The sequence below is a fragment of the Lissotriton helveticus genome, chromosome 1_1 (assembly GCF_964261635.1).
Source record: "Lissotriton helveticus chromosome 1_1, aLisHel1.1, whole genome shotgun sequence".
In the NCBI taxonomy this organism is placed as follows: domain Eukaryota; kingdom Metazoa; phylum Chordata; class Amphibia; order Caudata; family Salamandridae; genus Lissotriton; species Lissotriton helveticus.
The window spans coordinates 1,350,466,169-1,350,754,526 of record NC_136057.1 but is presented as its reverse complement, the minus strand read 5'-3'; the positions used below and the strand labels follow the sequence as shown (position 1 = coordinate 1,350,754,526).

General features: G+C 48.3%; 1 protein-coding gene across 8 annotated transcripts; it reads right to left on the bottom strand.

Moving 5' to 3' along the window:
• Positions 1-52,331: 52,331 nt before the first annotated feature.
• XRCC6 (X-ray repair cross complementing 6) lies at positions 52,332-279,515 on the bottom strand. Of its 8 annotated transcripts, none has more exons than XM_078683226.1 (13): positions 279,379-279,515; positions 247,163-247,256; positions 241,980-242,092; positions 241,221-241,359; positions 202,443-202,697; positions 182,298-182,487; positions 92,168-92,354; positions 57,764-57,932; positions 57,284-57,445; positions 56,815-56,944; positions 55,446-55,546; positions 55,089-55,202; positions 52,332-53,683 (listed from the first exon to the last, which is right to left on the bottom strand). In XM_078683226.1, the coding sequence occupies exons 2-13, from the start codon at positions 247,239-247,241 to the stop codon at positions 53,481-53,483; spliced, it is 1,842 nt and encodes a 613-aa protein (XP_078539352.1). In that variant the 5' UTR covers positions 247,242-247,256; positions 279,379-279,515; the 3' UTR covers positions 52,332-53,480. The 8 variants fall into 8 exon arrangements, with proteins under 8 accessions (XP_078539352.1, XP_078539356.1, XP_078539364.1 ...); XM_078683230.1 differs by having other exon boundaries at positions 279,384-279,500; XM_078683238.1 differs by having other exon boundaries at positions 279,395-279,483.
• Between the last annotated feature and the right edge of the window lie 8,843 nt (positions 279,516-288,358).

Below are 288,358 nucleotides of genomic sequence, written 5' to 3'. Positions count from 1 at the left end.
TTGGTCAGGTTTCTCACGCCTCTATGGGGTGGACAATGTGTGATTGCCTACATCAACTATGTGTTGCCCTTAGTCTTTGCCAGCCCATATGGTCCACCCGGGTGGTCTTCTTCATGGCTGTTTATTCCTTGCTTCACCTGTTACTGCCTGCTGGCACTCTTTCTCAGTCAGTGGCGTTGGTTCTTGGATGGTTGCCTTTGTTTTCTTGTAGTGGGTAATACCCTCCTCTTCGTACTCTTAGGTGGTATTGTGTTGCTGTCTTCCAGCCTTGTCTTTCGGTCTCCACTTCAGTTACTGTCCTAACGTCTTCTTTACGGCAGTAGGATGTATCATCTCTGTCTTCCCTTGATTACCTCTGTTCCTGGAAGAACCCTTTGTTCTTCTACTTCTCATCTTCCACTCACTGGCAAAGGTCGTGGGTTACCTTCAGTGGAGTGCATATACTTTTGCTACCCTGTATGACTTGTGTATCTATGTGAATTTCAGTTTTTTCCATGCATATACATCCCTATATACATTTATCTTTTGGATGTATATGTCTCTGCATGTATATACCTATCTCTTGAATGGATCTCTCATAGATGTCCTTTACTTCTGGTATATAAGTGTGAGAAAGTGGCTCGATATATACTGGACTAGTAGGAAGTACAGTGTGTATAGAGTCCACCAACCCCAGAGGTATAACAGAGGTTAAAGTCAGAACTGACCTTACTCTCCAAAGTGGTAGCTTGGTCGAGCAGTAAGGCAGTACCAGAGGACAGTGTAAAGCATTTGATGTACACACTCAGTCCGCAAAAGGTTTCACACACTCAAGGACTGAACTCCAGGCCAATTGTTTGTATATCCAGAGTTATAGTTGTTTTAGAACTAACAGTTATAAAAATATACTTTTCACATTACGAGTACTCTCATGTAAATACTTTGCAGAGGAGCAATACGTTTGTACACACAATAATCCCAGGTTAGCTAATAAGCAATACAGTTCTGAAACGCACTCTAGCATTGAGCTCAATGGGTTTTCATAGAAAAGTACAGTTGATTACTTTAGGGATTACTTTGGTAGTTCCAGGACTAGATCTTGGATTCAGTCTTGGGGTCTAAGCTGAAACCAGATTAGCAAAATTGTTTTAGTTACAGTGATGATTTTTCCTGAATATAAAGCGGTTTTAAAAGTTCACACGTAGAAACTTTTAGAGGTGATTCTGACAATGTTATTCAATGGGAGGAAATTCAGGTTACAGGTAAAGTATGATTGCGTTACTTTTGTAACCCAGCACTAGTCTCCTAGGGCCAGCACTGGGGGCTTAACTCAAAACAGGTAGGTAATTGCGTTTCAGTATTTCGTACGATTTTTAAAGAATATTTGCAGTTTTCAAAAGTAGACAGAAGAAATTTCATAGAAAAGCAGACAATGGGTTCCTATGGAGAAAATACAGGTTACTAGTAAACCCGCTAGGGATTACTTTTGTGGTTCAGTACTGGGCTGAAAGGTACAATACTGGCTTCTCTCCTGATCACATGTGAGTATTTACGAATTCGGACTTTGGCTGATTTTATAGGAATATTTTCAGTTTTCAAAACTTCACACTTAGAAAATTTTTGAGTCAAAAATGGGTCAATGTTATCCAATGGCAGGTAAGTGAATTACCGGTTTCCAGGTGAGTACTTGGTTGGTGAAGTTAGGGTTCTGGGCATAGACTCAGGGGTCCCCCAGGGTCAGGTGAGAACAGTTAGTTCAGTCCCAGCGGCGCAGGGGCGGCCGGGTGCAGAGGTAGGTAGGCCCAATGTTATCCAATGAGGGAAGGGGGCCTTCGGTTGGTGGCTGCTGGCTAGCATGCCACGCGGCTCTGGGAGCTGGGCTCCTGGTCACTTGCTCTGGGCAAGGGGGGAAGTAGGATAGGGCAAAGAGGTCACAGCCAGCGGCACTCGGGCGGCTGGGTGCAGGGTGCTTTTGAGCCGTCGGGCACTCAATGTTATCCAATGAGGATCTTGAAAAAGGAAAAAAGGCTGCAGGCTCAGGGACGGTGACTCTCCAGGGGCGACCAGCACTTCGAGAGGTAAGTTGGGATGTTGGAGCACAGGTAGGTACCCCAAAAGGAGGTACAGGGGGCTGTAGGGGGCTGTAGGGTGCTGGGGTGTCTTTGGGTGTCAGAGAAGCTTACCCTCGGCTGGTCGCGGTTGGGGTGGCCCCTGGTTCTGAGTCTGCAGGCGTCGGCTGGTTCATCGAGGAGGGTCTTTGGGCACTGGACTTCGGGTCCCAGTCTTTGTGGTCTTGGTTCGGGTTGGCCCGGCCCGGGCTCAGCTGGTACAGAGTGGGTTGGTCCGGAGCTTCCTGGTGGGCACCAGGTGGGTTGTTGCAGCAGAGCCTCTGCTGATGGAGTCACAATCGTCGAGAGGGTCAAGGCAGGCAGGTCCTCTAGGTGTCCCACGGTTGCTGTCCGCAGAGGTCGCCGGGTTTAGGCAGGAGCAGGTTCCAGGATCAACAGGCCGGTAGGGCGGAGGCCAAGTCAGTTGTTGTTGTCCTGTTAGCAGCTGCACAGCGGGTCTTCTTCTTCTTGATATTCTTTCTTCTTTTTGATATCGGGATCTGAGGAAGGAAGGTTCAGGGAGCCCCTAAATACTACATTTAGGGGCGTTACAAGTAGGGCAAGGGCAGGGACCAATGGGTCCCTGTCCTGGGGTGAGTACACCCCCTAGCCTGCTCCTCTCCTGTGGTTTGGGGGCAGGAGCCTAGCTGGGATTGGGCCGGACTCCCCATCTACAAGATGGCCGGAGCCTGGGGTTGTGCTTCACCTCGCCTCCCCCACCTGAGGGGTGGAGTTGGCACAGGTTGGCACCCCCCCTTCCGGACGTAGTTTTTCTCGCCAGAGTGGGGGTAGGACTGGTGGGGGGGCTGGTTGCTGGGTACAGCAAATGGTCTGGAGAAGCTCTCAGAGGCGGTATGCCTTTGAAGCTTCCCCCTGTCCATCCTGGGGGAGGAGACATAGCACCTCGCCCAGGATGTGCTTTGTTGCAGACCCAGGAGAGCGGGGGCTCTCCACCTAGGGGTCCAGCAACATGTCTGCTGGATGGCAGCCTCTGCAGCCACTCAGCCCAGACGTGGATTGTAGGTTCGGGTTTTTGGAGGGCATCTCTAAGATGCCCTCTCGTGCATTTTACATTAAATCCCACACTGGCATCAGTGTGGGTTTAATGTGCTACGAAGTTTGGTACCAAACTTGTCAGTCTTCAGTGAATCCATTATGGTGCTGTGGAGTTCGTGAATGACAACCTCCCAGCACCATATACTCTTAAACGGCAAAACTGCACTTACAGTGCCCAGGAATGGCCCTGGGTACTGTAGGGGCACAGGGCTCATGCACCTGGGCCTTCACCTCTGGCATAGGGCACCCAGCTAGAGGGGTGACTGAAGTATGCCAGGGCAGTGGGTTCTGTGGGCATGGCACACAGGGATGTGTGCCATGTCGACTCTTGCTTTAGTTTTGTACTTAGGCACTCAGCCTGCAAAGGCAGTGTGTGGGAGCCAGGGTACAGGGGCCCTGAGGGTGGCACAATAAGTGCTGCAGCCCTCAGGGGTCTTCTCTGGTCACCATGCCCTGGGTACCTAGGATACCATTTACTAGGGGCTGACAGGGGCCAGCGATGCCAATTGGGTATTTTGTTTCAGCATAGCTTTTCTTTGTAGGGAAGGAACACAGGCCCTGGGTACCTGATTGACAGGGACCCAGGGCACACTCAGTCAAAGTAGATCAGCAGTTCAGAAAAAAGTGGGGGCATACCAAGGCAAGAAAGATGGCACTTTCTCACAAGAAGTATGTGCTGTGCACATATGGTCAGGCCTTCTATATGGTGTACGTCGCTGCATTTTACCCACACCCTTCTTGGTGACCTTTTACAGCATTCTTGGTTGCACCTGTCGGTTTCCTTCCTTCTCTTCAGTGAGCTTGTCTGTTACATTTTTGCAGAGTATGCCTTATATACCATCAAGGTTGTCAATGTCAGATCCGTTTTCTTTACTGTTCTTGTTGTTTCCTAATGATGCTCTTCAGCATTCATTGTTCTCTTTTCTCCATCATTCTATCGTTGAAGGTTTATTTTTTCAACATTTTCTCATTCTTCGACGATCAGTGGGTGCTTTTAATTAATTGTATGTGTTGCTGCGGCTGAGCACCCTGTATGCTCCTTCCTTTTGGTTTTGGGCCTGGATTCTATGGACTATTGTCCTTGGTCCCTTTGCATTGCCCGATCTTAGGTTGCATTTCTTTTGGGGCTGCCTCTTTACTGGTTCTATATCGTATTCTCACTGTCTTATAACTTTCTACTCCCTACGGGCTTCTCATAGTCCTTCTTAGGGATCGTCCTCTCAGTTAGCATCTTGCTTCACCTATCATTTTTGGATAGTCTGGTCACTTTTTATCTTTTGGGCTCAGCTTCTCCTGTTTAAGGATCTTTAGTGAGGTCAGTTTGCACCCCTCCTCCAAGGATGGTATTGCTTGCATATCTGATTCTAAGATAAGGAATCTGCGGTTAGACATCTCTATCAGATGGACAAGTTACTTACCTTCAGTAATACCTTATATGGTAGAGACAGGACCTAGCCGCAGATTCCTTATCAACTCATCCAACCGCCCAATTCTGCGAACTCTTTGCATACTACTACAGTTCTTTCAATACGTACTTGTTGATACAAGATCTTTCTCTTTTTGGCACAGTTTCCAGAGACTGTTTCTCTAAGTGGCTCTGTGTTGTTGGCACGAAAATAGTCACCCAATAAACTGACATCAGCGCGTCAGGGTTGGGAAAATTTGGACTTCGTTGGCATCACATTCGGGTGACAACACTATGGAGTCGATCAACGCCCTATACCAACACGTAGTGCTGAGAAAAAATTAGGGATCCAGTCTGGCGCCTAGGGAGTATTCTAAGATAAGGAATCTGCGGCTAGATCCTGTGTATACCAGATAAGGCGTTACTGAAGATAAGTAACTTGTCCTTTAGCATCTACTCTGACCATTCTGCAAAGTGTAAATCCACCTCTCCTTGTCTTAACCTTCCAGGGGAACCACCAATAAAGTGGAAAACATGGTTTATGGCATTTACTGAATACTTAGGTGCCACAGGCTGGAAAAGATTCTGTCCTGAATGCAAAAGATAGTGAGTACCGGAAAGTTTCGGTTTTGAAGATCAGGTGATATTTAAACATTTGTCCCCATATGAGGTGACAGACGATGAAGTAGATGAGTATCAAGAGCAGCGGAGGCGGCGGCTCCTCCGCTATGGTGGAGGAGCGTCACCCCCACCTGATGAGTGCCAGGCAGCAGACAAAAAAATGATCATAAAGTACGAGTTACTTACCTTCGGTAACAATGTATCTGGTAGACACGATTCTAGCCGCAGATTCCTTCACGTAGAATTATCCACAGGCGCGAGACTGGATCCAGAAACGTTTTGCCACAGCATCCCTGCGCGCCGACACCATGCGACCACCCAGACGTCGCCGGCGTACGTGACGTCAGCGAGGTCACATAAGTCCCACCCCGGCGCGCCTACGTCAGTTTTCAAAAACGCGGAGCCATCAGACAAAACTGTGGGAGTATAGGAACAGTGTGCGAAAGAGGAGAAAAATTGGAAAAAGGAATGGTGACGAACAACACCATAAGGAGCAGTGCCAACACTGCAGTACCCAAAGGCAGGGAAAGTAGAAAGAACACAGCAGAGCCCTGAGCAGCCACCCTGCCAGTATGCAAACAGTCCCCCCCCCCGGAGACAAGGAACATATGCAAATGTCATGACAACATGTAGCAGGACTACAACTCCCATCAAGAAACAAGGAAGGTGAGCCAGTACAAAGACCCATAGAAACAACAAACCTCCAAGCAACCCCAGCACATAGGGCAACCACCCCTCCAAGGATCAAAGGCATGGCCAGATGACCCCAACCCAGAGGGTAGCAGAGGGGCCGGGACCCAAAGTAACAAAGGGTAAGGGAGGGGAGAGATTGAAGGTAAGGCCCCCCCCCAATCCTCAATTTTCTCTCTTATAGCGCTTAGCCGTTGATGATAATGCGCTATATGAATACAAATTACAAATCCTGGAGCAACCAGAGCAGAGGCACAGGAGTACCCATAAACCCATCCTCCAACGAACCAAAGAGGAGGAAGGAACAGCAATAAGACAGAGCAGCCCGTCAAAGAGCGAAAGAATGCACTCACAGAAGACATAGCCACCCACCGGGAGGCGAGTGCCGAAGACCATCCCAAGGGTCCTCGCAGAACAGGGAGGAAGGGCAGGCCGTGAAGGAATCTGCGGCTAGAATTGTCTCTACTAGATACATCGTTACCGAAGGTAAGTAACTCGTACATCTGATAGAGACTACTAGCCGCAGATTCCTTCACGTAGAATAGATACCCTAGCACTAACCACGGGAAAGGAGGGTCTGCGAAAGGACCCGAGCAGCCTGGACATAACAGAGGATCGAACAGGGGACCAGACCAATGGATAAGGTGAAGAACCTCGTCCCTCCCAGGCAAGAGGAACCCTTAAAAGCAGAACACCACCGACCCCAGAGGGATGTAGGAAGAAGAAAGAAGTCTTAAGGGCCTGTACACTCACAACAGAGGAACCAAGGGCAAGGCCAGACAGGCTGAAGCACCCCATCCCCTTACAAGGCAACAGAGCTTCCATCCAATGCCAGGACAAGGAAGAGGAAGAAGAAAAGCCTAGAGGGCCCAAGGAAACGAGGGACAAGAAGGCTAGCCCATCCTAGTCGGAAGGCAATACACCAGACAGAGCGGCGCCAACAGTAATAAGCCGCCAGAAGCAAGAAGAACAGCCCGGGGCCCCAGGAAGACCGGGCAGGTGACGGCTGACAAGGGAGAAACACAGAATCATCCCAGCTCACAGGGCAGGAGCAGGAAGGTGAGGAAATGCCCGGATCCACCACTACGAGCACACGACCTAAAGCAGCAGAAGCAACATACATAAACACCATAGAGAGCAGGGGCCTGAAGGCGACCAAAACTCCCTAGCGGAGTGCAAGCTATATAACAGCTGCCATTACCCCACATAGGGTAAGTTAAATCCCAAGACATGGGAACCCTCTTTGGAAGAAACTTCCGCAGCAGAGGAAAACCGAAAGAGCCACAGGAAAAATACCCAGCGGAAGGCTTGTCAAGCAGCCCAAGAGAAAACAGACGCCTAATCTGAGGGCCAAGTCCGTGCAAACAACTCCAGCAAAAACATACAGTCAACAAAGGGGTCGTCCAGCAGCCAACAACACCACAGTCCCAGCAAGGAGGACTCGAGTAGCCATAAAACACACCCCACTGCAAGGGCAACTGACGCAAAAGAAGGTCCAGAACCAGCTCAACTCAGCAGTCACTGAGGAGGGGGAGGAGGATAAGGCGGAGGAGGAAGAGGACGACGGAACCCCGCCAAGAACCTTTGGATGGCGGAGTCTGCCAGGGCATGGAATAACAGGGTGCCATCGAATGGAAGATCAATCAGCCGTTCCCAAACATTTTCAGGGAATGCGCCGTCCCGAAGCCAAGCATGGCGACGGAGGGCAACTGAGGAAGCCATGGCCCAGCCCAGCAACTCCGAAATGTCCAGAGCGGAGCGGAGAATAAACGCCACTAGCTCCCGGCCATCCACCACATGATGCCGTAAGTCCACATGAACAGTCTCTTGTGAAGCTGCAGAACCCAAGGACTCAGCCAAGTCCCACAAACAAGAGGTGGCCGTAGCCAACACACATAAGGTGTTAAGGGCCCGCAAGGCAGCGCTGGTCGAGGCGGACATGTTGCGCCCCCAAGAGTCCAGCCAGCGGGCCTCCCGGGACGGCGAAGTCAACAGTGGTGGCAGGGAGGGAAAAGCAGTCCGCAAAAGTGGACTTGAGGCAGAGGGGTGGAGGGAAAGACACGCTGGGTCACGCGGCGCTGGAGGTTTTGAGGCACAGGATCCCCTGAGGCGGGGCGCCTCCAAGCCCCCATCAGGGAAGAAAGGAGGGAACCTTCAAATGGAAGCAATAGCTCCCTCCCACCAGAGCCCTGGTGGAGAACCTCCAAGAGATGGTTTGCCGGGAAAAGAGCAACTGGGTCACCCATGTGCAGAATGCCCACATCCGTGGACACTGTGAGAGCGAAGGCCGCACCCGCCTCAGTAGGGCCCCGGGGTGGAGAAAGCAGCTCCTCCATGGGTGACGGATGTAAACTAAGGCGGACGTCCCCGAAGCCAGGTGGGGCAGGCAAAGGCCAGACCTGGAAGTCAGAAGAAACCGAAGAGTGGGGGACCTGTCGTTCCTCCGGCGAACACCTTGGCCTCGGAAATGGCAGGGAGTCCGCTGCCTGAGGCAGGACGTCAACACCATCCGGCGCCGAAGGAACCACCGTATAGGGCTCCTCCAAGGCACACAGCGCCGGAGACCGTAGCGGAGCCGAAGTTGAAGTGGCCAAGGGGCTCGCGCTGGAACGACGCCGACTCAACCTCCGCCGAGGCAGCTGCCTGCGTGGAGGAAGAGAGGGACCAGGGGTGACACAAAGCCCTCTGCCAGCCTCGGCCCAGAATGTGACGGAGGTGGCCCAGCGACCCATACAGTGGCGCCAGGGTCGATTCATCCTCCAACTCGCCCTCCGACGAGGCAGCCGCCTGCGTGGAGGGACCAGAGGGACCCGGAGGAGGATGAGGGGTACCCGCCCAGCCTCGGCCCAGAGCGGGGCGAGGAGGGTCCACCAGATCCTGTGGCGCCGCCCGGTCCAGCAGGCGCAGTCAACTCAGCCGTGGACATAGCCGCCGCCTGTCCAGAGGGCCGAGCGGGGCTCGGGATGCGACCCGAGCCTCGGCGACCTCCTGCGACACCACAGGGACTCCAGCGGGAGTTTGCGGAGAGACAGAGGCGCCGTAGTTTGCGGCGAGACAGAGGCGCCGTGGTCCGAAGGTGGGACCCCCGAAGGGCCGCACCCCAACAGCACCACATCCTCCAAGCCTGGAGCCGAACCAGGCGGAGCCGCCGTGCAAGGCACCACGCAATGCAAGGGATCCGCTGATGCCCCAGGATGGGAAGGAGGAGGAGACGCCAGTGAGGCCTGCAAAGCCGCCGCATATGTCTCCATCTGGACTCTTGATGCCCCTTCACTGGGAAGTGGTGGATAAGAGGGTGACATGCGGGGCTGCATCACCCATGGAGAGCCCACGCCCCCGGCAGGCCGAACACCAGCCCCCAGGGACAAACTGCGACACTTACCCACCGGGAAGCGACGCTCTTGCGACATCAGAGAGGGACGAGGAGCCGACGACGGACGTTTCTGAAACGGTCTACCGAGGGGATGAAGCCGACCTTGAGATACGCGCCAAGAGTATTTTCATCCGCCGCGACTTCAGCTTCAACTGTTGGCACGCCTCACAATCAGTGGTGCCGTGATCTTCCCCTAAACACCACATACAAATGAGGTGAGGGTCCGTCGCCGACATAAGATGCCCACACGACGTGCAAGACGAAGTCCGAAGGCATTTGCACACTGCTCGCCAAAAAAATATCACAATGAAGAAGAAAAAAGGGCCCGAACAGAGACCGGATCCGCGTTGCATGCGGAAAAGGAAAAAAACTGATGTAAGCGCGCCGGGGTGGGACTTATGTGACCTCGCCGACGTCACATACGCGGACGACGCCTGGGTGGAGTCGCGTGGTGCCGCCCCTCCCCCAGCACGCAGGGATGCTGTGGCAAAAAGTTTCCGGATCCAATCTCGCGCCTGGGGATAATTCTACGTGAAGGAATCTGCGGCTAGTAGTCTCTATCAGAAACCATGTTATCACTTTATTTTTCTTTCTGCTAAATGCAGCCAAATCTGAGTGGGCTGGGGCCATGATGAGAGCAGGGGGAGGAGTAGCACTCACTGTAAGTGCACGTGAAGGTTTGGCTATCCAACCCGTCGAGCGCACTTTGATCTCTCTCCAGTCGAGCTGTGTTGCACAGTCAGGTGGAGTAGAGGCACAGGGTTCTAGGACCTGAGCGAGCCTGCACCCGCTGCTCTCATGCCGGCACAGTGTGCTGGGACTGGAGCAGAAGAATCCCAAGACGGCTGCTGGCAATGCAGCAGCAGGTAAGTGCGTTAAAAAAAATTATACACCTCCCTCCGACTCACCACTTGTTATGAAAGGGAGCTGCTACTGATCAAAAAGCTGTACACAAGCGAGTTCGCCAGTTATTAGAAATTGTTTCTTTTTTTTTACTTGGAAGCAACCACAGGACAAGTTTCTTAATTCATATGTAGCAGCATAAAGTATTTTAGGTGCGGTTTCTGAATTAGAAAATTGTCACAATTGATTAGAGACCACATAGTAGTCAGAAGTGGAAATAAAAAAAAGTCAAGGAAAAATCACTTACATTGTAATCAGAAACTCTAGATATAGTGAAACGTTTAGAAATCTCACAAGCATCATTCAAAGAATTGAAAAGAGAAGGCAACTCTGGGGTAAGTAGTGTCAAGGAACAAGTAATAAGCATGGCATTGGACAGAGGGTGCCAAAAATGTGTGAATCAAGGGTAAAAAAGGAAGGAAAGAAGACAGGAACAATTTTTTTCAAACATAAGAATAGTTGTGTTACATTTGAGTTTCCTACACAAAGTCTGGGTGGACATGTGCGTCCTGCTAAACTTGCCACATGTCACAACTTATCTTCTTATCTTATCTTATGCGGAATTTGTTAAGCGCACGGTCACCCAGAGGTTTCATGGCGCTGAGGAAACAGATGGAAGATGGTAAGTAAAGAGGCAGATGGAATAATGCTCTAACCGTGCGCTTGTTTGAATAGCCAGGTCTTCAGCGCTCTCCTGAACTCTGTCAGCTTGGTACAATTCCGGATAGACAAGGGCAGTGAGTTCCAGGTTTTTGGGGCGAGGTATGCGAAGCAGGATCCACCAAGTCGTTTCTTTTTATATGTCGGCACCGTGAGGAGGGACAGATGGGCAGAACGGAGGTCGCGGGTCGGTTCATGTTTGTTTATGAGTTGATTGACTAACCTGGGGCTTTTACCATGGAGAGCCTTGAAAATTATGCAGCCTGTCTTGAAGGTGATCCGATGGGTTATAGGGAGCCAATGGAGGGAGGCCAACAAAGGTTTGGCTGACTTCCTGCGATTGCTCTTGAATATTAATCTGGCCGCTTGATTTTGAACAATCTGCAGGCGTTTAGCGATGGTGAGGGGAAGACCCAAGTAGATAGAGTTGGAGAAATCTAATCGCGAGAGAACCAGTGCGAGTACTACCTGGATAAGAGCAGTATGGGTCAGCAGATGGGCGATCTTTTTAATCTTTCTTAGCTGGAAGGAGCAGGAGGAGATCACTGTTCCGGCCTGGGTTTTCAGTGAGAGGTCGGCGCTGAGAGTAACTCACAACTGTGGTAAAATAGGATGCAGGAGGCTGGCTTAGTATATGGTGCACACTTATTTAAGTGGAGCACCTTGCACTAATCCAGACAACCCTTATGGTGATTTTAGTGGTCTTAGACAACCTTAGAATGCTCTCTAAGTGGAAGCTGTTGAGTGGAGCCTTCAGGCTTAGCCCAGAAGGAGTGTGAGACAGCTTGTTTTACCAGTACTAATCATATAGTATAGGTTAGGTGGGAAAAAAACAGTGTTGTTCTAAAAATATGTATTTATTATAAACCCTCACTAACACTTTGCAATATCTCCTTCCCAGAGATATAATCAAAACACTTCAGTAACAGAACAGGTAAGTAGCATAAATTCACAGAGGTCTCCAGGGGGAGACCAAACTATATCCTAATAAAGTGTAATGCGACCCACAACAGTAGTCGAGACTGGACCCAGAGATTTAGAAGAGATGGGGAGTTAAGGAACCACCCAAGTTAAATACCCAGGAACCCCACGGAGGCCGTGTGCAGAGTGAAAACACGACAGCGTGCTAAATACAAGTCAATGGGTAAGTCGCGGTTACGGTTGTCAAGAAGGACCCTTTCCAGAGAACCCTGAAGAAGATGAAAGGTTGGAGAGTCACCCCACCCGTGGATACCCCGGGAACAAGAATACCTACACCTGGGAAGCCAGGTGTATAGGTGCAATGTGATGTCGGAAACTGCCGTAAACCCCAATGGAGGACTTCAGGAAAGATGCAGCTGGCAAAGAAGGTGAAAGAGTCTTGTGGAATTCAAGGATGGATTCTTGAAGAGAAGAACCTGCAAGCATAGGAGACAGAGTCTGTGCCACACGGAGGTGACGAGGAGGCACGGAAGAGCAATGATCACCGATGGATGAAGATGCAGGAGTGATGACGGTGACCCATTCGCTGTAGCTGTGAGGACCACACGACACTGTGGAAGACCAGGAGCTGTTCACGAGCTGTCCCACATTGGGAGTCAAGAACCAAGGGGTCAGTGTCCGGTCGGAGCACCAACAAGCCTTGGCAGCAGCAACAGACATGGTAAATGAAAAAGGTGCAAAGTTGGGACTAGCACAGTCCAAGGGACTCCGCAATTGCAGGAGAGTCTGAGCAGGCCCCGAGTAAGCAGGGGAGCCCACTGAAGCCAAAGAAGACTCTCAAGAGGGCCCACAGGCCAAAAGCACAGGAGTCGCAAGAGGACCTCAAGTCGCCCACCAAAGATGCAGGCCCACAGTGCAGAGGATGTGGTGAGGACGAAGATCTTGGCAGGGAGAGATGCAGGAGGCTGGAGATTATTGTAGCCCGAAGATCTCTGGAGGACAGAGCCAACAAGCCTTGGAAATGGCTGGTCGATGCGGTGCACAGGGATTTGTTCAATCGGTTCTGACAAAGGATACTGACCTCAAATTTGCTGAGAGGCCAGGTCAGGCCTCGAGGGAGTTGCAGAAGCATCACCTGTGTTGCCTTTCGGAGACCATGGGACGTCAGGAGCAGCAGACCAGTCAGCTTTGTTGCGATGCCTACAGCTGCAGGGGAGTGACTCCTTCACTCCAAGGGAGGTTCCTTCGGGTGTCTGTGATGCCCACAGGCCTGGAGAGGAACCCTGTTAAAGCATGGACAACGAAGAAGACTTGCAGAACAGAGAGACCAGGAGCAGCATTATTCTTCATTGGTGCAGTCATTGTTCCAGGCTAGGTTCAGCAAAGTCCAAAGTACCCAGACAGTTGAAATGGTTTCGAGTTTGAATATTGTCCCACGACGAATCTGAAAAGCCACGCACAGGTACATCCTTAAGTACCCTAGGGAAAGGGTTGGAACGATTCAAGGGTCCCTCCCAGAGAATGGGCTGGACAGAGGGGAGGATACTTCCATGTCCTTTGTCTAGTTTCGCGCCAGAGCTGAAACTGGAATATGCTAAGAGGGCACCAAATGTGTATGTATTCAGGAACCCCCCTGGAGGTTGTGTGCAGAGTGGAATCACAGCCGCGTACTCTATGCAAGTCAATGGGAAAGTTGCAGTTGCAGTTTTTAAGAAGAAACACCCTTCCCATTGGACCCTGAAGAAACCCCATGGAAGACAGAAGGTTGGAGAGTCACCCCACCAGTGGATACTCCACCAGGAAACCTACATCAGGGAAGCCAGGTGCATAGGTGCGAAGTGACGTAGGGAACCGCCGTAGACCACAATGGAGGCCCTCCGAAAAGATGCTGCTGGAGATAAAGGTGAAAGTGTCCGGTGGAATCCAAGAGTGGATTCAGGAAGGTAGGTACCTGCAAGTAGAGGGGACAGCAGCTATGTCACTCAGGAGTGACCAGGAGACACAGAAGGGGAATGCCCACCAATGTCGGAAGATGCAGGAGAGTTGACGGTTACCTTGGCGCTGTAGCTGTGCAGACCAGGCGATGCTGTGGAAGACCAGAAGCCGTTCACAAGCTATCCATTGTCGGACGTCAAGAGCCAGGGGGGTCGGTGTTCGGCAGGAGCACCAAGCCTTGGCAATGGAAACAAACGCGGCAGATTAAAAAGGCGTAGTGTCAAGACCAGCAAGGTCCAAGAGACTCCCCAAGTGCAGGAGAGTCAGAGCAGGCCCGAGCAAGCAGAGGAGCCCACTAGAGCCAAAGAAGACCCTCAAGAGGAGCCACAGGCAGAAGGCACAAGAGTTGCAAGAGGACCTCGAGCAGCTTACTAAGGATGCAGGCCCATGATGCAGAGGATGTGGTGAGGACGAAGATCTTGGTAGCAAGCGATGATGGAGCTTCTTGGAACCCGAAGATCTCTGGATTAGAGAGCCAACAAGTCTTGGCAATGGCAAGTCGACGCAGTGCACAGGGGTACTGCTCCAGCGGTTCGATGAGGAAATACTTCAAACTTGCTGAGAAGACAGTGCAGGCATTGAGGGAGTTGCAGAACCCCCACCTATGTTGACAAAGAGACCAGGAGCAGCAGGATTCTTCCAGAGGCAGTCTCTGTTCCCAAAGCGAAGTCCAGCAAAGGCAAACGTGCCCAGACGGTTGATCTAATAGCGACTAGGGGTGAGTGTCTGAAAAGTTTCAGCACTTCGTTTATCATCTCCTTTGTTCACCCTAAATTGGCAGGGTATGTCCAGACGTGGGTCCCTTGCTCACTTTGCCACTGGATTCAAGATAGCCTGGCTGATGAGGGGTGTTACCTTGAAACCTGTCCCTGGATGCTTTTTTCCAGTCCCAGGAAGACCGTGCTTGGCAGTTCGGGCTGGACTGTTCCCATGGGGAAAAGGGTCAAGACTGATTTGCACATGGCTAAGGCAGAACTGGGTAGCAAAGTGAGCTAAAAAACAATGATGGATTCAACCCAGATCTAATAGTGACTGGGGGGGGTGAGCGCTCTGTCCATCATTTCCTAGTGTTTGCATACAACGTAACCCCAACTAAACACATCACCCAGAAGTACAGAAAGAGTGTAGCAGGGTGCAATATGGACCATCACGAACACGACAATCAGGAGTATGACATCAATATTTACATTGTATACACAGAAATAAAGGCGCATCACCACATCACGGATAAGAGAATTAGATGCAGAACGGAAGGGAGAGGGCGGTAAAGAGACTAGGGTAGAGGCAGTGATCAATCTGGAGCGGTGGAATCTAGGGTGAGAAAGTAGTTCAGAAGGGGCTGCAAAAAATCTTTAGGCCGAGATGTGAATGGCAGTAGCTGTGTGTAGTCTCTGCTGATGCCCTTGAAATGCGTCATACTTTTGAGTCAGGCTGCAGCAGTAGGAACTCGACCACTGCCCCAATGTACCGCCATCTCGCATTTAGCAAGCAAAAGGGCCATGGGCCCAAGTTGGCGAATCGACTTAGGAATATCGACAGTGTAGCCTAGGAGTGTCCTGAGGGAGTCAGGTGCAACAGCTACTTTGGTCATGGCTGACATGTGAGAAAAGATGGAAGTCCCATAGAGGCAAATCTGCGGGCATGTCCATGTCAGGTGCACAAAATCTGCATTCGGAGCTGAACATTTGGGGCACTGGTCAGCTTGAGTAGGGTCAAATTTTGCAATGTCAGAAGGGGAGAGTTCTGCTTGGTGGAGCAATTTGAAATGCAGCAGTTTTTCTGTGGCTGACTAAAGTACAATAGGTCTGAGTACAACAATAGTAGGACCACACTTTGTCAGTGAGTGGGGAGCCCAGGTCCACACCCTAAGCCTCTCCGGCTCTAGCTGTGGTGTCCGGTTTCATGGTAGTGCAGAGTCAGTATATCCTGGAGACCAACCAGTCTCCGTCAGTGTCCGAAATGACAAAATGTCAGTGGGGGGAAATCATCCGAGCCAGGGGGTAGGAGATCATAAGGGTGTGCAGGGTAGTATGTAGTAATTGAAGCACAAAGTGATCCATGTATGAGGCATTCTTAAAGCGGCTATCATTGGCATGTATTAGGCCATGGCCATCAGGGAAAATATCACCGAAGGTGTGGAGGTTATGCCATTTCCAAGTGTACGTGTTAACTACAGGTTGTCAGCTGCAGAATAGAGAGGGCCTCTGCCCAGTACCAGACAGTTTCTGCCAGACCCAGCAAGTATTGGAGATGGTTTGAACATCTGTCGGGTCGATTGGGCAGCTCCTTGGCAGAACAGAGGAATGAGGAAGGTCCCCCAGCTGGAGCTGGTCCCCCTTGGGTTTTAGGTGAGGGAGGCGGGCATCTGGGTGGTACCAACGATGCGGGTAGTGGCACTGGTCTGCAAGATAGTAGGTCTGGGTCCCCGAAACCGCCAGTCTTAAAGGGAGGGTTAGGGAATCCTATAGAATGCAGGTCGGTGTCCAGCCCAGATAAGGCGCGTTAAGAGATTGCCTAAGGTGACGATACAATTCTGTGAGAGGTATAGGGGTATTAAAAAAAAAAAACATACAAGAAGCGCGGGAGGACCACCATTTTGGTTAGAGCTACTCGTCCCACCATGGTTGTAAGAGCATAAATAACGGGGCCATAGTTGAGCCAAATTACCTGGTACCTAGAACGATGGAGATGGATACCAAGGCCCTTGTTGCTATCCACAGCCCAAGTTAGAGGCTAGTCTACGGAGATGGAGCAGGAGATGTCCGGAAGATGGAAAAGTTCAGATTTAGTACAGTTAATTTGGAACCCAAAAAGGTTGCCAAAGAGTGTTATTTCCTGAATAAGAGGAGGAAGGTTATCTGAAGGATGACTAACAAACAATATGTCATCTGCATACAGGAAAATGAGGAGGGAGCCGTGAGTGTTGTATCTGACATTGTAATGATAAAGAAGAGGGGGCAGCCCTGCTTGGTCCCCCTTGTGAAAGGGAACGCATCAGTAAGGGAACTGTTAATTTGCATGCATGCCACCAATGCTATTTGCATTGTTTAATTGATTTTATTTCTCCTTGCTTAAACATTGCGCATACTGTGCAATCTTTTACCTCATTCCATTGTTTGAAGGTGTATTAGTAGATGGCTGGAATAAAGGCTGGGGTATGGAATATTCAACAGTAGTTTGAATTTTATCCTGTGAGGAATCAGTACTGCAATGGACAGGGTAGAATCTGGTGTGATAGACAAAGTGCCGCTATTTGTCCGAAGGTGGAAGTTTCAATATTTGCCTAAAGATGAGACAATAAATATTGGCTAGGATCAGTAGGCCTAAGGCGTTTAGGATCAGTTTTATGTACAATGTTTTGTGCCCACATGGTAAAATTAATATCTCCATGTAGAGGCTTATGGTAGCTGTGGCTTGTATTTCTTCTTTTTTTTTTTTTGGGTGGCCCAGGTGGGCGTCGACATACCACCATTTGGTGTCCTTCGTGATGTCGACGCACTTCCTCCAGAAGCTCCTACCTTTGGTCGCCATCTTCAGATTCTTTTTTCCGCCGTTGATTCTGGATCGTCAGTGAAGGAGCTCAACAGCTTTGGAGAGAAGAATCTACAAAAATCTACAGGAAGATCGAGAAATCACAAGAGAACATAACTGATTACAAGTCACATAAGGGGGACGACTAAAGAGGAGAAAGAAAATCGAGAACTTCGACGTTTCTTCAGAGAATGTGCACGCAGGGTGCTCCCTGAGCATGGGGATGGAAAAAACTCTGTTGACGCACTTCCTCCGGAAGCTCCCACCTTTGGTCGCCATCTTCGGATTCTTTTTTCTTCTGTTTTAAAAGTCTTTCTCCCGTTTTAATAGTCTTCCTCCTGTCTAATCTTTCAGGGAAAGGAGGGTGTGATCGCTAGTGAATCCAGAAAGTCTTCAAGCTGCAAAACTACACAGACAGGTAAGAAACTATACTTTTTGCAGCATGAATCTTTCTGGATTCACAATGCTGTGCATAGACTTTGTTGCAGTTTGTTTGGTTTGTGGTGGCTGGATGGAAGATGAGCACTGGATACTGAATATATGTTGTAAGACCTTCTGTCCCACTTGGGCTTCCTTGTTCATTTGAATATCTACGCAGTAGTGCTTAGTGAACGTGTGCACTGAGGACCATGTTGCTGCTTGGCATATATCTTGAATAGGTGTATTTGCTAGAAATGCAATTGCTGCTCCTTTCTTCCTTGTTGAGTGAGCATGCGCTGCTCTTTGTAATTGTTGCCCAGCTTGTTTGTGGCAGAATTGTATGGTTTGTGCAATCCATCGTGCAATGGTATTTTTGGTAACTGGTCGTCCCAAAAAACTGATGGCAAAAGACACAAAGAATTGTTTTGTTTTTCTGCACTCTTTTGTCCTTTCTATATAGTGCATTACTGCTCTCCTGGCATCCAGTGTGTGTAACACCTTTTTTGTGCTTGTGGATAGTTTTTGAAAAAAACTTGGTATTTGTATTGTCTGATTAATGTGGAACCGTAACTCCACCTTTGGCATGAAATGTGGGTCCGTTCTCATTACGATCCTGTCAATGTGTATTTGTAGGTATCGCTCTTGTAGTGTTAGCGCTTGTAATTCGCTCACTCTTCGTAGCGATGTGATAGCTACTAAGAAGGCTGCCTTTAGCGTGAGCATATGGAGTGTTGCTTTAGGAATAGGCTCAAATGGTGCCTTCATCAATTGGGTTAGCAATACATTGAGGTTCCATGCTGGAGGTGGCATTCTGTTTGGTGGTGCGATTCTCTTTGCCCCTTATAGAAATCTCTTTACTACTTGGGAGGTGAAGAAACTCTTTCCTGTTTCTCCTCTTGTGTAAGCCACTATCGCCGCTAAGTGCACCCTTAGAGATGTGTAACTTAGTTTATTTTGTAGTAGATGTGTTAAGTATTTTAGTATTGTTGATTCCTTAGTAATTTTTCATTGTAGTTTCTCCCTAATGCACCATTCGGAGAATCTTTTCCACTTTGCTACGTAGCACTTTCTTGTGGTAAGTCTCCTTGCCTCTCTAAGCACCGCCATTGTGCTTGCTGATAGTTTGAGGTGTGCAAACTCTAGGTCTTCAGGAGCCATGCTGCCAGGCTGAGGCTCTCTGGCTCTGGGTGTAGTACCCTTTTGTTTTGCATTGTTAACAGGTCCTTTCTTGTGGGGAACATGTGTGCTGGTGCTTGTGCCATCTCCATAATCTGTGAGAACCAGGTTTGTCTGGCCCACTGAGGTGCTATCAGTATTAGCGGCATGTTGCTGAATCTGCATTTGTTTAGTACTCTGTGTAGCAGTGGTATCGGTAGAAAAGCGTAGGCAAATGTCCCTGACCAGCTTATGCCTAGCACATTCCCTAGGGACCGTTTACACAGTTGTCTGGATGTGAAGTTTTGGCATTGTGCATTTTGGTGTGTTGCGAATAGGTTTATTTGCGGAGTTCCCCATTTGTGGAATATCGTTTGGATTTCTTGTTGATTGATTTCCCATTTGTGGGATGCTGAGTCTGTCTGCTTTCACATTGTCCTTCCCTGGTAGATGTATTGCTAGCAAGTCTATTTGTCGTGGAATTGCCCATCTCCATATTTCCTGTGCCAGCACTGATAGTGTCACTGATTGTGTCCCTCCTTGCTTGTTGATGTTGAACATGGCGGTGGTATTGTACGTTTGGATTAGTACCCTGTGTCCGTACAGTTGTTTCTGAATGGCTTTTAAGGCTAGGAACATTGTCTTTAGCTCGAGGTAGTTGATGTGCTTTATCGCATCCTGTTGTGACCACAATCCCCTTAACCTTGAGGGTGTTTGTGTGTGCTCACCACCCCATCTGGGAGGCATCTGTTGTGATGGTCACTGTTGGAGTTGGTTGTGTGAAAGGCTTCCCTTGTGTTAGGTTCCTGTTGTTCCACCATGCTCTTTCGTGATGTATTGTTTGCGTGACTACCACTAGATATCCCCAACTCCCTGTTGCCTGTGAACATTGTTGTTGGATCCATTCTTGGAATGGCCTCATGTGTAGGCGGATATTTTGGACCAAATGTATGCATGACGCCATCATTCCCATCAGTTTGCTCACTGTCCTCACTGTCAGAGCTTGCCCCTTGTGGTAAAGACGTGTCTCCTTCAATAATGCCAACGTTCTCTTTACGCTTAGAAATACCTTGCTCTGTATGGTGTTGATCTTCGCCCCTAAGAATATCATCACTTATTCTGGCTCTATTGATGATTTTCTCCAATGGATTGAAAACACTAGTTGGACTAGTGTTTGTATGACCTCTTCCATGTGCCGCTTGCACTTGTTGTAAGAGTTTGCTTTTACCAGCCAGTTGTTGAGGTACGGATATACATGTATTCCTCGCCACCTTAAGTGTGCCGCTACTGCTGCCAGGCATTTTGTGAAAACCCTTGGTGCGGATTGGAGTCCGAATGCCATCACTGTGAACTGGTAGTGAGTCTTGTTGATCATAAACTTTAGTAGATGTTTGTGTTTGCTGTTGATGGGGATGTGTAAGTAAGCGTCCTTTAAGTTGATAGTTGCCATGTAATCCCCTTCCTGTAACTGGGGTTTAACCTCTTGGAGAGATGTCACTTTGAATCTTTGAGTTTTTATGAACTTGTTTAAGAACCTCAGATCGAGAATTGGCCGTATGGTCTCGTCCACCTTTGGTATGAGGAACTAGGTGGAGTAGACTCCCTTGTTCCGTTCCTTGTATGGTACTATTTCTATGACCCTTTTCTTTAGAAGTTCTTGTGCTTCTTGTAGCAAATGAGAACGCTCCTTTGCTGAGTGCACTCTGCCTTTTGACCTTTTGTTTGGAGGTGGTTTTCAAGCTCTATACAGTAACTGTATTGTATGAGGTTTGTCTGAAGTGATATTCCTCCACTCCTGGAGGAAGTGTTTTATCCTGCCTCCTACTGATGTTGTGTGCTGGAGGAACTGTTGTTGGTCTTGAGTTAGTTTTTGTCTTTGTGTTATCTCTTGCTGCACCCCTAGAAATGTAGACTGGGTGTGGTTTGGTCCTACAGCGGAGTCACTTGAATGTGGGTTGTTGACCCCCCTCTCTGTCCGTTTCCTCTTCCTTGTGCGTGCCCTCAAAAGGATTGTCCTCGGGGCTGGTACTGCCAGTTTTGCTGCTGCTGTCCCAGATGTTGTCCCTAGTTACCTCCTTGATTACCCTGTTGGACGGTTTGGTGTGGTGTCACTGGTCGGTGGTTTCCCCTACCCGTTGGTCTCCTTGAAGGTGTTCCCATTCTCATTCCTCTGAACTGCAGAGCCCCGATGGACTTAGCTTTTCTCATTGTCCTCTTGAGTTGATTCAGTTTCTCATCAACTGGAGCGCCGAAAAGCTGTTCCCTGTTGAAAGGTGTGTTGAGTATGCTGTTTTGTACTTCACGCTTGAAGCCCGAAATCCTAAGACAGGCATGCCTCCTCTTTGTTATTCCCAGCATCATCTGCCTGCTTGATGTCTCCGCTGCGTCTAGGGCCGACTTCAGACATGTATTTGCCATGTTCTTTCCATCTTGTACCAGGTATCTCGCCCTTTTCTGGTATTGCTCTGGTAGGTGTTTTAGGAGTTCGCCCACTTCTTCCCAGTGCTGGTACGCTGCCTGTTGATGAGCGCATTAGAATTAGCAATGCACCATTGGATCACCGCACTTCTGTCCATCTTCCTCCCCATTAGGTCCATTCTCCTGCTATTTTTATCTGGAGGTGGTCCTGTATTTGTGGGTATATTTGCCCTCTTCCTAGCGGTGGATGTTATAATTGAATCCGCTGGTACTGATCCCTTAATATACATAGAGTCTTTAGAAGAGTGTTTGTACTTTTTCTCCGTCCTTGGGGTTATTGCTTTACACATAGCAGGTTCCTTGAAGGCCTCCTTCCCTTGGTCCAGCACACTTAGGAGCATGGGTAGGAACTGGCTTCTTGTCTGTGATAGCAACAATGTCTCCAAGAGGACGCAAGATTGTGGTTTCTCCTCCTCTAGCTGCACTCCATAGGTGTATGCAGACCTTTTGATGACCTGGTTATAGATCCCTATGTCGTCCGGTTGCGAAGGCCTCGAAGGATAGGATTCTACCCCTTTTTCGGGTGATTCGCCGTCGAGATCCTGTCACTGCAAGTCCTGCGCCTCTGAGGATGTCGAGCCCTGGTAAGTTTGCTCGTCTTCCTCACCTTCGGCATCGCCGAAATACAGCTCTTCCTCCTCCTGTTCCTCGCCAGGTTCAGGTGTGGTCGGTGGTTGAATTTCCTCGATGCACCTTTCGGCTTCAGGCGTGGATTTCAATTAAATCATGAACAGTATCAGCTTTTCGTCTCAGTCCCTCTTGCGTTGCAAGATGCTTGCCATCTCGGCCTCAAGCCTTTTCTTTTCCTTCTCCATCTCGGCCGCGTGTTCGGTGATGGGGTTTCGGCTTTTTTCTTTGCGGTTGTCGATGTCGAAGTTGTAGCCGCTTTCAGGCCTTCATTTTTCGACATTGAAGAGTCCCTTTTGTGACTGCTCTTCGATGCCTTTCCCTTATCTTGGGTTTTTGCCGTCTGGGGGTCCTTTTAGAAATAACCAAAGGACTGTTTGTCCTTGGATGCAGTTGCGGACTTTGAGTGTTTCGACGGCAATGCTCCTTTTAAGGACCATGACTCACTTTTGCGAGTATCAGTGGAGTGCCTGGGACTCGACAACCTTTGGCGTTTTCTTTTCGACCGACGACGACTATAGCCTCCTCCGGCGAGGTTTTCTTCGTCTCCACGAGAGTCCTAAATCTCGGATCGATGGAGGTGCCCCCTGCCCCAGCATGCTGTAGTTTGCTCTTTGCCTCTCTCTCTTACTCTGAGGGTCTTCGGAGTGAATGTCGCGCAGGTGTTACAGTCCTGCTTCGATGGTCGAGCAGCAGGCAGAGATTGCAAACTGGGTGTTGGTCCTTCTGCAGGTTCTTGTGGTGGCAGTTTGCACAGAATTTAAAGGGAGTTTTGTCCATCACCGCACCCAGGGAGCCCCCGGTCTGCGCATTCTCTGAAGAAACATCGAAGTTCTCAATGTTCTTTCTCCTCCCCGTCCCCCTTACGTGACTAGTAACCCGGTATGTTCTCCGGTGATTTCCCGATCTTCCAGTAGATTTTCGTGGATTCTTCTCTCCAAAGTTGTTGAGCTCCTTCACTGACGATCCAGAACCAAAGGCGGAAAAAAGAATCTGAAGATGGCGACCAAAGGTGGGAGCTTCTGGAGGAAGCGTGTCGACGTCACGAAGGACACCAAATGGTGGTATGTCGACGCCCACCTGGGCCACGAAAGACAAAAAAAAAATACAATTCTGGACCCAACCACTAGATGGCGGAATAATGCACAGCATAGTGAATCCAGAAAGATTCATGCTGCAAAACTGTCAAGGTCAATGCCAGGACAAGGTTAAATGGTTTGTGTAAGTTTGGCCAGCAAAGAGCAGGATGAATGAGAGTTGAAGCAGTGTAGATCAAGGTCTTCCTTCCACGATTTAACATTTATCTGATTTAATTGGATAGCAATCTTTGGTGGCGAAGGAATGTTGATACTACAGTTAATCACATGGTGGTCAGTGACACTATAGTTCGCCATCACTATAATCTCATGAGAAGCAAATGCAGAATCCAGCATATGTCCCTTGTCTGGCAGTACCAGTTGACATGGTTACCATTTGGTAGGAGGTGACAGATTTCAGGTTAAGTGGAAATCATTTTGTTTAAGTTACTTCTGGTTATACCAAGTATTAAAGTCTCATAGTATGCAGAGAATTGGAAGTTTTAAGGTGACACCTTGAACAAAGTCAAAAAAACATCAGTAATTTCCAGGCTGTGTAGGGAAGGCCTTTAGATCAAGAACGCAATTGTGAAGGTTGGACTTGGAGATTCACTTTTTGTGGCAGTATAGAATTGGATGGCTTTCACATGATCACTTAGCCAGTTTTCTGTAATGAACAAAAAGCTATGGGAGTGACGCAGTATAGAATAAGAGAAGGACAAGTTACTTACCTTCAGTAACGATAGATCTGTAAGAAACATTAGTTAGTTATAGATTCTTTACTTTAGAATTACTCCCAGGCGTCAGACTGGATCAGGAATGTTTTTTCATCAGCATTTCCTCTGCGTGTCGGAAGGTGGCGTCGGTCGGCTCCGCGTTCGTTAGCATTGTGTCGCTGGGATGACATTGCAGCAGCTACTTAGATGCCGCCCTCGCTGACGTCAGTTATATACACAACTTTCCACGCCAGAAACGCAGAGCCAAGCAAGACACGGACCACTGGTGCCCAAAACTAGGGCCCTGAAAGTATAACCTAAACCCTAGAAATCAGTTCGCAGAACAGGGAGGATGGGTGAGGCGGTAAGGAATCTATAACTAACTAATGTTTCTTACAAATATATCGTTACCGAAGGGAAGTAACTTGTTCATCTGAAAGAAACAAGTTAGTTATAGATTCCTTACCTTAGACTAGATACCCCAGCAATACCAACCCCCGGAGGTGGGTCTGCGCACCAAGATCACACCAGAAAGCTCTGGAGAACAGAACGGCCAATGAAGCCACCTCTACAGACTTGACTGTCAAGACAGTAGTGCTTTGTAAAATTGTGCAACGAAGCCCATGTAGCTGCCTGACAGATGTCATTCAGAGGAATGCCTCGTCCCAGAGCAGTGGTTTCTGCCATCGCCCTGGTGGAATGGGCGCACAGCCTCACTGGAGGCTCCTTCTTTGCCAAGGAATAGCAGGCTTTGATACACAAAACGACCCATCGGGAGATAGTTTGTGTATGGCACAACCTTTCTTGGCACCCACGTACCCAACAAAGAGCTGGTCATCCACCTGGAAATGTTTGGTGCAATCCAAATAAAAGAAAAACACACGTTTTGGGTCCAGAAGGTGGAGCCTCTCTTCCTCCTTCGAAGGATGTGGAAGAAAGGTGGGCAAGGTGATGGACTGCCCGATGTGGAAGGCAGTGACTACCTTGGGTAGGAAGCATGGACGAGTCCTGAGGACTACTTTGTCTGGATTCACAGATAGAAAAGGAGGCTTAGAAGAGAGCGCCTGGAGCTCACTCTCCTGTCTGGCAGAGGTGATGGCCACCGGGAAAGCAGTTTTGAGAGTCAAGAGCCTCAGAGGACAGTTGTGAAGTGGCTCAAAGGGAGACCACATTAAATAAGTTAAAACTAGGTTCAAGTCCCACTGCGGCATAACGAAAGGAATAGGAGGAAAGATGAGTTATGCCTTTCAAGAAACAATTTACCACCGGGGACTTGAAAAGGAACGGCTGATCTGGGAGCCTAAGGAAGGCAGAGGTGGTCAAGAGATAGCCCTTGATAGTGCCCACAGCATAGCCCTGCTGGCGCCAAAGAAAGAAGGAACAAAAGAACCTCAGAAAGAGGGGCAGAGAGGGGATCCATAGCCTTTGCTGTGCACCATGCCACCAATTTGTTCCACCGGCAGGCATATACCGTCTTAGTGGAGGGACGACTGGCTGCAAGAATTACATTGCAGACTTTGGGAGGCAGGTTGAGTGACGTCAACTGCCACCACTCAATCTCCAAGCAAGGAGGTGGAGGCTGGACAGGTTCAGGTGGAGGACCGTCCCCCTGTTGCTGCGACAGAAGATCCTCTCGGAGAGGCAGACAGGTTGGAGGATCGATGGCCATGTTGAACAGCTCGGGATACCAAACTCTACGTGCCCAATCCGGTGCCACAAGAATGACTTGGGCGCGGTCGCGCACTCTGGGCAGAAGTGGTATAGGCATACAACAGACCGCAACTCCGACTCGCGATGAAAAGCGTTGCCTAGTGAATGGCGCCTTGGAAATTCCAATGAGCAGAATTGCTGACTTTGCACTTTCTCTTCGGTGGCGAATAGATCTAACCAAGGCTCTCCCCACTGTTGAAAGAGACCTTGCACCACCTCCGAGTGAAGACGCCATTTGTGATCTATCATGCACCAGCGGCTGAGTTTGTCTGCCTTGGCATTCAGCGAACCTGCCAGATGTTGAACCACCAGGGATATGCCCTGATGTTCCAGCAATGTTCAAAGGCGGAGAGCATCCTGACAAAGGGTCCACGACACGACCCCACCCCGCCCTGTTTGTTGCAGTACCACATGGCGGTGGTGGTGTCCGTGAACACCTGCACTACTCTTCCCCGGACAGAGGGAAGGAATTCTTTGAGTGCAAGACGAATCGCCCTAAGCTCCAGAAGAACAAGTTACTTACCTTCGGTAACGATATATCTGTAAGAAACAGTAGTTAGTATTAGATTCCTTACCTTAGAATATCCCCAGGCGTCAGTCTGGATCCGGAAACTTTTGCGTAGCAGTACCCCTGCGCGTCGGTAGGCGTCGTCTGCAGGCGTCCCCTGCGGCTCCGCGTCGTCGGCGTCGTGCGCCGTGATGACGTCGCTGGAGTATATAGACGCCGCCTCCGCGCGCTGACGTCAGTTCTTTGCACACAGCTTTTCCGCGCCAGAACACGCAGAGCCATGTGAGAACTAACACTGGTGCCATTTGAAACTAGGGCCCTGAAAGGGATGTCCTTAACCCTAGGTATCAGTTCGCAGAACGGGGAGGATGGGTGGGGCGGTAAGGAATCTAATACTAACTACTGTTTCTTACAGATATATCGTTACCGAAGGTAAGTAACTTGTTCATCTGAAAGAAACAGGTTAGTATTAGATTCCTTACCTTAGAATAGATACCCCAGCAATACCAACCCCGGTGGTGGGTCTGCGAACCAATACAAACCTACACCAGAAAGTCCTGGAGGACCGAACGGCCAAAGAAGCCATCCCTCCGGACTTGACTGTCCAGGCAGTAGTGCCTCGCAAAGGTGTGCAGCGAGGCCCACGTGGCCGCCTGGCAAATGTCCTGCAAAGGGACTCCCCGGCCCAGGGCAGTAGTAGCCGCCGTGGCCTGAGTGGAATGGGCCCTCAGCCCAACAGGAGGCTCCTTCCGAGCCAAAGAGTAGCATGCTTTGATGCACAGGACGACCCACCGAGAGATGGTTCGTTTCTGCACCGCCCTTCCCTTCTTCTCACCCACGTAGCCAACAAACAGTTGGTCATCCACCCGGAACTGGCGTGTGCGATCCATGTAAAACGAAAGCGCACGTTTTGGGTCCAGACGATGGAGCCGCTCTTCATCCTTTGAAGGATGCGGAGCCGGGAAGAAGGAGGGCAAGGTGATGGACTGCCCAATGTGAAAAGCAGAGACTACCTTGGGCAGGAAAGAAGGTCTAGTCCGAAGGACCACCTTATCAGGATGAACAGACAAGAAAGGAGGTTTAACAGAAAGAGCCTGGAGCTCACTCACTCTCCTGGCAGAGGTGATGGCTACCAGGAAGGCCGTCTTTAAAGTGAGAAGACGGAGAGGACAGGAATGAAGGGGCTCAAAGGGAGCGCACATCAGGAAAGTCAAGACCAGGTTCAAGTCCCACTGAGGCATCACGAACGGAGTTGGGGGATACATGTGCGTGATGCCCTTCAAGAATCGTAACACAATAGGGGACTTGAATAAAGATGGCTGATCAGGTAGCCTCAAGAAGGCGGAAAGGGCAGAAAGATAGCCCTTGATAGTGCCCAGAGCAGAGCCCTGCTGGGCAAGGGAAAGGAGGAAGAGGAGAACCTCAGACAGAGGGGCAGAAAGGGGATCCACAGCCTTTGCTGTGCACCATGCCACAAATCTGTTCCACCGGCAGGCGTATACCGACTTCGTGGAGGGACGCCTGGCTGCCAGAATTACATCACAGACTTCAGGAGGCAAGTCAAATGGCCTCAACTGCCGCCGCTCAATCTCCAAGCATGGAGGTGGAGACTGGACAGGTTCGGGTGGAGGACCGTCCCCTGCTGCTGCGACAGAAGGTCCTCCTGAAGGGGCAGGCGGATCGAGGGACTGACTGTCATGCTGAGTAGCTCGGGATACCAGTATCTTCGAGCCCAGTCCGGAGCCACAAGGATAACTTGGGCCCGGTCGCGCCTGATCTTCTTCAGCACTCTGGGCAGAAGTGGTATAGGCGGAAAGGCGTACAACAGACCGCAACTCCACTCGCGCCGAAAGGTGTCGCTGAGCGAGTGCCGTCTTGGAAACTCCAACGCGCAGAACTGATGACATTGCGCGTTCTCTTCTGTGGCGAATAGATCTAACCAAGGCTCTCCCCATTGCTGAAAGAGGCCTCTCGCCACGTCCGAGTTCAGACGCCACCGAGCACCGACGGCTGAGTTCGTCCGCCCTGGCGTTCAGAGAACCTGCCAGGTGTTGAACCGTCAGAGTCACGCCCTGACGTTCCAGCCATTGCCAGAGACGCAGAGCCTCCTGGCAAAGGGTCCACGACCCCACACCGCCCTGTTTGTTGCAGTACCACATGGCGGTGGTGTTGTCCGTGCACACCTGCACTACACTCCCGTTGACAAAGGGGAGGAATGCCTTCAGTGCTAGGCGAATCGCCCGCAGCTCCAACAGGTTGATATGGAACCGGGACTCCGCCGGAGACCAGATGCCTCTGATCTCCGCCTCTCCCAAGTGGCCACCCCAGCCCTGGAGGGACGCGTCCGTCACAACCACGTGCTCCGGTTGGGGAAGGGAGAGGGATCTGCCTCTGACCCAATCGCGGTCCGTAAGCCACCACTGCAACTGTCTCGCAGTGCCCTCCGAGATCAGGACATGGTCGGATAGGTTGCCCTGATGCTGGGCCCACTGAAACTTCAGGTCCCACTGCAGAGCCCGCATCCGCCACCTGGCGTGATGCACCAGTAGGATGCAGGAGGCCATCAGCCCCAGAAGCCGCAGCGTCAACCTGACCGAAACCCGGGATAACGGCTGAAAGATGGGAATCAGAGCCTGAATATCCCGGACCCGCCGTTCCGGGGGATAAACCCGAAACTGCGCCGAGTCGAGAACCGCTCCGATGAAAAGGAGCTTTTGAGAGGGACACAGGTGTGATTTCGGCACATTGATGGAAAACCCCAGCTCGTGCAGGAGGTCTGCCGTCATCTGAAGGTGGCGGACGACTGTCTGGGGCGAGCCCGCCTTCAACAACCAGTCGTCGAGGTAGGGGAAGACTGAAACCCCTAACCGGCGCAGATGAGCTGCGACCACCGCCATCACTTTCGTGAACACCCGTGGGGCGCTGGTAAGGCCGAAGGGGAGCACGATAAACTGAAAGTGCTCGTGGCCTACCGTGAACCGCAGGTAACGCCGGTGGGCCGGCAGGACGGGGATGTGAAAATACGCATCCTGCAAGTCCAACGCTACCATCCAGTCTTGTGGGTCTAGAGCAGCCAAGACCTGAGCCAAAGTCAACATCTTGAACTTCTCCTTCCGGAGGAAGCCGTTGACGTTCCGTAGGTCCAAGATAGGACGCAGGCCTCCTTTGTCCTTCTTGGGCACCAGAAAGTAGTGGGAGTAGCAACCACACCCTACTTCTGGCCCAGGAACGCGCTCGATGGCCCCCTTGGCCAAGAGGGCCGTAACTTCCTCCTGCAGAAGTGTCAAGTGGTCCCCCGACACACGGTGGTTCTGCGGTGGCATGGCTGGAGGAGTGGACTCGAAGGGGAGGGCGTAGCCCCTTCGAACGAGCTGCAGCACCCACCTGTCCGATGTTATCGCGCGCCAGCGGGAGTGGTGATGGCGAACCCTGCCACCCACTGGCGTCACGTGAGCCCGAAAGCTCGGACTAGGAAGGCTTGGATGCAGCAGCGGGGGGAGGCGTGGACTGACCTCGCCGCTGGCCTCTGCCGCCACCACGGCGGAAACCACGGCCGCCACCGCGCTGGGGAGCGTTCTGCGGCGCGTGGCTGGCAGCACGTGTGGGACCGCCCCTCCCTTGGCCACGAAAGGGGCGAAACGAACCCGTCTGCTGGCGCTGGGTCGAAAGACCCAAGGACTTGGCCGTGACCCTGGAGTCCTTGAAGCGCTCCAGCGCGTGGTCCGCTTTGTCACCAAACAGGCGACTGCCATCAAATGGCATGTCCATGAGCGTATTTTGGACGTCTGGCGAGAAGTTGGCAGATCTCAGCCAAGCATGGCGACGAATCGCCACCGTCGTGGACATAGCCCGTCCCAGCGAGTCGGTCGTGTCCAGACCACAACGGATCGAGTACCGCGCCGCATCCCGGCCTTCAACGAAAGCCCGGGTGAGCTTGTCCCGCACTTCCTGGGGGCATTGCGGCAAACACTCCTCGACCGTATCCCACAGGGAGTGGGTGTAGCGGCCCAAGAGGCACGCGGTATTACAAGACCGCAGTCCAGCGCTCAAAGAGGAAAAGACCTTTTTACCAAATTGGTCATACCGCTTTGATTCCCGATCGGGCGGAGCCGACGGGAACGCGGACTGCGAAGTGGAGGCCTGGATCACCAGACTCTGCGGGGAGGGATGGGTGGATAGGAAGGCAGGGTCGTCCGAGCACGGACGGTGACGCCTGGCAACGTTCCGGTCAACCGGTGCACCGGAAGCGGGCCTGGACCAGGTGCCCAAAAGGACATCCGTCAGGGCCTCATTAAACGGCAGCAGAGGCTCCTGGGGGCATGACTGCGGTTTAAACACTTCGGTCAGAATGTTCGGCTTGACCTTCGCGACAGGGAGCTCAAGGCTCAAGGCCTTGGCAGCCCTCATCAGGACCACCGAATAGGCAGCACCTGCCTCAGACGCCACAGGGGTCGGGGAGACAAACCCAGGGTTGGGCGACTCGTCCAGACCACTGGCATCACCCAGATCACCTACCCAGTCCACATCATACTGGCAGGCACGGGATAAAGGGTCCTCAGACCCCTCCCAACCCTCTCCATACTCGTCCTCATCGCCGTATTCTGGATCGACGATATAGACCTCGGGGTCAATGGGCCCCATCGGCGCCGGATCCGGCGTCGGACGACGCCGGTCCGACTCCGCGTCAGGAGTCAGAGGGGGAATGGGGGTGGCGCCGCGTGGCGTCGGCGCCGGGGACCCGACGCCGGCCGGAACCGACGGCGGAGTCGCTGCACCGCGCGGAGGCGGTACCACGGGGTGGCTCAAAGGAACCGACGCCGGAGAGGCCGGTAGACCAGCCGGCGACGAACCTGAGGGGCCCAGCGGCACCGAGGCCGGAGCCACCGGCGGCGCCGAGGCAGGAGCACCCGAACCGCTCGGGCCCCCAGACGGGACCGACGGGCCCGCAGGCGCCGTAGGCCCCGCCGGAGGAGACCTCGCCCTCATAGCGATGAGGAAGGCCTCGATCTCCTCACTCGACGCGCCTTCCCCAGGGACCGACGGGTATGGGTCAGACGGCGTCGGCAACTCACGCGGGGCCGCGGGGGTGGGGCCACCCGAGCCCCCGGCCGCATCACGCGGGCGTCGGGGGGAGTCGGGGGTACGATGACGACGCCCCGACCTCTTACGCTTACCTGACGAACCGGAGGAATGGTGGCGACTCCCGGAGCGCTCATGGCGGCTCCGCGATCGTTCCTACGACCGCTCCCTCGACCTCCGACCGGACCGGGACCGCTCCCGACGCGGGGCCGACACACGGAGCTCGAGAAGCTTGCGGGACCGCTCCCGCCTAGCTTTACCAGTCAAGGCCCGACAGTCGACGCAGGACTCCACGTCGTGGTCCGCGCCCAGACACCGGAGGCAGAGTCGATGGTGGTCGGTGACCGACATCAGGCGGTCGCACTCGTCGCAACCCTTGAAACCAGGCATCCTACCGGCACCGTAGAAGATTAAGTAATTAACAATAAACTTGGTCAAAAGACCGGAGTACTGCTCTTCGGATCTGCGCTAACTGGCGCGGAAAAAAGAAGAACTGACGTCAGCGCGCGGAGGCGGCGTCTATATACTCCAGCGACGTCATCACGGCGCACGACGCCGACGACGCGGAGCCGCAGGGGACGCCTGCAGACGACGCCTACCGACGCGCAGGGGTACTGCTACGCAAAAGTTTCCGGATCCAGACTGACGCCTGGGGATATTCTAAGGTAAGGAATCTAATACTAACCTGTTTCTTTCAGATGGTGGATGTGGAGCCCGGACTCCGCCAGAGACCAGAGGCCCCTGATCTCTGCCTCCCCCATGTAGCCGCCCCTTTCCAGAAGGGACGCGTCCGTCACCACTGTGTGATCTGGTTGGGGAAGAGAGAGGGATCTGCCATTGACCCAATCCTGGTTCGTAAGCCACCACTGCAATTGTCGTGCAGTGCCCTCCGAGATCTGAACGCAATTGGACAGATTCCCCTGATGCTGCGCCCACTCGAACTTCAGGTCCCCATGCAGAGCCCGCATATGCCACCTGCCTCAGGGTCATTCTAACTGAAACCCGGGATAGAGGCTGAAAGATCGGAATCATAACCTGAATATCCCGGACTCGCTGTTCAGGAGGATAGACCCGAAACCGCGTCGTGTCCAGAACCGCTCTGATGAAGAGGAGCTTCTGAGAGGGAATCAGGTGTGACTTCAGCACATTGATGGAGAACCCCAGCGAATACAGGAGGTCGGCCATAGTCTGGAGGTGGGAGACGACTGCCTGGGGCGAGCCTGCCTCCAACAGCCAGTCGTCGAGATAGGTGAAGACTGAAACCCCTGATCTGCGTAGTTGAGCTGCAACCACGGCCATCACTTTCATGAACACCCGAGGTGCGTTGGTAAGGCCAAAGGGGAGCACAGTAAACTGAAAGTGCTTGTGGCCTACCAGTTAATGCCGGTGGGCCGGCAGGACGGGGATGTGATGCAAGTCCAATGCTACCATCCAGTCTTCTGGGTCGAGGGCAGACAAGACCTGAGCAGCATTAGCATCTTGAACTTCTCCTTCCGGAGGAAGCGGTTGAGGTTCCTGAGATCCCAGATAGGACGCAGGCCCTTGTCCTTCTCGGGGACCAGAAAGTAGTGGGAACAACAACCACAACCTACTTCTGGGACAGGAACGCGCTCAATGGCTTCCTTGTCCAAAGAGCCGTAACTGCCTACTGGAGAAGGACCAGGTGATCCTCCGACATGCTGTAGTATTGCGGTGGCATGGCTGGAGGGGTAGCCTCGAAGGGGAAGGAGTAGCCCCTTCGGACTATCTGCAAAACCCACCAGTCCGACGTGATGGTGCACCAGTGGGGGATGTCATTGCGAATCCTGCCGCCCACTGGTGTTTAATGGGCCTGAAATGTTGGACTAGGAAGGTTTGGAGGCTGCTGCAGAGGGGGGGTTGGTGGACTGGCCCGCCCGCTGGCCCCTGAAAACATGAAGGTTGTTCCCACGTCCCTGGCCGCGTGAAGGTTGGGTTACTTGCTGCGGCCTGTGGCCCTGGGCGGGACATAGCAGGGCACCCCTTTCATAGCCATGAAAGGGGCGAAAAGCAGACTGCGCAGGGTGGGTGGAGAGGCCCAAGGACTTGGTCGTAGCCCGTGAGTCCTTGAAACGCTCTAGAGCGTTGTCTGCAAAAAGGCGACGGCCATCAAAGGGCATGTCCATTAGGGTGTTCTGGACATCCCCCGAAAAGCAAGTTGATCTCATCCAGGCGTAGCAACAAAGCGCTACGGACGTTGAAATGGTCCTGTCCAGAGTGTCAGCAGTGTCCAGCCCACAACGGATGGTAAACTTTGCTGCATCGCTCCTAACTGCAACAGCCTGGGAGAGCACTGTCCGGGCCTCCTCCAGACACTGAGGCAGCACCTGCGCAACCGTATCCCACACAGAGTGGGAATAATAGCCCAAGAGACATGCGGTGTTTACTGACCGCAGTCCTAAGCTGGCGGATGAGAAAATCTTCTCAAGATGAGCCAGCTTCTTGGATTCCCTTTCCGGTGGAGGGGTAGGGAATGCACTCTTGGAAGTGGAGGCTTGGACCAACAAGTTCTCCAGGGTGGGGTGTTGGGAGAGGAAAGTGGGGTCGCCCGGAGCTGGGGGCTGGTGTCGGGCGATCATCCTGTCCAAAAGAGCCCCGTCTTGGGCCTGGACCACGTGCCCAAAAGGACGTTGGTGAGGGCATCATTAAAGTGCTGCAAGGACTCCGAAGAGCTTGCAGCCAGTTGAACCACCTCTGTCAGGAGGATGGTCCTGACCGCCACCCTAGGAACCTCGAGGTTAAGAGCCTCAGCTGCCCTATGCAACACCACTGCGTACGACGCTCCCTCCTCCGTAGCCACGGTAGGAGACAACATGCCAAGGTCAGAGGAGGTGTCGAGACCACTGCCAACCCCCAGTTCCTCTATCCAGTCCTGTTCATCTAACTGGTCGGTCAGAGGGTCACTTGACTTCTCCCAGTCCTCCTCCTCTGGGCGCCATTCTGGTTGAAAAGAGACCCCAGGCGTGAACAGGGGCACAAAAACCCCACTCGGCACCGGATCCGGCGTCGGGCGATGCTGGTCCGGCTCCACGTCAGGATGGAGGCCGGGGTCAACCGTAGTCGAATGCGGTATTGGTGCTGGAGGAAGCGACACCGGTGTAATCAGGTCAACCGGCGCCGATCCGGATCCAGGCCTGGATTCAAGTGGGGCCTGCGGCGCAGGAGCCATCGGCGGAGAAGGCCTAGCCCCCCCAACCAAGTCTGCGGGCCTGAAGGCACGCCGGCGGGTTCAGGCCACCCAAAGAAGGCATGCATCCCCTCGTAGAACGTGCGAAGCTGGGCGGGAGGAGCTCCGGGTCCCGAGAAGGAAGGGACATGATTAGTCGACTCTTTGGGCTCTACACACCGAGCTGCGGGAGGGGCACCACCTGCATCCCTTGTCTGGTTGTCCGACCGACAGAATTCGAAGAGCGACGATGGTTCTTCAACTTCTTCTTATGCTTCGACTTACCCGACCCAGAGTGCGAAGACTTCGATGACTTGGATGAATGGTGGTTGCTACGCGACTGGTCCCTCGACCTCTCTCGCGACCTCAAACGGCACGGAGCTGACTGCCGGCGCTCCAGCAGCTTTCGCGACCACTACTGCATAGCCTTGGGCGCCATCGACCGGCAGTCCGAGCACGACTTGGGGTCGTAGTCGCGCTCCAGGCAAAAGAGGGACACACGATGCGGTTCAGTCACCGACATCAGTCGGTCACAAGAACTGCATGCCTTGAAGCCGGGCATCCCTTGTGCACAAGGAGTCAAAGACTCGAAAAAGAAATCGACAAAAGTCCAGAAAAAAGTAAATTAAAAAGTGACTGCCGGTACCGCTCTTCCCGGATCTGCGCTGGCTTGGGCAGAAAAAGAAAGAACGGACGCCAGCGCGCGAGGGCGACGTCTAAGTAGCTGCAGCGACTTCAACCCGGCGACACGACGCCAACAACAAACACAATCCCGACCGACGCCACCTTCCGACGCGCAGAGGTACTGCTGACGAAAAACTTTTCGGATCCAGTCTGCCACCTGGGGGTAATTCTAAGGTAAGGAATCTATAACTAAAGTGTTTCTTTCAGATAATCTCTTGCGTTTTTTGTTCATTGGGGATGTGTAAATACGCATCCTTTAAGTCTATTGTTGACATGTAATCTTCCTTTTGCAATTGAGGTAGCACCTCCTGCAGTGTAGTCATTTTGAATCTTTGTGTTTTTATCAACTTGTTTAGAAATCTTAGGTCTAATATTGGCCGTAGTGTTCCATCCACTTTTGGAATTAGAAAGCATGCTGAATCACTCCTTTGTTCTTTTCTATGTGCGGTACTTGCTCTATTGCATGATTTCCCTGAAGCTCCTATACTTCTTGGACTAAGTGAGATAATTCCTCTTTTGAATGCGTCCTTTGCTTTGGCCTCCTGTTTGGGGGCTGTTTTGTTAACTCTATGCAGTAATCATACTGTATTATGTTTAAAATGTATTTGTCTGTGGTTATTTCCCTCCATTTTTGCAGGACAAATCTTAGTCTGCTCTTACTGGGGTGGTATGTTGAAGGAACTGTAAACTGGTTTTGTTTAGTTTTTGTATATGCTTCTTTTTTGTTTGTACTCTCAGAGTTGTTGTTCCTGAGTGTACCTCTTAGTGAGCGCAGTCACTTAGTAGATGTTTGTGGTCAACCTCTTTATGGCGGACTCCTGCCACGGGCACGCCCACGAAAGGATGTTCTTCCTTGGTATTGCCAGCTTTGTTGCTGTCCCTGTTGTGTGCCCTGGTTTCCTGTTTGGTATGTTTGTTGGTAACCTTGATGTGAGGTAGCAGGTTGGTGTGTAACTCTCCCCGCTGGTCTCCATGATGGTGCGCCTCTTCGCATGCCTCTGAACTGTAGAGCCTCCATGGATCTTGCAGTTTTGTTGTCCTTCTGTAGATGATTCAGCTTTTCATTAACCACACTTCCAAACAACTGTTCCCCATTGAATGGTGAATTAATGATGTTGCTTTGCACTTCTGGCTTGAAGCCTGAGATTCTAAGCCAAGCGTTCCTCCTTTCAGTGATGCCAATCATCATTTGTCTGCTAGATATTTCAGCAGCATGAAGGGCTGATTTCAAACATGTATTTGCAGTGTTTTACCTTCTTCTACCAGGTGGCTAGCTCTTTTCTGGAATTGTTCTGGTAGATTTTGTAACAGTTCCTCTACCTCCTCCCAGTGTTGGTAATCACGTCTGTTCAACAGTGCATTTGAATTAGCTATGCGCCATTGATTACCTGCGCTTCTTTCCACCTTCCTTCCTTCGAGGTCCATCCTCTTGCTTTACTTGTCTGGAGGTGGTCCCACTGTAGTTAGCACATTTGTTCTTTTTCTTGCTGTTGAAGCAATGACAGCAATAGCTGGCACTGATCCCCTGATGTATATAGGGTATTTAGAGGAGTGTTTATACTTCTTTTCCTCCCTTGGTGTTATAGCCTTGCATGTAGCAGGCTCTTTGAATGCCTCTTTCCCAGCAGCATTGGGAGGAATTGATTCCTAGATTGAATAGGCATCAGCGTCTCTAATAAAAACGATTGTGGTTTTTCTTCCTCTAGCTGAACCCAATACGTTTCAGCAGCTTTTTTTAATCACTTGATTGTACATGCATGTCATCTGGGGGGATGGACTCGAAGGATATGATTTCACAGCCTCCTCAGGTGATTCGGCGTCGATATCATGCCATTGGAGGTCTTGATTAGCCGAGATCGACGTTAGTCTTCTTCGACGTCTTACCCCACGAAGAATGAATCCTCCTCTTCTTCTTTGATTGTTTTTTTCCCCGCGGAATTGGTTCTTCAACGACTTTTTCGCCTTCCGTATTTTTTGTTTTCGGCGGTATCTTGAATTGCTTCAAGCTTTCGTCAGTCTTTTTTCCGTTGAAGGATAATAGCCATTTTGGCTTCGAGTCTCTTTCTCTTCTTCTTTATCTCCGCGTGTGTTTCGGTGTTGAGATTTTCTGCTTTACGTTTTTCGACAGTCGACGCCGATCCGGTCATCGAGGTTTGTTTGGGCCTCTCTTTTTTCAACGCCAAGGCGTCCTTTTCCAGACTGTCTTTCAACAATACAAGCACTCACCCCCAGTCAACTGATCTGGGTTTAATCCATCACCGTTCTGTCCATCATTTCCTTTGGTTTTTCTTTGTTTGCCATAAGTTGGCAGGGTATGCTCAGACGTGAGTCCCTTGCTCACTTTGCCACTGGATTCAAGCAAGCCGGGATGAAGAAGGCTGAAATGCCAGAAACCGGTCCTCGGTAGCTTGTTTCCGGTCCAGGGAAGGCATGGCTTGGCAGTTCGGGCTGGACTGTTCCCATGAGGCACAGGGTCAGACTGATTTGCATATGGCCATGTCTGAACTGGGGTGGCAGAGTGGGCTAAAGAATGGTGATGGATTAAACCCAGATCAGTTGACTGGGGGTGAGTGCTTGTATTGTCAACGCTCCGTCCATCATTTCCTTTGTTTTTTTTTTAAATATGTTTAAAACACATAGTTCTGCCATTTGTCACCCCTTCAGTGATTTCTTGTCACAGCCGACATGACAAAATGGCAAAAATGTGTTTGAAACACATAGTTTTTCCATTTGTCACCCCTTCAGTGATTTCTTGTCACAGTCGACATGACAAAATGGCAAAAATGTGTTTGAAACACATAGTTTTGCCATTTGTCACCCCTTCAGTGATTTCTTGTCACCGTCGGCTTGACAAAATGGCACAAATGTGTTTAAAACACATTTTTGTCATTTTGTCACACCCATCAGAGACACCTCGAGCGGCCCGCACCTACCGCACCCTCCTTCCTACGCCACTGATGGTGTTTTGTGCAGCACACACGCACCGTTTCAAATGGCAACTTGTGATAAAGGAAATGTAATTGTTTGCTGGTGACAGGACAGGTTTTTAATGTGATGGACCTCTTAATGAGGGGACCTGGTAAAAACCTGATAAAGATTGTGATTTGGTGGACACCTTTTCAACTTAAGGGCAATACAAAACTGTACACTCTCTTGTTTAAAGATGTTATTTAGCAACAGATGAACAGTTTTAATGACCTACTCTTTCCACTCTGCTCGACTAATTATGATGCAAGATAGGCTTGCCGCACTAATTGATAGCAGAGGGGTTTAAAGTACAGTAAGCTTGCCTACTTTGCATCAGCTTTCTTATTCAAGATATCCAGCGATAGAGTATGCAAGCTGTGTTTCTCAGAAGAACACAACTACAGTTTCCAGCCTGTGCTGTAGGCATCGAGGACTTGCCCAGTAATCTGTGGACAGGGGTTGAACAGTCATATAAATCCATTAAAGAAATGGCAGCATACATTAATCAATTTGTATAAAACAGGCTATGCAGTGAATGAGGCTACAGCAGGGGTCACTATCAAACCAGTCATCATCAAACTGTCATATATATTGTTTGGGGGGTGGATTGGGACAAGAGCTACTCGGCCTCAACTATGGGGGTTCTTCCTAATATGGCTGTAGTAACTGGGCCAAGTATCACCCTTTCCCCACTTCACTGTCAGGGAAGCAAGGAAGAGCAGTCACAGGTTTCCGATTGTGGTAGTGTGGAGGGCATGAGCTCAAAATGCAACAATCAACCAGCAGGCATTAGAACGTAAATCATGTGTAACAAAAAGTAGGGACTTAAAGTGCATCAAGGTCCAGCATACATGCTCCAAATAATCTAGACAACGTATAATGGGTATGCGGTTCACTAGAACTGCATACCCATTATATGTTGTCTAGATTATAACGTAAATGCCCAGCCCAATGATCGTTTTTTAAGAAAAGAAAAGGAAGTACTTTTAACCACGCCACAATACTAAACATCACACAATCCAGCTTCGTTTACAAGCTAGTGATCCTGGTTTTGATTATCCCTTGTGGCACTACACCCACTGCGCTCCCTCGTGCTACTCCCACTCTATATTAGTGACTTCTAGATCATTGGCCCCTAACTGCCCCAGTATTTAGGCAGAAGCCTTAATCCAGCTCAGGTGCAGTCTTGATTTCCACCAGTCAAATGCACGCACAGTTTACTTTTTCTTTAGTCTCTTAAGTCTGACATAGTGGGTAATTCAACAGTAACATCCATGTAGTACTTCGTGCAGGCAGGCGACCACAATATGTGCAGGCAGGCGACCACAATACGTGAAGACAGTCTCAGTAGCCTTCGGTTAGTTCAGGTGCAACCTGCGTATCTGTGTGCGCAGAAGCATGGTGTGGTGCTGCAATGTATTTGGAGAACAGCTCCGGATTGCCCAAGGATGGGATGAGCCATTGACTAGGACAACCAGCTGAAGCTGATCCAGTCACGGACCAAACTGTACCAATCACTAAAGCAGATACAGGACCGGTTGGACCACCACAAGCAATTGCACCCAATCTGGCACACAATGTCAACACAGAAGATGCAGCCCCCACTGGGCTAGTACATGCAGTTACAGACCCGATCAGGCCAATGTCGCCCACACAGTAGATGCAGCCCAGTTCGGCCAATTCAGATATAATGCATGAATTGGTTCCAAGCAGCACCCAGTTTTGTGAGACAAGGGACCCAGTGGAGCATAGGTTGCTGCTGGCTCACTCTCAGGTGGCCAGATTCCTTTTGAAATTCATCTGTCCAGAGACACATGGGGCTTCTCCTCTAGGATAGTCTCTCCCCCTAACGGGTAAGGAAGATTCCTTCCCTCTCTTAGCATGCACACAGGCTGGCTTCTAGTCACTGAGGAAGACCGTCAGCACATCCACTGGAAGTGCAGACATCAGATTTTGTCTCCTAAATTCTGTGACGTTAGCTATCAGGCAGAGAGTAGCCCTGCTCACACACCAGTCCTCCAAGTACTCTGTAGAGCATTTCCTTCCCTGATCTTCAAGGACTTAGAATTGAAAGAAAGTAGGGTGTTTTAGGTCCCACTTTTTTTTTTTTTTTTAGCAAATCTTCATTGAGATTTTTAGCTTTTTATTTTTACATCGCGGTTACCCCTCCCTCCCCCCCCCCCGCCTCCCGGTACAGGTAGAGCAGTAAAAGAATAAAAAATTATACAGAAAAAAAAAGAAATATACAGGCTTCGAAGGATAAGAAATAGAAAACAAAGAGCAAAAAGAAATACATCCTTACATTTCTAAAACACTCGATACGTCTCAGCCATATTGATCTATGCTGGGCTCGATAGCCATAATCTAACTGGGTCCCAAATTTTTAATCCCGTTAATTTTTTCCTGATACCTTTCCGGCTATAAATGGCAATTTCAAGATTATATGTAGCTAAAAAGCGCATCCGCCACTGTTGAAATGTTGGTGGATATTGATCCAGCCATGCGGAAGTCAAACAGATTCTTAAAACTGCCATAGCAATATATATGAGTCCCTGCATGGCAATAGGTCTACTAACCTTGTCTACTCCTAACATGATTTCTGCTGTGCTGATCTCTATATTGACTTCGAATATTTCAGATAGGAAGTTAGAAACTTCTCGTTTAATATTATCTAAAGTATGACATGTAGCCAACATATGTAGCAGATCGACTTTAGGTCGATTGCATCTGGGACAGAGAGTCCCCTTCCCTTCCCCCCATTTTGAAATTTTTTCCGGAGTATAATAAAGGTTGAAAAAAGTTTTGTAGAACTGAGCTTGTAGCTTGGTCGACATTAAAGTAGTGCTGGATAGTTCGAGTGCTTTGTGGGCTAGATCCTCTGTGATATTGATCTTATTTTGCCAGATATTTGCATGTTTATCGACATCGTCTGGTAGTACAGCAATTGGGTTTTTATAAATGTCTCCAATTTTTACACTGGCGGAGCTGACCACAGTGTTAACTGTGGGAATTTTTTTTAAGCAACCATTGGGTCCCCCCTTTTTGAGAATAAAATCTCTTAATTGCAAAAACTTAAAAAAGTCATGCGAATTCAGCCCATATTTATTTTTTAGTAATTCAAATGAACAAAAACCAGTTGAATCGTAAAATGAGCCGAATTGCGAGATTCCTAAACTAACCCATCGCCGCATACAGGAATCCAAAAAAATTTCGGCCAGATTGATGTTGCTTTCTATTGGAGTATAAAATGAAAATCTGCCTATCACCAGATGTTTCCGAACCATGTTCCAAACTGTATAGATACCTTTGAGTGTTTTAAATCGTTCTTTTTTTAGATGGCATTCATAGGGTAATTTCCAAAGATGGTTATTGGCGTTATTACCCAAAATTAGTTCCTGTGGAGTTGGAGTCGAGCAGATGGGCATTGAGTCTTGTTTGGGGGTTAACAGTAAACAACTGTATTTGATGGTTGTAGCCCACCAATAGAATTTAAGATTAGGGAGAGCTAGGCTACCTCTATCCCTTGAGTGTGTGATATGTTTATAGGCTCTTCGTGTTTTTCCATAGCCCCAGACGAAACGAGATAGCATATTGTCTATTTGATTAAAGAGTGTTAGGTCAAAGTTAAGACAAATTGCCCGGAAGAAGTACAAAAATTTAGGCAAAAAAACCATTTTAATGAGTGCATCTTCCGATTATTGTTAAATGTAGGTTGTGAAGTCTCAATAATGTTTTATTAGTCTGTTTCACTAAAGGGTCTAGGTTGAGGGCCACTAGTTTATTCAGATCGGATGTGATATTAATGCCGAGATATAATGCATTATCAGTAACTCTTGCATCATCCAAACTGATGTTATTATTTATTACAATCTGGGTTTTAGTTTGATTTAATTTGTATCCCGAAATCTCCCCGAACTTTTTAGCTTCTTCCTCCATTATCCTTGCTGTTGTAATTGGATCAGATGTAACAATCGCAATATCATCTGCAAAGGCTAGAGTTTTAGTTTCATCATTCGATGTCTTAATGGGTTGTATGGACGGATTCATTTCTAGCTTTGCGATAAAGGGATCGATGTAAATGGCGAAGAGTAGGGGAGAACAAGGACACCCTTGTCTTGTACCTCTCGTCACTTTGATGATGTCCGATGTGACCCCATTGATCATAACGACCGCTTCGGGAGCAATATACATTTTCTGTACTGCTTGAATAAAATGATCCCCGATCCCACTCTTTGCCATGACCGACCATAGATATTGCCAGGAGACCCTATCGAATGCCTTTTCAGCATCTAATAAAATTAGGCCCATAGGGTCACCTGCTACCTCGGCAATGTCAAAGAGAGTTATCACCCTCTGGACGTGATCTGTGGTTGATCTTCCAAGGACGAACCCGTGTTGTCTAGCAGATACAATGTTATGAATTAAAGGTGCCAATCTACTTGCTAACAATTTGGAATATATTTTAGAATCGTTGTTAATTAGAGTAATAGGACGGTATGTGCCTAGTTCTGTCGGATCTTTATTTTATTTTGGGGAACACTATAATTTGTGCACATGCCAAAGAAGCCGGAGGATTTCCATTCATGAAGACCTTGGTAAACAACTGGGTTAGAATGTCTTTGAGTGGGCTACTGAATCTGACATAAAATTCCACGGGAATACCGTCTAGACCTGATGCCTTACCAGATGGAAGACTGCGTATGGATAGTAAAATTTCTATCCAGTCTGGAGTTTCAGCGAGAAGTCCCTCATCTGCTTTGGATAGGCAGGGCCTTATATCTGAAATTAGATACTCATCGATTTTATCTTGTTTAATATCTGTTTCAGAATAAAGCTCTGCATAATATCTCCTGAAGGCATCCCTAATGTCGTTTGTATCATGAGTTAGGCCGAGAACGGGGTCTCTTATAGATTTAATCGTATTTTTAGAATTTTGTTCTCTTACACTAATAGCTAATTGGTGCCTTACCTGATCGCTCCATTCATAGATTTTTTCCCTATTTGCAGTAGCTTTGACGATTGCTTTACGAGTGAATATTTCAGATATTAAGTTTTTTGCTATCGCTACATCTCTGATTGCCTCTTCAATGTTGCTCCCCCCCCTTGAAGTAATCTAATTAGATCTTCTTCTTTCCTGGCCAGATTCTCCTCTAGATCTTTTAAGTTTTGTTTGGCTTTTTTGTTATTTTGGATAGAAAATCTAAGGGTTTCCCCCCTTATCCCTGCCTTTAATGAGTCCCATACCACCTCTAGCGGGGCGCTACCCATGTTGAAACTTAAAAATTCTGGGATCCATTGATCCATATGGGTACAATATTTATCGTTGGTTAGCAGAGCTCTTTCAAAGGTCCAGTTACTGCGATCAGATTTAATAATGTCAATATCAAAACTCAAAAGCAGAGGATTATGGTCTGAAAAAACCCTCAGCAGCCTATTTATAGAGCATTTAGATAGGATTACATTGGAGATGAATATATAATCCAATCTAGCCAGTTTGCGATGGGGGTGGGAAAAAAAAGTATATCCATGATTTTGCGGTGTTTTCATCTCCCAACAATCTACCAGCCCATGAACATGACAAAGTTCCAACAAGGCCTTGTAAGTTCTAGGTTTCCGGCCTAGATATTTAAATGTTAGTTCAGAAAGCCAAATTGGTGGGAGATTGATGTTAATATCCCCACACATGATCATAGGAACAGGCCAGTGTGCCAATTCATTAGATAGGAACTGTAACAATGTTGGATCGTCTGTAACGTTGCCATAGATTGAAGAGACAGTAAATTTTTTCCCACTTATACATTGACACTCTGTAATAGCCCATCTACCAGATGGGTCTGAAGCTGATCTTAAAAAACCTAAACCCCCACCTCGCGCTAAAATAGCTACCCCCCCCCCCCGAGTTTTATTTGGTTGGGTGGTGGCGACAACTACTCTGTATCCCAGGTCTTTAAACAGATATCTCTGTGACCCCTCTATATGCGTTTCTTGAAGACATATTATTTCTGCTCCTATTGAATGTAAACCTATTGCTAATCTTTGCCTTTTTTTTTATATCGTTGAGCCCACATATATTCATAGTTAATATTCTCAATTTAGCCATTTATTTTGTAACTTTGGTGTACTGCTAAAATTAAGGTTTTTTTCTCTTTTTTTTTTAGTCATTTGACAGTATGCTCTTCTTGTCCTATATCTAAGCCTGATCATAGATTCCACCCTTTCAATTTGCCTGTACCGCAGCCCCCTTCCCCCTCCCCCGTTTTCCCCACAACAGCTAAAAACCCCCCTCCCTCCCCCTCTCCATCTAATGAGGCTACCTGTTGCCCGTAGGCCCAGGTTGTGGGCATCTCGCTGATCCTTCGGAAGTTGGTGGCTCTAGGCCCTGACCCCTGTAACTTCTGAAGAGCTGATAGTCCTAGTCGGTGATTTTAATCAACGGCTATCGTTTATAGGCATTTAATTATTCCACTATAATACTATCTGTCAACCCACTTTTTTAAGGAGATTCTCAGCTCACCCTCTCTACCTATGTCTCGACCCATTGACTGTAAACATATGGTCACTATTTGTTGAGTTTTTTCCCTTTGGAAAGATGTGCTTTGTCTTTACTGTGGTCAGAGATCTCTTCCAAATAGGATTGCGCTTGAATTTCGCTAGAGAAGCTTCTCGTTGTGCCGTTGAATATAACTTTTAGTCTGGCTGGATTCAGTAAGAAGACTGTTGCGCCGATCTTTTCAAATGGGGAAAAGAGTTGCCGTAGTCGCCATCTTCTCTCGACCGTTGCATGGGCAAAATCGGGTCTGCTAAAGAAAGCATATCCTTTGTATTGTCTTTTTTTAGTCGGTCTTGACAAGTCAAAGATTGCTTCCCGTAAAAGAAAGTTACCGAAATTGACAAGCATTGCTCTAGGAAATTGCTCTGATCCTTGTGACCTTTTGTTGATGGTAAAGGGAAAGCGATGGACACGCTGAATCTCCTTCTCCCAATCCCATGAAGCCAACTCGGGGAATGAGTCTTTAAACAGGGATAGCATATAACTCCTTGGATCGTTCCCCTCCACTCCCTCGGGGATCCCCAGTATGCGTAAATTATTACGGCGAGCCCGGTTTTCATGATCCTCTACCTTCATCATTAGATCACGAATAGTCTCTTCTTGTGATTGACCTTGTTTCTGCAGAGCCAGGACGTCGGTTTCAAGATTCTCGGTGCGTTGTTCGACTGAGGCCATTCTATCTGAAATTTCCAAACATGTTTGGCCTACTTTACTGATTGCCCCTTGGAGTTTCTTGTTGTCAGATTTAACGTCCAGTTGAAACTTCTTTATTGAGTTGAATACGTCTACCAGGGATGGTTCACTAACCACCATGTCATCGCCTATTAATTTTGGTTTTACTTTTGAGTGCAACTTAGTCATAGCGTGTGGGGAAGTGTTCCTATGTTTTTGATCAGGCCGATAGAATAGTTCTACGTTACTTCCTTGGTCTGTAGTATCTTCATCCACCAGTTTGTTTTGTCTCCTTTGTCTTCTTTTTTTTTTTTTTCTTGTTTTTTTAGCACTATTATCTTTAAGAGAGTTGTTGTTTTTTTTAGAGCTAGAGTTGGAATCAGATAAATCGATAGAGTCTGTGGGGATTTCTTCGTGTCGTAATCCTGGAGGTTCACTTGAAGTTGACATCCCTGTCTCATAGATTTCAGACTCTGATATTGACTCAAGCTCAGATTCCAGGTCCGTTCCCGGCTTATTTATATTAGATATGTTTGAGTTTGGCTTAGGATTTAGGTTTGAATCACTTGCATCCTCCAAATGTGCTAAGTTTTTTGGCACTATACTGCTTGCATTTATCAATGATAATGCTTCGGGGACGCGATAATCGGCTGACGAGTCCCCTTCTTCGTCTTGTTTGCCCTCTTCAAAGGATTCTGTTTTATCCTTGGGATCTGGGTCTGACGTTCGTGGTACAATTAGGGGTGCTCAGAGATCCATTCTTGATACCCGCCTCTGGAGTGCCATGATGCTCGCTCAAAATATCTATTTTCCTCTGAATTTCAGGTATAATACTTTCGTTGATATCTATTTCTACCGGGTTCAGTTGATAGGCGGGTTCTTTAGAAACGGGACAGAAGATTGTTGAAATCCGTGGCTGGGAATCCTGTGACAACCCACTTGACTTAGCAGCTGATTTTAGGTTTTTGATTGCCTGCAATCGCTTTGCTTTTTTTGCCTGTAGTTCTAGTTTGGCTTGCATCAGTTGGATTTCCGGACCATTTTCCTGCTCGTCATCTTTGTTTTTACTTTTTTCTTTTTCTTTGCCTCTTTCACTTGCTTTTTCTTTTTCCTTTTCTTTATCTTTCGATCTGTCTTTCGGTCGGTCTTTCTCTTTCATTTTTTCCCGTTTTTTATCTTTTTCTTCTTTACTTTTTGCCCCCCTGCTCTCAACCCGCCGTACCATATTTCCCTGGCCTTGTATTTCGGCCTCCTCCAGAATCTTCTGAGTGTTTACTTTCTGCTGTAAACTAGTTGTATTTTTGTCTTTAGCATTTAGGTCGTGATATTGGTTCCGTTTACTCGGACCAGATCCACTGTTTGATCCTTCACCTTGTAGCGTGCCGGCGGTTGCCATATTAAATACTTGATTCAGCCCCTGCCTCTCCTTTTTTTTTTGATTGTGCTTACGATTAGGTTGCACCGAAAGAATGAAGGCAATTGTTACAGCAACCGCTGAATATTTCGAATACCTGGGTATAGTGGGAAAGTTACGTGCCCTGCTCAACGCACCGCCAATTGCTGACAGTAATCCGGAGCGGCCTCGAGATATTTTCCAATCTGCCCAAGCCGTGTATGATAAAGGTGTCGCGTGCATCCGTCTTTCTTTTCGGATTTGGACACGCTGTCATGCAGTGTTATATTGTAGTATTAAGATCTTGAGAGATAGAACAGTTAATTGGTTAATCTGTTAAGCTATTGAGCTGCCGAGCTATTATCGACCTCGCCACACCGCATAGCACCCGGCTACTTACTACAAATCTGCTGGATGCTGTTAGATGCTAAATTCGGCGGTGAACACCCTTGCTCAATCCTTCGGATGTTTGGCAGTTTTTTTAGCAATCTTTAGTAGTCACTCACAGTCTCAAACAGTCTCTCACAGTTTTCGGTCTCCAACAGTTTTGTTATATTATATATATATTTTTTCCCCCGGACGTGACTGTATCTTGCAGCGTGTCTTATAGTGAATAGCAAATAATCAGAATCAGTATCAGAATCAGTGTTGGATACCGATATAGCAACTCCAGTCTTGTCCGTCCTATTCAGATGCCGCTACCACAACACCTAGCACTTCGGACACTTAGAACAATTTCTGTTGCAGCTGCTGCTGTCTGTCACCAGGATAGGAATTTAAATAGTTTGGGGTGATACACAACATAGCATGGTTTGGCTTGGCTTGGCTTGAAACTCAAGACTTGGCTTAAGATTTTTAAGATTTCTTTTGAGGTTATAGCTGGTCTCTCGCTGTTGTTGGGGGTATTATTATATTATATGTAAAATTGTGTTTTATTGTTTTTTTTTACTTTTTACCCCTTACTCGCCTTCTCGGTGTCAAGGTGACAGGACTCCCGGATTCCAGCACTCTCCAAAAAAACCTCGAGCCTCCTCTTAGACTGGTGATTGCCTCTCTCGCCTCTCTCCTGTCACTACTTTGACCGACTTAGTCGGCTTGCTCGGCTGCCTCAGCTCGGCTCAACTCGGCTCGTTTCAGCTTGAGCCTCCTCGCTTTCCGTAGCTGGATCGAAGCTCCATACTTGGCCCCCGCTGATGTGTGAACGTGGAGTGGAGTGGAGTACTGGGAGTAGGGAATCAGGGAATCAAGAGCCCTTCACTCGGCACATCTCCCTCACCCTCTCCCTCTACACGGCTCACATACAGTGCTGGAGTCTCCAGGGAAATCCGACTCAGTCCCCGACACAGGGTCCCACTTTTAAACACATTTTCTAGACAGAGGACGTGCATCTACTGTCTCCAACTTCAGAACCAGTTTAGGGTGGTTTTCTTTTCAAGTGTTCTTCTCAGGCTGCTCCCCAGACACTGCTTTTGTGTAGAGTAATGCTTCTCACAAAAAGTAGCACTGGGGCCATCTCCAACTTGGAGCACCCACATCACAGTGGAGAGTAAGGCTTTTTGCCTGGCTGTCATCAGTCTCTTTGATGCAGTAATAAGGCACAGACCAAAGGACATACCTGACCTAGAAACGTCCTCACCCTGCACAACAAAAACTGCAGTCTCACTCCTCACCTCTACCATCAACCAAACTGCAGTGCTCAGGAAGAACTAATTGTCGGAAAGTGGGTTTCTGTTGCAGTTAACCCCGACTTTTTGCCAGACTACTGATGCACTTTTTCTTGGTGCGCCCGAGTCTCTGCCAATCAGGTTCCCAGGGCCTGTGTTATTTCCCCAAAGCTAACCCAATTGCCATCTCTGGCCACAGGTCAGCTGCTTGTAAATGGTCCCAGAGGTACCCAGGGCACTGTGACCAGAGAAGACCTCTAAGGGCTGCAGCACTTATTGTGCCACCCTTAGTGGTCCATGTACCTTTACACACACACTGCCTTTGCAGGCTGCGTGTTTGGTGCAGAACAAAGTGAAGAGTCGACATGGCACACATCCCTGTGTGCTATGCCTACAACCCACTGCCCTTGCATAGATCAGTCACCCCTCTAGCTGGGTGCCCTATGCAAGTGGTGACCCTTACAGTGTCTAAGTCCGTTCTTAGACATTGTAAGTGCAATGCCGCCATTAAGAGTATATGGTGCTGGGAGCTCGTCAATATGAACTCCACAGCACTATAATGGCTACAATGAAAACTGAGAAGTTTGGTATCAAACTTCTCAGTACATTAAACCCACACTGATGCCAGTGTGGTATTTAATGAAAAATGCACACAGAGGGCATCTCTGTGATGCCCCCTGAAAACTGACCCATCACAAGTGCCAGGCTGAGTGGCTGCTTTCAGCTGCCACCACCAGACATGTTTCTGGACCCCTGGGTCGAAAGCCTGCTGCTCTCTGGGGCCTGAAACAATGCACATCCTGGAACGAGGTGCCAAGCCTCCTCCCCAGGATGGGCAGTGTTCACGAAAGGGAAGCTTCAAAAGGCATGCCACCTTTGTGAGCCTACCCAGACCAATTGCTGTTTCAGCAACTGGTCCCCACTGGTTCTACCCCCCATTTTGGGCGGGAAAAACGAGTGCGGTGTGCCCACCTCTGCCAACTCCACCCCTCAGGTGGGGGAGACTAGGTGAAGCACAACTCCGAGTCCCAGCCATCTTGAGGACGGGGGACCCGAGCAATCAGGGACAGGTTCCTGCCCCCCTCCCACTGGAGGGTGGCATACTAGGGGGGTGTACCCACCTCAGGGAAGGGACCCATTTGTCCCTGTAAAGCCCCTAAATCTAGTATTTAGGGGGCACCGTGAACCTTGCTTCCTCAGATCCAGAAACAAGAAAGAATATAAGAAGAAGGACCGAAGAGCCGTGCAGAGCGAACAAGAGGACGACGCCCACTGACTTGGCCCGAGCCCTACAGGTCCGTCTCCCCTTGAACCTGCTCCTGCGAAACCACAGTGTGTCCTGCAGCCAGCAACCTCAAAAACCACCGGAGGACCTTCCTGCCGTCACTAAAAAGACTGTTTCTCCCGTGAACACTGTATTTGTTCAACTGCATCCACTGGCAGCAGCCAGAAACCATGAATCCAGCCCACTCTGCACCAGCCGAATCCGGCCCAAGCTCGAGTAGAAAAACACCATGAGGAGGTCACCCCGACGATCCTCAACCGATATCCGGCAACACCTGACCCGCCTCAAGCCTCCAGCCACCGTCTGCATCCTAAATCCAGAAGGCCCCACTAACCGCAACCAGGAGCTGGTAAGAAGATCCGGCCCCAAAAGGCACCCCAGCACCCGACACCCCACGGCCTTGTGTGCCCAAGCCACTGGTGCCTAACCAACCCTTAACTTCCCAACTTATCTCTCGAAGTGGTGGTCACACCCAGAAGTCTTTCATCTACCTGCCTGCAAGGCTTTTGCAAACCAGTTCTCCATTGGAACGCAAATGGCGCCCGACGTCAAAATAGCATTCTGCCGCCTCAGTGCAGCTGAGGGTGCACCTTTTGTGCTACTTTGTTTTCTCATTTGCCCTGACCTAAACCCTAGGAGCTTTGTTCCCACAGCCCAGAGGCCTGCTCGTTAGCAGCCACCAACCGGAGGCCTCCTAACCCCCATTGGAGAACATTGGTCATCACCACTCTGCACCAGGCCGCCCTAGTGCTACTGAGTGTATAACAAAAGTGCATCACTGACCCTGGGGGACCCCTGAGTCTAACCCCAGAACTTTAACTACCACAGTCGATAACTTACCTGTGAACCGATAACCTGTTTTTTCTCCATAAGACAACACTGACAATTTTCTCCCAAAACGTTTCTAAGTGTGGAGTTTTGAAATCTAAGAATATTCTTTAAAAATTGCACGAATAACCAAAACTTATTTACTTACCTGTTCTCAGGAGAAGTCCCAGTGCTGATTCTAGGCATCCAGCACTGAGTTAGAAAAGTAACGTGAAAAGTAACTTACCTGTAATTTACTGAAAAAACCTATTCATTTCAATGTACTGTATTTGCTAAGTATTGCAACTTACTGCATCCCTTGTAAATCAAACAAAGTACAATTCCTATTACATTTTCAAATTGTTCTACATTTAGCAACTTATTACTGTAAACTATTTAATGCTTACCTGTGCCAGGCTTCCTTGGTTCTAAAATAAAACAACTGTATATTTTTTATACAAAAACAATTGGCCTAGAGTTCAGTTCTTGAGTGTGTGAATTCATTTGCTGACTGAGTGTGTACATCAAATGCTTAACACTGACCTCTGCGACTGCCTTACTGCTCGACCACTCTACCACAAATGGAGAGTAAGGTTCTATCTAACATTAACCTCTGCCTACCTCTGGGGTCACCTGGACTCTATAAACACTATACCTTATTTTGGTGTAGTATATATCGAGCCAGTTTCCTACACTAATTCACAGCCTACTGGTAACAAAAGTCAACATCGAATTTCTAAAGGTAACTGTCTCCATCCTCTTATCAGTGTTTGGATTGTCACTTTCCAGCCACAGGAATCCAGGCAATACGCTTTCACTGTCTGGGGATGTGTGCAGTCATGCCCCACTGTGTGTCATGCCAAGCAAGAAGTATGTTAAATGTATCTAACTTGCATCAGTACTCAGGCTGAATCACATGCACGTGCTATACACACACTACTCACACACTCGACATACACACAGGATGCCAGAAAAAGTTTCTGGACATAAACACAGTAGAACTTTAAAGAAGAGGAGCCTTTAGGTCATATTCTCAGTGACCCAGGCAAAAAGGTCTGGCCAAAATTTCAATCTCCGGAAACGTAATATGCTGTCACCACTGCTTTATGTGCTATACCCAGGACAGGGACACTAGTATTCTGTCCACTATGAGAGCACATTTGGTGCACCCCTCCATGTGACAGGAAAGGTCAAGAACCTCGCAGAGTCAGGTGCAGGCCTAGGCCTCTGTTCACACGCTTAGATGAGCTTGATGGTATGACCAAAATAAAAGGATGTCATATACATATGCAGTGGCACACTATGAGAGGGGAACACGCATGTATATCAAGCAGTGGACAGGTTTGTCCCAACACAACAAATGAGCACTCTGGATCCTTACTGTTGGTGATGCAGGCTTAAAACGGTGTTATCTCACAGCAGAGAACAATGGCCCACTAGCCATAAAATACACTTCTGCTACCTGTAAACTCATGCGCTTTGATCCCTAGCAGTGCGCCCATTCCACCGACACTCAAACCTTTTCTTGTTTCCTTAATAAAATACACTTGTGCATGGCTATTATTAACTTTCACACTAGAGGCTCTCCTTGAAAAGCCTGTAAACCAATAAAAAGAGGTGCAAGCCACAAGGAGAGGTCATCGATACACTTCTTTCTAGAAGTAGAAAAACTGAGCTCAAAATATTTATGCTTCTGAGCCACAAGGAATATTGTAGTCCCAAAGACCCATCTTTTTTCTTTCACGTTTAACTACTCCTTGAATGAGGAGTATCCCTTTTCTCTTTTTCAATCAATACATCCTGTGCTTCATAACAGCCGTGATGTATCCGGGTCTGAAAAAAAGACTACTCCATTTTGAACTGACACAATCAGAAAAACATGCGTAATATTTTAGAGATCTTCAAACATTCTCATTTCTTTAAAACGTTCTTCTATGACATTCAATCTATGACCATAAGAGACCCCACCCTACCTCCCCGGCCTATGATTAAAGATGGTAGCATTTAAGTCCTAAAAACCTTCAACCGTCTGCTCAATAAAACCATAAATTAAATCACTTAGAAGAGGAATCCAGTCCAATGTTACCCAGAAAAAATGGAAAGTAGTGAACATGTATCTTCAAAAATACTTTAATTGAATTAATCAAGTGCTAGTGTACCATTTTATACTTTGGCTCCAAGTGTTACAGATTTAAATGAGCAGAAATCGCACCATGAGGTGGAGTAGTGCATTAGACCTTGTGAATGCTAGCAAACAGGAGATCGGAGGATGGAAAAATGCTTTAATGCCCCCTTGCTTCTATTCAGATGACGCCAATGCACTGACAAACTAGCAGAAAACTCTTTGAGAGCAACTTAAAGCATTCACGTTGGCAGAGCTACGCCTTGGGTTACACAGATGATGTGTGCTCAGGCCTCACAGTAAAGGATAACCTCTTCCTGTCTCATTCCTTCAACTGTTGAGTTTCCTGATAGGTTGTGCAGAGGCCACTGATGGTTAAAACCCTACATTACACTGTGAATCTTTGTACAATTATGTGGAAACTGTTTTGATACGAATGGTAAAAAATAAAAATAAACACAGAGCTGAACATTTATCAGGAAGACATTGTACTCCTGGAAAACCAGAAAAAAACTGGAAAACCAGAAAAAAACTGGAAAACCAGAAAACTCTTATTTATTTATTTATTTATTTTATGCGATTTTTAGAGCGCGCAAATACCCGTGAGGGTGTCTCGGCGCTAGTACTACTGAACTCACTCTGGGCAAAAGATAGTTTAGGATGAAAACAGCCAGGTTTTAAGGCTCTTTCTGAAGTGTAGTAGGGAAGGAGCAGTTTTGATGTGAGATGGTAATGTATTCCACAGTTTAGCAGTTCCTATGGAAAAACATCTATCTCCCCAGTTCGTCCTCCTTGTCCGTGGAACCCTCAGTAAATGTGCTGAGGATGATCGTAAGGTTCTTGCATGCTCCAAGGGACGGAGAACTGTTTTTAAAAACTGCGGGCCGGGGCTATTAATAGTTTTATAGGCTATGCATAAAGCCTTGAATTTGATTCGACTCCGTATGGGGAGCCAATGTAGCTTTCTGATATAGGGGGACGTGGGAGTGAATTTGGGAATAGCCAAAAGAACCCTGGCTGCGGCATTTTGTACCGTCTGTAGTTTTTGAAGGACCTTTTCTTGGGCATTTAGAAAGAGGGCATTGCAATAATCTGTTCTTCAGGTGCTATATGCTGGGCAGCCCCGGGATGTGTCCGACGACTAGTGCTTCTTAAAGTAGTCTGTCAGTGCGTCTATTAGCTCCTGCTTCTTTCCACCTTTCAGGCGATAGACACGACATGCCTCCTTCAGGACGGGCACAGTGAGTTTCCCCAGGGTGCCGCGCTGCACGTGACTCCTCAGCTCAGCCTCTGACAGGACTACCTCGGTCTTGGGCTTCTTCTCAGCCTGGCTATTCCCGTCACCTGGAACACCCAAGATAAATGGTTAGGGTGGGACATGGCAGGATGCTCGTGGTATGTCCTGCCGACAGGCACTCGCACCACCAGGCTGAACACTCATCTTAACACAGAGAACATTTTAAGCAGGATCAACAGAAGCTTTTGCAATGACACCTATGTTCAATCCTCTCTCAATACAAGTGTGCAAGCGACTTCTATAGTACACTATAGGCTAGTGCAGAGACATCAACTGAACTGTTAATACATTGTTTTGAATAGGGTAGTAAAATAAAAAGTCTGTAGTCAACTGACGCGCATGGCTGAGGTCAAATAAGGAAAAGATTCCCCAGAAGATGCGAGAAGATTGGCATGGCAGGCTAATTGGATGTGGGGATCCTCCACATCTTGTCAATCGTTCCGGGTACTCATTAAAAATTGGTTTGACCATACAATGAAGGTAGTTTACGTGGTTTGGAGTGTGGTGTCAGTCGTCTGAGTTGGGTCCAATTTACTTCCTGGAAACAGGGCCTTTAAACAGGATTAAATCGCCGTGGTACGGGGCAGCAATGGCCTTCCTGGTCCTAGCTGCAGTCCTCCAGAACACTGTCGCTGCGACCAGGAAGGCCATTGCTGCCCCGGACCACGACGATCTAATCTCCCACTTCGAGTGATGCAATAACCAGGCCACCGAGAAACTGAACCCCCTAAAGCAAACAGAGTGCTCCAGACACTACCCCTCTCCATTTATCTGATTCCCAAAAATATTTCAGACTGCTCACCCTGTCCTGACGATGATCTTGACTCAATAAAGATCGAAACGTCATCGACCCCCCCAACGAAAATCCCCCCATTGTATATATTTCTGTGGATTTCTCTTTGTTGTCTATGTGAGATTTCGTTTATTTTCACTTTCACTCAGTCACGTTACGCACCTTATCACTCATGTGAGCACCTGAACATACTTCTGTAATACCAAATACAATGATTAAAACTACACATGTTGCCCTACATGTTCTGCTCCCAAATTGATTTAGTCTCTAGGCAAAATAACTTTTTTCTTGTCCTTGGACCTACTTAGGCCACCCTTGAACCATTGTTCTTTTTACATACACTACAACCCCAGGTTCACATTATGGGGTACCCTTGTTTTCCCTATACTACTTCAGAAGGTACACGGCAAGGACTATAAAGCTTTTTTACCGCCCCCAGCTCCTCCCCGACCTAAAACAGGATACTTTACAAGCCAATCAACATTATGAACACTGATCCATATGAAATCCCTTGCTTTTCACAATTCCTAGTAAGTTAGTTTCATTATTTGTCCTAAAACAGATATATCTTGCCTGCCTAGAACTCTGTTCAGTCTAGGCAGGGAAGAGGTATCTGTTTTAGGGCAAAGAAAGAATGAATTCCAAATACTAGCACTCACCTTGCTTCCTTTTAACAGCCTTGCCCTCTGGGTTATACCCTGGTGGGTACACCAGGTCTTTGAATTCCTCTGCCAGGGAGCCCATCCGACGATCCATCATATCAACCTTGGGTGCTGAAAGGATAAAAAGGAGGAGAGTGGTATCATAAGGTAGGTAAAATAATTCATCATCATAGGTAAAATAATTGTCATTTGAAAGGGAAAGAGCATCTGTTTGAAAGAGGTTCAACCAACATGGCCCGGTTTATTACAACTCCTACGCTGTATCTGTACAGCGTGATAAGGAAGGTGCCCAAAGCCATCCTCCGGTTACTGAATGCAGCTGCTATGGCAGAACAAGTGGGCACCTCCCTCTACCTGTCAAGTCTTCAAAGGGCTCTGGTTCCAGAAGGTCAAGTGCCAGAGCTTCCAAGTTCCGGAAGTGTTGCTGCAGGGCAGGGTTTTCAAAGCCTTCACTCCTGTACAGGAGAAACGAAAAAGAGCTCATAACAGAAGACATGCAAGCATAACCTCCCAAGTTAACTAGATATAACTCTTTTACTAGTCCACGACTTGGACAGTAATTGCTCAGAATAAGAGTATCGCACCATTATACAATAGATCTTATAAACCGCATGTCCACACCACCTGCCTTGCAAAATGCATAAGGGGTATTAATGCCTTTTAAAAGATCATTCTGAAATATATTTAGAGAATTAATAATATGAAATATTTAGGAACGTTAAAGGGGAAGCCAAATCGTTAAAAGTTCACTCAGTGGGTTTGCTGTAGTGGTGAATGTTGAATTCTGCAGGAGTAACCGTGACTTTGAGTGTTAAGACTACCAGAATTGTGTATAGATATTTAGAACTAGTTTTGAATTGATTTGATCAGGTATACCTAGAAAGGAGTTTCAGTAACTTCCTAATCATGATAATTGGTGTTGTTCAAGCGTTAAGAATGATGTTGCTGAATCAGAGAGGGAATGTTGCTGAATCAGAGAGGGGTTGTTTTGCCCTTGGGGTTTTACAATTAGGTATTTTGATTATTACCAAGGATCCTCTCCTCAGACCTCTTTAGCCTCCTAATATGTTGATGGATTAAGCCAGGTATGGGGCTGATCTAGCTGCAAAGCTTTGTAGGGGAGGCATTCGATTTTGACCCTTGGATAGGTGAGTAGCAAAGATTGCACCTGGAGAATGAGCTTATTATGAAGTAATTTGTGTGGTGTGGATCAGAGACGAGTGTTTGAGTGACATACTGCTTCGATGCAGGCAGCATGGATCATGGAATAGAAGCTAGGACTGCTTTTATGAAATCCAGGCTAAGAAAGAATGACCCAGTGCTGCAGTTTAGGGTGGGCTGGAGTAATTTCTTGACGTGGAGAAGATGGAAGGTTGCAGATTTTACGCTTCGATTTTGGTGAGGAATTTGAGTTAGTGAGGTGTCAACAGTACATTTCAACAATGTCAATGTGACTCAGGCTTATACCACTTAGGTTTATTTCTATGCTTGAGTGAAAACAGTAAAAATATTGTCAGGGACAAAGTTAGTTTAAAAAAACTTTTTTTACTATCCAAAGTTTGACTTTTACGAGGGTAAGACAGAGGGCAATTTGTCCAGTATGAAGAGGTTTTGATGTATTGTTTTGCGTACATGACCCTGCTATGACTGAACATAAGCACACATCGTCTTTCCTTCATCGGCTTTACCACATTGGGTCAGCTCCCCATAGCACTCTCTTTACCTGTACACAAAGCGTAGTTTCTGCACAATCTCCTTCATCTTGTCCACCTGCTCCTGATTGGCTGATACCTTCTCGGGGACGTCCAGTTTCCGCAAATCATCAGCATAGGGCAAGAATATAAGATGGAAGCCTGGAGGCGAGGGGAGAGGAGAGTGACTGAGTGTGCACATCCTGGGCGGTGCATTCTCTGTCAAAGAGACTACCACCTACTGCACTCCCACGCCGCTTTTGCACCAAATAATCATAATATGCATCCACCATTTGGGAGGGCTGCATTTACAGTACTGGTGTACCCAAGCAAGGAAGCTAAGGGAAGAACGCAGATGCAAACCTTACTTTACTGACAGAGGGGGCGGATAATTCTCCTCTTCCCCATAGTACGGTCAAGCAGCTGAATGCCAAAACATTTTGTCCACAAACAACCAAGATGATATGTTTATGAAGCCCTTTGGATCATTGTTGCGAGTACCTGGTGGGTTTATCTGCACGTTCTGGTCATCTAGTTCTTCCTCCTGGGGGGTCAGCACTACAAAGCGTGGTGGGGTGTTGCGGCGGGGAGTATACCGGCACAGTGCCATCACCTTCTTCTCCAGGCATTTGGTAAGGAGAGCAGCAAAAAGGGTAGTACTGCCTGAAGAGGGAGAGGGTAAGAAGAAACAGATACTTTAAACTTCTAAACATCCAGTTACTTTTAAAAGTACCCAAAGACTAAAGAACTGAGACCTTCACCCCATTCTGCAATTCTGCCCAGCAGCATCCCTCCTTTTTCTTCACCGAAACATATATACAGTTCTGCCAGTACACCTCAATCCTGACCCGCAATACACACAGCTATTCCACTACTTGGGCCCACTCACAGGTCTATCAATACATCACCATGCAGCACCTCTCCAGGGCATTATACTCGCACTGTCCTCAGCGGAGTGGTGGGGAATGCTAGGATTCTCACCGGTGACCAATGATTCCTCTGGGTAGACAAACTGGGCAGGCTTCAGGAAATGATATTGCTTAAACAGAGATAGGGGCTTGAACCCGATGAGCACCAGGCTAGGATCGTCAAATCTCTTCAGCTCCTCAGTCTCCTCCTTCTCCATGACGATCTGGCGGTTTCCATACATCTAAGAGACAGTAAGGTGGGTGAGACAGTAAGGTCCATTGTCGGGTGAGGAGACTGTGGATTCAGGAAAAGTGAGAGAGATCAGGCAGCAGGCATAACCAAAGAGTTAGATGTAAACAAATGTCAAGCCTACCCATTGCTTACGAGGACTGTTCCCATCGTTGTATCTTGCTCAGCCAAGAAACTTCCATTAATCGGCAACACTGATCCAGTATCAGGAACCCAAACTCGCTCAGTATGCTGGAACTATTTTGCATGGGTGGCTGGAGCCATTCAGAATTCACAAATCTCCCCTATGTCCACTTCAGAGTAACACAATGGCTATGGGGCTGGACCTGCTTTTCACCCATTACTGTGCACCTGCCATATTATTCAGGATCTTTACCAGAGGAACCCTTTTGGTTTCTTAAGCGTTTGCAGGAACTGTTTATTCATCATGGATTTCCCAGACTTTAACAGTGGGGCCTGCATCCTTCTTCCTCCTCATCCCTTTTGCTTCCCAGTGAATCAAACTGATTAATAATGACAGCATATCTGATGTCAATCATCTTAGCACGAGAACTCCACGTTTGCAAACACCAGTATTTTGTGCCACGGGTATTTAAACTCTAGGCAGGACGTAAAGTTCCTCTGCCTCTTTTTCAATTGTCAGACTTTTAGGTCTCGCCTGGCGAAAGCAGCGCATGCGTTGCTCTCGCCAGAGAGGACCTTTTGTAATCAATTGTCCGCCGTGGGCTCATGCATGCGCCTGCATGGACAAAGATGGCTGCTCTCGCCATCTGTCCAATGCAGAGAGCACGCGCGTGTCCGTGGGACAGTGGACAGTCCCACGCCATTTTGTTATAGCTCGCACATGCGTGCGCGAGCCTTTAAACACGGCGTCCTTTCACTTTAAACTGAAGTGAAAGCACGCTGCCATGCGCACGCGCGTGCACTTTAAACACGGAGTGCTTTCACTTTAAACTGCGTTTAAAGTGAAAGCACGCCACCATGCGTGCGCCTGCTGCAATCCTGTGTAATCTGAAAGTCACGTGAAAATACTAAGAGGCTGCACGGTCCAACTTTAATTTTTCAGAGTTTTGACGTTTTGATAGGTAGGAGCTACATAAAAAAAAGTCAATAGCATGTCTGGGAAAGGGTTCTCAGTAAAGGACCGTAGTAGCTGAGTCAAGGATCAGGTCATAGTGTGTGGAGGACCGATGATTATTGGGCATTACTGTTGTTTTCAAAACTAACCTTACCTGGTCGTAGAGTTTGTATATAAAGACACAATTATTTTATCTCACAGCTGTTTCCATGTATTTAAGGCTGCAATGTCGCCTTTAAAGTGGTAGCATAAAAGATCTCTCCAGTTGGTGCAGTCCGGTCGCTCTACAGAGGAGGTGGGGCGGCCAGCAGCCCGAGCCTAAGTTTCTCTTCACTTACCACTGCGAACTAGGGGCGCTTAGAAGCAGGTAAAACTGCCAGCACGTGACAGACCACCGCAATGGGCTGTTACTATACTACGGTCATTCTAACCAGCTGCCTAGGGAGCCTTTTTCAAGGATGGCAGATTGTATCTGAAACCATCACATGCACCCGTTTGTTAAAGGATGGGTGTTTGAAATGTCACTTCACCGATGGCGCTACAATTCCTGCGCCGCTCCACTCATTTACTCCTTCTAAGCGCTCTGAGCAGACTTTGACCCAAACAACTTTGCACCTCGCGCCAGCAAGCTGATGTGGGGTGCTGGCACGCGGGACAATGAAGCCCCCCACTTTCTTCCTAGCGCTTGGACGCCTATCAGATGGGCATTGTGCATCCTGCGTGGGCTCAGAATGTCATGCCAGGGTCCTCTTGCTGCCTTAGAACACCACTGGAGATACGTGGCACTGTGGGAGCTCTTTTCTTTTGCAGCTGCTGCCCTGGGGCAGTGACACAGATGTCCCTCGGAGACAGAGGCGTGGTTTCATCTTCAGAGCCTGTCTCTCTACTACTCTCTCTACTTCTCACTCTCTACTATTCACTCTCTACTATTCACTCTCTACTACTCTCTCTCTACTACTCTCTCTCTACTACTCTCTCTCTACTACTCTCTCTCTACTACTCTCTCTCTACTACTCTCTCTCTACTACTCTCTCTCTACTCACCCTCTACTACTCTGTCCTACTAACTCATTACTAACATTCTAATACTTACTCTCTACTACTATCTACTACTCACGCTCTACTACTCACTCTCTATTCTACCTCTATCTCTCTACTACTCTCTACCATATACGGATACATATGCATGTTATGTACATGAAAGTTTGAAAGACACTAATAAAAGCAAAGCTAAAAAGCCACCTAATTACAAACAGAATTGCTTTAACTTAAACGAGGGCGAGACCTATTGCATTTTCAATGCTTGTTTCACTACGAGTAAATATTTGTTTCTTAAGACAATGGTCCGAACTGTCATCCCCCAGTTTTATACATCTCATAATGTCATTCAGGGCTCACTCATTTTAAAAGGATTGACATTTTTGTGGTTATCTAGTACCTTCAGAGGTTATTACATATTTTTTATGTGTATTGTCAGATGCCTCTTAAGGAAGGGTGGGGGATGGAGAGAGCAGCGGCAAGCAGGGGCTACTGGCTTCAAACGTGGGTAATTGGTTCGGTTGCCTCCAATGTTCTGGGGTCTGTCCTACTATGGCTCTGTAAACATGGACCAAGTACAACCCCATCAGCACTTCACACTGGTAGAAATTGGCGAGCAGCCACAGGCGCAAACTCAGAATACAACAATCATCCAGCAGCACATTAACAGATTATCCAGTCCAACACAGTGGCTTACTTTGATAAAAAAAAAGCACTGTAATACACATGTAAAACATTCTACACTCAACATGCTATAAGCACATTTACCTTATTGACGTTTGGGTTACTGTGATTCGCGTACTGGTTCCCCTTTCTCCACTTCTCCTAGGCGTCCTCCTTCTTGGAAGTAAATCCTTTTAGGTTAGAGGTCTAGGCCAGGTATCAAAGCTGAGGTGCAGATTAGCATTTGTTACAGTTTGTTCCCTATGATATTTTAAAACAGCCCCGGTTTCCTAGTTTTCACTCTAGAAGCTGGACTTCAGTCCCTCTTAAGCAGCTAGCGGGTACCAGCCGCCCATATCCTTTTCACTCCCTCTTCCAGGAGGAGAGGTGCCTGCTGGAGACAATTATGCAGTCCTCCGAATGATGGCGAACTCACTTAAGGGAGTCGGAGTGAGCCAAAAATGTCAGAGGCCAAATCCAGCATCATCACTGTCCTTGAAAACATATTTTATTAATGATTTTACCAACATACAATATCGTAAGACAATCCTTATTACCATCATCCCACCAATATATCTTCACTTTTATAATTCACTAACCCCAATGCCTACCCCCCTCCCGCCGCAATTGGTGTGCACGTGGTGCCTTATCAAAAGCAAATCACGTCGTAATACTCATTTGCAATTCGAGCGCTGTCCAAATAATCCAAATATACGGAATGACCTGTACATTTCATTCGCCCAATCCCTCTTCTTCACAGTGGTAATCTAACAGGGATTCTACCAATGCCTCCCAGGCTTTCGCCATATCCAGAGCTTTCTCATTTTTGGAACTTTGAGCCTGCTGAAATCTAATAGAGCTCTCGCTCCTAGCCCACTTATAAAGCTCCGCCCGCCATCGCTTGCCTGTCGGTCCGTCTTTTGACTTCCAGTGCATTGTTATTTCCCTTTTTGCTAATATTAACCCTAGATCAAGGAATTTGCTTGTTATTTTCGTTTTAGCTGTGTGTGGAAACCAATGGAGCAAGCACGTGGCTATGCCATAATCTATGGGTCTGCCTGTGACTGCACTCAAGAGCTCTCCTACCTCTTTCCAGTAAGTCCCAAGCACTGGGCATTCCCAGAGCATATGATCCAGCTCTACCCCCTCCCTCAAACATCTAGGGCACGCTGCATCCTCTACCTGGAAATATTTCCGAATCTTCCCTGGCGTCAGGTATGCACGGTGTACTATAAAGAATTGCACCAATTGAAACCTTGCGTTTCTGGTTCCCTTCCATGTCCTCCGGAGAATATGTCCCCATACTGTATCAGGTATTGGCCGTCCTATGCTCAATTCCCACTTTGCCTTCAACTCCTCTAATGGCTGCAACCCTTCGTGTAACATCCAGGACTGGAGACACGTAATCGCTCTGAAGGTCCCTGCTGTCATTACTACATATTGGCATGCCATTGTAGTTTTGGGCTCTACCTGCCCTTCCCTCTAATGCCTTCGGACCGCAGCTGTCACCACTGCGTGAACCAAGAAGCTGCCACATGGCAGATCATACCTCTCCTGTAGTGCCTGGAAGGACAAGAGCTCTCCTCCCTCATATAGATCCCCCATCATTTGGAGTCCCAATTGCTCCCACTCCAGTAGATAAGTCCAGTCGCCCCCATGCGGAAGCGCCGTCAACATCCCCAACGGAATCTCCGGAGCATATGGGTGGAATACCCCAGCCCTTCGCTGGCTACGATTCCAACATAACCTCAGGGTTCTCTCTTCCAGTGTTAAATCCCAGAGAGTAAGTTTTTGCTGTAGGATTATGAATAAGAGAACATGTCTTTGAATCCCTCTACCCCGCAAATGATCAGGGCCCCGAAACTCTGTAGCTACTGCTTGTGTCAGGACCTGCAACTGCGTCGCTAGGTAGTAAAGTTCAAAGTCCGGCACCGCCAGTCCCCCCTCCACTTTAGGTCGCAACAGTTTTGCTAGGGCTACTCGTCTTCTGCTATTACCCCATAGAAATCCGATAGTCATTGTCCTCAGATCTTTAAACATGACCTGTGGAATCCACACTGGCAAGGTCCTGAAGTAATAGAGCAACCTGGGCAGTGCCACCATTTTAAGTAGCGCCACTCTCACCATCACTGACAGCGGGAGCGTTGACCAAAATGCCATGCTACCTTTCAGCGCCCTCACACATCTCCCTATATTCCCGTCTAGCATATCAGTCGCCTCGTGGAATATTCGGACCCCAAGGTATGTGAAGCATACCGGTTCCCACTTCACCTCCCAGGAGAGCGTCGGTGCGGATTCACACTGCCGTATCGGGAATAGACACGTCTTACGCCAGTTCACCCGGAGGCCCGAGAATTCCCCAAATCTGGACAACAAAGCTACCGCTCCCCGTAACGCCTCATCAGTGTACCCTAAGAACAAGAGTAGGTCATCCGCATATAGTGATATGAGCTGTGGTGTCTCATTGTACCATAATCCCTCAAAGCTCTGTCCCTGTCTCGTGCGTATTGCCAGAGGCTCTATCGCAAGAGCAAATAGCAGTGGGGATAATGAGCATCCCTGTCTCGTCCCCCTCATTACTGGGTATTGAGTGGAAATCAAAGTCCCCAATCGTACTCTGGCCACCGCCGAGGAGTACAATACCTTAGTCCAGTTCACGAACATCTCTCCCAAGCCAAATCGTCCCAACACCTTATAGAGGTATGCCCATTCCAGGCTGTCGAAGGCCTTCTCTATATCTACAGACAAAACCGCCGGCATGTCTAGACCATGTTGAGCATCTCCCATGATCCTTATGAGTCGCCGTATATTCGAGGACGTGTTCCTAGTTGGAATAAATCCAGCTTGGTCAGAATGTACTAGTGTGGTCATATGCTGTAGCAGGCGAGTCGCCAATATCCGACTCAAAATTTTATAGTCCGTTGTTAACATGGACAATGGTCTATAGGCAGTCACATCCACACCCTCCCGTCCCGATTTCAGGAGGGGGATAATCAACGCCTCACGCATAGATGAAGGCAATTGGCCCAGTTCCCTAGCTTCCTTATAGACCTCAAGCAATCGGGGAGCTAATAAGTCCACATACTGTGCATAAAATTCAGTGGGCAGACCGTCCACTCCCGGAGTCTTGTTCCGAGCCATATGCTTTATCGCACCCCGAATCTCCTCCAACGTAACATCCCGCCCTAGTAATTCCATATGCTCTTCCTCCAACTGCGGAAGTTGGACTTCTGGAAGTAGGCGTCTTAATCCGCCTCCTCCACCCCCAGAGTGCTCTTGTACAATGACTCGTAGTAGTCTAGGAACCGCCTCAAGATTTCATTCTGGGTATATACTACGTTGCCAGCCCCTGTCTCTATGGCCATGACTGTGCAACTTATCGGAGCGGGATCGGCCAGCTTTGCCAGTAATGTTCCTGCCTTGTCCCCCTCACCATGCACTCTCGAGGTGTAATTCTTATAGTCAAAACATCGCAGTCTTTCTAACGTCGCCGCCGCTGCCACCTTCGCCTCTACTAGCTGCGTGTGCAATGCCGGGTGTTCCGGTCTTTGCTGCTCCATCACCCTCAATTTCCTCTCTGCATCTTCTACTTCCTTCAACAGTACCTTCCTCACCCTTGTATATTTACTAATACAAAGCCCTCGTATTACCACTTTAAAGGCATCCCATTCTACTGCTCTGGTAGATGGATCCTTCATTGTCTACAAAATAACGTTCTATGCCCTCCTTTATCTCTGCCCTGAAAACCTGATCTTCCATGTTTCTGGGCATAAGCGCCATGTAGGTATACTGGATCTTACAGTCAGCCAATCAATAGTCAGTAACAATGGGTTATGATCGGACAAGTCCTGGCCAAGTATTCAGAGTACCCAACCGCAGGGGCTATCGTAGGGGAGCATAAAATGACATCTAGTCTAACATGAAGCTCATGCAGAGCCGAAAAGAAGGAGTAGTCCCTGTCCCCAGGGTGCTGACTACGCCATACTTCTATCAATCAATCAATCAATCAGTAAATTTGTAGAGCGCGCTACTGACCCGTGAGGGTCTCAAGGCGCTGGAGGGGTGCGCCGCTATTGCTCGAACAACCAGGTCTTGAGGTGTTTCCTGAAGGTGAGATGGTGTTTGGTCAGTCGTAGGTGAGCGGGGAGTGAGTTCCATTTCTTAGCTGCCAGGTAGGAGAAAGATCTTTCTCCGGTGGTGGTTCTGCTAATCCGTGGGACGGTGGTGAGGACGAGGTTGGTGGAGCAGAGCAGGCGGGTGGGGGTGTAGAACGAGAGACGGTTGTTGAGGTATTCGGGGCCCATGTGGTGGAACGCTTTGTGTGCATGGGTGAGCAGCCTGAATGTGATCCTCTTGCTGACGGGGAGCCAGTACAGGTTTCTCAGGTGGGCGGAAATATGGCTGTGGCGAGGGATGTCGAGGATGAGTCGTGCGGAGGCGTTCAAGGCTTTTCTGAAGTTTGGCTTTGGTCCCAGCGTATAGGGCGTTCCCGTAGTCCAGTCGGCTGGTGACGAGGGCCTGGGTGACCGTCTTTCTGGTTTCGGTGGGGATCCACCAGAAAATCTTTCGGAGCATGCGCAGGGTGTTGAAGCACGAGGACGAGACTGCGTTGACTTGTTTGGTCATCGTGAGGGAGGAGTCCAGGATGAATTCCAGGTTGCGTGCGTGGTCCGTGGGTGTGGGTGCTGTGCCCAGCGTCGTGGGCCACCAGGAGTCGTCCCAGGCGGACGGGGATTGTCCGAGGATGAGGACCTCCGTTTTGTCCGAGATGAGCTTCAGACGGCTGTGCTTCATTCTGCGACATCTTTCATTCCGTCCTGGAAGTTGGCTTTGGCGGTGAGAGGGTCTTTGGTGAGGGAGAGTATCAGTTGGGTGTCGTCGGCGTAGGAGATGATGTTGATGTTGTGTTTGCGTGTGATGGTGGCGAGGGGGCTCATGTAGATATTGAAGAGGGTTGGGCTGAGCGAGGAGCCCTGGGGTACGTCGCAGATGATCTTGGTGTCTTCGCAGCGGAAGGGAGGGAGGTGGACTCTCTGGGTTCTCTCTGGGTTCTCTGGGTATGAGGCCCCACCCTACTTGCCAGTCCAGTCTGCACTTGGCCAGTCGGCGGACCGTGGAGTCGACCAACGGGGGATGTGATCTATCCAATACAACATCTGTTATTGAGTTGAAGTCTCCTCCCACTATCGCCGGACTCGCCAAGTACTGCGCCAGTGCCCCTGAGAGGTTTGCAAAGAAACGTGCCTGATCCACATTTGGTGCATATATGCTGCAGAGTACAATATATTTTCCATATAGTCTACCTTCTACCGCTACATACCTGCCCTCCGGGTCTGCAATGTGATTCGTGGCCTGGAAAGGGAAAGGGACCCCAGCTCTTACCCATATCAATGCTCGCCGAGGAAACGCCGAGTATGATGTGCTAAAAACCTGACCCCTCCACCTACGCTGCAGCGCTTGGCTCTCTGCTCCAGTGAGATGGGTTTCCTGCAATAGTGCTATCTGGACCCCCCCCGTCTAATCAGGTACGCATGGACTCTATGGCATCTCGTCATCGTGTGTAGCCCCCGTACATTCCAAGTAATGCATCGCAATTCAGATGATGCCCCCATTGCAACCGAGCCAAATCATTCCACCAATCTTCACACACCCGCCCACATCAATTGCACCCACAATCCCAACAACATCCCAACATCCCCCTCCCTCCCTCCCCCAAGAACAGGACCCAATATCAAACTATCAGCTCCCATCCAAACCATATCCCAAAACCACACAACTATGCCCCACAGTAGTCACTACAGGCTTGCCTTATGGGCAATTGGGATTGCTCAGTACCAACGGGCAGCTACGCTCGCCCTCGGCCCCTGTGCACTGTGATCCCTTATGTAAGCATCAAAAAACCTCCACCCACCCGCACTCTTACAGGACAGATCAGTGCCCCTGTCAGCTTGTTTTCCCAGTGTCCATCCTCCGATCTCCACATGCCATCACTGCTCGTCCAACAGGCCATCCGCAGTTCCAGGTGTGACCCTCGGGCCTTGAATGCTGTCCATCTCCGACCTTTCAGTGTCCGAGCATGCCTTATCCCCACCAGATTCCACACTTGGTGGTGATTGGGATCTTTGTTTGCTGGATAATGCCGACACTGCCTCCAGTACTCCCCGCCGTTCTTCCTCCGCTTGTGACGTCGACGGTTTCCGTGAGCCGTTCCTTCTCTGGCGTATGCGCTGGGATTTGCGTACCGGAGGAGCCTTCGGTGGATTTGACGCCTGAGGTTCTTTACGATTGGTACCCGCCTTGTAAGATTCCAGCCAGGTCCATACCTCTTCAGGGGCCATGAAGAACTGTGTCCTACCATCCATGATGATCCGTAGCTTCGCAGGGAAAAGCAAGGAATATTGAATCCCCTCGGCCCGAGTTCTTTTTTGACCGACAGGAAAGAAGTTCGGCGACGTTGAGTCTCCAGAGTATAATCCGGGAACAAAGTCACTTTATTAATACTAACCCTGGGCGTAGTTCGCGGAGCCGCACTCCACGGAGCTACGCGAAGACGCACTTGCACTCCGCGACCTACGCGTAGCTCCGCGGACATGCATAGTTGCTTGCTAGACCCGTTCGCGTGCCGTTTTTCGTCTTCGGGAGCGCGGTGCGCATGTTCGGGGCGCTGCCTGCATGCTCGGGATGGCTAGCGCGCTAAGTTACCCAAGAGGTTTGTCCCGCCCGCTTGCGTTCCCTTATTTCCTGTTCCGGGTCACAAGTAACGTGTTTGGGTTGTCAAGCATCCCCGCGCGTCCTTATGACGCTATCGCGCATCCAAATGACGTTATCGCGTTCGCACAGTCGCACGGGATTGTGCGGGAGGGTTTACAAACATGGTGGCGAACGCAGAACCAAGGTAAGCCATTGCTGCGCACGCGATAATGTTATTCAGCGCGCGAGAACTACGCTACGCACCGGATCGCGGAGTAATCGACAGCTACGCGTTCTCCGCGGAACGCGGAGTTGCCGAAACTCCGCAAGCTCCGCGAACGGAGCGTAGTTCTTCGCCCAGGGTTAATTATTACCCACTGAGAATGGCCCATCTGTGCGCGCCCTCTGGAGCAACAGGTCTCTATCTTTTTAATGTAGTAGCGGGGCTACCACCGGCCGGGGAGGACAACCTGGTCGCGGCGGACTGCGCCGGAACTATGTGCTCGCTCAAGTGTGAAGAAGGAGGACAGTCCTTCTGGGGCTACCACTGTCCGTAACCATGATTCTAGATAGCCAATCATGTCCTCCCCTTCTTCTTTCTCCGGAAGTCCCACTACGCAAATGTTATTGCGCCTATTTCTACTTTCGGAGTCCTCAACCTTCTTTTCCAGCGCGTGTATACGATCTAGAGCGTTTGCCACTTTGCCCTCCAATGCAGTGCGCGCTGGCGCCAGGTCCTAGAGCGTGGTTTCATTGCGTTTCACCCTGTCTGCCAGCTTTGAGTGGTCTGCACGCAATAAACCTAGGCCAGTCGCCACCTGAGCAATGTCCTGTTGCAGTGCGTCCTTCGAAGCCGCTATGGCCTCTAGGATACGGTCGAACTGCTGTTGCAGTCTCAGGTCCGGAACCATTTCCACGGCCCCCTGTTCAACCTGGTTGGGCACCTCCGCGTCCATAGTCTCCTCCTTCTTTCCTTTGGGTTTCACCATGTTCCCGCGTCCAATCACACCTCAGCACTGGACGTCCTTGTCAAACTCCCACCATGGTGCACTGATTCCCTGTGCCCCCTCCACCTCCTTCACTATTCCGCCATGCCTATGTATTGCGAAATGGGGAGCAGGTCAGCACCACCCGCGACTCGCCAGCTTCAAGAAACACACTCCACCTTGCTATAGTCTCCCATACAGTTCAGCGCCAATTCTTTCCTGTGCGGCCCTCTCAGTTGTTCTGTTCCTGCCTTGGCTTGCAGGCCGCGGCTCGCCCGCGCCTCGCTCCCACCTCCACACTGCAGGGCTCCAGTCCAGTCGCGTTCCACTCATCCGGACACTTGCTACAGGGCTACTCCACCGAACACCTCCCAGGCCGTTAGCCACACCTTCCGTTCCTCTCCACTACGCCCCAGCAGATTATGGGGGCTCAATCTGCTCCTCGCCTCTTACCCAGCGACCTCCGCAGCGGCAGCATTAATCAGCAGTTGCAGGGCTCCACGGAGTCGCCGCCCTCAGCATCTATCGGTGTCTCCAGATTCAGCAGTACGAGCGGTATGCATCTCCGCGTCAATGGACAGCGCTCCACTTGCTTTGCTCTACTCACTGATCGTGGCCTGCCCGGACACTAGCAGCTGGCCAATTCCAGCAGCGTCCCTTCAGTCGTCAGCTATCGCCCTAGCCCCGACTTGCAGTGCCACCGCTATTTTCCAGGGCCCGGGCCGTCTCTCAGTGCGCCTCGTACTTTCCACGCTTCTCTCACCTCTGGTCAGTGCACTTCCAGCATGTGGGCGCCACTGCCCTCCGTATGCGCCGGCCGTCTCACCCCCTATGCGCTCCTACTATAGTGACTCCGGCGCCAAGCAACAGCGCATTTCTGGCTGCCTACCCTTCTGCTTGACGTCCGGTTCACGAAGAAGAGGAGTCCGCCGCCATCTCCTCCGGTCTCTCGGGGCAAACCTCGGCTTTCAAGAACCGCTTTTGCCGTGCCCGCCGAGGCACTCGGAGGTCTCCACGCGCTCAGCTCTCCTTCCGCCTTCACCACCGCAGGTCGTCTGCCTCGCCACCTTTCAGCTTCGTGCCGGCTTGTATACTGGTCGCTGCCAGCCGCCGCCATCTTGGCCCCGATATCCGCAGCAGCTGTGCTGCTCGTATATGCTCTCCGCTTCAGGCCAGGCGTCCCGGTAATTCCAGGAGCTCACCGGACTCGTTCTACTCCAGTTCCCACACCTTTTGGGCAAGTTTGCAGGGTGGGGTCACCAGTATGGCAGGATTATTCGGGGATCCGGCACGGAGCTCGGAGCTCACGCCGCCTCACCCATCGGCGTCCAAGCCACGCCCCCATCACTGTCCTTGAAGTGGCATAACCCCACCTTTACCTAGAGTGAACTGGCACACCAATCTCAAAAAAATAAATCAAAATTTTTAATTAATCTTTAACCAGATTTTCTCAAAATTCTGCATGCACCCACGTTAGTGAGGGATGTGGCCCTCAATCCCTCTTAGTATTGATGAAACAAAAGGAGGCTGTGGAAAACCCCAGCCTACGTGGAGCACAGCTGAGGACAAGATTGTCTTCAAACACTTACATAAACAATCGTGTGTACAAATATACTGTATTCAGGAGCTTTATTCAGTATTAATCTCATCAGTAAAAATAATTAATTTATACAGTTGGTTTTGGCAAAAATTGTTTGTTTTAACACAAGCAAAACATTCTCTACTAAAAAATGTAAATGTGCTCTTTTAAAGTATTGACACAAAAAGAATTACTTTAACTGCATATTTGCAAAATCATTGACATAAAAAAAAGCATTCCCAATGCATTTCAGGTTCTTTCAGAACCCTTCTTCAGGGGAAAAGCATTCCCAATGCATTTCAGCTTCTTTCAGAACCCTTCTTCAGGGAATAAATTGCATCATATAATAACTGTGTCAAGTCTTGTAAGTCCTTCGGGATCTACAACACAATAAATATAAACTCATCACACGACGTATATTAAACCATTCGAGTCAAATATAAATGAATACATAAAAGTGACTAGGATTTGCACTCAAAGTGAAAACATTCCGAGAACAGAAAGATGTGCAAGTGGTAAGCAGAATGTCTTGAAAAACACAAGAGAGCGCATGCTTAGTGACCCAAAGAACTGGAACATAAAGTGCAACAATTCTTAAAATAGTGTTGTGTAACAAAGTCTAAGTGAATTCCCTTCCAAACCTCGTGACAAATGAAACATAAAATATCCTAAACCAACTCTTACCCTTCATAATAACCTCTTCGGTGCTCATGCCGAGCTCAGCTCGTCATGGCATATACCTCTCAGGGGTGCCTCGGCTACTTGACGGAGGGTTGCTGCTGACACGGACTTCGCTGCTCTGTACTGCTTCTCTGGCCACTTCGCCACTTCTCGCGGCCCCAGCTTCGCGGGAGCCGCTCGCCGGTCCAGGAACTTTGTTGTCTCTGTCTGCTTGGGACCCTGAGGACTTTGCTGGTATTGCCTGGCCAACACACGGACAGAGGCGGGACTGCGAGGACCAGCCTGCTCAGCGGCGCTGATCGGCTGCAGCTGGTCTTCTTCCCGCCCCCTCCTGTGTCCCCTCCCCCAAAAGGAGCGACCGCAACGCGCACGCGGGACTGAGCGCGGGGCTAAGCCCGGGCCAAGGCCGGGCTGGGCCATCCGTCTAACTCCTGAACAGAGTCCGGACCCACATGTAGGTGCACGATTAATATTACTGTTATACGTACTCATCTGCAACCAGGATCATTACTCTTGTAGAGACCTCCGCGGTTAGTTATTCACCTCTGATAACCATGTGCACGAGAGCGTCCAGAAGCAAAACGGCAGCGGGGGGTCATTACAAACTGGCACATTGGATAATTTCCTTCTAAGGGCTAATTCTTTCATAGACCAAGAAATCACCTCGCTGGAACGGAGAGTATCTCAAGATCTTGCCTTTGCAAAAAGATCCTCTATGGGTCAGTTTGCCACAGCCAAAACCCCTGAACAATTCAAGGCTCGGGGCCCCTTAGAAACCCCTACAATAACTAACGCTGACATACACGCTCATAGACAGAGCCTACCCGCTATGGTAGACCTTTCAGTATCCCACCTCTCTTTAGACTCACAACTAAGTGTAGATCTGGAAAAAACCCCGGACTTAGTCGCTACCACTCCACCCACTGACTTGAGCAACACCCAGCAGAAGGCTAGGAGGGAGGGAGCCATTCCCAAAAAATCTAAGCCAAATAACGAAACGGTGAGGGGCAAACAACAATTGAGGAAGACCCCTGTGGCTCCTGTCTAAAACTTGACTATAGCTACTGATCGCCCTAGTAATGCCCCCATTAACGAAGCTACCTCTAGTGTAAACGTAGAAGCCTTGGACACTGTAGATAGGATTAGTGTTAGGGATGATGAGGTAAACATTTCACTCCTACCAAGGATTGCTGAACTTTTTAAACTTTACCTCACCCCTATTGAGACAAGACTAGCTCGTATTGAAAAACAGATAGCTGATCTGTGTGATGCCCCAAAAAAAGTAAACCCAAGGGGGATTAACAAAGCAGGGGGAACTAACTTAAGCACAAACCCAGACAAACCCAGTGTTCCTGTCATTAAAAAACCACCAGCCATTGTGACTAACCCCAAATCTAAGTCTGACTCCTCCTCTGTGAAGTCAACTGCACCTAAAACCAGAACCAGTGCTACCCCTTTGAGAGAGGGGTCTATTCCTCCCATGGATCATTTGATGCAGTCAATTAAGAACAATAATGACGGTGGGCCACATAGGAGACGACCGGTGAACTTGCCTCCTCAGGCAAGCCCCTATGTGGTGGTCATGACGGGGGTCCCAGAACTGGGTGAGGCGGACGAGGAAGCCAATTGGTCTCTAAAAAATAAAGTTCAATATTGGCTAAACATAAACCGGCCCCTACCTCCGAATTTAACTAGTAAGATCTTGACAGTGCGTAGGGTACCATGGGTGGGTCATGAAATGAAAACGGTTCAGGGCGATTGTATATTGGTCAACTTTGCGGACCCCCACACTGCTGATTACATATGCACCTGGAATATTCAGGACAGACATGAGGGGATCGCAACACGACGCCTTTCCTTTTTCCCCCCCCCCAGGAGTGGACTAACACGTGACTGGAATAATGACAGTAACTGGCATACTGTAGGGCGTCCCGCCAGGAATGGGAACTGGGGTACTTGGGGTGTACAGGGAACAAGTATATAGGGGTAATTGGGGTGGTCTCCCGACCGCTAACAGATACAGTTGCCTAGAGATGGTGGATTGACAGCCAAATTTTAGTAACCTATCAGTGGGGGGGGGGGGGGGGGGGGGAGGATGGACCGTGAAGACATAAGGGGGGTTTAGATGGGCATTGCAAGCTCACCATACCCAGGTTGAGTAAGAACCCCCCCCCCCCCCCATTCCAATAAGAGGAGTCTCAGTCCGTGCAACCAGAACAATCTGCAGCCTATGCTTGACCCTGGCGATCCAGCAGCAAATGGGCCGACTAACTCTTTTAATGCAGATTTCTGGGATAGGGGTTCCATCTCTATTGTTTCCTGGAATTTGGCGGGTTTGGCTAACAAACTTGACTCCCCTGATTGGGGGGCATTTATAGACTCAAAGGATGTTTGCCTTTTCCAAGAGACATGGGCAAGAGAGGACCATCAGCGTGCAGGATTTGATACATTCTCAATGTGGGCGAACTGGAAGGGGAAGGGACGCCCGTCTTGTGGACTACTTATCTGTGTGGCTTCCCACCTGGGCTGTAAAGCGAGGGCTCTACCAACTAATTCTCAAGATGTTCAATGCGTACTCTTGGAATGGTCTGATGTAATAAAATTGGCATTAATAAATGTTTACTCAAGACCAGTGGGTATAACAAAAGCTTCTAGCACTATCGAGGAACTAGCGCTGTTCTTGAGCACTTTCCCCCAGGGCATCCCGTATGTGGTTGGGGGAGACTTCAATTGCCAATTTGAGCCCCTTACATTATTCCTAGAAGGTACAACCAATGAGGAAGATGAACAATGGGGAATCCCGAAACTGGTTGGCCCACCAGTGAAGTCCTGGTCGCCATTAGCAACGCAAATTACTTGTTTGACCGTAGCAAATTCTCTAAGGGCCTGCAACGGCCGGGTAAGCGGTGACATTCCACCTAAACCGACCTTTAATAAATTGGGGCATAATTCTAGATTGGACTACATATTTGTGGAAATGTCCGAATGGGCCAGAATTGTGGACTTCAATGGAATCCCTCGAACCGACAGCGATCATAATGCGCTGATTCTAAAAATTTCGGTTCCGGGTGTCACTATCCAAATATGTTATGTTATGTTATGTTAAAATGGCTTTTGTAGAGCGCACGGCTACTCAAAAAGAGTGTCCCGGCGCAAATACAGGATGGCGATGATCGTATGGACTCAAGAACGATCTTATCTACTAACCGGCGTAGAGTTCGCTGGCCCAAAATTCTTGGGAATCCTAAGGATATCCAGAGGTTGTATGCAAAAGTTGTACTAGTCTTGGAAAAGGTTGACAACCTTATACACAATCCTGTCACGTCTGAGGAGACTTATAGAGAACTCGGTGTACTTCATCTAGAGTTGTGTAGCACCTTAGCTGATGTTCTGAATCCTGAGCAGAGGCAACGTAAAGGAAAAAGCAGGGGGACACGTGCCTCATGGTACAATGGCGCCTGTAGAAAGGCTAAGGTTGATCTACTAGCGGCTATGAAGCAACAGTACAATATTTCCTTGGTCAGAACCAAGAGGAAGGAGTACAAAAATCTCATTTCTAATGCCAAGATCGAATGGGATTATGGTAACTGGGCAGACATGACAGATGCTCTTAAGTTTCGAGATGCCAGGAAATTCTGGCAGATTGTTAAAAATGGCTCGGCTGATCCCACCCCGGTAGTAGAGGCCAATATCGCACCTAGCGTGAGGGAGGATCATTTTAGATCCCTGTACACTATTGCTAATATAGATCTTACCCGGGTCCAAGATGATTCGACGGCAGGCATGACCCTCACGCCACTTCCGGATATGGATAAATTTACCTTGGCAGAAGTGGGGGCAGCTATTGCTAGACTTGCCTCAGAAAAAGCCCCCGGGCTGGACAAACTCCCTGGTGACTTATTTAAAAACGAACCCATGATCTGGGCTCCATACCTACAGGTTTTATTTAGTGAAATTCTGGAGGGGATGCCGGTGCCTGCTACTTGGCTGGGGGCAGAGATTGTCCCTATCTTCAAAGAAGGGTTCTTCTCTGCTCCCAGCCAACTATAGGCCTATTAGTTTAATAGACGTCCCCCTAAAGATTTTTGCCAGGTTGATTCTGGACCGTTTATCAGAATGGATGCAAGACCATTCAGTCCTGAGCCCATACCAAGCGGGTTTCAGGAATAAAGGTTCCACCATAGACCAAGTCTTTCGACTTGCTATTATATTCTGGAAAACGGTACAGTTGGAGGGTGGCAGCCTCTATACTGTATTCTTTGACCTACGAGCAGCTTTTGATCTGGTACCTCGTAGGAAACTTTGGTCCGTGCTCTCTGGCTTAGGGGGCCCACAACATCTCTTAACTATGATTATCAGACTACACACTGGTAACTACGCCCAGGTCAGATGCGGCAGGGAGGGGATATTGTCCAACAAATTCCCCGTTGACAGGGGGGTCAGGCAGGGCTGTGTGCTTGCACCGACCCTATTCTGCCTTTATGTCAACGGGGTAATTGCGCACCTGAATGGGGTTGAGAATACTGATGCACCCAAACTTGGAGGCAGCAGGGTGCCGGCGATTATGTTCGCGGATGACACCCTGCTGCTCTCCAAGTCTCCAATGGGGATTCAGCGAGTTCACAATGGTTTCGAGGCATTTTATAAAGACCATGGCCTTGAGATCAACGCTTTGAAGACCAAATATATGGTCTTCAATCCCCCAGCTAGAACCCGCCCTAATCCGCACATAGGACCTAACATACTAGAGAGGGTACGAACCTTTGAGTACTTAGGAATCACCCTAAATGAAAAAATTTCATGGGCGCACCAACGGGAGAAATCACAAATAAAGCTAGCCCAAATAGCAGGCGGGATCATCAAATTGGTCTCTAAGAACAAATCTTCTTTTAAGCCGGTGGGTCCCTCCCTAGAGATCTACAGAGCACAAGCTAGGGGAGCTGTTATGTATGGAAGTGAACTTTGGGGCCACATGTGTAATCGTGATCTGGTAGTAACTGAGAATAAATTTATCAGACAGCTCCTATCACTTCCTCCAAGCACCCCCCTGCTGCCCATTAGACTCGACCTGGCCTTGAGATCTCTTGATGAAGATATGGGCCTACGGCCCCTATTATTCTGGCGCAGGATTTGGTCTGTACCAGAGCTAGCGAATTACAGGCTAGAATTACAGGAAATTCTTACCCTCCCAAACATCGGGAAAATTCCCTGGTTAGATTATATCAAGAAAGAACTAGGGAAATTAGGGCTACCTACCTTATGGTCTGACCCGCTCTCATCATGTCCCGGGGTTACACGGAGGCAGCTTATTACCCAGTACCAGGAAAGCAAAATTGCTATTCACCTGCAAGGAAGCGGCCCTGGCACCCTAACGTCATCATTTTTAATAATAAAGGACAGCTATAGGTTTGAAACCGTTTTAGATACCATATCCCCAATATTAATCAGGAAACTGTATCTCCAATGGAGGTATGGCAGTCTACCATTACGAGCCTACACCAGTAAATGGGCCGAATATTCCCCGTCTCATTGCCCAGGGTGCAAATCTTAACAGGAAACCGATTTGCACATATTGTTCTTCTGTAGTGCTTATGTGCAGTCGCGGAAGAAATGGATTGTCCCACTATGTAAAAACCTGGGTTTCTCCCACTGCCTGCAAGCATATAGAGGTCTTAAGACCGATTTATCAGGGCATATAGTCTTTGCCCTAGCTAAATATCTGGGGATAGTATGGCACAAGAGGAGACATCTTTTAGATGGGGGATCTATGATAAATTGTTAAAATGATAACCGTGATGTAGATATTTTTAGTATGCAGAATGGCTGGCCCTTATACTTGTACATTGATTTTATATGTTTTAATGGTTGTATATATCTTAACATTTATTGTCTTAGGTTTAATGTCATTTGTACCTTTTATGGCACATGCTGCCGAAATAAAGATGATGATGATGATGATATACCTCTCAGGTGCTCATGACGAGCTCAGCTCGTCATGACCACTAAGCATGGGCGGAAAATCCGTTCCGCTCGTGGATTTTGCGGATTTTCGGTAAATTCGCAAATCAAGAACGCTCGCGAATTTACCAAAAATCCGCAAATTCGCACGCAGCGGATTTTTTTTTCTTGGTGATACAATTTTGCGGCGTGCGACGTAAGCTCGCAATTGCGAACATGTAGGTGCGGCGGGCAGCAACAATCTCGCACTCGCGAAATTACAAAATTTGCAATTCTGCACAAGAAATCCACTAGCAAGCAGCATAGACCTTCTGCGAATGATGATTTTTATCAGAATAACTCCTCAGGTTGACATTTGCCTGCACTTTTTTGGATTTGAGGCCTTTTGACTTTCTTTGGATCACTTTTGGATTAGAAATCAACTTTCACAAATAAGTTTTTTTGGGGCATTACAGTTGCTGTTCTGCAGAAAAACGAGTTTTGCTAAACTGAAAGCACTCAGCAGGTGCAAAAGTTCACATTCATCATTAGTAACCATTCCCTGTAGTGCTTCCTGACTGGGGCCCCTCCAGAGTTCAGTTGCTAGTTGCAACAATTGTATGACCCTGCTCTGACCCTCACAGCCAGATCATAGAATAGCTACAAGTAGGCCACAAAGGTCCTGTAAAAAAAAATTGCACTGCAACAGAAAGCAATTTACAGATAAGGAAGCAGGTGCCAGATTGGAATTTTAAAACAGTGACACATTGATAAATCAACCTCAAATTAATTCATGCCAGTTGAAGCAGGGCAGGTGTGCTTGCTTTTTCCCCCCATAATCTACAGTGATGATGATGAACCAGAGGGTGGCATTGATGTACCAGAGGGTGGCATGGGTGAAACAGAGGGTGGCAGTGTTGAAACAGAGGGTGCTGTGAACCTGTGATGATGAACCAGACGTAGAAACAACATAGTCCTGACCGTTGCGTGCCGACAAGTAAGTTCGCAATTGCGAACTGGTACAAAATCCTCGCGAACTGGCAGAAACCCTTGCGAACACTATAAAAACAAAAAAATCCGCAAATTCGCGGATTTTGCGGATTGCGAGTTCGCAAATACGCAAATTCGCGAACGCCAGATTCGCAAAATTCGCCCATGCTTACTGACCACACCAGTTTTTATTACGGCCCAGCACTGCAGGGGAATCGCTCCAGCAGCCATGAGGATAAGCAAAAGACTGTGTATCGCTGAAAGGCAGATGTCATTATTTTATTCAAACAAGTCCATCCAAGATATCATGTAAACAATGGAATATATCGTTAGAGCCAGCCTTACCCAAGATTACAAATGAGGCGAAAAAACTCAACCCTCCCGTTGCACAGGTCTTTACGAAAAAATCCACAAGTCTCTGTAAAGTATGACACAATGAAATCAACACCCAGAAATCCTATGATTGAAAAAACAACCGAAAACCGTTATGCATTCTCTTACCTAGCTACACGGCCGGCAAAAACAGTGCCCCGATGACTTCTGCATCCTGAAAGGATTCTATCTGGTAAAAACGCGAAAGGAATGATTAGAGTAATACAATATGGGGCAAATTCAAGGCATGAAACAAACATACGACCTCGTGTTACTCACCAAAAAAAGGAGAAAAGCGAGCTTACAGAGTCTATTGCCGAAGTTAGAGCAAACGCCAGTGTCCGCGGTACGAGGCCGTACCCAGAATGCCGCGCGCTGTTTAAAGAAACAAGGAAGGAACCTCCAAGCGGTTCTTAAAGAAACACATACCTAACTCCGATGTTAATGTTGAACAAACTTTATTGTTCCCTACGGTAGAATCCTGGAGGAAACAATAGCATACACCTCACCTGCCTGCTGCTGTAATACAAATCACCAGGAACAGAACCCAAGTTGAGTGTTTAAGTGTCAAACGCCGTACTCAAAGACGCAAAAAGATACAATACCGATAAAAAAGCGAAGAGAATGCCCGAAGGAATATCTTACGGGTAACACCTTAAAAAAATATAGACCATTAGCACACACTGTCAAACAAAAAGATTCTTGCCTCAATCCAGACAACCGTCCTTCAAAGTAATCTTAATCAAGTTCTTGATGAATGTTGACATGATTACCAAAATACATATATGAGTAGAGTGAGTGTATTCTAGTCCTCAAAGGTCAACAAATCTAAATAAAGTTACTCGACAGTTGGAGCTTATATAAAGGCTCCTGAAGAAATGTGGAGAGAAGATAAGCAAGTGTGCTAGATGTAAAAAATGTACAATAGTCAAAGGTTGGTGGAGAAAAAGAGTGCAAATCCTTTTCAAAAGTCTGAAAATTATGAAATCAATATGTCTTCAGAGAAAACACAGTAACTCATAATGGTTGTTGAGTCCCCCAGGGATCACTGTGCCCAATAATTTTATCCAGTGTGTCTCCCTGCGTGCCAATGCAGTATTAATATCTATACCTGAGTTTGCAACTACCTGTTCTAAGATGGTAAACCTCAATTGTGGAATGGTGTGTGAGGCCTGTAACTAATGGGCAACAAGTGAAGAACTTGTGTTTTTATTCCGAATCCTACTTTTGTGCTCTACCATGAGCGTTTTTATCTTTTTGGCTAGTTTTACCCACATAAACCAGTCCACATGGGCACTTTACGGCATATACTACCCTCTCTGAGTTGCAGACTGATGTGTGATGTAATTTCATTTTTCTGCCTGTATGTGGATGCGTGAAAACATCCCTTACAATTGCATTGCCACATTGTCCACAATTGCGGCATTTCCTCATTCCCTTAGTCACTTGTTTTTCAACTTTGGCAGTAGGTTTCAGTAATTCTCGTAAATTCTTTGGTCTGTTATGAACAAATATCGGAGGGCCTTGAAAAAGATTTTAAAAAGTCTGGTTCTTGATCTATAATTTCCCAATGTTTTCGAATAATAGATTTATTTGAGGTGCTTGTATAGAATGCTTCAAAACGAAAACTTCACGGGCTTTGGGTTGTTTCTCAACTGGCTTTAATAAATCTCTGGATTTTAATGTTACCTTCTGAGTTGCCTGTGATAAAATGTGCTCAGCATAGCCTCTGGTCTTTTATCGCATCAATTGCTCATGCATCAACCCTGTGAAGGCTTCTGTGTCTGATGTAATCCTCTTAATCCTTGTAAGTTGAGAGACTGGCAAATGTTGCTTGAGGGAATATGGGTGTGCACTTGAGAAATGAAGTGCATTGTTAACGTCTGTAGGTTTCCTATACACAGATGTCTCCAAGCCTGAAATCGTTTTACGAATTTCTATGTCTAGAAAGTGAATTTTTTCATGTTGAATGTCATGTGTAAATTGAATTCTAGGATTGAAACCATTGAGTTCAGAAATACATTCTTCCAATAATGCCCTTGATCCTTTCCAGATGACGAGTATGTTGTCTATATTTCGCAAAAAAAGTACTGCATTGTCCATCCATTTTGAGTTTGTCAAAATGTGCTTGTATTCAAAGTAAGCCATGAACGTGGGGGCAAATGATGGGGCCCCGGGAAAGCCCGTTAATGTACCAGTCTTCTGTAAATAAAATCTTCTCTGCCAAATGAAATCACTATGATATAGTGCAAAATGCAACAATTCAAGTAAAAAAATGCTCTTGTCTGATGGTAGTTAGGAGGCCAGTAACCTCCATTTAATGGCCTCTAAGCCCTCATTATGGGCTATTGACGTATAAAGAGCGACCACATCCATGGTGCATAAGATCACCTTCTCATCAAATATATGACGAACTCTTTCCAATTTCAATAGACAATCTGTGGTGTCCTTGATGTAAGTCTCCCAGGTCTGTACCAATGGTTGCAAATGATGGTCCTATTAATAACCAAGTGGTTCGTGTATCGAGCTGCAGCCTGCAACAATTGGTCGAAATGGTGGCCTCAATTTTTTCTTATGCATTTTCAGGAGCATGTAAATATGCGGCATCTTAGGTGTAGTATTCACAAGAAATTTACCAGTGTTTTCATCAATAGTGCCTCTATTGACAGCCTGCGTTACAATATCTGTCAGTAACGTTAACATTTCTTGTGTGGGATCCTTTTCCAATGGAATGTATGTTTCCAAGTCTTGTACATGCAGGTCAACCTGAGAATTGTAGTAGTCAGTATTAAGAACCACTAGAGCTCCACCCTTGTCAGCAGGTTGAAAAGTAATAGATGTATCTTGTCGTAGTGCATTGAGAATACGATGTTCCTTGTGTGTTAGATTTGAACGTGAAGGTTTGCTGTATGCCATTTCCTTCAGATCTTTTTTAACCAAAAGTTCAATAGTATCGAGGGATTTATGTATGACAGGTGACATTAATTTGCTCTTTGGACGAAAAGGTTTAGTTTCTAAAGAGGATTCCTCCGATGGTGGCAAAGTTGAAAAAAAACATCTGAGACGCAATTTGTGCATACATTTGAATAAAGATACTTCAGTTTCCAATTCATTAGAGGTGTATGTAGGGACAAAAGAAATCCCTTTATTTAGAATCCGCAACTCTTCCTTACTCAAAATTCTCTTAGAAATATTCATTACGAGTGATTCTACTTCTTGAGGTTCCTCTGGGTCTGCCTGTTTCTGGTGTTTTTTTGCCTTCTCCCCTACGGGTGCGGGTTCTGCAGTTATTTGGGTTTTGTCCGGTGGTGATTTTGAATGTGGCCCTCCGCTAAAAAAGGCTGCTGTGTACCTGATGATGTTGCCATTTCCTGTGATTGAGCAGTGCTTTGTTGTTGTACCACTGTGGCTTTAGGACATTGAACTGTCAAATCTTGATCAGGCACTATGCTCTCTTCAGAGGAAGTTGCTTCTGGTTTTAAAAAAAATCTTTTTTGTGCATATGTCTCGGTCCCAGTATATACCTCGCCTAATTAATAATCTATGGTATCCCTTCGAAATTTTCGGATCTTACGTTCGTGAACTTCTTTAGCATGTATATCAAGGTTCCACATGATGTCCTCCAATACTTTATTCCAATCTTCATTGTACATTTTCTGTGACATTTCGTCTTTTAATGTATTAATATCAAGAGACAAATCAACAGAATTGATGACATTTCCTCAATTCTTAAGAGAATCAAATCCAAAGAACATTTGTTCAATATCGCGTACCAGCGTGACACAACAGTTAAGACAACTAGAATACTTACTTAAGGAGGCAAACCAGCGACTCCACGCAACAACCTTGATAGAGTATCATAAGGTTAAGAGAATTCCTAGAGGGTTGCGCATCGACTTGAGACCCATGTAGTTCAAATTTAATAAAGCCTTTATGTCACGTTGGTACGCGAAATTGAACAAATGTTCTTTGGATTTTATTCTCTTAATCATTGAGGAAATATCATCAATTCTGTTGGATTTGTCTCTTGATATTAATAAATTAAAAGACAATTTCACAGAAAATGGACAATGAAGATTGGAATAATGTATTGGAGGACATCAATAGGAACCTTGATATGCATGCTAAGAAAGTTCGCGAACGTAAGATCTGAACATTTCGAAGGGATACCATCGATTATAAATTAGACGAGGTATATACTTGGGCCGAGACATATGCACAAAAAAGATTTTTTTTAAAACCAGGAGCAACGTCCTCTGAAGAGAGCATAGTGCCTGATCAAGATTTGACAGTTCAACGTCCTAAAGCCACAGTGGTACAACAACAAAGCACTGCTCAATCACAGGAAATGGCAACATCAGGTACACAGCAGCCTTTTTTAGCGGAGGGCCACACTTCAAAATCACCACAGGACAAAACCCAAATAACTGCAGAACCTGCACCCGTAGGGGAAAAGGCAAAAAAGCACCAGAAACAGGCAGACCCCAGAGGAACCTCAAGAAGTAGAATCACTCGTAATGAATATTTCTAACAGAATTTTGAGTAAGGAAGAGTTGCGGATTCTAAATAAAGGTATTTCTTTTGTCCCTACAAACACCTCTAATGAATTGGAAACTGAAGTATCTTTATTCAAATTTATGCACAAATTACGTCTCAGGTGGTTTTTTCAACTTTGCCACCGTCGGAGGAATCCGCTTTAGAAACTAAACCTTTTCGTCCAAAGAGTAAATTCATGTCACCTGTCACACATAAATCCCTCGATACTTTTGGTTAAAAAAAGATCTGAAGGAAATGGCATACAACAAACCTTCACGTTTAAATCTAACACACAAGGAACTTCGTATTCTCAATGCACTACGACAAGATACATCTATGACTTTTCAACCTGCTGACAAGGGTGGAGCTCTAGTGATTCTTAATACTGACTACTACAATTCTCAGGTTGACCTGCATGTACAAGACTTGGAAACATACATTCTATTGGAAAAGGATCCCACAAAAGAAATGTTAACGTTACTGACCGATATTGTAACGCAGGCTGTCAAACTGGTGTTTGCTATAACTTCGGCAATAGACTCTGTAAGCTCGCTTTTCTCCTTTTTTTGGTGAGTAACACGAGGTCGTATGTTTATGTTTCAGGCCTTGAATTTGCCCCATATTGTATTACTCTAATCATTCCTTTCGCGTTTTTACCAGATAGAATCCTTTCAGGATACAGAAGTCATCGGGGCACTGTTTTTGCCGGCCGTGTAGCTAGGTAAGAGAATGCATAACGGTTTTCGGTTGTTTTTTCAATCATAGGATTTCTGGGTGTTGATTTCATTGTGTCATACTTTACAGAGACTTGTGGATTTTTTCGTAAAGACCTGTGCAACGGGAGCGTTGAGTTTTTTCGCCTCATTTGTAATCTTGGGTAAGACTGGCTCTAACGATATATTCCATTGTTTACATGATATCTTGGATGGCCTCGTTTGAATAACATAATGACATCTGCCTTTCAGCGATACACAGTCCTTTGCTTATTATGAAGGGTAAGAGTTGGTTTAGGATATTTTATGTTTCAGTTGTCACGAGGTTTGGAAGGGAATTCACTGAGACACTATTTTAAGAATTGTTGCACTTAATGTTCCAGTTCTTTGGGTCACTGAGCATGCGCTCTCTCGTGTTTTTCAAGACATTCTGCTTACCACTTGCACATCTTTCTGTTCTCGGAATGTTTTCACTTTGAGTGCAAATCCTAGTCACTTTTATGTATTCATTTATATTTGACTCGAATGGTTTAATATACGTCGTGTGATGAGTTTATATTTATTGTGTTGTAGATTCCGACGGAGGACTTACAAGACTTGACACAGCTATTATATGATGGAATTTATCCCCTGAAGAAGGGTTCTGAAAGAACTCGAAATGCATTGGGAATGCTCTTTTTTTTTTCCCACAGCAAAATTTTTATTTTTGATTGATCAGGTAAAGCATATACGCAGTTCTCCACAGTCACGAGGGCCTGCCAAATGTCAACATGGGTAGGAGTAGTACCGAAACCCTAATCAAAGAAACAACCCCATACAACCCCCTCCCACCTCCCACGTCCACCCCATGACCCGCCTACCCACCCCTTATCCCTCCCTAACCCTGCGCACGTGATCTCAATAAACCTCCAAGAAAGTTAGTGTCCAGCCAGGTAGCTCGTGGTCCCACGGGCCTATACTCCATTGTCCACATCTAGGCCATCCTCAGGGTCCACTGGAGGCACCAGGGTCAGACCCCGATACTCCGCCCAACGCTTCCAAATTTTGTAATGTTTCCGGGGGCATCCTCTGGCCTCAAACACAGGGCGCTCTAGCCCCATAAAGTAGTCCATCCCTGCTTTCCACGCATTCAACGGGGGGGCACGATCCCTCTTCCATGCTTGTGCCAAGTCCCGTTTCACCACTATAAGACCTAACAATAAAAGGTGGCGCTTGTAGGTATTTCCCCCCACGCCCTCCAGTACATGTAGCAGGCCCAGTCTAGGGGTACGGGGAAGATCCCATCCCAGCACCTCCGAAAGGCAGCTCCATACCCCCCTCCAGAATCTGGTCAGGCCCACACACGACCATACAGTATGCAACAGGGTACCTATCTCAGCTCCGCACCGCCAGCACTCCGGGGATCCAATCAAGCCTGCCTTCCACAATCGCTCCCTCGTGTAATAGGCCCTATGCAAATATTTAAATTGGACCAGCCTGAGACGCACCGCGACAGCAGTCCCTCGCGGGGACTCCAAGGCTTCCCTCCAGTCATCCTCATCCAGGGAGCCCACATCCCCTTCCCAGGCTTCCTTCAGTGTGCATAGAGTAGAGGAACAGTGAGTGACAAGGGTTTGGTAAATGCGTGAGACCTTCTTGTCTCCAAGATCCCCCATAAAGACTTTCGCCTTCAGGGGGCTGAACTCCGGTAGCGATTCCAGGCCCACTAGGCTGTCCTCAAGCGCGTGGCGTAACTGCAAATATCTGAAAAATTGGGTATTGGGCATATGAAACTCGTCCCTCAGCTCCTGAAACGATTTGAGGGCTACTCCGGACACAACGTTTCCCAGCGAAGAGATCCCTATAGAATCCCATCCGCCAAACCCTGCCAGCGCGGCCAACGCGGGGAGCCGCCCATTACGCCACAGAGGGGTCTCCGCCGTCAATCTGCCCCACCAACCCATGCGACGCAGCGCCTGTCGCCATACCACAAAGACCACTTGCGTGGCATGGGGCAGCTGCCTCTTCAGTGCGGCCGAGTACAAGAGCGTATGCAGGGTGTTAGTTCCCATCAAGGAGCGCTCCAATGCATAAGCCGGATCCTCCTTATCTCCGTACCACCAGTCATTCAACACCAACAAGTGGGAGGCCAGGTAGTATGACAGCACATCCGACGTAGCGAGGCCACCACAGTAGCTGGACAGAAAGCAGGTACGCAGTGCTACCCTGGCCGCGCCTCCCGCCCACAAAAAGCGTCCCAGCACCGAATTAACTTGCCGAAACATCTGGGGTGCGACCAGGTGCGGATGATTCTGCAGCTGATACAGGAGGCGCGGGAGTGCAACCATTTTAAAGATCGCAGACCTGCCATAAATGGTATGGGGCATGCGGGACCACGTTTTTATGTCCGACTGGACCTTGTCCCACACCGGCAGAATGTTGCGCTCCCAAGAGATCGCCATAGATTCAGACAGGAACACGCCAAGATACAGCAAGCCTCCGTCTGCTACCTGCAAGGTCGATGTCCAAGAGCCCGCATACGCTCCGTCTCCCAACACCCATAGGGTGGACTTACGAGGGTTAAGGTAAAGACCCGAAACCTCACCAAATACACGCATAATCTCCAACACCCGAGGGCCCGATCTATCCAAGTCTGTGAGGAAAAAGAGGACATCGTCCGCGTAAAGTGCGATCCTGTCCGTGAGTCCCCGGTCCCACTGAAAGCCGCGCAGCTGTGCGTCAATTCGCACCCAGGAGGCCAAAAGCTCCATAGCCAGCGCAAATAGGTACGGGGATAGCGGGCAACCCTGACGGGTCCCCCGATCGATTGGGAACTTCTCGGAGACCGCCCCGGAGACTCGCACGACGCCGTGATGTCGGTGTATAGCAGCTTGAGATAGGAAATAAAAACCGGGCCCAGGTTAAGATGGGGCAGGAGCGCAAACAGGTAGGTCCAGCTTACCGAGTCAAACGCCCTGTCAATGTCTGCCAGTAGTAGGGCCACCCTCTCTCCCGTGGCCCCCATACGGTCCACTGCCGTCTGTGCCCGACGAATAGTGTGTCGCGTTGCCTTGTGTGGCATAAAGCCCGCCTGATCCGGATGGACCAGATCCGCCACATAAGGGAGAAGACGGTTCGCCAGTGCCTTAGCCAGCAGCTTAGATTCGACGTTAAGCAAGGAGATAGGGCAGTAGGAGTCATGGCGAACCGGCGGCCTACCCGGCTTTTGAAACACCACCACTTCAGCGTGGCGCCAGTCAGCTGGCAACCTCCCCAGCTCCCGCGCCGCCTCCAGCACAGCTCTGTAGTGGGACCCCAATTGGAGGGGGAATTTCTTATAGAACTCGCACGGGAAGCCACTCGGCCCAAGAGCTTTCCCGGGATTGAGCTGACCTAGCGCATCACCCAATTCCTCCGCTGTAAGAGGGAGGTCCAGTGCCGCTCGCGTATCATCAGGGACGGTTTTCGGGGGCAAGTCAGCAATAAATTTATCGACTTCAGCAGCCGGCAGACAGTCCCGCGGTGCGTATTGCCCCGCGTAATATCGAGCAAAGCTAGCCGCCAGCTCCACTGGATCCGTTAAAGTGACCCCGGCAGCATCCGTGAGTCCCGGCAGCGTCAGTGGCTGCAAGGTACGCTGGCACAGCCTATGGAGCATAGTGCAGGACTTGTCTCCCCATTGGTAAACCCTACTTCGCGTGGCCAGCCACGCCTGCCGGGCCTCATCCATCAACACGGACGCGTAGGACTGCTGTGCCTGCAAGAGTAGCCGCACCGCCACATCATCTCCCCCCCCCTTGACACCGCCTCTCAAGAACCTCCACCCGTGCCGCGGCAGCAACTATGGCTTCCTTACGTCGTCGACGGGCCGTCGCACACCACGCGATGTCAATTACCCGCAAAGTGGGCTTCATGGCTTCCCATACCACCGATACGTCCGCGTACGCCCCCAGGTTTTCTTGCCAATAATGGGCGATCGCCCCCCGCAGATGATGCACATAGTCAGCCTGCTGGAGATGCCATGAAGACATCCGCCACCGAAAGGGTTGTCTCTTTCTGCACAGCTCAACATCCACAGCCACTGGGGAATGGTCAGATAGCCCCCTGGGCAAAATGTCCGCCCCACGCACTCTGCTCAAGAACGCACCGGGCACAAATATATAATCCAGGCGCGAGAAGGAGCCATGCACAGCTGAGACGTAGGTATACTCACGAACCCTAGCATGCAAGTGTCGCCATACATCAATCCAACCCAACCCGTCCACCATTGCACTCAGCCGGGTGGGGGCAATCATAGTCTGAGTCTCCTGCAGCCTCCGACGGTCCATACTCACATCCATAACATCATTCCAATCACCCCCTAGCACAGCCAGGGACTCCGGGATATCCGTCCACACCTCAAACAGCCTCTCAGCCAGGGACCACTGCAATGGGGGAGGCGCATAGATACTCCCAAACACAACAGATTCTGAACCCACCATCCCCTTCACAAAGACGAACCGACCTTGCGGGTCAAGCCACTAACTCTCATGCACATAAGCCAGCCTGCGGTGGACCAATATGGCGACTCCCCTAGAGCCCCTGGTAAACAACGTGATAGACCTGGTGGTAGCCAAAGCGTTGTAGGCTAAGCACTTTTGTCCCCATCATATCAGTCTCCTGTAGCAATAGAACGTCTGCAGCTTCCCTCTTGTCCCAACGTAGAATCGCCCCCGCTTGATTTTATCCAGCATCCCTCTGACATTCCAACTCAATATATGCATGGACGCCCTACGGGGTCCCGAAGGTGATGCATCAGCCATAATCCCAGGGAACATCAAACCAGAGCAACCAGTAACAGGCCCGGGCAGACCACACAATCAGAATTGAAGCAGTAGAAATCACGTACAACCCCCACCAACCCCCCCTCCCCTCTCACCCACCCTCCCCCAGAACACCCCCCTCAACCCCACATCCCCCTCCCCCCCGCCCCCCCCCCCATACCTCATAGAACACTGAAGTACCTGTCGCGGCATGGGTAACATCGGGCCCAAAACAGAGCGCCCAAGGCCAACCATACCAATGGATCCCAACTACCCACTCAGCTAGGAAGAAACCCCCCCCCTCCAACACCCTCCCACGTAGGAGACAAGAAGCCCCCGCAAAAAGGCTCCCGGAACCCCACCCCGCAGCCCCAAACAGTCATGGAGAGGCCATGCAAACAGTCATCATGTACTCAGACTTCGGCTGTTCGATTAGCGGAGGGCAGCCCTCCGAGCACCCCCGGCAGGGGCCCAAGATTCCAGCAGATAATCTCACACCTCAGCGTCCGTCAATGTTCCTTTCCGGAGTGGTCAGAGTCGGCAGTCGGCCCATCCCGTGCTTCACTGCGAGAGGAGGAGCGTTTCCGCGACCTAGATCTCCTGTGCCGCTTGCTTCGGACAGCTTGGTCGCCTCGCTCCTGCGACGAGCCCCTCGACGAACCCGGGTTCAAGCCCGGCTGGGCGTGTGGCCGGACACTCACCGTCTCGTCGGTCCATCTGAAGACCTCCTCTGGGGTATCAAAGAAGTGGGTCCGTGACTGAAACACCACCCGCAGGCGGGCCGGATAGAGTAAGGAATACTGGAGCTTCAGGCCTCTCAGTTTTGCCTTGGCCGCAATGAAGGAATGGCGCTGCTGCTGTACCATTTTTGTATAGTCCGGAAAGATCATGATCTTCTGGTTCTCGAACGTGAGCGGATCCTTGGCCCTCGCCTCCCGCAGGATGGTGTCTTTATCATGAAAGTTCAGGATCCTAGCAATCACTGGCCGGGGCCGCTCCCCAGCAGGCGGCTTCTGTGTTAGAGCCCTGTGTGCCCGTTCTATCACAAAACATCGCGACAAAACATCCGGGGGGAGCCAGCTCTCCAGCCACTGGGTTAAGAAGTGTTCCATGTTCCCCTTCTCGCAACCCTCCGGAAAGCCCACAAAGCGAAGGTTATTTCTGCGCGCCCGCCCTTCGGCGTCTTCCACCCGGAGCGCCAGGCCTCTTTGAATGTTCTCCATCGCTGCCACTTTTTGCTTTAGGGTTCCTACGTCGTCCTCCACGCACGAGATTCTGGACTCGGCCTCCGTGATGCGAGTCACCGCATTGCGAAGATCTTGACGAAGCAGAGTCACATCAGCTCCCACCGCTCCTATCTTGGCGTCCAGCATATCCCTGGATTGGGTGATCGCCGCCAAAAGCGCCGCGTTGTCCGGCCCCGCGCCCTGGCCACCGCCAGACGCTCCGGGCCCCCCACTCGGCCCGGTGAATTTGTCATTGGGCCCCTGTTTGGCGGACCCACTGCCCCTCCACCTCTGGTCATGTCGGGAATGTATGGGGGGCAGCTCCCAACAGTCTAGGTGCGAAATGTCTCAGGGAGGGCCTACTGCGCCACCAGGATCAACTAGGGCCACTCCACCCTATGGGCTCCACTGCCCCAAGGCCCACAAGTCCAACACGCAGTCGTCTACTAATGATCAGGGACGCCTCTGGCCTCCAGGCAAGCCCGGCCGTATGGTGGGGGGTATAATGCGGCTCCAGTCCAGCTATGCCTCCCCGTCCGTGCGGCACAAGTCCAGGCCTCCTCAGCTGCCAGCGGATCGTCGGCACCCCCTCACCACCGCCCAGAGTCTCGGGGCGACTGGCACACCAGCAGCTTCACATCCACTCGGCAGCACACACGGGGACCCCGGGGACACTCACTGTTTACTTCTCGCCACTGCCGCCACTGCTCACGGGCACACTCGAATCAGGGAGTCCACTGGCCAAGAATCCGGGCGAGTACCAGCACAACAGCAGCTCCACCGCCACTCAGCCGCCTACATGGGGGCCCCGGGGACACTCGCTGTGCACGTCCCACCTCCGCCGCCACTGCTCACGGGCACACCCCAGATCAAGGAGCACCAAGCCATGCAGGATCTCGCCCCGGTGGGCCACAGCGCCGTCAGCCCCTCCGCTTCACTGCGCAGGCCTCCTCCGCTCACCACTGTATGCTGCCGGGGACCTCCAAACTCGAGGCCCCGGTCTCCGGATCGCGATGTAGGCCGCAGTCCGCCTCTAGAGCCTCCTTAGCGCCAGCAGCCACACCTGTGGTTGAGGGCCCGGCCAAGTCCCCACTCTCCTCTCCGCTTCCGATCAAAGCCCCAAGGCAGGGGCCCAACAGCCGTAGCGGCCGGCCAGCTCCGGATGTCCCCGACCGGGGGCCGCCAAAATCGAGGCCCCGGCTGCTCACGCCGGGACTAGGCCTCAGGCCGCCACAGCCGCCAGCTCCGCCGCCGAGGGTCCGGGAGCGCAAATCGTCGCACCGGAAGGCGTCCCCCCCCGCCGCTCGCCGCCACAGCAGCAATTGTGGGCTACAGTGCGGGTCCGCGGGCCAGGATAAGTCGTCGGATCAGGATCGGGCTGGTGGGAGCTCTAGCAAGCTGCGTCCACCATCTTCGCCCGCGAAGCCACGCCCATGGGAATGCTCTTTTTTATGCCAATGATTTTGCAAACATGCAGTTAAAGTAATTCTTTTTGTGTCAATACTTTGAAAAAGCACATTCCCATTTTTTTGTAGAGAATGTTTTGCTCGTGTTAAAACGAACTGTTTTTGCCAAAACCAACTGTATAAATTCTTTATTTTTACTGATGAGAATAATACTGATTAAATCTCCTGAATACAGTATATTTGTACACACGATTGTTGATGTAAGTGTTTGAAGACAATCTTGTCCTCAGCTGTGCTCCACGTAGGATGGGGTTTTCCACAGCCTCTTTCGTTTCATAACCCTACTTTAGGCACAGTCTAATCAATGGAGTTGGACCTTGCCTCCACCTTGCGCACAGGGCTTCCAAAATAAGTTTACCGAGCTGACAATGGAATTAAAAGCGACATGTGCCCCTCCATATTCCCTTTCTTTCCTGGGTATTTTCTCCTTTAATGTCAACTCAAAATGAAGGCTAACCTTGACTCTTCACAACAGTTTACATTGCTTCAGCACTATTAACACACAAGCACCTAGATTACTGCAAAGGTTTGTCATCACTGTGGTAGAGAGTGGAACCGGCCCCAACACATTTAGGTGCATAAGTCTACTAACGATCCAATATGCAAAATCTCAACTCAGCCTAGATTGAAATTGACACAATCCCTCAGTCCCTCTACTCTGATGGCTATTGTGCTTTGCTAGCTTTGTGCATGCTGTAATGCTAAAGCAGCACACTATCTTTTTAAAGCTCTCACCCCTCATGTCATGTCAAGCTGTTGTACACTTAGCCACACATCTTTTGTAGCAGTTTTCGTACAAGGAGTGTTTCAACAGTGCACAACTCAGCCTTGGGCAGATCAAATAAAAAATCTGTAACAGAAATGCAAACTTATCCCGATGACAGCTGAAGAAATCCTTAGCATTTTGAAAACCAGTGCAATTAGGATCACAGATCCTTTTCTAAGAAGGGGCAGCTGGGGTAGACTACAAGAGGTCGATTTATAAAACGACATAGCTTGAGGTATGCAAGGTGCCCTGAAATCCAGGAGTAAGAGGTTAGTGTCTAGCATATGAAAACTGCAGGAGGATGCCAAGCTGGCCACGCTCTGCTGCTTAACTACACTAATTAGAATACGCTACTGAGTTATTTCCTAGTTGCCTGTATTTAGGTGGATGAGAAAATAGGCAGTTCTTGGCTTGACCAAAGTAAAAGAAAGTAACTCTCATTTAAGGGCTTGAACAAGCATGGAAACCTACCTTCAAGAAACGTATGACACATGGATAATAATCTAGATTTGGCCTCCAGAACTGGATGTAACACACTGTAAGGGGTCCTTCCAAAATGATATATATTAGCACCACAATCTTCCTTTTCTGTTTATACTACCTTTAACTTTGAGGCTGGAGTAGGATGTCTGGACAGTGCCATGATATCTCCCAGTAACAGTAAAGGATTAATACAATTAGTACCAGCCGACAAACCACAGTTGTAGGGGCCAGCAATGAGCTCACCTGGGCCTTCTTGGTGTCACTGGGTAACAGCAGGCTCCCGGTCTCACGGCTGAAGGTCCGAGTCTTCGTTTTTACTGGCTCGTTGGTCTCGCGGTAGAGTTTCACTGGCGCTGGCTTTATGGCCTTCTGCACTAGATTGTAAACGCCCACACTTAGTGCCAAATCTTCATTGAGCTTCAGATTGAGCCTGTAGAGGAGAGTTAAAAATTAATATGCATTGCAACCTGACTTTAACAGAAGATTCCTGCAATGACTGATATGGGAATGCTGCAGTAGAAAATTAGTTACTTACCTGTAACTGTAGTTCTCCAGTTTTGGTATTGTTCCTGGATTAACATGCTTGAATCATTCCCTATTGAAATGGGAGTCCCATTGTACCATAATAAAGCAATATGCAGCATTATCATAGGCTATAGTGGCAATGAACAATCACTTTAATAGCCTATGCCCTTTTAAAACAAGCACTGGCATAGTCAATAGGTCTCGCCTTTTGGATCTTATAAGTGTTTAGCCATGCATCACATTATCCTGGGTACTGTACCCCCAGGGATTGAAGAGCTATAGCAAAGCTGTACTGGTCACCTGTTTGCTTTTTATTGCTATATTTGGGTGTTAAACTGGTACTAGTGAGGTGCAACCAATGTCCATTCAGTGTTACCAAGTTTAACAAGCATTGGCATAGCCAATAGGTCTCGCCTTTGGGACCTTATAAGTGTTTAGTTATCCAGCACAATATCCTTGGTGCAACAACATCAAGTGTTGCATGGCTAAACACTTATAAGGTCCCAAAGGCGAGACCTGTTGGCTCTGCTAATGCTTGGTCCTATTGAAGTCAGTGAGGCGACGCTCCTCCACCGTAGCGGAGAAGCCGCTACTGAAATCAAAGGCCCTGGCTGCAGCCCTAAATAATTATCAGTGACGGAGATTAATTCAAGCATTCCAACTCACACTTTTTTGATTACTTCATATTAAATATTCAGTTATGTACAAGCGAACATCATACTCCATTTAGGCAAAGCGATCTCATACAATGACAAACAGAAATATTTTTCAAATAATGTATTGGAATGTACTATTAAAATCCAGATATTGAAAAAACATTGTTAAAACGTTCCGAAATACATTTCATTTTGCTTTGCCAAAAACAGTAAGAAAGAACATCTACTGAATACGCTTCTGGGAAGCATTTTTGGGCCAACTGCTACCGTACAGATGACGCATCTCTTTTAAAAGTATCATTAAAATGTATTGATTTTGTAATCTTTGTTTACAAAGCTCCCTGTGCGGCTGCCACGGCTCTGGCTCTCGACAGAGTGGATTTCTCGCTAGACTGTGTGATGATGTCATCAAGTCAAAGCCTTGCAGCAGCGCGAGCACAGGGGACATCTGTCGGAAATGAAGAGGGGGGGTGGCGGGCTCACGCGGAAAGTGGCTGGCATTTTTCAGGTTGTAAAGGTTTGCGTGTGAAGTCTTAGCCAGTAAATCACCTGGTTGCAAACTCGAGCACTAATCATGTATTCTGCAGCAGACCTTCTAACGAACTTCAGGCTGTTTGTGGAGTTCAGAAAACAAAGCCTGCAGGAAATCCCTCGCGCTGAAAAATTAGCTCGAATAACAACATCATTGGCTACAAAAAATAAACTAGCGGGAGCAGCGGCGCGCGGCCCATGAGCACACGCTGTAAGGGTGCCCGCGAGCGATGCGGTTAATGAGCCATGACGACGGAACATCCCGCGAGTGGCACGCGCGTGAGAGCGAGCACCAAGCCATATGTTTTGAATTAAGCCCCTTACCTTAAGTCTCGCCAGAGCAGCGCATGCGTACTGCTATAGGCTCGACCTAAAAAAGACGAACTAATTAATACTATTAAAAGATATGCCAAATTATGCTGCATAATTTGACTTTTCTTTTCCAAATAATTTACTCAACATTGCCGCATATTTTGTCCCTCTCCTGCCGCCTAATTCCAGCGGCCCTGCTCATACATGACTGCAAACCTGCTATTGACATACTTATGCGTTTTTGCTTGTAGTGGAATTATGTGGCAGGACGTTCAGTGGAAAAGTATCATGGTGATAACAGAAGCTGAGAGACACAGATCGTACGAGTGGCTAAACTAAAGAGAGAGAGAGCATCAAAGGAAAATGAATTGTTATATAGATCTACCAAGTTTGGGCATTTGAGAAGTTTAGAGAACACCTGGATGTTTTGCATGTAAACAGAACTCCGTATAAGAGTAAACTGGCTACGGTTCACACAGTGGAGTAATGCAAAACACCCCCCCCTTACAAAATATGATGCGAGGTGGAGCATGAATCTCCCATAGTTCTCAGATATTCATTGGCCTTGGGATGAGTGGAGGCCATTAGAAGTGTGGGGGTCCCCTGAAGAGTTTGGGGGACCCTCTGTGGCACGTGGGCTGTATGGCCCTGCGTTACGCCTCTTGCTTTAAAAGAGTTACTTACATAGCGCGTTGACAGTCCGTTGGCCGCTTTAAATTAAAGTGTACTTCATTTGTTTTTAAATCGCATTATACTATAGATCGCTGTAAGTTAAGTTATGGATGTAACTCCAGACTGAATCCAAGACCCTAAGGATTTTGCCTGCCTAATGGAAGAAGCATGCATTCCCAAAAGAACACACCTGAGATAGAACGCTGACAGAATCGTACTTTCTATCAACAATCCTAACGGTCGATGTGAGCTCGCCCAGCTTGTCCTACAACTGCAAATTGCTTCTGAAAAATCAATAAGCAACACAATTAACAGCTTCACCCGTGTTTTGGGGGGACTGATTACAAGATTAAGAAGGGGGTGTTTCAATCAGGCCAGTTTGGCTGGCGTGCAAAAAAAAGCTATGAAAATAACAGTTTCCAGGACCTGTACCTTACAAACACAAACCTGCGGTAAATCAAACGTATTCTTCCAATTGAAGAGACTGTCATGAAAGGCAGCATGAATCACGGGAAGAGCAACTCTGCAGGAATAAAGTGATTGTCTCTTATTATTTCTGCTAAACAGGCAGAAGCGTACAGTTCCAGAAACAGGGAGGGAGGGGAAATCAGAAGGGCATATTATGACCGACCTGCAGAAATATCTTCGGATGAGCAGGAAATGTCTGCTTCAGTGTTGCCGTTCAGGTCACTGACCCCTTCCAAGCAAACGACGAAAGCCATTCTCTTATGCTTGTTTCATGGTGCACAAATAGAGCCTTCAAACCCTTACATAGAATTCCAAACGCCAGAGCCGGCTAGAAAGTGACCGCGATCAGGGAAATGTAAACAAGCATTTGCGACCACGCTATTTGAAAACAGATGGCCCGTGTGAGCCGCTGCTCGCTCCCGCAAGGTGGAAAAGAGCTGACCGATTCCTTAAGGTCATCTACTAGCGCTGCACTAGGCTCGACCTAAAAAGAACCAACCTTCAGCCAATCTGGCGATAGCACCCTCTAGAATACTCACAAGAGAGGCTGAATCCCTCAGATTTTCAAAGCACAAGTAGCAAATAAATGCCAAGCTATAAGAGGAGCCTCTCGAGGGAGAAGGGGGGTCACTTGTGAATCTATGAAAGATAGAAAACATCCTGTCTAACTGATTGATCTAGGTCCCACTATGGCAGCTGTCCTTGGCTCTGCCGATTGTGCATGCTATGAGATTTCTTGTTCCAGGAAGGTGCTCAGCCCGCAGAGTTATCTTTAAAAGCTGTGAGCTAGCTACAAATGTCTCGAGCTTCCTTGGAAAGAATCGGAGGCCTTGTGCCCGTAGCTTGTTCAGGTAGTGCATGCTGGTGGTACTGTCTGTCCACACAAGCACTCAAGACCCTGCTATCCTTTGGCCTAGAGCTCCAGGCAATTTATATACTTGGTTTTCTGGAGCAGAAACCACTTTCCTTGAATTTTAAGGACATGCAGATGACCGCCCAAGCTCTCTAGGGAGGCATACGCAGTTATTACGAAGTCAGGTATTTGAAGTAAGAAAGTGAGGCCCTTTAACAGATAAAAGGCCTGGGACAAGCAGGCTAGTATGTCCATCATATCTGGTGTGATCTTTACAAGGCCCTCGAATAAACCTTTTGTTTGAACCCACTGTTTTTGTAGCTCTTCCTGTAATGGTCTCATTTTCAAGCATGCTAGAGAGACCAGATTGATCGCTGAAGACATCATGCCCAGTAGCGACTGGAACAGATGTACTGAAATGGATCTTTCTCTGGATAGTTTGAGAGCCAGTTCCTTGAGCCTTCGATGTCTATCTCAGGAGAGAAAGGCTTTATACTGAACAGTATCTAAGGCTGCGCCCAGGAAGATAATCTTCTTGGATGGAGTAGTTGACGTTTTTTGATAATTTACAGTGAGACCTAGTTTGTGAAACAACTTAAGGCAAGTTTCTGTGACTTTGGACTCCTGAGATGCTGTTAGTGTTTTTATCAACCAGTCGTCTGGGCTGGGGAATACCTGATGACTGTCCCTTCAGAGGGAGGCTGCCACAGGGGCTAGGCATTTGACAAAAATGCAGTCGGGCTGGGGGATGAGTTGAGACCAAAAAGGAGGACCGGCTACAGTGAAGTGTAGGTATTTGCGATGTTTGGGATGTATGGGGATAAGGAAGTATGCTCCTGTAAATTCAAGGTGTGGTCATGTGGTCTCCTTGATTTAGAAGATGCAGGATGTCGGAGAGGATGACAATACAAAAGGATTGCTTGTGTAGATACTTGCTTAAATTTCAGAGATCTAGGATGGGTTGCCATTCCCATTTTCTTCTTGATTGGGAAAAATGCCCTTCTGGGGAGGGGGGACTTTTTCTATTGCTCCTTTGGCAAGCACGGTGAGGGCATCTTTCACGAGTAAGTGAAGAAGAACTGGGTGCACTCCCCTTGGTGGCGTGATTGGCGGACTCTCGACAAACTCCAGGGTACGACTTTAGGTGACAAGGTCTAATACCCATCTGTCTGATGTTATTTGTCGCCATTAGTGGAGGTAGTTAGAAATGTCCGCACCCACAGCTTTTGAAGGGTTGGAGATAGCCGGAGCCTGGTCATGGTCACTGTTTACGGCCGTTGTCTCAGCTCTGGGGGGTTTGTTTCCTTCTAGGCCCTTAGTGGTTGTATGCCACCACGGGTCGTTGGCGATACGGCTATTGTTAGTAAGAGGACCTATATTGTGACTGGAAGGGCTGATATTGTTAGAAGCGTGGATATCCTCCTCTGTATGTTGAGAATCCCCGTCCATGTGATCCTCGTAAGGGCAGCTTTCGAAACGGCAAGGAACCAAGAGATTTAGCTGGGTCTGTCTTGATGGCTAACCAAGCATAATCAATGTGTGTCCCAAATGTTTTTCTCCATCGTAGAACATATCCAATATTTTGGATTGCACCTCTAGCCTGAAAGTTGTCGCTTTGAGACAACCTTGACTTCTCACCCTTGCAGTTCTCGCTAGCTCCCGAAAGCCAGTAGGGGCAATGTCCAATGAGCAGTCTATGGTCTCTGATGATGTGCGCTCACCTTCTTGGCAGATCTATATTGCCTCTTTTTTAGTATGTTTTCTGGCACTAGATCGATGAGGGCGCTGATGTAAGAACACATCTGTCTGTCATAAGATGGCCCATGAATTGCCTGCACGAACAGTGATGACTGACAGGTGGCAAACTTCTTGCCAGTTCCGTCCAAGCAACTGCCCTCCTTGTCTGGTGGAGCAGTAATAGGAGTGGAGGGGTTTTCAGAATGGCATTGAGTCGCTTGTGAACTTACAGATTCTGGATTGAGATCAATCAATCAATCATAGCATTTGTAAAGCGCACTACTTACCCGTGCGGGTCTCAAGGCGCTGGGGGGTGGGGAATGCTGCTACTGCTCCAAAAGCCAGGTGTTGAGGAGTCTTCCTAAGGTCAACAGGTCTGGGGTCTGCCGTAGGTGGATGGGGAGGATGTTCCAGGTCTTGGCGGCGAGGTGGGAGAACGATCTGCCACCGGAGGTCGCTCTTCGGATGTGGGGACTGTGGCAAGGTTGGCGGAGGGGAGATGGCGGGTGGGGGTGTAGAAGCTGAGTCAGCTGTTGAGGTACGCTGGTCCGGTGTTGTGGAGTGCCTTGTGTGAGTAGATGAGGAGCTTGAAGGTTATCCTCTTGTTGACGGGGAGCCAGTGCAGGTCTCTCAGGTGGGGGGTGATGTGGCTGGGGCGAGGGATGTCGAGGATCAGGCGTGCAGAGGCGTTCCTGATGTGTTGAAGCCGTTTCAGGAGTTTGGCCGAGGCTCCTCCGTAGAGGGAATTTTTGTAGTCCAACCTGCTGCTGACGAGGGCCTGGGTGACCGTTCTTCTTGTTTTGATGGGGATCCACTTGTAGATCTTGCGGAGCATGCAGAGGGTGTTGAAGCAGGAGGAAGAGACAGCGTTGACCTGCTTAGTCATGAAGAGGGTGGAGTCGAGGATGACCCTTAGGTTGCGTGCGTGGTCAGTGGGTGTTGGAGCTGTTCCTAGTGCAGTCGGCCACCAGGAGTCATTCCAGGCCAAAGGGGTGGATCCGAGGATGAGGAACTCCGTCTTGTCCGAGTTCAGCTTCAGTCGGCTGTTCCTCATCCATTCGGTGACGGCCTTCATTCCTTCATGGAGGTTGGTTTTGGCTGTTTCGGGGTCCTTGGTGAGGATCAGCTGGGTGTCATTGGCGTAGGAGATGATGTTGAGGTTGTGCAGTCGGGCGACTTGTGCGAGCGGTTCCATGTAGATGTTGAAAAGCGTTGGGCTGAGGGATGAGCCCTGGGGTTCACCGCAGATGATCTCGGTGGCTTCGGTGCAGAAGGGGGGGGAGGCGGACACTCTGTGTTCTTTCGGAGAGGAAGGAGGTGGTCCAGTCCAGGTCCTTCTCTTGGATCCCGGCAACGTGGAGGCGTGTTCGTAGTGTGGGGTGGCAGACCGTGTCGAAGGCGGCTGAGACATCCAGGAGGACGAGGGCTGCGGTTTCTCTGTTGTCTAGCAGGGTCCTGATGTCATCGGTGGCAGCAATGAGGGCAGTCTCGGTACTGTGGTTGCTGCAGAATCCGGACTGGGATCGGTCCAGGATGCTGTTCTCCTCGAGGTAGCGGGTCAGTTGTTTGTTGATGGTCTTCTCGATGACCTTCGCCGGGAACGGGAGCAGGGAGATGGGCCAGAAGTTCTTGAGGTCCTTGGGGTCTGTCTTGGGTTTCTTGAGTAAGGAGTTGATCTCGGCGTGCTTCCAGCTCTCCAGGAAGGTTGCTGTCTCGAGGGAGAGGTTGATAGCCTTCAGGAGATGGGGTGCGATGGCGGTGTTGGCTTTGTTGAAGATGTGGTGTGGGCATGGGTCTGACGGAGATCCGGAGTGGATGGTATTCATGATCTTGATGGTGTCCTCGTCGTTGATGTTGGTCCAGGAGGGCAAAGGTTTGGTGCGGATGGTGGTCGTGGGGCCGGTGGTCTCAGTGGTTGTCGGGGTGGTCGTGGCGTTGAAGGTGTTGTGGATGTCTGCGATCTTGCGATGGAAGTCGCACGGGTCTTTTGAAGATGGGATGTCGTTGGTGTTGGAGCTGGGGTTGGAGAGTTCCTTCATGATGTTGAAGAGCTCTTTGCTGTTGTGTGCGTTGTTGTCTAGGCAGTCTTAAAAGGAGGCCCTTTTGGCTGATCTGATGTGGTGATAAGAGACGACTCGCGGCCCCCGCTCCGCGGGTGCTGCTCGAGGAAGGGAAACCTAACATTGGGCATTTTCGCTAATACCAAAGAAGACGTGATTAGTCTGACTCTGGGCTGAAACGCCGAACCGGGAGCATTTCTTTCTTCAACCGGGACTGCGACGACCACTCTGCCTTGCGGCTCAGCAACCTGCCACACCTGTGGTCTCTTCCCGATTCGTAGGAAGGGAAACCTAACATTGGGCATTTTCGCTAATACCAAAGAGGACGTGATTATTCTGACTCTGGGCTGAAACGCCGAACCGGGAGTATTTCTTTCTTCAACCGGACTGCGGCGACCACTCTGCCTTGCGGCTCAGCAACCTGCCGCACCTGTGGTCTCTTCCTGACTCATCCTACTAAAGCATTCAAAAATCCGCGCGCGCGGACGGTCGCCTGGCGAAGCCCGGGCCAAGGGCGGGCCGGTTCTAGCCCGTTCCAGACCGATCAAGACCGGACCGGGCCACCCCTCTTGCATTTCAATTCCGGTGGGACTAAAAACCGTATGTACTGTAAAACCTTCCATTGATTACGTGAGCTTGTGTCCCATTGTTGAGTTAGTGCTAATAGGATGGCCACTCGTGAAAGCAGGAGTAAGGCAGCAAAGGGGGGGGACAGCTAACAGGTACTCTTGACAACTTTATCACCAGAGCTAACTCTGTAATAGATCAAGGCATAATTATGTTTGAAAAAAGAGTGTCATTGGATCTAGCAGCAGCCAGAAGAATGTCACAAGACCCTGTAATGACCAAAAGATCGTCCCTGGGCCAAATAGCATCTGCCAAAACCCCGGATCACACTGACCGCACAGTCCCTACTGTATTACTTGCAGATGTGCACCACACCCCTAGCTCACATCCCGAGACATCAACCGTTGTACAAGTACCAATGTATCAACCCAATGATTCTATAACCCTCTTAGGGTCAGTTGTTGGGGATGAAAATGTAACTGAAACCTTGGAGCGGGAGGTCCAGGAAGATGAGGCCAACAAAAGGCAATTACGTGGGAAACAGGAGGGCGCTATATCGAAACGGAAACGCCCGACCGCGCCTGTACCTGCTCATATTAGTAAAAAAGCAAAGGTTATCAAAGCACAGGAGAATAGGGACACGGTAAATAAAAAGGGGGATGATATAGGAGTAACACGACATGTAGCACAAAGTGGGCATAACGAGGCTGATGCTCTAACCGCTGTCAATCTAGATATAACAGAAGAAACTCAGGACTCTCTACCTAGAGATGAGCGGGGAGACAGAGCTGGGTTGATAGATGAGGGATCCGCAATCCTGCTAAAGAATATGGGGGAAATTCTAAAAAAAATCCTAACCCCACTGGAAACGAGACTGACACGGATAGAAAACCAGCTACTAGAGGTAGAAAAAAGTATCATAACACTGGCAAGCCTCAGCATAGTTGGCTTACCCTCGAAACCTTCTGAGGGCATTGCGCCAATAGTACCAATAGTACCAGTACCTGATATGACTATACCTCAACCCGCTACCCAGGGTACTAGTAAAAATATTAAAAATACTACTGTGGAAAACTTAGCAAGCTCTGATGTAATAGCCAAAGAAATCCCAGTACAGAATAATAAAGTCAATAAAACCAACCAGCAGGATCAACAAGAATTTACAATGCAATGGTTTCGCCTTTGGAAAAGTTAGAGCTATTGGCATTGTAAATGACAAATTTTGTATTTATGTGTTGGTTTTGAAAACAGATAAATAAATGGCAGTGTCATTTACATTGCCATTAGCTTAATCTCTCCCAAATGTGAGACCTATTGTACCCTACGGACGAGCTCAGCAGACAGCAATTACTACCACACACACACACACACACTCAGAGCCACACACACACACAACCAGAGCCAGCCACACACACACACCCAGAGCCAGCCACACACACACACCCAGAGCCACACACACACACCCAGAGCCACACACACACACACACCCAGAGCCACACACACACACCCAGAGCCAAGCACACACCCAGAGCCAAACACACACCCAGAGCCACACACACACCCAGAGCCACACACACACCCACACACCCAGAGCCACACACACACCCACACACCCAGAGCCACACACACACTAAGAGCCACACACACCCACACCCAGAGCCACACACACACCCACACACCCAGAGCCACACACACACCCACACACCCAGAGCCACACACACACCCACACATCCAGAGCCACACACACACCCACACACCCAGAGCCACACACACACCCACACACCCAGAGCCACACACACACTCAGAGCCACACACCCACACACTCAGAGCCACACACCCACACACCCAGAGCCCCACACACCCAGAGCCACACACCCACCCACATACCCAGAGCCACACACACACCCACACACCCAGAGCCACACACACACACAAACCCAGAGCCACACACACCCAGAGCCCCACACACACACACACACACACCCAGAGCCACACACACAAAAACATCCCTAGTTACAGTTTAACCAGCTTGTATATGGCTTTGTACTAATGGAATATGTTAATGTAACAACTCACAGTATGATGTTTCATTGGGTTCTCTGCTCGTGATGCATAATTCTGTCCTCAGTAAAGTTACCGGAGCGTTCAAAATACCGCGATCGAAATCTCGCGATATCGTAAAGAACTACAGGATGACGCCATCATTATTCCTCCTGTAGTTCATTCTGCATGCCCTGGATATATTTCATAAACTAGCAGTAATATCGTAGAAATAATGCTTAGCAAACCTCTCCTTCAGCCCTGTCCTCTAGGATGCCTTCAAAGCGCACAGGAGTCTAGCCTCCGGGAGTTCGCCGTCCAAACTCTCAGTGAAAATGGCCAATAACAAACGCATCGCTGCAGGAGCGGGGGTCCGTGAAAGCCAAGGCTGGGGGTCGTTACCATAGGTGCAGTTGCAGCACAGCCTCAGGACCAGCAGGATCTCCATCTCGGGCTCCCTGGGGTGGCCGGGCGCGTGCAGCTCTGTGCGCTCCGTCCATGGCGCGCGCCGTCTATGACCAGCACCGGCACACACTGGAGGGAGGCGGTGCCGCGGGCTGAGGGAGGGAGCGAGCGAGGGGCGGACGGACGGGCTCACACAGCACCCGAGCGTCTTGACTACATCCCCACATTTTAGACAGTATTACTTAGCTCTAGCTGCAAGATTTCACGGGGATAATTACTCCGCATGCATTTGTAAATGATACTAGATTTCATGTTAAGCTCTGCTTTTCACGGAATTCATATAGCCAAGTAGGCAACGTAAGCATAGCGTTGTGGCACAAAAGAAACAACGTTTACCATCGGCCGAAGGGTGGGCTGCATAGAAATCCCGTCTTCTTTTCATTTCATCTACAGAAGGAAAACACCTCGGCATTAAACTCCCCAAAAATAGCAGCGGGGACGGGCTCGCAGCTCTGGGAGGCGATTTGCCTGCCTGCGAGCCCGACCTAACATCACCCGGCTGCAGCGCCAGAACAGCGGAGGTGCGGTAGACGGACACTGGGTGCAGGAGAGGCCGCGGCTGCACACGAGGATGTTGGGCCTTGACATGGCGGAGGCACTTTATGTTTCCCAGCTGTAAGTCGTCCTGAGGAGACGCGGCTCCTGTGTGTTGCCCCCGCTCAGTTGAGGACCGGATATACGCCAGAGACTGCGGTGCCCCGTGGATTTGCGAATATAGATGGCAGCTGAGGGCGGTGTTAAAGTTGAACCGGGCTACCGTGGAGTTGGCGCCTGGCGCTGTGACATCGCCGATGGGCATGGCGCAGCTCTGAGGAGGACGGCCTGCGGAGGCTGTTTCTGCCCGATGCTGCAGAGGGTCAGGTGAGGCTGGTGTGGGCGGAGGAGCCCTTGTAGAGCCATTAGACGACCGTGTCCGGTGGGGCCCCTGCATACTGGCGACAAGACTGGGATTGAGGGCTGAGATACGGCTAGAGGTGCCCCGTGTGACAGCGGGGACGGGCATACGGACAGCGGGAGTCACGAGGGGGGGCGAACGGACAGCGGGATACAACCATGCGGGACCAGGACGATCGAACAAATGATGAAAAACAGCCATGTAAAAAAAATAAAAATAAGTACACGCCCACAGTGGATACGTCTTCATGACGTTGTGAAAAGCCAAAAAATCACCGGAACGCCCACGAATCTGCTCCGGCATTGACGGACAGATCTCTGTTCCAATGGCTAGCCTCCATTTATGGAGCTAGCCAATGGAACAGAGGGGCGGGACAACACACACATACGGTACCCATAAGATTTCTCCTGCGCCGAAAAGCTGCGCGGTGCACAGCTTTCGACAGGCGAAACCTAAAAAGGGCATCTGACTGAGAGAAAACCAAGGGGAGGCTATATTAATCTCCCACCAGACGTCAGCCCCTATGTAATTGTTCTGACAGGGGTCCCTGAGTAACCAACATGAAGAATCCTTTTGGACACTTAAAAATAAAGTATCATATTGGCTCAATGAAAATAGGCGCCTTCCCACACATATAAAGAGTAAAATTTTAATGGTACGAAGGGTTCCCTGGATAGGGCCCACAAGAAAAACAATAAGTGGTGATTGTGTGGTAATCAATTTTGAAGACCCACGAACTGTGTACAATATATGCTCATGGGATTCCCAAGGAGGGAACTCCGCAATTGAAACTAGACCTCTTTCATTTTTTTATCCTCCCAGGATGTGTCCTGAAGGTGGCGGAAGTTGGACTAGGGTCAATTATCATGCTCGGAGTGGGACACGTGATAGGGGCCTGATTAACCCAAATCAATGGGCAGGGGCACCCACCTTTAATAGATTCAGCTGTTTAGATGCAGTTGATAGACTGAAGCCAGCTACGGGCTGTGCATCCAGTATCAAAGGCAGATTACACACGCCGAGCCCTATGCCCAATTACGACCAAGGGAAAGGATACATAGAAGCTTCCAGTGCCCTTAGAAGTGAAGGAGAAGCCATGGCAGTTAGTGACCAGGGGATCGGACCACAGGACCCACTTACACATGTATCTGGGCATTTAAACTGTGTATCTACACAGGAAGAGCGAATGGAACCCCTGGAGGGACAGAACCCCTTGGGAGAGCTCTCTATGGGAATAATAACTCCAGACACTAAGGCACCAAATTTGGGATTGTTACCCATGAGAAGCAGTAATGATGAGACCCTGAAACTAATATCATGGAATATAGCTGGTGTAACAAAGAACTTGAGGGATCCCGACTGGGCTAAGTACATTGATTTTGCTGATTTTTGCCTTCTTCAAGAATCATGGGCACTCGATACGCCACATAGGGTAGGCTATAAGTCTTTTGGAATCGGTGCCATCCCTTCTGCAAGGGGAAGACCATCAGGCGGTCTAATTACCTGGGTTAGAGTAACGCTGAGGATTAAGGTAGAAATTATAGACACAAGCTCATTGGACATACTGGCACTAAAAATCACAACCAGTGAGGGTAAATCACTTTATTTAATTAATGTCTATAATAGACCTGCTCCAGGACATAAGGAATCATTAGCCCTGACAAAGCTGGATTCCTTCCTAAGTAAAATAGTTGATAAAGAAGCAGTTATTATAGCTGGTGATTTAAATTGCAACTACGAACCAATCCTAGGGCTGAGTGATGTTTTCGATGAAGAAGACCAGGCAAATAACATTCCCTCGCTGGATAATAATAATTCTGAACATTGTACAGTTTTGGCAGTTCAACTAGTGAAGTTGCCCGCGGAACATGGTCTCAGGGCCTGTAACGGTCGTCTCCCGTCAGATACGATTAAAAAAACCAACATTTCATAGGAACAGTTGTAAAAGTAATTTAGACTTTGTAATTGTTTCATTGGCCATCTGGCAACATATGATTGACCTAGAGGTGAAGGATAGGATAGAGAGTGACCATTGTCCCTTGGAATTACAGCTAGAAGCATGTTTGGTAATAGGGGCTGGGAGTGTAAAGATAACTGATTCATATAGCGGCCAATGTGATGAGATTCTCGTTAGTAACAACAGACGAGCTTTAAAGTGGTCCCACATATTGGAACATGGTGATATTCTTGCAGAAATGTATTTACAACTTGCAAGCTCATTGTCGATCCCTATAAGTTCGCCATCTAAGGCAGCTAACCCTGGTCGCTTTATTGCTCTCCACAATGAGCTCTTTAATACCTTGAAACTCCTAGTCACAAAATTACCAAAAAAGAGCTACCAGAAATCGCAAAATCTGTCTCATGGTAAAACTTGGTATGATAAAACATGTAGACAGCACAAAGCAAGTCTCCTATTGGCGATTAAAACCAAATCCTCGGACCACGTTAGGTTGGCAAAGAAAGCATACAAAGAGGTGCAGGTCGCTTCAAGGAAAGCTTGGGAGGAGAAAAATTGGGCGGACATGCTGGTAGCCGTAAAGGCCAAGGACAATATAGGCTATTGGAGGTTAGTTGCTAATGGGAACCATAAAGGGAGAATTGCTAAAAATGTTTACCTTGATGAAGTGACGTGGGTTAATCATTTTACTACTCTCTACAAAAAATATGATTATACCACTAATGTAACTAGTGAGGAGGTTTTATGGTCTATACCTTCCGGCGTTAGCATGGACTTTACTTTAGAGGAAACTGAAGCAGCTATCAATTCTGTGAAAAATGGTAAAGCACCTGGCTTAGACAAAATCCCTGGGGACCTCTACAAGCATGATTTAAAGGTCTGGGCACCTTATATTAATCATTTGTGTAACACGCTGTCTTGTAGTGTAGATTTCCCTGAAAGCTGGACGGGAGCTGAGATTGTTTTAATTTTTAAAAAGGGTGATCGGTCGGAACCCTCTAATTACCGACCAATTAGCCTAATGGATATTCTTCAGAAAATCTATTCTAGGCATATTTTAATTCGTGTTAACCTGTGGTGGAAGATAACTCGGTCCTCACAAAGTTCCAAGCTGGGTTTAGGAACAAAGTGAGCACCATTGACCAAGTTTTTAGATTTTGCTGCCTTTATTGGAAATACGTTCAGATGAAAAAGGGACATTTATATGTCGCCTTTGTCGACCTCAGGGCAGCTTTCGATCTAGTGCCACGAGATCTTTTATGGAGGTCACTTCATAAGGCAGGGCTACCCAATTGTCTGTTGGTTCAGATAATTGGGTTACACGCCAAGAACTTCGCCAAAGTAAGATGGGGCCCAAATGGGGAACTGACCCAGAGCATACCCGTTGAGCGTGGGGTCCGCCAAGGCTGCGTTTTGGCCCCTACTTTATTTTCCATCTTTGTGAATGATATTCCTGCTCACTTGGAGGGTTGCAAAAACGACTCGCCAAAATTAAATGGGGAAAGGGTACCCGCGCTAATATTTGCGGACGATACCATTTTAATTTCCCAAACTAAAAAAGGTTTACAGGCACTACTACATTCATTTAGCGAGTATTGCAACAAGAAAGGTTTGGAAATTAATGCCAAAAAAACTAAATGTATGGCCCTAAACCCCATCAAACCGGATAAAGGTCACCTATCATTAAATGGCCAAAGACTAGAATCTGTCCAAAACTTTTCCTATTTGGGGGTCACACTGGACTCCAATTTTACGTGGAGACCCCAAATTGAGAAAAGTAAGTTAATATTCACCCAGAACACCATACCCATTCTGAAGAAGCAGGGTGCAAGTATTAGCAAAGCTGTGTCACCAGCACTTGAACTGTTCACATTTAAAGTTCAATCTGCTGTCCTTTATGGTGCTGAGATCTGGGTGCCAATGTCAATGGACGTGTTTATGACTTCCGATAATAAATTCATGAGAAGTCTTGTAAGAGTTCCAAAAGGCACCCCCCTAGTACTTCAGTTGGACTCAAATGTCAAAAAAACTGACTACTATACCATCGTCTGACCGTTAATGTTCTGGGTAAGACTTTGGCAAACACCAGAACTGCTTGATTACAAAAATGGGATACAAGAGGTAATGGGCATGGATGGATCGAATTCTAATGTTTGGCTAAAACATGTCAGGTCGTGGTTAACTAAAATAGGCTTATCACAAATTTGGGAGAATCCGGAAAGGTTGTCGTATAATTAAAAAAAAAAATGGTGAAAATGGCCTTTTGGGGTTTTATTAAGAACCAAATGACCAATGGAAATAGTGGTGGGACACTAGTAAATAACTTCTTAAGGTTAAAGGATGAACCATTCTTTGAGAACTTTTTAGATGAAGTTGAGCCCCCGCTAGCTAAAACTCTTTTTTTGAAATTTAGATATGGGAACCTTCTGACCAACACAACCTTGGCACGCTGGTCTAGAAGGGGTAATGTTGTTGAGGACCACACGACTAGCGAAATATGCACCATGTGTGAGGGTAATCACAAGGAGGATGACAAGCACATCCTATTCTTCTGTCCAGCCTATGTGTTGGCCAGAAGGAAGTGGATCAAACCTCTATGTAATCTGTTGGGAATAAGGTCATGCATGATGGCACTGAGAATGATCAAATCTGATACAACCCGAGCAATTGTATTTAGTGTCAGTCGTTTTTTGCATTCCATCTATATTGTGCGCAGGAAAAAAGGCCTAAAGCTATACGGTCAAAATCACTAACCACTTGTTCACTCGGTTTTACCTGTTTAGTGGTTCTAATGTATGTATTTATATTGTAAATTTCTCGGCTCCGCGTCCTATTGCTTATAAGCTAGGCATGTCACCATTTTTCACATATGTCTTTTTTTAAATTCATCTTTATTTTATTGGCAATAACAATCAATTGTTCTAATTAGGAGATTTAATATGTATTTTATTAATGAAATGTATATGTTGTGTAAATCTTTTATGGCCAAGTAGTGCCGAAATAAAGATCAATTGAATTGAATTGAATTGAATTGATGGTGTCTGTGGGTGGCGTTCTTGTGGGCTGCGTAGCTGACCGGTGTTCGTTCAAGGAGCCAGTTCTTCTCCAGCTTTCGGCAGGTTTGCTTGGACGCCTGGAGGTCTTCAGTGAACCAGCTGGCTTTCTTGCTGGTGTGACTGTTGGAGGATTTATTGAACGGGGCAAAGGTGTTGGCGCGGTCGTCGATCCACTGTCTGAGGTTGCGCACAGTCGTGTCGGAGGCGGTGGGGTCGGCGGGTGAGCTCTGGGCGAGGGTGGTGGTTAGCTGGTCTTCGGTGACTTTTCTCCAGCAGCAGCGAGGCATCTGTTGGGTGCAGTGGTGTGTGGTAGGTTTCCGTAAGGTGAAGTGGATGGAGCGATAGTCGGTTCAGTGGAGTTAGGTGGTGTGGTTGAAGGAGACGTGGAGGCTTGCGGAGAAGATGGGGTCGAGCGTGTGGCCGGCGGAGTGCGTGGGTGTTGTGACGAGTTGTCTGAATCCGAGGTTGGCTAGGTTGTCGATCAGGGAGGTGGATTTGGTGTTGTAGTTCTCGAGGTGGAAGTTCAGGTCCCCGAGGAGGATGTAGTCCGTGGAGACGAGGGCGTGTGAGCTGACTAAGTCGGCGATGAACTGTGGTCGGGGTCTGTAGACGAGGGTTCCTCGGAGGGTGGTGTTGGGGTCGGTGTGGATCTGGAAGTGCAGGTGTTCGGCGGTGCTGAGGGTGTCGTCGGTGCTGGTTGAGACTCTGAGGGTGTTCCTGTGGACGATGGCGATTCCTCCTCCTACTCTGTTGGTGCGGTCCCTGCGGGAGATCTTGTAGCCTTCCGGGATGGCTTTGGCGATGTCGGGTGCCAAGGAGAGGTTCAGCCAGGTCTCCGTCAGGAAGACGTCGTCTGGGGAGGTAGAGTCGAGTAGGTCCCTGAGTGAGTTCAACGGCGTGTTTGCGGGTGGAGCGGGTGTCGAGAAGGATGCAACTGAGGTAGTCGGTGGGTTGGCGGGTCGGATGCTGGTGAAGCTGCAGTTCCGGCAGGAGAAGGGTCCTTGGGTGCGTTTCGGGGCGGCCAGGCAGCAGGTGCGTGATCGTCCAGCGTCCTAGAATAACCTCTCAGATTCAGCACGGTTCTACTCGACCAGGTAGCACAGTTGCGCTGCCTGGTAATATAATTGAAGGTCTAGAATGCCCAGACCCCTGGCGCTGGGGGGGAAGGAAGCCAATGTCTTTCTTCATGTGGGGTCTCCTTGGGGTCTCCTTCCTTGACATAAATATTGCAGTAACCCTGTCTGGAGTTTGGGGATCACCACTGAGGGCGGCGGTAAGGGGAGGGTCTGAAAGAGGTATAGTATCTTTGGGAGAATCGTTATTTTAATAGCTTCCACCCTACCTTGCAAAGAGATCTGGTGGTGTTTCCACCGCAATAATTCATTGCGGGTTTGCCTGTGTAGCTTATGATAGTTAAGGGAGGCGGTGGACTGCATGGTAGCTGCCAGGTTGATCCCCAGGTATAGGATTGTTTCGGACGACCACTGCATGGGGTACTGCCTCGTCAGCTGGACCACCATTTGGGGTGGTAGGGAGAGGCTAAGTGCCTGCGATTTCTCGACATTAACCTTAAAGCCTGATGTGTTACCAAATATCTTGAATTGTGACCGGTTTGTCTAAAGTCACAAGCACATAATCTGTGTATAGACTTATGATGTGTTGGTTGCCTCTGAAAGTTACTCCAGTGATTTCAGGGTGGTCCTGTACTCTGAGCCAATGGCTCCATATAGAGAAAACAACAGGGGTGACAAGGGGCACCCCTGACGTGTCCCTCTACAGATAGGAAAGGAGGCAGAGGTAGAGCCATAGATCCTGACAGTTGCCATGGGAAAGCAGCAGTAGTTTAAGATCTGGGTCTTAAGCTTTTCCCCTAGGCCGAAAAGCATGAGGACTTGTTCCAAGTAAGGCTAGTGAACCCTGTCAAAGACCTTTCCAGCATTGATTGGTAATAGCATGTAGTCACCAAAGGAACGTGAGGCCTTCTCGAAGACATGCTTGGTGTGGTCGCTTGTTTGCCTGTGGGGCATGAAGCCCGCTTCGTCTGGGTCAATTAGAGAGTGCATATATGGATTCAGCCTGCTCGCCAAGATGCCAGTGAACAACGTCAGGTCCACATTTAAGAGGGAAATTGGTCGATATGAGCTACATTGCTACTTATTTTTACCTGTCTTGGGGATGAAGACTATGGAGGCAGCCAGCATCGAGGCCGGGATTGCCCCAATGTCTCCGAAAGTGTTAAACAGGTGTGTCAAGACAGGCACTAGGGTGGGGCAGAAGGTCTTATAGAAGGCCAATGTGTACCCTCAGGGCATGGGGACTTTGCTGGGGTCAGCTGGGAGACAGCTGATATGACTTCCTAAATGCGGATCTCTCCATCAAGCTTTCCAGCTTGCTCTGGTGTGAGGGAGGTCATTTGCGTCGCCTGGAGGTATTGTCTGCCGTCTGTGAGATCTAAAGATTGGCCTGTGTACAAGTCCCTAGCAAGCAAATGGGTTTCATGTAGGAGGTATACATCTGCTCTCGAGTTTGCCAGGTATGATAATACAGCCCTGAGTTTTACCTTATTGTTGAGCCCCTTCACGCTGAGGGTGAGGATTTTAAGTGGGGTGGTCTGCATATGGGTTGGTGGAGAATGTTTGCGTTGTATAATCTCGCTGCCCGGTGAGCCTAGGAAATCCTCCAGCCGCCATCACAAGCTTAATGTCTGGCCCAGAAAAGTTTTGCTGTGTAGAAGTGAGTGGAAACCCTAACAAGAATACACAAACCACAGAGAAGAAAGGTAAACTTGAAAGGTGAAGATAACACCCATTGTCAGTCCTGTAGTCATGCAAGACTAAGTTTAGCCACATAGGGTCCAGCATGTGACCAATCCCCCCCCCCCCCAACACACACACGCCATCAGGCCACAATGCTCCTTAAGAATGCTACAGATTGCCCAAATTACTTTGCCAACACCGTTGTCAATGTCTCCAGTGCTGCTTGCTGTCCCTTCCCTATCTCCGCCGGGTCTGGTCACCTCGGATTCTGTCGAGTCCCCTGCCTTCGCCAGCGTGGCTGACGCTCTCTTAGTAGGGGGTAAGTGGGCCCGGCTCACAGCTCCCCTCGGGCGGGTCCAGACCCAACACCCGGCAGGCCTCTGTTAGGGATCATAATTGGTGGAGTCACCATATCCTTCGGGTCCGTCTCAGCTCGGTAGGATTTAGAGGGCAGGCCTGGAATTGGCTTGGATCCTTTTTGGAGGGGAGAGGACAAGAGGTGTGGTGTCCTGCTTTCTCTGCCAACTCTCGTAAAGCGAGGGTAGGAGTGCCACAGGGCTCAGCATTGAGCCCAACACTATTTAATATATATCTTACTCCCTTGGCTCCCCTGGCACAATCACTAGGGGACAAAATGATGTCATATGCTGATGACACCCAACTGCTATTCTCTTGGAAGAATAAGGAGGCATTCCCAGGTGATAAAATCCGTAATTGCCTCAGTGCCGTGTTTAGGCGGCTCTCTTTAAATCAACTCAGATGCAATGCTGGGAAGACCAAGCTCCTCCTTTTCGGGCAGGAAGTAGAGGTATTTTGGGAGTCTTTCTGGACATCTGATGACCCCCCCCCCACAACCCCACCCCGCATACCCAAAATTAATCAGTGAAAAGCTCGCCATTAAATTTGATGGACAACAGCTGTTTCGCAACCAAGTCAACTCAGTGGTGGGTACTTGTTTTGCCCTGCTACGTATGTTGCGAATATTTCTGTATCTTCTGTCCTTTACGGCTACACAAGTGATCCAAGCCCTGATCACATCACGGTTGGACTATGAGAATGTACTCTACATGGGCCTACACGACAGATAGGCTGCAGCTGGTCCAGAAAGCAGCGGCTCAAAGAATATTCGGGTTATCACGTAATTCCCATGCAACACGACTTCTTCATGGTCTTTACTAGCTCCCTGTTAGGAAAAGGATAATTTTTAAGATCTTGCTTTTTACCCAGAAAGTTTTATACAGAAATGGCCCGGGCTATCTACGAGCTAGAATTAAGTTCTATATCACCCGGAGAAACCTTTGCCAAATTGTAGAGCGGCCAAATTGTAGAGCGGGACTGTGACCTCCGAATGAACTATGCCGCACATAGAACACTAAGCGGTCACCTGGCTCCCACTAATTTCAGGTTTTATGTGGTTTAACACAACGCTTGCAAAGCTTTTCTATTTTCCCATTGGGAAGATAACTGCCCTTAGAAGAATATCAAGCTTATGCTTCCACACTAAACGCTTGGCAAACCATTGCATTCCCCCTTCGGAAGGGTTATTGCCCTCAGAAGCCCTGACGAAGTTCTCTTTGAGGATGAACCACGCTGGCTGAACTTTCTGTTTTGAACCTTCTTACAAATTTGATAAATAAATGACTTTGAAAATTCTACTGTCAATCCTAGGAATTTTTTCATCCAACGCACGCCCTTCATTTATCGGTTAAGGATCTGGAGCACATCGGCATCATAGGAAGGTTGGGGTCTGGGATAGTGCGTGGGACCGATACAGAACAGTCAAACTGGTATAGAGGTGCAGGAACGGTAATCCACCCTCTTTTCTGCATTGTTGTTCACACAGACTAGGATGTCTGCGGGGGTGCTGTGTTTGATCAGGGCGAGCCAGCCCAGTGAGCTTGATGGGAGTTTTAAAGCAATTTTATGCTTTGTTGTCAACGGTTCTAAAGAGGGCTTTGGAGGATGAGCACCAGTTTTTACAGATGAGTACTGGGCTCAGATCTGGCAGTATCCAAGGAGATTTGTTTTGACTTCTTTTTTTAGCTGTCTTTCGCAGACCCAGGGTGGGATTTCTTAATGGTGCTTTAGAAGCTGCAAGATGGTTGTTAGAACTGGGATTTCTGGTTGGCTAAGGCTTACGCCAAAGCCAGGCAGAAACCACCATTCTAGTCAGGGCAAGGGAGTCACACGCCAAGATAACCCCTGCTCACCCCCTTGGTAGCTTGGCACGAGCAGACAGGCTTATCCCGGAGGCAATGTGTAAAGCATTTGCGCACGCACACAACAGCAACAACATCCTAGGCACACCACAAAAGGAACTCCACACAAGGTTATATAAAAATAACTTTTGTATTGTCAAAACACATCAGATAGTAATCACACAATATACATTGTGCCAACTGGCATGGGCAATATTCACACGGGATTATTTACACCAGGACAGGGCCACATGGGCCACTGTCAGAATCAGCACTTAGTAGAACTAGCACTTAGCATAACTGTAACACAAACTAACAATTGTAGAACACCACCAGTAACCACTGGTATAGGTAGGTACCCACTACGCAATACTAATAACCATAGGCCTAGATCACGCATGGACACCTAACCTCTCTAGTATAACATACTAGGCACAGTAAACTTCTAAGCATGAGCACCTTTAGAAGTAGAACACAAGCATAAAGGCAAAGCACATTACGCAGCAATCACATTCAGGCCTAAACAGTATAACTACAGTAGGCAATCTCTCACTAGTCTAAACACATTAGACTCTGCCTCCTAAGAATAAATCACATTTAGGGGCGTAAATCATAGTGAAGTAAACTCTCACTGACATAAACCTACATAGGTCAAATAACCTCATAATCATAGTACCATCACATTGCGCAAAAATCACATTAGGGCCTTGCGCCCTACCCACATACCAGCCCCCTGGCCAACTTGCCATCTCAAGAAGGGGCTCAAATGCCCTGTGTCCGGAATGTCAGGGCGCGCTGCCAACGCAGCGCCAGTCAGGGGTGTGCCAACGGCGCAAACCTAAACGTTGCAGCTGCCCACTACTTGCTGGGCAGCTGATGACAATCACAAGGGCCTAAACGCTGCAGCTGGCACTAAGTGCTGCGCAGCTGTGACAGGCCAAGTTAGGGGTGAAGGGAGGGCGACTCACTCCGGGGTTCACAAAGAACAGGTCCCCCCTAAAAGAAACAAAAGCCTAAACGGTGCAGCTGCCCACTACTTGCTGGGCAGCTGAGACATCAGCACATTTGCGGCATGGGCTCTCACTAGCCCCTCTGGACAAAACTGCGCCAAACATGGGGAGCCCTCTAGACTCTAGATAACAACTGGAGGAGAGGGAGCCTCCTAGGCTTCTGGTTTAAACAGGCCCCCTGGCGTTGGAGCACATGAGCTCCTTAAATAACTTGCCCCATCGTTGGAGCCCTCTGGCTCTGAAAACAAACATGCCCCTGTCAATGCAGCGGCCCGCAACTGCAGGGCCGCTGTGGAGGTCTGCCCCACCACCAACAAAATGCTCATGGGCCCTCCGCTCGGGAAATCATTACTAAAAACGTTGGGGCGGCCCACTGCCATCCGGGGCTGCCCTGAAGGCACCTCTGAACAGTGCGGAGCGCACGGATTCCGAGAATTATCATGCCCCCACGGAGCCCTCGCGGCTCTTAACAAATCTTGTGCCAACGTTGGAACCCCTCCCGGGGGACTCAGTAAACCAATATGTCCCCAGCCCCTTACGGGGACTTTCAATCAAATGGCACCTCGGGGGAGCTTTCTGGCTCTAGGACTGCCGATGCCCCCCTCAGCCCTCACTCACCGGTGATGCAGGGGCTGCTCTCCTCTTCACCCGGCAGCAGCGCTTCTCTCGTGGCGGTGCGGGCGGGGCTCTCTCGCTCCAGAGAGCCCGCTGGACAACTCCTCCGTGATGCAGGGCTCCCTCCGCTCGTGGGAGCCCTGCCAAACCGCCAGGCTCCTCTACCGAGGCTCCCGCTTGGTCATGGGAGCCCCGCAACACTCGCGGCTCCTGCTGGCGGCCCCCGGGCTCTCCTCAGCTCACGGGAGCCCCGGGCCGCCGGACCTTTCACTCGGCCTGCCTCCTCTTCCGGTCGGGAAACTCCGCCCCGGCAGACCAAGCTTTTTTCTTCTTGGGGGCGTGGCTACGCAGGCGATCGGAATGGCAGCCTGAAAGTAGAGCTCCGCCGTGCGGCCCGCTAACGAGGGCCTTCCCATGAGAGCCGATGCTGCCTGACGGCTGAAAATGCCCGGTGACGGCCCTGGAGACGTCCGGATGCGACGGACAGAGGCTTGAGGCTGGGGGACGGCACGGAAGGGCGAGATTGCGGAGGGGTGGTGAGGCCTGTCAGGCCTCGCCGGACGTGACCCTGCAGCGCCGGAGCGCCTGGTGAGTCTTCTGTGGGGCTCCTCGCTGCCCCCCTTGGCATTGGGGTCGCTGTCGGGCTCTCCCTGGTCCGCTGCTTGTCCCCGGTGGGCTCCTTTGGTGGGGGTGCGGGCCCCCGGAGCGGGACCGGCCTTTGAGGCCTGGTCCGGCCTCGGGAGCCGGGGCCTCGATTTTGGGTCCTGCCCGGGATGTGTGGTGGCGGGCGGGGGCGGCCGATCCTTCGTGCGCTTGGGGGGTGGCGGGGGGGTTCACTCGGGGGGCTCTTGGGCGACTCTTAGGCGGCCCGCATCTACGAGACAGGTGGGGGCACTACACCTTCGCCCCCACCACGGTAACAGTCCCCTGAAGCGTGCCTGTCCCCTTATAAGCCTACAACAAGCGCCATTGATCATCTCTTCACCGCTACTGCCAATACTACACACGGCTTGCCAGTGGAGAAGTGGAAATGCCACGATAGGTCTGCATGACCTCTGTGGGTCTGCTTATTTGCCCGCTTCTCATCGCTTGCCCTGAGAGCCTGGTCACCCTGCGACGTCATCATTTGCCACACCACGAAGTGGAGAGATCGCCTGCACTGCTGGCACAGCGCTAACACCTTGACCCTACACCGGCCTTATACAACACGGGGGCTTTACCACCGGACTACCGCTAGACAGCAGTGCTGCCCTGGACCAATTGACCCCTGGTGTTGCGCAGTTTGGCCTTCGTAGCCCCTGGATTCCCGCGGCGCTGGCTACACCTGGCTCGGGGTGGAGATTGGGGCCCCTGATCTATTTGCCTTGGTCTGGACGCCCCCCCTCCCCTGTTGGGAGGCCTGGGTCTGTTTACAATACTCTTTCTGGGCACGCTCATCGCGGTGGGCTAGTCACACTGTAGCAATCCCTCCATCATTCCCACCATGGGGAAAAGAGACCCTAATCAGAGGACACTCAGTTTCGACAAGGCTTCCCTCCGCTCTGCTGATGCCCCGCCTGACCAGCCCACGGACACTGCAGTCCCAGCGACGACAGGAGACGCCGCTGGTTTGGTCGCTGAGATGCTGGGCGAAATGCGTGCTGGATTCAAGGCCCTGGATTCCCGCTTTGACGCCCTCGAAAAGACAATGGAGGATATGGGCGCGAAGATTCAAACGCACGATAGACGCCTGGATGTGGCCGAATCCAGGGTTTCTGACCTGGAAGATGGAGCTGCGTCGACGCTGAAGAGACTGGAACGAGTGGAAAAGATCCTTAAAGATGTTGCTATAAAGAATGAGGATTTAGAAGCGCGCAGCAGGCACAATAACATTCGCATAATAGGGGTGGCGGAAACGACGGCGACTGGACGCTTCGACACGTTAGTTGAAAATCTCCTGATCGAGTTATTCGGCAGGGACACTTTCACTACTGGCTTCATTGTGGAACGTGGGCACAGATCGTTGGGGCCTCGGCCCCCTCCAGGCCTGCCACCCCGACCCATAATTGCTAGAATCATGAACTTCAGAGATCGAGACGCTGCTCTAAAGGCTGCCCGGGAAGCAGGCGAAGTGAAATGGCAGGGTGGGACACTATCATTTTTCCCAGACTTTACGATGATGGTGCAAGACGTACGCCGCAAATACACTGGTGTCAAAGCCTCTCTGCGTAAACTGGGGTTGCGCTACGGAATGCTATACCCTGCCAAACTACGAGTGGACGTGGATGGCAGGTTCAGCATATTTGACTCCCCCGCTGAGGCTCAAGAATTCTGTCAAGCCTATAAAAACAAAGGGTCACCTCGGGCCTAAGGCGAAATACAACGATCGCCACCACACACAGACTCACAGATAAGTGCTGACCTCTTTGCTGGGAGCGGGCAGGGCTGACACACCTCCTCTTCACATAGGCCGTTCACTTTTGCATAATATGTCTAAAATTGTCGATGTCATTGCAGTATTTCTATACTTGTTGAAAGTTGGATGTCGTCCTGGCTAGGATACCCGCATGGCGGAGCGTTGCCTCCTCCCATGGCACGGGCCGTATTGTGCCTCTTTCTTAGACTGTTCCTATTTTTCGAGTTTATCACTGGAACGTTGCTTTTGCTAGTTGACCTTGATATTGCTCATTGGGTAGGGAGTTGCCTCTTAGGGCTTAATGAGAGGCTGGGTGGTGGGTGGGGGGAGGGGATTGTTTCATTCCTTGGTTCTATTGTTCCTATAACTGCACTGTTTTTCTTATTGAATAATGCCTATTTTGCGGGAGGGAGGCGGCGAATGTGCACACGCCTGTTCAAATATGATATCTGTGGTTTTGAATGGCTAGGATAGGGCAGCAGTCTGGTCCTTCCAGACTTACTTTGATGACATGGAATGTACGGGGTTTAAATAACACGAGAACGCGGAGACAGGTCCTCAACTATGCAGCGCGACACGGGGTGGATGTGCTGTTCCTGCAGGAGACACACTTGGTGCGATCCGACTCCTCCTCCTTTGCTAAAAGCTGGGGCGTGCATAGATATTTCTCCTACTACAGCAGATATGCGCGGGGAGTGGCGATACTGGTACACAGGCGCGTCCCCTTTGTACACACTCACAGCATCATCGATGAAGAGGGCAGATATGTTATTGTCATGGGGGTGCTTCTTGGCTTCAAGATCACCTTTGTTGGGGTGTATGGTCCCAACACTGACTCCCCCGCCTTTTTCCAGGGCCTCCATGATGCTTTGCTGCGCACTGACACTGACATGTTGGCGATAGGTAGGGATTACAACTTGTTGATGGTCCCTGCTAGGGACAGTACGTCGCCCTCCCCAGCTTGCAAACCCCGCTCTCGAGCTGTGCTGGCTGATATGTGCGCACACTACCCGTTAATCGACATAGAGGCCCATCTACACCCTCACTCGCCCAACTACACGCATCACTCTGGATATCACAGCACTAGCACCAGGATCGACTACTGGCTCCTTTCTCCAGGGGTGGCTGGTTGGGTGGATAGCCATACGACACTCCCACGCACGTTGTCAGACCACTCTCCCATGGTACTGACTCTACTGATTCCCAGGTTGGGGGGATACGAGAGACAGTGGCGTTTTCCTGGAAAGGGCCTGTCTGACCCGGTCTTCAAAGAAGACATCCGTATAGCGATAGAGGAATATTTTGAGATCAACACGGGCACAGTAGACACATGGGCCACGTTGTGGGAGGGATTCAAGGCCACTATTCGAGGGGTTTGCATCACTAAGCACGTGGGTACCTTGCGCGAGATTCGTGCCGCCATGACACGTATCGAGACCGAAATATCCAAGCTGGACAGGGACGCACTCACTGACACAGATGACACAATAGAAGCGAAAAGGTTGGGGTTGTTGCAGGAGTTCAGGGATGCTGCAGACAGAGTATTGAAGTTTTTGTGCGCACAACATTCAGCAAGACAATATGGAGAAGGGGATAGACCTGGCAGGCTCCTAGCGCAACTGCTCAGCCCTCCCCGTCAGGCCGCGTACATATCTGACATAGTGGACGACTTAGGCGTTAGACACCACACCACCCCTGGCGTCTGCAATGCATTTCTATCCTATTACAAAAAGTTATACACTTCCACTCTGACGGAGGACCGTCGCGACCCTGGCCCCTACATCAATGAGATAGCAATGGTGTATCTGGAGAAATATATGCAGGACTTCTTGGCCGTGCCTATCACTCCCGAATACGTCAGCGAGGCCATAGATGCATTAAAGGGCTCTTCGGCACCGGGTCTTGACGGCTTCTCGGCCGATTTCTATAAGGAATACAAAGAAGAACTAGTTCCGCGCCTGATGGAGGTGTATGCGGAGGCACTTGAGAAGGGGGTTTTGCCGCCCACGCTCAGAGCGGCGGTCATTGTCCTGCTCCCCAAGCCCGGTCGTGACCCCTCCCTTTGTGGCTCCTATAGGCCCCTTTCGCTACTCAATCTTGATTACAAAATTTTGGCCAAGGTCCTCGCAATCCGATTATCGTTGCTGATGGAGTACATTGTTTCGCAGGCTCAGTCCGGATTTGTCCCCCACCGCTCCACATCCTTCAACCTCTGAACGCTGTTTTCGGTGCTACACAGAGTAGACCCTGACACCCCGGCGGCCGCGGTGTTTTTAGACGCTGAAAAGGCGTTCGACTCCTTAGAATGGCCCTTTTTTTGTCAGTCATGCGACGGATGGGAATGCCTGCGATGTCCGTAGCCACAGTTGAACTGCTATATACCTCCCCCAGGGCGAGGTTGCGCCTTAATGGTACCATTTCTGAAAGCTTTCCTCTCTCGCGAGAAACTAGACAGGGGTGCCCCCTGTCCCCCCTGTTGTATATTTTGGCCATGGACCCTTTGGTGAGACACTTTCAGGAAAAACATATGCACCGAGGTCTCCAGTTCTGCACGGGTCCGCTTCTTATTTCCCTCTATGCAGACGATACCATTCTATATGTCCGGTCGCCAGAAACCAACCTCGAGCCCCTGCTTTTGGAGGTGGTTCGGTTCGGAGAGTTCTCTGGCCTTCGTATCAACTGGCACAAATCTGATATCTTCCCACTCACCCCTTCCACAGAGCGCTGGGACTGCCCGTTTCCGCTTGAGTGGAATGCAGACTCTGTGAAGTATCTGGGTATTCATATTCATCTAGACACGGTCTCCATGATTCGTCTAAATTATGGACGGGGGTTGGACTTTCTGGAAGATGGTCTCGCCCGTTGGCTCCACCTTCCTTTATCGATGGCTGGCCGCATCGCCATAATAAAAATGATAGTGCTTCCCCGTTTTCTATATTTGTTCAACAACATCCCGATCCCACTCACCAAAATCTTCTTCACTCAACTGCGCTCGTTGCTACTACGGTTGGTGTGGGGAGACAAAAACCCACGGGTCTCCTGGCGAACCTTGACTTTGCCTTATGAACGTGGTGGATTTGGGGTACCCGATTTTTATCTTTACTACATAGTCGCGCAATGCTCTTATGCACAACCCTGGTTTCACCCGGACGCTAGGATTCCATACCTGACGCCGGAAGCGGACTTGGCGATGCCAATCACCCTCAAGACAATACTACCCAAGGGCTTACCCCGGGATCCACAACACATACAGACCGTTTCCACTACGTCCTGGGCTTGGATGCAGTTGCGCAGGCTACTTCGGCTTGATGTACTGTACTCGCCGGCTCTCCCCCTGCCGAACCCCCACTGGTTCCCTATCACCGCTGAGACCGTGGTCTGCAACACGTTATCAAAATACCAGATCACCACGATAGGTGATTTGTTCCCGGATGGGCACGTTTTTTCAGTGTTGGACGATCAGCGATTCACTGACCGGACGTTTATGGACTCATTTGTCCTGACCAGATTGCAATCCATGCTTAGAGCAAAGTTCCCCTCGTTTCCACTCTCCCCTGATGACATGGCGGCCCTAACCTTCTTAATTCAGTCCCAGACGGGCGCACACATGGTTTCTAGGTTGTATAAACTCTGTGTGGCTGCGCTCCCTGCCTCGGATACACGGGTTCGTGCGGCATGGGAGACTGATCTGGGTGGTTCTATCTCAGATGACCAGTGGGCTGCTTGTTGCCAAGCTACCAAAGACGTCTCAATTAATAGTAGGCATAAATTGATACATTTCAAATTTTTGAGGCGGCTTTACTTCACGCCGGCCCTAACTCACAAACTCGACCCGGGCAGGCCCCACTGCTGCCCCAAATGCAAAGCCCCACACGCCGATTTTGCACATCTTACCTGGACATGTCCCAAACTACACGAGTACTGGCTACAGGTGCACCGTATATTGGGCGACATTTTAGAATGCGAGCTGCTGCCCATACCAGAGATTGCACTGCTGGGTTATGTTGTGGAGTTCCCCCGTGCTACGCGGAAACTTGCTGCCATAGGTTTTTTGCTCGCAAAGAGGGAAATTGCTATACTCTGGGGGTCCAGACGAATCCCCACCTCCAAAGCGTGGCTACGCAGTCTGGCTCACTGCAACGTCAATAGTGTAGAATACTCCACACAGGTCCCGACGGCTTCACACCCAGTGGATATCTGGGGCCCATATCGACAATACATTAGCAAGTTAACGCAGGCTGCACAATCTCAAGCTGCGAGTTCTATTGTCCTGGAAGGGGTGGGATAGACACCAATGCCCTGTCGAGAGAGCCTGGCTTGCCGTGTAGTGAATGTCTTGCTATTACTGTTTTGTGACTGAGAGGGGGAGGGGTACCACGGACCCAATTATTGATGGTGCCTGAGGGGAGGGTGCTTGTTTCCCTATTTCTTCACCTACTTGACTCCGAATGACGATATTGCATTACTTACGTTTGCTTGTGTATCATTCCGTCACTCCTCGTCTATCTAAGCCAACACTATCACCACCTCAGTCATGATTGCTGTGTTGCTTGTCGCTCTCTCTCTCACGCTGACATTTTCATTATTGTTATGTTCGGAAATATATGTATCTTTTTGCCTTATCCTTGCATACGTGCGGTTCACAACCAGAACTGGAAAACGGAAAAACTGGATTCTAGAATGTGTTACACCATCTGTAATGTTTTTGGTCACGTCTTCCGGATGCTTATATTGTATAATGCCTACAGATGTTGTCAATGTACTCTGTTTATTATTTGACTGTATGCTTATACGGACCAACCTGTTGCTAATAAAGAGATTTAAAAAAAAAAAGCTTCTCTCTTCTTCCGGGTCGCGCTAGGCAGTGGCCCGGGGGAAGCTTGCAAACACGGCTCGGGCTGCGGCGGTGAGGGCACCCGCTGCCAGTCAAACACAGAGAAGCGGCTATCCCACGGCGTGGGCACCCTTGCTGTTTAAATCACTGGCAGCACGGCGGCTATAATGCAGGGTGGCACCTGCGAGAAAAGCAAAAATAAACGGGCAAAACTGCAGGGTGAGCACCTGCTCCGTTAAATAAAAATGCAGCATCACGGCAACATCCTCGCTTAGGCAGCGGCATGCTGCCCAGTCCACCCCTTCATCCCTCCTGGGGAGTTGTAAAACACAGCGCTCACCAGGCGCTACGAGGAGAGTCTTCCCAAGGTCCTAAGCAGACGCACAGGATTCAAAGAAAAAGGTCCTGGGGGCAAAGTAAAGCAAAGAGGACCCCAAGAAAGAAAAGATCGGGGGAGGAGCTTGGCGGGCATCCGTGATGGCCGCGTGAGCACAGCGCTCTCCGGACCCCCGCCACTCCCGGCATGATATCCTGAACATATCCTGATTTCTTACAAGGGCTAATGAAGAGGAACCTGGGCTGATCTTCATATTGTTTTCGGATTTCGAATTGGACAAGGGGCACCGAAGCTACGTCGACTCAAACTTTCGGGGCCCGCCTTGGTGGCGCGCCCGGGTCTTGGTGAGGCTCTGTTGCCGTGTCTGAGTTGAACAACAGCGGCAGGGGGACTCGACCCATGGGTCCCCCTCTTAACTTTCGGTTTCGATTCTGACTCAGACTACGTCTTCCAACGGAGGTGTCTGGCCGGTGCCGAGTCCAGCGGCGCGGGATTGCAGTTGCGCCTTTTGCCTGCTTCGTGTCCTTCTGGGCCGGCTCACACCTCGACTTGCCCTCGCTGCTGACTTTTGGCTCCGGCGCCCTGTCTTCCTGCGGCCATTTTCACCAGGTCGCGTGGGTCCCTTGGGGACGCGGTCTCCACTATGACTGGCAGAGGGGACCAAGAGAGGCGAAAGACCAAGACGCCCCTTCGCGGGGGCCCGGTCCAGTCTAATATCATGGACCGGTACACACAGTCGAAGGTGTCCCCTGGTGCCGCCTTGCCTGGCCCAAGTGTAGTGGGGCACCCTTTGGAGGCTTCGGCGGAGCCGTCCCTGCAGGACATCATGGGCGCCATCTCTGGCATGAGAGAAACCATCGGCCAACAGTATGAGGCTCTGGCCCACAAAATTGATACTGTGGCTATTGATGTGAACCTGATTCGGGCCGACTTATCTAAAACCAATGAGAAGGTGAAGTCATTGGACCTCAAGTCATCTAGCCTCACGGCCGACGTCTCGGAGATACAGACGGAGATCGGCAACCTCAGAAAGGTGAACGATTTCATGACTCAGCGCTTGGAGGATTTTGAAAACAGGGCACGGCGTTGTAACGTGCGTGTGATTGGTGTTCCGGAAAATCCTGATCCGCATTCTGTTGATCTCCTGGTTGAGGACTTGATACAAAACTACCTCTCTCCATCCGGATTGAGCAAATTCTTTGCGGTGGAACGTGCCCATCGTGTTCCGGGTGGCCAGGGCAAGCCGGGCGCCCCGCCGAGGCCCATTGTCGCAAAACTCTTTCATTATAGGGACCGAGACGCTATCCTGCAGGCCTCGAGAGTTAAGGGCCCGGTGGCCTTAGAAAATGTCACGGTGAACTTTTACCCGGACTTCTCACAGCTTGTGCAGAGACAGCGAATGGGCTTCCGTGGAGTCAAGAAATGTCTTCGGGACTTGGGTCTGAGATACGCCATGCTTTTTCCTACCAGGCTACGAGTTGAGTACAGTGAACGGACCCTTTTTTTTGATCGACCTGATTCGGTAAATGACTGGCTGGACTCTCTGCCGGACCGGCCTAATTTGACTGATCCCACCGAGCTCCCGGGTGGTGCCGAGGGTGGCGTGGAGAGCTGAATTTGTTATCTGGGCCCCTGTCTCCGTATCATGTAATTTCTTCCTGGGTTCTGTACTTGAGCGCTTCTATTTTCTGTGTATTCTCTTCTCCCTTTATCTCTGTCGGGGTGGCGGGTGGGACAGGGCCTTTTCCTCCTCCGGGGTCTTTTTGTAGAACGGGGGTTTTTGGGCGACAGGCACACTGCATGTTGGGGTGGCTTCTTTGTCTACTGCAGGGGTGCAGGGTGGGGGGTGTTTCCTTGGGTGTTGGGGGGTGGGTTGTTGGGGCGTTTGTGGTTTGTGTTTTGTTTTTTCAAGGCGATTCTATCTTGATGATTATACTTTCAGTGTCATGCTCATTGGGGGATGGTTCCTGCATTACTTCGTGGGATGGGGGGTAGCGGGTTGAGGTTTATTTCGTGGAATGTCAATGGTCTAGGGGATCGTATAAAGCGGGGGGTGGTGTTGCGATGCCTGCGACGTTTGTCTCCCGATATTGTCTTTCTGCAAGAGACACACCTAGTGGGCAATACTTGTCGCGCGATGAATAGGTGGGGCTATCGTCTTGTTGCGCACTCAGGGTTTACAACGGGTTCCAGGGGGGTGGGCATCCTTGTCCGGGCTTCCCTTCCCCTTGCGATAGATGATGTAATCCTCGATGATCGGGGGCGTTATGCCGTCCTCGTGGGACGATATGAGGGCAGGACCCTTTCCCTGTTCACCGTCTATGTGCCCCCCCGGCCTGCAGACCTCTACCTTCTCTGATTTGGGCCGAGTTCTGTTGGGACTCCCTGATGGTGTTCTTTTCATGGCTGGTGACTTTAATTCTGTTCTCTCTGGTCTGAGTGATCGTTACCCCCCTAGGGATACTCCTGCGGCCCAATTATGGCTGGGTGGCTTTTTGGATTCTTTTGGTTTGGTGGATTGCTGGAGACTTATGCACCCCACTCAACTTCAGTATACTTTCCACTCTGGGGCCCATGGGAGTTTGTCTAGACTAGATTATTTCCTCATGCCAGCTGAACAGTCATCGGCTGTCCGGGAGATTAGACACCTCCCCCGGGGCATCTCGGACCATTCTCCGCTTTGGCTCTGTTTTGATGTGGGGGTGGAGGCGGCGGGCCGGGTGGCTCCTATCAACCCTTGGTACCTGGCCTCCCCATAGACCCGTGGTCAATTGATTACGTCCCTGGACAACTACTTTCTGGAAAACGAGGGGTCTGTCTCTTCTGCGGTGTCCCTATGGGAGGCTTTTAAGACAGTAATTCGTGGGCAGGCCCTGTCTCTTATTGCTGAAACCAAAAAGGCGAGGACTCGGGAGGTGGTGGATCTTGAGATGGAAATACTTGAGATGGACGCTGACCTGGAGTCGGTTGTCACTCGTGACAAACTCCATGCCCTGGGTCTGAAGCAGTTTGCCTATAAGTCTCTGGTCACAGATGCGGCCAGGGTGATGTTTAGAGAGCGGCAGGGTCGTCTGTATGATGTTGGGGACAAAGCGGGTGGATTGCTTGCCTGGTTGGACAAGAAGGAGAGGGCGAATCGAGTAGTGCCTGTGATTCAGACTTTGAATGGTGTGAGAGTGACGGACCCGGTTGAAATAGTGGAATGTTTTGCGGATTATCTTCGTGCGGTTTACTCCCCAGTGTCGGAAAGGGATGAAGACGACTCTCGCCTCTTGCTGCGCCACATAGCTTTGCCCTGCCTCTCCGATTTGGAGCGGGTCTCTATGGAAGCCCCGTTCTCTACGGACGAAATAGCGACTGCAATTCGCTCTCTCCGTTCGAGCAGGGCTTTGGGCCCGAACGGTTTGCCAGTCGAGTTGTACGGGCTGCGTCCTGATGGGATTGCGCCCTGTCTTCGAGCAATGTTTTCGGGGTCCCGTGAGCGGGGTGCTCTCCCTTGTGGCCAGCGTCTGGCTACGATTGTGGTGGTTCCTGGGGATGGTGGGCCCCGGGATCTTTGTTCGTCGTGTAGACCCGTCTCCCTGTTGAATGTTGAGCCTGGGGTTCTTGCCGGGATCTTGGCTGCTCGCCTCCTGACGGTCATTGGTGACTTGGTTCGTCCGGACCGGTCCGGATTTGTCCCGCGCCGTGGCACAGCTCTTGGTCTGCGTCGCCTTCGCGGAGCCATCGCGGGGGCGGGGCTTCTGACGGAGCCGGCCATTTTGGCTTCGTTGGGCGCCTCGATGGCCTTCGACACGGTGGAGTGGCCCTGCCTTTGGGCGGCTCTTGAGGGGTTTGGTTTTGGCCCGGGGTTTATCGGATGGGTGAAGCTGCTGTGTGCCGACCCCCTGGCACGGGTCGTGGTTGGCGGTCGAGTGTCGGCTCCCTTTTCCCTTGGTGGGGGGACCGGACGGGGGTGCCCCTTGTCTCCACTACTTTTTGCTCTTGCTTTGGAGCCGCTGGCTGCATGGATTCGCTGGGAGCCTTCTCTCAGGGGTATACGTTGGTCCCCAGATTTTGAGGACCGTGTTTCGCTTTGCGCGGACGACATTCTTCTTTGCCTTGCTTCCCCGCGTGAGTCTTTGAGTGTCTTATTTGACGTTCTCGCCTCGTTTGGCAAGAATTCTGGTTTGGTTATGGACTGGGCTAGGTCCTGTGTCTGTGTTTCGGGTGATCTGCCCCCGTTGTCGAGTGGATTTCCCATCCAGGTTGTTCGGTCCGGTTTCAAATATTTGTTTTTTTTTGTTGAATTGGATTCGTCGCTCCGGTTTGGGCGTGGTCTCCTTCCCCCGCTTCGCGGACTGGGGCTGGACGTGGCTCGCTGGCGTGGATTGCCCTTGTCGCCGCTGGGCAGGGCCGCCCTTTTCGGGGTGGTGTCCTTGCCGCGATTCCTTTGCGCGCTCCAGGGTTCCTATGGTGATATTCCCGCTACTTATTTCCGAGAGGTCGAGAGTCTACAAAGGCAACTGATTTGGGACGGGCGTCCACGTATTGCCCTTGCGGGGCTCGCCGTCCCTTGGTGTGACGGGGGCATGGCACTTCCTGATATCAGGAGATATTATTGGGCTACTCAACTGTCTGCCATTAACCACTCGATGTATTCCCCGGGTCCGGATCCGGCCTTTGATGTGGACGGACTCCGGCTGCCGGGTGGTGACTTTAGTGGAGTGCTTTGCTCTGGGTCGGCTGGGCTCCACCTTGCGGGACCGACTGGGATTGCGGTTGGTGTGTGGCGCGCTGCGAGTGTGGGCTTGGGGTGGGGTGAACGAGTGGCGCTGGCGACTCCGCTTTATGCATCTGAGCGTCTGGGATGTCTTTGGACGACGAAGGGGTTTGACCGCTGGGACATGATTGGAATCTGTAGAGTGGGTGACGTGTGTGCGAATGGAGCGGTGAAGTCCCTCGAGGCCCTTCGGAATGATTATGACCTGAGTGATAGGGAATTTTTTAGATATTTACAGGTCCGTCATGCCCTCACTTCTGTTCTGACTTCCGGTATCGCCATCCCCGAGTCCTCCCCCCTTGAAGATCGTATCCTGGATGGTCATCTCCCTGATAGCACTATCTCCTTGATTTATAGGAAGCTGATTCACGGTCGCGCGGACTTGCTCGTTCGACTTGGAGAGGCATGGGTCGGTAAACGGGCTGGAGTTGGATGACGAGGATTGGCGGTCGGCGCTATCTTCTCCGAAAGAGGTCGCCATTCCCGCCCGTCTCCGTCTGGTTCAGCTCAAGATCCTCCACCGGGTGTACGTTACTGGTCCTCGTTTGGTTGAGATGGGTTTTTCCCCGGATGGCCTATGCAAGCGTGGGTGTGGGATGAGTGCTACGTTTCTTCACATTATTTCGGAGTGTCCGAGGGTGGCTGCCTATTGGACTGAGGTGCTTGCGGTGATGGCTGATGTGACTGGAATTGCCCTGGTGCCGGAGGCCCGGAGATGCTTGTTGAACGTGTGGGAACCTACCGACTGTTCGGTGGCCCGGGCCGGATGGGCGACCCTGGGGTGTATGGTTGCGAGGCGGGACGTGGCGCGGCTTTGGGGCTCGCGCGGGCCCCCCGCTGTCTCTGTGTGGGAAGAGGGCGTGGACTGGTCTATGTTCCGCGAAAAGACTGTCTACACGGCCAGGGGCAGACCTAGGGCATGGACGAAGATCTGGTGTCAGTGGAACGCCTATCGCGGAGATATTTGTGCTCCTCCCCTGGTGGAGGCCCCTGATGTTCCCTTATCACCGTAGGTTGGCGTTCCTGAAATTTCGTACACTGTCCTTTGGCTTGATTGGCCTCCCCGCTGTCCCCCCGCCTTGACTTATCCTACTGATTGTGACTTCGTATTCCTGATTTGTGGGTTCCCCCCCCTCCAGGGCTGACTCTCTGTGTATTACTCCTTCGCCTTGTTTTTGATGTTTGTTGCTTTTGGTGTGATTTAAAATAAGAAAACTGTCTTATCCTGTTCTATACTGTGGGCGACATTTTGTATCCGGTTTGTGCCTGACCGCCGGAGTGGCGACCACTGTTTTATACCACATTCTGCTCCGATCTTAGCGGCCAGCCCGTGCGGTTGTAGGCCCATTTCTGTACACATGATTTTGTTGCTCAATAAAAGTTTTTAACCCAAAAAAAAAAAAAAAAAGAAAGAAAAGATCCTCCAGGCATCCAGGTCCATCAGGTATCCAGGGGCTGGGCAGGGCCCAGGGAGGCAAGCCTTCCCCTGGGCCCAAGCAGCAACACGCCCCTGGCAGGATTCAAGTCAGAAACAAGAACATCTTCAGGGTGTCACAGCACCCTTTTTATACAGCACAATCCTTTGTCTAAAGGTGCAGGGTGGGGGCAAAACCAGGCGCAGATGGTTTGGGAGCACTCTTGATGTGCTCAGCCACCCCTCTCATTCACTAGTCAGGCTAGGGTTATCAGTCGCACCACAGGGGGCGGAGCCAGCATTGTGTGGGGGAAAGCCCAGCCCTATTCAGGTCCCAGGTGCACCCCTCCCTCACATCAACATGCTAATCTCTCCACTCACCACCGGGGCAGACCCATCTAGACTCCTGGAGCCAGGCTCACCAGCCAGCTCCAGCCAATCACGTGCCAGCACACTCACTACACACGCACACCCATGTCTAGAAGTGGCACTTCCACACTAGGCACATTCACGCTGCACACATCATCGCGCACATACCAAACTCGACCCTGCACTCCCCACACATCAGGAACTACCATGGTCACACATATTCCCCATGCATTCCTATGGGAGGGCAGGTCACTCTCACACATACACAGAGAGCTCATGCACTTTACGCTGTACCACAGTGAAAAAGTGTGCAGAGGCCTAAAACCACCAACACCAGGTTACCGAAACAGGCTAGGAAAAAGCAAAAAGTTTTGGGGTGAACCTGCCAAAAAAGGCCGGGTCCAACAATGGTTAATTGATGAACACCAAAGTGAATATCCAAAACATTACTGTTAGAGTGTTTAGATATTATACTAGCAGAGAACACTTTCGAATTTGGAGACCGTCTATTCAAACAAATCAAAGGAGTTAGCATGGGGCCTAACACCTATATGGCAAAATTTGAGAGCAGGAATATTTTCAATGAGATAGCTCCTTTTTTCGAGTCCATATATCTTTGGTCTCGTTACATAGACAAAATATACTTTATTTGGACAGATTCAGAGGAAATGCTACAGAAATTTTTAGTATGGCTTAACTTATGTGATTCAAGCAAACCTTTCACCAGTAATTCCAGCCTTGATCAAGTAGAGTTTTTAGATATACTGAAAAGTCATAAGAATGGTTCCTTAGAAGTAGACCTGTATGTTAAACCTACAGCAAGAAATATTCTTTTGCACTTGTCTATCTTTTGATAATGTGAAAGCAATACCTAGGCTTGGTTACTTCAAAACAATAGTCACTAGTTTGGGTCGCCCTGATCTCTTTTTTACCCCTGATAAAAGAGTTAAAGCAGACCACGAATTGATAAAACGCATCTTTAATCTTTCTGCTAAGGCCTCTAGGGAAAATGCTGAATTATGGAAACCGGCTGCCAGTGCCCATTGCATGACTTGGGTAACCAAATGTCTATCTCCGGCAGTTGTTAACTAGATTCAGATTCAATCTTTTTGTTCACTGTAGCAGTTTTCGTAAGGGATGATCTGCTCCAGGCACGTGCCATCTAGCCCTTGTATTTTTGACAATTTGCCAGCACAAACTCTTGAGCACTTTATGTTCTGTCCTCATTCTTCTCTACCAAGAAAACGTTTTTTACTACTGCTTTTAAAATGTTAACATAAGTCAGACCTGCGATGTTACACCTGTTGATGCTCAGGGATATCCACACTTGCGTGTGTTAGCTAATTTATAATAGGGTTGGCCTGCCAGAACTTCTGGGGGGTTTACATCTGCATCTGTTTTGTCGGTCTTGTAATAATGAATATTTTCTTGTGATTTCAGGGATTTGCACAACTGTTTTGTGATTATCAAAATCTTTCTGGTCTACTACGCCTTGGTTAGACTCATGATTATGTTGTATATAATGATTCAGACGGGCTGCCATGCCTATTGGACGTTTTACTGTATGTCTTAACCTTGCTATTTTAATGCAAATATGTTTTAATGGAATGTTTTGATGTCTTATGAATGTTGTGTAGCTTTTATAGTTATATTTTAACAGAATAAAGATCTGTTTATTAAGTACCCTGTATACCCTTAATGTCCCTCCTTTTCTAGGTTGTGAATCCTATTTCAGTTCTGGATGGTGGTCTTTGCTCAAGGTGTTAGCCTGAACTCAAACATTAATCTAATCCTCTCCTTCCTTCCTCTTCACCCTGGGGATGAAGATGTGAAACTAGGATAAAGGACCTATATCATACCTCATTAGATACTTAGTATTATTTTGTCTGAAGCTCAGATTTATAAAGCAAGATTCCATGGTGAAAGAATAAAGACATGAAGATGAACGGAGATAGCAGAGTACATGTGGTCTCTGGCTCATGGGTATAAGATTGCCTGCCTATAGGCTCTGGTGTTACTGCAATTAGCATGGCTTAATGCCTTAAGTGGTTAGAAAGAAATTGTGTCACTTATCTTATTTTTTTTAATTTATCCTGTTTTTTAATATACATTTTGATGTTGTAAGTGAAGACCTTTACTCTTATTTTTTATGAAACCACTGTTTACAAAAACATGTCACATTGAACACAACCATTCACTGAAGATTAAAAAAATCTAATAAACGCACTGCTACCCAACCAAAGCAATCCTCCCATCACAAGTTTCATACTAAGCAGAGCACCGCAACTCCTGCTACACATAAAGAACTAAGACAGCCTAATTTAGAGAAGGAGAGGAAGTAGGAGAACAGAAGACAAAGCAATAATCATTGCATCTGTATTAAAATATTAGGACTAGCCCCTCTAGTTCTCTAATCTTCCTACTGTATTTCTACTTACCCAAGAATGGAACACACAACCAGCGGCGCTGTAATAAAAATTCTTGTCAAGTAGACAACATATATTGCAATAGAACTCGACTCTCATTTCCTTCAAGGTCAGGAACCAAAGATTCAGCAGCTCCAACCTGAGAAAGGCTTTTTGACAAACCACCTTAACCTTCACTGGAAGAGTAACAGGGGCCACTAAACCCATGTTTTGCAACTTGTTCTCGATATTCAGCAGTGATTTTGTCCTCACAAGCATCTCTCAGCTAAGATCTAGAAAGAAGAGGATTTAATTGTCCGCTATCATCACCAACTTTGGTGAATTGCTTCTTGCTTTGTATTGTAAATGAATTCCGGAGAGGAGAAAAACCACAATCAGCATCCCAGTTGAAGTGGAGTCATTGCTCCAAGATCCACAATGCAATCTAAACACGTTTCTCACCAGTTGTTCATGATTCCCCATCTCAAAACCCAGGAGGCCACAGATTACTCAGCTAATTACCTCTAATAAGGTTCCGCTGAAATCATAGAGTGAAATCCTAGCATATGCAGTCAGGACTCTCTCCTCAAGTTGTTGAGTCCCAATTCTCAAATCCAGCATCAGAATATATGTTCCAAAGCAGTGTTCTTAAAACCTGCTTTATGCATCAAATTTGTACTGGCAAGATGGCTGACTAGCAGCGTTCTCGGTGTGCTCCAGAGGCCCGATTCCCATCCTGCATTTATCCTGCCATTAAGCCTGTCATCCGATTGCCAAAACTTTTTCCCTGATACCCACAAAGTTGGATGGCGGCAGCAATAGGGGACATGATTTGGACCAATCGAGGTCCTAGAGAAAATGTAGCGACCGGCTAGGTGGGTGCCGCGGCTTCGGCACCAACCAAGATTGGAGCAGCTGGGAGGTGAAGCTCCTCACCAGTGGGAAGTAAATGGCAACAGCAGGACCGGCACTGTCCGACAACGTAGGGGGCCAGTATTGCATCGCTCCTGCTCCTTCTTTGCCCCCTTCCCGGATGCGGTGTGTGGGGGTGTGCTGAAGACCTGGTTGCCCGGTGGGCGCGTAGCATGAGGAGCAGCGGTAGTCCAGGCATGATCCCGGTGGGCAGGTCAGTGCTGCTGTGCCCGCACTGCTGACCAGGCCAGAGGGGCTCCCCCTCCCAACACAGCAGAGAGGACCCTCCCCACCAAATACTGCGCAGGTAATGTGTTTTTGCACCGGGGGTGGGGGCAATGGAGTGTGGTTTGTTCTTATTTCTTATTATTGTTTATGTGAGGGATACACTCTAGAGAGTGCCCACCCAAGGCACTAGAGAGTGATACCCGAATACACAAAACTCCTTCTTTAAAATTTAGGACCATCCAGACCCAGACCCCTAGAGGATACGGGTCTCACAGTCCTGACATGGAATGTCAATGGTCTGGGCTACAAAGTTAAGCGAGGCTTGGTTAATACATAAAGCAGATGCAGGAGATGCATCTACAGTGGACACACTGCTGGTTCCTGGATAGGGGGGTCTATACCACACTGGCTCATGCGAGAGATACTTCAGGATCCAGAGGGCAGGTATATTGATCAAGAAGAATCTCCCATTTTGGATAACCAAGGCATGGACAAACCCCAACAGTAGATTTGTGGAATCGTGCAGGCAGTGTCTCTGGCAAGGGGCCAATCAGACCAATCGTCCTGATAGTTAAGATGGGAAGGCTTAGGAGACAGGGGTCATCTGGGTGGAAACTAAACTCTAGGACCTGAAGGATCGGGAGGTTGCTCGGAGCCTCAGGGTAGATACTTTGCCAAAAATGAGGTCTCCCTCACCTCTAAGACGGTATTGTGGGAGGCCTACAAAATAGTGCTCCATCACAGAGCCCAAAACCTGATAGTGCAGAAGAAATAGAGGGAGATAGCTTAACTTGGGATCTGGAGAACCAGATCCTACAATTTGAAGGGGCATAGGTTCCCATTCCCTCCTTCTTAGGCAGAATGCAGTCAAACAAATTGAATACCATAAACTGGCGCAGGAGGGGGGCATAAACAAATGTTGCCCACCCTGCACTGCTTGTATAAGACGGAATAATGCTTGGCAGCTGCTAGCATGGATAAGTAGGAGGGAAATGGAGGCACGCTGGGTACAAACCATCATTAGTTAGGAAGCGGACCCCTCCAAAACACTGCCAGCATTGAGCAGTTGCTGGCTGATGTCTGCACCCATGTGCTTGATGCGGAGTCCCAGGAGGCCCTGCTGAGCGAGATTCAGATGGCTATTGCAAAATTAAGGCCAGGCAAGTCACCGGCCGAGTTTTACAAACTGTAGGCCGGATTACTGGGGCTGAACCTATTCCTAGATACTGGGGAGCAGGGGACGTTGCGACTCGTACTGCCAAATATTGCTGCTAAATGTTGAAGTCAAAACCTTGACTAAGAATTTGGCCACATGGCTTTTGAAGGTTATCACGCCATTAATCCATAGAGATACAGCGGTATTTATTTCCAGTAGGTCAACGCTGCTTACCTTGCAGCACACACATAATTGGGTGGAGGCGGTCCTGGACAGACAGGACCCCATGTATTTCTTTCACTAGATGCTGAAAAGGTGTTTGAAACGGTACACAGGCCTTTCCTTGAGCAGGCATTGCAGAGGTTTGAGTGCAGCACAAAATAAATGAAGTGGGTGGCAGTACTGTACGGGGATCCCATAGCAGCGGTCAGAGTGAACAGGGTGCTATCTGAGTTTCAGATTGAAGGGGGGACGGGACAGGAATGCCACCTGTCTCCGTTTCTCTTTGCCCTTACAGTCTAATCCCCAGCCTGCACTGTGAGAGCACATCCCAGAGTCAAGGGGTTCAGCTTATCCGCCGTGGATGAGGTAGAAGAGAAAATATTGCTCTATGCTGACAATATCCTTTTGTATATTACCAAACCGGCAACCACTATCCTGGCGCTCTTCCAGATCTTTGAGGCAAACTTATTCTATAATATCAACTGGGACAAGTGGATATTATTGGGGCAGATAAACCTGGTAATACTTCCTTAGAGGTCAGATGTGTAACTGAATGGTTTTAAATATATGTCGATCTTTGTGACACCAAAAGGAGCTGTGTTTTCACCGTGATCTAGAGGGTGATATAGAATTTTCAAGCTGACGTGGAAAGGTGGGTGGTGCCCCTCTCTTTGATGGGATGGACAGCCCCCTTCAAGATAGATGATCACGCTACCCAAGCTGCTTTACGTGTTACAGAACACATATTACAAGGTCCCACAAGACATTTACCAGTATAGTAGGATAATGGTGATCCCTTACCTGGAAAGGGGGAAATCCTAGAGTGTTGTTTAAAACGCTAGAGTGCAACCGCTATAATGGGGGATCACTCTTCCCGATGTTGAGGCGTATTATTGGGTAGTCCACTTAATTAACATCAACGACTGGATTTTTGCGCCCCAAGACCATTCAACCTTTAGGCTGTAGCAGACAATGCTCGAGCCAAGATCGCACCTACACTAGCTCTACGGTAGGAGGGGGGCCCAATGACTGCTACAGGTGAAACAGGTGGCCCTGGTAACCTGGAACAAGGCCACAAAGATGATTGGCTGGGCACATAAAATTACTAGGGAAACACCCCTTTGGAAAGGAACATGGGTTAAAGAACAGATGAAACTCCAGGGGTTTGGGACTTGGGAAGCAATTGGCATTGCCACAGTAGGGGACATATTAGATAGCGGTGACATAAAGCCCTTCTCCTCTATTCAGCGGTGTTGGACCTGCGATGGGCAAGCCCAGCACAAAGGGGGTAGCTTGGCTCAAGTGACAAGGCAAGTGAAGGCTGTAGTGTTAAGCCGGCTCTGACCCAATAATAACTCCTTGTACATCCACACCAAAAAGAAGGACACCACACCACTGCTGTAGAAAAATACGATTCCTTTATATAAAAGTTCTTTGTTGTAAATAGGGTTGACTGGGAAAGCACATATACATTTCTTTTGGTCATACAGTTCTGGTAATAAATAGTATTAATAAATAGAATAACTTCAGGAATGAGTATCACAATAAATATCACAAATAATATCTGAATAAATATCAGAATAAATATCAGAATAAATATTGGTTCATTTAAATAAACAACCACATGTTTCTTCTGGTATCGCTGCCACCAATTAAATACTTCAGAATCATTACATCTGCAATACGTTTCAAATGGGAAAGATATCTCTTACAGTTTATGCTGTTTTCAATGACCAGGTATACGGCTTCTCTGAGCACAAAATAAGGTTTGGGACTCTTTAATAATCACTCAAGGCGTATGCGCGTATATCTAGAAGGCAAGGAAACACATAAATACATCATTTGCACTCGGCGGTCACCGGGATAGGATCTCTGCTTTGCCGGTGAAGTCTATGCGCGCCTACGGGCTTTAGCACCACTTGAGCACAGGCGGTACCAGTTCGAAGTCATTAGACTGACGAACGGGCTGCCGGAGAGGTCACACAACCTTCGCACACAGTCAAATGAATGCCGGTTCACAGTTCCTTCACAACGCTGCATTCACTATGAAGAAACGGGCCCACCTCACATCGGCTGCAATCAAAATACGATTCTGTCGGGCACAGCACTTCTCTAGTTAGCGACGGGGCTCTCAGGGGCTCCACGGACCTCCCTCCGACTTCCGCATACAGGGTGGTTCCCGCCCACAGCTACAGCTCCCGGGTCACTGGGGAGTGGCAGAGACGCTAGTCCCGCCCAACGAAGGCCGGCCTTTCCCCGCCCCGGCGCACCACCTCACCTTCAATCTGCGCAGGAAGCGCTCTACGCTGGTGGGGCTCGGAGACGTCCGAGCTCCCCTCTAGAGGCACCTGTCGCGAAGGGGGGCACAGCTGACGATCGCGGTCGCGGCGAACTTGCTCTCGCCTCGCGACTCGATAAATCGATCACAGTTCACCGCCGGGGGGGCGGGGAGGCACACAAATCTGGCCACAGTCTTTTGGGGGCAATGAGGTACTCGCTGGGCAGGCGCTGTAGGCGCTAGATCACTTCTCACGTAGCTGACTGGAACGCCAGTCAGACACAACGCCAGCAACCCTTTGCTGCTCTACTGCCTGCGCTACCAGCCACCTCAGGGGTCAACAGGGTAGGTGTCAATCTGGTGTCAAGTCTGGGATCTCTTAATCTTCTTCTCTAGTCTGAACAATCTTCATCTAAAATGGCCGCCAGGGACTGGGCCTTATATAGCCAGTGCCCTGGGGTACTGGCACGAGCCAGAAGGTTCTAGAACCTTCTCTGGCTGTGACAATGACAAGGCACTCTTGAGGGGTATTTAGGACACTCACAGCCACCGTACTGGGGTTCTAGAGCAGCCATTTTGTGTACCTGAGGAAAATAAAGAAATTCCTGTCAGAAATGCGCGCCAAACAAAGGGCGCCAAAACCTCAAAAGGCCAGGGTTCATGAAGGATCCAATGGGAGTCACTTCACATGAGGAAAAAGGGTGTCCACCATTTTAGGTTCATTTATACAGGTTGACAACCCCAGTTTGTAATGCCACAGGTTTGGGCCAGACGCCTTGTAAATAGGTGCCACAAACTTTGTGAGCAACTGGGCATCAAGGAACATCTAACCCCATGAGACAACACATAAAAAGTCCTGGTAGACAAATAAAAAACGACACATTTTGGGAGGTACAGGGGAACAAAAGAAATCATAGTGGTGAGGAGACTCTCAGAAGCAGACGGGTCTAACACGCGTCCCCCCCAGCTGAAAGTGGGGAGAGCTACCCAACCCCTTGGGAGTCCTCAACACTAAGGCGGAAATACCTGGAGAGACCGTCTGCATTGGCGTGGTCAACTCCGGGCCGGTGTTCCACCCGAAAGTCCATTCCCTGTAGGGAGATAGACCACCTCAACAGTTTGTGATTTTCCCCCTTCATTTGCATGAGCCAACGAAGGGGTCGGTGGTCTGTCTGAACAAGGAAGTGTGAACCAAACAAATATGGTTGCAGCTTCTTCAGTGCCCAGACCACCGCAAAGGCTTCCCGCTCGATGGTACTCCACCTCTGTGTCCGGGGAAGCAGTCTCCGTGACAGAAAGACCACGGGTTGATCCAGACCCTCTTCATTGAGTTGCGATAGCACCGCCCCAATGCCAATGTCGTATGCATCTGTCTGGACAATGAACTCTTTTGAAAAATCTGGAGCCTTCAGGACTGGAGCTTTACACAATGCTTGTTTCAGAGTGTCGAAGGCTCGCTGGCAAGCCTCCGTCCAAATGACTCTCCTGGGTTGCTTTTTGGCCGTGAGTTCTGTAAGGGGTGCCACGATAGTGCCATACCCCTTCACGAATCGTCTGTAGTAACCTGTGAGGCCCAGGAAGGCTCGGACCTCAGTCTGGGTCTTGGGGGGTTTCCAGGCCATGATTGCCTCAATCTTCGCCTGAAGGGGCTGCACCGTTCCCCGGCCCACCAAGTGTCCTAAGTACACTACCGACCCCTGTCCAATCTGACATTTGCTGGCCTTGATCGTCAAGCCAGCCCGTTCCAGGGCCTGGAGAACGGCTTGCAAGTGCTGCAAGTGATCCTCCCAGCTGCTACTGAAGACAGCTATGTCAGCCAAGTAAGCAGAGAAGAATGACTCCATCCCGGTGAGGATCGTGTTCACCAGCCGCTGAAAAGTGGCAGGAGCGTTCTTGAGCCCAAAGGGCATGACGCAAAACTGGTAGTGTCCATCAGGTGTGGAGAAGGCTGACCTTTCCTTGGCTCCATTAGACATGGGAATCTGCCAGTACCCTGCAGTGAGGTCAATGGTACTGAGATATTGGGCAGCTCCCAACCGGTCAATCAATTCATCCGCCCGAGGGATCGGATGAGCATCCGTTTTGGTTACCGAATTTAGTCCTCGGTAGTCCACACAGAATCTCAATTCTGGTGTGGTGCCAGGTGGGGCAGCTTTAGGAACTAACACCACCGGGCTAGACCAAGGGCTACTTGAAGGTTCGATGACTCCTAGCTCCAGCATCTTAGCTACTTCGCTTTGGATACTGGCCTTCACCTTGTCAGACAGCCGGTAAGACTTTGACTTTACAGGTGGGCTGTCCCCTGTGTCCACGTCATGGGTACACAGGTGGGTCTTACCCGGGACAAGGGAGAACAGAGGAGCGAATGACCCCAAGACCTGGCGACATTCTTCCTGCTGCTCAGGAGTCAGGGTTGGCGAGAGTTTCACTCCCTCCACTGACCCATCCTTTTCTTGAGACGCAAAAAGGTCGGGGAGAGGCTCCGTGTCCTCTTCCTCCGATCCGTCAGTCACCATAACCAACATGACTTCGGGCCTCTCGTAGTGGGGCTTGAGGCGATTGGCATGTAACACCCGATGCGGATGCCGAGGGGTCTTTACGTCCACCAGATAGGTAGAATTGCCCTTCTTCTCCAATACCTCATAGGGGCCTGTCCAACGGTCCTGGAGGGCACTCAGCTCTCCAGGCTCCATCACCCACACCTTCTGGCCAGGCTCCAACTCCACTGGGTGAGCATTGTGGTCATACTACGCTTTCATGACTGCCTGACTGGCTTCCAAGTTGTCAGAAGCTTGCTTCCACAACTTAGCCATTTGGCTTCGGAAGGCCAGCATGTAGCTCACCACATCTTGGGGAACTTTCCGGGGAGATTTTTCCCAGGAGTCCCTCACCAGGCTGAGAGGTCCACGTACAGGGTGCCCGTACAAAAGCTCGAAGGGGCTGAAGCCCACTCCCTTTTGCGGCACTTCCCTGTAGGAAAAGAGAAAACAGAGTAGGAGGACGTCCCATTTCCTCCGCAGGCTTTCGGGTAGACTTCTGATCATACCCTTCAAGGTTTGGTTGAACCTTTCCACAAGACCATTGGTCTGTGGGTGATAAGGAGTGGTGAACCTGTAAGTCACTCCACACTCCTTCCACATGGCCCGCATATATGCTGACAGGAAGTTGGTCCCCCTGTCAGACACAACTTCCTTGGGGAATCCCACTCGGGTAAAGATTCCCATCAGGGCCTTGGCCACTACAGGTGCAGTAATGGTTCTCAGAGGAATTGCCTCTGGATACCTTGTGGCGTGATCCACCAGGACCAGGATAAACCTGTGACCGGATGATGTAGGTGGATCTAGGGGCCCAGCAATGTCGATGCCCACCCTTTCAAAGGGGGTGCCAACGACGGGAAGTGGTTCCAGGGGAGCCTTCAGCTTCGTCCCTGTTTTCCCACTGGCTTGGCATGACACGCACGACCGACAGTATGTGTCGGACGCCACGCTCATTCGAGGCCAATAAAAGTGGGGGACAAGCCGGGCAAAGGTCTTGTCCTGACCCAAGTGTCCTGCCAAGGGAATCTCATGAGCCAACTCTAATAGGAAGGCTCGGTAACACTGTGGGACTACCAGGGCCCGTGACAATCCGTGCACTGGCGCCCTGGGTTCACTGTAGAGGAGACCATCCTCCCAGTAAACACGATAGTTCCCAGACTCGTTACCTGCTGCCTGGGCTTCAGCCTGTTGCCTCAGACCCTCGAGGGTGGGACATTCCCTTTGTCCCTTGCTCAGTTCCTTCCTGGATGGTCCTCCTTCCACTCGCCACTCAGCGGGGATAGGCAAGTCCTCCAACGGAACCATGTCCTCCTCCGCGGACTCCGGGTCCACCTCCACAGGTGGCCTATCCGTCTCACGGGGCATGGACATCGAGGCAGGCTCCTCCTGTCCTCGAAATGTTCCCTCATCAGCAGCTGGGTGGGCCATTGTTCCAGGCTCCAACCCACGCGACTTCTCCTCCCGAGCAGCCGCAGACCTGGTACTCACACAGGCCCAATCAGGTGAACCCAGCATCTCAGTATGAGTCCGGTATTCCACCTCCTTCCAAGCATTGTGCTCCATATCATTGCCCTACGAACCAACACGAGCACCAATATTGCCTAGCTATTTCCACACTGGATCAAAAGAATGATCGCTCGAATTACTGAGTCAAAACAGTAACTCTCAGGGATTGTATTTCTCCGGAATTAATCCAATACTTTTTTATTAATTTTGCATCAAAAGAACCATATAAATGAGCAATTTTTTCATTTTACACATACAAACTGTTTGAACTCCACATAACATTAATAAAGACAATTTGTTGCAATCTAACAACTTTCATACAAACACTCATACACAACAGAACATTAATATATATACACACACAAAATTTCTGGAACTATACAAAGTTATTTACAATTTCATGATTTTGAAAACATAGCATTGGAAAAAAACGAATGAAATTTTGATATTTAGTAATCAAATAGAGTATTCCTAATGCTGGGTGGGGGGGTCTACGCGTTTCGATAACCCCTTGGTGTGGGGAAATCTCATCAGGACCAAAAGCCTGTAAATGAAGGACAAAAAACAAATCAGCCTGGGGAAAGCCATACCTCTGGCACTACAGTGAGGGGGGGAGGAGAAACTAATCCTACCTCTTAGGTGCTCGGTTTTCTTTAGATGAAACTGTAATGAAAACAAAGCCTCTGTAAATACTATTCACCAAGGAATTTATGCTCCTTAAGGTAACAGACTCATACGTGAATACTCACATAAAATTACCCATGTTGCAGATTGTCAGGAAGGGTGGAGTTGGAAATCTGTGGAAATAGAGCGTTTTGTCAGAGCATTGCGGGGTTTTGGCGGGCTCTGTGGCTGTTTCTCGAGGGATTGTATTTGTTGGAGTCGACTTACTTGATTAGGGCGAGTGTGGCGGCCGGACTTAGGTTCCGGATCTGGTGAGCGTGCTTTGCACTTGAAATCGCTGGAACGGAAAAAGGGGGAGACTTGCGTCAGGTCTAAATCCTCACCTAATGTTTCTCCCGTTTAAGGCTAATTATGCTTGTATTTACCTTTGAAAATCGCTCGCGCTGAGTTAATCAGGGGTCCACACTGTTCGGCATCCGTCATTCAATGCCAAGGCTCGCACCAACTAGTCGGTGTAGTTCCTCTCGCGTCTATTGCTTTAACCCACTTCCTGGTTGGTGGAATTCTGGGAGTTGTGGTTTGTGTTACCAGTTGTCATGGAAACTGAATGTTTTTCGTAATCAAACGAAAGCGGGATGAAGTTGAATTGGACTTTATGCAGCCGACCTCCAGGTCTGACACGGAGTCGGCAGACAGTGTTTGCAGTATCTCTGGGATCACGTCTCGAGTATTTACAAGCGGTAGATCTCTGAAAGTTCATTTAAACCTTTTTTGGCCGTATTAAACTTCACGATTAGCAGGGCTTCCTGGCGTGATAGTTTTTCTTCGATATCACCGCCTCTAGATTCCTTTTCAATCTTGGCAATCACTGTCCATTTTAAATCATCTAGCGAGTGCCCGTGTTTTATCCAATGATTTACCAATGGAGCAGTCGTCACATTCTTTTTAATCCGTGATTTATGCTGTGTGATGCGACACCTTACCTCCTGCCTCGTTTTTCCGATGTACATTTTTTCACACGGACATTTAATGCCATATATTACGTATCTTGACTTGCAATTTGTGAATTTCTCGTGTTTCCAAAATTGCTGTTTGTGTTCGAAAAGGTTCCCTTCTTCCGTGCTTGCACAGCAGATGCACGATCCGCATTTGTGATGGCCTTGAATTGGGGGCAATCCTAACATCGTGCCGAGTGTTAATGTTTTCTTTTTTATGGCTGCTCGGACCAAGTGATTGGCTATACTTTGGTCTTTTTTGAAGGCAAAAAGTGGTTTTTCTTTTAATGCCTCATCGATATTTTCTACCAAGTGCCAATTTTGTAAGATGGTTTTCTTAAACAGGTTGGAATTTTGGCAGAATGTAGACACACAAACAATCCTATTAAGGGTTGGTTTTTCTTTTTTAACTAGAAGCGTGTCTCGGGGGATCCACCAGACTCTCTTCATTGTTCTTTTTAATAATTTTTTCGGGTACCCTCTTCGAGCTAAGTTGTCTGTCAAGTTGTTGGCATGAAACATGTATTCATCTTTAAAATGGCAGTTTCTTTTGATCCGGAGGTACTGGCCAAACGGGAGGTTTTCTTTTAGGTTACGTGGATGATTGCTTTTGAAATGTAAAGCCTTATTTCTGTCTGTCGGTTTCTTGAACAGTGTGGTGACCAAACCTTCATCGGTGGGATACACCTCGACATCGAGAAATGGCATCTTCACTTTAGAGAAACTCATGCTGAATTTAATTTCCTCTGTTCTAGAGTTGAGCCACTCGTGAAATTTCTTTAGGTCTTCTTCGTTTCCTTTCCAAGTAAGGAAAATATCGTCGATATATCGACTCCAGCTGGTAATTTGTTCAGCAAATGGGTTAGAATGGTACACAAATCTCTCTTCATATAATGACATAAAGAGTACGGCCAATTCGGGAGCGAATGGACAACCCATTGCTACTCCGCTTGTCTGGAAGAAGAACTCTCCATTGAAATTGAAGTAATTCTTCTTCAAAGCTAATGAAGCTAGCTGCATTATAAATTCTGTTGGTACTCTGGTGGGTCTGGGTCTTTGATCCAAATAATGCTGAATGGCATCCAGACCATCACTCTGGGGGATCTGGGTATACAGTGAACACACATCCATGGTCACTAAGATATCTTGGTTCTGCTCAAAAGGGATTGTGGGGAGTTTATTGATAAAATCAGTTGTGTCACGGAGAAATGATTTTACTTCGGTCATAAAAGGTTTCAAAAAATGGTCGACATACTTCGACACTGATTCGAATAGTGACTCACAGCCGGAGATAATTGGTCTTCCGGGTGGGGCGTTTATGTCCTTATGGATTTTGGGTAGGACATAGAACAGGGGTATTCGTGGACTATTACATTTCAGATATTCAAACTCCTTCTTTCCAATAATTCCATCAATCAGGCCTTTCTCCAGAATGGGGTTAAGTTGTTGTTGCAATTCTGTGGTAGGGTCCTTCTGTACTTTTCTATAGCACCTAGGGTTATTGAGCTGACTCATCACTTCTGCTATGTATTTGTCAGTGTCCCATACAACAATTGAGCCACCTTTGTCCGCCTGTTTTATTATAACTGTCGTGTCCTTTTTGAGATTTTCTAAGGCGCCTCTTTCTGCTTGTGAGATGTTGAACTTGGTCCAATTGCGTTTACCTTCCATTTTTGTTATAGCCGATAGAATGGTTTTTTCGAAGGTTAGAATTTCCTTTGCAACTTTATTTCCTGGTGGGCAAAATGATGACTTTCTTCTCAATCCTGTCACTTCTATTGTTGGATTATACGTTGTTTGTGAAAAGAAGGATTTCAATTTGATTTTACGACAGAATTCCAGTGCCTCCATTTTTAGTTTCACAAAATTGGTATGTCGCGTGGGAACAAAGGAGAGCCCTTTCTCCAAAATACTAATTTCTGCTGGAGTGAGGATTTTATTTGACAAATTGAAGACCGGAGACACTACCAGTTCTTGTAGTTCTGCCTCCGAGTCGACATCTCCCATGGCTGGTTGTACCGTGGGCGTGCTCGGTTTTGTGGTTGGCCTCTTCCTAAAAAAGGTGCCGAAGATGGACCTGGCTGTTGTGCTCCTCTTTTATTAGCACCTCTTCTTTGATTATCACTCTCACCCTCACTACTGCTTGATGCGGATGAGGTATCTGAGAAGGAAATGAATTTGTTGTTAGATCGTCCTTGGTATTCCCCTAGATATTTTCTTGAGTCCGGTCTGGAGTAAAAATCCGTTTGCAAGTATGGATAGGTTTTTTCCAGATTGAAATTCTTTTTATCCTTTTGAAACTGATTTTCCTTTTGGTTTATTGTATAGTCTTTAAATTCTAAGATATCCTTTTCTACCTTTTCAAGTAGTGTTTTTGCATCCGTGATCAGTTGATTTTGCTGTATCTCGGTCTCCAAGGTTTTGATTTCTTCAAGTTGTTGTAGTGAAAGTCTTTGTGCTGTCTCTACCGTTAGGACCATGAGGTCTCGGCTGCACTTGGTCTCAATAAAACTGAATCCCTTTTTGTATAACGGGTCGTCTGTAAATATCACGGGGATATTTTTTATCTGCAGGCCTCCTGGTATTGTACCAGCTCTTAAGTGCTGGAGGAGGAAATGGCCATGCAGGTCTGTACGAATTTGTTTTTTCTTTAACCTTAAGAGTTTATCTGTTTCGTTTTGGTTCCTAGCAGATGTACTTAAAGTCACTGAAGCGAACAGGGGTGGTTTCTCCAGTAGATTTTTTATATGCTCTTCGCTGTAGGCAAATGTTTGTTCAACAGACATACTGTGCGTCACTCAATAACAAAGAATCAACAAAAAACTCACAACACGTAATCCTAAACTGACAAAACACTTTAAACAACCATATTTCAGCAGCTCCTCTCGGGGCCTGAAACAACCTCGCAGAACGCCTTCTGCTAAAGTACCATTACCAAGACAGGGTCTGGGCTCACTGGCAATAAGGACAAGCCTCACAATCAATAACTACGAACCAACACGAGCACCAATATTGCCTAGCTATTTCCACACTGGATCAAAAGAATGATCGCTCGAATTACTGAGTCAAAACAGTAACTCTCAGGGATTGTATTTCTCCGGAATTAATCCAATACTTTTTTATTAATTTTGCATCAAAAGAACCATATAAGGGGGGCGTGGTTTGGCGGGCGAAGATGGCGGTCGAAGCCTCGTAGAGCTCCCGTCGGCCCGGACTTCATCCTTCCATTTATCCTGGCCCCCGAGCCCGCTGTTGCTACCCAGTGCCTGGCGCTGATTTGGTGGAGTCCCCTGCCCGCTCCGGTGCCTCGACCTGGTGCTGTACTCGATCTTGGGACCGCAGAGGTGACGGAGACGTGCGGCCCTGTGACCGGCTGGAGACCGGGGTCCTTGAGTTTCGGGACGCCCGGGGCGGTCGCGGGCTGGCGTGAGGTGGCGGCGTCCACGGCGCCGCTCTTGGCCCTCACTTGCTGCTGTGATCGCCCACAGGTCGCTGAGGCGCCGCTTATCCTTGCTCTTTGTGCGGACACTCTCTTCTCCCTTTGGTGGTTCGACGTGAGGCCTAGTGACCGGCCGGAGACCGGGGACCTCGATTCTCGAGACGCCCGACTGCAATTGTGGGCTCGCGGGTGGTGGAGGTGCTGACGACGCTGCGCTTGGCCCGGCTCTATGGCTGCAGTTACTCACAGGCCATAGCGACACGAACCTCCCCTGCGTCCTGAACAGCTGCTGGTGGTGCCGAGGGGTGATTGAGGCCTGTTCCGCCTTGGTGAAGCCGGGGCCTCGATTTTCACGACCCCGGGCCTGTGTTGGCCTGCCTGCCTCCTTCTTGGGGCCTCTGACGTCGGTGATCCACCCCGGGGCCTGGAGCCTCCAGCACGAGTGGCGGTGCCTGGGGATTCTTACAACTAGCTGGGAGTGGTGCCCGCCCTGCCTCGTGTGCGGTCCCGGCGAGTCCACGATCGGCCATGACCAGAGGTGGCGGGCAGCCTAAACAGGGCCCCATCGATAAGTTCACGGGGCCTAGTGGTGGCTCTGGGGCGGCTGGCAGCAGCGGTGGCCCTGGGCCGGACAATGCAGCGATCCTGGCGGCCATCACCCAATCCCGGGACATGCTCGATGCCAAGATTGGGGCGGTAGGAGCAGATGTTACGCTGCTGCGCCAAGACCTTCGCAATGCAGTGGAGAGGATCGCTGAGGCCGAAACCCGCATCACGGTGACTGAGACGGACATAGGCGCCCTGAAGAAGAGGCTGGCGGAGGTGGAGGGTGTTCAGAAGACGCTGGCGGCCCGAGTGGAGGACGCCGAAGGGCGCGCAAGGCGGAACAACCTCCGCTTCGTCGGCTTTCCGGAGCGGTGCGAGAAGGACGACATGGCGCGGTTCTTGACCCAGTGGTTGGAGGGCTGGCTCCCCGAAGGGACACTGTCCACGTGCTTTGTTATCGAGAGGGCACACAGGGCCCTGACTCAGCGGCCGCCGGAGGGTGAGCGCCCTAGACCAGTCATCGCCCGGCTGCTCAATTATCATGACCGCGATGTCATCCTGCGGGAGGCGAGGAACAAAGGCTCGCTCACCTTTGAAAATCATAACATCATGATCTTTCCTGATTACACGAGGATGGTGCAGCAGCAGAGACAATCCTTCGTGGCTGCTAAGGCCAAGCTGCGGGGCCTGAAGCTCCAGTACTCTCTCCTGTATCCGGCCCGCCTAAGAGTGGTGCACCAGTCCCGGACGCATTTCTTTGACTCACCCGAGGAGGTGTTTCGCTGGACTGATGAGACGGTACGACTTCGACCACATGCCCAGCCGGGGCTGAACCCGGGCGGGTCCCGGGGATCGTCGCCGGAGCAGGTGCCTCGCCCAAACCCGAAGGGCCGTCACCGGCGGTCCCGCTCTAGGAAGAGGTCGGCCTCTGCCAGTACATTGCAGTCGGGTGGTGCGGGGGACTCGGAACACTCCGAGGCTGGCAGCTGAACATTGCTGGGTCTGGACCTTACTTACCGAATGCTGCGTTGCCCTACATTGGCTGGTGAGACTGTTCTAAAGTGACTTCCCTATGCCAGTCTATTCCCGATTGAGAACTCCTGTTATCTTTTTGGGTACATGGTGGGACTCGGGGGGTGCCTTCTATGGGCCTCAGACCCCCGCGGTTGAGTGTGTGGGGAGGGGGGTGGTGAGTGTGTATTGGTTGGGATGTTGGGATCCATTGGTATGGCGGGCCCTGGGTTCTCGGTTCTGGACCCGGGTCTCTCCATGCCGCGACAGATACTTCAATGTTCTCTGAGGTATTGGGGTGGGGGGAGTGGGGCGGAGGGGGAAGTTCTTTTCTTGCTGATGTTTTGGGGGGTTTGGGTCTGGGGGGGGTTGCTGAGTGTTTGGGCTGGGTGGGTGGGACCGCACGTGTGTATAGCTTTTGCTTTTGTTGCTTTGTGGAATGCGCCAGGGTGGGACGGAGGGCTGGATACTGGACGCTGTGTTGATGATGGCTAATAATACGCCTGTGTCTCCTCAAAAGACCCTGCGCGTTGTGACATGGAATGTAAGGGGTATGCTGGATAAAATCAAACGTGGGGCTGTGCTGCGTTGGGGGAAAAGGGAGTTGGTGGATGTCCTACTGCTCCAGGAGACTCATATGCTGGGTTCCAAGGCCCTGAGCCTCCAGAGGTTCGGCTTTCAGCAAGTGTACCATGCAGGCTTTACGAGAGGCTCCCGGGGGGTGGCTATTCTGGTGCACCGCAGGGTGGCTTATGTACATGAGAAGCAATGGATTGATCCCCAGGGCCGTTACGTTTTCGTTAAGGGTATGTTAGGTACGGAGCCAGTGGTCTTTGGTAGTGTATATGCCCCCCCCCCCTCTGCAGTGGGCCTTGTCTGAGCGGCTGTTTGCGCTGTGGGATGAGATTCCGGAGGTGCTGACTATGGTGGGAGGCGATTGGAACGAGGTTATGGATGTGGGCTTGGATCGCCGAAGGCGAGTGCCTGTTACACCGGATCCCCCCCCTGCTGTTGCTTCCACCAAACTCTGTGCGACTGTGAGTAGCCTGGGATGGGTCGATGTGTGGCGACACCTTCATCCCGCTGTGCGTGAATTTACGTATGTGTCGGCGGTGCATGGGTCCTTTTCGAGACTTGACTATCTGTTTGTGCCGGGTGCCTGTCTGAGTCGAGTCAGTGATGCTGCGATACTCCCTCGGGGCCTGTCCGATCATTCCCCTGTCCTAGCTACCCTGACCCTCCCTTCCAAGAGGCAGCCGTTTCGTTGGCGGATGTCGTCCTGGCAGCTGCAGCGGCCCGACTATGTGCATCATCTGCGTGAGGCGATTGATCATTTCTGGCGCGAGAATCTCGTGGGGGGTGCGGACGCTGTGGTGGTGTGGGAGGCGCTGAAACCCACCATTCGGGGCATTGACATAGCTTGGTGCGTGGCTGCTCGGCGACAACATCGGGAGGCTATTGTGGCTGCCGCGGCCCGCGTGGAGGAGCTGGAGCAGCGTGGCCGACTTGGGGGTGACGAAGGCACTGTGAGGCAGCTCCTGCAGGCCCAACAGTTGTACGCCTCCGTCCTTTATGAGGAAGCCCGGCAGGCGTGGCTCGCCACGCGCAGCAGAGTGTATCAGTGGGGCGACAAGTCCTGTACCATGCTGCATAGGTTGTGCCAGGCGACCTTCCAGCCCCTGGCGTTGCCGGGTCTTGCGGCGGGAGACGGGTCGATCATGACCGATCCGGATTTGCTGGCGGCTAGCTTTGCCAGTTATTACGAGGCACAATACGCCCCTCGTGATCCTTTGGAGACGGACGTGATATCTGCATATCTTGACGATCTCATGCCACGGGCCGTCTCGGATGCGACCAGGACCGCCCTGGACGTCCCGCTCACGGCTGAGGAACTGGGGGAAGCCCTTGGTCAGTTGAATACTGGTAAGGCGCCCGGCCCGAGTGGCTACCCAAGCGAATTCCATAAAAAATTTCACGTCCAACTGGGACCCCACTATCGCCGCGCCCTGGAGGCGGCGAGGGATCGGGGTGAACTGCCGCCGGACTGGCGTCATGCCGAGATTGTGGTCTTCTTGAAGCCGGGCAGGGCGCCGGATAGACACGATTCGTACAGGCCGATCTCTCTGCTTAATGTCGAGGCCAAAATTCTGGCTAAGGCCCTGGCTAACCGCCTCTTGCCCCACATTACTGACCTGGTCCACCCCGACCAGGCCGGATTCATGCCTCGCAGGGCCACCCGGCATAATATCCGACGGGCACAGGCCGCGGTGGATGCCATGGGTGCTAGGGATGAGCAGGCGGCACTCTTTCTGGCGGATATGGACCGAGCCTTTGACTCGGTGAGTTGGGCGTATCTGTTCGCGCTGTTGGCTCGCCTCAACCTGGGGCCGGTCTTCTTGTCGTACGTTCGCCTCCTATACACCAACGTGACGGCCTCGGTCCGCGTGGCCGGAGCTACCTCTGGGCGCTTCCATATAGGTCGCGGTACCCGGCAGGGTTGCCCCCTGTCCCCGTACCTGTTCGCCCTCGCCATGGAACCTCTGGCGTCGAGAGTGCGAGTAGATACCCGGTTGCGGGGCTTTGTTTGGAATGAAGACCTGGCGGATAGGATTGCGCTGTATGCTGATGACGTCCTCCTCTTCTTGACTGATCTGCGGCAGTCGGGTCCCCGGGTTCTGGAGCTCATGCGGGCGTTCGGTGAGGTCTCGGGTCTCCATCTTAACGTGAATAAATCGACCCTGTGGGTGCTGGGTGGCGGAGTGGTTGCTGACCCTTGGGCGGCTGAGTTGCGAGTGGCGACGGATGGCTTGAAATATCTGGGCGTTTTTCTCTCAGAGTCGCGGGCCGTGGCCTGGGCGCGTGGCGTATTGCCGGTGTGGGAGAGGGTACAGGCTGATGTTAAGACCTGGTCTAGAATGCCGCTCACTATTTTCGGAAGATCGGCCATCTTTAAGATGGTAGCGCTGCCGCGGCTCCTATACCAACTCCAGAATTTCCCTCATCCCATTGGCCTGGAGTGGTTCCGCCAGGTTAATTCAGCATTGGGCCGCTTCCTGTGGGATGGTGGTGCGGCCAGAGTGGCTCTGAAGACGTGCTTTTTATCCACTTACTGTGGTGGCTTGGCCACCTCAGACCTCCTCTCCTATTACCAAGCTTCACAATTACTTATCCTCAATGAATGGTGGTATTGTGATAGGAGTGATCCGGCTTATGCCTTAGAACGATTGCTCATGGGCGATCGCACGCTCCACACCATCCTTTATTCGGCCCGCCTACGCCGTGGGTTGCCATCGGTCACAAGAGTGGTCTTCGCGGTATGGAGGCAGTCATTACGCCGAATGGGATGGTGGGGCAGACTGACGGCTGAGACGCCGCTCTGGCATAATGGTCTGCTCCCGGAACTGGCGACCCTGACCGGATTTGAGGGTTGGGAGAGCATTGGGATCACGCAGCTGGGCCAGGTCATGTCCGGCACCACTCTTAAGTCCTTCGAGGAGCTCCGTACGGAGTTCCAAATGCCTCAGTCCCAGTTCTTCCGCTACCTCCAGCTACGGCATGCCCTCGCCCCGAGCATCGCTGGCCTCGACTCTTTGCCGGAGTTCAGCCCTGTCGAGGCTAAAGTATTTATGGGGGACCTGGGGGACAAGAAGGTCTCTAGGATCTACCAGACACTTGTGATTCATTGCTCCTCCACCCTACACTCCCTTCGGGAGGCGTGGGAAGTAGACGTAGGCCCCCTTGATGAGGACGACTGGAGGGAGGCGCTGGAATCCCCGCGCGGAACTGCTATAGCTGTCCGGCTGCGGCTGATTCAATTTAAATACTTGCACCGCGCTTACTATACGCGTGAACGGTTGTGGAAGGCTGGCTTGATTGCTTCACCGGAGTGCCTGCGCTGTGGGGCGGTGCCTGGCTCCTTGTTGCATACGGTGTGGTCGTGTGGCCGGCTGACTGGGTTCTGGAGGGGTGTGTGGAGTTGCCTGGCTGAGGTCCTGGGCTGGGACCTTCCTCGTACCCATCGGCTGGGTCTGCTACATATTATGGAAGGGATTGGGGGCAACGTTTATAAACGTCACTTGTTGCTCTTGGGGTTGGTTGTGGCCAAGCGGGACCTGGCCCGGGCATGGAAGTCGGTGAGGGCTCCCCCCCTGTCTGCTTGGAGGGCTGGGCTGGATTATTTTATGGGTCTGGAGAGGCCGATCTTTGAAGCGAGGGGCTGCCCACGCAAGCACTACAAAATTTGGAGGCGTTGGGCTGACTATCGTGGCCTGTCCTTGGACTCCCCGGCGGAGCAGGAGGAGGGCATTTGATCACGGTGACATTTCTGGCCCGAAGCGGCGAGGCCCTGGAGGCATTACACCTACTTTCTTTTTCAGTTGCGGCTATACACGTGTGGTAGGGGGGGTTGGGGGGGGTATCTGGAGTGGGGGGGGGCAGAGTTGTGGGTTAGGGTGGGTTGCTGGGGAGTTTCTATACTGAGCATATTCTGAGCCTGTTTTATCATTTTGCTGCTTATGGAACTGCTATATTGATATTGTTGTGGTGATCTTCGGGTGTGGAGACGCCACATTCTTGGTGCTCATTTGCTCAATAAAATTGGTTGTGAAAGAAAAAAAAAGAACCATATAAATGAGCAATTTTTTCATTTTACACATACAAACTGTTTGAACTCCACATAACATTAATAAAGACAATTTGTTGCAATCTAACAACTTTCATACAAACACTCATACACAACAGAACATTAATATATATACACACACAAAATTTCTGGAACTATACAAAGTTATTTACAATTTCATGATTTTGAAAACATAGCATTGGAAAAAAACGAATGAAATTTTGATATTTAGTAATCAAATAGAGTATTCCTAATGCTGGGTGGGGGGGTCTCATACGTGAATACTCACATAAAATTACCCATGTTGCAGATTGTCAGGAAGGGTGGAGTTGGAAATCTGTGGAAATAGAGCGTTTTGTCAGAGCATTGCGGGGTTTTGGCGGGCTCTGTGGCTGTTTCTCGAGGGATTGTATTTGTTGGAGTCGACTTACTTGATTAGGGCGAGTGTGGCGGCCGGACTTAGGTTCCGGATCTGGTGAGCGTGCTTTGCACTTGAAATCGCTGGAACGGAAAAAGGGGGAGACTTGCGTCAGGTCTAAATCCTCACCTAATGTTTCTCCCGTTTAAGGCTAATTATGCTTGCATTTACCTTTGAAAATCGCTCGCGCTGAGTTAATCAGGGGTCCACACTGTTTGGCATCCGTCATTCAATGCCGAGGCTCGCACCAACTAGTCGGTGTAGTTCCTCTCGCGTCTATTGCTTTAACCCACTTCCTGGTTGGTGGAATTCTGGGAGTTGTGGTTTGTGTTACCAGTTGTCATGGAAACTGAATGTTTTTCGTAATCAAACGAAAGCGGGATGAAGTTGAATTGGACTTTATGCAGCCGACCTCCAGGTCTGACACGGAGTCGGCAGACAGTGTTTGCAGTATCTTTGGGATCACGTCTCGAGTATTTACAAGCGGTAGATCTCTGAAAGTTCATTTAAACCGTTTGTGGCCGTATTAAACTTCACGATTAGCAGGGCTTCCTGGCGTGATAGTTTTTCTTCGATATCACCGCCTCTAGATTCCTTTTCAATCTTGGCAATCACTGTCCATTTTAAATCATCTAGCGAGTGCCCGTGTTTTATCCAATGATTTACCAATGGAGCAGTCGTCACATTCTTTTTAATCCGTGATTTATGCTGTGTGATGCGACACCTTACCTCCTGGCTCGTTTTTCCGATGTACAATTTTTCACACGGACATTTAATGCCATATATTACGTATCTTGACTTGCAATTTGTGAATTTCTCGTGTTTCCAAAATTGCTGTTTGTGTTCGAAAAGGTTCCCTTCTTCCGTGCTTGCACAGCAGATGCACGATCCGCATTTGTGATGGCCTTGAGTTGGGGGCAATCCTAACATCGTGCCGAGTGTTAATGTTTTCTTTTTTATGGCTGCTCGGACCAAGTGATTGGCTATACTTTGGTCTTTTTTTAAGGCAAAAAGTGGTTTTTCTTTTAATGCCTCATCGATATTTTCTACCAAGTGCCAATTTTGTAAGATGGTTTTCTTAAACAGGTTGGAATTTTGGCAGAATGTAGACACACAAACGATTCTATTAACACTGACAAATACATAGCAGAAGTGATGAGTCAGCTCAATAACCCTAGGTGCTATAGAAAAGTACAGAAGGACCCTACCACAGAATTGCAACAACAACTTAACCCCATTCTGGAGAAAGGCCTGATTGATGGAATTATTGGAAAGAAGGAGTTTGAATATCTGAAATGTAATAGTCCACGAATACCCCTGTTCTATGTCCTACCCAAAATCCATAAGGACATAAACGCCCCACCCGGAAGACCAATTATCTCCGGCTGTGAGTCACTATTCGAATCAGTGTCGAAGTATGTCGACCATTTTTTGAAACCTTTTATGACCGAAGTAAAATCATTTCTCCGTGACACAACTGATTTTATCAATAAACTCCCCACAATCCCTTTTGAGCAGAACCAAGATATCTTAGTGACCATGGATGTGTGTTCACTGTATACCCAGATCCCCCAGAGTGATGGTCTGGATGCCATTCAGCATTATTTGGATCAAAGACCCAGACCCACCAGAGTACCAACAGAATTTATAATGCAGCTAGCTTCATTAGCTTTGAAGAAGAATTACTTCAATTTCAATGGAGAGTTCTTCTTCCAGACAAGCGGAGTAGCAATGGGTTGTCCATTCGCTCCCGAATTGGCCGTACTCTTTATGTCATTATATGAAGAGAGATTTGTGTACCATTCTAACCCATTTGCTGAACAAATTACCAGCTGGAGTCGATATATCGACGATATTTTCCTTACTTGGAAAGGAAACAAAGAAGACCTAAAGAAATTTCACGAGTGGCTCAACTCTAGAACAGCGGAAATTAAATTCAGCATGAGTTTCTCTAAAGTGAAGATGCCATTTCTCGATGTCGAGGTGTATCCCACCGATGAAGGTTTGGTCACCACACTGTTCAAGAAACCGACAGACAGAAATAAGGCTTTACATTTCAAAAGCAATCATCCACGTAACCTAAAAGAAAACCTCCCGTTTGGCCAGTACCTCCGGATCAAAAGAAACTGCCATTTTAAAGATGAATACATGTTTCATGCCAACAACTTGACAGACAACTTAGCTCGAAGAGGGTACCCGAAAAAATTATTAAAAAGAACAATGAAGAGAGTCTGGTGGATCCCCCGAGACACGCTTCTAGTTAAAAAAGAAAAACCAACCCTTAATAGGATCGTTTGTGTGTCTACATTCTGCCAAAATTCCAACCTGTTTAAGAAAACCATCTTACAAAATTGGCACTTGGTAGAAAATATCGATGAGGCATTAAAAGAAAAAACACTTTTTGCCTTCAAAAAAGACCAAAGTATAGCCAATCACTTGGTCCGAGCAGCCATAAAAAAGAAAACATTAACACTCGGCACGATGTTAGGATTGCCCCCAATTCAAGGCCATCACAAATGCGGATCGTGCATCTGCTGTGCAAGCACGGAAGAAGGGAACCTTTTCGAACACAAACAGCAATTTTGGAAACACGAGAAATTCACAAATTGCAAGTCAAGATACGTAATATATGGCATTAAATGTCCGTGTGAAAAATTGTACATCGGAAAAACGAGCCAGGAGGTAAGGTGTCGCATCACACAGCATAAATCACGGATTAAAAAGAATGTGACGACTGCTCCATTGGTAAATCATTGGATAAAACACGGGCACTCGCTAGATGATTTAAAATGGACAGTGATTGCCAAGATTGAAAAGGAATCTAGAGGCGGTGATATCGAAGAAAAACTATCACGCCAGGAAGCCCTGCTAATCGTGAAGTTTAATACGGCCACAAACGGTTTAAATGAACTTTCAGAGATCTACCGCTTGTAAATACTCGAGACGTGATCCCAGAGATACTGCAAACACTGTCTGCCGACTCCGTGTCAGACCTGGAGGTCGGCTGCATAAAGTCCAATTCAACTTCATCCCGCTTTCGTTTGATTACGAAAAACATTCAGTTTCCATGACAACTGGTAACACAAACCACAACTCCCAGAATTCCACCAACCAGGAAGTGGGTTAAAGCAATAGACGCGAGAGGAACTACACCGACTAGTTGGTGCGAGCCTCGGCATTGAATGACGGATGCCAAACAGTGTGGACCCCTGATTAACTCAGCGCGAGCGATTTTCAAAGGTAAATAGAAGCATAATTAGCCTTAAACGGGAGAAACATTAGGTGAGGATTTAGACCTGACGCAAGTCTCCCCCTTTTTCCGTTCCAGCGATTTCAAGGGCAAAGCACGCTCACCAGATCCGGAACCTAAGTCCGGCCGCCACACTCGCCCTAATCAAGTAAGTCGACTCCAACAAATACAATCCCTCGAGAAACAGCCACAGAGCCCGCCAAAACCCCGCAATGCTCTGACAAAACGCTCTATTTCCACAGATTTCCAACTCCACCCTTCCTGACAATCTGCAACATGGGTAATTTTATGTGAGTATTCACGTATGAGTCTGTTACCTTAAGGAGCATAAATTCCTTGGTGAATAGTATTTACAGAGGCTTTATTTTCATTACAGTTTCATCTAAAGAAAACCGAGCACCTAAGAGGTAGGATTAGTTTCTCCTCCCCCCCTCACTGTAGTGCCAGAGGTATGGCTTTCCCCAGGCTGATTTGTTTTTTGTCCTTCATTTACAGGCTTTTGGTCCTGATGAGATTTCCCCACACCAAGGGGTTATCGAAACGCGTAGACCCCCCCACCCAGCATTAGGAATACTCTATTTGATTACTAAATATCAAAATTTCATTCGTTTTTTTCCAATGCTATGTTTTCAAAATCATGAAATTGTAAATAACTTTGTATAGTTCCAGCAATTTTGTGTGTGTATATATATTAATGTTCTGTTGTGTATGAGTGTTTGTATGAAAGTTGTTAGATTGCAACAAATTGTCTTTATTAATGTTATGTGGAGTTCAAACAGTTTGTATGTGTAAAATGAAAAAATTGCTCATTTATATGGTTCTTTTGATGCAAAATTAATAAAAAAGTATTGGATTAATTCCGGAGAAATACAATCCCTGAGAGTTACTGTTTTGACTCAGTAATTCGAGCGATCATTCTTTTGATCCAGTGTGGAAATAGCTAGGCAATATTGGTGCTCGTGTTGGTTCGTAGTTATTGATTGTGAGGCTTGTCCTTATTGCCAGTGAACCCAGACCCTGTCTTGGTAATGGTGCCATATCATTGCCCAGCAGACAATCGACTGGCACGGCGGGGCTTACGGCAACTCGAAGTGAACCTGCAACCCCTCCCCACTCAAAGGGAACCTCGGCCACAGGATAGTGGCCCATTCTGCCGTCAGCCATCGCGGCTGGATGAAGTACGCCTGGAATCACCTGCTCTGAGGACACCAGATGACTCCTTACCATAGTCATACTGGCTCCTGTATCTCTCAGAGCTTCCCCTCTATGGCCATTGATGGTGACCCATTGCCCATACTTGGTAGTATTTGAGGGCACCTGGATCTTTGGAACCATCTCCCGATCACCAAGGGACACTAAGTTGACACCCGCCCACTCCCCCCCTTAACTAAGGGCATCTCCTCCCCAAGCGCTACACTAGCGACTCCCGGGGCCTTTCCTCCAGTGGGAGGGGGTGGTCTCTTTGGGCATTTCACGTCTCCCTTATAATGTCCAATACCACCGCACTCATAGCAATGGATAACCCTTGGCTGCTGACTCTGGCCAGGATTAGGGTTCTTCTGCGGGTTAGCCTTAGAAGTGGAGAAGAAACTTTTCCCCTTAAAGGTATTTTGGGGGCCTTTGGAGAACTCCTGCTTCTTGTTATCTCCCCCCTCTTTCTTCTGGGGAGCGCCCTGTCCGGACTTCTGAGAATCTCCTCCCGTCCCCTTCGTGGACACTCGGGTACTTGCCCAAATGTCCGCCTCCTCAGCAAGCTTACGGGGGCAAGTAAGTTTGCTGTCTACCAGGTGTTGCCTCAGCTCGGGAAGACATTTCTCGAGTAGATGTTCCTTGAGTATCAGGTCGTACAACCCTCAATAGTCCTCCACCTCATTACCTTGTACCCACCCATCCAGGGCTTTCTTAGCAAAATCCAGGAAGTCAACCCAATTCTGTGAGCTCAGCTTGTGGCTGCCCCTAAACCTTTGCCGGTATTTCTCGGGGGGTCAACCCAAACTTCCTGATGAGCGCCACCTTCATGGCGGGGTAATTAACCTGTTCCTCCCAGTCTAGGGCCAATAGGGCATCCCTACCTGTCGGAGGCATGTACCGGTATAATCCACCACCCCAATGCTTCTCATGGATCCCATGGGCTCTTAAGGAGACCTCATAGGCTGCCAGCCACTTGGCTATGTCGTCTCCAGCGGTATAACTGGCGACTACGTCCTTGGGTAAATGGGGCCTGGGCTCCCTGGCAAATTCCTTTGACTCGACACCCTTCGGAGTGATGTTAGGGGCGTGGAATTCGAGTTCTCGTAGCTTGAACTCGTGTTCCATCCTTTTCCTTTCCATCTCCAGCTTGGACTCATGTTCCAACCTCCTCCCCTCCCTCCTTTCTTCCAACTCCATTTTTGCTATTTCCCACCTTAACAGTCTTTCCTCTCTCCTGTCAGCTAACTCGGTTTCTGACAACCCTCTCGATGACACACTGCTGCCCTCCCGTGAGGTTGCCTTGGGGCTGATTGACATCTCACCCACCCCCGGGGGACATTCGGCAGTCCTATCAATGACAGTACCTCTGTACGATTCCTCCTCCTCCACCGTTCCCTCCGTGTGTGCTTCCACCCATGCTCGCAGACTAGTACGGAGCTCCTCTCTTTTGGCCCCTCGCCTGCCAAACACTCCCCTCTCCTGACAGAAATCCTTGAGCTGGGCCACAGTATAGGTCTCCAGCTCTGACATTTCGAATTCCATCTTGTCAGTGAAAAGTGGACAACCACCCCGAAGTAGGTGACCAGGATAAGAACTTTGAGGGTCACTTCCACCCACCTCCAGGAAAGAATTTGGAAAAAAACTAAACGTTGAATTGGAGGGCCGCTAGGAGAAAACTCCGGGTGTGTACCTGTGGTGCACACTGAATTATTATGGGGTTCAAAACAAGCACGGCTCGCAATCCCACCCGCTGAGCACCAATTTTATGTTGGACCTGCGATGGGCAAGCCCAGCACAAAGGGGGTAGCTTGGCTCAAGTGACAAGGCAAGTGAAGGCTGTAGTGTTAAGCCGGCTCTGACCCAATAATAACTCCTTGTACATCCCCACCAAAAAGAAGGACACCACACCACTGCTGTAGAAAAATACGATTCCTTTATATAAAAGTTCTTTGTTGTAAATAGGGTTGACTGGGAAAGCACATATACATTTCTTTTGGTCATACAGTTCTGGTAATAAATAGTATTAATAAATAGAATAACTTCAGGAATGAGTATCACATAAATATCACAAATAATATCAGAATAAATATCAGAATAAATATCAGAATAAATATTGGTTCATTTAAATAAACAACCACATGTTTCTTCTGGTATCGCTGCCACCAATTAAATACTTCAGAATCATTACATCTGCAATACGTTTCAAATGGGAAAGATATCTTACAGTTTATGCTGTTTTCAATGACCAGGTATACGGCTTCTCTGAGCACAAAATAAGGTTTGGGACTCTTTAATAATCACTCAAGGCGTATGCGCGTATATCTAGAAGGCAAGGAAACACAGTAAATACATCATTTGCACTCGGCGGTCACCGGGATAGGATCTCTGCTTTGCCGGTGAAGTCTATGCGCGCCTACGGGCTTTAGCACCACTTGAGCACAGGCGGTACCAGTTCGAAGTCATTAGACTGACGAACGGGCTGCCGGAGAGGTCACACAACCTTCGCACACAGTCAAATGAATGCCGGTTCACAGTTCCTTCACAACGCTGCATTCACTATGAAGAAACGGACCCACCTCACATCGGCTGCAATCAAAATACGATTCAGTCGGGCACAGCACTTCTCTTGTTAGCGACGGGGCTCTCAGGGGCTCCACGGACCTCCCTCCGACTTCCGCATACAGGGTGGTTCCCGCCCACAGCTACAGCTCCCGGGTCACTGGGGAGTGGCAGAGACGCTAGTCCCGCCCAACGAAGGCCGGCCTTTCCCCGCCCCGGCGCACCACCTCACCTTCAATCTGCGCAGGAAGCGCTCTACGCTGGTGGGGCTCAGAGACGTCCGAGCTCCCCTCTAGAGGCACCTGTCGCGAAGGGGGGCACAGCTGACGATCGCGGTCGCGGTGAACTTGCTCTCGCCTCGCGACTCGATAAATCGATCACAGTTCACCACCGGGGGGGGGGGGGCGGGGAGGCACACGAATCTGGCCACAGTCTTTTGGGGGCAATGAGGTACTCGCTGGGCAGGCGCTGTAGGCGCTAGATCACTTCTCACGTAGCTGACTGGAACGCCAGTCAGACACAACGCCAGCAACCCTTTGCTGCTCTACTGCCTGCGCTACCAGCCACCTCAGGGGTCAACAGGGCAGGTGTCAATCTGGTGTCAAGTCTGGAATCTCTTAATCTCCTTCTCTAGTCTGAACAATCTTCATCTAAAATGGCCGCCAGGGACTGGGTCTTATATAGCCAGTGCCCTGGGGTACTGGCACGAGCCAGAAGGTTCTAGAACCTTCTCTGGCTGTGACAATGACAAGGCACTCTTGAGGGGTATTTAGGACACTCACAGCCACCGTACTGGGGTTCTAGAGCAGCCATTTTGTGTACCTGAGGAAAATAAAGGAATTCCTGTCAGAAATGCGCGCCAAACAAAGGGCGCCAAAACCTCAAAAGTCCAGGGTTCATGAAGGCTCCAATGGGAGTCACTTCACATGAGGAAAAAGGGTGTCCACCATTTTAGGTTCATTTATACAGGTTGACAACCCCAGTTTGTAATGCCACAGGTTTGGGCCAGGCGCCTTGTAAATAGGTGCCACAAACTTTGTGAGCAACTGGGCATCAAGGAACATCTAACCCCATGAGACAACACATAAAAAGTCCTGGTAGACAAATAAAAAACGACAAATTTTGGGAGGTACAGGGGAACAAAAGAAATCATAGTGGTGAGGGGACTCTCAGAAGCAGACGGGTCTAACAAGCGGGAATACCAGCTACACCTAACTCAATTTCTGAAATATGCACACTGAGACACACCTGGCGGGGCTGGGGGGGGCATGAAAATCTCGGACTATGATGCTCGTCTAGAAGGGTGGATACTTATTACTTATGGCAGAGCTGGGGAAAGGAGCAATTTCCTTTACATATAAAACATTGAATAATAATATGCCAGACACTGGGTCAGCTCCGAGGGAGGTGGATGAGCCGCGTGGGGGATCTAGAGGATGTAGACTCTGAGGCGGCATTGATGTATCCCAGAGAGCGGCCATAAATTCTTGACTGCAGTTGATACAGTTTAAAATACTGCATAGGGTTTTTTATGATTGGTTCAGGTTACATGGAATGGAGAGGGCTGTCACACCAACTTGCCTGTGCTGCTCTACGGCCATAGGTAAATTCATGTACAGATCTGGGAGTGCCCCTCATACATACATATTGGTCAGCTATTAGTTAGGAACTCAGTACTATATTGGAGGTCACCCTTGCCACGAACTGAAATATATTCTGCTGAGGATTCCGAATGATGTAGACACTCCACGTTTTAAACTTTTTAGTGCCCTGGGCCCGTTGGTCGCCAAAAAGGACGTGGTCAGTCTGTGGGGTGCTCCAGAGATACCAGCTATTCATGAATGGAGGCGAGGGATGGATATATATATATATAGCGGCAGAGAAAGTTACTTACAGCAGTAGGGGCTGTCCCCCTAAGTTACATAAAATATGGTGGAGTTGGATGGAATATTATGGGTTGGGGTTGGTGGAGGGTAGGCCAGGACCTGCCTTAAGCTTGGAAGCAACATAGGCACTCCTGCGTTAAGGGAGGACTGGATGTGAACTGAAGGTCACTATTTACTTTCCATTGTAATTTGAGTGCCCTAAGATCTGTGTAGATTGAGATGGGCATAGTTGTGTATTCCCTTCGAGTTTGGCTACGAACTTGAGCATGTTGCGCTTAATTCTGCATTTTTTTTTCAATTCATGCATAGAAATAAAAAAATATATTTTTTTTAAAGTTGCACTGGCAGCACCACTTTTTCCTGCCAGCTCCGGCAGTTTTATTGTGAAATCACTCAAGCTTTTCTCCAGCCCAAAAACCTGATAAGCCATACCATCTCCACTGTCTCATCATTGGTATGTTTTTTCATGGTGGTGAGCATGTAGAGCTTTTATGGTTCTAAATAATATACATAAACCTCTTGATATGTTTGCCTCATCTAAACTCCTCTGTAGTTTGAGACTTGGCTTTGCAGCTGGGGTATACAGCTCGAAGAAAAAGTCCTTGTGCCAGATATACAAAGAGATTTTGCACTCGCAAACAGCCCAATGTGCAGAATCAGGCCATTTGCAATCGCGAAAATGCATTTTCTTAGGTATGAAGCACAAATTGCGATTTGCTACCGAATCACAATTTGGGCTTGCAACTGAATATGGATTTGGTATTTGGAAGGGGCATGTTTAGGGCGTCACTTCCGAATAGGAAAGGAACGTATTAATGTTTTGCGACCAAATTCCGGTTGCAAAACAATCTTTTACCACCTCCTCAACGCATGTGGTAAACTATTCGCAAACGGAAAGGGAGGTTCCCTCCGGTACCCCGTCCCCTTTGTGAATGTTGACAAAAACCTTTTTAAGAGTAGGCAATGGTCTGATGGACCAATGACTACTCTTAAAATTAACAGGTATTTATTTTTTAACGCATCCCATTATCCTTTAAGGAAAATGGCTTACATAAAAAAAAAATCTTTATTTAAAAGCAATCGCCCCCTCTGGCGCACGTGGTGGCCAAGGGCCATATTTCCAGGGACTTCGCGTTGGGTCGTGGCACGCGCCAGGGCTGCCCATTGTCTCCTTTGCTATTTGCTCTGGCACTGGAACCATTGGCGGCCTGGATTCAGTGGGACCCCATGATTAGGGGGCTAAACTGGACCGCAACATGGGAAGACCGCATCTCTCTGTATGCGGACGATGTCCTTCTATACTTGACTTCCCCCAGGAGGTCTATCATGGTGCTCTTGGATATCTGTGAAATTTTCGGACGGGCGTCTGGCTATACCATTAACTGGTCTAAATCTATCTTATTTGTCCTTAAAGGCCCGCCTCCACAGCTTCCGGCGGAATGCCCCCTAAGGGTTACAGATGAATCCTTTAAATATCTGGGGGTGTGGATAACACCTAATCCACATATTTTCCTCCTTAAAAATGGTAGAGCCCCCTCCTTGAGCGATTTCGAATTGATGTAAAGCACTGGCATACCCTGCCTTTGACGCTTCTAGGCAAAGCGGCGGCCCTTTACAAAATGATGACACTTCCACGATTGTTATATATATTGGAAAACACCCCATTCCCTGTCCCGGTAAAGTATTTCAAGCAAATAGATACATTGGTTTCAGGTCTGCTTTAGAGCAATAAGCCAGCGCGGATATCACATGGCAAGTTAATTAGGAGCTGGTATGATGGAGGTGTTGCCCTCCCAGATATCCAGTTATATTATTGGGCCGCCCATTTAAAAATAATAAATCAATGGTTGCACACATCCCAAACGGAGCCGGCATTCCAAACTGACAGGTATGAAATGGGGGAGGCAGGAATTCTTTCTACACTGTATGAAAAAAAGGGCGCGTCGTCCCTCCTTGGCCCAACAGCACACACAGTGGGCATTAGGTACGATGCGCAGACTCGTCTTAAGCGCAGGGACACTATTACCCGAATGACTCCGCTTTGGTCAGCACACAGACTGGGCAAACTTCGCAACAGCAAAGGCTTCAGAGAATGGGACCTGATAGGAATCTCCGCGGTGGGGGACCTATGGAAGAGAGGTGCTATTTACATATCAGCCATGCCCTACGATCGGTCATCCCACCGGATACGGATTTGCCTGATTCAACCCCGTTGGAAGACAGGTTACTTACCAAACACATGCAAAAAAAGGCGACATCCTTCACGTAGCGCAAACTCGTTAATAATTTACCGGATCCAACACTGAAACTAAAGAATAGTTGGTCTAAAGACTTAGGGGAATTAGATGAGGCAGACTGGCAGACAGCACTATCCTCCCCGAGGGAAGTGGCCATACCCTCTAGATTCCGCCTGGTACAGTTGAAGATACTTCATCGTGTGTACTACACTAGGGTCACTTTACATACCATAGGACGGGCCACACACCGCCTTTGTCTAAGGGGCTGCTGGGAAGAGGGAACATTCTTCCACACCATATGGCAGTGCCCTCAGGTCGCAGCCTACTGGGCTAAAGTCATGAGGACGATGTCAGAGGTAGTGAATGAATCGGTAGTGCCTGAGCCACGGTGTTGTTTATTGAACATCTGGAGCCCGAATGATCTTACCCACCCTGCCCAAGATTGGGTAGCGTTGGGTATAATGTTTGCCAAGCGAAATATTGCCAAGTATTGGGGCGCTGAGGAGGTGCCCACGCTATGTGACTGGTGCAAAGATCTGGATGCAGCAATGTTGGCAAGAGAGAGTGGTGTACCTGCACCGGGGATGTCCCCGAAAATGGGATCAAATCTGGGGTGCCTGGAATGAGTACAGGGGGCCTCTGTGCGATCCACCAAAGCCAGAAGACGAAAGTGACTCTGAATCTTAGGCGGGAGGGGGTGAGGAGCTATGGGAATGTACCGATAGATTTTGAACTATGCTATCTTAATAATCTGCATAATGTACTGACGCTGTCTTTTATAATGAAATGCCGTCCTCAATGTATGTACCATTTATCTAACAGATGCCCGATTAATGTTATTAATAAAAATACGGGTCACCATCGCTGTGATGACTGTCATTCCTACTGGGTCCCAATTTGCGACCAACCTCATAAATATTCATGAAGTAGGTTGGATCGCGACCCACTACCAATCAGTAATTGGCGAACTGACTTATTAGTGCATAGGTTGATTAGCAAATTACCACACTGGTAGAAGAATTACTGGTTGAAAATTGAGACTAGTTCTTAGTACATCTGCCCTCTTGTTTCTCCTTCGTTCAGTCATGAACCTTCCCAATTTGACAGGAGAATCAGACACACAGTATAGCAAACTCAATGTGCTAGAAGCCCACAACATGTTCCCCACCTTGCTAGTCAAACCTATGCCCATTCCAATTCCCACACAAATAAGTAAAAGGTAGAACTCATAAACACCAAATGTTTATATTGTTTGTGTCATAAATTGTGAGAATTTGAAGTGCCCATGTATATATGATGACCTCCCTGCAGTCTGCGAAATGTATTCTACAAGAATCACAGAGCTAAAAACAGCCTGACCATACCCATGAAATTGCGTGTAATGTCTGCCAATTGTAATAGAAGACTTATGAACCCGATCTTGGAGAAGGAAAATGTGTGACCTTCTCCATCTGGCGACGACTTTCACAGCAAGCAATAATAGGTTTACTAGTGACGCTGCTTGGATTTGCTAATTATATAACATCCTAATAGTAACATTTACAAGTACAATCCTGTAAGATGAGAGTTACGGTTCCTGACCCTCCACACCCCCTCCAACACAGCAGTATCCTAGTCTTGTCAGTGGCATGCATGAGGTAAGGAGGTGAAATTAACTTTGGAGCAAGCTCTTGCTTGCCGATTCTAGACCTTGAGAATGTGTGATGCCCCTGTCTGTTTCTCAGGATCAGATACCAATGTTCCTTAGTAAGCAACCTTCCATGATCCCGCTGCCAGGCTCGGGAAACCTACCTTTATCTGCCACTATACCTTTAAGGAGTATCTTACAAACTCTGGGGATCAAATTTATTTCATTTGTCACATTTGTAGGAATTTCTCAAATTGCATCCAGTGTCGCAGAGCTGATATCCTAAAAGGTAAATGCATGTGCCAATATCTGAAACATTCCTTCTCACTTGGACCATAATCTTCTTGAATTAAGTAAGGGGATATATCATCACCTCAATCAGATCTTCAATTTTAATCTATCTTGCAGCCTGCTAGTTGCAGACCGCTTCACTGACGTAACATTGGCTGAACTTTGGATTACCCATGACTGGGGTGTATGGTGATGTAAAGCTTGAAAATCTAGTTTTAAGCCCTAGTCACTCCCAAATCAGTACTGTTGCCCAACTGATCACAAATTACATCTTAATAATTAGTCGGTCCTTAAAGTTAAATCTAGTGAATTGTCCAAGAACCACCAATGTCAATCCATCTCTGAATCGGACAACTCTAAAAGCAGTGGGATTCTAGGCAACACGATGTTACATTTGCGTTACTTAGGCCCCCTTTCCTGGATGATTGATAACTAGGTCTTCCCAGAGTCCTCAATTTCGGTCCTCCCTTCAAAATCGCAAAACATGCAATGGATTATGTCCAAGAGTTTTTGGTTCACATGAGTCCTCAAGACCTGAAACAGAAATTGCATCATTGACAAGTCAACTATCTTCACAGTCGTTGTAAGATCTAATCAATAAAAAAGTGAGTATGACAACTATGAAGGTCTGTCCTGCACTCCTTAACTGAAGGAAGGAAGTTAATAGTGTAAAGATCAGGGGTTGTCACTGTAAGGCTCACAAACAGATACATAACTGAAGACGAAAATCATTTCAATGGTGACTGTGCGGTAAGACTTTCCATCTCCTCCTCCAATAGCCTTAAACCTAAAGCTAAGGATTTTGCATATTCCTTTTGAAAACTAAAACCGAGCAGAACATTTGGGACCATATTACATATAGGGTTCATGGATCTGGTATGCAACACTGCGCACCCTTATCTGGGTGAGCCTGATACAGCCTGAGACTGTGTGCTTCATTACAGCAAATGCACTGCTCACAGTACAGGAGTGAACCCAGTAGGAGTGTACGAAGCTGCTGGTCCTCCTTTCACTGCAGCAAGCAATCTAGCCTCTCTTTCACAGGGAGGGGAGAGATCCACCCACAGGTGGGTGTAATTGTGACTACACCTGCTTGTGTGCTGGGGGGACTGTTTGTACCTCTCTAAAGGGGCACACTTGGGAGATGCACTGACTGTGTGTAGTCTCATATGTGGCATACAGCGAGTGTGTCTCCTTACAAGTTTCTTGCCTCTCTGCTTAGGTCTATAATAAGGCATGGATGCAAAAGGTTCCCTCATTTGCATGAGGCCCCCGCCACAAGGCAAATTAGTTAACTACCCCTTGTTACTGTGCTAATGAGATCAATATTACAGAACGGCATCTGCAGCCCCCGCTACAATGCCAAAGTGTCCGGGGGTGCAAAAAATGGGCAAAAATTAGTGCTGAGCGCCTGGGGCATTCAATTGTAGGCGCTATATCAAACAATCACAATGGTTGCAGAGACCGCCTTGAGTCCAACAGAGAGACCAACATATCCTCTGCAATAAGAAATAATTCTAAAGTCACTAATTCCTAGTCTCACTTGAGCACTCTCCCTTGCCTTCCTGATCCTCAGCACTAAAGATTTCAAGTACAGCACAATTAATAAGCATAAGAGTGGGCATCCTTGCCTAGACCCTCACTCTATATTAACCCTAGTGGAATCCCTGCAACTGAACCTTCTCCCAGCTTTGGGACCAAAGTAGCCTTCCATGACGTATTTAGTAAAGATGATAGAAATCCTCTAGTTTGCAGCTCTTCCCTGAGAAAGATAGAACAATCTTATTGAAAGCTTTCTCTAAAACTACAAAAAAAAACGCATTTGTCAGTTCCCCCTTTTGTTTGCTGTGGGTATACAGACAGAGTATTTTTAATTTTTTTAACTATTGACCCCAAACTGGTCTTTCAATAATAAATACTGGCAGGTTTGACTGGATCATTGAAGGCATGATATTGTTTAGTCTAAGATCCACAATTTTAGAAAAGATCTTGGGCCAGATGTACGACGTGATTTTGCATGCTCAAACAGGTTTGAGCACACAAAATCACTGTTGGCCATGTACAATTCCTAAATCGCTATTTAGGAATTGCGAGTCGCAATTAGGAAGGGAACGCCCCATCCTAATTGCGTCTGCAATGCTATGTGTGAATGTTTTGTGACAGCAATTGCGGTCGCGAAACACTTGCAAATTACCACCCTCTTCAATAATGAAATGTAGTCTTCAATAAGGTAATTGCAAAACACTTGCAAATGACCACCCTTTTCAATAATGTAATGCTGTCTTCAATAAGGTAATGCAGTCGAAATTTGGAAGGGGTCCCCAGGGTACCCCTTCCACTTTGTGATTGTCTCTAAAAATATTTTTTAAGGGCAGACAGTGGTCCCAGGGATCTGTAGAGCGCATAGCTGCCCAGGGGATTCCCAGTGCCGCAGAGAGGGTGGCGGGTCGGTGTGGAGGATCAATCATGCAAAGAGCCAGGTTCTGAGTTTCTTCCTGACACTAAGTAGGTCCTTTTGAAGTCGCAATTCAGTAGTCAAATCAAATCAATCACTTTATTTTTTTTTGCATAAAACCATAAAAGTAGTTTAAAACAGTACATATACAGAGAAATAACATGAGTGGTAGCTCGTCCTTTAAGGGACACATTTTACAATACGTACATAGAACACATTCAGTAGTCATTGAGCTCCAAAGTTTTGGGACCAAATGGGTGAAGGATCTTCCTCCTTATCTGGCTCTTTTTATCCTTGCTGTACTAATGAGGGTATCAGATGAGGAACTGAGGGACCGGTTGGGGACATATGGGGAAACAACGGACTGTAACAAGGCTGGACCCCTGCTCTGCATAGCTTTGAAGGCTAGGCAGAGTGCCTTGAACTTGACTCTGAATTGGATAGGAAGCCAATGGAGTTTGCTCAGTGAAGCTTTCACTATCCCCTGCTTGGGTATCTTCAGTAGTATCCAGGTCGCCGCATTTTGAACGACTTGAAGCCTATTGACTACATATTTGGGGTCCCTTAGATACAGTGAGTTAACGTAGTCCAATCTTGAGACCACTAGTGCCTGAATCACCATTCTCCGCATCTGGTCTGGGAGACGGTCTATGATCTTACGGATCAAGCGTAGAATACCGAAGCAGGCAGCTGAGAGATTTTTGCTTGGGTATCCATAGAAAGATTCTGCTCAAGACACATCCCAAACACCTCGGTGACCATCTACCCTAACGGCACAGTCCTGATCCAAGCAACACCTCAGTGACCATCTACCCTAACGGCACTGTCCTGATTCAAGCAACACCTCGGTGACCATCTACCCTACGGCACAGTCCTGACCCAAGCAAATATCGACAATCTAGAGGCATTCGAATCCCTCTTTCCCTCGCTACGTAACGCCCACTCTCACGCTCGCCTCCCCCGACCGACTCACCCCCTATTCTTGGACAGTTCAAATAGCCATGAAACTCCGGAATCTAATCCCACGCCTGTCGCTGATAACGACATCCTTCCCCCCTTGACATCAACCCCCACTCCATCCCCCTCGCTCCCAACACGCACAGTTCTTACCCCCTCCTTTACACCAACTAATGGCATGATACTTCGGAGAATCTCCAACCCCAGACCGTCCGTTGCCTACCCCTTCCCCCCTCACAATGCCACCCTCAACCAGTAAACACCGACCCTATCCCATTAGTTATGCTTCCCTGCACCCTCCCTCCATCCACACACAAGAGTGCGCCAACACCACATCGCGATTCTTCGCTCCCCCACTCCCATGGCCACCCACAGTGGTAACATGGACTCCACTGACACCATAACACAGCCCAACCCGGACAATCTCTCCCCCTACCGGGAACGCCCCGCTCAGTCCTCCCCTTCAACCCACCCTGAGAAGACGACTCAGCGTCTAGCTCTACAAGAAAGCCAACTAGAAACAATAATCCTGGGCCTCCAAGATATCTTACTGAACCTCAATACTCTTCGAGAGCTCAACCCTTGCCCACTTCCGTCTCACTTCTTCTCCAGCCCTAATCATCAACTTCTTCACAACAACAACCTCACCCAACATTGCGAAGAGGAAACCCACAATGGAGGAGCAACCCTTGATGCCATTATTGCCCATACGGACTCAGTTACAATCGGCCTCATCCTGCCCGTTGACAGGTCCGATCACCACATAATCCTATTCAACATCAACCAAGTGCCCCTAGGTCAGCCCTTCACACGGGACCCCCCTCAATGGGTGAGAAATCTAACTCAGATCACCCTGGCGGACTTGGAAGTCAAGATAAGCTCTCTCCTTCACATCCCCACAGAGTATCTCACCACAACAGAACTTACCACCCACTACAACTCCACTATGACTGACATTCTAGACGAAAGAGCGCCCCGGAAACAAAAAAGGGGTAGAATCACCCCATCCAGATCCTGGTTTAACACAGACATAAACTCTGAGAGAAGGCAATTAAGAGCTGAAAGACTCTGGCGGAACAACCCGTCCCAAATTCTCTGAGAACAATTTAAAACAATACGGGGTATGTACAAAAAACACATAAAAAATGAAAAGACTTCTTTCTATTGCAACGCTTTAGACAATGCTAAAACAGGCCCAAGGAGCTCTACAAGCTCATTCGCCAACAAACTTCTAAACCCCCGGCACCCCAAGTTCTGGCTTCCAAAGACTTGTGTGAGAATTTCGCTAACTTCTTCAACGACAAAATTTCCAAGATTGAGTTCTCACTTGAAGTCACCCGCAGTGCCCCACACAAGAGTATGCCCCTAGGGATAGGAGCTGCCACTCACAAGCTCCCACCTACACACTGAAACATTTTCAACCCCATCTCTGAAGCAGAGATAGCCAAAATGATTTTCACAGCTGAACCCTCCTCTCAAGCCTCTGATCCTATTCCGGCCCAGTTAGCCAAAAAGCTCAATCTCTCCTTAGCCCCGTTCTGGACCAAGATCATTAACAGCTCCCCCCTCTACTGGAGTCATACCGGACTGCCTTAAAGTCGGCCAAGTCTATTGAAAAAAACGGGCTTAGACACTAACTACTTAAACAACTTCAGACCGGTGTCTAATCTTCCTCCCCTAGCCAAAATCCTGGAAAGGTGTGTTCTCCTCCAATTGACTCAACACACAGACAACACTAACCTCTTAGACACTCACCAATCATGCTTCAGAAAAGGTTGCAGCACAGAGATAGCGATCCTCAATGTCATTGACGATCTACATAAATCTCTAGATGCAGGCCAATGCTCCCTACTCATTCTCCTGGACTTATCGGCTGCCTTTGACACGGTAGACCATAACCTGCTCATCAAGGTACTTCATGAGAGGAAGAAGGCAGAAGAGGTGGTCCTAAAGCGGTTCTCCTCCTTTCTCCAGAACCGCAGCCAAAGAATAAAGATTAGAAACTTTTCATCAGACCTCCACCCCGTCAACAGAGGCGTCCCCCAGGGATCAGTTCTATCACCTCAACTGTTCAACATCTACATGGAACCCCTCACTACCATACTCAAAAAAAATGAACATCCCCTTCCACCTCTACGCGGACACCCAGATCTACCTTGAAACCTCCTCCATTGATGATATTCACAGACTCAATGACACTAAGAGTCGTCCAACACTGGTTATCACAAAACCACCTGAAACTCAATAAAGACAAAACGGAAATCCTCCTCATCTCCAACAAAGAGGAGAACCCCCAAATCACATAATGGCTAAACTCAATCGATGCCCTAAACGACCCTCTCACCCTGGTGGATTCCGAAAAATCGCTCGGATTCACCCTGGACCCCAAACTTGACATGACCAAACACATTAAGAACACCGCCAAGAGCGCCTTCCGTAACCTGAAGATTCTTAACAAAATTAAGCCCTTCATCCCGCCTAACGACCTCAAACTAACCACTCAATCCCTGGTGCTGCCAAGACTAGATTACGGGAATGCTTCCCTCACAGGTACAGCAAAATCCCACCTAGCCCCCCCCTCAGATCTACACTTAATGCAGCAGCCAGAATGGTCACTGGAGTGAAGAAGTTTGATCACATCTCGCCCACACTCAGAGAGCTAAAATGGCTCCCAATTGAAATGCATGCCAATTTCAGAACGGCCTGCCTCACGCACCACGCCCTTCATACAGGGAAACCAGCCTACCTGGCCGCCAAACTCAAGAAGGCTGGTCAGACAAGGAGCCTCAGAAGCTCCAACACTCTAATCCTCAGCCAGCCGAAAATCCGCAAACAAAAAAACGCTTCACGATCCTTCTCTGGAAATGCCCCCAAAAGCTGGAACTCCATCCCAGTTCATATCAGGACTACCCCCTCCTTTCTACAATTCAAAAGACAACTCAAAGACCACTTCCTTAACCGGTCTTTCCCGAATGGATAGTCTCTGCCAAAAAACCTAAGCCTGCACTTCGCAGGAGATAACCACAGCCTCACCAAAACTTATGCCTCTTCCCCCCCCCCCCCCCCCCCCGGCTTGTGCTCACTATTGTGACTCCCTCTGTTTTCCTTTCCTGAAATGTTATTCAACACACAGGTCTTCCAGTTACGCCTTGATTTAATGTGTTTACGATCGCCTTAATATGTTGCCTTAACCCATGTTGTGAAGCGCTCCGATACCTTCGGGTTTGGCTAGCGCTATACAATACTCTACAATCTTGAAGGAGGGCTTGAGGGGGGGGGGGGCACCCCAGTTATCCAGCCAGCTGCTCCTGTTCTAAGGGTTTGTGCAGTTACCCAGGGACATAAGCTCAGTTTTCTCACCATTGAGCTTTAGACTGTGGTTGGCCATCCTCTTAGCTATTTTTTCGATGCATGGGACTAGCTGCAGGTGATCGGAGTTAGTAGCATCAGACACTGAGACTACCAATTGTGTGTCATCAGCATACAACACAATTAACAGTCCAAGCTCCTCTACAATTTGTGCCAGTGGACTCATGTAAACAAACAGGGTGAGACTGAGTGCCGATCCTTGAGGAACTTCATATGGGGCAACAAGCGTGTCTGAGAAGAGGCCCGATTTCATGCATTGAAAGATCTTTCACTTAGGAAGGACGACAACCATATGGTGGCCTTATCCTGAATCCCAATCTACCTTAGTCTATGTATTATAAATACTGTGATTAACAGTGTCAAATGCCGCACTCAGATCAAGAAAAAGAAAGGCGGCCTTTCCCCCCTGGTACACTATCATTTTAAGTTTCTCAGTAACTAGGAGGAGAACGGATTCCGTGCTGTTCAGGACAGAACCCCATCTGGGATTAATGCAGAATATTATTCTCCTCCAGGAATTGTGAGATTATGCTATTTACTTGTTTTTCAACGATTTTGCCTAGAATGGGGAACAATGAGATGGGCCGGTAGTTCCAAAATAATGTGGGATCAAGATGGCTATTCTTGAGAAAGGGCTTTACAATGGTGTGCTTCCATCTTAGCATAAAGATTTAGAAGGGAGGCAGAGGGCAGTTAGAGCCATACTCGGTCATTACTCCGTTTCCGAAGAACCAATATTTTACCGTCTGTCATTGAGGGTGTCAGCACTCAAGAACATGCAAACGTATTACGCAGCTTGTTCAGAAATCTTGTTAAGGTTGGGTGAAAAACTGTATGAGAAGAAAGAAAAGAAGGCATATGATCCCAGCACCTTCCCAGATTTTCAATTCTGGTTAGCATTCGTTACCTCCTTTGATAATATCAGGCCCTCTTGTTTTGAATAATTTCACTTCCTTAATGTACTCCTTAATTGCCTCTGAAGGGACCACTTCCAGTCATACACTTGTTAGTAATGAATAAAAACCTTTAACTCATCTTTTACAGTTGAATTCAATGGTCGAACTTGGTTTCCTATGAGTTTAGAAGCCAACAATCTCATTGAATTTTTGATTTCTTTTTAGGACTTTTTGATGATTTTAACCAGGCACATTCCATTGCTTTAGTTTCAACAGTCACAATTGTCCCTGTATGGCAAAGCCACTGAAACAAATGTTTTGAGGCCTGTTTTCTGCTGCACTTCTAAGCCTCCCAGCACTTGGAGTCGAGAGTATCCTCCACTGCAAACAGGTTTACTCTTTCACCATCTTGAGGAAGTCCATTGCATGGACAGGTCATATTCCACAATGTCGTTAAAGAGGAGATTTACTTTGATTTATGAAACGACCGCTTATTTGGATAAAGGATCTTTGAGAAGGCATTAATCTAAACATCAAGATGCCTCTCTACAAATCAACTGTACTCTACTGGACAGATGACAGCATGGGTACATGATCCAAAAATGTAATTACCCCATGTGTAACTTTAAGGTTAGATAAACAGTATGTGGTTCAGCAAAACCATGTCTATTCTGGCATAGGATCTGTACAATACAGAAAAGTGGAAAACATCCATCTCCCCAGAGTGATGCAGCCACAAGCTGCCTTGTACCCAAATGACACCAGGCTACGCTCCATCACTGAAAGGACCCCATGCCCCGAATCCCTGCTCAAATCTACCTTTACGTTCATATATCACCAAGTTATAGTATCCTTCAATGACTAGGGGACAGTGGCTACATCAAGCGAACTTTGGATCAAGCGTATCATAAAGTTCTCCTGGCTCTGGTTCAGGACACATACAGCGGTCTAGGAAACACTCCAGGAGCCATTAAACAGCATCTATTGCCTCTTGCTGTCATCTATAGAATCCCTCAATGAGCCTCCTGTGAGTGGTGCCAAAAGATGTCCACCTATTAGAGCAGGTGATGCTAAGACAGGCAGAGGAGAGTCAGTAGATATGTTCCTCTTTTGCTTGTCTCGTTTCTATTGTTGTGGCTTTGTGCGCAGTTCATGAAGAATTAATCTTTCTTTCCTTCAGCTAAATTAATCTGTCATAATGGAAATAGATACAGCCTCTGTATCCAATAAGTGCCAACTTATATCTCCACCTCTATTGGCACAAGGAAACAACAATAGCAGTGCCTTCTCTTTCCCTTTAACTTTAAAAGGGTTCAGGCTAAATGATGATTTATGTCTGGTGAGAGCTGTCCACTACGATAGCTTGAGCAGCGGCTTAGCCCACATGGTGGAATGAATCTGAGAAGCTGTCTTCTGGACAAGTTAAGAGCCTCTCGCAGTGAGCGGCTTGTGTAAGGTATCCACCCAGTATTGATGCACCAACCTCTAATTTAGTGCTTTGCAGGGTGGAGTGGTTTCCTTTTGCTCCATTCTGAGCCATTTCCTTCCGGGGATGTTACCAATCCCTTAGCATTTAAGTTACACACCACCTAACCCTGCTCTGCACCATCTGTAGTTAGGGTTTGCCGAGCAGGTTCCATTGAGCTGTACTCCTACCTTCCAAAGATGACCCTTTGGCTAGCCTCACAAGGTAGACCCACAGTGCATGTAACATTTAAACTATCTCCGCTATTTTTCTACTAGGGTCGCTAAAAGCTTAAATTACCTCTGTGATTCGCGGTTTCTTGCCACGGAGATATTATGCCAGCAGGTCTACAGTGGGCTCTAGCCACGTCTTTTGCAGACCACTAGCAGCTGTAGTTTTAAGCCGTGCCACACTTTTGGCTTTAGCATGACCTTCCAGGCACCACCACCGCTGCCATCTTATGCCTGCACGGTCTCACATCCATCAAACAGCTGGGGTGTTACTTCCCTCTCACCACCCTCGCTCCCTCGTAGCTTCTTCAGGATACTTTCCCATCAATCAATCACACTACAGCCCATTCGATTTCTCCCAGCCGGAATACAGGTCATTCAATCTGCATATCGAGCAAGAGAGACAATGGCTCACTCCTTTGCCATCTTCCCATGTTCAATTGATAACTCTTAAAAAGATTAAAAGCAGGCAAGACAGTGACATTTTAATGTAAATACTTTGTGCCATTCTGCACCACATTCCGGGATCGAAGTTCTAAAGTCAAGTGCAGCTTCTCAAGGTCTCAACAGCACAGAAATGTGCCAGTAGCTGTGTTTATACAGGACAACAAGATTACCAGACGCGCACATACATACATGCATGCATTCATTCAATGGAAACCCCACCACCCCAGGCAGCCCATCTCCCATTTCTCCCACTTGCCATGTGATACTTAGATCACAGCTGATATGCAACACAGACACATAGGAAAGTGGATGATTATTGGGGGTGGGCAAGTGTCTACCTCAAAGAAGAAGGCCACCACCTGCTAGTTATCACACAAATAAAATAAACCTGCACTCTATCCTCTGGCATGTGGCAACGAAGGCCCTAGGATGGAAAAATAAGATCATACAGGCAACACCACTATGGGACTCTGAAATACTGGGCTCACTGTGCCAACTACCAGGGTTCCATAAATGGGACCTAATAGGACTCTCCTGGGTTGGGGATGTTTGGGGCCAGGGTGATATTGTCCCCTTACAGGAGTTACAGAGCAACTACAAGATGGCACTCACTGAAACCTATTGTTACCTGCAGTTTAATCATGCACTTAGAGCAAAACTGCCCAAAGAAACCAACCTCCCTGAGTCTTAGCCCTTAGAGGACAGGCTCCTAGATGAGTTTATGCCTAGGAAGGGCACGTCATTGACAAACAAAAAACTGTTATACAATACACCTGACAACCTACTACACCTATGGGACAAATGGGCCCAAGAGGTTGAGGGACTGGAAGATTAGGAGTGGAACCGAGACCCTGGCGTCCCCTAGAAAGGTGGTCGTGCGCACAGGTTTTCACCTAGTCTAGTTAAAGATCCTCCACCGATTCTACTTGACAACAGATGAGCGTGGTCTACGCAGGTGTGGGCAGATGGGTACTTTTTTCCCATATTTTGTGGGAATGGCCAATGTACAGAGACTTTGGTTGAAAATGGTTGCGTGCTTAGGGAAGGTGAATGTGAATACTATGGAGCTGCCAAATGGTGCCTTCTAAACATCTGGGGTGAAACGGATGTAGGCCGTATGCAATGGTCTGGATTACACTGGCCCCAACAGTTGCTAAAGAGAAACATAGCGTGATTGAGGGAGGGGGGGGGGGGGGTGTTTGTCAAACGAACACCGCTGCGTGAGGACGGGAAGTGAGACATGGACTGGTGCATGCTGGCAAAACAAGTGATGAACAAGGGCAAGGGGGCCCTAAAAAATGGGGTAAAATATGGTACAACTGGAACACTCCTAGGGGTAATCCCTGTAGCGACCTCAAAATACCAAATGATGATGAGACACTATCATTGAAAAAGGTGACCATGGTTAATGCCAGGCAAAATGGGAGGGAACAGGAGGGAAGAGATGGACTGGACACTCGCAGAGAGACTAAGATGTTGCAACGGTACAAATGTTTGAACTGTATGTATCACTTAAAATGAAAAATACCAAGATTTCTTTTTTTAAAACACGCACTCGAACCCTGGTAATGTGACATGAATTAATCATGCTTAAATCAAAGGTAATGTGTAAAGTATTTAAGATTTGAATACACAGTAAAAATTAAAAAGTCACTCACAAACCAAACTCCACAACCAATTTTTAAATAAAGAGGAATAATATGAGCAAAATAAGATCAAAACAACAATAATTCAATAAGGAAAACCAGATTACAGTTTTAAGTAGAACTAGTGCCAAAAACAACAAAGCAGCAATTGCAGTCTATGGAAGCGGTAGAACAGGACGAAGACCTGATTTGAGGCTGACCATGATGGAGCCCTGGCCAGATACACCACATGGATAGGTCCCACTAAAAAAGTTAGTAAGTCACAAGTTAAAAAAAGTCCCACTTCATAAAAGGAACTTTGTCACTTTTTTTTTTATAAAAGAGTTGAAATTTATTTTAAGTCCCAAATCAGAAAGTGACTGTCACTTTGTGAGAATGAATATTCCTCCATGAGCAAGTAGCTGCTAAAATTATAGCTTCAGTCATGGAATCAAAGGCCGGATTCTTGAAGCAGTCTGGTCCTGCAGGAGCTTTGGAGAATTCTTGCTAAGAATTCTATGAGTCCCAGAGCAGATGTTCACTTTTTTGAAGGTCCTGGGAGCCTCGAGCAGCTGAAATTCACTCCGATGTTGTGGACCTGACAGTTGGATCATTTTCCCCATGGATTCCCCCTTGCAGCTCTGAAGAAACAAAGTTTTCAAAAAATTTCAAACTTTCTTTTTGTGCTCAAACAACCACAGGAGTACAATTCTATGGTCCCCAAGACCTCATGGGAGGGCACTTAGAGACTCTGGGGTGTCAGGCAGAGACCTCCAGTAAAGTTGCCACTGTTCAGCTGGGTATAGGGAAAATGTCTTTTGAAGCTTGTTGTGTCCCTCTAGCCACAAGGAGGTTGGCCAAATTACACTTGGAGAACACTTCATTGTCATGAGTGAACGAGAGAGAAGGTCCAGTCTTTCAGGGATCTTCTGTGGTCACAGACAGCTGGTCCAGTCCTCTTCCGAAGGTTCAGTAAGTCGTCTAAGGATGGTGCATGGTAGGGCCACTTTTATGCCTGGTACTAGCCAGTGGGTGGGGCAACGCATTGGCACTGCCTAACCAATGGGGTAAAAGGTCCCGGGGGCATATCTATCAACTTTTTCAGCAGGCCTATTTTTCCTATTGGAAGCCATTCCCCAGTGCCCCTCCCTCTCAAAATTCAAGCTTAGAAACCCCTTCTGCTTTAGTGCAGAGCCTGCGTGCCTACTCAGAGGTGTGGCAAGCCTAATAAACAGTCCCCTCCTCGATGGTCACTCAAAACTAGTCATGGAGGTAGCTCCCCTCCATTGGGTTTGGGGCCAGCCTGACTATGGGTGTAACTTGACAAAAAAAACACCTTCTCACTTCCAGCCCATTGTCTCTGCACTCAGAGCATTTGCACACTTCTTTCACAGCTCATTTAGTCCAAATACAGGCTGACCAAGTGCTAGTTAGTTACCTTCCAGGAGGCTCAGGCAGGGAAAAGGTAACTTTCTAATAGTTGATTTCCTATAGTATTTATCAAAAATCCGACTTCACACTGCTGTTTTTGTTGGTTTTAGATGCTTTGGGCAGTGTGCCACTGCTATTCAGTGCCACAGTGCAAGTGCTCCCTATGGTAAATTGATGTATGGATTAGTGACTCCATGATTGGCTGGGTTGGTTTGCCTATCAGTGCATAGTACAGTGTACTGCGTGTGCCCAGGGCTTGTAAATCAAATGCTGCTGGTGGGCTTGCAGCACTGATTGTGCCACCCACCGGAGCAGCTTGTAAAGTGTGTCTCAGCCTGCCACTGCAGAGCCTGTGTGCAGTCTGGTACTGCCATGTTGACTTGGCAAGTGCATCCACTTGCCAGTCCCTAAACCTTCCCCTTTATACATATTAGTATATGTATCTCTTATGGGTAGAGGAGTTGGCCTAACGGCTAGGGCGCTCGACCTCGGACCTGGAGAACTGGGTTCGAGTCTCGGTAACGACGCCAAAAACCTCCTGTGATTCTGGGCAAATCACTTAATCTCCCCGTGCCTAAAAATGAATGTGTGTCCTCATGTAATGTAACATGTAACGTAACTGGTGCTATGTAAAGCGCTCTGATACCTGATTCGGTTCGGGTCTAGTTCGCGCTATATAAAACTCTGAAAAGAAAAAAAAAATAGTCACCCCTAAGGTAGGCTCAATGGCAGGGTGCATTGTAGGTAAAAGGTAGGACATGCCCTGATGTGTGTGGCATGTCCTGATAGTGAATTACAGCCATTTTCGTTTTTCACTATTGCAAGGCTACCTATAATTCTAACTGGCTCAGAGAACTAGGTATAAATTAAAGTTTAGTATGCCTGAACTCAGAATGATAAAATGCATATTTTAGTGAAGTTGGTTTTAACATTCTGTGTTTGAAAATCCCACTTTTAGAAAGTAGGTATTTTCTTGCCTAACTGTCAAGCCTGCCTCTGCTAGGTTGTGTATTCCTTGTCTGGGTTGTGAGTGACAGGGGCTGGGGGATTCCAGGAGAGGGGGTGGATTAGCACAGGGCTGAATAGACCCATCTGCATTTAGAGTGGTGGGAGGGGAGTACCTGGGACCTGAATAGGGCTGTGCCAGCCTTCCACAATGCTGGCTCCACCTCCTGTGGTGCGTCTGATGTCCCTGGCCTACACTGTCAAAGGAAGAGAAGGAGTCCTGTATACAAAGTGCTCCAGGACTGCACAGAACTGGTTTGGACTAGGCACAGACACTCTCTGCTTTCAGAGACAAAGGACTTTGGTGTATAAAAGAGGGGACCCAGAACACTTCTGGGAATCAAGACAAACCTTTGCTGAGGAGAAGAACCAGGAAACTGAAGGAGGAGACTACCCCTATACTGCGTGTTGTTGGGGTTGGCCTGTAGTGGTGGCTTCATTGCCAAAGAAAGGAGAAAAAGGACTGAGTGTGCTTTCATCATCTTGAGGAAGATCTCAAAGGGCTTGAACTTGAGCTTGCCTCCTGCCTGAAGTCTCAGGGATACAAGACTTCACCCCTTCTGCTTGCCTGCATATAGAACTGCGGCTTTTGCTGCTGCAGAAGAAAATTGCAACACAGACGCAGGCGAGCGATGCAGTCTTCTGCACCGAACCCGTGAGCGCTGCTCCAACTTGTGCCGTGGTCCCGACACCTGCTGCTAGGCCGCATCGACTCCAAAGCTGACATCGACATCTCAGAGCCGATCTTTGACGTGGGTGACCAAGAATCCATCGACAGCTTGACATCGTAACGAAACGTGGTTTTGGCGCCATCGTGGCGTCACCTTCCAGACGTAGTAAGGAACAGTCATCTCACCTCCCCTGCGCTGCAGTAAGGAACCAAGTCTACACCTCCCCTGGGGTCTTAAAGAACCGATGCCGCGCAGCGCCAACGAAGTCACACCCCCGCCGAAGCCGTGAGCAGTCTTTGTTCTTTATCGCTTTTCCATGGTACTGTTCTTTGGGGGTCTGTTTGACTCCGGGCCCGACGCCGCGGTCCGCGCCGTACTTTGGGATTTCTCCTGTCACAACTTCGTGATAACTCACGTTGGAGTTATCGGTTGCTAGAGACTGAATTTAAGTGAAAAAACGTTTTAAAGTCTATTTTTGAGTACAGTATTGTGGATTTTTGTCGTTTGGTCTTGTGCTGAGTCATATAAAAATACGTATTTTTAGAATACAACTTGTGTGGTGTCCATCTGTAGTGTTGTAACTGTATTACTGTATGTGTTCACAAATGCTTTACACACGGCCCCTGAGATAAGCCTGCCAGCTCGTGCCAAGCTACCAAGGGGGTGAGCAGGGGTTACTTTAGGAGTGTAGCCCCTTACCCTGACTAGATACAAGGGTCCCTATTTGGTCAAAGGTACCTACCTCTGCCAACTAGAGACCCCCAAATCTAACAGTGCAGTACTCCACAAGAGGAAATTAACTTTCTATGCAAACGCAAGGTGATGATGGACGGAGTGCTGAAACTTTGCAAACACTCACCCCCAGTCACAGATCTGGGTTCCCACCTCAGTTCAGACCCAGTTATATGCAAATTAATCTTGACCCTATGCCTCATGGGAAGAGTCCAGCCTGAACTGCCAAGCCAGGTCTTCCCGGGATTGGAAACAAGCATCCTGGGATCGTTTTCGGGGTAACACCCCTCATCAGCCAGGCTACCTTGAATCCAGTGTCCAAGTGAGCAAGGGACCCACGTCCTCACGGCTTGGCAGTTCAGGCTGGACTGTTCCCATGAGGCGCAGGGTCAAGACTGATTTGCATATAGCTGGGTCTGAATTGAGGTGGCGAAGTGCGCTAAAGAACGATGATGGATTCAACCCAGATCTGTGACTGGGTACGGAGTGTCTGAAAAGTTTCAGCACTTCGTCCATCATCTCCTTGTGTTTGCTTTGTTCGCCCTAAGTTGGCAGGGTATGCCCAGACATGGGTTCCCTGCTCACTTTGCCACTGGATTCAAGCTAGCCTGGCTGGTGAGGGGTGTTACCCCGAAACCGGTCCCAGGATACTTATTTCCCGTTCAGGGAAGACCAGGCTTGGCAGTTCGGGCTGGACTGTTCCCATGAGGCACAGGGTCAAGACTGATTTGCATGTAGCTGGGTCTGAACTGAGGTGGCAAAGTGAGCTAAAGAAAGATAATGGATTCAACCCAGATCTGTGACTGGGGGTGAGTGTCTGAAAGGTTTCAGCACTCTGTCCATCATCTCCTTGTGTTTGCTTTAATTACATTTCAATGCCATGAATGTATTTTCTGCACCGTATACTATGGCCTTAAAGGAAAGTGGAATGTGCCAATCAGTTCTTAAGCCGTTTTCAACATTTGTTATGGATTACAGCACACACACTAGGCACTGAATAGCAGTGTCCCAATGTTAAAGTTCAAGATTATTAGGAGGGAGTCTCAAAAAATGTAAAATGGTGTTTTACCACCCAAAATGGGGTCCCTTTGCAAAAAGAAAACATCTACAGTAACTACAGCACTTTCTTGGACTGGTTAAAAGTCAAGTTACTACTACCTACAAATGAACAATGCACATGTTCAACATGTCCTGCAACATAGAAATTCCAGAAGGTTCCTCCCCAGCACTTGAAGGTTATTGCCACAGGTCTACTCTCACCTGTTCTAGCAACCCCCTCGATCATGCAAAATTTAAATCTATCCAGTAGTCTCCACTCAGGTTAGAAACAGTGGATTCTCCACATGTTACCACTAGGTATCTTTCCACAGTTTTAGCCAAGTCATTGTGGCGGTCTCTTAAAAGATGTTTGCTCTTCCCCACTAAACTCCAGAGATGCTTTTTAAAGGCATTAGCCCGCCCACTTTTTTAGTGTCAATTTTCAATTGTTAGCCAATCTTGTATCCTTCGGAGTCTCTTCACAGGTGTTTTTCATTCTTCAAATCTCAAGAGGTCATAACAAAGATATAAGACCAAGCCCCCTCTCACGGAGTCTCTCCAAAGCGGTTAGCCCTTTCAACATTATCCATACTCAAACTCCATGTGGACATGCATGCTTTAATACCCACCTGCAGAGAGCCCTCTTTCGAGTCTCTTTGGCCCGGACCTTCTTCAGGAGGTCCTCCAACTTGTCTGAAGCCTCAAACTGCACACCCAGGTCCTGGCCTTCATCTTCATCCATACTGATGATGTCCCGATAGAACAGTGAGATGTCAAAGCCGCCAGGCTTCTTTAAGTGCATCAGGTCGACGAAGACCCCTGTAATGGTGAGCATGAGTAGACTAGGTTAATAGGCAGTCAAGTAAGACTTGCATTCACTTCCTAATCCTTGATGTTCTGGTTGTTTTCTAAACATCTTATCTGACACCTGTCAATATTGAAATAAATCTGGAGTACTACCGGTACGGAAAAGTATAAACAAAAATCACAGCAAAAATAAGTCCATGGCTCAATGATCATTAACAAAAGAAAAAATAACCTCACTCCCTTCACCAATAATAAGCAGATGTATTGTAGCATGAAGGAACAATGAGGATTTACCGAATACCCTTCAGGCTCCAGATAGTAGAAAGGATTATGTGAAAACGTACACTGCATAAAGTAAGACAACAAAGGCAGAACAATCAAACAAAGCTAGAGCTCTCAGTCTAAGAGGACAAGTGAAATCTCTTGTCTTCCTGGAAGTGCTCAAATGCTTACAACAATAAATTCTGAAAATTGTTTATCCTTCACCTGAAGTCTGTATAGCCTTTCCATGGATGCTGTGCCCATCTGTTTATTATACCACATTTAAATGGTTGAAGAATAAACTCTTCCTCGCCATAACCAGTCTTGCGCCAGCAGAAGCTAGAATATCAGCTTCTAGATTGGAGAGTTAATTTCTATTGAATCAACAGGTATGAGACCTAGAACCACCATCACAGGGTCAGCTGTTACGGGGATCCCACCAATGCCTTGACAGTCACCAAGGCTTCTTTGCAATGCATCTGAATGATTGGAAATGACCACCAAATATGTAACGCATCCCCACACTCTCCCCAAACCAACACAAGACTGGAATAGTGGGGAACATTCCATATTGCTTGCTCAGGGTCCTATCTTTCATCCTAGCATTATTTTAGAGGAATATTCCTTGTGCTGGATTGCTGTATGATATCTGGTAATGTAATGTCACCATATACAGTTTCCCAGGTCCATGTGGTAATATCCCTTCACAAATTTCAAAACCATCTATCCAGGGTTATTTTTTGCTGCATCAGGCAGTGACGAGATGATCTGGTGGTACAGTTCCAAGACCAACTACTTCAATCCTGTTAATCTAGTCAACAAGATTTCAAAGTGGGTGCTTTATCTGTTGGTTGCTCCATCTGATGTTCAGATTCATAACCCAGAATCACTGCTGATAATCTCTAGATCTGTCCCACTCAAAGCAAATAGATTTTTTACAATCCTCAAATAATTTGATTTATCTACCTAGGAATAAACCTGCCAGATCGCATTTTGCCAGTGATTAAAGGGAGTCCCGTCCCTTGCAAGAGTAAAGTCTGCACTGAAGTGAAGAGGCATCTGGGAAGGCATGGTCATTAGTCATCATTTAGTTGCTATGTAATCCCAAATGTCTGGCAGTGTGCTAGTAATTGGAATATAATAAAGATGTTGGGACTATTTGACATACCACACCAGGACCCTGCAATAACCTGACCAATATGTGTCTAGTGCATACTGGATTTTATCAGAACCAGTCGCCCAGTTCCTAGGGTTTCACAGAATGATAAATGTATGAGAGTCAAAATTCCCTTTAGCTTTGAAGCACACAGGATTCTTGCAGAGATTCTAGATAGTTTGTTCTGCCACATGAACCTCACCAAGTTCACTTACAGACCGTCACAGAAAACTTATGTGCGCAGAAGTTGGGAGTCTGGAACACTTACAACATGCTGGGTAAGATTAAGATATTATAAATGGCCACATGGCCTCTCCCCCCACAGGCGCTACTTGACAAAGCATTTAAAGAGGAGATAAGGTCAGCTATCACTGAATACTTTGATTTGAACACTGGGTCTGTTGACACAATGACCTCACTCTGGGAGGCATTCAAAGTCATTATCAGAGGTAAATGTATTGCCAGACAAGCGGGAGTGTTAAAGGCTATTAGGGGAATACCAGGACGCTCTGGAGGAAGCAGTACTGCCTGCATCCAAGAGGGAAGCCATAATTATTACTTTATTAAAGCCGGGAACACCCGATACGGAACTACATTCATATCGACCCTTGTCTTTGATAACGTTGATGTCAAAATATTAGCCAAACTGATTGCCAATAGACTTCACCCACTGCTCCCCATGGTAGCACTTCCGGATCAATCGGGGTTTATTCCTGGGAGATGTACATCTCATAATTTGCGTACTATTTTTTCAATCTTGCATTATTTATACCCTGATTTTCACGCCGCAGTGGTCTTCTTAGATGCCACCCAGGCCTTCGACATGCTCGAGTTGCCATATTTAATTGCCATTCTGGGCCGGATGGGATTTAGCCCGCTCCTAATTAATTGGATTTGGTTATTATATACCTTGCCCAAGGCCCGTTTTAGGGTGAATGGACTATTATCTGAGCCCTTCTCTGTTTCGCAATGCACACGTCAGGGATGCCCCCTAACCCCGCTGCTATATGCGTTGGAGCCACTGGCCGCCCATATCCGGCAGCACCACACCACTCGGCGCATAGGGCTTAGTTCCAGGAGTTTATTGATTTCGCTGTACGCGGACGATACTTTATATCTACTCAACCCGGAGGTAAACTTAGACCCAGTTTTGAGGGAGTTCATCCGATTTGGGGGCCTCTCCGGGATTTCCATAAACTGGGCAAAATCTGTGATATTTCCTCTAACAGAAAGTACGTCGCAGGTGAATTCTGAGTACCCCAAATATTGGGAAACTGAAGAGGTCAAGTACTTGGGCATATGGATCAGTCACGACACACAGGCAGCTTGAAACCTAAATTATGGGTGGGCGGTTGAATAGCTGGAAGACCAGGTTAAAATATGGTCTAAATTGCCACTGTCCTTAGCTGGGAGAATAGCTCTGGCCAAAATGGTCATCCTGCCCAAATTTTTGTATTTATTTGCAAATATTCCAATCCCGCTCACAATGCATTTTCTTAATACTCTCAAATTGCACCTAATTTCCCTAGCATGGGCGGATGGGCAAGCGAGGACATCTTGGGACATGCTGACACTCCAGCTACGTCAGGGCAAGCTGGGAGCCCCGGACATGCAGCTGCATGCACTATGCGCCCAGGCCCAGTTTCTATACTTTGGGGTACACCCCACACCCATCCAACCCCATGTTGCAGTAGAATTGAAGCTGTTGCACCTGTCCCGCTACAGGTCGCTATCTATAAGCCTATGGGGCGCCCGCATGGAGACATTGACACTGCCAGCATGCTGCAGTGGGCCTGGGATGAGCTGCGGAAAAGGGCGGATATCCCATTGCTGTACGCCCCCTCAATCCCATTAGCACAAAATCCAATGCTGCCTTGTCTCAAAGACGGGATCAGTAAATCACTAGCGCAGAAACTACAACTACGCACCTTTGAAGTTTTATTTCCCGGAAATGAATTTAGGCTGCCTCCGTCAGCAGAGGAAGGCCAAGAAGTACCTTTCTCTGAACTATTCCTATATCATAAGATATGTGCCACGTGTCGTGTCCTGTCTGGGGATTTCCCAGCAGCCCCTCCAACGCTCCATGCGTTGGAGAACCTACTAAAATCTCCAACCCCCTGCATGTTAGTCACACGACTATATACAGTTCAGTTCATATGTCTTTATTTCGAAATATTTCATTCTTAAAAGACAGATTATTTTAAAAATTAAAAAAAAAAAACCTCAATAAACATAATACATGATACAATAAATACCCTTGTAAAAACTGGCAAACATTGCAGAACATAGCATAAAATAAAACATGATTAAATTGAAAGACGTACTGAAATATATATACACGAATTTAAAACAGTCAATCTATCAACTATCTATTGGGTGCCTAGCTCTAATAATCCACGACCACCCCAAGAACTTGGCTACAGCTATGGCCACTGGATCTGATGTATTGGTCCTCATTAGCCATAAAGCCACCAGCCCCACTCGGGTTTTCATATTATTAGAGATTGGTTTTAACCATTTGCTCCGGGGGGCTCGATATGCAGGACAATCAAAAAAGACATGGCCAATTGACTCTATTTGGTCCTTACACCAAGGGCAAAACTCGTTAGGCTGACCACGCCATTTGCTAGTAAACGATCTCAATGGAAGAGACCCAACCCTAAACTGGTGATATAACTTCCTATCACCACTCTTAGTGATGATATCCCAGAAATCCTCTAAGGAAGGATCAAGTTTATGTGCCAGAAATCTACCAGACAGGGAGGTGGAATCTGTCCGAATAATGCGTTGTTGTCCAATTGTAGCCCAGTAGAGTGCTTTAAAATCCTTTTTTGATGGAAACGCACTGTTTTCAGGGGTCGTCCACACTGTTTTAGTCCCATAGTTTCCAAAAGAGTTCTTACTTGTCTAAACCAGGGGAGATTAACTGATCCCACAATGGAACTAAGATCTAGAATCTCATTCGCAAATAGTGCCAATTCCGGAGTTGACCATATCCTCCTCCACAAAGCTACTGTCCTAAAAAGGGCAACATCGTCAATAGACTGGCAGCCTAAATCAAGTAGCAGAGGCGTCATGGGGCTGGACTGGGGGAGACCCACCAAATTCCGAAGGAATTTGTTTTGAACTCTGACTAGCGGAGAGAGGTCCGTAGTTGCCCATAAGTCCGCACCGTACAGGATTGCTGAACTTATTTTAGCATTATATATTTTTAACGCAGCACCAATTCTTTTAGTCAGGGAAGATCTATGTTCCTTGATTAAACACCCTGTCATTTGTGCAAATTTAAGGGAAAGTACATCAAGCTGGGGATTCCATCTAAGCCTGTTTTCCAGTACAACCCCTAAGTAAGTCATAACTTTCACCTGCTCTACCTCATGGCCATTCATAGTGACGTGGCCAGACCGCGACCTATTTTTAGATAGCACCATGAATTTTGTCTTTGAGACGTTGACCTGTAGGTCATTGTCTTGGCAAAATTCCTCAAACTTGATTAATGCGGTTTGAAGGCCCTTTTGAGTCTTAGAAAGAATGAGGGTGTCATCCGCAAAGATAAGAAGCGGAAACTTTGTACCACCTAAGGCTGGGGCATCTGTTGGTATTTCAGCAAGGTACTGCACGACCCTGTTAATAACTAACAAAAACAGTGTCGGTGCGAGTACACATCACTGGCGTACACCACGGGTGACAGGAAATTTCTCCGTAACCTGCCCCTGAGTACCCCACCTTACCTGTGCAAAATTTTCTTCATGTAGTCTTATCACTATTTTCAAAAGGGCATGTGGCATACCCAAGCGACCTAATGCGTCCCATAACTTAGCTCATGGAACTAAATCAAATGCAGACTTTAAGTCTACAAACGCTGCATAGATGGTGCCACCACCCAGGGTAACCACCTTCCAAAAGATTAGAAGAAATCTAAACACCTGGTCGATCGTACTGACACAGGATCTAAAGCCTGCTTGTAAAGGGGACAAGACGTCCTTGTGATCTATCCAAACCTGGATTTTAGCTAACACCATTCTGGCTATAATTTTCTGGATGGCGTCTATTAGGCTTATTGGTCGGTAATTCCCTGGGGCTGAACGATCCCCCTTTTTGAATATTGGTAAAATCTCGGCTCCCCGCCAAGAATCCGGAATTGGTGCTCCATTCGCAATAGCATTTGCTAGTAGGTTAATGTATGGCACCCAATTCAGAGAATCATATTTAAATAGGTCGGCCGGAATGCAATCCATACCTGGGGCTTTTCCAGCTTGAACCACATTTAGCGCATTCTCTACATCTTTGCTCTTGAATACTATGGGGAGGCACGAAGATGGAGATTTTAAGGGGGAATCCATGGTAACACAAACTATTTCTGCATCAGGACCCCTAAACTGGGACTTAAAATAATCAACCCAATCAGCAGCAGACACATGATTAACAGGGGCTTGTGGTTCTGCCGTGCTGCCCCATTTAACAATCTGCCAGAACTTGGTCTTGTTTCTCGATCTGCTTGCCTCTAATAAGTCCTCCCAATGCTGGTCATCCCAATCCTTCTTAGCCTGCCTTTGTTTTTTTTTATACTGAAGCCTAGCTTTCCTGATGTTTTCAATATCACGCACTTTGAGTGCTTGAACCAGGGAGCTATATGCCAAACGACATGGTTTGTTGTACCATTTATTCCCTGGTTTATTTAATAGTATTTACCAGGTTTGGCACTTTTACAGAAAAGGATTTTCAATTCTCTAAAAAGCTGCTCATGAAGTGCACTGATATTGGCGTTTTGACCCTCTTGATCAACCAGTGTCTGTAAGGCACGCAGAGTGGTAAGACCTCATAAGAGATCTTACCTAGGGTTATAGGATCGACAACTACCCTATTCCACCTAACCCTACGCCTATCATTTGTAAGAATAACCTCGGCGGTAGCAATCTCACTAGCTCCAGATCTTTCCAGACTACCCTCCAATTTTAGGCTAAGAAGGAGCGGGTTATGATCACTTTCAGGGCGGTCAGTGATTATCATGTCCTCTAGAGCGGACCAATGCTCAACCTTAATTAAGATGTAATCAATTCGACTACAGTTAATACCGTTGTCGAATGTTACCCGACCAATTTTGTCAGAACGCGAACGGCCATTTACAGCTCTCAAACCCCACTCGAGCCACAAGCCCAGCCACTGTAAGGCGGCCTCAGTCCACTTCTTAATGGGATTCAGTTCGAGATGTGGAATGCTCCATTGGGCATCTTCCTCTGCAAAAATATCGTCACCCTCAGTAAAGAGGGGTTCAAACGTGCAATTGAAGTCGCCTGCCATAATCACGAACTTTTCCCTCCCAATTGAGTTAAGAAAAAGTTCCAGCTCGGTTATAATACCCGGGCTCCGCCCACCAGGCAGGCCACGAGCATAGATGTTAACAATAATAATCTCCTGTAGATTGGGCCCGGACAGCTTTATCGCAAGGATGTCCAGATTATGCACTATTACCTCAGTTGGCCTATAGCTAAGCGACTGCCTCACCCAAATAGTTAAACCCCCTAACGATCTGCCCCTTAAACCTCTGGTAGCAGGTCTATAAAACTTGAGGTACCCTAGACGAAAAATAGGATCCAGAGCCCAACTTTCTTGAAAACTTAAAATATCGTGGTTGTCCACAAAATCGGCCCACTCACTTATAACAGGTACGTATAAAGGTGGTCGGAGTCTATTGCTTTGATAGGCACCAAATGTCACAAATCAAATTTATGTAACTCAAATAATAAACAGTCCAAACATTTCAGTGCATATTATTATTTATATCTAGGTACAACGTAAACACGATACTTAGTATCAATCAATAAGTATCAGGATTTGAGAAATCAAAACAAAAAGGCATATCAATTATTTTCATTGAGTCAAAATCAATTAGAAGACACAAATGTGAATCAATTCAATGGTAAACCTTTTCATATATGCGGTTATCAGTTATCAGGAATTAATTACATTCTGATGTATCAACGCGCTCTCGGTGAGAGGAAAAGGAGGTAGTTAGAGGGGATGGGTGTGATGGGATATAAGTGGGGACCGGGTAAAGGTGTTGTGACCATGAAACAATCACAGTAAAATTCAGTGCAGCCTTTACAGTCTGGTTTAGATCAGTAGTTCCATACTACTCTTTTACATAGGAGCTGTATAAATCCATTAGTTTCTCCTATGTTTAGAGGAATGATGCGGAGTGGTCGTCTACGTTTCGACCCCTGGTTGTAAGGGTTATTGGAAACCTCATGCTGGGGTCTTCATCAGGACACAAAGGAAACTGGAGCGCTTTACGTAAGGCAAATTCATTGGCCGTTGAGATAGGACCATCCTCGGTTCCTATGTTGTAGAATATAGCTGGGACGTAGTCGCTTTCCAATTAATTTGTCTGTAAATGTCAAAGTTGTCATCTATCCACCGCTGTCCATGAGGGTGCGTGGAGAAACTCACTGACCCGATGGTTCTAATCAGCACCGAGATGTTAGCGTCTGCATCTCACAGTGACGGCAGCCGTTTCTCCACGCACCCTCATGGACAGCGGTGGATAGATGACAACTTTGACATTTACAGACAACTTAATTGGAAAGCGACTACGTCCCAGCTATATTCTACAACATAGGAACCGAGGATGGTCCTATCTCAACGGCCAATGAATTTGCCTTACGTAAAGCGCTCCAGTTTCCTTTGTGTCCTGATGAAGACCCCAGCATGAGGTTTCCAATAACCCTTACAACCAGGGGTCGAAACATAGACGACCACTCTGCATCATTCCTCTAAACATAGGAGAAACTAATGGATTTATACAGATCCTATGTAAAAGAGTAGTATGGAACTACTGATCTAAACCAGACTGTAAAGGCTGCACTGAATTTTACTGTGATTGTTTCATGGTCACAACACCTTTACCCGGTCCCCACTTATATCCCATCACACCCATCCCCTCTAACTACCTCCTTTTCCTCTCACCGAGAGCGTGTTGATACATCAGAATGTAATTAATTCCTGATAACTGATAACCGCATATATGAAAAGGTTTACCATTGAATTGATTCACATTTGTGTCTTCTAATTGATTTTGACTCAATGAAAATAATTGATACGCCTTTTTGTTTTGATTTCTCAAATCCTGATACTTATTGATTGATACTAAGTATCGTGTTTACGTTGTACCTAGATATAAATAATAATATGCACTGAAATGTTTGGACTGTTTATTATTTGAGTTACATAAATTTGATTTGTGACATTTGGTGCCTATCAAAGCAATAGACTCCGACCACCTTTATACGTCCCTGATTAACTGACCCAGGTCAGAGAGTTCTTAGGGTTTACCCCGTTATAACTCATCACTCACTTATAACAGTCTTACTCTTCAACCCTGCGATATTCCACGAGACAATTTTGAGCAAGGCGTCCTGGTGTAGGGGCTGTGTATGTGCAGACTCCCTCGGGATTAGCTCTGATAGCGTACCGCCCACGATAATGGGCTCTCTAACTAGGGAGACTATATACACACATGCAAAATACAGCACCGGTGGTGAAGCTCAAATCCTTCCAGTTTTGGAATGAAGAACTTCTCATTCCACTGACCGAGGCTCAGTGGGACTTTTGCTGTGGGCAACTGAAAAAGCGATCTCCCAAGTACAGGCTCCGACTGATCCACTTTAAATATTGAAGTAGATTTTACACAACACCCATCAGCCTGCATCGTATGGGGTTGAGGGGGGATAATAGCTGTTGGCGCTGCAAATACTTCCCTGCCACGTTTTTGCATGGGGCTTGGGACTGCCCAGTGATCACAGAGTATTTGTCTCAAATTTTCACCTCAGTCAGCCAAATTGCTGGGGTACTGGATGCTCTGTCGCCCATTCTGGGCTTTCTGGGCTATGTCAAAGATACCCCGCCCAAACTACGCACCACACACATGCCTTGCTTTTAGGTTATGTGAAGCGGTAAATTGCAGTACATTGGGGGAGGAAGAGGGCGGTGCCCCCCACCTCACATCCTCAGGACATTTGGGAACTATTTCTGACGTGGCTAAGGGGACAGAGCGAACTAGCCGGAATGGAACATGTTGAGGCTGCGCAGACTGCGCAATAGATTTGGCACAGACTAAGAACCACTAAGTTTTGGGTGCAAACCTGTACTATATTGCCCTTGGGTATGGGCTGTACCCTATGTACATTTTGAGTTGTCTTGTACGATACCTGTATGGCCATATACTGCTTTATGTAGACTGAACGTATAGATATGCAAATTGTTGGCAAGGAAGGTTTTACCATCGGAGATTAGTACTTCTGTGTATTAGTGATGCATGCACGACAAGATTAATTATCATCATATTTTGTCCTCTGGGAGACATAAATCATTGAGAATCAAACACTTCGCTCACTTTCATTCGCCATACTCCAATTCAACACTTATTTCAATCCAACTCCCAATGACCCAAGTATTGGCACAAGAACCCCAATTATATGTCAAAGTAGATTTACAATTTATTATTTATTATCACAAGAAATTCTTAAAAACATTTGGTAACAAACCTCCGTTATAGGTCAAAACATTATCATCATTTCATAAAAATACTAACATAATCCAATTGACATTTAAAAACACATATCATTAAAAAACTATTCCCACGAGTTTTAAGCAGACAGTTAATTTTGTTTTTGAATGCCACAATTTGATGTTGACTAAATATTTTGACCCAACCACCTTATTGTCTATAACAATTAATACTTCTAGGTGAAGGATAAACAAAGATTTGTGGCTGTACTATATGTATAGTATAGAGGGAGACGAAGGGTAAGGGTCCCCAACTAGTGCGCGGCTAATTTAGGTACCGCGTTTGGAAAAAGAAAGCCTCTAAAATGTTTTTCAATCTGCTCCCATCACTCATGAGGTCATGGCGCTGTTAAACAAGTGCTTCGTAAAAGGGAGGCAAAAGGGATATTACACATAAGTGAGGCATTAGAAACTGTCATGTATTAAGAGAGCAAGTGGTTGGGATATATATTTTACTTTATTCAACGCGATTGCTATGAAAACGCCTTGAAAATGTTTTTTTATCTGTCCCCATTATTCATAAGGCTATTGCACTATTATCAAAGTGCTTCGTAGAAGGGAGGCACAAACAGGACCGGTTATGTTATTTACCGCGCGTGTTATTTTTTTTTAAAAAAGCCTTGAAAATGTTTGTCTATCTGCCCCCATTACTCATGAGGTCATTGCACTGTGAGACAAGTGCTTCGCAGAAGGGAGGCAAAAGTAGATACAAGCCGGTGGTGAGCCTTTATAAACTGCCTTCCATGAGCAGGGCAGAACTATAAGAAGTATAGGGTTTATTATATACATTTTCTTCTTCCTCAGAGCGAGCCATATATAAAGGTGCCTGCAGAGAGAAGAGTGTGCAGAACAGCCAATTTAAACGAGTGCGCCCCATAAAAAACAGATGACAAAACATCTATATTCAAGCCATACTACTGAAGGTAGGCAATTAGAGGAGCAACATACTAATAAGTGATGCATCATGTTGCCATATAGTTAATACATGCCATCTTTTGTTTATCACGGTTAGATTTGACCTTTTATGAAAACAAACGCCTGATGCAGAGGCAAAAGGTCTAGTTTCTAACCGTTGGACATATGCTGCCATTAATTTATGTAAGTAAGGGCAAGCAATTCAGCTTCATTATTACCAATGAAAATAATCGATGGATGGGTGATTAAAACTATGTTGTTTTTATGTGTGTTCTTAGTGTTAAACTCCAAAGAAAGAACAGACCGCGATAAACTTCTGAAGTGGTTATATATGCACATTGGTGTGGGCACAACGGAAACGTTTACAGATGTAAGTGTGATTTGATCCAGAGAGTGAATTAGATATGGACCAGTCAACATATAGATGTTTGTAACTTTAAAAAAATATATAGGTTTGCTAATGGGGGCTGACACCATTTTGCTGAGAAAACCGGGAGAATGAATGGAAAGTAAGAGGTGAGAATGAGCAGGCACAGAGAGAGAGAGTGTTTTAGAAATGGGCATTTGGCACTAAAGTATTGGCACAGTATGAAATGAAATGAAATGAAATGGGGTTTATAGAGCGCATGGCTGCCCTAGAGCGTCCCAGCGCTAATACAATTAATAACAGACCACATGAGGGAGAGAGTTTAGGGGGCCTTGGGGAAGAGATGAGTTTTGAGTGATTTTCTAAACTTCAAGTAGGAGGGTTCCTTCCGTAGGTCCCTGGGCAGGGCATTCCACTTTTTTGCTGCATTCAGCGAGAACCGACGACCTCCAGTGCGGGCTTTCCTCACTCTAGGTGTTATGGCCAGGTTTTCTCCATCAGATCGAAGGGCCCGAGTCGGTTTATAAGGGCAAATCAATCCCCTGAGGGCTGGATGGCCATTACCTTGGAGGGATTTATGGGCAATACATAATGACTTGAAGGAGATTCGCTCCTGGATTGGGAGCCAGTGTAAAGCTCTGAGCAAGGGTTTAGCTGAAGCCCATCTAGGAGCTCCCATAAGGAGCCTAGCTGCGGCGTTCTGAACTCGCTGTAAGATGTTGATCGAGGCCTGAGGTGCCGCCAGGAGAAGGGCGTTGCCATAGTCTAGTCTGGCCAAAATTAGGCCCTGAATTAGGAGTTTTCTCGATTCGAAAGGAAGAGGGGGGCGGACCTTCCTTACAGCCCGCAGTAATCCGAAGCATCCTCCTGCCACCTTCTGTGCATGGGTCATGAATGTGAGTTGGGGTTCAAACCAAACCCCGAGGCTTTTAACTTTCTCCTTTGGGGATGGTAAGTCCCCCATACAGGGAGGCCAGTGATCAGAGGACAAGGATGGAAGTGGGTGGCCCATGACCATAATCTCGGTCTTAGCTCCATTAAGTTTGAGTTTGGAGTCAGTCATCCATGAGAAGATAGCTGTTAGGCATCTTGATAGGTCGGATGGGTGTCCCCTTTGTTGTGACAGCGAGACGATAAGTTGTGTGTCGTCTGCGTAACTAATAGATTTGATCCCGATGGGGGCTACTGCCTCCTCTAACGGGGCCATATAAACATTGAACAGTGTGGGGCTCAGGGAGGAGCCCTGAGGCACCCCACACTGAAGGGGGATAGGTTTGGACATCGAGCCATTCTCCCAGATCCTAAACGATCTTCTCTCGAGGAAGGACTCCAGCCATCTGAGGGCTGACCCCGTGATGCCCAATTTAGCGAGGCGATGGACCAAGGTAGGGTGGTCAACGGTGTCAAATGCAGCGCTTAGATCCAGGAGGATCAGGGCTGCTGATCCCCCTGAATCCCAGATGCATCTTGCCTCTTCAGTAGCAACTAGCAGGGCAGTATCTGTGCTCTGACCTGGGCGAAAACCCGTTTGGGAGTCACTCAGGAGGCCGTACTTTTCCAGATATCCTGAGAGCTGCCTATTCACCACCTTCTCGGCCACTTTGCCCATTCCTGGAAGCAAGGAGATTGGACGGTAGTTGGCCATGTCCGAGGGGTCTAGGCCTGGTTTCTTAAGGAGTGTTTTGATTTTAGCTTGCTTCCAGCTCGGGGGGACTATGCCTGTGGCGAATGAGGTGTTTAACAGCTCTGTGGCCGTAGATGAAATTTTACTCAAAATTTGTTTGAGGACATGCATAGGGGCTGGATCGGATGGAGAGCCACTTTTTATGAGGGCTAGCGTGTTACAGAAGTCTTCCCTAGTGATGGCGTTAAAGGCCCTGAGTTGGGGGCTGGGAGAAACGGGGGTTGGGGCTTCTCTCAATAATATAGTGGGCATTTGGGGGAGGCTATCTAGAATATTTTGTATTTTGCTATCAAAGAACTCCGCTAGCTGATCACATCTTAATTCGGGGTCCTTATGTATAGTTATAGGAGCTGGAATTTTGAGCAACTGTTTGACAATGTTAAACGTTTCCCTGGAGGAGTTAGCTGATGTTTTGATTTTCTCCTTAAAGAAATCTGCCTTAGATTTCTGCCGTGCAGCCTTATAGAGTCTCAGAGCGGCCTGGTAGGAGGTTTTGCTGAGAGTTGACCAATCTTTCCTCCACTTCCGTTCTAATTTTGTACAGGCTTTTCTGAGGTCTCTTAATTCAGTCGTGAACCAGGGGGATTTGAAGGTACTGCTCTTTTTTGTTTTTAATTTAAGAGGAAGAACCGTGTCCAGAGAATTGGTAAGCCAGTTATTGAAATTTTCATCCGCCAACAGTACATCAGGTTCTGGGACCGGAGTCGATTGTTCAAGGGCCTGGGTGAGGTCTCCCACCGATAACCTCGGCCAGTCTCTCTGAAGAATACGGGGACGGATAGCCCGGTCTGTTTCAGGGTGGACTTCCCAGGAGAAAGGGACTAAGAAATGGTCGGACCAAGGTAGGGGCAGAGGGGATTGAACTCTCAGATGGGGAATGTTTGAGAAAATGGGGTCTAACAAGTGGCCTTTATTATGGGTAGATTCCCCATTTATAAGATCTAATTCAAAGGCTTTGAGATTTGAAATAAGATCGGCCGCTGTTTTATCGTTAGGATCATCAAAGTGCAGGTTCAGATCTCCCAAAACCAAGAAGTTGGAGGCCCGAACTGCTGCTGCTAAGGTAGATTCTAAAAGGGAATCTGAGAATTGTTTTAGATTACCCGGCGGGCGGTAAATGAGGAATCCCGAGAGGGAGGATGTAGGTGTCAATTGAATATTGAAGCCCGTGCTCTCCGTATCTAGGATTCCGCTTTCCTCGAATCTACAAGTCAGGGATTCTCTGTAGATTATAGCAAGACCCCCCCCTTTCCCCTCATCACGGTTATGAGTCTGAATATTAAAACCGCAGGGTAGGGCAGAGATAGTATCGAAATCTGTAAAAGGGGTTAACCATGTTTCCGTGAGGAAAAGCAGATCGAGGTTGCTGTCTTCGATCAGCAAGTTGATCTCTACCGCATGTTTTGACAGGGATCTACAGTTCAGTAACGCCATCCTCAGGACTCGGCTGATTTTCTTGCCGTTGGTCCCCACGGATCCAGGAACGGGGCAGGACCGACAGCGGCAGAGCGGAGCCACCGTCCAGTCCCGTTGAAGGCACCCTGGATCCCCGTGGTTTTGTAGCGCCAGCAATTGATCCCTTGTGAGAACAGCTGGTCCTTGCCGTAAAATGGGCATAGAGGCTGGCCCTAGGCCCGTTCTGGCCCGGACGGGCCCAGACGGGCTTGCCTCCAGCGCCCCATCGGCGCGCCCGCCCGCTGCGCGGACGGGGGATGGCCTTCATTTTATAGCGCCCGGGCTGTGATTCGCCCGGCCGCTAGAGCGCTGACCCTACTTTCTCCCTAAGATGGCGGCCAAAGTCGTCGCCCTTCGGGAGCCTCTGTCGATCCGAGTGTGGCCCTGAATCGGCCCTCGGAGAGCTGGACGCGCAGGGAATAAGCGTCCCAAGTGTGGAGGTAAGGCTGTGCAAAGTTCGCAGCTAAAACGCAATTTTTCTAAGACACAGTAAATACACAACAATGTTAAAAGCAGTTGTTAAAAGTAATTTTTTTAAAAAGGGCCGGGGGCCTAGCTCCCGGCTTTCCGCCTCAGGAGCGCTCTGAATTAATTGTAGTATAGTGGGTCTCCTCGCTCTAAGTGCTCCTTTTAAGCGCCCGGGCCGTGATTCGCCCGGCCGCTAGAGCGCTGACCCTACTTTCTCCCTAAGATGGCGGCCAAAGTCGTCGCCCTTCGGGAGCCTCTGTCGATCCGAGTGTGGCCCTGAATCGGCTCTCGGAGAGCTGGACGCGCAGGGAATAAGCGTCCCAAGTGTGGAGGTAAGGCTGTGCAAAGTTCGCAGCTAAAACGCAATTTTTCTAAGACACAGTAAATACACAACAATGTTAAAAGCAGTTGTTAAAAGTAATTTTTTTAAAAAGGGTCGGGGGCCTAGCTCCCGGCTTTCCGCCTCAGGAGCGCTCTGAATTAATTGTAGTATAGTGGGTCTCCTCGCTCTAAGTGCTCCTTTTAAGCGCCCGGGCCGTGATTCGCCCGGCCGCTAGAGCGCTGACCCTACTTTCTCCCTAAGATGGCGGCCAAAGTCGTCGCCCTTCGGGAGCCTCTGTCGATCCGAGTGTGGCCCTGAATCAGCCCTCGGAGAGCTGGACGCGCAGGGAATAAGCGTCCCTAGTGTGGAGGTAAGGCTGTGCAAAGTTCGCAGCTAAAACGCAATTTTTCTAAGACACAGTAAATACACAACAATGTTAAAAGCAGTTGTTAAAAGTAATTTTTTTTAAAAGGTCCGGGGGCCTAGCTCCCGGCTTTCCGCCTCAGGAGCGCTCTGAATTAATTGTAGTATACTGCCAAACAACATTATATATGTTTTGAATAACAGTATGTATCTGAATTGTATTTTAATTATACCTATTTGTATTTTTAGTGTATATGAACGGGAGTAATTACCACAGTCTTGAAAAAGAAGGTGTTAAAAGATTGAACCTTCAAAATGCGTCGACGCATATAGTACAGCCACAAATTTTTTTTATCCTTCACCTAGAAGTATTAATTGTTATAGACAATAAGGTGGTTAGGTCAAAATATTTAGTCAACATCAAACCGTGGCATTCAAAGATAAAATTAACTGTCTGCTTAAAACTCTTGTGGAAATAGTTTTTTTAATGATATGTGTTTTTAAATGTCAATTGGATTATGTTAGTATTTTTATGAAATGATGATAATGTCTTGACCTATAACGGAGATTTGTTACCAAATGTTTTTAAGAATTTCTTGTAATAATAAATAATAAATTGTAAATCTACTTAGACATATAATTGGGGTTCTTGTGCCAATACTTGGGTCATTGGGAGTTGGATTGAAATAAGTGTTGAATTGGAGTATGGCGAATGAAAGTGAGCGAAGTGTTTGATTCCCAATGATTTATGTCTCCCAGAGGATAATAGCCGATGATAGTTCTTGTCTGAACCCTAGTCCTTTGGGTTTCCAAGAGTTCCTCTCGTTTTTTTTATACACACGACAAGATTAACTACAGCTTTGTATTTTGATATATGATATGTAACCGTGCCATATTTCATCTTTATGTATTAACAGACTGGCCTGTTCTGTTGTTCTAAGGTTTTTGTACCTTAATAAATGAAAATAAAAAAAAATAAAAAAAAGATATTATAAATGGCAGAAATCAAACAACCCAGGAGACATACAGGTCCTTCCGAATGGTCTGTAATAGTTTGTATGTTCGTAGCTTAAAATATGGTTGAGCCTGGCGCTCAAATATATTTCCAAATATTTATCATACCGCTCAGCAATTCAGAAGGGGGGCTTTAGTTAAAGCAAGGAAGCAGTTCTGAACTACCCATATTCATTTTAAAACAGACACTGTAATGAAGAAAAACAAAGACAACGGGGATGAAATAATCTTGACTAGTCAAATAAAGCTACCATGTCTTCATCTTAATAGTGAAGTATTAGGTTTCCTATGTCCGAAAAGGAACCCTCTATTAGTGTTGGTGGACCGGTTTGCTACCAAGTCTGTTTTTAACATTGAGAACATAACTAGATCAGATTTTCTAAAGCACCAAAGGTATCTATAAACAACAGGGTGAGCAGTCACCAAAGAGCCATGCAGCGAGATGGCAGCTTAAGCCATGAGATCAAGAAAGAATAAACAACACTATCTGGCTCCATCAACCAAATGTATAACCCAAACAGTGCTGCCATATCAGCATGAAAGTTTGCTTTCTGACAAGTATGAACCCTCAAACATCCTTCTCAAGCTTCCCCTCCTTGTTTACCCATGTCACACAACTAATAGCGACACAAGGCCTCTACTTACAAGAACATAACTTACTGCTTTCCCTTTCAAATCCACTCTCTTCATTCAATCCCTACACTAAACTCTACTAAACACACAAGAAATAAAGAGCACAAACCTAACAAAACTAATGCACAAAGGAAAAACAATTACTAATCAACTATTAACCTCTTATCTTGGGCTCCGGTGTAGCATGCCACTCGATGCAAAACTCATCAGCGCCTTGTCTGGGGTAGTAAGCGATACATGTATACAATTTACAATTACAGATGAACACATCAAGAACATGTGTGGCCACATCCTCTCCCACAACACAGCTGTGTATACAACTTGATTTGGTACTGTGCCAGATAGTGTGGACTGAAACCTACTCAACAACGAAAGCTTTTCCTAATGTCATATGATTTTGTTGTCTTGCACCTTACGTGTGCATCGACCTTGGCTGACACCATTTTTTTTTCTTAAGGACTGACTTGACAGCGCAGTGTTTTTTTTTCTATGCACGATTGAGTGGGTGAAAGTCAGTCAGTGCATCAGTGGGTGAGTAGATGAATGCACGAGTGAAAGGATATAGGAGTGTGTGCTTGTAAGAGGAGTTACCGAGTGTCAAAACTCATCAGTGACAGGAAAGACACTTCAGTTATATACCAGCTACTGGTTTGTGTTTTCATCCATATTTTTCCTAACATGAAATCTGATTAGAACGTGCGTCCAATGCCACCAGCAGTCTCCAGCAGTAGGCCCCCACATCAGTCTATTGTCATTGGGGATAGTCTTCCCTCTATAGAATCACACAACACAGTTTTTTAGAGTTTTATATAGTGCAAACTAGACCCGAGAAATCGGGTATCAGAGCGCTTTACATGAGCACCAGTTTCGTTACAGATGGACACATTCATTTTTGTTAGGCACAGGGAGATTAAGTGATTTGCCCAGAATCACAAGCTGTTGAGTGTCGTTACTGAGGCGCGAACCAGGTTCCCCATCTTTGAGGTCAACCGCTGTAGCCGTAAGGCCACATCCCCTCCCCAATGATATGTATGAACAGCTTCCTAGGAGGATCAGGATCCACCTCCAAACCTGGAACTTTGGATGTCTGTTTTGTGGGAAGAGTGCTGAAGCCTTGGAGAAGAAAGTGGCCTGAATCTCACATGATTGTGAGCAGATCGTACAGGGGTGTTCAAAACACTGAATGACTGACACTATCCACACTACTTAACCACCCGCTCCTAATGGATGAGTTGTCAGTGTCCAAGAGGGACCTTCACTTGCCACGGGCTTGATCAAGCTCCTGCCGAATCTTTCAAGTCATGTTACTACTCTGTGCCCGTTCACAGAAGAATCAAGCCTGAATGATCTCAGAGCGGAGATATTTTCTATCAAGTAGCAGATCAAGGACAATGTTAAAAACACTTTTCTGTAGAAACAAACTTGCAGGAATACTAAATTGAGCTGTTGCCAACAAATTATTTCTTTACTGCAAGATTGTTACCTGCTAGAAGCTTGGGACTTTGTAATTCACATAGGCCTACAAATCTTTCAAGACTAGACATTCAGTTTCAGACCAAACTTTCCAGTTATGGGTTAGTCTTTTAAAATGAATAGATAAAATATTCCATGCCTCTCTTCCAAGATGGAAAAAAGTCAGCTCAACTTGCTCTCTACGAAGAAGGAGAAATACATGTTGCCTCACAGTAGGAACTCTACTATATGCATCTGGGTGTGGTTTATTGCACAGAATGGCTTTATAGAACCTTTATCTTTCCCATCACCTCCTTCAGGAGCACACAGAATTCAACCCGCACCGCACAGGAATAATCATAAGACCCAGCACCTCTCATGGGCTTGACCCTGCAATAATTTCTACTACTAATTTCAGAAATGTTACTGAAGGAAAGTTAGAATGGCTCAGCCTACTCTGAATCTGAGTTGACTAAAGTCAGCTCTGTCTATGATAAAGTTCAAAATACTGACTCTCGACCAACGCCTGACAGCTCTGCAGTGGGTAAACCCTGGCCAAGCAGAATGCAAACATGTCACATTTCTGTCCAGGAACTCCAGTGTTAGTACTTCAGGTTTGTATTCATGATAAAAAAAACTGCCAGTTGCAGCATACCGCTGTCCTTCAGTCTGACCTCAGAAACATGGATTCCAACAAGGTCCAAATCCAGCGAACTAGGTGTTCATTTTCTCATATGTGTAGTTATCCAGAAGTGACCATCATTCTAATTCTACACACTATTCAACCTCCAGCACTCCCACCCTCCAAGTGATTCTGTTATGAAGTTCGGTTAAAGAGTCATTTTCCCTAGGTTACACAGGGATCAAATCATGTATGATACCCAGCCGTGTGAATCCGCAAAGGGCGGGTTCTCCTCTGGCTTCTTCTGGTGCTTCCATACTCCTTCTTTGTTCTCCTTAATATACAAAGTGCAGCTTCTCAGCTGCCTCCCTGTGTTCTCCAGGATATGCATGAAAAAGCATTAGTGTGTGCACTGCAGGTTTCAATCATTATCCACTGGCAATGGATCACATGTGTGCAGGCTTGTCTGTGTTCGTGAAGATCCGCACCATTGCACTGCAGTATCTGCCTCAATTGAATTCCCTGGATGTCCATAAGTGGTTTTGTGATTCAGGTCCCCGGTTCTTTCCTGGATATACACAAATTATCAGTGTACAAAGGGTGGGTGTAAACTCTCACATAGCTCTTGCATGCCCCTGCTTCCCCTTGTCCCCAGAGGTGAATATTACCTGAGGAGTGTGTCCAACTCACCTGTCTCCCGCAAGTCGCTGGCCTTGGTGCGAGCAGCCTTTGCTTTGGCAGGATCAGAGGCATGGGGGTGGTCCTGATTGGTAAAGAGCATCAGGCGTTTGTGGCTCATCTTTAACTTTACATCACTGAAAAGGTTGGAGCAGACCCAGAGAGCCTCGCCTAGTGAGAAGTCAGCACTGTGCCCAATAGTGTTGCGGAAGTGTGCCTTCCCCTTGTCCCCGAAGAATCCATCCAGTTCTAGCACACGCTTGGCCCCTGAGCAAAAGCGAAGGAGAAAAAAAACACAGCATTAGCATTTACATGATAGTCTGCACCAAAAGCCATAAAAATGCCAGTGGCCTAGGTACCACAACCCCCTTCCATTGCCTCTCTTCAATCATGTCAAGCAGCCAGATGCAACACAACATTTCATTAAAAAAAGATCACTGGTATTTTAGAATCCCTTTTCTTTATGAACGTGCAGTCAAGGGGGGGTCAAGGTTGGACCACAGTTTAACTGAGCGACAGACCACACAAGCTGTAACTAACCATACAGAAGAGAAAGTTGGAGACAAAAAGAGTGTTGGAGAAGATGGTGAACCATGGTCGACAAGGCATAGTTGTCTCTGTAATAAGCACCAATAAAACTGCAATGTTACGGAAATCCAGTCCTTTGTTGCAGACACTTGTCAACAGCACACAATGGCATGACTAAAGTACAGCTATGCAGTTCTAGCCGGAGAGAGGAACATCCTTACCTAAAGTCTGAAGGATACCCTCTGCTGCTCAGTGCCAACCCTGCTCCATAGGCTACAAAGGCATAGCTTCAAAACAGCTAGAGGAGCCCTGACCAGAGGGAGCAACGAAACCACATAATGGAAAACATATGCACACAACTCCAGTGCCTCTCAGTATCCCACATTAGACCAGACAAGGATGGTTAGAGCTACCTGTTGAGACATGGTTAAAGCTGGAAATATTAGTAAACTTAGCGCTTTACAAACAAGCATTGGAAATGCAATAGGGCTCGCATTAGGAAAGTTTGAGCTATTGGTGTTATAAATGAATTATTTTTATTTGTGTTTTTTTTTAAATAGCTAAATTAATAGCTTTATCATTTACAATGCCAATAGTTATAACTTTCGCAAATGTGACACCTATAGCATTTGCAATGCAACATGTTTTGTATTTACGTGACTTAGATGTATTGATATTACAAATAACAATGGCTTTTAATTTTTTTAAATAATTAATACTTAAATAATTTATTTAATTTGTAATGGCAATAGCTTAAACTTTTGTAAATAACATTTGTGAAGATTATGTTCAGTGTTTTTTATTGTGACGAAAATCCAAGAACAGAAGTGAAATATTAACATCTTTTTGTGATTTGTAATAAAGCGTGAAAGCTTGAAAAATTGAAAGAACATATTTGAACCAGTGATGCTGTGGTTGCGCTGAGTGATGTGTGCATCGATGTAGCTGTTTGGTGGGTGCATTGGTGGAGCTTAGTTGGAGCATCGGTGGAGCTGTATGGTGGGTGCCACGGCGGAGCTGTGTGGTGGGTGCCAGGGCTGAGCTGTGTGGTGGGTGCATCGGTGGAGCTGTGTGGTGGGAGCATCGGTGGAGCTGTGTGGTGGCTGCATCGGTGGAGCTGTGTGGTGGCTGCATCGGTGGAGCTGTGTGGTGGCTGCATCGGTGGAGCTGTGTCGGTGGAGCTGTGTGGTGGCTGCATCGCTGGAGCTGTGTGGTGGCTGCATCGCTGGAGCTGTGTGATGGGTGCATCGCTGCAGCTGTGTAGGTGGAGCTGTGTGGTGGGTGCATCGGTGGAGCTGTGTGGTGGGTGCATCGGTGGAGCTGTGTGGTGGGTGCATCGGTGGAGCTGTGTCGGTGGAGCTGTGTGGTGGGTGCATCGGTGGAGCTGTGTGGTGGGTGCATCAGTGGAGCTGTGTGGTGGGTGCATCGGTGGAGCTGTGTTGGTGGAGCTGTGTGGTGGGTGCGTCGGTGGAGCTGTGTCGGTGGAGCTGTGTGGTGGGTGCATCGGTGGAGTTGGGTGGTGGGTGCATCGGTGGAGCTGTGTGGTGGATGCATCGGAGAGCTGTGTGGTGGATTCATCGGTGGAGCTGTGTGGTGGGTGCATCGGTGGAGCTGTGTGGTGGGTGCATCGGTGGAGCTGTGTGGTGGGTGCATCGGTGAAGCTTAGTGGATGCATTGGTGGAGCTGTGTGGTGGGTGCATTGGTGGAGCTTAGTTGGAGCATCGATGGAGCTGGGTGGTGGGTGCATCTGTGGAGCTGGGTGGTGGGTGCATCTGTGGAGCTGGGTGGTGGGTGCATCTGTGGAGCTGGGTGGTGGGTGCATCTGTGGAGCTGGGTGGTGGGTGCATCTGTGGAGGTGGGTGCATCCGTGGAGCTGTGTGGTGGGTGCATCGGCGGAGCTGTGTGGTGGGTGCATCGGCGGAGCTGTGTGGTGGGTGCATCGGCGGAGCTGTGTGGTGGGTGCCTCAGCGGAGCTGTGTGGTGGGTGCCTCGGCGAAGTTGTGTGGTGGGTGCCTCGGCGGGGCTGTGTGGTGGGTGCATCGGTGGAGCTCTATGGTGGGTGCAACGGTGGAGCTGTATGGTGGGTGCATCGGTGGAGCTTTGTGGTGGGTGCATCGGTGGAGCTGTGTGGTGGGTGCATCGGTGGAGCTGTGTGGTGGGTGCATCGGTGGAGCTGTGTGGTGGGTGCATCGTTGGAGCTGTGTGGTGGGTGCATCGATGGAGCTGTGTGGTGGGTGCATCGATGGAGCTGTGTGGTGGGTGCATCGGTGGAGCTGTGTGGTGGGGGCATCTGTGGAGCTGTGTGGTGGGGGCATGTGTAGTGGGGGCATGTGTGGTGGGTGCATCGGTGGAGCTGTGTGGTGGGTGCATCTGTGGAACTGGGTGCATCGGTGGAGCTGGGTGGTGGGTGCATTGGTGGAGATGTGTGGTGGGTGCATCGGTGGAGCTGTGTAGGTGGAGCTGTGTGGTGGGTGCATCTGTGAAGCTGTGTGGTGGGTGCATCGGTGGAGCTTAGTGGGTGCATTGATGGAGCTGTGTGGTGGGTGCATTGCTGGAGCTTAGTTGGAGCATCGGTGGAGCTGTGTGGTGGGTGCATCGGTGGAGCTGTGTGGTGGGTGCATCAGTGGAGCTGTGTGGTGGGTGCATCAGTGGAGCTGTGTGGTGGGTGCATCTGTGGAGCTGTGTGGTGGGTGCATCTGTGGAGCTGTGTGCTGGGTGCATCTGTGGAGCTGTGTGCTGGGTGCATCTGTGGAGCTGTGTGCTGGGTGCATCAGTGGAGCTGTGTAGGTGGAGCTGTGTGGTGGGTGCATCTGTTGAGCTGTGTGGTGGGAGCATCTGTGGAGCTGTGTGGTAGGTGCCTCGGTGGAGCTGTGTGGTGGGTCGTTCGGTGGAGCTGTGTGGTGGGTGCCTCGGTGGAGCTTTGTGGTGGGTGCATCGGTGGAGCTGTGTGGTGGGTGCATCAGTGGAGCGCTGTGGTGGGTGCATCGGTGGAGCTGTGTCGTTGGAGCTGTGTGCTGGGTGCATCGGTGGAGCTGTGTAGGTGGAGCTGTGTGGTGGGTGCATCTGTTGAGCTGTGTGGTGGGTTCATCTGTGGAGCTGTGTGGTGGGTGCCTCGGTGAAGCTGTGTGGTGGGTGCATCTGTGGAGCTGTGTGGTGGGTGCATCTGTGGAGCTGTGTGCATCGGTGGAGCTGGGTGGTGGTTGCATTGGTGGAGCTGTGTGGTGGGTGCATTGGTGGAGCTGTGTGGTGGGTGCATCGGTGGAGCTGTGTAGGTGGAGCTGTGTGGTGGGTGCATCTGTGAAGCTGTGTGGTGGATGCATTGGTGGAGCTTAGTGGGTGCATTGGTGGAGCTGTGTGGTGGGTGCATTGCTGGAGCTTAGTTGAAGCATCGGTGGAGCTGTGTGGTGGGTGCATCGGTGGAGCTGTGTGGTGGGTGCATCAGTGGAGCTGTGTGGTGGGTGCATCGGTGGAGCTGTGTCGTTGGAGCTGTGTGCTGGTTGCATCGGTGGAGCTGGGTGGTGGGTGCATCGGTGGAGCTGTGTGGTGGGTGCATCGGTGGAGCTGTGTAGGTGGAGCTGTGTGGTGGGTGCATCTGTTGAGCTGTGTGGTGGGTGCATCTGTGGAGCTGTGTGGTGGGTGCCTCGGTGGAGCTGTGTGGTGGGTGCCTCGGTGGAGCTGTGTGGTGGGTGCCTCGGTGGAGCTGTGTGGTGGGTGCCTCGGTGGAGCTGTGTGCTGGGTGCATCTGTGGAGCTGGGTGGTGGGTGCATTGGTGGAGCTGTGTGGTGGGTGCATCGGTGGAGCTGTGTAGGTGGAGTTGTGTGGTGGGTGCATCGGTGGAGCTGGGTGGTGGGTGCATCATTGGAGCTGTGTGGTGGGTGCATCGGTGGAGCTGTGTCGTTGGAGCTGTGTGCTGGGTGCATCGGTGGAGCTGTGTAGGTGGAGCTGTGTGGTGGGTGCATCTGTTGAGCTGTGTGGTGGGTTCATCTGTGGAGCTGTGTGGTGGGTGCCTCGGTGAAGCTGTGTGGTGGGTGCATCTGTGGAGCTGTGTGGTGGGTGCATCTGTGGAGCTGTGTGCTGGGTGCATCGGTGGAGCTGGGTGGTGGGTGCATTGTTGGAGCTGTGTGGTGGGTGCATTGGTGGAGCTGTGTGGTGGGTGCATCGGTGGAGCTGTGTAGGTGGAGCTGTGTGGTGGGTGCATCTATGAAGCTGTGTGGTGGATGCATTGGTGGAGCTTAGTGGGTGCATTGGTGGAGCTGTGTGGTGGGTGCATTGCTGGAGCTTAGTTGAAGCATCGGTGGAGCTGTGTGGTGGGTGCATCGGTGGAGCTGTGTGGTGGGTGCATCAGTGGAGCTGTGTGGTGGGTGCATCGGTGGAGCTGTGTCGTTGGAGCTGTGTGCTGGTTGCATCGGTGGAGCTGGGTGGTGGGTGCATCGGTGGAGCTGTGTGGTGGGTGCATCGGTGGAGCTGTGTGGTGGGTGCATCTGTTGAGCTGTGTGGTGGGTGCATCTGTGGAGCTGTGTGGTGGGTGCATCTGTGGAGCTGTGTGGTGGGTGCCTCGGTGGAGCTGTGTGGTGGGTGCCTCGGTGGAGCTGTGTGCTGGGTGCATCTGTGGAGCTGGGTGGTGGGTGCATTGGTGGAGCTGTGTGGTGGGTGCATCGGTGGAGCTGTGTAGGTGGAGTTGTGTGGTGGGTGCATCGGTGGAGCTGGGTGGTGGGTGCATCATTGGAGCTGTGTGGTGGGTGCATCGTTGGAGCTGGGTGGTGGGTGCCTCGGTGGAGCTGTGTGGTGGGTGCATTGGTGGAGCTGTATGATGGGTGCCTCGGTGGAGCTGGATTCAATGGTCTTATTACGAGGCTGCCCTGGTGTCAGAACACTCATGTTGTAATAAAACAACGGATAGTACATTATCTAGAGATGTATTTGAAATCAACTTCAAGAAATTTGTTTAGCAATATTAGAATCTGAGTGCTTACTCACTCAGCATCAGAGTGGTTAAACTGCTGACCATGGAACGACTAGTTTCGTTCCAATTGTGCAGTACGGTACAAATAAATCTGTTTTGTGGCGTTCATTCAATTTCTTCATGCATGCCAGGTCACGTGCTTTAAACCACAGCCATATTACGTAGGCCATGCATCTTAGAAAGGATTTCTAGTTACACTTTTTTTGGTCATTCCCTTTAGAGAACACACCTCAACTTTCACGAAAGTTACAGCACATTAACAATGAGAGCTGCATTAGTGAGCGCAGGACCCATGATCTTCAAATTGCACACAGTTCTCTACAACATGCACATTAACCCACTTAGCTATGACACCGCTCAGAAAAAAATGCCTTGATAGGGGAGGGTGACACAGAAATTGAGCTGCAGGTGTGCTTCGTGCAAATTATGATGCGATATGTTTGGGGAGCACACTCACACACAACTCTACTCCACACTCCGAGCTCGTGCTAAAACCCGAATCTCGAGGGAGTTGTGTGTCTGTGACATTGTAACCTGGTAGCTTTTCCATCTTCCTTGTGTGCAGATATTTTCGGTGTGACGATTACGATGCAAATACACTCGTTCGAGAGATTGGAGCTGTCACTGGGGCGCTGGAGTCACAGCTGAGTTTGGAATGAAAGAGGCGGATGCGTGCACTCAGCATTCAAAGACCCTCGGACGCCTTAATGGCACATGGAATACTTTACAGCCTTCTAATGGCAGGCGGCGGTTATTGACTGGGAAGAACAAACAGAAAGCACCAGAAACTAGGCGGAAATGCAAGACACATGGCAAGCTGGAGGGAAAACGTGCGATATCGGCCTCTGCTTTTAAGGGATCTGAGATTTAATGAAAGGTTGGTGCATTTCAAAGGCATGGTGTTTGACGTCTGTGCCCCTTCACATGCGCGGGAAAGGCGGGAAGACATAGCCCTACTTGGCTTTCTCTGCCCTGCTCTCTACAGAGAAATCTCCCGAATAGCCCCTGCATTCTGTTGGTTAGAGATGCTGATTTATCAATTGTTAAGGTAGGTGGAAAATAGAAATGGAACTGTCCCCGGAATGGGTAATCAGCATGCATGAAAGTCTACAATCCCTAAATAAAACGCCTGTCTCTAATTTCTTTATACCTCAAAGAAACAAGTTAAACAGGTTTTAAAAGGAGACACGGCCTCCGGCCGTGAAACTGAAAGTACGGCCGGGCGGCCGTGAATAATTAGGTGGTGACAAATGCGCTGGGAGGGCTGCCTTTGATGTGGTAATGCGAGGCAGGCAGGCAGGCGGCTGGTGGCATTGTGCACGCGCTTTTTAGGGCTTGCGCAAGCGCAATGACCTAAAAAGCACATGCACTCAAAGGAATCGCCAGTGGAATCGCCAGTGGTGGTTAAACACTGGATAAGCCCCTATAGAGCTTCCAGCTGTGCACATGTGCACAGCAGGCGAGCCCTAAAAAGCAAGAGATAAGTAGGTTGCATAATCAAGATATTTATAAATGACAATGTGGATGAGTTAGTCAGTATGGCATTAATTTATGGCACAAATGTCTCTTATGGAGTAAGCTTTTCAGGAATGAATCAAAAAGGTGAACCATGATTTATAAGCCCCGGAAGAGCAGCACATAAGGTGGGTGGCAACTTACTGTTAATGCACTCAATTGTGATCCTAACACTCAACTCTTAGTGACAATGGATGTATCCTCTTTATATACTCAAATTCCCCAACAGGATGGAGTGGACGTGATAGAACTATATCTCAATTCTAGACCTCGGCCGCACAGAGTGCCCTCTGAACTCATCGTCAATTTGGCATCTCTTGCCCTCAAGAAGAACTTCTTCGTATTCGAGGATGAAATGTTTTTACAGATAAAGGGATCGGCTATGGGGTGTCCTTTCGCCCCGGAAATGGCTATACTTTATATGGCCCAATACGAAGAAAGATTTGTCTATAACAACAACCCGTACGGAGCACACATTGGGCAGTGGCTCCGGTACATAGACGATGTGTGGTGCATTTGGAATGGTACATCAGAATCCCTTGAAGAGTTCCATCAGTGGCTGAACAATCGTAGTCCAGACATAAAATTCAGTCTGGCATATGACTGTAGAACCATGCCGTTTCTTGATGTGGAGATCACATCCACACCAGAAGGCCTGAAGCCCACACTGTTCCAGAAAAAAACTGACAGGAATAATGCGCTACACTACGCAAGTTTCCATCCTAAAAGCTTGAAGACCAATCTCCCATATGGCCAGTACCTACGGGTGAGAAGGAATTGCTCGAGAACGGAAGACTTCATTATTCATGGAGAAGCTCTGACTAATAAGCTGAAAGCACGAGGTTATCCGTCCAAACTTTTGAAACAATCTATGAAGAGGGCAAGATGGACACCTCGGGAACATCTTTTGCAAAAACGAGAAAAATCCAATGTCGAGAGAATGGTCTGTGTTTCCACGTTTGGACCCCACACCAACCCAGTACAGAAAATAATCCGTAACAATTGGCATCTGATCGAAGAAATCCTACCGGATATTGGTAAACCTCTGTTCGCACTTAAAAAAACCAGGAGTATCGGACAACAGATCTCATCTACAAGGGGTGCCACGAAAAAAGAAACGCAAGGAACACTTTTCAACATGGGCCCGGTGATGGGCCATCGTAAATGTGGGACATGCTCAGTGTGCAACTTGACAACAGAAGGAACCCTGTTCACGGATGGCCAAAAACATTGGCGTCATAACAACTTTACAAACTGTAAGACCAAGTATGCAGTATATGCCATCACATGCCCTTGTGGAAAGGTATACATTGGCAAAACAACCCAAGAAGCGCGTCAACGCATCATCCAGCATCGTTCCAGGATAAATAACAAAGTGTTGACAGCACCCTTGGTTTCCCATTTTTTGCGTAAAGAACATTCATCCAATGATCTGAAATGGACGATCCTAGCGAACATTAAGAATACCCCAGGAGCAGGCGGGGACCCAGATGTACGCTTAGCTCAAAAAGAGGCTTACCTAATCCTGAGGTTTAACACTGCCATGGTGGGACTCAATGACCTCAATGAACTCAGCAATCTGTAGAAAGTCTGTAGCGTTTGCTTGTCTGTGCTGCCCGCTGCTCGTGTGTCTGCGTAACAATTTTTTTTTTTTTAACACGTATGCCACCTTTAAACCTTGTAAGGGTCTTCTAGTGTGCTGTCTATGGTCCTTAGCCCTTTGCTGCCCATTTGTTGTCACACGCGTCATTCTACATCACTATACATCCCAATCTGAATTCCCTTTAAGTGGAGTGTGCTCCACCCTTCCACCGAGCGGGCGCTGGTACTCCGTGTGCAATAATCACAGCACCGTAGTATCACACAAGGGAACTACATGTCCCATCAAGCCGTGTTAGACGTATTGCGCGTTAAATACACCAAGACACGCCCTCGTGTTGCCAGTTTCTTGCCGCTTGGGTGCCTGATGCACAGCTACGATTAACTTGTCTAAAAACGTAAGTCCTATCTAAATAAACTAAAAGATGAAAAGATTGAGTGAGCGCGATCCCGGCTCCTCACTAATTACCGCCTTCCCCTTTGCATTTTACAGTTGCCGAACTAGCGCGGCGGCTGCCGCTGGTGTTCGTGCACAGATTTGAAATCCTACAAATCAAGGTAGGACGATGTGTTGACTGGTGGTACTAATATCTATGTATGATAGCGCACTTCTGGGCAACTGAATTTGGGATTGTAATACAACGCGTTGTTTACTTTCCTTAGGCACATTACAACAATACTTGAACTCAGGCGCTTCAGCATCCCTTACACTTGTTAGTGTTTAAAACATTAAGGTACGTGCCTACAGCTAAGTTCCTTTTTGCTAACGGTGGTTCGGAGGATATTACAATTAACAGACTAATTAGGGTTTATATCGTCTCTTTCACAGGGAGTTCCCCGGTATTTCCAACTTAAGGTATTTGTCTACTTTCTAACAGTGTTTGAGTCTAAGCTAGGTGTTAGTCAGCCCTTCATTGATACCATGTTTTTAAATTAATTCACAGTGACAACGACTTTCCCAATCCTTGTCCTGAGGAGAACCCTTAACCTATTGAACGGGTTCGAAACGCGTCGGCGTCCTGCTCCACCCAGATACTGAACCAGCAGGGCACAATAGGAATATAACCCACAACCATGTCTACATTGATGCATAGTTTTGTGTCTTCCTAATTTGTGCACCATATGTTAAATCATCTAATGTGTATCTAGTGGTGGTGAAAACAAGTAGGCTAGTTTGTCTTCTTGTCTGTCCACTTGTTTATTTTCATTCAGGATTGGTGCCTCAACAAATGAAATTTCTCGAGGCATTATATAGTTGTCCATATTCATTGTCATCATAATTGATATATGTGTATGTTTTGACTTTATGTATTGTATATGGTTTTTTCAATGTTTTTGTGAACCTCAGTAATTGCTGTGTGAATCCTTTGATGCCAAAGTTTTTGGTAAAAATCTATTTTTCATAAAAAAACAAGTGACTAAACACAAATGGTTTGTCAGCCTAGCAATTCATTGTACTAGGTGTGCATTTGTTTCTATCAAATTACACTGCCCGGCAATTCGGTTTGTTTGTTTCATAGGCTACAAAGGCATAGCTTCAAAACAGCTAGAGGAGCCCTGACCAGAGGGAGCAACGAAACCACATAATGGAAAACATATGCACACAACTCCAGTGCCTCTCAGTATCCCACATTAGACCAGACAAGGATGGTTAGAGTTACCTGTTGAGACATGGTTAAAGCTGGAAATATTAGTAAACTTAGCGCTTTACAAAAAAGCAAGAGATAAGTAGGTTGCATAATCAAGATATTTATAAATGACAATGTGGATGAGTTAGTCAGTATGGCATTAATTTATGGCACAAATGTCTCTTATGGAGTAAGCTTTTCAGGAATGAATCAAAAAGGTGAACCATGATTTATAAGCCCCGGAAGAGCAGCACATAAGGTGGGTGGCAACTTACTGTTAATGCACTCAATTGTGAATTAGTCTGCTGTGGCTACAGACATCCTAAGGTATGCCGGATGAGAGCAGGGTCCTGGAGGTCACCAATTTAGGAAGCGGGGGTTACTCATACGATGACATCAAAGATTCAAAAAATAATTTCACGAACACAGGGTGAATAAGACTCTCTATGGAAGCAACTACATCAAAGCTGCTCCATGAAAGATTCAACCACTTTTTGGAGAATAGTTAAAGCACCTTTCCTTTGCGTAGAGACTAGTCTGCCAAAATTAGAAGTAGCCATAGACTCTGACACTGGGGTTGACAATTTTTCAACCATTTTTAGAAAAGATGAAGAAATAATCTTGAGTTTAGCTGAGACTCCCAAACAAATAAATTACCCTATACAGATTAATTTGCCCATAACGAAGTTGTCACGGCCTTAAAAAAGTCAAAATCAGGTAAAGCCCCTGGTCCAGATGGGGTCCCGGTGGACCTATTTAAACAAAATCTAGACTTATGGTCCCCTATCCTGACGAGAGTTCTGGAAGCGACTACCAGGATCGGTTTAGTTGAGTCCTGGTCTACTTCAACCTTAGTGCCGATTTTTAAAAAGGGTGACCGCAATAGCCCGACTTGTTATCGGCCAATTTCGCTTCTGGACTCTCTCGGCAAAATTGCCGGCCGCATCCTTTTAGATCGCCTTCAAGGCTGGGCTGTTGAAAATAGTATAGTATCAGACTTACAATACGGTTTTCGCGAAGGGTTGGGTACAGTTGACCAAGTTCTAAATCTTACCTTGTTAATGAAGAAATACGTCTCAGCAAAGGGAGGCTCACTGTATATGGTCTATGTTGACCTAACAGCAGCGTTCGACTGTGTAAGTCACTCTAAACTTTGGGCAATAGTCCTAGACATGGGAGTCGAACCCTCGCTGGTAAATTTTTTGAGAGAACTTTATTCTAACGCATCAGCGAGGGTGAGATACGGGGTTGATGGGGAGCTGACCAAGCCCTTTAAGATAGAGAGGGGGGTCAGGCAGGGGTGTGTCGTGGCCCCCTTCCTATTCATGTTATACACCAATGGGCTTGAATCAGAAATGGTTAAAGATAGCCAGGATCTTCCAGCTATTTGTCGTCGACCTATACCGGCATTATTGTATGCCGACGACACCGTAATTCTGGCAAGAACCTCGGTCCAACTTCAGCGCTCGCTAAATAGATACTGCAACTATATGACCTCCCTGAACGTCAACATAAAAAAGACTTTTACTATGTATGCTGGCCCGAGACAAAAACGGAAAAATAAGGACATATTTGTTAACAACTCCAGCTTAGAGACCACAACATCCTATCCCTATTTAGGGATTTTGGTAGATAACAAGTTAAATTGGTCAAAAGCCATCCAGGCTAGGAAGTTGTCCTTTCTAAGGGCCACTTCAGTGCTGACGGCGTTTGCACAAAAACTAGGAAAGAGATCACCAGATGAAATGTTAAAGATCTTTCAAGCAAAATGCATCAGTGTTGCCAGCTACGGTTCAGGTGTTTGGGGGTACTCAAATACAGATGATTTGCAGAGAGTAGAGAACTCTTTCCTTCGTTATCTCCTCTCAGTCCCACAAAGTGCCACGACATATGGGTGTCATTTAGAATTAGGTTTGGATCATATCTCGGATACTTTAAAGATCCAACCAATAATGCTGTGGAGACGTATATGGACCAATGAGCAGTGCCTATTAACCCGTGCCCTTATTAAGGACTGCATGGCATTAGATAATACTCACAAAATAAGATGGATTGAGTATGTAAAGTCCTTTTTTATTGACCTCGGTCTCTTGAGTTATTATACACATCCAGATACGATTTCCAAATTGCCAAGAAGGGACCGAAAAAAGCTGTGTCTCCATCATTTGAGAGATCTTCGATTGGTCCAAGAAGCGGGAAAAAGCTCAGTTCAACATCTTCTGGCCATTCAAACCACCTTCTCACTACAACCATATTTAAAATATAATTTGAACCAATATGAAAAATTTCTACTGACACGATTCAGATTAGATAATTTTTTCCGGTTGATCTCGTTCCCAAAACAAAATGATTGGACGAGGAATTTGCCATCGTGCCCCTGGGATTCAATCTCCAGGCAATCTACAATTCATATAGTAATGTTTTTTCAAGTTTTATGTAATACCACGCAGGCGCTGGATAATCCCAATAGTGAGAATAATGGGGCTTTGAACCTGTCGTCCAACTTTCTTAGCCCTACAAATGTTGGAAAATGAATTGTATGCCAAATCTATTGCATGTTTTTTAAAATTTCGTGTCCAACACCGTCCCAACCTCAATCTTGATTAACTGACATCTCTGTGTTAAATTATAACATTTTAAATTATTTTATTGGATACATGTTTTAACTGTACTTTTATGGTTTTCTATAAATTATGAAAATCGAATAAAGGTGATTTAAAGTAAAGAGTGTGGGGCATGGGGTGAAGAAAAAGGAATGGCAACTTGACAGATCAAACTTCTGGAGCAGCATCACCTTGTGCGCTCAATTAGGGGGGCCACAACTGAAGTGGAAAGCGTTCTTCTGAAGAGCAAATTTGGGGTACAGTGTTAAATTCAGGAGGCCAAATCGGCAGAAGTTAGCCTAAGTATGGTTGTCTGTGTCAATTGTACGACTTCTGTGTCATATGGATACCCTCAGAGGCAAGCCTTGAAAAATAAACAAATTGCTACTAAATCTAGAGGTTGTGACTAATAACCAAATAAGGATGCCCGTGCTGACTACCTTAAAGATACCCTAATTCAGAAATATTTGTACTGATAACTAATGTATGGATCGGGTCTGATATGCCCTTATTTGTTTGAATACGGTTATATTTAATATACAGGATGTTTAACGCGTATTTTCTGAAAAATAATCCATGTTATTGTATTTTGATGGCATACTGTTGACTTGTGTATGAACAATTGAATAGAAAGATATTTAAACACAAATCCACAGGTTGTTTAACTTAGTAGAGTAACAAAACTACTACAACCACAAGATCTCCACTTGATGTTTTTCTGACAGCAGGATTAACAGAAGCACTGGCAAAGCCAATTGTTCTGGCTTTGCCAATGCTCTGTAGGTGACGCCTTTGACTTTGACAAAGCCAAAAACTAATATTGTCAACCAGCTATGTTAGAAGTGTAGAAAACATTGTTTTCACTCAAATTGGTTGCTTAGTGACACTACGTCTTGCTGTATCACATGAAGTAGTGGCCATTTTGCAAGAAAAGAAAGCAATGTTTTCAATACTTTCAAGATGGCCCCCATGTTACATGGCACAACATGACAATGCAATGTAGTGGTGACCTTGAAAGTACAGAAAAAAGGTTTTCTAAACTTTTAACACCGCAGGCTCTACCATTAGCTTTGCCAGTGCCAACACATTTTAATAGTATCCAGCACTGACAAAGTCAATTGCTGCTACCACCATGGAACGGGCGGGGGAGAAACAAAACACTAACACAGGGGGGGGAATGAAGGGGCACAGGAAAACTGCAGTGGAACAACATATAAGGAGGGAATGAGGGAAAGAGCACGAGTGCACGGCTAAAGAAAAGGAGCAACACATGCTCTCTCATGAAGTGCTAAACAATAAATGAAAGTAAAAATAATAATAATAATAGTTCCCGGATGTCACTAGTCTTAACCAAGTGCTAGCTAGCTATGATCTGGGGGCAGGATAGACCCAGAACAGGGAAAGAAGCCATCCAATAAGGAGCAGAATTCCGAGATTGACAAGACAGCTGTTCATAGGAAGACTGCAAAAGAATATTTCAGGTACCACATTTTTAATTTGTCAAAATTGTTGTATTAAGTGATGGCTGGTGGCTGACTGTCCTAGCGCATCCACTGTGTTAGACCCCATGGTTAAAGGCTCAAAGGCCGGCAGATCTATTCAGTCTTTTGTCCTGGTGAGATTGATAAAATGAGTCCTGCTGAGTTTTTTAACAATACAAATCTGTTGTGTGTCAAGAGATCACTCAGTTGAAAATGTGCCCATTATGTATGTATGAATGTATATCATGGTACGTGTACAGCACAACCCACCTGGGAGGCTATGGAGTGCTAAACAACAGGCAAGAGCCCAAGGTAGGATTCAAGAATATTTACAAGGGGTGGCAATATGCCCCCTCAAGAGAGGGGTCTTCAGTTTCTTCCTGAACAACAGAAGGGTTGTATTTGATCAGATATTGATGAAGATGTTCTAGATCTTTGGTGCATACATAGAAGGAGAGGGCATGCCTTTTGGTTTTACTTTCTTGACCTTTGTCCTCAGCTTGGTAATGTCCTGACTCCTGGTATGACACTATCTGCCTCAGGTGGTTGGTTTCTTGGCTTGGTATGTAGGAGCATAATTTATATATGCTTTTATGGGATGCAGCTGGTTTTGAACACACTATGGAATCTCGAGGGGCAGCCCACCTAGTTTCTTCGCTACTGGGGTCAAGTTGGCAGAATAGTTAATGATAATAACTGCGGAAGTCGGTGCAGGTAATCGCGGTGGGACAGGGGAGTCGACAGACAACAGAATAGGGAATATTAAATAAATCCTAGTCCGTCGACATTCTCAACTTTCTCATGAGGGAGAGCTGATATCATGCTGTCCTGGTCTTATTGGCGAGGTTTTCTTTGAAGAGGATGCCTGTGTCAGGTGAATTTTTTGGAGTGAATCCATTTTAGCAATTTTAGTGATTTGGGTATTAACCCATCTAGGTTAATGCTGAATAGATACGCTAAAATCTGTGGTAGCTTGGATCGGCTGGTGAACAGGAGGAATTCTGTTGTCCTGAGTTTGAGTATGTACTTTGGAGTCACTGTATGTCAGACAGAGGAGATTTTGAGGTAGAATTGGGTGTTGTCACCAGATGGATATATATTGATAATAAAGAAGTCGACGGTAGAGGATGAAGATGATTGGAGAGAGGACGGAACCCTACAATGGGAAATGTCTGAGACTTTGCAGTAATATCTGCAGGAGTTGGTGGCGATTGGTGAAGAAAGAGTTAAAACAATGCAGGTATGTATCAGTGACTCCCAGGCATGTGTCTAGGATGTGGATGAGTGAGTGATTGTTGACTGTATCAAAGGCTGCAGAGAGGTGAAGGGGAATATAGTAGCAGGGTTTTTAAGAAGTATACCTTATACTACTTGGAGCATAACCATGTTCCTACTCCATTGTGGCCTGAAGCCAGATTGATAAACAAGGGATTGTTCTTGTTCATCTGCTCCTGTAGTTGAGGGGAGACTGCTTTCCCAGTATTTTTTCCTATGGTTGGTAGGGTAAAAAATGGCAAGATCATCTGCATGTAGTGTAGATTTCTCTAGACTTGGGGGTGAGGTTGATGGGATCGGTCCCATCTTAAGGACATTTGGGAGCTTCCTGGAAAGAGGGAGGAGATAACAAGAGGAGATAATGTTGACGATTGGTGCGGGGGCCTCTCCTTGAAGAAATAAAGATAGAATGCGGTTTTTATGGGAGGTTGCTTGAGCAATTGCAGGATGTTAGCAAATTTAGCATCTGATGGAAGCCGAACATTGCCAACTGTGATTGCAGCAATGGGGCGTATGAGACAGTGTTAATGTATTTTGTGTACTGTCAACGTGGAATCTGATTTGTTCATCTTCTCAGAGATAGGTTTGCACATGTCAACTGATTAAGGGATGGAAAAGTGTGGGAGCCATTTTGAGGATGGAAGGCTCTGTCGATGGATGAGGTCATCTGGTTTTGGGCTTAGTCTTCATTTCTTTGCTTTTCTGCCTAGGGATCACTTCTCTCATAGATTTCGGGTTACATAGGTGCCGACGATCTAGTTTCCAGAGACCGCCTGAGCATGAGAACCACAAATTAATTACAGCTACATGTCCGCACAGTGAGCGCCGGCAGTGAGCATGCCAGCACAAGCCTGAACACGCCCGTCAGTGCTTCAACGAACCTAGGTCCCGACAATGCTGCTGATCTGGTCTAGTCAACAGCTTTGACCACATAATTATCTTTTTTTGGTAACCTAAATCAGGAACAACCGTTTGTTATTACTTTCACTACACATCAAGGCTTCCTTACTCATAAATCATCTCAGGAATATGTTAGCTTCTATAAATAGTGTGACAAATTTTGGATTTAACAATACACTACCAACTCCCACAATATTACACATAGCTTTAATCAAGGCACGCTCACCCGTCAAACATTCTATTGAGATCTTTTGATTTACTCGCTGACTTCAACCCTGGCATGCAACAGTTCACTGACGCTTGGCTGAAATTCTGGTCCTCACCAGTTGTCCTAGATGATTGCCCACCAAGCTATTCCTGTATCCAGTCACACAGAACAATTTATAAGTGGGCAGGGTTGTTGGCCTTTTTATGAAGGGCAATATTTCATACTTAGTTCAACCTTTCCGTTCTCTTACTGATACTAAAGCATGCTTCATCACTACCTCATCCCATGCTCAACAAACATACTTTAATTTATTGTGCCCTTTGGCTCCATTCATTCTTTTTTCTGAATTCAATTATTGTAAAGTGTAAGCCCCTCTTATAATGACCTAGTTATTTTGGAAGACTTTAGCAAAGATATGGATAACTCAGCTAATCATCATCATCAAAAGACTTTATTTCGGCTTTTACAGCCATAAAAGCACATTTACAATTCACAACATATAACACTTCATATCAAGGGAAAAGATACAAAATCACCGGACACACTACAATGCAAACATGGGGAGGTAGACAAGCCACTGTGGGAGAATAAGAAGGACAAAATGGTCATTTATGGGAAATTCATCAAACAATCATTAAGAATATAATTTAGGCTTAAAGTGAATAAAAAGAATAATAAAACACATCCAATAGACACTAAAAAGAAGCCCAAGATCGATATATCAACCTGGAAGCAGTCACTTCTATACCTCACAAGGAAGTAACTCCCAGTACCCCCCCCCCCCTCTCTATATTTTTTTAAATAATAGAGCTAATTGTTATTTGTAGCCAGATCAGATTTCAATAAATACCGTCTTTTTGACCACATTTCAAAAAGAAATTTCGAAATTACAACAACATAGACCGGGTCGGTGTCAGATTTTAGGATCCTATATAATTCACGATAGTTCCTAATGCCCAGGTTTTTACATAGTTGTATAACCCATGTAAACCTAGCCTGTTTGTATGCCGGGCAGAAGAACATTATGTGGATATCAGTTTCCTCCTCTACTAGGCATCCAGGTCCAGGACATAGGCGATGGGTTACGCCCACCCACTTATTAGTTGTAGCATAAAGCGGGAGCGTCCCATATCTGAATTGTAAGAACAACTTCTTAGCTAAAGGCGGTTGTATTGAATCCAATGCCTGCTCAAATTTATAATTTGACTTGCAATCCAAGAACCCATATGTTAGAGACATAGGTTTGGCTACCTGTAGAATTCTAGTCAATTTATACTCCTTCAGCGCATTTGCCAGAGTTTTCTTAGAGATAGCCAAACAAGATATTTTCAGGAGTGGTCCATAGATCCTCCATTCCCATGGAACGGTAAGAATCTCTAACAAAGGACAGCCAGGGTATAATACCCCGGCCCCTGGTGATGACATTACCACTTTTAGTTCTGCCCGAAATGGCTCAACTCCGGAGTACTCCACAGCCGTCACCAATATAGCAATGGACGTGAGGAGATTATGTCCATAATAGGGAAGATATCTAAGCCCATTCTTAGAGGTACAAGGGGAGTGTTTTTTGGGAGTGCCAGAATTTGTCTCATAAAATAATTTTCAGTTATGGTGAGGGCATTCGAAGGACTATGCCCCCACAGTCCTGCCCAATAAGGCGGCCGACCTCGCTTGTACTTTATAGATTTCTAGCGGAGGGCTTATAACCTTTAGAGCACAGCTCTTCTGAACCTTTAAAATCCCCCCAATTGCCTGGGTTAGCCACAAATTAGCCTTATTGATTTGCGGACCCCACCCAATTTTGTCATTTAAGCAGAGGCCCAGATAATCAAAGATATGGACCCTCTCTAGGGGTCTTACATCCATCATTGGGTGCAGGCAGTTTGTGGAATTTGCATTGAAGGCCATATATTTTGTTTTATTGATGTTTACTACAAGGTTTCTCCTAGTGCAGAACTGGCTAAATTCCTTTAGCACCCGCTGCATCCCCATTGATGATTTAGAGAGGAGCAGGGTGTCATCCGCAAACATTAGTGCGGGACATTTACGGAGTCCTAATCTAGGGTAGTCAATATCCTTAACAGTAAGTAGATCTTCTATTAACCCGCTGAGAAAGAGGGTCGGCGCGAGCACGCAGCCCTGCCTCACCCCCTTACCAATGGGAAAGGGGAGCCGTCAGTTGCCCATTTTTACCATACCTTACTCTAGCAAATGTTCCCTCGTGGAGGCGTTTGAGATGGAAACAAAGGTAGGGTGGGGCACCCATGTCCAGCAGGATACCCCACAACTGTTCACGATCCACCATGTCAAACGCAGATTTCAAATCCACGAAGGTAAGGTACAGGCTCCCACCTTCCAGCACTACATGCTTCCAGTATATCACCTGGAGCCTATAGAGCTGATCTACAGTTGAAGTTTTGACTCTAAAACCTGCTTGCAACGGGGTTAGAATATCATGGTCTTCCATCCAATCCTGCAGTCTCCCTAATAACACCCTTGCAAAAATATTTTGTGACACGCCAATAAGGCTAATTGGCCTATAATTAGCAGGTTCGGCGGGGGGCCCTTTTTTTTAGATAGGGATGATCTTCGCTCCAGCCCAGGTTGGTGGAGCTGGGAGACCATGAAGAATTGCATTGAAAAGTAATTGTAAATATGAAGCCCATACTACCTGTTCGTTTTCATACAAATCCCCAGGGATTCTATCTAATCCTGGTGCTTTGTTGGGTAGTAGCTTGGCTAGAGCAGATAGTACCTCAGCCGTAGTACATGGGGGAATCTCCCAAACTAGATCAGGGATAGAAAGGCACACCGTGGTCTCACTCTCACTCGGTCTGATAGACGGGCTTGAGTATAGCTGCTTAAAATATAGGTGCCAGGCTTCCTCGCTAATATTTGGCTTGTAGTGATCCTGCCCTCGGTTTTTCCTGTGTGGACCAAATTCCAAAAGGCTCTAGTGTCTTTTGCATCCAAGGCAGACTTTATGGCCTTCCATCCATCGGTTTCCCGTTCAGATTTAGCTTTTAAAAGGTTTTTTTTTTTTTAAACAGCCCTATCCACCAGGGTAGAAAAGATATCCTGGTGGACTTTCCCCAGACCATTTTCAGAACCTAAATTAGTAAAAGTACCAGATATAAGGCTTGCCTTCTCCAAGAAAGGAATAATACTATTATACATATTTGCAATTTTTTCCGGGGATTGGTTTAATGTGGCCCAACGGATGAGCCTTCCTCCTTCAGCGACAACTAGATTATCACAGAGGGGGTTTTTGCACCCTCTAATTCCCTCAGATGGAAATCTAGTGATGCGACCAGAGGATTGTGGTCACTTTCAATACGCGTATTAACACTAAACTCTGCCACTTTGTGCCAGATCTCTACACTAAATAGAAGATAGTCAATTACTGAGGACTGTCCCAATCTTTCAAAGGTGGGACGGGCTGGATTATCACCCGGAAACCGTCCATTACAGGCCCTCAGGGAAAAGTTAGTTGAAGGACAAGTGGGGTCCACCACCGAATCGGATATGTATTAGGCTCAGAGATTAGCCAAGATGCGTCCTCTTCACTGGTAATAGGATTCAGAAGACCAGTGAGAGGTTCAAAGTGGCAATTAAAATCCCCGCCAATTAAAAAAAACACATTCCCCGGGAGTGAATTTAGGAGGCTTACCAGGCAATCTAACGTCGGGGAAGTCCCACCATGCTGAACTGGCCAAGAATAAACATTGATAATAGCTAGTTTCTGCAGGTTCCTATGAGACAGAAGAATGCAAATATTATCGGGCTAGTGGGTTTCGACTCGCTTTACCTTGCATCCTAAATGGAAACCCACCCATATGCATAGCCCCCCGATGGTCTACCCCTGGGGCCCTTTGCTGCTGCTTCGCAGTACGCCACAAACCCCACTCTATACGACGGGCTGACGGCCTAAGTTTCTTGGAAAAGGCAGATCTCGTGGGAGTCGATATAATCACCCCAATCGGGCAGATCTAATTTAGCCGCGAGACCCGCAATATTCCAAGACAAGATTCTAGGCCCACCAGCTCGTACTTCCAAACCACTATCAGCTATTACCTCCAATTCTTGCTATCTGGCATTCCTAGAAATGCAGTACTAATGAAAGGTGTGGGTAGTTCTTGAGAGTAAGAGCCAACATCAAAAAATACAGGGCTTATTTCAATAGGAGTTGTGGGGTTCAGTGTCTCCTCAACTACATTGACTAAATTTGTTGTGCCACTTACGATAGGACCTACTGCGTCGCCAAGGAAAGAGTGTTGTCTAATTACCCCCTCCCCTGCCCCCTAGCATTGTCAAACGGACGCTTAATCGCTGTCATAGGGCGGGGATCTCTGGGTAGCTGTCAATCCACCAGATCTAGTATGCTAAATCTATTACTGAGTGGGATACTTGGTGATAATGCTATACTCTCCATCCCTCCTCTATTACTCTACATAGCATGCTGGCCGCTCCTTCCTTTCTCATTCCATAGTGGCCAAGGTTAGCCATATGGATTGGGGGAGTATAGAAGTAGCTTAGATCCAGAGTCTGAATGGTAGAACTCCTATTTAAGGAGACACCAGCACAAACGTGTTCCACCACCTTGCGATCCTTAAAATTAATGACAATACGATCACCAGCTATATTTTTGGGTCTGCAACCCACCCAACTCACTCTACGGGCAAACAAAATTTGACATAGGTCTATTATTATTCAACCAATGGATTGTTTTGTTCTTAAGTTCGATATAGGATTCACCTCTACCGGGTTCCAATTCTGGCCAAAACATATGGTGAACAGTCAGAAGGTAGGTCTAAATGAGGAAGAATGTTCTTTTTGTCTGCAGAATTCCCCTTGTTGTCTACATTCAGTTTTTGAGTGTGGCCCTCTCCCAAGAGCTGTTGAGCTTCTCTTTGTCCTTGATTGCAGGCTTTATTTCGATGTACCTCTAGGCCGGCTTTGGTACTTGCGCTTAGTACGAAATGCGTTACTTACCTGTAACTGCAGTTATCCAGTATTGGTGTCTTTCATAGATTCACATGCCTGAATCATTCCCCGTCGTCGAGACGGGAGTCTCCGGTACATAAAAAAGTAATGTCTTATAGACATACATAGAGAATAGTAGGCCTAAAGGCCTCACCTTAGTAACATATCCATGTCCTTTTGTAAAAAGGACCAAACTGTAGAGAAGAGCCAATCAGCTATCACCTCCCTCTAGAACCTTCCTGGCAGGAGCCTCAGTCCCTCAGATTTTCGTACGCACTAAGCTAAGTAGGCGTGACACTGAGAGTTGTTAGGTGAGTCCTTCCAGGGGAGGCGGGAGGGTTGCATGTGAATCTATGAAAGACACCAATACTGGATAACTGCAGTTACAGGTAAGTAACGCATTTTTTATCCAGTATTATGGGTGTCTTTCATATATTCACATGCCTGAATCAGAGTAGCAAGCAATGCAGAGTGCATATTTCTGATGGAACAGCATATACAAGTCCTCAGATAAGACATCATGCGAGCATGAGCCATCATTAGACCTCCACAATAAGTATTACTAAAGAAATGTGCACACCAGAGTAGGATGGAGGGACGGAGGAAGGCTCACCTTACTGAAAAGATGGCGTAACACTGATTGTCTCACTGCTGCATCAGTCATCAGCTCCGTATCCAGGCAGTAGTGCCTAGTGAAGGTATGCGGCGACTTCCATGTTGCCGCCCTGCAAATGTCAATAACTGGCACCCCTGCAAAGAGAGCTATAGAAGTGGACATAGCTCTCGTGGAGTGCCCTCTCACTTTGGAATGCAATGGCTGTCCAGCTTGGTCATGACAGAAAGCCATGGCTGCAGAAATCCATCTGGAGATGCTCTGCTTGGCAAGCGGTAGACCTTTCCTAGGTCTGCTGTAAGCTACGAATAGCTGGTTAGATTTCCTGAATGTTTTCGTTTTGTCAGTGTAAACTTCAAGCATCGCTTGAGATCGAAAGAAAGCAGCGATCTCTCAGCTGCCGTGCTTGGGTTTGGAAAGAAGGAACGCAGAACCACAGGTTCATTTAGGTGGAAGTCCGACGGGACTTTTGAGATAAACCTAGGATTGGTTCTCAGGATTACTCTGTCGTTATTAAACTGTAGAAAAAGATCCTGGATTGAAAATGCCTGCAGCTCACTGACCCTCCTTGCAGATGTGAGCGTCAGGAGGAGTGCTGATTTCCACGAGGCATACTTTAGGTCAGCTCTGTGCACTGGTTTGAACGGATGTTTCATGAGCTGGTTAAGAACCACATTGAGATGCCAGGTGAGTAGCGACATCCTTACTGGCGGGAAAGATCTGTATAATCGTTTTAGAAATTGCTTAATCAACCCGCTTGACCAGAGCGATGGACTCGTTGAAGTTCTTTATAACGAGATATTGCTGCTAAGTGTACTTTAATGGAGGAGTGGGCTAGGCCCGACTGTGCCAGATGTAATAGATGAGGTAATATTTGCTCCGGTGATGTGGAGAAAGGTCGAATTCCGTGATCTGTACACCAAAGACAAAAGCGCTTCCATTTCAGGGAATACGTCTTGGTCGTGCTATCCGCCCTTGCTCTGGCAAGAATGTCTACAGTCTTGCGGAATATTCAGATTGTGGAACTCTCTGAACTCAGGAGCAAGGCGACTAACCTGAGAGACTTCAGATCCGGATGTTGAACTTTATTGTTGTTCATTGTAAGCAGAGATAGATACTGCCGCTGGTGGACCGGCGGCTTCAGGGATAGACGTTGGAGCTCTGTGAACCAATGTTGCCTCGGCCGAGTTGGGGCTATTAAAATTAGAGTACACGGCTCCACCTAAATTTTCCTGAGGACTCTGGGAAGCATCGGGAATGGCGGAAAGGCGTACGCAACGACGTTGCGCCATGCGATGGAAGATGCATTCCCTAGAGACCCTGACTGGGGATGCCAACTTGCGAAGTGTGGGCATTTGGCGTTCATTGTCGTTGCAAATAGATCGATTTGCGGCGTGCCCCATCTGGAGAAGATCTGGTTGATAATTTGTTGACCTAGCTCCGACTCTTGTGACGATGTTTTCTGCCTGCTCAACACGTCGGTGAGCACATTGTCCGTGCCTGGGACATTTCTGCTCTTAGGGTTATATTGTGGAGTATGAGCCAATTCCAGATTATTTTTTGCAACTCGCGAGAGTGTGTCAGCGAGCGGGTCCCTCCCTCTTAGTTGAGGTAGTGCTTAGTCGTGGTGTTGTCTGTCCGGATGAAAGTTTTAATCTTGGCAGGAAAGCTTGAAGGGCCAGGAAGACCGCCCGCAGTTCGAGCAGATTGATACGTAGTTTCTTCTCCATAGGAGACCACTACCCGCTTATCTGTAGCTCTTGCAGAAAAGCTCCCCAGCCCTCCAAGGAGGCGCCTGTTGTGACAACATGAGGAGCAGCCGGAAGCAGGAATGACAAGCCTTGAGACAGGTTTTGAGATGACATCCACCATTGCAGGGCTCCGACCATCTGAGGATTCACTTTTATGTGGTCGTCAAATGACCCTGTGCATTGGACCCACTGCTTCGAGAGCGCCTCCTGTAGATTCCTCATTCATAGTCGACAGTGAGGAATCAGGAGGATACACGCTGACATCATCCCCAGGAGGGATTTGAAGAGACGGACTGTCAAGACTTTCTTCGAGGCTACTATAGCAGCTAGTGCAAGGGGCTTGTTCATCCTCTCTCTGGATGGGAAAGCTTTTGCTGACCATGTGTCCAGGGTTGCACCTAGGAAACTGATGCACTGAGAAGGTTGTAGGACCGATTTTTCCTGATGGAGGGTGAGACCCAAGCAATCGAAAAGCTTTAAACAGGCGTTGGAAGACCTGGACGCGTCTCTAAGGATGGAGCCCTGACCAGCCAGTCATTCAGATACGGAAAGACTTGGTGATGGCACTGTCTGAGATATGCCGCCACCGGGGTACGACATTTCGTGAATATGCGTGGTGCAGACTTGAGCCCGAAGGGCAGAACGCGAAACTGCAAGTGTCTGCCCGCTACTGCAAATCGCAAGTACCTTTTTGTGATTCCTGTGAATTGGGATATGGAAGTAAGCGTCCTGTATGTCTAGGGACGCCCTACAATCCCGCTGTTACAGTAGTTGCAAGACCTCCTGGATCATTACCATGCGAAACGACTGCTTCTTAGGAATTTGTTGAGGGCCCTAAGGTCCAAGATTGGTCTCCACTTCTTGTCTTTTTTCTGGATCAAAAGAAGCAGGAATAAAACCCTTTTCCCTTCTGAGATGGAGGTACTCTCTCTATTGCTCCTTTCTGCAGCATAATCGAGATCTCTCATAGAAGCAGCCGTAGATTTTTGTTATTTCCGCTGTCCTTTACCCTGAAAGGACGACCTCCCAAAAGAGGATTGCTTGTTTTGCTCTTGTTGGCGCTGTTGGTATTGCGGTCTACTCTGGCCTGAAGGGCAGGAAGACTTGTATGAATAATTTCCTCTGTAGGAAGACTGTCCTCTTCCTCTGTGTCTACTAAAGGACTGGTTCTTATACTGAAGAGTGCCCAAAGCTCTCGCAGTGTCTGCTTCGTCAACTTTTTGTGCCAAATAGTAACTGGCCAACATATGGCATGTCCAAAATCTTTGTTTGCACCTCAGGACGGAAAGAGGCTGCCTTTAGCCATCCTTGGAGCCGCAAGCCTGCTGCTCCAGCCAACTGGCGGAACCCTGTCATAGCGATATCCATCGCGCAGTCTATAGTTTCTGACGCCGATGCTTCACCATCTAGCCAAATCCTCTTTACTTCCTCTTTGGATGAATCTGGAAATTCCGACAGCTATGGGGCTATGTGGGCCCACAATTGCCTATTATAGCGTCCCAAGAGCGCTAGGGCGTTCGCGGCTTTTACCGTCAATGCCAATATTGAGGAAAACCTGTTCACAATGTTGTCCACTCTTCTTACCTCCTTATCAGGAGGAAGCGACAAAGGGGCCAAAGGATTCCTGGAGGTCTTCTCGGCCGCCTGTGTCACCACGGAGTCCGGCTTAGGATGTCCTGTTAAACACGCCGGCGCTGTATCTGGCGCCCTATACTTCTTATCCAACTGAGGGATCACTGGTGATACAGAGGAGGGGTTCTGCACGACCTTTACCCCTTCTGACTATAGGTAATGGATAATCGGTATTGACCTTACTGCCTTCTTGAGAGATTCTGTGAAGTCATACAAGAAGCAGACCTGTTCTTGAGAGACCATTGAGATCTTAAAACGTTGAGCAGCCCTCTCTACCACATTATAAGAGATTCCAGAATTGTTGGAATTTCCCTCGTCGACGAGTCAGTCGACAAAATCGGCGTCATAGACTATGCCGTCGTAGACAAGCAGTCATAGACGAGGCCGTCGTAGGCCGTCGACGACGAGCCATCGTAGAGGAGCAATCGTAGACGAGGCCATGGTAGACGAGGCCATCGAAGACGAGGCCATTGTAGACTAGGCCATCGTCGACGCCGTAGACAGGCCGTCGTAGACGAGCAGTCATAGACAAGGCCATCGATGACGATGCCGTCGTAGATGAGCCATCGAAGACGAGCCCTCGTAGATGAGGCCATCGTAGACGAGGCCATCGTCGACGCCATAGACAGGCCGTCGTAGACGAGCAGTCAGAGACGAGGCCGTCGTCGACGACGCAGTCGTAGACGAGCCATCGTAGACAAGCCATCGTAGATGAGGCCATCGCAGAAGAGGCCATCGTAGACGAGGCCATCGTCGACGCCGTAAACAGGCCGTCATAGACGAGCCGTCGTAGACGAGCCATTGTAGATGAGCCATTGTAGATGAGCCATCGTAGACGAGGCCATCGTAGACAAGGCCATCGTAGATGAGGCCGTCGTCGACGCCGTAAACAAGCCGTCATAGACGAGCAGTCATAGACGAGGCCGCCGTCGTCGACGAGCCGTCATCGACGAGCCATCGTCGACGAGCCGTCGACGACGAGGGCTCGTAGACGAGCCGTCTTAGACGAGCCGTCTTAGACGAGCCGTCTTAGACGAGCCATCGTAGACGAGGCCATCGTAGACGAGGCCATCGTAGACAAAGAGGCTGTAATAGGCAATGATGATGGTTTCTTCATCGACGATCCTGTTGACGATGTTGGCTTTTCAGTCTTTACCTCAGGAGGTATAGAAGACGCCTTCCTGAAGGGTCCTATGACCAGAGGAGGTGATTTTGACGGCTCAGAAGTCGTCTTTTTTACATGATTTTTCTCCAAAAGCAAGTCCTTTACTCTCCTTTTCCACAGAGTGAGGAGATTTTAAAGAACTGCGCCCAGAAGACCCATGAGTGGTCTTTTTGAGGGCTTTCTCAGGATGTTCCCCATAGGAATGAGTCTGAGGAGATTCTCTTCTCTTTTGAGGTCTCCTAGACGTTGAGGATAACGCCTCATCACGGTCACTGGAGAAAATAAAAAACCTCCTTTCTGGTCTTAGTGTTTGACACCATATTAAAAATCGCCCTTCACGACCTCTCAAAACTTACTTGAGAAAGTGCGACATACCTTGCAGTCTTTGGCCTGCGGTATAGAAAGTAAATGGGGTCCGATCAGAGCAGAGCAACCTCCAGAAACAAGTTGCACAGGCTCTTAAAAAATCTTTTCATCTCCTTACCAGACCTTCTTTAAAGAATGTATTTGAAGATAATCCATAGTAGAAAAGAATCCTTGACAACAAAGTCATTTAATGGAGTGAAAAAACACAGAATCTGAGCAGAGCTCAGAGGAGACTCCCTTAGCACAACGTGCGGTAGAAAATCTGAGGGACTGAGGCTCCTGCCAGGAAGGTTCTAGAGGGAGGTGATAGCTGATTGGCTCTTCTCTAGAGTTTGGTCCTTTTTACAAAAGGACATGGATATGTTACTAAGGTGAGGCCTTTAGGCCTACTATTCTCTATGTATGTCTATAAGACATTACTTTTTTATGTACCGGAGACTCCCGTCTCGACGACGGGGAATGATTCAGGCATGTGAATCTATGAAAGACACCCATAATACTGGATAATTCATTTCTACTTGTTGTTAGGTCCATTGTTTTTAAAGGAACACGGTTACTCGATGAGTGGTTGGTAGCAGGGAAACCCCGTGGTCCATTCACCATAGGTTCATACGCTTGGCCACAGATCACCAAATTTTCTCTAATACATCCCAGACTCGACAGGGTACGTTCTTCAAATTTTTCTAGCCTATTCTCTATTAGCGATAATCTCTCTAATAGAGGCTGCAAGGATGATGTTATGAGACCACCGACCTGTGACCAGAAGCCCCCATCCAGCTTATGCAATGTTCCCGCAGGATCAACCACATCCACACGGTTTATAACAGGTTTCATCTCCGGGGGGCCTTCGATAATTGAGGGCTCTCGATTTGCCAAATCACTGGTCTTTATTTAATCTCAGAATCTTTGGCTTTTTCCCCCTCTGGGGAGCTCCTCCTCTCTTTCTCTTGGGGACCCAGCGCGTGCTCCGTGAGCTGTGGTGGGACTGTAGGGGCTTCCATATGGCCTTCAAGCATACCACTGTTTGTGTTTTGCAATGAATTATGTCTAGTCAACATAGGTTGGGAAGACTTTCCGACCTCGGATATAATACCATGATCTTGAGTTGGTTGAGAGTGGCTAAGGACGTGGGACCCAGAAGCGAGAGCAGTTTGTAGGCGCCGTTCTGGTGTGCGTGTGTTCGCCAAGCCACCTAATGACGATCGTTTCGCAAAAACAGGATCCAATGAAAGACAACGCTCTGTGATGGCTATCTCGTGTGCCAGAACAGACGTAGCTCTCGTTATAAATTGGTCAAGAGTTCTGCTTCGAAAGCCCCCCGGGCTCCTAGGGTAGGGGTATGGAAAAAGGGCCTTGATTTTTGTATGGGATTAGAGCGACCAATCTTCGAAGCCAGGGGCTGTCCTAAGAAACACTACAAAATTTGGAAACGATGGGCGGACTACAGGGGACGGTGGCTGGAACCACCTGTGCAGCTAAGAGACACAGAGGGACAGATGTGAGGGGGGCCGGGGGACATACTGTACACACTGATATGTATTTGCAAACTTTTCTGCAGATGTAAGGAGACATTGTGCTGGGGGTGAGGGGGTCTGGGTTGGGCGGGGTGGGGGCCTTCAAGGGGGGGTTGGGTGAGCTGGGGGTTCGGGGTTATGTTCTGAAATGCTATTTGGATCGCTGATTATGCTATGTTGTATCCATTGTAGTTCCTCCGGGGTACGGAGTGCTACGTTGATGTGCGGTCACTCAATAAAAAGAGTTGTTAAAACATTTTTTTTTTTAAAAGAGTCCTGCTACATAGCCACCCACTGTAGCTCTTTCTTCCCCTTTCCTTCGCGCGCAGACATTGCTTAGAAAGTGAAACAAAATGTCAACTAATAGCGGTAAGTATGTACTTACGAAGTCGGGGGCCAAACTTCTTAATGTTGTGGTGTTAGAGGGGGGCCCGGCCCAGTCTCCAACGCCCGGTGTGCGCCCGCGCGCCCCCCGCGAGGAGTGATGTAGCGGCTGTGGGCGGACCTCTTGCGGCACAGGTGGCGGGAATTCCAGGGGCTCCTGGAACGTGGAGTCCCAGCAAAGACAGAAAGCGCCAAAACAGAGTCTTTCTCCAACGAAGCGGGTGCCGCGGGGAGTGATGTAGCTACTGTGGGGGGGACCTCTAGCGGCACAGGTGGCGGGAATCTCAGGGGCTCCTGGAACGTGGAGTCACAGCAAAGACAGAAAGCGCCCAAACAGAATCTTTCTCCAACGAAGCAGCACTAATCACGAGTAGAGCATCTGTGATATCAGTCCTGTTACTGGACTGCTACCAATAAAGTTTCAAAAACAACAACAAAAATTAAACAATAGAAACAAAGAGGCAGATAGCCCTGGAGTCCAGCGTACAATAACGCTATGGTGAATTTTCTTTAGCCGCCGGTCTCTGATCCGAGATAGCTAAGCAATAAAAACAGCAACAAGGGCAGGCAGTCTCTGGTGCCAGCGCGTACTCCCGCTAACACAAGGAATCCGGTAGAGTGAATGGGAGGCAGGCGAGTAACCTCGGAAGGCAGCGTGTCCCAAAGCGGACACAGGAGTCAGGTTCGCGGCTTGGAGGCAGCTGTGGCAACCTTGCGAGTCAGTGCGTTCTCAAGCCGATATGGAATTCTGGCATCGCGGCTTGGGGGCCGCTGTGCCAAAGGAGGTGGAGACAGGTCTCAGCTAATAGATATACTAAGGGGCTCCTATATTCAGTGTAATCCTTTTAACTCTAACATCTCATTGACCCCCAACACCCACGAGGCTGGACATTTTATTATTAAGTTCGGAATCCTGTTTAAATTCAGCCGAGCAATGAGAACCTCCTTCAAAGCTCTTAACGGGAACTGAAAAAAGATATCCCCTGACCTTTCAGTATCCATTACTAACTTTTACAACACACATATGGAGAACATTCGAGATCTTTTTCCAAACTACTTTTATTGTAAAACTAAAGCAGAGGAAGTATGCGATTTGTCTCCAAGTAAAAAGAGAGGTAATAAAACTCTCTCTAAATCGGCCCCATGGTTTGACAGCAATCTTTGCATTATGAAGAAAGCGGTCAAACGCATGGAACTGATTTGGAAACATAGCATTGAAGACTATGAAAACGTTTTAATAACCAACAAATGTGTCAAAAGGCAAACAAATGTTATTACTTATTCAGGTAGAATATAAGCGGCTAATGTTAAATCAAAAGAGGTTTTAAAAATTCTGAATGAACTCTTCGCAAATGGATCTGACATGGACACATTTCCTTGTTTGTAAGCCATTTACTTCACCCAGAAAACTAACATCAGAGTGGCTGGCACGGGAAAAGAATTCCAAACCCTTACTAAGCCGTCAACAGCAGTGCAACCTACTGGGTGTGTTCTTTGTCTCTATTACACTTGCCTTCGGTGATCAAACCTACCTGCCAACTACGGACCTATTATTACCTTCCTTCCAGCAGCAGCAAAAATATTGGAATTTCAAAAGGCCAAACAGTTTTTTTCTTTTTTTTTGTTTAAAACGGAACAGCATGTTGGAAACTACCCAGTCTGTTTTTTGCGCACATCAAAACACTGAATTATCTATGCTCAGTGGCGGGCGATCTTGCCAGACTGCTGATCACGATGGACCCAGTTGCCTGATCCTTTTGGATAGGTCAACGGTGTTTGATTCCATTATATCACAAGATCCTTTCATGCCGGTTTCGCACTACCAGCATATCAGAAAAGGTTTGGACTGGTTTACCTCCTTCACAAGCACCATAACGCAAATATTAATCCTAGGTCAATAGCGTTCCGCCATTTCTGCTGTCCCACATGGGGTTGCCCAAGGCAGCTCCTTGTTACCTTAAAGTATACATGAATCCTTCTACAGATACGAGCCATTCTATTCATCAATCAATGAGAATTTGTAAAGAGTGGCTGCTTCACCCATGAGGGTATCGAGGTGCTGTGGGATCATGCTGCGGGATCCCACTGCCTGTTGCAATTGGTTGAATAACCAGGTTCTTTCAGGCTTAAAGTCTACACATCCGGAGATGACGCCTAATTAAACTTCAGGCTGTCAAATTCACCCAGTGATATGTCTCTCTTGACTGCCTTTCAGCAGTACATCCGTGGTTAAATTGGCTTGAACTCAATACTGAAAAGTAAGAAGTGCTCTTCACTGGAGGGTCTCAGTCACTCCTTTCTTTTTCCCTCAGATCTTGGGCCTCGTCCATAACCTGCCAAACGTGTCACAAGTCAAGGTACTAAAATGCATTCTTCCTTATAGATATGCAATCAAGTTTTGCCACATATTTTATTGTGCATTTTCCATATACGACACTTTCCTCATGTGCTTCCTTTGCTTCCAGGTGAGAGTAGATGAATTTGGGTGGCCTCCCTCATAGGTTCCAGGCTCGACCACCGTAACCGTCTTTACTTTGGTATCAAAACTGCATTTCTTAATTGACTTCAAACTGTTCAAAACCGGGCAACTTGCTTCGTAATTGATGCCCTAAGGTGTTGTAACGCTAAGCGTATTCTAAGCGCCTCATGTTGACTGCCTGTCCATAAACATATCTCATTTAAAGCGCTCTGCATAGTTCATCATGTTTTACAGAGGAACTGTCCACTACACAATGTTTTCAAAATATACCGCAGACAACTTTGCTCTGTTTCTTCTCTATGTCCCCATATTCCCTGCTATCACAAATTCTGTTTGGGTGGTTGGGCTTTTCTGGTCCTTGCCAGAACATCCAGGAAAACCATGCTGAAACATCTGCAACTTATATCCAACAACATGGCCTTTAGGAAAGCTCCTACAACTTGGCAATTTTCCAAATTGGTGCAAGTCAGCCTATAAATTCTGCAGTTTAGTGCCAAAAGATCTACGTCTGATAGTTGTGTTTAACAAAAATACAAATTTTAATCGAATTACTTTCCTTTCACAGAATAACCAAGTCCTCCCAACTTCTCTATTTGGGCTTTAGTAATACTCCTGAATGGAACACACAGTCTGTATATCTATCACCAGTGAATATAATTAACCCATTCATACAATGTATTTCATGCCTACAATTAATAAATTGAAAAATTGCTGATCTTCTACTGTTACTGGTGGACTCCATATAGTACTCACTGGCTGCTTAACATCACCTTCGGGGCTTAGGTTGGGATCACTCCTAGTAAACCATTATAATAGATTACTGGCAGACATACTGGTCCATATCAATGGTGGTTTATAATGAGTGATCGAGACTATAAGTATCATCCACGCCCATTTTCATGCTCTCAGCAACCCCTCATGTTTAAGCATTTACCATGTTTAGAGCACATCCGCCAACTTTGTGCGCCAGACCCAACAGCTCCTGTATCGGCCTAACTACAACCTCACTCTTTTCAACCTTGTGTTCCAAAAGGACACCCATGAACACGATGCAAACAGTATAAATTATACAATACAAAACGTTGGTTTCACTACCTATGGGTCACAAAAGGAGTACTATTGAAAATCAAAAAGCATAAACACCGGTTTCAGTAATAAAATATATATATGTCTATGTAACTATATATATATCTATGTAACTTGCTGTTTGCATTTGTATCTTGCATTCAACACATTTATGTAACCTGCACCCACTGCACTTTTCTCTCCTGTAATGCACCGATTGATACCTCTTATATGCTGGTTGCTCACTTGTGTCACTTTTGCCCGCTAGTGCCATTTTTGATCCATGTAACCTGTTGTGTTTGCATTTGCATCTTGCTCCTGCATATCATTATTGTTCACCCTCCCGCACTACCTATACCGCCATACCAACATGGATCCCATCGGCAAGCACACATATAAAATCAACTACCCACCCGTGCTCACCAAAAAAGCCGCTAAACGCTTTAAACACGACTTCCTTAGGTCCCACCCAGAAACCCCCTTTGCCGACACCTACTTCTCATCGGTCAATGGACCCTTGAACACCGATATCATCTTCCACACCACACGCAGAGCTCAATGGAAAAAAGCGTTCCTCACCCTACTCACCGTCTCCACCACCAGGAAATCCGCCCATGGCCTAACACTCTCAATCACACCATCCCAACTCTTCCCAGGCAGAACCACCATCAATATTTACAATAACGGGATTGTCCTAATTCAATCGACAGACAGGAACCTGGAACTACTTGACAACCTGTTCCCCACTTTCAAAGAGCACCTATCCAATCACCGGACTTACACTCATATCACCCCCAGTCCTACCACCCCTGACGTCACAGCACCCACCCTTAACCCTCCTAACCCAGTTCAGCACCAGAACGACACTCACCTCACCTTTACACCCAGCACCATAGTCAATTTTCCACCTGCTGTAGCTACCCCACCCCACCCCTCAATCACAGACATAGATCTCGCCCCCTCATACACCACCCGCTCCCCCATCCCCCTACCAACACTCGTACCTCCGCTCATCTTCCCATATCCCCCCCCACACTTTGCACTCCCGTCCCGTCCTTCACACCAATCTTCTCAGAACACCCCTCCTCCCCCAACTGCACCCCACACAACATGACTCTCTCTCCGCCTATCCCCCCCCACACTTAGCACCCCCGTCACGCCTAGCCTGCGCCCCTCCTTCAACCTCTCACCCCCCACTCTCACTCCCCACTATCCCACCTCCTCCCCCGCAACAGCCAGCCTCCACACCGCCCCCATTTACCCTTCCCCTCCTAGCATTGATGCCCTTCCCAATAACGCCAACACCAACCCTAACACCAATCCTCTCTCTAACACTTCCAACCCCTTCACCAGCTCCACCTCTCCACCCAGATTCCCCCCCTTCTCCAGCAACCTATACGCCTGTTCACCGCCAGTACCCCTCCCCAACTCTGCGCCCAACACCACGCTGGACATGATTATGTCCACCCTCCTCCAAATGAAAGAATAACTACACTCCATCAAAGAGTTGCTCATCACACACCCCAGACACCCCCTTCCCACCACCACCTTTACACCTAATAACACTTCCCCCTCACCTCCTACTCGCCTTATCACACAACACTCCCCACACTGGACCTCTATCCCCTCTCGCAATACCACCAATCGCAATACCAATGGCAATCGCATTACCACCAATCGTAATACTCCCTTTACACCTAACAACACCTCCTCCTCACCTCCTACTCGCCTTATCACACAACACTCCCCACACTGGACTTCTATCCCCTCTCGCAATACCACCAATCGCCCCAGACGCACTACCAATACGATCTCAGACCATGACATACACACCCTTCTCCACTCTTACGTCCCGGCTCCCCATAATCGCCTAGCCACCAACCATCTGTCCATCCCAACGATTATCTCTAACCCCCTCAGGCACCAAAAGGATAACAACAGAGGCGCCGTCCCCAACAACCTCACAAATGTACCCCTTACTATAGAACCTTCCTCCACCCTCTGCACCCCTAGCCTCAAATGCATACTTCTCAATTGCAGATCGGCCCAAAGACATTCCGCGGAGGTCGCCGATCTCATCATTTCTCTGGAACCGGATCTAACCATTCTGACTGAAACATGGTTATCTGATTCGTCTACACCTATCATGGATATCCTAGTCCCACCCAACTACTGTATCATTAGACTTGACAGGACCAAAAAGACAGGCGGTGGAATTGCCTGTATCTACAGAAGCAACCTCTCAGTTATTAAAGCGTCCGCCCCCTCTCTTACTTCCTGTGAATACCTCTGCCTTGATGTCATCAGCGAAAGCAAACCGGTATGTTCACTACACATCATATACCACCCACCTGGGGACAAGCTCTCCTTCTTCCAACAACTCATGGACACAATCTCAACCAACTCAGGACGGCAAAACACCCAAATTTTCCTTGGCGACTACAATCTCCATTGGAATGACAGCAGTGACACAGTGGTAAATAGCCTCAAAAGCTTCCTCAACGCCCTTGATCTCACCCAAATATGCAATAGCCCGACCCATGAGAAAGGTTCTATCCTCGACCTTATCATCTCCAAAGAGGACGCTATTCAACTTGAGTCAATCCAACCTTGCGACTGGTCAGATCATCATATTGTCTCCTTCCTTATCAATGAAAAAATTAAATTTAACCCAGTTCAACCCTCTAAGCCCAAAGTTTGGAAAAGAGACATGAAGAAACTCAACCCAAACTCCTTACCGCCTAACAGCTGCAATCTCCTACTTCCCCCTTCCGGCGCTACGGACGTTCAACTCCTGACTGACCACTATCTCAATGCTATGTCCACAATAATCAATGAGGCTGCACCCATGCAACTGAAAAGAGTTTCGTCCAAGATCTCCAACCCATGGTATGACGGGAGCCTCAATGATGATAGACGGGCCATGCGAATGGCAGAGCGCACCTGGAGGTCAGCCCCCTCTGCACTGCACCTAAAAACCCTGAAGAAACAGAGAAACGCCTACTTCAGGAAAATAAAACGCTCAAAAAGAGATTTCTTCAGCCTCCAGCTCGCCCAAGCAAAAAACCGTCCAAGAAAATTGTTTGAGCTAATCAGAACACAATCCAAAGAACAACCCCAGACACTCAGCACCTTGGGCGTTACACCTTCTTGTGAAGACTTCTCTGCTTTCTTTAACCAAAAAACCGACAACATAAGAAGCGATCTCCTCAATGACGCAATCCTTTACTCCAACCCCCAACACACAGCAGCGTCTGAACCAAAGAACAGTGCTACATGGTCATCCTTTGGCACCTACTCCGAAGAAGAAATTGGCAGATTGCTCAGCACTCTGAAACCATCCAATCACCTCACTGACCCCCTTCCTGCTAACGCTGTAAAAGACTTTACCCCTTTGCTCCTCCCACTCTGGACTAAGATTATCAATAGCTCTCTTCAACAAGGATCCATCCCTAACGCCCTCAAAGTCGGACAAGTCACACCGCTACTGAAAAAACCAACAGCAGACCCCACTGATCTAAACAATTACCGCCCTATTACAAATATTCCCACTCTCGCTAAACTGTTGGAAAAATGCGTACAGCTACAACTGACTAAACACATAGATAAGTTTGATCTCCTCAACGCTCATCAATCAGGCTTCCGAGCAGGGCACAGTACCAAAACTGCCATGACTCACATAGTTGACGACGCCCTCCAAATCCTAGACTAAAACAATACCTGCCTCCTCATCCTTCTTGATCTCTCCTCAGCATTCGACACAGTTAAACATGAGAACCTACTCGAACTATTAAACACAAGAATGGGCATATCTGGGACTGTTCTCAAGTGGTTCACCTCCTTTCTACACAACCGCTCACAAAGATTCAAAAGCAACAACCTGATGTCCTCTCCGGTACCTTTATCGCTAGGCGTCCCTCAATGATCCTCCCTCTCCCCAACACTGTTCAACCTAGTTATGGAACCTCTCACTACTTTGCTACAAACATCCAATGTTCACTTTCACATGTATGCCGACGACACCCAACTTTATCTCAAAATACAATCTCCCAAGGACATCATGCTTCTGAACACCACGATCAGAAACACCCAATCCTGGCTTGCCGAGAATCACCTCAAACTCAATGCGCTGAAGACTGAGCTCCTCCTGATCTCACCTCCCGGAAAAATCTCTACGGCTCAAACATGGCTTAAGCACTTAACGGCTCTAAATGTACAACCTACCTTAGTAGACTCAGCAAAATCTTTAGGCATAACACTTGACGCCAATCTCAACATGCAGCAGCACATCAGCAAGGCAACCAAAGGAGCGAACTTCCAAATCAATACCTTGAGAAAACTTAAAACCTTCCTTCCAGCCAAAGACTTCCAAACTGCAGTACAATCTATAGTCATCCCGCACATAGAATACGGTAGCACCGCCCTCTGCGGGCTCCCCCTAACTACAACGGCACCCCTAAGAGCGTCCCTTAACGCTGCAGCGAGACTCATCACTGGCTCAAAAAAACACTTGCATATTTCCCCTGACTTTAAATCCCTGAACTGGTTACCTTTTGAGGCCAGAATACATCTGAAAATCGCCTGCATGACGCACAAGGCTGTACACATGAACTCACCCGCCTACCTCACTCAAAAGCTGACAATTTCTGGTGGCTCTAGAACTACTAGAAGCACAAACAATCTTCTGCTGAAGCCTCGAAGATTTCGGAAGGAAAAAACCTATAAACGCTCCTTTTCAGGAATGGCACCCAGGATCTGGAACTCACTCCCTCCTGAAACCAGGCTCATCTCCTCCAACAAACTTTTTAAGAAATAAGTAAAAGCGATCCTCATGGCTAAATACACATGATCTATTATTCTGTATTTCTCATGAATCCGCTCTGTACTACCTGCCTGACCCCTTGGTCTATTTGTATTACTTGTATTATCGACTTATTTGATTGTATACGTTCCCTCTTTGTATATTTTTATATTGTTGACGCACCTGTTTGACTTTGCACACTCTACCTACACCACCTCAACTATCCCTACTCTTGTACTACTGATGCACCTGTGTGACTATACACCCTGCACACACCTACCTCAACTATGCCTTTATGCTATCTCCAAAAGCATTTTAAGCACGCTTAAACAAGTATATGCTCCTTATTTTTGTACTTTTATACTATTGGCGCAACTGTTTGAATATGCACCTTGTACCGACACTACCTCACCTGTGACCTACCTCTTGTATTTTGACCTACCTATGTAACTATGCACCTTGTACCTAACTACCTCAACTACTACTCTATCACCCCCTTGTACTTGTAAAGCGCTCTGATATCTGCAAAGATCTTGTTCGCGCTATATAAAACTTTCAAAATAAAATATATTATTGTAATAAAGCTAGTAACTACTGTTCAGCCTGTTTAAGTGCTCCCTGCTGCGGCAGATTGGCAGTGAGAGACTGGAACATTCAACTTACAGAAAAATTAAAGAATTTTGGAATAGCAGTGGTGTTTACCCTAACAGCATGTTGAGGTGCGCAGGGGATGCATAGGGGAGGCCCCCAGGAAAAGATTGTGGGGATTATGGAGGACCTTGGGCAAGATTTAGAGCAATCTCTTTGAAGAATTCAACATGGTGCGAAATATTAAATGGAATGCGTTGCCAAAAAAGCATAACCTCTACTATTACAGTTAAGCAGCTGATCTTTCTCCAGCACAGGATCCTGGTCATATTCACTGGTCTGGGGAGGAAAATGAAAAATCCTTCGCGACAGCAGTTAATTGTGCTAGCTAAGGAATCAAAGGAAGAAAGCCACGCTGCACAATTCCAGCTGCATGTAGTTAACTTTTCATTACAAGAAACAGCTTGTTGCTCTATGTTGCTTCCTGAAGCCAAACCCTCGGCCAGAGATCAAAGATATCCACCTGGCACTGAGAGACACAGGTCGGGCTGTAGCCAGATTACCTAACCCCTTTTACCCACCATCTCCCATCTACATCATTTTGCACTCCTTTGACCTCCAGCAGCCTGGCAAGCCCAGGGACAGAGCACTCATGGCACAAGATGACCCGTAAATTGCCCAGTCCACACAGGCTCAAACACTTAAAGCGGCATCAGCCTCAGAAAGAAATGTCCCACACATTTGCTTACCCGGTGTGTCCAGGTCGTGCAAGACGTAGACGTGCTTGAAGTCAACACTGTTCTTGTGCTTGTCTGTGGCAAAGAACACAACCCCCACCAGGTCCTGGTAGCTGCTGATAATCTTGCTGGTGTACACGCTGCGGATGCACTGGGGAGAAGCAGGACGATTAGCACTCTTCACTGGCACCTTCTGGACAGGGCTGAGCATACTACTAAAATAACACTACCTTTCCAAGGTGGTTCTGTACTGCTCTTACAGCGACACACTTTGGTGGAAACAGTCCTGTGCTGCAATACAGCCTCTATGAGGGGAAGTCAATAACTGGTCTTGCAGTGGAACATGTTGGAGCTGGCTGGCTGCTGCTGAGGTAACAGCCCTTGGTGAAGGACAGAGAAGCAGTGTTCCTACAGTGACACTTGCTGGTTGGTTTTAGCTGGTGAACTATCACAGCCCCAGGAAAGGGACAAAGTGTTTCTCTTACAGACACACATGAAGGGATTGGACCAGCTGCTGACATGACAGTGACCCTTGGGAATTTAGAGCGAAGGCCTGCTCTTACAATGACACATGTTGCAGGGGTTGACAGTGCTGCGGAAGTAATACCACGCCTCAATGGGGAGAACAGTATGTCATGTATTGATCTTAAAGTGACAACTGCTCGAGAAGATTGAGAGTGACAGTGATAATGGGAGGTCAAATAGCGATCTCGCAGAGCAAGCAACAGTTTCCAATGCAAGTGCTCGGGGGGGACAGACTTGGACTCTTACCTGCAGTGTCATCTCAAATGGCGACTGCCCACCCTCCTGAAAACTTTCAAACATAGATTTCGAAGCATCAATCAGGAAGATCAAGCTGTCTCGGCCGGAGAAACGAAAATCTCCTACAAAAACAAAAAAATGCAAGGAGAGTGAATGAAAAAGAAAGAGATAGAGAAGGAAACAGAGGCAGACAGAGGCAACAAAGACATTAGGTGAGGGTCACCTAAAGAATACACATAAAGGCAGATAGAAAGACGGTTATAATGTGAATTTTCCGGTATGTAAGGGGATCTTTGCCTTCTTTCCAGGCCGTTCACAGCTCTTTTCCTACCGCCTTCATTTCCAGCCAAGCAGCAAAAAAAACAGAAGCTAAAATAAAAAAAAGCAGGACAGACTAATGATCTGGCTGCACTCCCCTACTACCACACCCATTCTCTTCAGTCTAATTCCCAATCACTGGGCATGGGGAAAGGAAGAGACAACCCCGCAAGCGTGTCAGGATGGATGAGAAGGAAAAGGACAGGAACCACCTCTTTTTTAAAGGAACTTGCAGCCTCCTTTTAGAAACTGACAATATTAAACTATACAAAGAGAATGATTAAAATTAAGCAAAACAAATAACCCGTGTACAGCCCTGTGGTGACAGCACTAACTAATATCTACAGCAAATTATTTTGTAAATCAGTCACACAGCCTAAATTCATAGCACCAGTGCCTAGAAGCACCTGGATAAGTTGTACATCTTGGTGGTGAAAGAATATGTTTTTGACATTCTCTATGTCATGTTGAGTCCGCATTCTCAGCCTCGAAAAGTTGGAGTGGAAGTTGAAGGCAGTTGCCTGCTGGCGAAAGCTCCCTCTTTGTTCGCTATACCACAAGAAAATCCTTTTTTTAACTTCGGATGTCTTAAGAGCGATTCATTTCACTGAGCTTAGAAGCAAAAGAATGTACTTAGTTTACTTGAAACCATCCAGATGTTATCTGGGGTTTAGGGCATATTTGTAATAAGTTATAAATAAGATCCCAGAGTATACCAGAGCTAAAATAACAGAAAGCCTTGCCTGGTGCTGGAACATTTCAGAATTCTAAGATAAGATGTTTCAAAGGAGGAACCAACAAAAAAAGATTGATATTTCATAAAGTTATGCGTTTTGATTAATGTTGAAGTCTTCACAGATTATGAGAGAGAAGATATGACCATGCCTACTGGACATTGTGTGGGAGGGGTGCAGTCCAGGCCATGTTAGCTTTAGAGAAGCAGAGAAAGTATGTTCGGACAATGGCCTAAATTACCGGCACTTCAGCGCGAGCGAAGGAGAGGAACAGATTATATACCGGTTGACTCTTTAGCAACCTTCTACGGGAGATCAAGGACAACGTATATCACACTAACCACCGAGATTAAGGAAACTCAATTCAAGCTGGAAATTAATACCCCATGCTCATTTTGATTGTCCTAAAGTTGAGGAGCCGTTAGCTGCCCACCCCAGACGGCCATTGATAGCCGATTCTGAAGTGCTCCACCAATGTGTCCTGATGAAGACCCCAACATGAGGAATCATTAACCCTTCAAACTCGGGGGTCGGAACAGAGACTACCACATATCCTTACACCATAGGAACAGAATAAATTGATTCACTGTGACCTATGTGTTATGAGTATAGGGAACTATGGACCAAATTTAGGCTGTAAAGTTCTAACTGTATATGAAGTGAAATCGTGTTCATGTCACACTACCTTTACCCAGTCCCCCACCAACCCAATCACCTCCATCTTCCCCAAAAACCTTTCTTCTTCTATCTTCACTGAGAGCACTTTTTATATTGAATGTGATATTATGTACACAAAGTAGTTTCATGAATTTACATTAATGCTTTGACTAACAAAAGTCTTTAATGAATGCTCTACTTGGATAAAAATCGTTTTTCAAGAACAGACACATGGAATTATATGGATGCTTTGATTTATAATGAGCATTGAATAATCTTTCTTTTATGTTGTGAAAATAAATCACATGAGATGATGAAGTATGAAAAATTTTGTTTGTGGTGAATCGTCGATGCGAATGTAAAATCTACAGGGACTACCTTGACCCTTTCTAAATGTACTTTTGTTATGACCCAGGTCAGGTAGTTTTAACTCCATGCATGCGGTGCATTTTCCCGCAGTGCGCTGAAGTTTAAAAAAACCCGCGGTTCATGACGAGCTCAGCTCGTCATGAGTGCACGAGAGGTGTACCTCATGACGAGCTGAGCTCGTCATGAGCATCGAAGGGGTTAAGGGTATACCCCGTTAAAACTTAACACTAAATTACCGGCAAGTAGAGTTACGGCCACAATCCAGGTCATCACAGACACAGTGTCCAATCCTGGGCTTTTATCTACAAAACATTGACATCTGCTGTGTTATTCTACTAGGTACAATGCAAACACTACAAGACTAGAACACCCAGAATGCATTTAGTTATAAATTAAAAGCCAAGGATAGGAAATAGTGTCCCTGATGACATTGACAGAGGTGGCCACCTTACCTTCAATGCCACGTGATGATTGATAAAATACACTCTGACTACAAGGTTCTTGAAGGAATGTCTCCAGCTTTTTAAATATTTAATCTCTGCCATTTTTGCGTTCAGTGGAAATTTCCAGGCAGGAATGGGACAAAGCACTGCACGGTTACCATGCAGCTCTCCGCAAGTGTGGCCAAGGAAAATCTTTGGACATTTTGAATCCCCCTGCACCGGCATTGCAGAGGGAAGTACTGGTTATTTTCTTGTTATATATTTCGATGTCCTTTATTTTCTCTCCATTTTATTCCTCGTGCAATGTGTTACTGAATGGGTTTCATTCCATCAAAGCACTCATATTAATGAATGCTTGTTTAAACCTCATATGGGGTATGGTTTCTTGCATTTTGCAAAAATGTCAAATATTGCATGCAACACAAAGAACGCTGTGCCTTGACAATGAAACACCAGCCAGAGACTGCAGGGCTAGCCCGGACCACAGTAACGGGCACACCTCTAGTGGAGACTGGACTGTGTACAAGACACTTACATTATTAACAGGCGCAGAACTGACTAACTAACAATCTATACATAGACATGAAGACAGTAGGGATTACAGTGGATTCTGGTACTGTAGCAACAGATTTGTGAGCCACACAAACCCGGGTGCGCTGACTGCAGACCTGGGACCACCAGATCCGATCTACCATCAGGATGTAGCCGGACGGCTCGAGCAGTCGACCTCGGAATGGGGAACGAGGTTTGCGTCTCAGCAACGACGCTCAATATCCTGTCATTCTGGGCAAATCACTTGATCTCCCCGTGCCTAACAAAAATGTATGTGTCCATCTGTAAAAAAAAAACTGGTGTTCATGTGAAGCGCTCCGATACCCGATGTCTCGGGTCTAGTACACGCTATATAAAATTCTAAAACAAAAAAAAACGTGCTGGAGTTTGGAGAAGATAATCAGATCGAATAGATTGACCTGGTTAATGTGGCCCTCAAGACAAATTGGTGGATGAAGCAGGATTGCATTCCTGACTCCTGAAACAGATGAAGACTGATGCAAGCACGAGGTTGAAAGTAGGCAAACAGACGGAGAGAGCAAGTGAATGGGCATCAACAAATCTGGGATGGGACTGCAAGAAGAAACAACGGGTCTCACAATGCTGCATCTTTTTAGACTGGTGGGCACAGTGGACAGTAAACTCTCTGTGCACAGATCGAAGACGTGCATTCCCGTATGCCCAGCATAAAAGCTGGATAATAGGCAGGGGCTGCTAACACCTAACACCCTTGAGAAGTCTAATGTTTGTTCCAAAAGCCATAAGTTTTCAAACAAAAAAAATCAAAGTGAGTTAAAGTCCTGCAGAGAACCAGCCAGCGGTTAACTATTAGTAAAGGTTTGGAATCACTTGCAGGCAGTGCTTTTAACACTGCCAAAGCGCTGCAGAAAATAGGAACCCTCCTTTGAGGAGTGATGGACAAGATTTCAGATGCCTTCCTGATGAAACGTGCATGGTCACCGTGATGCCATCCAGAAACAAAGAGCCTCAAGATCAGATTATTTTCCAAGCGTTGGCTGGTGACCAGACTTTGTCTAATCCACTGCCCCAGAAAAGCAGTTAATCATGACAATGAATTCAAAATTCTGGTTGTATACCCATGCCCACGTTCCACACCTGATCCCAGAGCGCTCCCAAACCGGTGGGATTCCGCTGACCTCATTGCTACCAAAGGGCCTGCTCTGATCACACAAGGAGGATATTCTCTAACGTGACCAAGTGTTGATGGGGGGGTAATTGTATTTGTACAAATCCAATAAAAACAAAAATCGTGACATTCTTATGAAGAGAATTCCCACATCCATGCCAACATTAATATGCTGCCCCTTTCCCGGTGTTCTGGGTTTAGACCACTGCCCCTCTCTGCCACTGTGGCGCAACACTGATTGTCTGGGATCGTAACCTACGACTAGACCAATTACCAAGAAACAATCTTCTAATTGCAGATCCTGATGAATGAGTTGCCAACAAATCAATGCAAGCAGGGGTGTGAAGCTATGGGTGGTGGAGGGGGGGGGGCAGATTTCAGCTGCACACATTTTGCAAGGTAGATGTTGATTGAGCATGTGCTACATATCATTTAGTGAGGACAGGGAGGTATATTTTTGAACACTACATAAAGCGAAATGAGACATAAGAAAGTGCGGTATTTCATCGAAAACAGTGTAAAAAAAAAACCCAAAAACAATCGATTATTTTGATTATTGCTTAAACTTACCCTGACCAGACTTGATACGCCACTAAAATATTTTGAAATGTATTGTGTTGACTCAAACAAATAAAAACGAGACTGTTTGTCCTTGTCCCATCCCTTGTCCTTTCCAGCTGCCCAGGTTTTACACAGAGTGCATCAGCTATGGTCCGATAGTTACAGGTCAAAAATAAGTTGGATCAGGAAATATTAAATAAGCTCCCCAGGAAAGGTAATTGCAGAGTGCATACCTAGGAGCTCGACTGGTTCTGATATAACTGGGCTGAGAGCTTTTGAAGAGATTTGTTAGACTATGAGTTTATTATATGTGCAACCTTCAACCCTTGGGCCAGCAACTGCACCCTGTGCGCTGTTCGAAGGCTTCAAAGGTTTTATCTCTGAGGCACACACGGTGGCCATCCTGCCTACCTCCACCTTCACCACCTTCATCCAACTCCTCATCGTCGTCATCTCCTTCAATCTTGTGGTAAGTCCCCCAATCAGACATGATGTCCGGAGCTACCTGTAAAACAAAGACAGCATGCAGAGTCCAATTATTCACCTTACAATCTACCATTTGATTGTACTGCAAGGGGGAGTTAGAGACAGTCATTCATTAGGCTCAAAAACACTACGTTCGAGAAAATCTGTTATAGCGCATCAATGTGTTTTAAGAGGCAGTTGGTGCAGGTCAGACTTGCTGTGAGAGGTTGGCTTAGTATATGGTGCGCACTTATCTAAGTGTAGCACCCTGCACCAATCCAGACAACCCTTATTGTGATTTTAGTGGTCTTATACAACCTTAGAACGCTCTCCAAGTGGTAGCTGTGGAGAGCAGCCTTCGGGCTTAATCCAGAAGGAGTGTAAAGCAGCTTGTGTTACCAGTACTTAATCTTATGGTAGAGGTTAAGGGAAAAAGAACCACACGGTGTAGTTATAAAAATATGTATTTATTATTAACTCTCACTAACACAATGTATTATTTTCTACCCAGAGATGTAAACACAATACACACAATACTTTGTCTATAGAATACACAAGTAGCACAGAATACGCATTGGTCTCCAGGGGTAAACCAAACCATATAATAAAATAGTGGAATGCAAATCACGACTTAAGTCAAGAACGGACCCAGAAGACGTAGAAGAATCGGGGACCCAAGGAACTACCCAAGGGGAGTATTTAGGAACCCCACGGAGGCTGTGTGCTAAGTGGGATCACAACTGCATGCTCAATAGAAGTCAATGAGTACGTTGCGGTTGTAAGTTTAAAGAAAGACCCTTCCTAGCGGGCCCTGAGGAAACCCAGTGGAAAATGGAAGGTTGGAGAGTCACCCCACCCGTGGATACCCCTGGATAACTACACCAGGGAAGCCGGGAGCATATGTGTAAAGTGGCATTGGAAACCGCCGTAGACCACAATGGAGGATTTCAGAAAAGATGCCACTGGCAAAGAAGGTAAAAGTGTCCAGTGGAATCCAAAGGTGGATTCCAGATGAGAGATACCTGCAAGCAGAGGGGACAGAGTCTATACCACTCAGGAGTGACCAGGAGGTACGGAAGATGAATTCAGACCAATGTCAGAGATGTAGGAGAGTTGACGTGCCCTTGAAGTTGCAGCAGTACTTACCAGGCGATGCAGAGGAGGACCAGGAGCTGTAAACTAGCTGTCCCACTTTGGATGTCAAGAGCCAAGGGGTCAGTGTCCGGCAGGGGTACCAACAAGACTTGGCAATGTCAACCAATGTAGCTGAAGAAAAAGGTGCAGTGTCAGGACCAGCAAGGTCCAAGTGACTCCCCACTAGCAGATAAGTCAGAGCAGGCCCGAGCAAGCAGGGGAACCCACTGGAGCCAAAGAAGACCCTCGAGAGGCCCCACGGGCCGAAGGCACAGGAGTCGCAAGAGGACCTTGAGCAGCTCACCAAAGGATGAAGGCCCACAGTGCAAAGGATGAGATGCAGGCAAAGATCTTGGCTGCAAGAGATGCTCGAGGTTGGCACTTCTTGGAGCCCGAAGATCTCTGGAGGAGAGAGCCAACAAACCTTGGCAACGGCAAGTCGACAAGGTGCACAGGGGTTCTGTTCCAGCGGCTCCGACGAGGGATACTGGCCTCAAACTCGGTGAGAAGACAGTGCAGGCTTCGAGGGAGTTGCAGAACGATCACTTGTATAGCTGAGTCTTTCGGAGTCTGTGGGAGTCCAGGATCAGCAGACCAGTCAGCTTCATTGCAGTGCCTACAGATGCAGGGGAGTGACTCCTTCACTCCAAGGGACATTCCTTCGGTTGTCTTGGATGTCCACAGGCCTTGTGAAGAATCTATATGGAGCACAGGCACAGACGTTGAAGCAGACTTGCAGAACAAAGAGACCAGGAGCAGCAGGAGTATTCCCAGTTGAAGTCTCTCCCAATGCGAAGTCCAGTGAGTTCCAGAGTGCCCAGACGGTTGAAGTTGAAGTGGTATTTGATCTGAATGTTGTCCCATGACGAATCTAGGGACTCAACAATAGGCAAGCCCTTAAGTACCCTAGGGAAAGGGTTGGAACGATTCAAGGGTCCCTCCCAGAAGAGGGGCTGGACAGTGAGGAGGATAATCCCATGTCTTTTGTCCAGTTTTGTGCCAGAGCGGGAGCCAAAAAGCGCTTTGAACTAGTTTCAACTTGAGTATGCAAGGAGGGTACCAAATGTGCCTTTCACGCGGTCTCAGTGGCGCTGGCTAGTGCCCCCACCCTGTACCGATACACTAAGTCCTATCTGGAAGGTGGTCACTCCTCCATGTGACAGGAAACCTACTGTCCTTCCTTCCCCTGTTCGAGCTTTGGCTCAACAGCAGGAGGGCAGAATTGAGTCTCTGGTTGGCAGCAGCCGTAGTTTGCTGTCCAGGCCTAGTGGACTGGTACGAGGAGCACTGAGGGTCTCCTGGAAGAGCTTTACAGTGCATGGAATCATACCCTCCCACTTTAAATAACTCACACACAGTTTATGGTGTGGGGGTATGATTCCAACATGTTTGATACCAAACACGACAAGGTTTGTTACAGCCAGTTTAGAGATGACCATCGCGTAATGACGCATAGTCACTATATGTATTGTGGAAAAATACAACTGGGGGGCACTACCAACCAGAATATAAGATCCTTAAGTATTTGCCCGGCGGTGTCGCCTCTTGAACCCACAAAGAAGTTAAACTATTGAAGAGGCAGGCGCTGGAGACTGGAAGGCAGGAAACAAGGTTTTTATTTTCTCCGGAGGAGAACACAACGAAACGGACAGAAGGTATCGTTCTGAGGTGCTCTAACTGCATCCCTGAGGCCTGGCCTCTTATACACACGTTTATCTGTTTATTGCATGTAACACATTCTCGTCGATACTTTGATGTACGGAAAGACATCCTCAGAATCCCCCCTTTCCCAGCCCGTTCCCACGCAAGGTTACAGTGGAAGTCCCCGCCCCGTTCACAACAGGTGGTGATCATCGCGCAGCTGGATATTCCGCTGATTCACGGAGTGTGTGGGGTTCGATCGGATCTCGTGGGATGGGGGGGGGTTTTGATCATCTCAGGGGGTCCTTTGAGGAGGGAAGCTTTCTATTGTACGGGGAGGGGCAAGGGATTGGTATCGGCAGAGCTGGGTGTCGGCCTGGGAACGGGGAAGACAAACGGGCACACGGGGAAAAGGGGTTTGCATCAAAGGTCCGGAGATCATGAGAGGGGAGCAGGGAGGTGTCGCGCTGGGAACAGGATGAGGGCCCGGGGCAGAGCAGCGCCGAAGAGGGGTTTATGACTCAAGGCAGGTGCAAGCAGGGGGTTGCCAGCGAAGCTAGGAGGGAGAGAGAGGCGCGCTGGCTCTCGGCGGGAGCAGGGAAGCCATGGTGCCCAAAATGGCGGCTTGTTTTACGCGCACAAAAGGTTTAAGGAGAGCAAGAGGGCGCCGATAATGTTGACGGTTTCAGCCCAACTTTCAACAGTCCTCCCTTTTCAACATATCTAGCCACCTTGCTTTACTCAATGTCAATTTTCATCAAATTCCTAACTTCGGTATCATACAATGCTCTCATATGTTCGCTTCCAATGTCCACAGTTTTGGGAAAAATACAACTCGCACATAAAGAACACATAGGTGGCAAACATTGAATTCCTAAGCATAGGCCACATATTACAACTACGGGAATCAGGATAATGGTGAGCAGTCTCCAGCCCCAGCTTTTGACGGTGTCCCATAACCAACCACCAAGCGACCATTCTTCTTGCTCTTGGTGAACTTCCGAAGAGAGTCTGTGAAGATGTTCGATGGCTTTGTACACTGAGGGTGAGTTGTCCGGTATGTATGTACAACAGCTGGCCCCAATAATGCGGCATGCTCCTCCACGGTCCGCCAGAACCACATCTAGAACGAGGCGGTTCTGAAGAGCCACCAAACGGACCGCTTGGAGCTCGGCAGTGTTGTTGGCAAAGATGCCCGCTGTGATGTTCATGGTTGTCTCGACTGCCTGAGTCAAATGTCGGATGGCACGGCTGTTTGCCATCGGGCCCCAGAGGGGGACGAGTCCTTTCATAGCATCGAGGAACTGTGCCCCTGTTGAGTCGGCTTGCTCAACGTCTTTGGCTCGTTTTTGTCTGTGGTGATTCGCTGGGGCCACATAAGTTGGAGGAAGGACGAAGGAGATGTAGCAAGTGCCCCCCCAGCCTTTGGGGAGCCAGGTGTAGGCCTTCGTGCCGCAGATGAAATACATGTTTGGAGATGACACAAAGGAAGGTGGATCCGGGGAATCCAGAGTGCTGGTAAAGCGGCAAGCGCTGCGACCCACCAGCTGTGTCCCAAGTCCTTCTACACACATGTGGCCTGTGACGTTGATGACCGTCAGGGCCACAGTCAGAGTGGCAGCCGTTCGTTTCCGCAGATAGGAGAAGGTGGGTCTGGTTGGATTGTTGAACACCTGCATTTCGATTCGTTCTTTGGCCGGGATGTCCATTTGGATCGAGTCGCTGGGGGTCAGCGGGCAGAAGTGTGTCTTTGTCTTGTTTCGCCCGGCCCCGTGAGAAGAATGTGCTGCAGTTCTGCTGGAGGTGGCATTGCCCGTATAGCTCTCTTGCAGGAGGATCAGCCAGGCAAGGCAGGAGCCGTGGACAGAGAAGGGTGAAGGGATGAATGGTATTGAATGTCCAGTGGCATGGGGTAGCAACCCACAGATCCAGCAGTTGGTGGCGTTGGTGGCAAGATTGTGCTGGTGAAGTAGCTGCACGAAAGAGTTGTTCCAAAACTCCTTTCGCCTCTCTCTTAGTTGAGGAGAGAGCGAAATTAGATGATGTTCCTTCATGGTGGTAGGCTGAGCAGTGGTTAGGAATGTTTCGTGAGCAGGTGCGTGTTCTTCCATAATCCAGAGCGTAGTCATGAGGAGAAAACAGAGGAGGATTACGATGAAGAGTGCAATTGTCTTTGAGCTATGGAGTCTGTCTATTCTCGGATTTCTGTAGTGGGTATTTCCTGCTGTCTCCGTCGGCTTCTTATTTGGCGCTTCCATCATCTTCTTATCTGGCGCTTCCATCATCTTCGTCTTCAAGGTGCTCGGTAGTGGGCAGGACCACAGACTTAGTTTTAGCTTCTCTCCAGGTAACCCTTGGTAGCTTTGGGTCACCGTTCTGAGATCCTTTAACCTAGTCCGTGGCCTACTTAGCCGAAGCTCCCTCCTTTCGACGCAGGAAATACCCTTCTCGAGATGGCACAGTGGGGTCAGGATGTTTTGAAAGTTCAAGTGTCTCTGTGTCAGGATAGCAGTTCAACGATGGTCGGTCCTGGTTCAGGAGCTCTTCTTGGGTGTTGACGGTGTCTGTCGTGGCCAGGGCTGGAGAGACCTTTTTGCAGTGATGAGCGTGCAGCCAGTGTTTCTTCCCCTCCACTCGAAGTGCGGTCCGAGTGGTGATCAGCACTTGCCAGGGGCCCGTCCACCGGGGTTCCAAACTCTTTGATCGCTGAAAATTTCGGATCAGCACGAAGTCCCCCGGCTGGATGGCGTGACCCGGACCCCTGGAAGCATCGGGGATGGCCTGCTGCACCTGCTGATGAAGGACAGACAAAGTTTCAGTCAGTTTGTACAGATAATCAGACATTAGGACATCCGGAACGTCATGAATGGAAGTTGGTTTCGGGGCAGACCAGACGCTCATGGGTCGACCGAAGACAACTTCATAAGGGGTTAGGTGATGTCGGGTGGGGGTAGAGCGCATCGATAGCAATGCCAATGGGAGGGCATCTGGCCATTTCAGGCCCGTCGTAGCCACTATTTTGGCCAGTTTAAGCTTTAGCGTGGCATTGTGTCGTTCGACAAGCCCAGCAGATTGAGGGTGGAAGACTGCGTGGAATTTCTGTTTAATACCCAGCCCATTTAGGATGAGCTGGATAACTTGGGCTACAAAGTGGGGGCCATTATCACTCCATAAAACACGACAGAGGCCATAACGGGGGAAAAATTCCTTTAACAGAACCTTTGCAGTGGCCATAGCGGTGTTGTCACGGGTTGGATATGCTTCCACCCACTTGCTAAATGCGCACACCACGACGAGTACATATTTCAGGCCCTGGCATCTGTCTAGCTGGATGTAGTCCATCTGCAGGACTTCAAATGGGTGGTTTGGGACCCCAAATCCCCCCCGGGGTACTACAGTTCCTTTCCCGGGGTTGTGTTGCAGGCATATTAAGCATTGTTGGACCAGGCGTTTGGCGGAATCTGGGATCTTGTCATTGTGCCAAACCCTGGAGACAAGTTCGATCATGGGGGCTGATCCTATGTGGGCAGGGGAGTGTGCCATGGTTAATATGGGAATCAAGTACGAATCAGGTAGCAACCATCTGTTCGTGTCTTTTGTCCGCCAGCAGCCTTCATCGTCTTTCAATCCCACCCGTGTCCATTCGGTCAATTCGTGTTGTGTGCTAGTCGTTTGTATGTCTCTAATTGTGTCCTTGGCGTCAGTCCAGTTTTCTGCTTGTGACCTGGTCACGTACATATGTGTTGTCGTTCTGTTTTCAGCTGTCGTTCGGGCGGTGATGTCGGCTAGTGCATTTCCCTGTCCGATAATGTCTGTCACTTTCTTGTGTGCCTGGCATTTGATAACGGCAAGTTTGTTGGGGAGGAGGACAGCTTCGATTAAGGCGGAGACTAGATCTCCGTGCAAAATGGGTGTGCCGTGTGAGGTCAAGTATCCTCTCTCCCTCCAGAGAAGCCCAAAATGGTGAACCACCCCGAAGGCATACTGGCTGTCGGTGTAAATGTTCGCTGTGGTTCCCGTTGCCAGGATGCAGGCTCGCGTCAAAGCAATCAGTTCCGCTGCCTGGGCAGATCGCTGGGTGATGCGGGCTGTTTCTATTACAGTTCGAGCCGTGGTGACTGCATAGGCAGCGGAAGTGGTACCATCGGGGAGTTTGATGCAAGAACCGTCCACCCACAACTCCCCGTCGGGGTCAGGGAAAGCTGTGTCTCTGAGATCGACCCTACTCCTGGTCTGTTCGTCCGTAAGAGTCACGCAGTCATGTATGGGGTGCACATTGGGATCGTTCTCTGGCAAGGGTAACAGAGTTGCTGGGTTCAGTGTGGTGCATCTTTTCAGGGTGATATGGGGGGCAAGCAAGGTCAGTTCGTATCCTGTCAGTCGTGCACTCGTCAGATGTTGCGTCTTGGTTTGGTTCAGGAGGGTGTCGACTGCATGGGGTACCAGTACCGTGAGGGAATTCGAGAGTACAATCCCCTCACTCTGTCGGATAGAGACTGCAGCAGCAGCTACAGCTCGAAGGCAGGCAGGCAAGGCTCTGGCGACAGGGTCAAGAGTGGCAGAGAAGTAAGCGCACGGTCGTTGCTTAGGGCCGATGGCCTGGGTCAGGACAGATAAAGCGCACCCCTCCCTTTCGTGAGTGTAAAGGGAGAAGGGCTTTCTGTAATCAGGGGTACCCAGGACAGGGGCTGAGCAAAGGGCATCTCGTAGTTCTGTGAAGGAAGTTTGACACTCAGGAGTCCAAGGGAGTGGGAAAGGGACGTCTTTGTTTAGCAGAGAAAGCAGTGGTTTTACAACGAGGCTGAAGTTTGGCAACCATTGTCGGCAGAAGGAGGTGAGGCCTAATAGGGAGCGAACCTACTTCTGGGTTTTAGGGACAGGGGTATCTAGAATGGTTTGGATTCGATCAGGGGTGAGTTTTCTTCCATCTTTGGACAGAAGGTGGCCCAGGTAAGTGACCTGGGGTAGGCAGAATTGCAACTTCTTCTTGGAGACCTTGTGGCCATTTTCCGCAAGGAAGTGCAAGAGTTGAATGGTGGCGGTAACCGCTAGAGGGGTGGTGTCGGCTGCCAAAAGGATGTCATCGACATATTGTACCAACACCACCCCGTCGGGTAACTGGACTTGGTCTAGTTGTCTTTTGAGGGCCTGGCTGTAGATGCTAGGGCTTTCCGTGTAGCCTTGAGGCGCTCGGCAAAACCTATATGAGCGGGCTTTTAGGGTAAAGCCGAAGAGATATCGGCTGTCTGGGTGGATGGGGATGGAGAAGAATGCGTTCTTGAGGTCGATGACGGAAAAGGTGGTGGCAGTGGATGGAATCAAGGTCAGGATGGTGGTGATGTCTGAGACCACGGGGTACTGGGGTACCACCACTTTGTTGATCTCTCGGAGGTCGATGATGAAACGGTATGCTTTCTCATCTCCCTCTCCCTGCTTCTTGATAATGGGCAAGATAGGGCTGTTGCAAACGTTGCTAACCACTTCCTCTACCACTCCTGCGTCTATCAGTGACTGGATAATCATTACCAATGCCTTCTCGCCCTCTGGCGATATCCGATATTGTGGGAGTTTTGGGAGTGTTGCGTCTGGTCGGACAGTAATGTGCACTGGGTCAATTAACATACGCCCTACGTCCGAATCCGCTTTGGCCCACAGATACGGAGGTAGAGTGTCAAGCAGGGACGCGTCAACGTCGGTGATGGAAAACATGTGTCGGGGGGAACAATGTCTAAGCAGAACGGGGTTGTCGTAAAGAAACACTCGAACTCCATCTTGAGAACACCTAATCGTCGCTCGGAAGTGTTTCAGTAAGTCAAGTCCCATAATGGCGTCAGGGCTATTGGAGGAAAGCAAGAACGTGGTGTCGGTGGTGTTGTTCTCTACGTCAAAGAGAATCGGGGCAGACAAAGGGTTGGTGGAGGGCGTTCCATCGAATCCTGTCGATGTTATGAGTGAGCCAGACAAGGGTGCCCTTGGAATCAGTCGTTTAGATAACGCACTACGTGTTGCGCCAGTGTCTACCAGAAATGGAGACTTGGTACCCAGGACCTTAGCAGTGACATAAGGGCCCTGCTGGTCAACATAGAGCTCGACTGGATCCCTCCCTCGCCCTTGGCTGTCCTATGCGAAGGTGTGAGTGTCGTCATAGTCAGATTGTTGATATTGGTTCTGCCTGGGTCGATCGAACGTATTTGGTCTGCTTGATCTGTCATTAGTCGCGTCATTTGGGGGCCCTCGTTGTGGTCCCTTAGGTCTCGGTCCGTTTGCTACATCCCTGGGGTCTCTGTTTCTGATCATTTCCAGAAGAACTGGGCACTGGGATTTCCAATGGCCAGTCCCTTTGCAGAAGGCGCACTGGTCTTCTCTAAGGTCTGTGCGTCCACTGTAGGAAGTCAGAGTGCGGTCCTGGGGAAATGTAGTCTTAGGGACGTTTGTCTGGTAGTTTCCCCGGTATTGGTCTCGTCCTATAGTCACCCCTTGCAGTTTGGCAATCATCACCCTCTCTTTTAAGTCCTTCTTCTTTTTCTCTGTCGCCCTATCGGTTTCATTTTTCTGATGCTCATAATATTGGGCCATTTGGAGAATCGCTGTAGGTTTGGAGGCTGCCCAACTACTCTCGCTGGCCTGTAGTTTCTGGGAGATTTCCGATGATAGGCCCTTAACATAATTCTGGACAAACAGATGGTGTCCGGTTGCAGTGGTCATGTCCTGGCCGCTGTAATCGGAGAACACCGTTTCAAACCGGGAGAAGTATTCCGATACATCCTCCTGGGGTTTTTGGCGACAGGCTGTTACTATCGACCAGTCCACTTTCTTTTCTGGGATTAGGGTTTTTAATTTCTCTACGATTTTATCTGGGAGGTCTAGAATGGATTTCAACGGCTTTTGTCCTGGTCCCCGTTGTTTGTCCAGGTCATCGAGTTGTGACCAGGTATGTCCAAACAGCTCAAGGTGGTCGACTTTCCGGATTTGCTTCCACACATCAGCTGGTAGACATAACCCGAAGAACAAGTCGATGTCAGCCAGGGTCATGATCGTTGAACCCAGGGCTGTACCCAATTCAGTATAGAAGGCAGTGGGGTTTTTACGTAGGTCGGGTAGAGATTTCCGGAATGTCAGTATCTCTTGCCGGTCCCATGGCTGGTAGACCCAGTTGTACACTACCCTTCCCTTCGCATCTTGGTTGTTTGCATCATCGTGAGTCCCTGTACCCCGAGGAGGAACCCAGTAAGGGGCAGCCTCACGTATCGGCATCATGGGGTTAGATTGCTCGGTTGGTGGTTCGGTCACTACGGGGGCTGCGGATTTAGCTCCCGGCTTTCGTTCAGTGAGGTGGCGGAAAACCTCAAGCGTACGCGTAAGGAGGTCCGACACATCACACTCGCCCTCATCCCCGATATCGACCTTCCGGTACAGAGTCCTTAGGCTCTCGGGACCTTTGTCTCGATATCGGTCCTCGTATGCATTCAAGACATGATAACACAGTCGTACGGTAAAATGTCGTCTGTGACTCCCTGTATACGAGCTGAACATATCTGTGATGTACTCTTCATCATCCTTCCTTTCTACCAGTGTCCTTGCTACTTTGTCGATCCCCGCTCGCTCATCTTTGTCTAGTCTGTTTGTTCTTGCAGGACCAGCCTTTCGAGTCTCATGGTCGTCTATCGTTGTTGTGGATGCGGGTTTTAATACAAGGGGTTCGGCTGGCACAGAGGCCATTGGGGCCGACGCTGTGGCGGTACCTTCGTTTGTACCTGGGGGTGGCGCGTGCTGCGCCAAGGGTTGAGAAGGGGCATATGGAGGGGGCATGTAGATGATAGGAGGACCTAACAGCAGGTCCTCATTGGCTTGTCGTTTCGAGGGTAAATCAGGGTAGAGCATGGAGGGGGTTCTAACCGGACACTGGCTTGGCGTTTCCATTTCTAGTTTCTGTTTAGCTTTCTCTCTTTCCTTTATCTCTTTTTTTAGTCTCTGAGCAGCTAGGTGGGCTGCTTTTTGCAGCTCTTTTTCCAACCTACTCTCAGTTTTCTTTTTACGTTGTTCAGTTTCTTTTCGCCACATGCCGAAGCTGTCAAGCATAGTTGGTGTTGTCTTGTTTTTACCCAGGGCAGTTTCTAGCGTTTTTATTTTATCATCATCGAAGGATCCTATCAGGGGCCATTGACTTTCTTGACCCCTCTTTGTATATTTATGCCATAGTTTACTATAGGCTATAGCGGTCAATCCATGCTTCATGAACATGTCCTTATTAGGGGTGCCTTCCAGTGGGGCTGGATGGTCCATCTCTAATAGGCGGTCCGGGCTAAACAGGCTACTAATCAGTGGGGAGAAGACAGACATGACGGCTCGTAACGAGGGACTAAAAAGTCAGCACTGCCTATCTTATCACTAGGTGCAAAGACTGGACAGAATATTTCTATTCTACGTTGTTTGCAGGCAGTGAATACCTCATGGATCAAGATAACAAAAGACCAATAAATAACAATGGGGAGAATGAGTAGGTCCGCAAAGATCTGCGTTACCTACCTTTTTCACTATCTGCAAAAAGGGTGGTCTCTTCCCTGTTTGCAGACAGGGAATCTCCAGGAAACAATAGTTTTGCGAACAATAGTTCAGTTTCAAGTGATTATTGGGTGGGGGAGAAAAATAAGCACGGCTGCTGCCCTACCTATCCTCCACTGCTTGCAAAGAGAGAGACCGTTGTTTCTCCGTTTGCAGACAGTGAATCCCTCATAGATCAAAATAACAAAAAGACCAATAAATAACAATGGGGAGAATGAGTAGGTCCGCAAAGATCTGCGTTACCTACCTTTTTCACTATCTGCAAAAAGGGTGGTCTCTTCCCTGTTTGCAGACAGGGAATCTCCAGGAAACAATAGTTTGGGAACAACAGTTCAGTTTCAAGTGATTATTGAGTGGGGGAGAAAAATAAGCACGGCTGCTGCCCTACCTATCCTCCACTGCTTGCAAAGAGAGAGCCCGTTGTTTCTCCGTTTGCAGACAGTGAATCTCCAAATAAATAAAAAGAGCAATACTAGTATTTTTAAACAAACAAGCAATCAAGCAAATATTTCGCGACTTGTCGTGGTTACACGACCTTACCCGGACCGCATGGACAGTTTCCTGTCTTCCGAATCCAGCGCCCGATCGTCCTCTCTTCTTCGTTATCCTCGCGGCACTCCTGATGGTTCCCAGTCAGGACCGTAGATCACTCGAGAGAGGTCTGTTCGGAACCAGTGAAGTTCGGATGATCGGCTGTCAGACGAGGGTCTATCGGACAGACGCGTTCCCGATCGTTGCAGTCGTTCACTTTGTCGTCAGGACCTCTCCCACTGGATCCATGGGTCGCTGATGGGCCCCACGCTTGGGACGCCAATTGTGGAAAAATACAACTGGGGGGCACTACCAACCAGAATATAAGATCCTTAAGTATTTGCCCGGCGGTGTCGCCTCTTGAACCCACAAAGAAGTTAAACTATTGAAGAGGCAGGCGCTGGAGACTGGAAGGCAGGAAACAAGGTTTTTATTTTCTCCGGAGGAGAACACAACGAAACGGACAGAAGGTATCGTTCTGAGGTGCTCTAACTGCATCCCTGAGGCCTGGCCTCTTATACACACGTTTATCTGTTTATTGCATGTAACACATTCTCGTCGATACTTTGATGTACGGAAAGACATCCTCAGAATCCCCCCTTTCCCAGCCCGTTCCCACGCAAGGTTACAGTGGAAGTCCCCGCCCCGTTCACAACAGGTGGTGATCATCGCGCAGCTGGATATTCCGCTGATTCACGGAGTGTGTGGGGTTCGATCGGATCTCGTGGGATGGGGGGGGTTTTGATCATCTCAGGGGGTCCTTTGAGGAGGGAAGCTTTCTATTGTACGGGGAGGGGCAAGGGATTGGTATCGGCAGAGCTGGGTGTCGGCCTGGGAACGGGGAAGACAAACGGGCACACGGGGAAAAGGGGTTTGCATCAAAGGTCCGGAGATCATGAGAGGGGAGCAGGGAGGTGTCGCGCTGGGAACAGGATGAGGGCCCGGGGCAGAGCAGCGCCGAAGAGGGGTTTATGACTCAAGGCAGGTGCAAGCAGGGGGTTGCCAGCGAAGCTAGGAGGGAGAGAGAGGCGCGCTGGCTCTCGGCGGGAGCAGGGAAGCCATGGTGCCCAAAATGGCGGCTTGTTTTACGCGCACAAAAGGTTTAAGGAGAGCAAGAGGGCGCCGATAATGTTGACGGTTTCAGCCCAACTTTCAACAGTATCTTAATGTCTAATGTACTTACAAGCCGAGAAAATGGACTCCGAAGGTTGTAGAGGTGTTCTGCTTTTGCAGGGGCACCCTCACTCTTACAATCGAGCACCCTGCCTGTAGGATTGAAAGACCTGCCTAAGGAGTGACTTACAGGTTTTAAGTGCAGTGACCACAGATATAAGGAATCTTATATATGTCGTAAGTGGTGCTATCACCAGCTTTCACAGGCTGCAATGGCATGCCTGTAGTCACAATTTGAGTGGTTTCTTACGGGTGGTATAATACATGCTTCAGCCCATGGGAGACCTCTGGTGCACATATAACCTGGGCACCTTAGTAGCGTATACTAGGGACTTACAATGGTACACCAGTAGCCAATCTAGAGTGTACCTAAATACTCACCATGTCCAATTTAAGGAAGAAGCACAGAGACTGGGGTCCTGATTAGTAGGATCCGAATCAGACTAGTCAGAAAAACATAGCAACACCAGGTAAAAAGTGGGGGTAACCATGCAGAAGGATCCTACCTTCCTACACTTGCTCAGAAGCATGTGAATGGTAATTTGAACAGGTGCCTCATGCACACAAATGGATTTCGGTGGTAGATGTAAAGTTCCTTCACTATGACGAACACACTGCACGCTTGTATATTTGAGTGTAAATGTTAAAAGCAAAAGGCCAAGTCCACAAATGTAAAGCATTGCTGGCTAAAAAAGTCAAGACTGGTTGATAGTGCCAGGTTTCACATTGTGTTAACGTGCAGTTATGTCACAGAAATGAAGTGTGTTTCAACAAAGAGTGACAGCAGATCCTCACTGTGCTTGGAGCATTCCTTGGTAAAATTTAATAATCTCATAGCTATTCCCCTTGAGATATAAAAAAATTCTTTAGTCAATTTTGAGCCTGAAGTTAGTAATTTTGCTCTTCAGCTCACTGGTTGGTTCCTTTTCCCTTTGACTTAGCAATCAGTGATGGTGTTATTTGGATTGGTCGCTTGACCATTCCACCCAGTGGTTGCCTCCTTGGTCTATGATTTAATGGTCACGTCAGCTATCTTTAGAGTCCCTTCCTTTAATTAAGTCCCCCGTCTTGCTGCTTCGAAAGATTGGTCACCCTCTACCACTTTTGACTCAGTAGTTGTACTACTCCATCATGTGCTATTTTCCCTCATGTGTGGCCCTGCTGCTGTAGAGCTAGACACCAGAATAGAACTTTAGCCTGCCCCAGATTTTTATTTAGCAGAATTCTGCTTGCTAGAGCAAATAAAGTAAGAATTTGCTCCACATGTGCAGTCTTGTGGCCTGTACCTGCGATTAACAAGATGAGGGTCTTAGTTGCACCAATGGTATGAACAAACAGGTCAATATCGTTCCTTAACCCCAGGAGGAGACTGATTGCAAGGTTTTGCCTGCATGGTCCAGTTGCCACATCTTTGGGGCTTATTTCTCTTGGTATCTCTCCAGAAGAGAAGGTTTAGACTACATCAGCACACCCAATGACAAGATCTTTGGTGGGAAGGAACAGGAGATTTATAAGCCCAGTTGACCCATATTAAGCCCCTGTCACCTCCGATCTACCTCTAGAACAAAGCAGCAATTTCTCATCCACCCTTCCCTTGGATTCCTTCTTAACAGAATATTTTTTCATTTAGCCAAAAATGAGGGAAAAACAAAGATCACGGGGAAGCTTACGGTGCCTTTTGTCAAATTAGAATTGATTTAAACTGACCTTCATGTGGGTTACAGGCTGGCCAGATGTGTAGGGGGCTTGCTGGTAGCCTTTGCCTTCCAAGCTGCAGGGTTGCTCACATCATTGAGTCTTCATTTGCTGTGAAGCCTGTGATATAGCTTTAGCACAAGTGGTTTTCCATGGTTATTTGGTGTCAGTCTTTTACATTTCTAGTAGCCAAATGTAAAGAACTAAAATAATACACATGATGTTTATATTTTTCACTATGATGTTAGAAAAAGGAAGTTATGTCAAGCTGCTAAAGATGCTAACACTTGCACATGGTCCTAATATTTATCAGGTCTTTTGATCACATATTAAAGTGTGTGCGCAAGTTAAATTTGTCAGATGTTTAATCCAACAGTTCAGACAGAGGTTTAAGACTGATAGTTCAAATTACACTACAGTCGCTTAATATCAAAAAGTGGTCATGTGTTGTGTGTAAAAAAATACCTCTGTGCATAGTATGGTATGATCAACAATTTGCACAATAGGCCCTTGCAATGAGCCATTAAAGGCAGAGAGCACATTATGACAGCTATTCAAAAAGGAAGACAAATGCTGAATAAAACCTGTTGAACTATATTATTTGTTTGTAAAGTTCTCCCTCCTCAACGCTTTATTAAATATCAAATTGTCTGACATTATTAACACTCAGTGCTGGAAAGTAGGGCGATCACGCATGATCCCTGCACCGGCAGCTATCTCTGGGCTGGATGTGGGATCCAGCCAATCCAGGGAAATATGCGTAATCTGTCTTGGTGTCATTTTCCAGGACAACTCAGCAGGGCCCATACGTTGTCTGTATTCCGTTCATTGTGGCAACCTGCAAACAGTGAGTGGGCTTTCTTATTTTCACTTCTACCTGGGCACAACAAAGGCCTGATTTAAATTGCCAAGCAAAACCAAAGGGGATGATGGACGGAGTGTTGAACATTGCAAGCACTCACCCCCAGTAAACTGATCTAGGTTGAATCCACCCTCATTCTTTAGCTCACTCCGCCACCCCAGTTCAGACATGGCCATATGCAAATCAGTCTGATCCTGAGCTTCATGAGAACAGTCCAGCCCGAACTGCCAAGCCATGTCTTCCCCGGACCGGACAAAAGCATCCTGGGACCGGTTTCTGGCTAATCAGCCGTCATCAGCCAGGCCAGCTTTAATCCAGTGGCAAAGCGAGCAAGGGATCCACGTCTGGGAAAACCCTGCTAATTTAGGGCGAACAAAGCAAAACCAAAGGGGATGATGGACGGAGTGTTGAACATTGCAAGCAATCACCCCCAGTCACCTGATCTGGGTTTAATCCATCATCATTCTTTAGCTCACTTCGCCACCCCAGTTCAGACATGGCCATATGCAAATCAGTCTGACCCTGTGCCTCATGGGAACAGTCCAGTCCGAACTGCCAAGCCATGTCTTCCCCGGACTGGAAACAAGCATCCTGGGACCAGAGTCTGGCTAATCAGCCATCATCAGCAAGGCTATCTTGAATCCAGTGGCAAAGTGAGCTAGGGACCCACGTATGGGCATGCCATGCCAACTTAGGGCGAACAAAGCAAAACTAAAGGGGATGATGGGCGGAGTGTTGAACATTGCAAGCACTCACCCCCAGTCAACTGATCTGGGTTTAATCCATCATCATTCTTTAGCTCACTCCACCACCCCAGTTCAGACATGGTGTGAGAAAGTGCCATCTTTCTTGCATTGGTATAATAATAATACGGAAGCTTGTAAAGCGCGAACAGCTACCTCTAGGTGAGGTGTCCCGGCGCTAATGAGTCTTTCAGCAGCGAGCGAGTAGCCAGAAGGAAATTCAGGTATTATTGCACAAAAAGCCAAGTTTTTAGGAGCTTCCTAAAACTAGCTTCTGTAGTGGCAGATTGGATGGCAGAGGGCAAGGTGTTCCAGAGTTTCGCTGTGCCAGCCGAAAAGGACCTGCCTCCAAGTCTAGCTTTCCTCACACGCGGGATAGTAAGCTTATGCATGGAGTTAGATCGCAGCTGTCGCTCTTGGTGATAACGGGGGAATCGCATTTTTAAATAGTTGGGGCAAGTACCTTTTAGCGCTCTGAACGCCAACGTTAGCACCTTGAATTTAATTCTGCTTACCACTGGGAGCCAATGTAGCTCGTGCAGATGCGGAGAGACATGATGCCTAAAGGGGATACATTTTATCAGTCTCGCAGCCGCATTCTGCACGATCTGTAGGCGTTGCACCAGATATTTGGGCAGACCCAGGTAAAGGCCATTTGAGTAGTCTAGTCGAGATGTAATTGTTGCATGAACAACCATTTTGCGACATTCAACTGGTAGAAGAGGTAGGAATTTTCGAAGATTTTTAAGTTTATGCAGGCAACCGGCAGTAAGCTGTTGTATGTGCGGCAAGAAGGAGAGATTCTCATCCCATGTTACTCCCAGATTTTTTGCATGAGCTCCGGGAGATGGGGCTGGGCCCATTTCAGGCGGCCACCACAGGTCCGGGGGGGGGATGTTTACGTTTTCCAAAGAATAACACCTCCGTTTTACTAGCATTCATTTTTAGTTTATTTGCATTCATCCAGCTAGCCACGTCTCGAAGGCAGCCCCTGATTTTACTAAAGGCTGCCTCCGACGTGTCGTGATAGGGGAAGACCAATTGCGTGTCATCAGCATACGAAATTGCCTTGACCCCCCATTTGGCTATCAGAGTGAAAAGTGGGGCCAGATAGACATTAAACAGCAGGGGGCTAAGTGCCGAACACTGCGGGACACCACACCAGAGGCGTTTGGGTTTAGAAGAGAAGGTGCCCAGTGCCACTTTCTGGGACCGATCTGTGAGGTAGGAGTGGAGCCAGCTCAGTGCCTTGTCTCCTAGGCCTATGTCCTTCAGCCGCAGCAGCAGTCTGCTGTGATCCACCGTATAAAATGCAGCTGATAGATCCAGGAGCACCAGCATAGCTGATGCTCCTGAATCTAAGGACCACCTTATCGACTCAGCAACCTCAATAAGGGCCGTCTCAGTGCTAAAATTGCCCCCACATTTTGCTGAACTGCTGATGTGCTTTGACTGAGTGTGCCCTGGGCTCCTGCCAACCAGGTGCCCAGGGCCTGTGTTCCTTCCCTAAAAGCTGTGCTGAAACAAAACCCAATTGGCCTCTCTGGCCACCTATCAGCCCCTAGTAAATGGTACCATAAGTACCCAGGGCATGGTGACCAGAGAAGACCCCAAAGGGCTGCAGCACTTATTGTGCCACCCTTAGGGGCCCTGTACCCTGACACCCACACACTGCCTTTGCAGGCTGAGTGTCTAAGTACAGAACTAAAATGAGAGTCGACATGGCACCCATCACTGTGTGCCATGCCCACAATCCCACTGCCCTGGCATACATCAGTCACCCCTCTAGCTGGGTGCCCTATGCCAGTGGTGTGGGAACAGGTGTATGAGCCCTGTGCCCCTACAGTACCCAGGGCCATTCCTGGGCACTGTAAGTGCAGTGCTGCCATTTAAGAGTATATGGTGCTGGGAGGCCGTCATTACGAACTCCACAGCACCATGATGGCTTCACTGAAGACTGAGAAGTTTGGTATCAAACTGCTCAGCACATTAAACCTGCACTGATGCCAGTTTGAGGTTTAATGTAAGATGCACCAGAGGGCATCTTAGAGATGCCCCCTGGTACCTAACCTACAATCCATGTCTGGACTGAGAGGCTGCCTAGGCTGCCACACAGCAGACATGTTGCTGGACCCCTGTGTGGAGAGCCCCCCGCTCTCCTGGGCCTGCAACAATGCACATCCTGTGCAAGGTGCTAGGTCTCCTCCCCCCAGGATGAGCAGGGCGAAGCTTCAAAGGCCTTCCGCCTCAGAGCATCTCCAGACCATTTGCTGTACCCAGCAACTGGCCCCCACCAGTTCCGATCCCCACTCTGGCGGGAAACCCTACGTCTGAAAGGGGGGTGTGCCAGCCTGTGCCAACCCCACCCCTCAGGTGGGAGAGGCGAGGTGAAGCACGTCCCCGGGCTCACGCCATCTTGAAGATGGGGAGCCCTGCCCAATCACAGCTAGGTTCCTGCCCCCCTCCCACAGGAGAGGAGTAGACTAGGGGGTGTACCCATCCCAGGACAGGGACCTATTGGTCCCTGCCCTACCTGCAACGCCCCTAAATTAATTATTTAGGGGCTCCCTAAACCTTCCTTTCCAAGATCCCGTTTTGACAAGAAGAAGGACGACCTGGCGTGCAGCTGCTAACAAAAGGACGACTACAACTGACTTGGCCCCAGCCCTACCGGCCTGTTGATCCATGACCCTGCTCCTGCTTAACCCCGGCAACTCCTGCGGGCAGCAACCTCGAGAACCCCGGAGGACCTGCCTTCCTTGACCCTCTTAGAGACTGGGACTCCCATGAGCAGAGGGTCTGCTCCAACAGCAACATCCATGGTGCCACTTAGGAACCGCTAATCCAGCCCACTCTGCACCCGCCGAGCTGAGCCCGTGCCCGAGTGAATCAAGACCACGAGGAGGACCCCCCCGGCGACTGGGATCCGAAGTCCAGTGCCCAAAGACCCTCCTCGACGAACCAGACGACGCCTGCAGCCTCAGAACCAGAGACCCCCCCAACCGCCACCAGCCGAGGGTAAGATTCCCCGACACCAAAAGACACCCCTGCACCCGGCTCACTGCAGCCCCCTGTGCCTTCCTTTAGGGTACCTACCTCTTCTCCAAGATCCCAACTTACCTCTCGAAGTGGTGGTCGCACCTGAAGAATCACCGTCCCCGAGTCTGCAGCCTTTGTTCCCTTTTCCATTGAATAACATTGGGCGCCCGACGGCTCAAAAGTACCCTGCACCCAGCCGCTCGAGTGTCGCTGGAAGTGAAACCACTACCCTTCTCTACTTCCCCACTTGCCCTGAGTAAGTGACCAGGAGCTCAGCTTCCACAGCCGCGTTGCTTGCTTGCAGCCACCAATCGAAGGCCCCCTCCCCTCCTTCGGATAACAATGGGCCTAATTACCTCTGCACCCGGCTTCCCCTGTGCCACTGAGGGTGTACCAACTGTACCTACCTGACCCTGGAGGACCCCTGAGTCTAGGCCCAGAACCTTAACTCCACCAGTCGACTACTCACCTGGAAACCGATAACTCACTTTCCTGCCATAGGATAACATTGACTGGCGGCCAAGACATGGAACTCCCTCCCCACCCACCTTCGGCTGATCCAGGACCAGCTCTCCTTCAGGAAACAACTCAAGACCTGGCTGTTCGAGCAGTAGCGTTCCCCCCCCTCCTCAGCGCCTTGAGACCCTCACGGGCGAGTAGCGCGCTTTACAAATTTTGTGATTGATTGATTGATTGACTGGTATGACTCGAAAAATCTTTGAAGTGTGAAGTTTTGAAACTCTAAAATATTCCTATAAAATCAGCCGAATACCGAATTCCGAAGTACTCACCTGTGATCAGGAGAGAAGCCAGAACTGTACCTTGTAGCCCAGTATTGAACCGCAAAAGTAATCCTAACCGGGTTTACTAGTAACTTGTATTTTCTCTATAGGAATCCATTGTCTGCTTTTCTATGAAATTTCTTCTGTCTACTTTTGAAAACTTGAAATATTCCTTAAAATTCGTACCTACTACTGAAACGTAATTACTTACCTGTCTTAAGTAGAGACCCCAGTGCTGGACCTAGGAGCCCATTACTGGATTACCAAAGTAACGGGAACGTACTCTACCTGTAACCTGAATTTTCTCCCATTGGATAACATTGCTAGATTTTCACTGAAAAGTTTCTAAGTGTGAACTTTTAAAATACCTTTTTATTCTTTAAAAATCATTGCAATAACTAAAACTTTTTACTAAACTGTTTTCAGCTTAGACCCCAGGACTGAATCTAGGATACAGTCCTGGAGTTACAAAAGTAATCGATAATGTAATCAGCTGCATTTATGAAGAAAAACCCATTGAGCTCAATGTTAGATTGTGTTTAGATTTGTGTTGCCTACTGCAACCTCATGTACCTGTTGTGTTTACAAAGATATTTCCTTTCTGCAAAGTAATTACTTGAGATCACTCATAATTGACAAAAGTATATTTTTTGATACCGGTTGGTTCTAAAAATAAAACAACTATATCTTTTGATATAAAAACAATTGGCCTGGAGTTCAGTCCTTGAGTGTGTGAAACCTTTTGCTGACTGAGTGTGTACAACAAATGCTTTACACTGTCCTCTGGTACTGCCTTACTGCTCGACCAAGCTACCACTTTTGAGAGTAAGGTCAGCCCTGACTTTACCCTCTGTTATACCTCTGGGGTTGGTGGTCTCTATACACACTGTACCTTACTTTGGTCCAGTATATATAGAGCCACTTTCTCACACATGGCCATATGCAAATCGGCCTGACCCTGTGCCTCATGGGAACAGTTCTGCCCAAATTGCCAAGTCATGTCTTCCCCGGACCTAAAACAAGCCTCCTGGGACCGCCAGAAACCAGTCCCAGGATGCTTGTTTCCGGTCCAGGGAAGACATGGCTTGGCAGTCCGGGCTGGACTGTTCCCATGAGGCACAGGGTCAAACTGACTTGCATATGGCCATGTCTGAACTGGGGTGGTGGAGTGAGCAAAAGAGTGATGATGGATTAAACCCAGATCAGTTGACTGGGGGTGAGTGTTTGATTGGCTCAAGCGCTCCGTCCATCATCCCCTTTGGTATCGCCTTGATTTAAATTACCATCACCCCTTGTTTTGTTCAAGTATCATTCTGGCTGGGAGCCATCTGGAGCCTAACACGAAAATGACAATTCAAAGGAAGGAAACATGCATATAGCTTATCACTTCACAAGTACTTTAAGGCAAACTATGTTGGAGGCAGGTTTTTGACTTTGTTCAACCCCCACTATGTAAGAAATGTGCATGCACTTTAAGAATGCAAAATGTATCTGTGTGTATGAGTAATTACACTAATAATGCTTTAAATGGAACCTACCCTTTTTATTTTTTAGTTCTTCTATAGGTCGGCTCATCCTAGTGTAGGGACTCAGAGCGCTTCATATCACTCATAGAGTCATAAATCATACAAGTGGGCAAATCAACATACAGAAAATGTTACTTAAGATAAGGCAGGTTGTAAGGCATAGGAACCACATACTTGTAGGCATTATATGTTAAGAGTGAACATAAAGTTAGGATATAAAACCTAACAGTGATTGGGGTTGTCTGTACTAACAAGACTTTAATTCCCATCTTTTCAATCCTAGGTTAACAACACATTGAGAAAAAAAAACACAATCAAGATCTAAATCCATGTCTTACAAGTTGCATGCAGCTCCTTGATGTCGTAAATAGATCACTGTGCTATATTAGAAGGACTACAACTTATGGACTGAAAGAAAATAAATTGACCTAGGTGTCAAAAGCAGTAGCCCACTTACCTGTCTACATAAATTCAAATCTATGTTCTGCTTGCTACACTATGTATTTAGCAGCAGGCACATTAACCCTCTATCCTACTTTATGAGTCAAACTGTGATTGGACAAAACACAGAACTTTCCCATTACTGCATTAACAACCAGAGTTACTACTATTAGTACTACTATTATCATACGTCAACATTGTTACAAGAGTCTTAAACCTTGTACGGTGTGCAAAAATCTGATAACATCTATGAACAAGAATGTTCGATTCTATTAAGGACACAAAAGCGAATAATATGCAATCTCTTCCTTGCTTTGTTTTACAACAGCAGACATGAATAACCATATAAATCGGAAAAAAACAGAGATGTATGCAAAACTACATATACCAGAGATCCAAGTTAACCAAACATGCCATGCCAGAGAGAATGGCCAACATCCAGTCGGCAATCCTGTCAATGTATAAACCAGAGCAACATCCTTAGCTCTGCCTCTTCTGCTGTGAGAAAACCTTGAATTGCTTATCAAAAATCTCAACATCATTCTTACTTTTGATCTGAAACTGAAGACAAGAAAACCTAGATATCTGCTATACAAGCGGGTGGGTAAAATTACATCCTCATGAGAACAACATGAGCAACTATATCACTAACATCAACAAGGTCAAAAGAAATCTATAATACAAGTAACAGGCGAGATAATCTTCGTCTCCCCATCCTTATTAGAATGAAAAACCCTTGTTCATGAATGTTATAAAATTTTCGATTCTATGCCAGGATAGGAGACTTCAGATTATGCAAGTTTAAAGCTTATCAACCACCATAGAAAAAGGATAACTTACTGGATTATGATAGAATCTTTAAACGTGGAATCCGACGCCCAATCCTTCATGTGGATAATCTCTTCCAATCGAGCTCTCACTGCAAAAGACTTGGGCGCAATGGCTTCCCAGACCGAGTGAGCGTCAAAAACAGAAGTGTTGATTTCCGCTTTGGAAAGAAGCCATTTCAACCAGTGTTACCAAGTAGGAAACCACACCGGACCATGGGGCCCCAACAAAAAGATCAGTATGGATCATCGGGGGGAGGGGTAAGTAAAGGAGCCGTAGCAGACTCATATTCCCATAAACAATTAACTACACAGATGTTTCTGTCAGTTGGAAGAGCTGGGAATACCATTCGCCTCGCTGCAGGCTAAGCACGTTTGGATATCAGGAATGAAACATCCTCAGGTGTGAAAGATCTGCATGAGAGATTAAGCACTTGAACATCAGAGACCCATTTGCAAGAGACGAGTCACAATAACAGCGTTAATTTCGTGGAGAGTTGTTTCCTGGATAAAAGAGAGTTGTCAGGCCTAGACTGAAGAAATTGAAGTATGATGGGGACATCCCAAAGACACAAATATTTTGGTTGAGGAGCTACAGAAAAATGTACTCCTCTAAGAAGCTTAGACACCAGCAGGTGTTCCGCCACTGGTTTGTTGGCAACAGGAAGGTGAACTGCAGAAAGAACCGATCTGTAAGAATTAATGGTACGGTAAGAAAGGCCACCTGAGGCCAGATAAGCCAAACAAAATGGGGACATGAATCCCATCTGCTGAAACAGGATCAAAACTCCATTTCACCACCAGCCAGACCATTGTTTCCCTACTGCGTAATATTGTTTATGTGTGGAATCCAACCAGGCTTTGTAAATGAGGTTGAGAGCCTATTTGAAAGTCCTGGCATTTGCCAGTGCCTCCAGAAGGTCTCCAAGGCACTAGTCTCAATTGTTGAGTCATGACCATGGGATGTTGTCATCCGAGGGGGTCCAGCAGGAAGCTGGTAACCAAAGAAGTAGGATAGGGCACTCACAAAAGAATACCAACAGAGTTGGAAACCAACACTGGGTTTTCCAAAGGTGTGAAATCAGAATCACCTTTGCAGTCTGTGCGTGATGTGAAGGGACACTCTATAACATGGATAAGGGGAGGAAGCCATTCCATCCCAGAAATTCTTGTTTGTGCTGTCTTTGAAATGAGGAGGCTGGCTATTCAGAGCGGCTGGTGGAGCAGCCTTGGCCTCGACCAGCAGGGGTAAAAAGGTGAAATTGGAATACCTTTTTTTATGCTGCTTGCGCTTTATCCAGGAAAGTGAAAGTATTCACAAATTTCGCAACCTCCTTTACTAAAGGGTTGCAAAAACAGACCCTCGGTTGAGGGACCGGCCTCATTTGCAGCAAATTCAGAGAGTTTAGGGTCCATGTGAAGGAGGAAGAGTAATGGCGTTCTGGAAGACAAACAATTATTATTGCCCAAAAAACAAACTGCTCGTTGGGCCCAACCAGCTAATACATCCCATTGATAGGCGTACCTTGGTCTTATGCCAGGAAGGCCATGTCTAAGATTTTCGCCAAAGGACCCCAATTATCCTAGAGCTTGTCCTGGCAAGCTTTCCATGAACGATCAATCCCATTCTTGGGGTCTTTGACAAATCTACCAAGGAAGGTTGACAGGTTAAGGTCAATGTCATTGGTCAAAGTCACCTTGCCTGCTAAGGAAGACCTGAGACACTCCGAGTGAAGGTGGCAGGCTTAGGAGAAAGCATCCACTCTATGGAGAGTGGATGCACTATATCGTCGGGATCAAAGGTATCCTGCAACAAGGGGAACAAAGAGGAGCCAGAAGGAGTTTGTCGGCCGAAGAATCCAAACTCCTTTTCTTAGGGGCAGGTAACTAAGACCGATAGTCTTCATTTGAAACTTCCAAATCACACTCTGGATGTTCTAAATCCTGTATAAACACCAGACTATCTGCGACATCGTCCTCAAAAACATCCCTCTAGAAAGGCCGCCATAAAAGCCAAGTAGGCCAATTTAAGTAGTTTCAGGGCATCCGTCTTGGACGACACCTTCAGTGGAGTAGCTTTGGAGGCACTTTGAGGCGTTGACCGAGGCATACATTGAAAGAAGGTTTGAAGCTGTTCCACCAAAGGTCCCAACGACTTTGCTATGGTCCTGTGGACATACTTTTGCACGGCTTGGGATACAAACTCTTTGTTAGGACCCAAAATGTAATTGGCAACATTCCCTTGTATCAAATCAACAGACAAGTCAGTAGGACTGGGCTGAAACAATGAGCAGTCTCAAATAATGTAAGTCCCCAAAAGTCAAACGCTCTGTAGATATAGAGGGCAACTTGTTACTGCTCAAGGCAAGCCTTCTAATGAAAGGAGGGTGAACCCTGGCAAGGTCACAAATATACCCTCGGTCTAAAAACACACCAATACACAGAAAATTAAACGGGTGTGCAACACTAAAATCCTAAATACAAGGTTAAGTATGTATGAATTAATAGAACAAAAGGGTTGGTTGGAGCATCAAGGAATAAGGAAAGGTGTAACAAGGGGGAAAAAGTATCACCCACAGGCTATATAGTCTGTCTTCAAATATTATTGCTGCCTTTGAAGATGTATAAGTTTAACATTTTTACAGCCCCACTGGAGAGCGTCTCATTACCTGAAAGAAATGCCTGCCTCCACCAGAGGAACGGCCCAGTGGGAGGTCTTGCAGGCTTGGCCACGACGCATAGGTCCTGTTGAAGAGCACGCTCGACGAGGCCCGTGAAGAGAGGAGCAGGAGGAGCTGGCAGAGAGCAGCCGCATCAGGCTTTGTTGAGCGCAGGAGCATTGCCAACAAGGTAAGCAACCGTTGCAGTATCAGTGAAGGACCGGGGTGAATGCAGAGATCACACATACTACTGCCCGCGTCTGCCGCTTGAAGAAGAATCATAAACTGGCAGCACCGCATGCAGTATGGTGCTCCCCTGCCGGGGACAACTAAAGCAAGACTGCCGCCAACAAGCAGTCCACATGGACGGTATATATATAAAAAAAAAACAATCCTAACAAAACCAGTTAAAGCAACAAAATAAAAAAAATTAAAATATTCTGCAAAAATACAATATTAAATAGAGTGAGGCAATACTTAACCCGTTGGGTGCTGGTGACGGAACCACTCCGTCACCAGCCTCGGACGAGTTCCGTCACGGCCCGGCCGCCACACCTGCGCGGCAGCGATTTCGCGCCTGCGCTGAGCATTCCATTGAGCGGGTGGGGCCGTGACGGAACCACTCCGTCACAAGCACAGTGCGCCCGAGGCACGTGACGGAGTGGTTCCATCACGAGCATGGCAGCGCCGCGCGCCCCCCCCTCCCCCCTAGCGCTGCGGCGGAATTAACGCAGCAGCCAAGGGGTTAAATGGCTGCCTAGCAGCAAAGAAGAGGCAGAGTTAAGGATGTTGCTCTGGTTTGACAGAATTGCTGATTGGATGTTGAACATTCTCTAAAAGTACAAGTTAACAGTCAGGCTCTGCTTTTTAAGCTTCGCCCATCGCAACTCCTCCTCCTTCCCACCTCCAACATTGGCCATCAATATAGGGGTTCCCAAAGTAAGTACTCAACATATAACCGCACAAATTCATGGGTTTAGGGCAAAAAGTAAACAGTTGTGGCCCGCACGGATCGGGGGGCAATGTAAAAAAATTAAAACTTATCTTTTCGCCGGGTCTCTCCTCCACATCAAACTCGAGCTGGAACAGTAAGCACCCAGGCTCACCTGACCAATCACAACGCTGCAATGCAGCGTTTGTCTGAGCGTCGTGGTTTGGCACTCAGAGGGGACCTGGGCATGTTCTACTCTCAGGCTGTAGTGCATCCTGCGTGGATAACATACAAAGTCAAAGCCTCATGTGCACTTGGAGTGGGCAAACCACCCCTCCTCCCCTGTCCTGCTCTGAGAGCAGAGCAGCCCCACTGACAAAGCAGCAGGAACAAATAAAATGATAATAACATTGAGTTATTATCATTTTATAGTTTCTTTAGTTACACTGCTTAAAAGCAGTGGGGCGACATTCCCCCGCCTTAGCTGAAAAGTAAAGCCAAACAAGCATTGGCATAGCCAATAGGTCTCGCTTTTGGGACCTTATAAGTGAATAGCCATGCAACACTTGATGTTGTCTAATCTAGGATATTGTGCTGGATGACTAAACATTTATAATGTCCCAAAGGCGAGACCTACTGGCTATGCATTGGGGGCCTTATAAGTGTTTAGGTAGAGCTATTAACTTTGGCAATGTTTCTAAGCTGTGCTGTAGAGAAGTGTGGCTGCTGTGCAGCATGCTGAGAAGTTGTAATTAAAAAGTGTAGGAAGCACTGAGTGATGCTGTGGTGTCGAGTGATGCTGTGCTGACCCGGAGTTATGCTGTGGTGCCGTTGAGTGATGCTGTGGTGGTGCTGAGTGATGCTGTGGTGGCGCTGAGTGATGTTGTGGTGGCACTGAGTGATCTTGTGGTGGCACTGAGTGATGCAGTGGTGGCGCATAGTGATGCTGTGGTGGTACTGAGTGATGCTGTGGTGGTACTGAGTGATCCTGTGTTGGTGCCAAGTGATGTGGTGGCGCAAAGTGATGCTGTGGTGGCGCAAAGTGATGCTGTGGTGGCGCATAGTGATGCTGTGGTGGCGCATAGTGATGCTGTGGTGGCGCATAGTGATGCTGTGGTGGCGCATAGTGATGCTGTGGTGGCGCATAGTGATGCTGTGGTGGCGCATAGTGATGCTGTGGTGGTGCTAAGTGATGCTGTGCTGAGGGTGAGTGATCCTGCGGTGGCCCTGAGTGATGCTGTGGTGGTGCAGAGTGATAATGTGGTGGTGCAGAGTGATAATGTGGTGGTGCTGATTGATGCTGTGACCGTGCTGAGTGATCCTGTACTGGCCCTGAGTGATGCTGTGGTGGCCCTGAGTGATGCTGTGGTGGCCCTGAGTGATGCTGTGGTGGCCCTGAGTGATGCTGTGGTGGCCCTGAGTGATGCTGTGGTGGCCCTGAGTGATGCTGTGGTGGCCCTGAGTGATGCTGTGGTGGCCCCGAGTGATGCTGTGGTAGTGCTGGCTGATGCTGTGGTAGTGCGATTAATGCTGTGGTGCTGCAGCGAAGCTGTGGCGGTACCGAGTGATACTGTGGTGGTGCTGAGTGATACTGTGGTGGTGCCGAGTGATACTGTGGTGGTGCCGAGTGATACTGTGGTGGTGCCGAGTGATACTGTGGTGGTGCCGAGTGATACTGTGGTAGTGCAGAGTGATACTGTGGTAGTGCCGAGTGATACTGTGGTAGTGCCGAGTGATACTGTGGTAGTGCCGAGTGATACTGTGGTGAAGGTGAGTGATGCTGTGGTGAAGGTGAGTGATGCTGTGGTAGCCCTGAGTGATGATGTGGTGTCGCTGAGTGATGCTGTGGTGCTGCTGACTGATGCTGTGGTGCTGCTGACTGATGCTGTGGTGCTGCTGACTGATGCTGTGGTTGCTTAGAGCGATGCTGTGGTGGCGCCGAGTTATGCTGTTTCTACTGTCATCCATGCCTTCAATATGGATAAGCTCAGCAACACAAGATGCTATGCTGTAAAGTGCTCTATAAAGTGCCCTTGAACACCACACGAACTTATTGTGCTACTGCCAAAAAATACCAGGTAGTTCTGTGCAAGGGTGAGTGCTATGGTGTTGAGCCCAGAAGCACAGTTTGCACTGCAAACGTTTTACAAACTAGACCTGAACTCATCACCGAGGCAAATGCACAAGGGTAGACCACACTAATTTAAATAATTTCCTTATGTTATCCCTGCTGCCACAGAAACTCTACTGGCTCCCACAGATGTAAATTAAGTTCAAGGTCTGTGCATCATTTTCTACGCCTTTCGAGTGTGAACCCAACTCCAGAACGCATTCAAAAGCTTGTCACTCACTACATGCCAGCATGGACCCACTAATTTCGTAGTGGCATATTGATCTTCCAACAGAAAACCAAAGGTGAAGTTAACAGAGACCGATTGAAAAGGCCTGCACGTCTCCTTCGGGTAATAGCTGTAATTCTATCTGGCAAAGTTACTTTTTCTGTTTCTATGAATTACTCTTACATTCTTGTAAGAGATACGGTTTGAGGTATTTATGGAGCATTCAATTCTGCTATCATTGATTTATTAGATGCAACCTGCTCCAGGACATGATGTAAAGCTGCTTCTTCCACCAAACTCTCACATTCAGTGAGAACGGGATTTTTCTGCCCTGCTGCCCCCAAAAGATGGCCAGCAGAGATAAAGAGAGGGCACTCTGCTCGCGGACACAGGGCGCCTGGCAACGTGAAGGAATCAAACAGACAAAAGGAGATTATTAGAGGGTCAGGGAGAGATCAAGCATTGCTGGCATGGCTGATTTACAGGCGTGCTGATAAAGTGCTGCGGCTCACTGTCAGGAGTACACGACAGCTTCCTAAGCTCTGTGAATAAATTACTGCTGAAAACCCGTATACCATTTCTCCACCTAGCAACCAAACATAACAGGATGTGGCTCCCCCTACAAGGAGCCAATATGCTACAAAGAGAAACATGGGAAGTCGAAGTGCGAGCGAGGCCCCGTGCTCGATAAATACGAGTCGAAAGAAAGCAGACTTTGCAAATTTCACCCCTCCCCCCAGAAAAAGAACTGGCAGTCCAGGAAGCCTTCCAGTGAGGCGCCAATGGTGAGGTGACGATAAGAAATCTATCTGCATGCTAAACTGAGGGGGCCCCCGCCATGCAGATGTATAAAGAAAGCAGGCGGAAATTAATTACACGAAGGCTTCAATCCTTAGAGCAGAAAACCCACTCTACTGTCAGAAAGAGGATAGGGTTTATTGACTAACAGAGAATACAGATTCACCGACCGGATGATAGAGGACACAAAACGCCCATTTTACTCCTTCAGCTTTCTTTAGACCGCCCTCCTTTGCAGCTTGAGGTCTGCCTCTCTGGACAGATTTACAGTTTCTGACTTACTGCGGCTGGGCACTGTAAATGCTTTAATCAAAATCAAGCCTGAAAACAGTGCCCACTGCTGCACCTCCTGGTACTGCTTCGGCCAAATTGGGATGTAGGGAAAGATATTAATTAGCAGGAACAGCTTGAAGAACTTAAAAGAACATAACAACGTATCAATACAGAAAGGGAAAAATGGGAGCACAACAAGTCAATTCCCTGGTAGACACTGCCTTGGGTTATGAGATGAAACAGTGGGCGGTGTTACTATGGCAACAGGATGGACGCTAGATCAGATGGATCCAGCGGGTCAGCAGCAGGAGAACATGCCAGTCATAGGTGGCACACCCCTGCATGGGCACCAGCTGAACTGCACCCCTTCTGTGCCTTCACCATTTGCCAGATACTCTACCTCCTTTCATTTGCTTTCTAACCGCCACGCACTGGAACTTCTTGAAGTGAAGACAGCTGCCTCCTGGAACTTGTGCGGCCTAGGGAATGTGAGAAACAAGATGAGACTATAAAGAGACAAAATGTGGACATAGTTGCCAGTGTGGGTGTTTAACACACTTTTTTTTGCAGCCAACATGGACACTGCTGCAGGCTGCTCCTCTCTGCCTCTGAAGATCGGCGTACTGTGTGTGGCCCCAGCTCGCCCACGCTAAAGGCCGGTCCTGGGTGAGATTCGCGAATTCTACGCTGTAGTGTACCATATATTACACAACACCTGAAAACCAGAGACGTCTCGTCACCCAATAGATACAGTTCTGTAACATAAATTATGGGCGCGTCCACGTCTAAAAGTTCATAGAGGGCTGTGTCAAACCTCCGGTAGCTCTGTCACATGACTGGGTATGAGGCAGGCGAGGAGGCTGCCATAGCGACCGGAAGGCGGAAGCGAAGCCAGCAACGAGGTGTGGAGTCATGAATGAGCGGTACTATAACCTGAGCGAGGATCAGAAGTAGGTGATTGCGAAGTACCCACCTGTGACAAAGAAACACGAGTGTGAGACAGTAGGAGAAGGCGGTTGTTGTGGGGGAGACAAGCTTATGGAGGAAACAGATATTCATTGTGAAGGGGTTTCAGTCTAGTTGGGAAATGAGTGGGGGATCTGAGCGACCAGTCGAAAGTAGTGGGAGTTCACTTAGATGGCACAAAACTTTGGTGAGAAATGTGGGAGGCAGGGCAACGAGGTGTAGAGTCATGGATGTGCTGCACTACAACCTGAGTGAGGATCAGAAGGCGGTGAAGGCGAAGTACCCACCCGTGAAGAAGAAACACGAGTGTGAGACAGTGGGAGAAGGCGGTTGTTGTGGGGGAGACGAGCTTATGGGGGAAACAGATATCCTTTAGGAAGGCATGAAGGGGTTTCAGTCTAGTTGGGAAATGAGTGGAGGATCTGCGCAACGGAAAAAGTGAAAGCAGGGTTGCGCACACATTTCCAACGGCATGCACGCGAATAGTGTGGCAAAAGAGAAAGTAATCGCGTTCCAGATGGCGCCTCGGGCGCTGAAAGCTGGCGGCTACGCGCGTGCATGCCAGCGCTAAGCCAGCAAAAGCATGTGGAAGCATTTCAAAAACCCCACTTACTAAATGTCTCGAAGAGCAGCTCATGCGCTGGCTCAGGCGAGACCTAAATAGTGACAAGTGGGAAGCACAAACTAGAGTTTGCATTAGTCTGTCTCCTGCCTCGCCCTTACACAGCAAGGATTGCTGAAAGCCTGATTAGAACTAGGCACCGCTGGTTGCTGTAAGTAGCACTGGTACTGCAGCCATTGCTTTAAATTGGAAGGTTCTGAGCACCTGCACTTCTTTATTTGAAAGAGAATATACTTGCACTTCTATCATACATTTAATAGGAGAGTGCCGGCCCTTTTCAAGAACAAACAGGGACTCTAAATGGTGAGTACGTGCCCTTAAAGATTCCCAATAATAGCACTGACTGCAGCTGCTTTCGAAACGTGACACCACTTCCACTCACATCTGCTAACGAGTCGGTTACCTAAGAAAGTTATCAAGTCTTTCAACGCCTGAGGCCGCTTGTGCAAGAAAAAGGAAATTAACTGCACGGAGAATGAAAGTGTAAAGTCCCTCAAGGTGGTAATGGCAAAGGAAACCCTTAACGCGTAGGCATCAAATCGTGGACCGGAATTAAAAATATGAATTAAATAAACACAAGGGAGAAAGCACAACTAGATATTATAAAACGCAGGTACCTTACAGAAAACGCACAGTGAATACTACTCCCCCTTTTCACTTCTCCAAATGTTCAGCATCCCATGAAAGCCCTGCGGTTTATTTCGAATCTAAATTGTGTTACTCTTCCTGGTTTGCTACCGCCCACATAGTTGTTAAAATGGCAGCCCGTTCACGTGTTAAATTGTCCTTCCTCTGTTTCACTGACTAAACCATAACATCGTGTTATGTCTGTCAGTCGGGGCCATGTTGAATTGGGAAGGCGTTTTTACTGCGGGAAATATATATATATAAATGTTCTAGGTTTACATTCTGAAGTTTTAATTCCGTTAAGGGCATGGAGGCGTGGACTGCAAACGCTTAGATAAACGAATGTTAAAAATATACCTGTAAACTTTTCAAAGGGGAAAAAGCAAGCACTGACAGAGCCAATAGGTCAGGGGTTATCCGCCAGCCTTTTGTCAATTCGTATTTTGTTTTCTTATGGTTTTTGCAAAACATTTTTGTTGGGGAAGCAAGCTGCGGGACCCTCGGCAATCTTTTTTTTTTTTTTTTTTTAAAAGCATTGGCAAAGCAAATAGGTCTCGCCTACGAGCAGGGCTTTAAGGTGGATGAAAAAAGCGGGGGGGGGGGGGGGGGGACTCTCAAAGGGGCATAGCCGACGTAATTAAGGGAGTGGCTTAAAATCACATCAATTAAAAATCTGTGCTTAGCATAGTGTGCTGTCTGACTTGTATTTTGGCGTTTCTGTCATTGCATCCAGATATATGATAACAACAAGTAACATCATACCTACAACAAGCCAGTGCTATTGGCTTTGTCAATGGTGATTAGCTGCATAAAATAAACAAGCAGCAACTATGGCTTGTATATTATTGAACAAGTTCCCACTTAAAGCCCTGGAGACACCACAACAATGTTACTGCTCCTGAGTTTCAAAAAGAGAAGGGAAATTGTAGTGTTGCGCTCTAGTCGTTGCGTCCCGACTTAACAACGTAGAGCGTAACCACCATGTTGGGGATTAGCGCAGAGCCCGCGAAGAGAGCGGACGGGGCTCCCGGCGCTCTGTCAACTCGAATAAATAATATAAGTAATAGCTATCCTCAGCGCCTCCGCCTCTCATTGGGTGGATAATCTCGATACTACAAATTGGCGACGAGGTCGGAAAAGGGTACAAGCGGTGCGACAGTCCAGCGCGCCTTGTCACTGCCCCAACACGGACCACAACCACGAGGCAGTAACGGGCCACAAGGCAGGCACCGCGCAGAGTAGAAGAGCGTGGCAGCGGAGAGCAACCGTGACCGCCACTCTGAACCACCGCACACAGGGACATGACCCATGAAAAATAATCGGAGCTCACCACCAACTGCGGGTGGGTTGATCAGCCAGCCCACAGGCACACATAGAGGCGGACACACACACCGGCCAGGAAAATGCGCCAAGCTAGCACGGACCTCCCGCGTGCACACCCGGACATTGGGAGCAGTGCAGGAAAGTGAGTACGACGGCCCGAGAAGGGGGAAGATAGGCAGGGCGGCGAAACACTTGTCGGTGCACAGTGTTACTAGGCACCACGCTCGCAGCGGCCAACCTTCCCGCCTGTGGCCCTGGCGGAGCAAGCACAGCACAGCGCGGGAGGCGATCCAGTGCCTCAAAAGAGCCCGCCACGCCAGCACAGACATAGTGCGCCAGGAAGCCCCAGAGGGAAAGAAGAGCTTCCAGAAAGACGAGCAGAGATGAGCGCCCAAGCCTCCTTGCTGACAACGCCAGTTCCCTTCCTGCACAGACCAGGAGATCCCTCAATGAAGTGGGAGGATTGGAGAGAATACTTCATGAACTACCTGGAGGCGTTAGAAGACGAAAGCGGTGAAGCATTTCCCAGCAAGACAAAGAGAAGGATACTACTCCACAACCTGGGCGGCGAAGGCATCAGAGTCTTCCGAAATCTAGTGCCGAAGACACGACAGGCGGATGATGATGACGTGTTCCAACATGCGATCGAAGACCTAAACGACCACTATAGACCGGCAGTGTGCACGTCCATAGACAGGTACAACTTCCAACAGAGAAAACAAGCAGCGGGTGAGTCCATAGACGAATATGTGGCAGCACTAAAGAAACTAGCAATCACATGTAAGTTTGGCGCTTTACACGACGAGTTCATTAAAGACCAAATTGTCATGCACACCACGAACACTGCAATCCAAGACAAGCTCTGGGTCAATGGGGATGCGTCCCTGAAGGAAGTCATAGCCATGGTGAAGAAGGCAGAACTATCTAAAAGATGTGCTGAGGCAGCAAAGGGAGAAAACACCACAAGGACCATGGTCAACAAAGTCACAGAAGCAGAACCACCAGACAGAAGCAAAGGGGAGACAGGGAACACGAGGACGCAGGCCATATATGTTCCCAGACCATCACCCGTGAAGAAACCCACAAGTGAGGGCAAGAACGTGTGCTACAGGTGTGGGAGCCATTCTCATGCAGCCCACGATAAACGTTGCCCAGCTTCCCACGCCAAATGTATGTTCTGAGGAATCATGGGGCACTTCGATAAAGTGTGTCGCCGTAAGCAGAGAAGACCGGCGGTCAAGTATGTTGCACAAGAATCAGACAACGAAGGAGACGGGGATGAAGTTGAAGACAACGTGTTATGCATAGAGGAACACATACTGAGCATTAACTGTACCCGCTCTAAGAAACCACAATGTGAACTGTCAATAGGGGGAGTACAAATAAAGATAGTAGCAGACTCAGGGTCCCCCTACACCATAATACAACGCAAGGTATGGGAAGAACACTTCCAACAACACCTGGAACCCCACCTAGAACCCCCAGACATTCAACCAGTCACGTTTACTGGCGAGCCCATCCCCATGGTGGGGTATCGAGTCCTAAAATTTGAGTTCAAGGACGTGCAAGTTATACATGGCCGATAAAGGGCGATCAGTCTTAGGATGGGTCGACCAGGGCGAGTTGGGCATACAGCTGAACCCGGGAGGCAGCACACAGGTTCTGATGACCAGCCCGGAGCGACAGCCTGATATTTCCAAAATGAAGGAGGAGTTTTTCACAGTGTTCGGAGGAAAAATAGGGAAATTGACTAAGTTCACGCACAAGATTGACCTCAAAGCAGATGCCAAACCCGTATGCCACAAAGTGAGAAATATCCTGATGGCAATAAGAGGAATAGCAGCGGCTGGAGGACAATGGCATTATTGAGCCGATAAACAGTGCAGAATGGTTGGCACCGTTGGTTGTGGCAAGGAAGCCCAATGGTAAGGTACGCCTCTGCATGGACCTGAGAGGACTGAACAAGAACATAGTAGTTGAAAAGTTCACGCTACCTTGAATAGATGAAATGCTGGCCAAGACTAAAGGTGTAAAATGGTTTTCCACCATTGACCTTACCTCGGCGTACCATAAAATAGCCCACTTCCTTCATAACCCGGTTCGGGTGCTACCAATTTCGCAGGATGCCTTTTGGACTAGCATCGGCAGCGGCCGTATTTCAGAAGCTTATGCACAGGCTGTTCAAAGACACAGAAGGGGTACAGTACTTTCAGGATGATATCCTGATAATGGGCAAGAACAAGGTCGACCATGATAAGAAACTGTCCACAGTGTTGCATGTCTTGGCACGAAATGGACTCACGGCAGAATGGGACAAATGTCGCTTTGGAATGTCATCCGTCACTTACCTAGGCCACGAGATCAGCGACCAAGGGATCATGCCCAAACAAGCCAATGCTTTAGCCATATGTGATGCACCCCCACCGAAAAAGAAGAAGGAGGTTCGCTCCTTCTTAGGGATGGCCGAGTTTTACAGTAAATTTGAGCCGCACCATACGGGGGCGTGGCCAAGATGGCAGGCTGAGTAGACGTGTCTCCCGCGAGCTCCCGTGATCCTGGGCCCGTAACCTGTTGATACTTGCTGATCTCCCCCCACCAGCGCGGAGATCGGCACCGGAATCGAACCGCTGCACAACGGCACTGCCGGGAGCTCTGGGTGACCCGGTGGGGGCGGCGGCGAGGACCCGGAGTGCGCCCGGGTGCAGAGCAGGCTCGGGGAGCTGGCCTAGCGCTGCAAAAGGCCGGAGCCACAGACAGACGGCGCCGCAGACGAGCTGACCCGACGGCACATGGACCATCTGGGGTATCGAGCGGTCCCTGCTCAGCCTAGCGGGGGCCCGGTGGAAGGGTCCCGCCCGGTGCGTATCGTGTCCGGGACTGGCCTCGCCACGTGTGGCTTCGGCGTGGAGTGCTAGGGCAGACCGGGGTCTGGGCCTGTTGGCGGGCCTGAGGCTGCCCGTTATCCCCCTGCTCCAGCAGAGATCGGCACGGCGTGAGAGGACGAGTGGGGGCCGCTCCGAGGAACCTCCGCACAGCGCGGACTGCCATACCGCGCCTACCGGACATCGCTCTGACCCGGGCGGGAGCCTGCGGCGGCTGGGCCTGCACGTCCCGGAGAGGGACGCGGCGGACTGGTGTGGGGTCGCTGCGCAAGCCCGGGGACGCGGCCGGAAGTGGGCCTTCGATTGCGCAGTTCCCCGCGGCCTGACGCTACCTAGCACCGAGGGTGGTGCTGCCCCGGCGTACCCCCCGTCACCGCAGTGTGGCCGGGACCCGCCGCCGAGAGGCCCGGAGCAACTGTGGGGACCTATAGGGAGCCGCGACACTGCAGGGGCCGGACCGCACGGACTGAGCCATACTCGCTCCCGGGTTGAAGGGGAGCAGCACAACCGCGGTATCGGCCAGCCAGGGTGTACATCTGACTCTGCCGGGGACGACTCCAGCGCTCTGGCGAGAAGGGCTACTTGGTCGCGTTGAGGTCACGCGTGGAGGACCGGCCGCGTCTCAGATGATCAGTTGCACAACGGTGACGGGCCTCGACCGCTGAGCGGCTCCAGTTTCAGACCCAAACAGTTGCAGCTACGACCACCAAGGGAGGTGGACCTCCATCGGCCCCCTCAGACCCCCCCACTCACATGATGGCAGGGAACAGAGGGGGCAAGAAGGGAGACCGCACTCTGCCAGAAATGCTGAGCAGGAGTACCCCACGACCAGATAGGTCTCAACCAGCCCCGAGCCCCTCGAACAATGCCCGAGGAGCAGAGGGAGGGGAGCCTCCAGTCACTAGATCGTTCCTGGAGTCGCTGTTCAGTTCCCTCCGAGAAGATTTCCAAACGCTAAAGCAGGAGGTGGCCGGGGAAGTCCGAGAAGTGCGAAGGGAGGTCGATTCCCTGGGCGAACGAGTGGCTTCTATTGAGGAGGCCGGGCACTCCCGAGACGAAGAGATCATACAACTGCAGCAGGAAGTGCTGCGACTCAAGGACCAGCAGCTTGACCTTCAGGCCCACGCCGAGGATCTCGAGAATAGATCCAGGCGCAATAACATCCGGGTCCGAGGCGTCCCATCGAAAGAGGAAGGAGACGACGTCGCTGCGTACCTGCGAGACTTGTTCAGAGACATACTGGGTGAACCCGGAGACTTCCCTGTCCGAATCGACAGAGCACACAGAGTGGGCCTGCCGCGCCGGGCCTCGGCGCCGCCCGCGGACATTTTAGCCTTCTTACCAGACTATCCCTTGAAAGAGCGGATTCTTCGAGAACCACGGCGGCAGCAATCCCTGCGCTTCCGTGGCCACCCGGTGGCCCTTTTTCAGGACTTTTCGACCATCACACTGCAAAAACGCAAAGCGTTCAAAATAGCCACGGACTTCCTGCGGGAACATGACACGCAGTATTCCTGGGGGCACCCCTTCCGGCTCATCTTCCGTTGGAATGGGACCTTGCATCAACTCCGGTCCCTCCAGGACACCTGCGGAGTGCTGGGGATCACCACAACGGAGGAGGACGCACCTACGCCCCGCCGCCGCCGCGGCACTAGAGATGGTTGGCAGACGATTCAGGAGCGACGATCCCCACCTGCGCCCATGAGACCGGACTCGCCCACTATCCGGGCGGAAATGGACAGTGCAGTGCATGCGGTGACCAGAGACACGGCGAATGGTGATGTGGCCCTGACGGCCTGAGCATACTCCGGGGGGAGATCGACATAGCCTCTTCATCTTTGCAGGTTCGAGGGTTCCGGGGTTGGGGGGCGGCGGGGGGGCACGTGGTGGCTGGACGTCCACTTGAATAACTTTCCACGGACTTGTCCATTGGGACCAGACTGGGACAATGGTGCTCTTTGCACAGTTGGTTGGGAGGCGGGTGGGGGAGGGGGGAGGTTGGGGTAGTTTCGGGGTTGGCGGGGTGAGTGACGGAGTTGAGGGGGGAGAAGGGGGGGAGCAGGGGAGGGAGGGGTCGCTAAAGCTGGTTGCTTGCATGGGGGGTTTGTTGGGGGGGAGGATTGGGGGGTCTAGGAGAGACGGGGACGGGCTGTTGGGGGAAGCTCCAGGGGAGTGGGGGGGGGAGGGAAGGGTACCGTACTGTATTGTTGACACATTTGCTCTACCATCGCACCACATCTACACACCATTGACACTGGCGCCGTCCTTCCAGGGCTGTTACCTACTGATTGAGCTGCGCTCTTACCCACATCGATGATGGCCCTCAAGGTTGTTACTCTTAATGTAAAAGGGCTGAACAACCCTGTCAAGCGGAGAGCAGTGTTGTCCCTACTAGAAAACACGCAAGCGGATATTTGTCTTTTGCAGGAGACACACCTCCTGGCCAGAGACTGCCAAAGGATGCGGTCCCCGAAATTCCCGACACAATACTTCTCCTCTAACACTACCAAGACGGCGGGGGTCGCAATCCTGGTGTCTAAAACATTTAAAGGGGAGGCCCTACATAAAGTGGCGGAACAGAAGGGAAGGCTCCTAGCTTACAGGGCCAAGACGGGAGGTCTGGTGTTTACTGTTGCCTCGATATATAGTCCCAACGACCACCAGGAGCGGTTCCTCCACTCGGCCTTGGCGGACATAGCGACTACCCCGGACAGACATATAATTATTGGTGGGGACCTGAATATGGTCTTCGATTCGTCCTTGGACAGATCGGCACAGCGATACCCTCAAACAGGGGAGATCTCGCAGACGGGCAAATCCCATATGGAAGACCTCGACCTACACGATCTGTGGCGTCGTCTCCACCCAACCGCCCGAGCTTACTCCTACTATTCACACGCACACAAGACCTACGCGAGACTGGATCATCTTCTGCTCACGAGACCGGTCTACGACCTAGCCACTGCCTCGGACATAGGGGTTCTTTCGTTGTCGGATCACGCCCCCGTTGAGGGCATTTTCCGGCTGCCGCCGGCATCCCCCTCGCGAGGGGTGTGGCGCCTCAGAGACACCCTTTTGCATAAGACGGCAGTAGTGAAACACATACAGGAAACAATTCATGAATATCGGCGGCACAATGATAATGACAACACCACCCGTGCGACACAGTGGGCCGCATTGAAGGCGGTGCTCCGCGGCGAGTTTATTGCCATCTCCTCGGCGGAGAATAGAGAGCGGCAGCGGAAGAGAGACAAACTTACCTGCAAGGTGCGAGAACTGGAACGGGTGCATCAGAGGACCGGAGCTCCCAGAGTCTGGAAGCAACTTAAAGCAGCTAGAAAACTCCTGTCTGCATTAGACATGGACAGGGCGGAATACGCTGCGCTGCGCCTGAAACACGCGTATTACACAGGCGGCGATAGGTGTGGCCGGCTCCTGGCGCATAAGCTTTGAGTAACGCACCAAAAACACCTGGTGAAGGAGCTGTCGGTTTCCGCAGGGGTGACGGCCACAGAGGATAGTCAAATTGCCGACGGCTTCCGCCGATTCTACGCTGACTTATATGCAGGTGCACCCCCCTCGGCGCAGGCCGAGGCAGACTATCTGGACTCGGTGAATCTTACCTCCCTCGCCCCAGAACAGGCAGAGCGCTTAGAACGGGACTTTCGGGTTGAGGAGGTGATCACGGCTATCTCCCGGCTCAAACACGGGAAGGCCCCGGGACCTGACGGGTATACGCCCCTTTTCTATAAGACGTTTTGCCCTGAGCTAGCACCGCTCCTTACGCGCCTTTTTAACTCGTTCTCCGAGCCGGGAGCAATCCCTCCAGACATACTCCAAGCAACGGTGTCGGTTATCCCCAAACCAGGAAAAGACCGGACTCTATGCGGCTCCTACCGACCGATTTCCCTTCTGAAACGGTAGACAATACCAAGAGAGTGGTCCATGTACTGGAGAAGGCTTCCCGAATCCCCGGGGAACGGATGTTGCTATTGATCGACGCGGAGAAAGCCTTCGGCCGGGTACACTGGCCCTATTTAGAGAAGGTTCTGTCGAAGATGGGTATAGGGGAAAAGTTTCGCACCCTGGTATTCAACTGCTATAAATTTCCGTCCGCGGTGGTGCGGGTGAATGGCTGTAGCTCCCAGAAATTTGCGATAGAACGGGGCACCAGACAAGGGTGCCCGTTGTTGCCGCTGCTCTTTGCTCTCTATATGGAGCCCTTTGCCCAAAGGATACGCCAGAACCCGAACGCGACTGGCGTGCGGATGGGGAGGTATACCCACACCATTAGCCTCTACGCGGATGACGTTATACTGACCCTCGACGATCCGAGAAAGGCACTTCCTGCTTGTATCTCCGAATTAGAGAACTTCACCGCTGTGGCGGGTTTCAAGATGAATATGGGAAAATCGGCGGCCCTCGACGTCTCGCTGACCGCCGCCATGAGAGCAGAACTACAGGGCCTCTTCCCCATGCGCTGGTCCAAAGACCTGGTGCCTTACCTGGGCATTCGGTTAGCACCCTCTCTATCCACCATGGTGACCGCCAATTATACGGCCTTAAGCAAGAAACTTAAAGAGGAGTTAACCCGCTGGAACAAGGGGACACTGTCTTTGCTGGGCAGAATAGCCGCAGTGAAGATGACTCTCTTGCCGCAGGTGCTATATCTATTCCGAGCCCTACCGCTTCAACCCCCGAAAGGGTGGATTCGGCAGGCTCAAGCGGACATTGCGCGTTTCGTCTGGCAAGGCCGCAAACCCAG

Excerpts from the sequence above, each read along its gene's own strand:
- XRCC6 (XM_078683216.1), bottom strand. Across the intron at positions 182,488-202,442 it reads CAGCGACTTGCGGGAGACAG|GGGTCTTCGTCGACCTGATG; the intron begins GTGAGTTGGACA and ends TCACCATTACAG. Across the intron at positions 92,355-182,297 it reads CGAAAGAGGGCTCTCTGCAG|GCTCAATCTGAAGCTCAATG; the intron begins GTGGGTATTAAA and ends TCTCCTCTACAG.